We start from the raw sequence: 288,358 nt of genomic DNA, 5'->3' as shown, positions 1-288,358 counted from the left end.
GGCAGCATAAGATGGGTTGGATAGTCTCTGGGGAATTACTTTTCTACAAACTTATTTTCTGTCAGAGACTTCACCACACATTACTACTTAATTACTTTTCAGGATTTCTTCTCTTTGTGTTTTTTTCCTCTGGGACCATGATGGGATAAACAAAGAGAACTCCATAGAAATTAAACTTAAAAGGGACATCCTGCAGAGAAGTGTATTTATATTCTAACCTATCCCTTATTCAAATAGACAATTCACTCAGTTGTCTCACAACATTTTTATTAGGACCCCCTCAAAGACTGATATAAGATAGAAAAGGTAGTTACTGAGAGAGAGGGATTTGACAGGTGCCACTAAAGTCCTTCCTACAAAAAAAAGTCTGCAGTCTTTTCCACACATCACCTAAGATTTCACTAGTAATAACAGTGCTTTTTAAAATGCAAAGTATGTTGAAGGAATTGTAAAGCATTAAGCTCTTTTTAGCTATTTATGCCTTAATATAAGTTAGTTTGTTATATGCATGAGATATAGCTGGAGTAGGGACTTTGAGAGGTGAGATGAGCGGGAAATATAAATTAGGAACATGTTGGGAAGACCTGGGTGGGGCCACAAAAGTGCTTCACCTGTACCTCCTAAGCATCCTCCATTCCAGTATACACCATTGCTTTCTACTGAAATATCAGGACCCTGGTTGGGAATGTCGAAGGAATTTGCCAAAAGAATGGGAGATGGCAGAGTGAAAAAGACAAATATCACCACTTCAGGCTCCAGCTGAGAAAGACACTTATACAATTACTTAATTTTACTTAAATCATTTCATTATCTAACATTCATGCAAACTCAAATAAGAGTAAATCATGTTTTGAGATCAAAAGTTTATGACAAAAAAAAATCATACTGCATTACTGGAAATCTCACTTTACCTGAGGTCAAGGTATCTGAATCCAATATCACTTCTACAGACATTTCCTTTCCTGCTAATGGATTTTTTTTTTTTTTTTTTTACTTTTGAAGATGAATGGGAATTTTCTTGTAAATCCAGAATGACAGTGATAAAGTTCATTGGGATAAGCAAGTTGTCAAAATGGCGGGAAGAGCATTGGAATTAAATGTCATCTACCATGTCAGCAAACAGTGATGCATATCACATATATTTCATTGACATGCATGTTCTTTGCCTTCTCTGCTTATGTTCACTATGTTACAGGGATCCTTATGCAATTGTTCCCAGAGAATAGAAGAAGCAGAGCCAACCATGCTGGGTGATTGGAGTGCAAGTTAGTTGTGTTATGCCAGTTTGATATTATATAGGAAAAGCTCCATCAGGGGCTAGTGCAGGAGAACAGTCTAGGCTGAACAGGTCTAGGGTATTCATCATAGCAGATGAAAGTAGTGTACCACCCACACTCTGAAGCACTCAACTTTCCAGTACCCATTAGTGCCAGTGGCTTCTTACTGGCACTTGCAACTCTACCTGAGGGCTTTCTCTGGCTACAGGGGAGGGCCTTGTGCAGGGTGGGTCAGAAGTGGCAGGATCTGAAGGCCCCCAGGGGATACCCTCAACCAATGATGGAGGGGTTGGTGGATGAATATCTCAGCTTTCTTGCCCCTGGAAAGGCCTGTTTGACACGATCTCCCAGAGATCACCTTCAGGATAAGCTCCCATTTGTCCATAGTGATAAACTGCTCACAAATGCATTCTATATTGGTTTCTTTCTGTTTCTTGTTTCATGTTCCCAACTCCCCTGCCAGAGCTTCCTGGGATCACCTCCTAAATTAGCTACTTGCATTTAAATACCTATCTCAGTGCCTGCTTCTTGGGGGAACCCTACTTGAGGCTTAGGCAATAAAAGCGGTAGAAAACTGAAGAAGACATAAAACCTATCAGTGGTAGAAACTGGACGTCAGCATGTAGAAACCAGGTAGTGCTTTTCATAACTTACTCCTTACAAGGACTTTAGTGAGGGATTGTGAGAACAGTACCAGGGGATATTGACTCTAAATTCAGAAATGATCCTACTTGGATAGATGGACTGAGATAGAGATAATTTAATGCATCAAAGTTCTTCTTTATAAGAGTGCTATAGTTGTTTGGAAGTCTTGTCTGCTTGCAATAGTGACTGGGAAGTCCTTGATGACTGCGCATGAATGAGAGAGAGGCAGAGAGAGAGACACCTTTATGAATAAATTAAAATCTGGAGTTTGGGAGTGGGGAGATCATCCATGCAGGATGAAGAGGAGACACTGAGACAGGATTCCAAAAAGAGAGAATAAGAGATGGGAGAGGTTCTTGGATGTTCATGTATGATCTCTTGCTGCAAGCTCTTAAACCTTGAAAATATTATATTAAAACTCACAAAATGCCTGAAGTGAGTGGGTCCTTATGGGAACTGGTGAATGAACTAATTTTTGCATAGGGGGGTGACTTGGGACAGATCAGAGATGGAATAGGTGAACATCACAGCCTGACCTCAAGAGAGCAACTCTGGGAGTAAGCAGAGATCACAGGGAGAATTCAGGACTTGCTCAGGCTTTGACACTGGTTGGGATGCATGACCCTTTCTCTCTGGCCTCCTAGGTGCCAAGGAGCCACAGCTGGCATCTCTGAGATGGGCTGTGCTTCAGAAAGGAGAACAAAGGAGGTGGTAGAAGTGCGTCCAAAATGCCTTTGAATTTTTCTTTTGAGTCAGTTAAGAGTTGCTCGTTCCTGGAACAGATAATTGGTTTAAATAGTTTTTGGAATTTCTTCTGGCTTGATTTATGACACTGTGAAAGGAATCTGAAATTGTACGATAGTTGGGTATTTGAAATTTTTTCTTGGAACATTCTGAAGAAATAGAAATAGGCGGAAATGGGCTTTAGCTGACTTGGGATTCTGTTTTCAGCATCATATCCAGCAATTGCCTAATTCTATCTTTTGTATAATTGTTAAATATCCATTTTCATCCCGTATCTGAAATTCATGAGTCATATTCTTTTCTTCTACATTTCCATGACTGATATTTATCTTCTGCCTGAAGAATTTTTCCTTTTCTTTCTTGTTTTTAATTTTCCAAGAGCCTTCTTAGAACTCAAGGACTTAATGGCATTTTCTGTCGATAATGTTTTTATTTGATTTGGTTCTATAATCCCAAGAAAGACATTTCTGTTCATAAGTTTGGAGATTTCCTGCTGTTGCTTCATTGCTGGTCCTTGCCTGGCATAGGACAGGGAAAGTTCCAAGGGCAACAGCCTGCAGAAGCCCACCACCTGGCCCAATGGCTGAAGACAGCAGGCTTTCCCTAGAGCTACCTTTGTCTGTGCCCTCTCTCAATTCTGGGTTGCAGGTTACCCCAGAGCTTGAACTATATATAGATATATAGAAGGAAATATATCCATCTATCTATAGATATAAAGATTCCCATCTCTCTCTCTGTCTATCTATCTATGGAAGGAAAAAGAAAAAACCTAGGGAACTCACTTTCAGTTCATCCTGCAAGACCTGGGTTTCTTCTTCTTCTTCTTCTTCTTTTTTTTTTTTTTTTGACAGTGTTTTGCTCTTTTACCCAGGCTGGAGTGGAGTACAGTGGCCCAATCATAGCTCACTGCAACCTCAAAGTCCTGGGCTCAAGTGATTCTCCCACCTCACCCTCCTGAGTAGTTGGGAGTACAGGTGTGTGCTGCCACACTTGGCTAATTCTTTTTTTTTTTTTTTTTTCATTTTTAGTGGAGACGGGGTCTCGCCATGTTGCCCAGGCTGGTCTCAAACTCCTAGGGCTCAAGTGATCCTCCCACCTTGGCCTCCCAAAGTACTGGGATTACAGGTGTGAGCCACCACGCCTGACCTAAGACCTGAGTTTCTTTTTTTTTTTTGAGATGGAGTCTCACTCTGTTGCCAGGCTGGAGTGCAGTGGCATGATCTCAGCTCACTGCAACCTCTGCCTCTCAGGTTCAAGTGATTCTCCTGCCTCAGCCTCCCGAGTAGCTGGGACTATAGGCGCACACCACCATGCCCAGCTAATTTTTGTATTTTTAGTAGAGACGGGTTTCACCATGTTGGCCAGGATGGTCTTGGTCTCTTGACCTCATGATCCACCCGCCTCGGCCTCCCAAAGTGCTGGGATTACAGGCGTGAGCCACCACGCCTGGCCAAGACCTGAATTTCTTAGCCAGCCTACCTGTTCTTTATTCAGTGTGGTAGGCAGAATCATGCCCCTCCGCACAGATGTCCGTGTCCAGATCCCTGGAACCTGTGACTATGTGACTTTACATGGCAAAAGGGACTTTGCAAGCCTGATTAAGTTAAATGGAGATGTTATCATGGATTACCTGGTTGAGCCCAATGTAATCACAAGGCTCTTATGAGAGAGAGGCAGAAGAAAAGGGTCAGAGCCAGAGGACCCGTGATGATGGAAGCAGAAATCAGAGTGGTGTGAGGAAAGTGCCATGAGACAAAGAATGCGGGCAGCCTTTAGAAGTTGGAAAGGAACAAAAATGGATTCTGCTCTACAGCCTCCAGGAGGAACACAGCCTACCCATCCATTTCAGGTTTCTGACCTCTAGAACTGTAAAATAATCAATTTGTGTTGTTTTAAAGCCCTAAAATTGTGATAATTTGTTACAATGGCAAAAGAAAATGGATACATCCACCTTTTAGAGTCTTGGTAGTTGCTTTGTGTATCTTGTCTAGGGTTTTGTGTTATAATCAGAAGAAGAGATGAAGTGGAGTGTCCTTACCCCATCTTGAGTGGACCAGCAGTCCATTATTCTTAATTTTCAAATTTTATGACTTTGCAAGGTAGGTGCTCACTTCTGTGTCCTGTGGACCCCTCCTATTAATCTTTGAAACGTTTGCTTTCTCATATGATGTCTTGTCCCTTTCCTGCTCCAGACCTGGAAACAGCCATTTCTCCAAGGAATATATTTAAGTTAATGAAAAAGTGTTTCCATTAAAATGTGCTATGGGAATTTTAAAAAGTCATCATCAAAGGCTATCACTACCTAGTGCTCTTCTCCTTATCGCCACAGGGCAATGTGGGCCTGCCCGGAGACACCCCTCTCCCTCTGCTAAGGTACCAGTTGGGGGGGTTTCTGGGGCAGGGTGGAGGTAACTGACTCCCTCCACAGGCACTGCCACCCCAGGCACATCATTTGGGCAGAAATACCCAGGGTGGGAGGCAGAGCCAAAGCCTGTCCCCAGGTCTGTGGCATCCCTCTGCCCCAGCACAATGCTTGGCCCACAGAAGGGGCTAAATGCATGAGTATTGAATCATAACTAATGGTTCAAGAGTCAGGCCCAGTGGCTCACACCTGTAATCCCAACACTCTGGGAGGCCAAGGCTGGCAGATTGCTTGAGCCCATGAGTTCGAGACCAGCATGGGCAACATGGCAAAACCCTGTCTCACCAGCCTGTGGTCCTAGCTACTTGGGAGGCTGATGCAGGATTGCTTGAACCCAGGAGATCGAGGCTGTAGTGGAGCTGTGATTGAGCCACTACACCATGCTGGCCAAGCTGGGCAGAGCCTTTGGTTATGTAAATGAGAGACCCCGAGCTGAGTCATGTGAGAGAGGTTGAAAAAATGGGGAAAAAATTCCTCCTTTGAAATCTGTGTCACTAAGAAAAGGCATGCGTCCATGAAAAATAATTTTGTGTCTATGCGTGAAAGAATTTTTTATTTCTTTTGTGAGCCTGGAAACATGAGTTCTTAGGGAGTTGAAACTTGGGACTGGGGTGGGTGGGGGAGATGGGAGAAGGTGCTGTGTTCTGAGGTGGCCAAAGCATGAAGGGGGTTCAGAGGGACAGCCAGGACACACACAATCGCTGGGAATATTCCAGAAATATTCTGGTGATACCTGGACCTCCCCCGATGGAGAAGTGATAAATTACCCAGCCCCAGCATGGCTTCTATATAAAGGGGGAGAAATAAATGATGAAGGCAGAGTAGTGGCAGTATCTAACTCAGTACTGTTGAAGAGAAATATAATGTGAGACACATATGTATTTTTAAATTTTCTATTAGTTATATTAAGAAAGTAAAAGGAAGCCAGGCATGGTGGTGTGTGCCTATAGTTCCAGCTACTTGAGAGGCTGAGGCAGGATCATTTGAGCCCAGGAGTTCGAGTCCAGCCTGGGTAACATGGTAAGACCCTATCTCTTAAAAAAAAAAAAGCAAAAAGAAATAGGTGAACTCTATTTCAGTAATATATTTTATTTAACCCAATATATCCAAACTATTATTACTCAATATACAATATTATTAATGAGATATTTTACAATTTAAAAAATATTAAATCCTTGAAATCCAGTGTATGTTTGTCATCTAAAGCACATTTCAACTCAGACTAGCTCTATTTATTTACTTATTAATATTTTAAATTTCAACTTTTATTTTAGATACAGGGAGTATATGTGTAGGTTTCTTACATGGGCGTATTGCACCCAGGTAGTGAGCGTTGTACCCAATGGGTAGTTTATCAAACCCCTCCTCTCCCTCCTTCATCTGGTAGTCTGCAGTGTCCATTGTTCCCATATTTATGTCCATGTGTGCTGAATGTTTAGATCTCACTTGTAAGTGAGAACATGTGGTATTTGGTTTTCTGTTCCTGTGTTAATTCACTTAAAATTATGGCCTCCAGCTCCATCCATGTTGCTGAAAAGGACATGATTTCATTCTTTTTTAATATCCTCCTGTGGTTAGTGGCTACCATATTGGGCAGTGCAGGCCCAACTCTTTATACTCTGTGGTTACTAAAATAATTCCAAAGCCTTTCTTCCTCCCTTTCTTCCTCCCTTCCTCCTTTCCCTCTTTCTTTCTTTCCTTTCTTTCTCTCTCTTTCTCTCTTCCTCTTTCTTTCTTTCTCTTTCCTTTTTTCTTTTTTTTTTTTTGAGACGGAGTCTTGCTCCATCGCCCAGGCTGGAGTGCAGTGGCACAATCTCGGCTCACTGCAAGCTCCGCCTCCCGGGTTCACGCCATTCTCCTGCCTCAGCCTCCCGAGTAGCTGGGACTACAGGTGCCCACCACCACGCCTGGCTAATTTTTTTTTTGTATTTTTAGCAGAGACGGGGTTTCACCATGTTAGCCAGGATGGTCTCCTGACCTCGTGATCCACCCGCCTCTGCCTCCCAAAGTGCTGGGATTACAGATGTGAGCCACTGCACCCGGCCTCTTTCTCCTTTCCTTACCTTTCCTTTCTTTTCCTTTCCTTTTTCCTTTCCTTTCCTTCTTTCTTTTTCTTTCTTTCCTTCACAAACAGAACTTTCTGTAAGAGCCTGCTCATCTCAATGACTTTACCTTTGCCATAAAAAAAAACAAAAACAAAGATCCATTATGGCATACCCAGTCTCTATTTCAGAAGATTCTTTACAAAAGGCTCATGAACTGCTTATGGCCAGGGGAGGCTTCTGAGTGGGCAGACAGAAGTAAGCCCATAGGGAGATGAAAAATAGACTGGTGTAATCACCAATGGATTGAAAAATAAAAATATTACAGCCACATCAGTATAATGGTTACTTAGGTGATAAATCTCTACTGGAGCTAGCTTAAAAATTCAACTCCTACTTAATTTATTTCCAGGAGTCTTCTGAGAAAATGCTATGTTGTAACAAATGAGGCATTAATTTATTGGAATGAAAGGAAAAGGCACTTTTCTCATTGATTAGAATGGCTATATGTAATGCATTGATCTCTTTTGTCTCTGCTGCTTATATAACCCAGGCATCCCAGCCACATCATTCTAGAGGTTGAATAGGTTAAAACAATAGCAACTAAGCTCATAAACTTTGTGTAATTCAAAACCCACACAATTCATGTGGATATTCTAATAGGAGCATTATTTCTGTGTAATAGCTAACAAGGTTTTGCCATGTGACAATTTGATAAATCAGTATGAAATTCACTTGGCCGTGCAACTATGGAATTATGAGATTCTGAAATTTAAAAAATTATGGCAGTTCACATTTTGCACATAAAGTGAGACTTCCTTAATCTTCTCATACTGCAAAATGGCAAATTTACTTAATGTAAAGCTGGAAGAAAATGACACTCCAATACCTAGGCTCAGCCTCTACATCCTGCACTCTGTTGGAACTCTGGTCTAATTCCTTCTAGGTGGTCTTGGGATTCTCAAGGAGGTATCTCATGAAAGCTCCACAAACTGGCCACCCCATGGCACCTAAATTTGTCTCTTCTCTTCTCCAGACTTCTATGGGAAAGTCTCTTCATACTGCTAGTGCCCAAGATGGCAGCTGGGTCACTGTTGGTGGCATTCAAAATGAGGCCAGGCTTGGCACGGTGGTGTGCACCTATAGTCCCAGCTACTTGGTGTGGCTTGAGTTCTGGAGTTCTGGGCTGTAGTGTGCTATGCCAATGGAGTGTCTGCACAAAGTTCAGCATCAATATGGTGATCTCTCGGGAGAGAGGGACCACCAGTTGCCTAAGGAGAAGTGAACTGGCCCAGGTTGGAAAAGGAACAGATCAAAACTCCTGTGCTGATGAGTAGTGGTATCTCACCCGTGAATAGCTGCTGCACTCCAGCCTGGGCAATATAGTGAGATCCTGGCTCTATTATACAATTATTAAAAATTAAAAACAAAACAAAATGAGGCTAGAACTGATGTTTGTCTTGAAGCTGCTCAAGTCCCATGCCCCATGCTGAGGGCACTGATGCCTGTCCTAGGAAGGCACAATCTCCCTTTGCTGCAAGAGCCATGGGCAGTGGGTCCTGTTGCCCATGAAAGTAGCTGCCACAATTGACACCTGGCATTTCAGCTCTCATGGGTTTTGCTAGCTCCTTTGCTTTAACCCCTTGGTTCTGGAACTGCATCGTAAATCCAGACGATCTGAAGACCTGCCTCCTTCTCTTATCTTGTCCATTGTCCTAGTGCCCAAATTGTTCTTTATGAATCTCTTTCCTTAGGATGAGGCTCCTTAAAGGCACATTTCTGTATGTCCTCAAGGACCCCCAATCTACCTCTCAAGCCCCTAAATATTCCTGATTTCTGTGGTGAACGAAATTTAGGTTTCAGCTGAGTTTCTTGCTATACTAAGGAGAATATTCTAGATTACATTTTTTCCTCCTTTTCACCCTCCTTAGTGTAGTGTTAAGTGATCCAGTGAGTAATATCTATTTTAGTTTTAACTTAATAATCAGAAGTCTGGCATACAAGAATAGGCAGTCAATGAATATTTGTTGAGTGAATGAGAACTTTTATTTGCAAGGAAATAAAACTTCCCTCATTTTGAGAAAAAAGACTGAGTATTTTTTCCAGTACACAGATCAAGGTCAATTTCAATTTTTGTTCAGAGCATCTGTTCCTTTTGGTATTGGCATCAGGTGTCTGAATAGGGGCAAGGCACAAGCCTGCACAGCAGGATAGTTAAGAATAGAACAAACCTGAGGCAGCATAGTGATTGGATATGTTAGTTAAATTTTCTGATCTCTTTCCTCATTGTGTAATGGGAACAACATCTAAGCATAGGGTTGTGTGAGGATTAAATGAGGTAGCAAGTCTTTAGCATTTACCTATCACATAACATTTGCCCAACAAATGGTAGCAATTTAAAAGTACTATTGATATTTCTAGAGAAGGAAAAAGAATATCAAGTGTTTGAAAATCATTTGCATTTGTCACTGTTATCTGAGTGTAGAGCTTGGAAACCATAAAATATCAAAACTTATGCAAGAGTATCAAAATGATCCCCAAATATATATGTATGCTATATATACATATGTATATATAAATACAAAATATGTACATATATAGCATATATATACTATGTGTGTATATATCTATATTTGGATGGGAATAAGGACATTGCAGCCAAATGGTTTGTAGCTCAATGTATAAGAGGGCTTTTGTTTGTTTTGGTCATGAATGTTTCTGCTTATGTCATTATTACCTATTTGGAGGTAATAATGGGACCAGAGGCTATTTAGCTTTCTTGATCCCTACACTACATACCTGAAAAAATTGCCAGGAATTTCATAAATGTCTAGGCAATGGTTGCAACAAGAAACTCCATTTCTGAAATTCTGTTTTGTCTGTTAATTGTAGATGAAGAACAAATCAAAGTCACTGCAAAATTATTGTCTAGGAGAAACAAAAGTTTGGTAGTTGTACTATATAAAAACTGCTCAGCAATAAAGTTTGTATTATTTTTAAAAAGTAGTTATGCTAATATCTGGGTGTCAGAAAACTATGTATATTTTTGACATATTACATATTGAGTTAAAATAACCAGAGGAACAAAGCTCTAGTTATACCAGATTAATGTGGTGAGTCAATAATTTTTCCAGGTTGCTACTCTCTCATATAATTGACTAAATGCACAAGCCAGTACCTATCTCTTGATATTCTTCTAGATGCAAAACTCTTTTGAAGGCAGAGAAATGTTGTTTGGACCGAAACCAACCTGGGTAAATTTTACTTTCTTCTTCAGACACATAATCATAGTTAAAACTGAGTTATGACCTATGATTGTAAAGACCTACTCATGACACTGTAGCAAGCAAGAGGATCAGACAATCCTCCCAATACAAAACAAATGGAAGTGCTGAATAATCTATAGCTAGCTTCATTTTGGATATAGAACTGAGTTCACAGGAAAGTAAAGAAAATCTTTGGGGGAGAGAGGGGGCAAAAATAAAGAGAAACCAACCCATTGCTCAATCCCAAGACTGACAAATGGAAACTGAAGCTTTGGATCCTCTCAGGAAGGTTGCGGAGAGGGGTTGCCAGTCCCAAGAACCATGAGAATTGGGTTTTAGAGGACTTGTACAGACAGGAGAGGAGGCTTTGGAATGATTCAAGGTAGGGAGATGGAACTGAGACACTATTATAAATCTGGAACTCTAGAAAAGCTCAAGGAAAGTTTTATCAGAAAATAATCTGTTATCAACTGTCATGGGAGACAATAAGGAAATTTGTCTATTGTGTTTTTGTCTTCTGTGGGGAAACAAATTCTCTTGAGAACTTGCAACTATGGGCATGCCTTCTTGTAATTTGGATCTTGAATTTACATTACCTGTATTAAAAGTGAATCCCCAACTCAAGAAATAGGCAAGAAATGTGGTCCAGGCTGATAATATCTTGGGGTTCCTGATGAAAACTCTCTGGAGGACCACATCTTCAACCTAAGCAACATGTAATCTCACAGATAAAAATCCCACTGAACAGGAGCTGATAATTTGAAATTTAAAAAACTAGTGGAAATCCATGAAGAGCAAGAGTTAGCAGATACAACAAGCAGCAAAATTAGAACCCCAAGAATTTCAGATTATAGAATTACTGGATAAACATTATAAAAGAAGTTACCTAAGACATAAAGAAATAATTGAAAGCACAAGAAGAGACTAAGTCTCTATATATCTAGGCAGATTTTAAAAAGACATATAGAACTTCTAGAATTAAAATATATGTTTGTTGAAATTAAAATCTTAATGGACTTTAACAGCATGTTAAACACTGCTCAAGAGAGATTCAATAAACTAAAATATGGATCTGAATAAATTTCTCAGAAAGTAACACAGAGTGTTAAAGAGATGAAAAATATAAAAGGAAGAAAAACAAAGAAATGGAAAAGCAAATGAGGACTTCTAAAATATAAACCCAGGAGAAGTTCCAGAAGAAGAAATGAATGAGAGAGAGAGAAAGAATGGGGAAGATGTGATATTCAAAGAGATAATGGCCCCAAATTTTCCAGAATTGGTTCTGGGTAAAATAATTTAAAAAAAAATCCACGCGAGGACACATAGTGGTCAAATGGCAAATGAAGTAAAAGTTTAAAAGGAACCAGAGAGGGAAAAACAAATAAATAGGTTACCTATGAAAGAAAGACAATTAGATTGAAAGCAGATGTCTCAATTGCAACAAAAGAAGTCATAATATAGTACAATATTTGTCCTGCTGAGATAAAGTTATGATCAATCCAGAATTTTATATGCAACTAAACTATCATAGAAGAATGAAAGTCAAAGAGAAATGTTTTCAGAGAAACAACAATTAAATCTACAACTCACATACTCTCACTGAAAAAGCTACAAAGGTATGTACTTCAGTAAGATGTAAGTTGAATCCAGAATTAAGTAAGATGCAAGAAGGAGTGATGAATAAAAATTGGTAAACAGATGGGCAAATCGAAAATACTGATAATGTGAAATAACTATAAAAATATTAACTCTTGGAAACAGAAGAGAGGCAAAATTAAAACGTTGATCCAAAGCAATGTAAAACAAGAGTGGAGATGATCAGAAAAGAACCCTTCTGTGGCCCGGGCACAGTGGCCCACATCTGTAACCTCAGCACTTTGGGAGGCTGAGACAGGAGGAGTGCTTGAGCCCAGGAGTTTGAGACCAGCCTGGGCAACATAGTAAGATCCACCTCCATCTCTACAAAAAATTAAAAAAATAGCAGGGCATGGTGGCTTGCACCTGTAGTCCCAGCTCCTTGGGAAGCTGAGGTGGGAAGATCGCTTGAGCTTAGGAGGTGGAAACTGTAGTGAGCCGTGATTGCACTAATGCACTCCAGCCTTGGTGACAGAGTGACACCCTATGTCCAAAAAAAAAAAAAAAAAAAAAAAAAAATTCTTTTATGGATTACATTGCTTTAGAATAAAGATTTTTTTTTTTTTTTTTTTTTTTGAGACAGAGTTTTGCTCTTGTTGCCCAGACTGGAGTGCAATGGCGTGATCTCGGCTCACCGCAACTTCCACCTCCCGGGTTCAGGTGATTCTCCTGCCTCAGCCTTCTGAGTGGCTGAGATTGCAGGCATGCACCGCCACACCCGGCTAATTTTGTATTTTTAGTAGAGACAAGGTTTCTCCATGTTGGTCAGGCTGGTCTCGAACTCCCGACCTCAGGTGATCTGCCCGCCTCGGCCTCCCAAAGTGCTGGGATTGCAGGCATGAACCACCGCACGCAGCCTAGAATAGAGATATTTTAATTTAACTTTGTTAAGCAAGATATGAATGTTAAAATATTAAAATTTCAAGGAAAAATCGAGAAAGGAATAGTATCTATAGCTTCCAAACCAATAGGAATAAAGAAAGAAAGCCTTAATTAACAGAAAAGAAGTAAAGAATTTAAAAAAGCCGGGCGCAGTGGCTCACGCCTGTAATCCCATCACTTTGGGAGGCCGAGGCGGGCAGATCACGAGGTCAGGAACTCGAGACCATGGTGAAACGCCGTCTCTACTGAAAATACAAAAAAAATTAGCCGGGCGCAGTGGCGGGTGCCTGTAGTCCCGGCTACTTGGGAGGTTGAGGCAGGAGAATGGCGTGAACCCGGGAGGCGGAGCTTGCAGTGAGCCGAGATCGTGCCACTGCACTCCAGCCTGGGCAACAGAGCGAGACTCCGTCTGAAAAAAAAAAAAAAAAAAGAATTTAAAAAGGAGAAAGTATAGAAATAGCAGGAAATAGAAAGCACTAAACAACAGGCGAGAAATAAATCAAAATAATGGTGTTTCTGCCATAATCTAACATCTATATTCCTGAAATATCTTGCAGTTTATGAAGTCAAACACTAAGAATTAGATAGCTTAAGGGAAAAACAAGGTGGGGAAAGATGATATTTTGCTATAGTCTATGACAGACAATAATATCTAGCCAGAGGGAGAATTATAGAGAGAAGAGAAACAATCACATAAACGTATAATTGCTTAAATCTGTGTGGCAAACTTTTTAATTAAACTAGCTTGGTCTTGTTTAAACATCCAGTGGCTTATTATTTATGTCATTCCACTTCCCTCTTAATATATTTAATGAAATGAACTTTTTCTTCACAGCATTGTAGACAATGAGGGTTAGAGGGAGAAAAATAAGAGAACTCAGAGAGGCAAACTTCTTATGCATGTTCTTCTTTCTCTTTGGAGATGGAGATGGGGGGGCACCTTCCTACATTCATCTTAATTGAAATGCAAGCATAGGGAAGAACTGCAGAGATTGGAAGCAATTTCAGATTCTTCTGTGAAATGAATCATTTCAGAAAGTTCATGTGGACTTTTCATGTTGGAGTGAGGGAATGAGGATGCATGTTTTCTTGAAGAAAATAGAACAGTGTTGCACTCAATAAAAATGAAATATGTTGGAGAAAATAAAATAGTGAGCATGCTTTCAATCAGAGGTGGTATTCAAAATATAGAATAATCTTTTTGGTACTGTGCGGAGGATGTAGTTTCCACAGGTGTCCATGCAAGGGCAACTGCTAGAAAGTGCGAGCCTGCAATGGTGGGCCACAGCCTTGGAGACCAGATGGACACCTGAGCATTTGTTCAGTGGGTGCCAACATTGCCCGCTGGAGTGTCATCTCCCTAGCAGGGGATTGAGCCTTCTCTGGCTAGGAGGATACATAAAGATGGATGCTGGTGCATGGGTGTTGTAGTGGGCTAGCTTGAAGGCCAATGGACACTAAGTGCCCAGGCAACACTCGTTTGGGGCTCTCCAGGCCTAGGATGGTCAGGCTAGTGTGGTAGGGAGCACTCAAAGGGGCTTGGAGAAGCAGCTACTTATCAATTGGTATGGAACTATTTCTACATTGAACACCCTGGATTTGAGACCTTTCTAGTAAAATTGGTTGTTTGGTGGGACTCCTGATTTCTGTAGGGAGATATATCAACTACAACAATGAGCGAAGGTATTGCTAAGTGGGAGGGCAAGGGGATTATATGTCAGGAGACAATACACAGGATTAATCTGGAGATAAAGCCCCAAAATATTTCCCACAGATGGCAACTTCCCCCTTGCCTTGAATTAGTTTAAACTGGTTTCTCTGGTTATTTTCTTTGTGGACAGTTCGACATACCTGCTCACTCCCAAGTCCCTTTGCTTTGACAGAAGATTAAAATTCCCCCTCACAGAGCAAAAAGGTCCATTAACTAAGATAAATTGTAGTTGCAAGCATAAATGTATCTCATTTAGTGTTAGCCTTTAAGGGGGGTGTCCACGAAAAATTGTCTGCAAAATTAATTTATGTAAAGGGATAAATTTCTTTCAGCTGGTTATATTTTCAGAACTAACACTTTGGAAAATGAGATCATGATTCTGGGAGTGCATAGTAAAAGATATTTTGCTACAAACAAAATATACTGCTGCAAAAGACTTCCTAGTTTCAGACAGGCGATGAAAAGTAGTGCTTCCTATTATCCATCGTGAAATTGGCTAATTTACGTAGTAGAATAGACTTGGATTTGAATTCTCCAGGTCTTACTCTTTAATACAAAATTGTGTGCCCTTTGAGGTTTCTACCCGCCAAGCAGTTATTTATGTTGATGAGACATTGCAGATCAACTCAGCTCCAAGTTCACGCCACAAAGTGGGTCATGCAAAGGAGCCCTAGACTAAGATCCACAGCACTTGACTTTTTTCTTTTTTTTTTCAAGCTCCCAAATTTAATCAAATACAGGAAATACAGGACAGAAGGACATGCTAAACAGCACCATGGCAATTTAATCAGCAAAATATAGAATGAGGGATTTCTGTACAGCAAACAGCTCTGTATCCTTAATAAATGAAAAAGAAAAAACAGAGAAAAAGGAAGCAATATATTAAAGGCAGTGTAGAGATATCACAATCAGCCAAATTGTGGATTTTGGTTCCTATCAAAATAAGTCAATTGTTGAAAATAATTTTGAGTATTCAGAGAAATATGAACACCAAATGGATATTTGATATTATTGTGGGATTTTTGTTCAAGTTTTTGAAATGGAGAAGGCTGTCCTTGGGAGAGAGCTCCAGGCAGTAAATGGATTTCAAAAAACTTCAGTTAGTAGTTTCAGATTGGGGTAAATGCAGAAAGCATTTGAATATTTTGTCACTGTGCAGTGTCTCCTTTCATCTCTTTTTTTTCTTTTAATTTTTAATTTTTTAATTTCAATAGGTTTTTGTGGGAACAGGTACTGTTTGGTTACATGATTAAGTTCTTTAGTGGTGATTTCTGAGATTTTGATGCACCCATCGCCTGAGCAGTGTACACTGTACCCAGTGTGCAGTCTTTTATCCCTTGCCACCCCTCACCCTTTCCCCCCAAGTCCCCAAAGTCCAATGTGTCATTCTTATGCCTTTGCATCCTCATAGCTTAGCTCCCACATATGAGTGAGAACATGTGATGTTTGGTTTTCCATTCCTGAGTTACTTCACTTAGAATAATAGCCTCCATTTCCAACCAGGTTGCACAGCACTTGACTTCTAAGCCCAGCTCAGTCACCAGGTAACTATGGATGTTTGTGATCTTTGTGTTTCAGGAAGAATCAAAGTGACCTTGTCACTTTGAGATACCTAATGCCCTTGTTTTCTTGACCTGCCTGGGCTTTTCCGATTTATTTAGCACAGCATTCCCAAGTTAAAAGTCTGCAAAATATGTGACATAGAAAATCACTGCATATATGCTCTTCAGTGTTTATGGGGGGAGATTAGCACATCTCAAACAAGTCAGCCTTTTCAAATGACAATTTCCTTTCAGTATCTGTAGAGACATCAGGATGGTGGTAAGAAATCATGCAAGTCAATGGATATGCATTTAAATATCCATTTATTGGAACATTACGGCCTCCCAATACTGTGGCTGCAAAATGTTTCACTGCCCACTACAGAGTTAGCCAGACAACCCTTCCCAACTTAAATTGAGGTTGATGAAGCCAAAAAGTAATTTATAACTCAAAGGCAAGAACAACAGCAAGAGAAAATCTCACCAACCTCAAGACACTTTGATAATGCGGCAAAACAAAGCATCCTTCCTCCAAACTGGGGGAATGTTATCAGCAGGTTCAAATGTGCAGAAGTGATTTGCTGTGTTCCTGGGGATGGGGACAAGGGCCATATAGGAGGCTTCAAGTCCCCATGAAACTCAGGTAAAGGGCAAATTCTAGGGTGTGAACCCCAGATTTTAGTAACTTTATTAAAATCACAAGTAAACAAATAGTCTTTTATTTAAATGAAATAATGAAGTATTTGGAATCATCCTTTCTTCTGTAAGAACCAAAGAAATGGTTGTATTTCTGCAGTAGCACTTTCCTCACCTCCAAGTGTAGCAGTTGACATTTTCTTAGCATTTCCTATGTGCCAGGTTCAGACACAACCACTTTACACGTATCATCTCATTTACTCCTCAAAATGACCCTATCTGGTAGACAGTGCTAGTATCCCCATTTTAGAAATGAGGGAACTGAGGTTCAGAGGTGTTAGAGAACCTGTCCAAGGGAAACACATCAGGGAGGGATGCAATTTCAGGCAGTCTGACTCCCAAGTTCATGTCCCTAGCTTCTAGGCAGCACTGATTTCAGGGGCTCCTGGATCAGCCTTTGGTACCCTCTGGCTAAGATCACATTTTCATACATGACTGTAAGGATTGGAAATAGCTGACCCAACAGTCTGGAAGATAAGACAGAAGATGGGGGAAATCTGAAGCATCACCAGTCAGGATCAAATTCCAGCAGGCTTTGCTCGCTTTACACTTTGGTAATCCATTTCCACGGTCTGGACACCCTTTGGAAATGACCTTCTTCTTAAGGCTTATGCTCCATTATCCATGCCCTCTGAGCACAATCTCCTGGCCTGCCTGTTCCCATATGATTTTATTTCTAGAACATCTGCTCTCCTAACTTATTTGCAGAATTCCTTTACCCCTCCCTCTTTCTCAGGTTTTTACTCCCTTCCTGGACTCAATTCCTTCCCCCTCCAATGGAGATTTCATAGTATATCACTTCACCATCCTCCTGCCACTATCCTCAATGCCATCCCGTTCCCGTCTTTGTATCTTGTCCGCCCTACAAAGCCCAGACTAAGATAAATGCAACCTTTGCTCTCTCCATCTTTCCACCTGGGTTATTGAGAGCTCTTGAAGAAAACCATGTAAATCTGTAGATTTGCACCATGAAGGAACCAGCAGCAAGGCAGACTGAGCCAATGTGATCCCAGTGCCCACTCCACTTCACTACAATGTTGGTTAAAATGGTATAATTTCAGAGCTGAACTGGAAATAAGAAAGGGAAGTCACCAGGTGCCAGTAAGAAGAAAAGAAGTCATAGCACCCAAGCTGATGTTCGGGTGGCCCAAAGGACTGGGTGCATCGGATATGGGGGCTACCATTGAACATCCACAACCTAGAAGAATATCTAGGTTACTGAGTCCATTTTGCCACTGCAAGGAATGAAGGCAACCCCAGGCTGGCACCCCAGGAGGACCACGGGAGGCTACGCCCATCCCCTCAAGAGAGGTGGCCTTGGCTGTGTGGGAGGTGGGGAGCTGGAATTAGGATCCAAGACCAAAGCTGCCACCTAGGAAACAAAGTTTTCTAGTGAGGGTAACTAGAAAACTCTGCCATAGGGCTAGGAAAGAAGTGATCTTGTCCCAGATGTGGTGTGGGATGAAGAAAAATAAGTTTCCTGTGAGCAACTGAGACCCCAAACCTGTTTCATACAAGGTATGGGGCCAAAATTTGTGGTCTCCGTGTGGTGTGGCACTCCCCTGCCAAAGAATTAATGTGAGACTAGCTGCAACCAATGCCACAAGGCAAGGAAAATAAATAAGAGGCACAACGTTTATAAAGGAAGAAATAAAACTGTCATTACTTGTAGGTTCCATGAATGTGTATCTACCAAATCTAAAATAATTCTCAAACTATTAGAATTAATGAGTGAATTTAAATGAGGTCACTGTATATTTATGTACAAGAACAAATAAACTAAATGAGACTAAAATCTTTGCCTCATGCCTCAAACCCACTGTCCACTCCATAACTTGGCAGATAATGTCTTATACTACAGAAAAATGAGGCCCTGAGGTTTGAACTCCCACAACTTCCTGACCTCATGATCTCAAACTTACCTAAGTTGGCCCCCACCCTCACTGCCTTTCCTGTATTCGTACGGGCACATCCTTTTCCCTTCTTCTCTTACAAACCAGCCCTTTTCTCTGTGCTTTTAAGTCTCTTCTCTCCCATCTCTGCTAGAATAAAGAGAGCTTCGTCTGATATTTCTCTTTCTTATGTGTTCAACCTGGCATCTTCCCTGTAGCCTTTAAAGGTACTCAAGCTGCTATTACCTCAAAAAACAGAACAAAACAAAATAAAAAACTATAACAAGTCTTGACAAACCCCGAAATCACCTCTAGCTATCGTATTTTCAAAAGAACAGACTAAACTGGCTGCATCGATTTCTTACTTCTTAAAAACACTTAAGCCCATTTCAATCAGATTTCCCTTCCTATCACTCCTCTGAAGTGCCTTTCATCAAAGTAACCGATGACCTCCTTAACTGCTCAATTCAGTGGGCTCTTTCCACTCCTCTGGCACCCACCACTGGATTACTCCCGTACCTCAAGAGCTCTACATACACCTTGACCATGAACTCCTGGGCTGTTGTATAGGCCTGGCTGGTTCCTTGACTCTGTCCTTTATACTCAGTCTTATTTCAGTTCCTGTAATCCTTGCCTAAGGTTGTCCACATTCCTCATGATGGCAACAAGGGCCTAGGAACTTGGATATTTTTCTAGGTGAAAATGTAGAATCAGGGTAGGCAAAAGTCTGAGATGTAACCTATGGGTTAGACTGTGGGACTGAGCACAGTGGCTCATGACTGTAATCCCAGCACTTTGTGAGACTGAGGAGGGAGGACTGCTTGAGCTCAACGTCACTGCAGTGGTGTTGCCCAGGTTAGTCTTGAACTGCTGAGCTCAAGTGATCCTCCCACCTCAGCCTGGCCCACATATAGCTATTTTTTATTGTATAAAATTAAGGTGTACAACATGATGTACACCTTAAAATCTTTGCCTCATGGACAAAATGATGTCATACATCTTAATTTTATATAGATATATGTGGGCCAGGCATGGTGGTTCATGCTGTAATCCCAGCACCTTGGGAGGCTGAGGCAGAAAGACTGCTTGAGTCCAGGAGTTTGACACCAGCCTGGGCAACATAGTGAGGCAATGTCTCTACAAAAAATAAAATAAAAATAAAATAGCTGGGCATAGTTGCATGTGCCTGTAGTCCCAGCTGCTTGGAAGGCTGAGGTGGGAGGATTGCTTGAGCCCGGGAATTCAAGGTTACAATGAGCTAGGATTGTGCCACTGCACTCCAGCTTGGGCGACAGAGTGAGACCCTGTGTCAAAAAAACAAAAAACAACAAACGAATAAACACACACACACACACACACACACACACATACACACAGACACACACACAAGACCATGGCACAGTCATTGAGAAGTTATTAAAGAGACTTTTATATGCCTTCTGTTTTGCTTCCTGATGAATGTATGTAACCCAGGAGGCAGGAAGTAATTGTGAAACTGCCCAGTGGGTTCATCTTGCTCACTGCCTAGATAGAGCTGATTTATCAAGACAGAGGAGTTGCAATAGAGAAAGAGTTTGATACACATAGACCTAGCTAAACAGGAGACTGGAGTTTTACTTTTACTCAAATCAACCTCCCTGAAAATTCGGAGGCTAGAGTTTTTCAAAGATAGTTTGGTGGGCAGGTGGGGCTAGGGAATGGGTGCTGTTGCTTGGTTGGGGATGCAATCATAGGGGTGTGGAGAACAGTTGTTTTGCACTGAGTCCCCTTCTGGGTAGGGCCACAGAGAAGTTGCTGGTACAAGTGGGGTCATCCGGTCTTCAGAAATGCAAAAGCCTGTAAAGACATCCCAAAAGGCCAATCTTAGTGACATGGTTTGGTCCTGTGTCTGCTTCCCCTTCTTCCATGATTGTAAGTTTCCTGAGGCCTCCCCAGCCATGCAGAAATGTGAGTCAATTAAACCTCTTTCCTTTATAAATTCCCCAGTCTCAGGGACGTTCTTTATAGCAGTGTGAAAATGGACTAACACAGTTAATTGGTACCAGGAGTTGGATACTGCTATAAAGATACCTGAAAATGTTTTGGAGGGCTCAGAAGACAGGAAGATGTGGGAAAGTTTGGAACTTCCTAGAGACTCGTTGAATGGTTGTGGCCAAATGCTGATAGAGATGTGGACTGTGAAGTCCAGGCTGAGGTGGTCTCAGATGGAGATCAGGAATTTCTTGGGAACTGGAGCAAAGGTTACTCTTGCTATGTTTTAGTGAAGAGACTGGTGGCATTTTTACCCTGCTCTAGAGATCTATGGAACTTAGAACCTTAAAGAGATGATTTAGAGTATCTGGCAGAAGAAATTTCTAAGTGGCAGAGCATTCAAGAGGAAGTAGAGCATAAAAGCTTGGAAAATATGCAATCTGACCACGAGGTAGAAAAGAAAAACCCATTTTCTGGGAAAGAATTCAAGCTGGCTGCAGAAATTTGCATAAGTAACAAGGAGCTGAATGTTAATAGCCAAGACAATGGGAAAAATGTCTCCGGGGCATGTCAGAGACCTTCACAACAGCCCCTCCCATCACAGGCACAGAGGCCTGGGAGGAAAAAATGGTTTTGTGGACTGGGCCCAGGACCCCCCTGCTCTGTGCAGCCTAGAGACTTGGTGTCCTTTGTCCCAGCTGCTCCAGCTCCAGCTATGGCTAAAAGGGGCCAAAGTACAGCTCAGGCTGTTTCATCAGAGGGTGCAAGCTTCAAGCCTTGGTGGCTTCCATGTGGTGTTGGGCCTGTGGGTGCACAGAAGACAAGAATTGAGCTTTGGGAACTTCCACCTAGATTTCCAAGGATGTATGAAAATGCCTGGATGTTCAGGCAGAAGTCAGCTGCAGGGGCAGAGCCCTCATGGAGAACATCTGCTAGGGGAGTGCAGAGGGGAAATGTGGGGTTGGAGCCCCCACAGAGAACCCCAACTGGGGCACTGCTTAGTGGAGCTGTGAGAAGAGGGCCATCATCCTCTAGACCCCAGGATGGTAGATCCACCAACAGCTTGCACCATGTGCTTGGAAAAGCCACAGGCACTCAAAGCCAGCCTGCAAAGGAGCTGCCCAAGGCTATGGGAGCCCACCACTTGCATCAGTGTGCTCTGGATGTTTGACATGGAGTCAAAGGAGATCATTTTGGAGCTTTAAGATTTAATGACTGCCCTGTTGGACTTCAGATTTGCTTGGGGTCTGTAGCCCCCTTTTTTGGCCAATTTCTCCCTTTTGGAATGGGAGCATTTGCCTGTACCCCTATTGTGTCTTGGAAGTAACTAACTTGTTCTTGATTTTACAGGCTCATAGACAGAAGGGACTTGCCTTGTTTCTGATGAGAATTTGGACTTGGACTTTTGGGTTAATGCTGGAATGAGTTAAGTACTTGGGGGACTGTGGGAAGGCATGATTGGTGTTGAAATGTGAAAACACATGAGCTTTGGGAGGGGCCGGGGTGGAATGATATGGTTTGGCTCTGTGTCCCCAATCAAACCTCATCTTGAATTGTAATCCCCACGTGTTGAGGGAGGGACCTGTAATCCCCATGTATAAAGGGAGGAAGGTGATTGGATCATGGGAGCATTTTCCCCCATGCTGTTCTTGTGATAGTGAGTGAGTTCTCATGAGATCTGATGGTTTTATAAGAGGCTTTCCCCCCTTCACTTCTTCTCTCTCCTGCTGCCTTGTGAAGAAGGTGACTGCTTCCCCTTCTGCCATGATTGTAAGTTTCCTGAGCTCCATCCCCCCCACCAGCCATGCGAAACTGTGAGTCAATTAAACCTCTTTCCTTTATAAATTATGCAGTCTCAGGGAAGTTCTTTATAGCGACGTGAAAATGGACTAATACACTTAGGCTCTAGTAATTGGGGGCGTTGCAAATCTTTTGACCTCTGGAATAATGGCTGGTAATCATTTAACTACATCTATATCTTAGCAGAATTAGGGCTTCTCTCATCCTCCTGACCTGGTGGCCTTTTATTAGTTTTACAAAGGCAGTTTAGTTTTGGGAAGGGCTACTACCATTTAAACTATAAAGTAAATTTCTCCCAAAGTTAGCTTGGCCCATGCTGAGGAATGACCAAGGGAAATTTGGAGATTAAAGGCAAGATGGAGTTTGTTAGGTTAGATTTCTTTCACTGCCATAATTTTCTCACTATTATAATTTTTGCAAAGGTGGTTTCAGTTGTTAACTCATGGGTTACTGGACTTCTCAGCTGTAAACAATGGCTAATAACCAATGGCTAATAACAGGTTTGGAGTTGGGACGTTTTACAACCCATGGGGAAGGGGGGGGAAGTGGGCACAAATGATTAAGATTTGGATTCTTGCCAGCTGGGAGGAACTAGGGCTCAGAGTCCAAATTAGGTTGACTTAAAAACAATTTAAAAGTGTGGCTTTTCATGCACAGTTAAATTTTCTAGCTGAGATCCACACCTGTTTCTTATTAAAAATGTCCAATAAATGGTATCTTTTAGTGTAGGGAATAATTATTTAGCTCCCGGAATCTGTCCCAGTGCGCTGAGAGACTCTCAGCTGTTGAAGCAGAAATGATCTGATGCACTAGATTGCCAAGGTGGATGTGACCACTTCTGACTGCAGAGGAAGCAGAGAAATAAAGATTCGTGTGCAAGAGAGGGTAGACTCATAGGGTTATTTGACCTAAAGAAGGGCACCTGAGGGACTTGGGATTTTGCAATGTGCAGAGACTGAAAAAGAAAGACATTTGGCTATTAGCAGCACTGAAATAAATTTACTCTGAGCAATGTTTCTGCCCAACTGCATTACTAATGCAAGAACAAAATTTGAAACTTCAGCTCATTATCGTTCTACTTTTGGCAGCATGATTTTTCCTGAGGCTTTTAATTCTTTCCTTAAAGTCCTCTATATTAACTTTGAATCATCGATGTGTTTTCAAATATTGGCTTAAAGCATTTCAGGTTGTGATTTTATTTAAGTGAATAAATTGGCTATCTAGATGTATCCTATTTCATATACAAATGCCTATTTTCATGTAAATAAACAAACTTCTATAGGAAAGTATTAATGATGTAAGGTGTCATAGGAAGGTCTTGAATATTTATTTCCTTTCAGAGTTCTGGCTTTTTTATTACATTATTGTTAAATCATTTGTTTATACCATTACCTTGTTAGTAGTGGGACTAAGTATCCTAAAGCATTCCTTTTCTTATTTTCATCATTCCCATTTTCACATACAAACAAATTTTAAAAATAAAACTTTGTTGATGTATATACAGGGAGAATTTTTCCAGCTTTAATGATCTCAATGACAAAGGATCCTCTTTTATACTTTCATTCTACCAATCTCAATCTTTTTTCTTTCAAATTCCCTTCCACTAGACCTCCAGAGCCTTTATTATGTTGTCAACGACCTTCCCTTATTTTTGGGCAATTACAGAATTGAAAGTCTGGAAGGTACTTTAGAGCCTTGCTACTCAAAGTGTGGATCATTTCACCCTATCTCTGTTAATGATTGAATCTCAGTCTCTCTTCTTAATCATCTGTGCCCTAAGTGCACCAGATATGATTTTCCAGTAGCTTTTTGGATATCTCTGTGTGGATGTCAGCTAGTGTAGCAGAGTCAACAGGCCTCTATTTTTATTTTTCGAAAATAGAGATGAAGTCTTGCTATGTTTATGTTGCCTGGACTGGTCTTGAACTCCTGGGCTCAAGTGGTCCTCCCACCTCGGGCTCCCAAAGTGTTGGGATTACAGGTGTGAGCCACTGTGCCCAGCCTCAACATGCTTAAAATCAAGACACACACAAATACAGCAAAACACATTTAACTTATCATTATCCCCTTCACATGATTCTTTTTCTATATTCCATTTTTCTTTGATGATGATATTGCCATCTTCATGGTCATCTCAATGGGACATAGAAAAAGCATCATAATATAGCTCTCTCAATGCTACCCCCAATTTAATCAGCCCATACATCCTGTGAATTAAACTTCCATCAAGCCCTGGGCATAGATTCCTTCTTCTCTACTCATTGCTGCTGTTCTGATTTACATTTTCATTATCTCTTGCCTTGCCTAATGCCAACTCTCCTAACTTATCTCTTTGCCTTCTCCAGTCTCTCTTCCTTCTTTTTGTAATTTTTTTTTTTTAATTTTAGATTCAGGGAGTACATATGCAGGATTTTTACATGGATATATTGCATGATGCTGAGGTATGAGCGTTTATTGAACCTGTCACCCAAATGGTAAACATAGCACCCAATAGGTAGTTTTTCAATCCTTGCTCCCCTTCCTCCCTCCTTTTGGAGTCCCCAATGTCTACTGTTTCCATCTTTATGTCCATGTGTACCCAATGTTTAACACCCACTTATAAGTGAGAACATGTGGTATTTGGTTTTCTGTTTCTGTGTTATTCCTTCTTAGTTTTTTCATTGACCCACTGGCCATTCTGGAGCACATTGTTTAATTTCTATGTGTTCATATAGTTTCCAAAATTTCTCCTGTTATTGATTTCTAGTTTTATTCCATTGTGGTTGGAGAAGATACCTGATATAATTTCAATTTTTTTTGAAAACTTTAAGACTTGTTTTGGTGGCCTAACATATGGTAAATCCTTGAGAATGATCCATGTGCTGAGTAGAAGAATGAGTATTCTGCAGATCTTGGAGGAAATGTTCTGTAAATATCTATTAGATCCATTTGGTTTATAGTACAAATTAAATCTAATGTTTCTTTGTTGATTCTTTGTCTGGATGATGTGTCCAATGCTGAAAGTGGGGTGTTGAAGTCTCCAGCTATTATTGTATTGGAGTCTACCTCTCTTTAGCTCTAATAAAATTTACTTTATATATCTAGGTGTTCCAGTGTTGGGTGCATATATATATTACAATTGTTATATCCTCTTGCTGCAATGGCCCCTTTGTCATTATATAGTGACCTTCTTTGTCTCTTTGTATAGTTTTTGCCTTGAAATCTATTTTGTCTAAGTATAGCCACTCCTGCTTGTTTTTTTTTTTTTTTTTTTTGGCTTTCATTTGCATGGAATATCTTTTTCCATCTCTTTATTTTCAGTCTATGTGTGTCTTTATAGGTAGGTGTGTTTCTTGTAGGCAACAGATTATTGAGTCTTGTTTTTTTTAAATCCATTCAACCATTCTATATCTTTTGATTGGAGAGTTTAGTCCCTTTACATTCAATGTTATTGTTGATAAGTAAGGACTTACTCTGCCATTTTGTTATTTGTTTTCTAGTTATTTTGTGGTCTTCTCTCCCTTCTTTCCTTTCATCGTGTCTTCCTTTTAGTGAAGGTGATTTTTTATGTTGTTATGATTTAACTTCTTGCTTTTTATTTTTTGTGTATCTGTTTTATGTTTTTTCATTTGAGATTACCATGAGGCTTGCAGTACTATCTTATAACCTATTATTTTAAACTGCTGACAACACTGATTGCATGAACAAACAAATTAACAAACCAGCAAAGAAAAAACTAAAACTCCACACTTTAACTTCATCTCCCAGCTTTTAAAGTTTTTATTGTTTGTATTTATATCTTATTGTACTGTCTGTATATTAAAAAGTTGTGGTAGTTATTATTTTTGATAGGTTCACCTTTTAGTCTTCCTACTCAAGATATGAGTAGTTGACACACCACAGTTACAGTATTATAATATTCTGTGTTTTTCTGTGTACTTACTATTTTTTTCTTTTCTGAGATGGAGTCTTGCTCTGTTGCCCAGGCTTGAGTGCAGTGGTGCGATCTTGGCTCAGTGCAACCTCCACCTCCCAGGTTCAAGCGATTCCCCTGCCTCAGCCTCCCGAGTAGCTGGGACTACAGGTGCGTGCCACCACGCCTGGCTAATTTTTTTTTGTATTTTAGTAGAGATGGGGTTTCACCATGTTGGCCAGGATGGTCTCAATCTCCTGACCTCATGATCCGCCCGCCTTGGCCTTCCAAAGTGCTGAGATTACAGGTGTGAGCCACCGTGCCTGGCTGTGGACTTACTATTACTCATGAGTTTTGTAGCTTCAGATAATTTCTTCTTGCTCAATAATGTCCTTTTCTTTCAGATTGAAGAACTCTCTTCAGGATTTCTTGTAGGACAGGTCTGGTGTTGATAAAATCCCTCAGCTTTTGTTTATCTAGGAAAGTCTGTATTTCTCCTTTATGTTTGAAGGATACTTTCACTGGATATACTATTCTAGGGTAAAAGTGTTTTTTCTTTAGCACTTTAAATGTGTCATGCCATTCTCTCCTGTCCTGTAACGTTTCCACTGAGAAGTCTGCTTCCAGATGTACTGAAGTTTCTTTGTCTGTTGTTTCTTTTCTCTTGCTGCTTTTAGGGTCCTTTCTTTATCCTCAACCTTTAGGAATTTGATTATTAAATATCTTGAGGTAGTCTTCTTTGGGTTAAATTTACTTTGTGTTTTATAATATTCTTGTATTTGAACATTGATATCTTGCTCTAGGTTTTGCAAGTTCTCTGTTATTATCCACTTAATTAACTTTCTACTCTTATCTCTCTCTCTACCTCCTCTTTAATGCCAATACCTCTTAGATTTGCCCTTTTGAGGCTATTTTCTAGATCTTATAGGTATGCTTCATTCTTTTTTGTTCTTTTTCCTTTCGTCTCCTCTAACTGTGTATTTTTTAAATAGCCTGTCTTCAAGCTCACTAATTCTTTCTTCTGCTTGATCAGTTCTGCTGTTAAGAGACTCTAATGCGGCCAGGCGCAGTGGCTCACGCCTGTAATCCCAGCACTTTGGGAGGCCAAGGTGGGTGGATCACGAGGTCAGGAGATCGAGACCATCCTGGCTAACATGGTGAAACCCCATCTCTACCAAAAATACAAAACAAAAATTAGCCGGGCATGGTGTTGGTCACCTGTGGTCCCAGCTACTTGGGAGGCTGAGGCAGGAGAATGGTGTGAACCCGGGAGGTGGAGCTTGCAGTGAGCTGAGATTGCGCCATTGCACTCAAGCCTGGGTGACAGAGCGATACTCTTTCTCAAAAAAAAAAAAAGACTCTAATTCATTCTTCATTATGTCAATTGAATTTTTCAGCTCCAGAATTTCTGCCTGATTCTTTCTAAATTATTTCAATCTCTTTGTTACATTTATCTCATAGGATTCTGAGTTTCCTCTCTGTTTTATCTTGGATTTCATTGAGCTTCCTCAAAACAGCTACTTTGAATTCTCTGGCTGAAAGGTCACATATCTCTGTCTCTCTGGGATGGGTCCCTGGTGCCTTATTTAGTTTGTTTGGTGAGGTCGTGTTTTCCTAGAAGTTCTTGATGTTTTTGGATGTTTTTTGGTGTCTGGACATTGAAGAGTTAGGTATTTATTGTAGTCTTCACCATCTGGGCTTGTTTGTATTTGCCATTCTTGGGAAGGCTTTCCAAGTACTCAAAGGGACCTGGGTGTTGTGATCTAAGTCTTTGGTCACTGTAGCCATATCTGCATTAGGGGCTATCCCAAACCCAGTAATGCTGTGGCTTTTGTGGACTCATACAGGTACTGCTTTGCTGGTCTTGGGTGAGATCCAGGAGAATTTTCTGGATTGCCAGGTAAAGGGTCTTGTTCTCTCCACTTACTTTCCCTCAAACAACTGGAGTCTGTCTCTTTGCTGAGCTGCCTGGAGCTAGGGGAGGGGTGACACAAGCAACCCTGTGGCCACCACCACTGGGACTGTGTGGGGTTATACTCAATGCCAGCACAGCACTGGGTCTCGTCCAAGGCCTGTAGTGACCACTGCCTGGTTAGTGCCTATGTTCACTCAATGCCCAAGGACACTATAATCACCAGGCGGTGAAGCCAGCCAGCTTGTGTCCTTCCCTTCAGGGCATCAAGTCTCCCCCCTGTCCCTGGGTGGGTCCAGAGATGCCATCTGGAAGCCAGGACCTGGAGTCGGGAACCTTAGGAATCTTCCTGGGGCTCTATTCTACTGCAGCTGAGCTGGTACTCAAGACACAAGACAAAGTCCTTCCCACTCTTCTCTCCTCTTTCCTCAAGCAAAAGAGTCTCTCTTTATGGCTACCACTGCCTCAGGCCCATAGCAAGTACTGCCTGGCTACAGCTGATATTCACTCAAGGCCCAAGGGCTCTTCAATCAGCTTGTCAGCTTGTGGTGAATGCTGCCAGGCCTGGGTCTCTCTCTTCAGGGCAGTGGGCTCCCATCTGGCCCAGGGCAGGTCCAGAAATGCCATCGAGGAGCCAAGGCCTGGAACCAGAGATCTCAGGAGTCCACTTGGTGCTCTACCCGACTGTGGCTAAGCTGGTACCCAAGCTGCAGGACAAAGGTCCCTTTACTCTTTTATCTTCTTTCCTGAAGCAGAAGGAGTCTCTCTCCATAGCCACCACACCTGGGAATGTGCTGGGTCACCCCTGAAGCCAACATGGAACTGGGTCCCATCTAAAGTCCACGACAAGTACTGCCTGGCTACCACTGCTGATTATTCAGGGGCCCAAGGTCTCTTTAATCAGCAGGTGGTGAATCCTGCCAGCACTGGGTCTTTCCCTTCGAGGTAGTGGATTCCCTTCTGGCCTAGGGTGTGTCTAGAAATGTCATCTGGGAGTTAGGGCCTGGAATGGGGGCCTCATGGCTCTGTCTGGTGCCCTATTCTACTGTGGCTGAACTGACATCCAAGATACAAGACAAAGTCTTCAGACATGGTTTGGATCTGTGCCCAAATCTCATGTTCATTTGTAATCCCCGGTGTTGGAGGTGGGACCTGGTGGGAGGTGATTGCATCATGGGGGCAGTTTCTCATGAATGGTTTGGCACCATCCTCTTGATGCTGTCTCCACAATAGTGAGTTCTCACGTGGTCTGGGTGTTTAAAAGTCTGTAGCACCTTTCCCTTTGCTCTCTCTTGCTTCTGCTCCCACCATGTAAGACAGCTGCTCCCCCTTTGCCTTCCACCATGATTGGAAGCTTCCTGAGGCCTCTCCAAAAGCAGAAGCTGCTGTGCTTCCTCTACAGCATGCAGAACCATGAGCCAGTTAACCTCTTTTCTTTATAAACTACCCAGTCTCAGGTATTTCTTTAGAGCAATGTGAGAAGGGAATAATACAGAAAATGGCTAAGTTGGTGTCCAAGATACAAGACAAAGTCCTCTTTACTCTCCCCATTCTTGTCCTCAAGCTGAAGGAAGGAGTATCTTCTAGAGTTGTGAGCTGTGCTGCCTGAGGTTGGGAAGAGGTGACACAATCATTCCCTTTGCTGCCTCAGCTGGTGTCTCACTAGGTCATATGTACCCCAAGTCCACTGGCTCTAAGCCCAGTCCAGCACTGGAACTTGCCTAGGAATAGCAGTCCTTGTGACCTAGACTGTCTTTTAAGTTTATTTAGGACCCCAGAGTGCTTTGCCTTTATCTCACAGTGATAGGGCTTGCCAGAATGCAGATTCCAATCATGAGGATGGATGATTTGCCTCTGGCTAGGGCTAGTCTAAATGTTCCCTCTGTGGGTGCTGGCTGAGTTCTGCCCTATGTTTCTTTCTGCTGTGACTGGGCAGCACTGAGTTCCAATGCAAAGTCCCACAATCATTGGGCTGTCTCTCCCCCAAGCACACACAGATTCTCTTTCTGTGCCATGTGGTCATAGTTAGGGAATGGGGGAGGAGTGGTGTCAGCAATTCAAGACTGTCTTTCCCACCCTCTTCAGTGCCTATTTCCTTAACATAATGTTGAAACCAGGTACTATGATCGCTCACCTGAGTTTTAGTTCTCATGAAGGTGCTTTTTTTGTGTGTGGATAGTTGTTCAATTTGGTGTTCCTGCATGGGGGATGTTCCCTGGAGGCGTCTATGCAGCCATTTTGTTCCACCTCCCACTCATGGCTTTTAGTAGGCCTCAGTGTTTTACCACATGAGCCTTGCCACAGGGCTGCCTTAGCACATGGAAGGTGGCTTCTCCTGCAGAGTAATTAGAGAGTGAGTCTCCCAGATGGAAGTTGTAGTCTTTTTATTGTGTAATCTTGAAAGTGAGATCCCATCTCTTCTGCCATATTTTATTCATTAACAGAGTGTCACTAAATATAGCCCACAGTCAAGAAAAGGGGAACCAAGTTCCATCTCTTGAGGAGAGGAGTATGGAAGAATTTGTGAATGTATCTTCAAAACCACCAAAATCTGTTTTCTGGCCACAAATTATTTGTCTTTCTCCCACATGCAAAATACATAATCAAAGAATTTGTGGGCATATATTTAAAACTAGTACACCATCTTACACTTCACAGAAACTGGGATCTTGAGACATATCTTTCAGTGACTCCATTTTACATACATGGGAGGGCTCAAACTCCCCAGATCCTCCACCATCTGGTCCTAATTACATATTTTCCACCACTTGCTTATGAATCCTGCATACAGTCAAATCAAATGATTCACCATTTCTTTTCTTTCTTTCTTTTTTTTAAGAAGATTTACTATATATTTAATTATAACTTTTTGTAAAAAATACAAACAACCCCGAGGCAGTGGGATATGCCTGGATTCTCTGCAGGCAGCACATTTTGAAGGCAGGCTGGGGTGGGGGAGGGACAGAGCCATCATATTAACCATTCTGTATTGAGTACCTATCACTTTCTTTTTTAAAACTTTTATTTTAGGTTCGAGGGTATGTGTATATATTTGTTATAAAGGCAAACTTGTGTCATGTGGGTTGCTTGTACAGGTTACTTTGTCACCCAGGTACTAAGTCCAGTACCCAATAGTTATTTTTTTCTACTCTTCTCCCTCCTCCAACTCTCCACCCTCAAGTAGGCCCCAGTGTCTGTTGTCCCCTTCATTGTGTCCATGAGTTCTCTTCATTTAGCTCCGACTTATAAGTGAGAACATGTGGTATTTGGTTTTCTGTTCCTGTGTTAGTTTGCTGAGGATAATGGCCTCTAGCTCCGTCCACATTCCCACAAAAGATATGATCTCGTTCTTTTTTATGCCTGCATAGTGTTTCATGGTGTATATGTACCACATTTTCTTTATCAAGTCTATCATTGATGGACATTTAGGTTGATTCCATGTCTTTGCAATTGTGAATAGTGCTGCAATGAACATATTTGTGCATGTGTCTTTTTGGTAGAATGATTTATATTTCTCTGGGTGTGACATGGTTTGGATCTGTGTCCCCATTCAAATCTTATGTTGAATTGTAATCCCTAATGTTGGAGGTGGGGCCTGGTGGGAGGTGATTGGATCATGGAGGTGGATTTCCCCTGGGTGCTGTTCTTGTGATGCTAGTGAGTGAGTTGTTGTGAGATCTGGTTGTTTAAAAGTGTGTGGCACCTCCCTCCACACTTCCTCCTGCTCTGGCCATGTAAGACATGCTTGCTTCCCTTTCACCTTCTGCCATAATTGTAAGTTTCCTGAGGCTTCCCCAGAAGATAAATGGAAGCTACTATGCTTCCTGTACAGCCTGCAGAACTGTGAGCCAATTAAACCTCTTTTCTTATAAATTACCCAGTCTTAGGTATTTCTTTATAGCAATGCAAGAATGGACTAATACAGGGTATATACCCAGTAATGGGATTGCTGGGTCAAATGGTATTTCTGTTTTTACATCTTTGAGGAATCGCCACACTGCTTTCCACAATGGTTTAACTAATTTACACTTCTACCAACAGTGTATAAGTGTTCCTTTTACCCTATAACCTTGCCAACATCTGTTATTTTTTGACTTTTAAATAATAGCCATTGTGACTTGTGTGAGATGGTATCTCGTGATTTTGATTTGCATTTCTCTAATGATCAGGATTCACCTTTTATTAATCACACCCTAAATCTACCATTCTCTGTACCTTCATGGATGCTCTTACCCCAGGCTGGAAAGTACTTCCTTATCTTTCTTTTCAAATCCTCCACAAAAGTCCTACGCTTATTTTCATACACTACCTTCTTCATAAAGTATGGCAGCGCCCCTAAAATAGAATGTATTTACTGCGTTTGATTGTAAATTGCTAGAGAGTAGGAAGCATACCTTGCTCATTTCTGTGTCCTTCAAAACAGGATGCCTATTTCACTGGGCCCAACATGTGTTCAACAAATGCTGAATGAAATGATGTGAAGACAGCATTTCTCCATTTTAGCTGAGACAAACACTTTGAGTTGTTTGTGCCCATGTGACACATCAACATCATTATAGCATTTTATTTGTTGCATAAAATCTGTCTTTCAAAGACATAATCCAAAATTGCCATGTGGAGGGCATCCTGACAGAATTGGTGGTAAAATTTCCAAATTATATCAACATCTTCAAAGTCCCAGCCTTCTGTGGCTGTATTGGAGGGCCAAGAAAAATTCAGTTACCAACATGGGAAGTACCACGAAGATCCCACAATGTGAGGAAGAGGGAGCTGTACCCTTAGGCTGTCTTTAGCTATGCTGTAGTAGGATATCTCTTGCTTAATTTTTTAAGCTTTTTTCTCCCCACACACTTTCTCCCCACACACTTTTCCTCCTTCCTTTCCTCTCTCATTCTCTCCTCCCTCCATTCCTCCCTTCCTGCCTTCCTTCCTCTCTTCTTCCTTCCCTCCCTTCCTTCCTTCCCTCCTTCTCCTTCCTTTCTTTCTTCCTTCTTCTTTCCTTCTCCACATCACTTTCTCATCTGACCTCTCCTTGTTATTCTTGTTATAAACTCTGTGATGTTCTATATGAGTATTCTGATGGGATTACTGTCCTTTAAATTAGTCAAATAGAAGTTCTGTCTTTGCTAACAGCTTTGAGGTATAATTTACATACCATAAAATTCATCCATTTTAAGTGCACAATTCAATGATTTTCAGTAAATTTAGAGTTGTGCAACCATCACCACAATCTAGTTTTAGAACATTTCCATGATCCCAAAAAGTCTCCAGGGCTGACTGAATTTTTTAACGTATTTTTTTTTACCTTCTCTTGTTATAAAAACAATAGAAAGTTACTTTAAAGCTGGGCGTGGTGGCACATGCCTGTAGTCTCAGCTACTAGGTAGGATGAGGTGGGGAGGATCACTTGAGGCCAGGAGTCTGAGGCTGTAGCGAGCTATAATCATGCCTGTGAATAGCCATTGCCCTCCAGCCTGGGCAACATAGAGTGACCCCTTTTCTTAAAGTTACTTCAGGTATTTTAGAAAATACATAAAAGCAGAAAGAACTAAATAAAAAAAAAATCCCTCATTCCACAGTCTACAGGCAACCACTGCTATTTTGGCATATATTTAATCCCTCTTTCTGTCTACCTATTTATTTCCATCTTAGAAGGGAAGCTTCTATTTAGGGAGCCTGAGAAGTTGATTTGCTCTGGGGACACAGCAGCTATGTATTAACAACTTAAAAGAGCAGGGAGGATCTCTTTTTATCTTATTAAGATAATTTGACTGGACTTTTGACTTTCAAATTACCACATTCGATATCTATTTATGTGTGAGGGTAAGAAGCCAATTAAGGCCATTGTTCCTGGACCAAACTGAGGGTTGGGCTGCTATTTTTCGAAGCCCAATAACAACATGCAGATGAACTGGGGAGGAAGAGAGTATTTCTGTAACCAGTTACAGGGAGAAGGCCTGGAAAACATCGCCAGGCCAACCTCAAAATTACAAAGTTTTCCAGAGCTTATATGCCTTCTAAGCTATATGCCTACGTGTAAGTGTGCACTCATCTAAAGACACAAGTGATTAACTTCTTTTAATCTATAACTAAGGTCTGAGTCCTGAAGACCTTCCTCTGGAGCCTCAGTAAATTTACTTAATCTAAATGGGTCCAGGTGCTGGGGTGATTACCCTTATCTTGTCTCCTGCAAAATCATGGAGGTTTGGGGAGTTCCTTCAGACCTCCAATAAACTTGTTTGTGGAGGCCTGTGGAGTTTCTTGAGGCCCCCAGTAAAACTTGTTTAATTCTAAATGGGTTAAGGCCCAGGAAAGGACTAGGCAAAACTCTTGGTGGGCTTTTGTTATATTCCAGCCTTTGTATAGGGCACTGGCTCTTTCAGCTTTTAATATTTAACTTAACTACTCAGTCAGTACTGAAACAGTTGTTATGGAGGCCTGCGTTAGTGAGACCTGGCCTGCCACACAATGACTAGGCCATTATGTGCTGGGGATTGCAATGTGGGTTTGAAATGTGTGTGGGGTGGGAGTGGCTAAGTGGGGGAGGGGATATAGTAATAGCTGCCTAGAGGCCTCACGGAGGACCCTAAATACAGAAGCTGTGTGCTGGGGTGGTGGGAGGGGATGTGAGCTTGAGAAAATCAGAACTCTTGCAAGCAAAAAGCAAGCTGGGCTTCAAGCGCCTGCCTTGGGACTCCCCAGCATTTCTTTGAAATGGTAACATGAGGGGAAAGCGGAATAAAAAGGGAAGGGCGGGTGATAATGCAGAAGGGGATGAGCATGTCAGGAGATTTCTGATGAGCCTGGTAGAGTGCATTGCCCAGACTGTCAAAACATGTACCAGTAAATGGGCAACAGAGCTAAGATATGGAACTGGATAATCAAGTTGTGGATGGGGCTACGGGGATTGCCCATTCCTGGCTGAGAAGTTGGCAGTTTCTGTTTTGTATTAGCAAAGAAGTTGGTTAAAGTGTCACCCATGGCATTTTTGGACCAAGACCTCTTGTCTACTGAAGCCGAAGCTTTGGGGGAACTGGTAGGTAAACAAATGAAGATGTTGGAATATGCTGGTGATTTTCTGTGGTTTCCAATAACTTTTACAAGAAAGAGAAAAGCATCTCAACTTGGGGCTATTTCAAAACTTTACTATTAGAAGTCCTTTGGCCTGCAGGCAGCAATTTAGGTTGTCTGAGAGTCAGGAAATCACAACACATGCAGGGTTGGAAAAGGTGAATTCTTTGTTAGAGACTAAAGTGAAAAGGGAGAGGCAGAAAACAAAGTTGGTAATGAAACTGGGGCCTGGGAAGCCTCAACATCCCTGCCTCTCCAGGGCATCTTCTGCTGTATGTTCCCTGCCTGACAAAGGTTTAGAACATGCAGCCTGGGAATAGAGAGTATCTGGGCCTCCCCAATTCTGCTATTGTTTTGCATTTCTCTAAATCAGATGTCAAGATGGAGGCCATTAAGCTGGAGGCTGCAGGCAGAGCACTGAGATTTGTTTCTGAAAGACAGAAATTTTTAGTTTAGGGTCTGGATTCATGGACCATGACTTGATAAGATCTCTGACTTTGGTTTTTAGCTTGAAGAATCCACTGAATGAATATAAGCAAAAACTCATCAAGCTTTTAAGTAAGTTGTATTGCAGGAGAAACCCTAGATCCGATGAGTAAAGGTCATGATCTCCTATTTAACCTAAAAGGTTATTTTCAGGCCTCCACACCTGCAACAATGAAGATTAAACGCTAAAAGGTGCAGTCCCCTAATAGGAGACTCCCTTACTAATGTCCACCTCAGCTGTAGGTGTGAAAGATGATGAGTAAGGCAGCTTCTCCCAGAGAGCAAAACCAGGGGCAGCTGGTTTTCTAGGGCAGGGAGTTGCTGAAATTCTTAAGGAGTATATATTATTGCTTATGATCATTGTGTTTTTTCTTCCCTTCTCTTTTTTCAAATGGGAGTTGTTTTTCTGAAGTGGTCCTGTTGTCCATGCAACTTCATACACTGGGTCTGTTGGTTGTGGTTAAATAACTTATTTATAGACTTCAGACAATAAGGAGCTGCATTTAGACTTGTCTGGGAGACATCACCAAGATATCTTGAGTATAATAAGTTAATGAGACTTAGCATTGGAGTATATTCTTTTGGGAAGGGGGTAAGTGCAATTTTGGCAGTCCATGGAACAGTTGCATAATGATGGGAGGATACATTTTAAAACCTGTATGTATAAAAAAGGTGTATAAATGCTAGGAAGTCAAGGGGCAGACTGTAGTGAGTCCCAATGACATTATTTGATACAACTGTGACTGAAATGAGAATTCCTTGCCTGTACTTTTCAATTAATCAAGCCAACAAATTCCCATTTTAGTATAAGTGGGTTTGCGTTGGTTTTACTATCACTTTCAACCACAAATGCTTGACTGATATAACACATATATATATTTCATAAATATTATGTCAAAGTCTTATATGTAGATAATATATAAGGGCAAATGGTGTTAGTAACTAAGAAAGTACGTATATATTTACAAGTAGGTCAACTTATTTTCTTTTTTAAATTTTATTTTATTATTATTATACTTTAAGTTTTAGGGTACATGTGCACAATGTGCAGGTTAGTTACGTATGTATACATGTGCCACGCTGGCATGCTGCACTCATTAACTCGTCATTTAGCATTAGGTATATCTCCTAAAGCTATCCCTCCCCCCTCCTCCCACCCCACAACAGTCCCCAGAGTGTGATGTTCCCCTTCCTGTGTCCATGTGTTCTCATTGTTCAATTCCCACCTATGAGTGAGAACATGCGGTATTTGGTTTTTTGTTCTTGCAATAGTTTACTGAGAATGATGATTTCCAATTTCATCCATGTCCCTACAAAGGAAGTGAACTCATCATTTTTTATGGCTGCATAGTATTCCATGGTGTATATGTGCCACATTTTCTTAATCCAGTCTATCATTGTTGGACATTTGGGTTGGTTCCAAGTCTTTGCTGTTGTGAATAGTGCCGCAATAAACATACGTGTGCATGTGTCTTTATAGCAGCATGATTTATAGTCCTTTGGGTATATACCCAGTAATGGGATGGCTGGGTCAAATGGTATTTCTGGTTCTCGATCCCTGAGGAATCGCCACACTGACTTCCACAATGGTTGAACTAGTTTACAGTCCCACCAACAGTGTAAAAGTGTTCCTATTTCTCCACATCCTCTCCAGCACCTGTTGTTTCCTGACTTTTTAATGATTGCCATTCTAACTGGTGTGAGATGGTATCTCATTGTGGTTTTGATTTGCATTTCTCTGATGGCCAGTGATGGTGAGCATTTTTTCATGTGTTTTTTGGCTGCATAAATGTCTTCTTTTGAGAAATGTCTGTTCATGTCCTTCGCCCACTTTTTGATGGGGTTGTTTGTTTTTTCTTGTAAATTTGTTTGAGTTCATTGTAGATTCTGGATATTAGCCCTTTGTCAGATGAGTAGGTTGTGAAAATTTTCTCCCATTCTGTAGGTTGCCTGTTCACTCTGATGGTAGTTTCTTTTGCTGTGCAGAAGCTCTTTAGTTTAATTAGATCCCATTTGTCAATTTTGGCTTTTGTTGCCATTGCTTTTGGTGTTTTAGACATGAAGTCCTTGCCCATGCCTATGTCCTGAATGGTAATGCCTAGGTTTTCTCCTAGGGTTTTTATGGTTTTAGGTCTAACGTTTAAGTCTTTAATCCATCTTGAATTAATTTTTGTATAAGGTGTAAGGAAGGGATCCAGTTTCAGCTTTCCACATAGGGCTAGCCAGTTTTCCCAGCACCATTTATTAAATAGGGAATCCTTTCCCCATTGCTTGTTTTTCTCAGGTTTGTCAAAGATCAGATAGTTGTAGATATGCGGCATTATTTCTGAGGGCTCTGTTCTGTTCCATTGATCTATACCTCTGTTTTGGTACCAGTACCATGCTGTTTTGGTTACTGTAGCCTTGGAGTATAGTTTGAAGTCAGGTAGCGTGATGCCTCCAGCTTTGTTCTTTTGGCTTAGGATTGACTTGGTGATGCGGGCTCTTTTTTGGTTCCATATGAACTTTAAAGTAGTTTTTTCCAATTCTGTGAAGAAAGTCATTGGTAGCTTGATGGGGATGGCATTGAATCTATAAATTACCTTGGGCAGTATGGCCATTTTCACGATATTGATTCTTCCTACCCATGAGCATGGAATGTTCTTCCATTTGTTTGTATCCTCTTTTATTTCCTTGAGCAGTGGTTTGTAGTTCTCCTTGAAGAGGTCCTTCACATCCCTTGTAAGTTGGATTCCTAGGTATTTTATTCTCTTTGAAGCAATTGTGAATGGGAGTTCACTCATGATTTGGCTCTCTGCTTGTCTGTTATTGGTGTGTAAGAATGCTTGTGACTTTTGCACATTGATTTTGTATGCTGAGACTTTGCTGAAGTTGCCTATCAGCTTAAGGAGATTTTGAGCTGAGACGATGGGGTTTTCTAGATATACAATCATGTCATCTGCAAACAGGGACAATTTGACTTCCTCTTTTCCTAATTGAATACCCTTGATTTCCTTCTCCTGCCTGATTGCCCTGGCCAGAACTTCCAACACTATGTTGAATAGGAGTGGTGAGAGAGGGCATCCCTGTCTTGTGCCAGTTTTCAAAGGGAATGCTTCCAGTTTTTGCCCATTCAGTATGATATTGGCTGTGGGTTTGTCATAGATAGCTCTTATTATTTTGAGATATGTCCCATCAATACCTAATTTATTGAGAGTTTTTAGCATGAAGGGTTGTTGAATTTTGTCAAAGGCCTTTTCTGCATCTATTGAGATAATCATGTGGTTTTTGTCTTTGGTTCTATTTATATGCTGGATTACATTTATTGATTTGCGTATATTGAACCAGCCTTGCATCTCAGGGATGAAGCCCACTTGATCATGGTGGATAAGCTTTTTGATGTGCTGCTGGATTCGGTTTGCCAGTATTTTATTGAGGACTTTTGCATCGATGTTCATCAAGGATATTGGTCTAAAATTCTCTTTTTTGGTTGTGTCTCTGCCCGGCTTTGGTATCAGGATGATGCTGGCCTCATAAAATGAGTTAGGGAGGATTCCCTCTTTTTCTACTGATTGGAATAGTTTCAGAAGGAAGGGTACCAGTTCCTCCTTGTACCTCTGGTAGAATTCGGCTGTGAATCCATCTGGTCCTGGACTCTTTTTGGTTGGTAAGCTATTGATTATTGCCACAATTTCAGCTCCTGTTACTGGTCTATTCAGAGATTCAACTTCTTCCTGGTTTAGTCTTGGGAGGGTGTATGTGTCGAGGAATTTATCCATTTCTTCTAGATTTTCTAGTTTATTTGCGTAGAGGTGTTTGTAATATTCTCTGATGGTAGTTTGTATTTCTGTGGGATCAGTGGTGATATCCCCTTTTTCATTTTTTATTGCGTCTATTTGATTCTTCTCTCTTTTCTTCTTTATTAGTCTTGCTAGCAGTCTATCAATTTTGTTGATCCTTTCAAAACACCAGCTCCTGGATTCATTAATTTTTTGAAGGGTTTTTTGTGTCTCTATTTCCTTCAGTTCTGCTCTGATTGTAGTTATTTCTTGCCTTCTGCTAGCTTTTGAATGTGTTTGCTCTTGCTTTTCTAGTTCTTTTAATTGTGATGTTAGGGTGTCAATTTTGGATCTTTCCTGCTTTCTCTTGTGGGCATTTAGTGCTATAAATTTCCCTCTACACACTGCTTTGAATGCATCCCAGAGATTCTGGTATGTTGTGTCTTTGTTCACATTGGTTTCAAAGAACATCTTTATTTCTGCCTTCATTTCATTATGTACCCAGTAGTCATTCAGGAGCAGGTTGTTCAGTTTCCACGTAGTTGAGCAGTTTTGAGTGAGTTTCTTAATCCTGAGTTCTAGTTTGATTGCACTGTGGTCTGAGAGACAGTTTGTTATAATTTCTGTTCTTTTACATTTGCTGAGGAGAGCTTTACTTCCAACTATGTGGTCAGTTTTGGAATAGGTGTGGTGTGGTGCTGAAAAAAAATGTATACTCTGTTGATTTGGGGTGGAGAGTTCTGTAGATGTCTATTAGGTCCACTTGGTGCAGAGCTGAGTTCAATTCCCAGGTATCCTTGTTAACTTACTGTCTTGTTGATCTGTCTGATGTTGACAGTGGGGTGTTAAAGTCTCCCATTATTATTGTGTGGGAGTCTAAGTCTCTTTGTAGGTCACTCAGGACTTGCTTTATGAATCTGGGTGCTCCTGTATTGGGTGCATATATATTTAGGATAGTTAGCTCTTCTTGTTGAATTGATCCCTTTACCATTATGTAATGGCCTTGTCTCTTTTAATCTTTGTTGGTTTAAAATCTGTTTTATCAGAGACTAGGATTGCAACCCCTGCCTTTTTTTTGTTTTCCATTTGCTTGGTGGATCTTCCTCCATCCTTTTATTTTGAGCCTATGTGTGTCTCTGCACGTGAGATGGGTTTCTTGAATACAGCACACTGATGGGTCTTGAGTCTTTATCCAATTTGCCAGTCTGTGTCTTTTAATTGGAGCATTTAGTCCATTTACATTTAAAGTTAATATTGTTATGTGTGAATTTGATCCTATCATTATGATGTTAGCTGGTTATTTTGCTTGTTAGTTGATGCAGTTTCTTCCTAGTCTTGATGGTCTTTACAATTTGGCATGATTTTGCAGTGGCTGGTACTGGTTGTTCCTTTCCATGTTTAGTGCTTCCTTCAGGAGCTCTTTTAGGGCAGGCCTGGTGGTGACAAAATCTCTCAGCATTTGCTTGTCTGTAAAGTATTTTATTTCTCCTTCACTTATGAAGCTTAGTTTGGCTGGATATGAAATTCTGGGTTGAAAATTCTTTTCTTTAAGAATGTTGAATATTGGCCCCCACTCTCTTCTGGCTTGTAGAGTTTCTGCCAAGAGATCAGCTGTTAGTCTGATAGGCTTCCCTTTGTGGGTAACCCGACCTTTCTCTCTGGCTGCCCTTAACATTTTTTCCTTCATTTCAACTTTGGTGAATCTGACAATTATGTGTCTTGGAGTTGCTCTTCTCGAGGAGTATCCTTGTGGCGTTCTCTGTATTTCCTGAATCTGAATGTTGGCCTGCCTTGCTAGATTGGGGAAGTTCTCCTGGATAATATCCTGCAGAGTGTTTTCCAACTTGGTTCCACTCTCCCCGTCACTTTCAGGTACACCAATCAGACGTAGATTTGGTCTTTTCACATAGTCCCATATTTCTTGGAGGCTTTGTTCATTTCTTTTTATTCTTTTTTCTCTAAACTTCCCTTCTTGCTTCATTTCATTCATTTCATCTTCCATCACTGATACCCTTTCTTCCATTTGATCGCATCAGCTCCTGAGACTTCTGCATTCTTCACGTAGTTCTTGAGCCTTGGCTTTCAGCTCCATCAGCTCCTTTAAGCACTTCTCTGTATTGTTTATTCTAGTTATATATTCGTCTAAATTTTTCTTCAAAGTTTTCATCTTCTTTGCCTTTGGTTTGAATTTCCTCCTGTAGCTCAGAGTAGTTTGATAGTCTGAAGCCTTCTTCTCTCAACTCGTCAAAGTCATTCTCCGTCCAGCTTTGCTCCGTTGCTGGTGAGGAGCTGCGTTCCTTTGGAGGAGGAGAGGCACTCTGCTTTTTAGAGTTTCCAGTTTTTCTGCTCTGTTTTTTCCCCATCTTTGTGGTTTTATCTACTTTTGGTCTTTGATGATGGTGATGTACAGATGGGTTTTTGGTGTGGATGTCCTTTCTGTTTGTTAGTTTTCCTTCTAACAGACAGGACCCTCAGCTGCAGGTCTGTTGGAGTTTGCTAGAGGTCCTCTCCAGACCCTGTTTGCCTGGTTACCAGCAGCGGTGGCTGCAGAACAGCGGATTTTCGTGAACCGCGAATGCTACTGTCTGATCATTCCTCTGGAAGTTTTGTCTCAGAGGAGTACCCGGCCGTGTGAGGTATCAGTCAGCCCCTACTGGGGGGTGCCTCCCAGTTAGGCTGCTCGGGGGTCAGGGGTCAGGGACCCACTTGAGGAGGCAGTCTGCCCATTCTCAGATCTCCAGCTGCATGCTGGGAGAACCACTGCTCTCTTCAGAGCTGTCAGACAGGGACATTTAAGTCTGCAGAGGTTACTGCTGTCTTTTTGTTTGTCTGTGACCTGCCCCCAGAGGGGGAGCCTACAGAGGCAAGCAGGCAGGCCTCCTTGAGCTGTGGTGGGCTCTACCCAGTTCGAGCTTCCGCGGCTGCTTTGTTTACCTAAGCAAGCCTGGGCAATGGTGGGCGCCCCTCCCCCAGCCTTGCTGCTGCCTTGCAGTTTGATCTCAGACTGTTGTGCTAGCAATCAGTGAGACTCCGTGGGCGTAGGACCCTCCAAGCCAGGTGCGGGATATAATCTCCTGGTGCACCATTTTTTAAGCCTGTCGGAAAAGCGCAGTATTGGGGTGGGAGTGACCCGATTTTCCAGATGCCGTCTGTCACCCCTTTCTTTTACTAGGAAAGGGAACTCCCTGACCCCTTGTGCTTCCCGAGTGAGGCAATGCCTCTCCCTGCTTTGGCTCGTGCATGGCGCGCTGCAGCCACTGTCCTGCACCCACTGTCTGGCACTCCCTAGTGAGATGAACCCGGTACCTCAGATGGAAATGCAGGAATCACCCGCCTTCTGCATCGCTCACGCTGGGAGCTGTAGACTGGAGCTGTTCCTATTCGGCCATCTTGGCTCCAGCCCAGTCACTTTATTTTGTAGAATGTAAACTACTTTTTACAAATTTATCCTTTGAAGAGAGGGAATATTTCCTGCCATGTTTACATCCAGGCATCCAATTATGTTAATTCATGATTAATGTATTTCTCAGATTTTAGTCAATGATCATTGGCATATGTGGGTTTTAAACATAAGGGGATCAGATAAAGTATTTTTAAATTTATATTTTCATTATTGGTAGATATATTTGGGTGTGACAATCTAGTCTTTATGGTCATGTAGACTTACTGGACATAGTAGATTAGTAGATTAGATCTTTGGCCAAGGAAATTTTACAAATAGTTTCCTAAGTTATAAACTTTGCCTATGCAATTCACAAATATCTAATGATATGTAAATTATGTGTTAATACTGACAGATAATTACTTGCACTCAGAATTAAAGTAACGATTTCTGATGTCATTAAATATTATTTTTCTGTTCAGGCATTGAAGACTTTGTTTCACGCACCTGTTCACTACAATGCACTGTTTTTTGTTGTTGTTGTTTTGAGACAGAGTCTCACTTTGTAGCCCAGGCTGAAGTGCAGTGGCGCAATCTTGGCCAACTGCAACCTCTGCCTCCCAGATTCAAGCAATTCTCCTGCCTCAGCCTCCTGAGTAGCTGGGATTACAGACTCATTCCACCACGCCTGGCTTATTTTGTATTTTTAGTAGAGATGGGGTTTTACCATGTTGGCCAGGCTGGTCTTGAACTCCTGACCTCAGGTGATCTGCCCACCTTGGCCTCCCAAAGTGTTAGGATTACAGGCGTGAGCTACCACGTCCAGCCTACACGTCACTGTTAGTAGTAGTATTTTCAAAGAACTCCTCCAGTAGTTTGCATAGTATTTCTCCCAGTTTCCAAAGTTTTGATATTTTTTCCCCTTTCTCTTTCCCCCTAGTTAAAAAAAATCTCTTCTTGATAATTTTAATGTGGTTTGGGGAAGAAACAGAAGTAGATGTGTTTTTAATCTATAATTTTAACTTGGAAGGTACCATTATATCTTTAAAGTGCCTGGCCCAGATTAGGTACACAATAAATGGTAGTTATTATTATTGTGGGGAGGAGGGTGGTGGAGCATGAGGAATCAGCTTATACAGGGGTCTCCAACCCCCTGGAACTGGGCCCCACAGCAGGAGGTGAGCAGCGGGCCAGCGAGCATTACTGCCTGAGCTCTGCCTCCTGTCAGATCAGTGGCGGCCTTAGATTCTCATAGGAATGTGAACCCTATCGTGAACAGCGCATGCGAGGGATCTAGGTTGCACACTCCTTATGATAATTTAATTCCTGATGATCTAGGGTAGAATAGTTTCATCCCCAAACCCCCACAACCCCCACAATGGTCCCCCAGTCCGTGGAAAAATTGTCTTCCATGAAACCAGTCCCTGGTGCCAAAATGGTTGGGGACTGCTGAACTAATGTTATTTCATTCATTTCATTTCTTTTTTCACTCTGTCACCCAGGATGGAGTGCAGTGGTGGGATCTCAGCTCACTGCAGCCTCTACCTCCCCAGGCTTGGGTGATCCTTCCACCTCAGCCTCTTGAGCCATTGGGACCAGGGGTGTGCACCACCACACCCAGCCAATTTTTGTATTTCTTGTCAAGACAAGGTTTCATGCCATGTTGCTCAGGCTGATCTCAAACTCCTGAGCTCAAGCAATCTGCCTGCCTCTGCCTCTCAAAGTGCTGGGATTACAGTCCTGAGCCACCCCCTTACGCCTGTTTCATTAATTTCTCTGTATGAGATTGGACTTCTGATAAGTGGATGAATCTGTTGTACTCAGTACATGTGAAATGCACATATATTTTATGCTTTAATGAATTTTTGGGTTCTTTGTTTCCTTTTAGTTTTGTAATGAGTATTCAATTTGAAAATCCCAAGCTTATCTTGGCAGAAATATAAGGAAACAGGAGCACCTCAAGCATTGTTGACATTATTAGGGTCATCTTTGTGGTATCAGACCTGGTCCCTACCATTAGTTATGCTACAGTAGAGCACTCATCTTAGTTGTACATTTGCATATTATTTCAAATTCCCTTTTCATCTATTTTTATTTTACTGAATTAATTTCATCATTATGGCTTCAAGCCATGATAAAAATATTTCCCGTGGAGCTGGAGGAAGTTTTGGTGAACACCAAAGCATATCCAATTCTGCAGTCATTTATTGTTAGGCATCTTGCAAATGCCAGACCCTGCAGGAGAAATATCAGTATGAAGATTGAATCCCTGTTCTCTGGCAACTAAAATTCAGTAGAAAGGATAAGGTAAAATGCATAGGTCACTAAAATGAGGCAGAAAATAGCAAAATATATACCACTATATAAAGTACTTACTCTGTGCCAGTCACTCTTTTAAAAGCAGTTTAAAAATAGTTAATTCATTAAAACCTTCAATAATTATTACTATCTCCATTTTCATATGTGGAAACTGAGACACAGAGAGGGTGAGTATTTTGTCCAAGTTACCAAAGTAGTAAGTGACAGATCTGGAATTTGATCCACTTGATCCAGAGAGTCCGGTTCTAGAATTGGCCTGCTACCTTGCCTAGGTTAAACCAAGTTCCATTCATTTGAATGTTCCTATTCAAATGAGTGAGTGATTCTGTGTGCTCACACATGAGTGTGCATGCATGTGTGTGCATGTGTGTATGTAGGGAACAGAAATGGGATTTTAAAGAGGTTGTGGCATTTGAGCTGTATCTTTCTGGTTTTATGTCATTTTATGTTCAATTTGTTACATCTTGATCTTTTCTTAACATTCCAATTATACTCTGCTTGAAACACTTCAAAATTCCTGGACCTCTGATTTCTCCCATTATCTGTCCAAGTCTAACCGGCTCAGAACTTTACAACTTTGGATCAAAAGCCTTTGCAAAATTTCCAGGGCAAAGTGGAGGTACCTTATGTTCTTCAGAAAAGGTTATAGGTTTTCAGACAGAACAGAATGAAAGTCACCAAGTCTATGACCACACATTATAGTGCTGGTTTTATGATGGTAATTATCAGACCAATTCATCACTGTATCCAATTGACTTCAGTGTCCCAAATCACTTGGGCTCTGTTTTTTGAGGTCAGCTGAGTAAAGATAGGGAGTGTGAAAGATGTGTGTGTGTCTTTGTTGGATAATAGGTGAACTGAGGATGCCTGTCTGGGCCTAAGCTGTGACCAGCCCTGCAATTCACAAATATCTGGGAAAGGATGATTAATGGGCACCAAAGGTCTATAAGCAGGAGAGTTTGAGGAGGAATAAGGAAAAGAGAGCTCGAGGATGATTACTGGAAAATATTGGAGAGGACAGCATGGTGTCTTTCTTGGACATGCTCTCCAAAATGGCCCTATAGACTCATGGTGGAGGTCTGTGGTTGGTGGGGCCATAGGCAGAAGACGTGAGAGAGGCTTTTCCACAAAGGGTTTGTGACACAGGGGCAGAAACAGTATCATCTAGGTGCCCATGTGAGGAAGTGTGACTAAAGTGGGGAAGAGGACATTTCTTTCCCTTTCTGTGGTACTCATTGTAATATCAGTGTGGTAAGAACCCCGGAGGAAGGAGGGTGGCCCTTACTGGAAGCAGTGGATGCTGGGGGCAGAACCAGCTCAATTGGCGGAGACCTGACTGACTTGTTTGTAGGTTATGTGAGACACATTACAGTATTCCTGAAAATGACTTAGAGGAGCCTCAAATGTAGGAACAGGAGGGAGTGAGATGTGGCTCACGTTCTGCAGAATACCCAACAGCTAGTGCAGCCCAGGAAACGGGTTATGTAGTAACTTCTGTTTTACAGACTAGTTCTTGAATGAATTCTACTGCATGAATTTATTAGTGTTAGATGACTCCAATACAAGTTAGCCACTGCTCTAAATTCATAGGATATGCTGTTTTCTTGGTGTGGGTTCCCCCCCGGAAGAAGATATTGAGACAAGATTCTATGCAAATTCTGTAGTTCACTGGTAAGTTAGTTTAAGAAACACTGGTAGGGGAGTGGGGAAGTGAGACAGAAGTAAGAAGGTAGCCAATAAAGGGAGAGTTATTAAGCCAGTTACCATTGGAGGCAACTGGGGTGCAATTTCACTGGGAGAAACCCTGGGAAACATTGTAGAACACACATCTCAGAGTCATCCCACTTGAGGGGCAAGGAAGCTGGGGTATGTATCCACCCACTCTTTTCAGTCATTGGTTGAGGGCTCTTCCCAGGGGGATCTTAATCCTTCAGCACTTCCAGCAGAAAGAGCTGCTCTAGCAGCCAGAGAAAGTCCAAGGGCAGACAATTGCAGGTGCTGGCAGTTGGAAACCAGGTTGGTGTGTGTGGAAATGCTAAGTGTGGGAAATATGGGTGGGGTGCAGACAGTGGCTGCTACTCCTATGACACGCAATGTCTTCTAGCTTGTTGGTTCCACAGTTTGACATTGTCTTGGTCATGTAATGGATTTACTTGCTGATCGACAGTCGAAAACTTCTCATGCCTCCCCTGCTCCTGGTTCCATTTGGTGTTCCCCTTCTTCCTTGTCTTTCCACTTCACTCAGTTCATCACCGTTTGCCTTGGCTTTGGCATCAAAGACCTGTGGGAAGCTATTTCCTTTTTTGAGCCTCAATTTTTCTAATCTCAAGGTAAGAATAATAATATATTTTTAGGGTTTTTGTGTGGATTGAAGAATGTGTTAACATATAGAAAAAACCATGTGTCATAACCTGTGTTTGAGAAGGGCTAGCTCTGTTTCTATTGCCATACTTATTTTTCTCTTGACAAAGCCAAGAACTCTTGGAGACCTTATCTTTCTGGGAACCCCCCCCCCAACCAAAACTGAGATGTGTAGATAAAGGCTAAGTTTGTCCTCTAAGAAGAAAACTATGCATTTTATTATTTTTCTAATAATTTTATCTAATTTAAAATGATTACATGTTTACTTCTGATATTTAGTGGAACAATACAAGACATACTTCACTGATGTCTAAGCATATTGCATTTACTTTGCTGTCTTTCATCACTTAACTTATCCCACAAATAATTAGGGTAGGAAGTAGGGACTCAGCTTTATGAAGTTATAGTCATGGCTCTGCCCTGAGCTTAGGCCAATCTCAGAGTCATTTATGTGTCTCAGGAGACTGTGATGTTTTGTATTCCTGGCCTTTTGTGCCCTGTGGTATCTATGTTGGCTGTTGATTCTACGGGTTACCGTTTTTTGCTCTGAATTATTTAGGATGGAGGGAAGGAGAGAGAGAAGGGAGAAAGGAGAGGGGAGAAGGGAGGAGGAAGGAGATCTGCTATTGTTGGCTTCTGAATAACCTGTAATTTTCATAATGACACTTTCCTAGATATACTCATGCTGTATATAATTACAAAGTACTCTTACATATATTTAAAAATTTAATCCTCATAGCTATCTCATAAAATGAGCAGGAAGAAAAAGATCTATCAAGGGCAGATTTGTACTAATCCTTTGGAGGAGGCAACTGTGAAGAAAAGGAAACTCAGAGAAAAATAGGATGCCATGCACCAAGGCAGCAATATTACGCCTTTTGTTTGCTTAGGGAAAAAAGAATGCACCCATGGGGTCCATTGCTTTTTATGCTGTCAAGGTGAAAAGGGTGGATTACTGAAGTTTGAACCAGTCTTGGCCCTAGCAGTTCTGACATGAGTCATTTTGAGAAAGGTATCTTATCATCATGAGCCCTGCTTTCCTTATCTGCAAAATTGAGGTAAAAATACTTGCAGGAGAGACCAGCAATCACATGGAGGTAGCTGTAAAAATTTAACAAAATGTGCATAAAAGCACTGTGCAAGCTGTAAAGTACTGTACATAGATACTACACACTGATACTTCACTGAAAATGAAGACATGATTTTGTAGAATTAGGAGAGTATAAAATATCAAACTTAAAAGTTGACCTCCTAATGGCATTATTGGGAATCCAAAGTTTATTGACTTGGAGGTTCAAGATTTGTCTGGCAGAGGCACAGAAAGACAAATATTGCATGTTCTCACTTATTTAGGGGATCTAAAAACCAAAACAATTGAACTCATGAACATAGAGAGTAGAAGGATAGTTACCAGAGGCTGGGAATGGCAACGGGGGGTTGGTGGGGATGTGAGGATGGTTAATGGGTATAAAAAATAGAAAGAATGAGTAAGACCTACTATTTGACAGCACAACAGGGTGACTATAGTCAATAATAACTTAATTGTACATTTTCAAATAACTTAAAGCAGTGGTCCCCAACCTTTTTGACACTGGGGACCGGTTTTGTGGAAGACAACTTTTCCATGTTGAGGGGTGGGGGATGGTTTCAGGACGAAACTGTTCCATCTCAGATCATCAGGCATTAGTTAGATTCTTTTTTTTTTTTTTGAGATGGAGTCTCATTCTGTTACCCAGGCTGGAGTGCAGTGGCGTGATCTTGGCTCACTGCAGCCTCTGCCTCCCAGGTTCTAGCAATTCTCTTGCCTCGGCCTCCCAGGTAGCTGGGATTACAGGCATGCCCCACTATACCCAGCTAATTTTTGTACTTTTAGTAGAGATGGGGTTTCACCATGTTGGCCAGGCTGGTCTTGAATTCCTGACCTCAGGTGATCCGCCTGCCTTGGCCTCCCAAAATGCTAGGATTACAGGTGTTAGCCACTGCGCCTGGCCCAGTTAGATTCTTATAAGGAGTGCACAATCTAGATCCCTCACGTGTGTAGTTCGCAATAGGGTTCATGCTCCTATGAGAATCTAAAGCCACCACTGATGTGACAGGAAGCGGAGCTCAGGTGGTAGTGCTTGCTCACCCACCACTTACCTCCTGTTGTATGTCCCGGTTCCTAACAGGTCACAGACCAGTACCAGTCCAAGGCACGGGCAATGGGGACCCCTGACTTAAAGAGTGTGATTGGATTGTTTATAACTCAAGGGATAAATGCTTGAGGGAATGGAAACCTCATTCTTTATGATGTGATTATTATGCATTGCATGCCTGTATCAAAACATTTCATGTACCCTCCATAAATATATATACCTACTATCTACTCACAAAAATTAAAAATAAATTTTTAAAATTTCTGAGTGAAACATTAACAGATTAAATGTATATACCATAAACAAGAATTCATTCCATCATAGGAAATTTCATATGGACTATTATATCAAAATAAAAGAGAAAAGCCAAAATGATTTAAAAAAAGATTTGTCTAGCAGAAGATTGTTTATTTGTTTGTTTTTAAAAGTAAGATGCCAATACAAATTTATTTGTCCAGTGCCTTAGTTGACAGTGGAGGGGTAATATTGGAATATTTTGGAGACACCTTTATCCAAGTATTTTAAAGTAATGCTTATGCAATGTAGAATTGTCATGAATTTGCCAGATAATGGCAGGAACTTCCACTGCATTGGACTGTTGGGTTTTGAAAGATCCATGTTTAAGTCCACATTCGGCCACATAGTAGCTGTGCAACATGAGGCTTGCTATTTTATCATTTGTAAAAAAAAAAAAAAAAAGGATAAAAGTTCTTCTAGGGATCATTGTGAAGGATGGAATGAAACATTGGGTGAGAAAATTCTCTGAAAACCATAAACAACTCCATATATATAAGGTGTATAGTTTTTATCATTACTCGTGTTTAAAGAAGTGAAACCAAAAAACAAATGTTCAATGACACAATTTAGAGAGAATCAAGTCGGAAGTTAATGAGGTGTAGTCAAAAAGGAGACACAGATTGCTTTTTGATAATGATTTCTTCCCATATGGCTTTGATATGGGATGTTTATGGGTGACAAATGGGGAACTATGCAAATGTGATGCATGTGCACAAATTTATTTTAAGATTCATAGCTTGCCTTGCTGGCAAGCTATGGACTTCTAAGAGCTTCAGTCAAACCTGCTCGGTCCATTGCCTGTTTCAGACTTAGAAGCCTGTAAATAAATTTGATTCAACCCCCAACAACTCTGTAAGAAAGCCGTACGGCTGACTGACCTCAGGTGTCAAAAGGCAGTGTAGGAGTTCTAACTATGCAGAAGGGCTCACCTGGGCGGGGACAGGTGGCTAGCCAGGAAGGTTCTCCATAGGATACCCTTATTGTGGTAAATTTGCCACAACCCACTTTCTGGGTGGCAGCATTGTAGCATATAAAAATCCAATTGTGTCAACATATAGAGAGTAGGTCTTTCTCTCTGGAGTGCAGTTACATTATTCCTACTCATCATGTGAAGTTTAAGACCTAATGCCAATTAGTTAATTTTAATGACAAACATAGTTACCAGGAAATCCAGAATTTCTAGCTAACACACGAGAAGCCAAATTACCATCATAAAATTGCTTGGTGAGCTTGGAATCTGAACAGGCATCATCAGTCACCTGATTTGAATGTTAAAGGGTTTGTCGGTCAAGTTTCTTGAGTGCAGGCAACAAAATTCTCTATTGACTCACCTAAGCAGAAAAGAAATTCATTGGTACTTCTTGGTCAGTACACGGAAGTGATGAGTAGGCTAGAAAGCCAGGCTCAGAAGACAATGGGAACCAAGAGAGGCTATGAATGGCAGACACATCGTCATCAGTTCAGTGTTCCACTGCTGTCGGAAATCTGAGCAGTTGATGCTGCTACTACCTTTGGACTCTCAATGCTGATGCTACTGCTGATTTTTTTGGAAATGCTTACACCACCATGTATAGCTTCTCAGCTGTCCTTGCATCTTCGTTTCTCTCCTTCAAGATCCAAAGACCTGGCTAGGAACATCTGGTTGCTGAGTTCAGGTCATATGCATCTACACAGCTATCGGGATGCTAGAAGAGGAAATATATGGCCCCCAGACCTGTGCTTCTCAAAGTGTCATCTGCAGACTGGTGCCAGGCCATGGAATGATCGTTTTTATTTTGTGATGAGGCAAGGAACTCATGCGCGAATGTAAATCAATTTAGTGCTTTTCCTACTTAGGCAGCTTTGCTGTGGAAAAAGTGTCAGTTTAATTAAACAGTGTGCTACTAAATAGAGCAGCACTTTCCTTGACTTCATGATGGGAGGCTAGGACCTGACATCTGGGGACTCCCCACAAAAGAAGAGTGTTTGGAACCCATGTTGTAAAAAAACAACAAATATCCACCACAAATGAGATCAGGCTGAGTAAGTCTGATGTCTACTACTCCACCATAGAGACATTTTTGCCATCAGTAATGTGTGCATTATGAGCATCTAGACATACCCTCACCTGGCTGGTGTTTAGTTGGATATGGTGATTTTGACTGTCACTACTCTCTTTCCCACAGGGCAGGTTCCTAGCTACCCTCTTGGGAAAGGAAAGGTTGGGGGAGACAGTTTCATGCCCACCCAGGTTGGCTGGTTGAGACTCTTCACTGTGATGGTGAGCCAGTGACCCTCAGATGACCTTGGAGTGGGGGTTATCATCTGTCCATTGTGAATCCTGCCCTTTCTGTCTTCTGTAAGCCAAATACTCATAGCACCTTGATGGAGCAGTTCTTTATCCAGTGGTTCAGGAAATGATCACAATTTAAATAGTTAGGGGAATGGTGTGAGAAGGAAAGCAAGTATTGCAACTCTGGTTTAGCTTCTTTGGTCCTTTGTATTATACATAGAGGAAAAAGCATCACTCTGTGAGCCATTAGAGTATGTCTCATGTGAATTCCCCTTGTTCTCTTGCTCTTCCACTTCTCTTTCAGTCCTCTCTTAAGATCTTCCCTGTTGAATGCCCCTCCCAGCACCTCCCTAGAGATTGCTAACCCTCCCTACAGAATAGTAAAATTCCCATCTCTTCTTGAGACTTTTGAATTCAGACACCCCAGTAGTCTCCTGGATGTAGAGGGCTTTTCCCTTCACTTTAGCTGGTTATCACAGTATGGGAAGCTCCGGTCTTACGAATGGGATGGAGAAAAGATAGTAGAGTGCAGAAGAATTCCTTTTAGGTTCCTAAAAATTGAGCACCAGTCACCATCTGTTATGATTTGGATATGTGTTCCTGCCCAAATCTCTTGTCAAATTGTAATCCCCAGTGTTGGAGGAGGGGCCTGATGGGAGGTGATTGGATCATGGGGGTGGAGTTCTCATGAATGGTTTAGCACTATCCCTGCCTTGGTACTGTGTAGTGAATGAGTTCTCATGAGATCTGGTTGTTTAAAAGTGTGTGATGGGGCACGGTGGCTGACGCCTGTAATCCCAGCACTTTGGGAGGCTCAGGCGGGCGGATCACGAGGTCAGGAGATCGAGACTATCCTGGCTAACACGGTGAAACCCCGTCTCTACTAAAAATACAAAAAATTAGCCAGGTTTGGTGGCGGGCGCCTGTAGTCCCAGCTGCTCAGGAGGCTGAGGCAGGAGAATGGCGTGAACCTGGGAGGTGGAGCTTGCAGTGAGCCGAGATAGCACCACTGCAGTCCAGCCTGGATGAAAGAGCAAGACTCCGTCTCAAAAAAAAAAAAAAAAAAAAAAAAAAAGTGTGTGACGTCTACCCACTCTCTCTCGGTCCTGCTCCTGCCATGTGATGTGCTGGCTCCCACTTCGCCTTCTGCCATGATTATAAGTTTCCTGAGGCCTCCCCAGAAACAGATGCCACCATGCTTCCCGTACAGCCTGTGGAACTGTGAGCCAATTAAACTTTTCTTTATAAATTACCCAGTCTCAGGTATTTCTTTATAGCAATGTGAGAACGGACTAATACACCATCTAAGGGATGAATGGCCTTCGAATGACTACTTAAAAATTGCACAATAATATCAATATGACCTCGCTCCTCCTTATTAAACTAAGCTGCATTCATTGCTTATACATCTTGAGTTTCAGTACACAACTTCCCATGATAATGGACTATGAATGGTGCCACAGTGAAGTTGCTCTTCTCCAAAGCTCAGTGTTCTTCCTGCCTCTAACTCTGATCATGAAGGAAGGGAATGTTGGGGAGAAGTTTTGGTTCAACCTACTTTATCCTTCTACTCTGTCTATAGCTGACAAACTCCAATTCTCATAGATTAACCCTCAATCAGGTTATAGACACATCTTGTAGTTTGAGAGCAATTCTGTATCTCTAATATAATTTAGAAAGTTCTGATATTATAGACTACTCTGAGCTGCTTACCATGTACCCCACCAAGAAAAGCTATGAAAAAAATGCATGTTAAGTGCTATGGACTTGAAAACAAGAAATAAAAGAGGAAGAAAGGAAGGGAAAAGGAAGGAAAGAAAAAGGTAGGAAGGGAAGAAAAAGAAAAAATAACTCATATTTAGAGACTAAAAGATTATCTTTTCAAATATTATATAGTGGGTAGGTTAAAATAATTGGAATTTTCTGGTGTAATTAACTTGCAGTAGAATGGCAAATATCCTTCATCTGTCATTGGACTCATGCCATAATTATTTATTTTTTCTATGGAAAAAAAGGACTGGAAATCTGTTTTATTTATTTTTATTTAATTTAATTTATTTATTTATTTTGAGATGGAGTCTTGCTCTGTCGCCGGAGTGCTGGAGTGCAACGGCACAATCTTGGCTCACTGCAACCTCCGCCACCCAGGTTCAAGCAATTCTCCTGCCTCAGGCTCCCAAGTATCTGGGGTTACAGGCGCATGCCACCACACCCAGCTAATTTTTGTATTTTTTAGTAAAGATGGAGTTTTGCCATGTTGACCAGGCAGGTCTTGAACTCCTGACCTCGGGTGATCTGGCTGCCTCGGCCTTCCAAAGTTCTGGGATTACGGGTCTGAGCCACCACACCCTGCCAAAAATCTGTTAACTTTAGCATGTTAAGTGCAGCCTCTTTCTAATGGGATTTGCATTTGTAAAGAAAAGGAAGGATTTTTTACCTGAGGCAACCTAAAGGCAAGTGTGCTTAGGGCATTCATCGATTTCACTAAAAAGTGATCTTTAGCTTCTGCATCCCATAACTCCAGGTTCAAGGGTTTTTTTTTCACTGAGTTGATCTGGTTTAGTGTTTTAAGGTGAAAGCATGGTAAGTTACTGTAGAAGAAAGGAAAATTAAGAAGAGTGGGGATGAAGGAGGAAGGTTGATGGTGCATGAGAGAAGAGAGGGGCACACACCATCAGCACATCTGAATGTAGGAAGTGGGAAAGGTAGGACTCGGTGGTCACATGGTGTGAAATTTCTCCAGTGTTTCACATGTGTGGGACAAAATCAAAGAGTCACTCAGCAAGCATTTTAATGAATATTATGCATAGAGCAATGGGAGAATTGGAGATATTAAAAGGTAGACACACAAAATTATTTAAAAATTATTTAAAAATTCTATATTGTAAATGCTAAAGGCTGAGTAGAAACAAGAAGTGTTAATAGCTCTGAGTAAAGGTGCCTTTAATTCCTCCTTGGAGTTAGACCTCGGTTAGGCATTGAAGGATGGAATGATAATGTCAAGAATTGTGAAAGGTCTGAGATTTGACCCTACTTGAAAGCTAACAAGTTAGCTTGCCACAGTTTCATGGATACTGGCAGAAGATATAAGACCCTCGGATCAGAAACAAAGACTTTATTGCTCACAGCACAACAAGCAGAATGAGCCAGAATCTTTTTTTCTTGTTTTGAAAGAGAAATTTACAGAGGGAATAATAGAGGAAAATAAAGGGATCAGGAAGTACAACTTGTTCCTGACAGAGTAGAAAGTGAGAATCCAAATTGGGTTTTGACACAGCAGATGTGTAGCCCAGACAGTAGAGCTGGATACACACACAATTATCTCTAAGAGGAGGGCTGGCTTCCGGTTCATTCCTTATTCCTCCCCCGTGGCTCACTCCTGCTGGTTTTGGTCTCTGGTTTCTATAGAGAGCACTGGTTCAGCTGCTAAATGAAACATAGTGAATGAGGGGTTGTTATCCAAGGGTCTGTTTTTTTCCCAGGGTCACCTTTCCATAGTCCTATGCTGTTCAATACTGCAGCCATGAGCTACATGTGGCAATGCAGCATTTAAAATGTGGCTAAACTGAAATGTGCTGTAAGTGCAAAATACACATTGAATTTCAAAGACTTAGTAAAAAGGAAAATATCTCATTAATACTTTTTATATTGATTACATGTTGAAATGATAATATTTTGAATACATTATTTTTATAAAATATGAACATTAATTTCACCTATTTCTTTTTACATTTTAATATATGCTTCAAGAAATTTTAAGTTACATATGTGGCTCACATGTGTGGCTCATGTGATATTTCTCTTGGATAGGTACCTTTGAGCAAGACAGGAGGCTCCCTGAGGTTCTCCTTATTATACTACAAATGCTGTGTTATTGATTTCCTGTTTTCTCATGGACCTCAGTTGGGCATGGCCTGGGCCATTGACCTGCATTAAACTGCAGTCCTCCTTGATGTACTCTGCTGCCCCTAACCAGAGTGTTTTCAGATGGGAGGAGCAGGGATATAGTCAAGACTTACCTTTCCTCTCATGACCTTGTCCTCCACTTGCCTTTACAAAGTTTTGCCACTCACTTTGCCACTCACAAAGTTTTGTAAGTAATTCAGGCTTTATGGAAGGGTCAAAGAATGCTAAAGGGAATTACACCCTATAGGGGAAGGACTTTCAAACTGTGTATTGATTGTGTCTTATTTCCATGGTCTTTGAAAAATGTACTCAGGGATTGAAACCCTTCACAGGGGATCCCTTTGTGCATCCTTAACCTTGCTCTTCTGACCTTGAGTCTTTTCCCCTCCAGGAGACTACCATGTTCTAATATCTGTCATGAAAATCTGCTACCCTTTTTTTTTTTTTTTTTTTGAGATAGTCTTGTTATGTTGCTGAGGCTGGACTTGAAACCCTGGGGTCAAGTGATCCTTCTGCCTCAGCATCCCAAGTAGCTGGGACTACAGGTGGGTGCCACTGCACCTGGCATGCTACGCATCTTGTATGAAACTCTACCAAGAACTCACAGAGATGGTCTTATCTAAGGATATCCACCCCCAACCCTGTTTTCCACTCCCTTTGAATGCTGGATTCCTGAGAATACTACCCAAACAACCTGTCAATAAGACAAAGTTTACTCTTACCCCAGTAAGGGTGAGCATTACCTCAATGCAGTCTTAGTAGCTTCCTTAGGGGAAAGGGCTAAGTTGTGATGTTTATGAGGCTTCAGATACTAGTTTAAAGTGGGCCTTTCATGCAGAGGATTGATCATCATTGGATAAGAATCATGATATAGTAGTTTAAAATTGGTGGACACAGCAAGGGGAGATTTTGAGGTGAATGTTTTTATTAAAGAGTCTTAGGGAGTAAATAGCTGTTGATGCTGTCTATTGAATTGGACAGTTTGATTTTCACTTAAACAGTTTTCCTGGGGAAGGTTTCTGGAAAAACCTTATTTGCAACTTTTATCCTCTTAGACAAAATTTTTTTTGGAATAGTAAAGTCAATGTTGATAAAGACAGCAGAATTGTAAAGTGATGTTAGTAAAGTGAGTAAAGTGGGCTGAATAGGAAAGCTATGTTAATGCAGACAGTAAACCGTGTAGGTCTAGGTGGTACAGTTCTCACCCACAGCAAGACATGCCCCCATTCTGTGTTACTCAGTTTTCAGGGCTCCAGAAGGGTAGTCTTAGGCACTCTATGTCTAAAGATATTATAGTGCACGTCAGCTTACCACACGTACACAGACGTTTCTTGTCCTAGTTTGGGTTTCCCTCAAAACAGACTCTGAGACAAGGATTTGGTTTATTTGGGATATGATTGTAGGAAAAGCAGGAGGGAAGGTGGAAAATCAGTCAAAAGTGCATGAATGAGCAGGTTACCACTGTAGGCAGCAGGGACTTAATCCCTCCTGGAACCTTCTAAAAGACTGTGGACTACCTTGAGGGGTAGGAAGTTGGAGTCCTCATCCACTTCCATCCTGGTACTTCTGGCCTGTCCCAGACAGGGTGAGCACACTCTTTAGAGGTTAACGAACACCTTCAGAGGGAGTCCATTAGTCTGTAAAAGAATTCTCTGTAGGTGGCCTATGGGAAGATCCAGGGATATGGGCATGGCAGATTTCAGCACCTGCTATACAGCCCAACATGGTGGTAGACCCATAGTAGGTGCTTGATAAATACTTATTGAATGAATGAATAAACACACATTGTTTAAAGATGAGCTTTAGTTCTCAAACTATAGTCTAAACTTGATGATGAGACAGACCTTTCCTTAACTGCCCCATAATTATAAGGCTGGTCCTCTCATAATAAAGTTAGCACCTCACAATATTATACATCCACCTCCTCTGCCCTCTTTTCTCCCTTTAGCCCTGCCAAGAATGAGAGAAGGGTGAATCACTGATCCTTTTAATAGCAACTCATTTAGCTTCATGAAGACTGACTGTGAAGACTGGAAATTAACTTGCAAAGGCACAGTGAAGTTCTTAGATTGGAAATACTACCTTCTGCCATCCCTGCTAGTAGAGGTTGGGGAGTTAGGAGGTGGGATGACAAGTATGTTCTTCAATTATAGGGTTGTTTGTTTTGACATCTGTTGTCCCTGGTTTTGGTTCCTTTCTACTCTGGAAACTATGTATTAACCTAAAGGAATGGTTATCTTGGTGGGAATGTCAGGGATGGCAGCAGGCCGGTGGGTGGCTAGGAGGCTAATTTGGAACAAGTTGGGGGTGGGGGAGTAGGCTGCGATTCCTCAAATCACACAAATAGAGGCCAGATCTGCAGTGTGTGAAGACCTTGCTTGGCAAAAGGTGGTGCCAGTATCATTGAGAAAGAGTTGATTTAGGCTGATGTGAGCTAAATGTACATGAGAGGGCTCCATTGACCAGAGATAAGACTCCCAGATATAAAACAGAAAAAGGACTACTTAACAAGCAAAAATTTATCAAGCACCAACAATATATTAGGTATTGTGCTAATGTTACACTCCCAGCCACAACACAATAAAACGACATTGGTATTGAACTAGGGATTGCTAGTTAATTTATTTATTATCTGTCACTTTCTTTGGGACTAATTTGGGGGAAACCAAATTTTCTACTTTAGTGTGTAAAGTAAGAGAAGAAATGTTAAAAGATACTGTTATGGACTGACTGTGTCCCTCACCCCCAGATTCATTTGTTGAAATCCTAACTCCCAATGTAATGGTATTAGAAGGTGGAACCTTTGGGAAGTGATTTAATTTAGATGAGATAATGAGGGTAGAGACTTCATGAATGGAATTAGTGCCCTTATAAGGGAAGACACAAGAGCTTGCTATGTCTCTCCCCTCTTACCATGTGAGGATACAATGAGAAGACAGGCTTTCTGCAAATAAGGAAGAGAGTCCTCACCAGACACTCAATCTGCTTGTGCCTTGATCTTGAACTTCCCAGTCTCCAGAACTGTGAGAAATTGTTTGTCATTTAAGTCACCTCGTCTATTGTATTTTTGTTATAATAGCCTGAACTAAGACATACTCTTCAAAGAAATGTTAAAACCAGGACAAAAATAAAGTAGACACTTATAAAATATCTTATTTATCAAATTAATTACTAAGGGAACCAGTAAGACTTTACAGTCAGTTCAAAGGAGAATTCAAAGAACACATCAAGAATGCTTACATAAATTCAGAAATAGATGCAAAACTGCTTGATGTCCATTCTATTCCACTGACGCAATTCATTTGCATTTCTATGTACATGAATCATTTACATTATTATCTGTTTTTTTCTACAATGTACAGAGTTGTAAAATAGGTTGAAGGCATCAAAGGCACAAACCAGGCTGGGTGTGGTGGCTCACGCCTGTAATCCCAGCACTTTGGTAGGCTAAGGCAGGCAGATCACCTGAGGTCAGGAGTTCAAGACCAGCCTGGCCAACATGGTGAAACCCTGTCTCTACTAAAAATACAAAAATTAGCTGGGCATGGTTGCACCTGCCTATAATCCCAGCTTCTCGGGAGGCTGAGGTAGGAGAATCGCTTGAACCCCAGGAGGCAGAGGTTGTAGTGGGCAGAGATCACACCACTGTACTCCAGTCTGGAAGAGAGTGAGACTTGGTCTCAAAAAAAAAAAAAAAAAAAAGGCACAAACCCCTATACAATCAGATAACCTGATAGAATGTACCAGACAGGACACTCAGAAATATTTTTTTGGCCCATTTCAAAGTCTTTCACAAGTGCTCCTGACAGAAGTAATGTTTTCTGAGTAGTCTTTCTTGAAGCAGAAAATAGATTGCAGACTGGCCAAGTCTTTTGAATCAAAAGAAAAGTAGCTTCTTGTGGCAACATTACATACTACCCAGGGTATAAGTGAGGAATCATTTGGAACTGCATCTTCTAAATACAAGAGTACTGATCTATATCGGGGAAAGAACAATTGAAGGAAAATTTGATGAAATTTGCCCCATGAAGAGGAACAGAATTAATTTAGCAGGCACTTCAGTTACAGAATGTTCAGCTACAAATAAAACCTATTGAGGGAAAAAAGGAAGTTCGTGAAACTTCCTTTTTAATGAACTCCCTGGTTCAGATTTCATAATGAATTGTGACAAGAAGTGGGAAGAAAATTACTTTTATTTTTTAACAGCTATATTGAGATATAATTTGCATACCATACAGTTCACCTATTTAAAGTGTATAATTTTTTTTTTGTTATTTTCACCTATTTAAAATAGGTGTAGAATCACAGTCACAGTCTAACTTGGGAATGTTTTCATTCTGCTAAAAGAAACTTGGTACCCATTAAAAATCACTCCTTAAAAAAATAAAAGAAGAAATGAAAAAAAAAAAAAAAAAAAAATCACTCCTCATTCCTCACCCCATTACATCCTTTAGCCCTAAGAAATCACTAATCTACGCTCTGTCCCTGTAGATTTGCCTATTGTAGACATTTTCTAGAAATAGAATCATATTAGTATGTGGTATTTGTGACTGGATTCTTTCAACTAGCACTTAGCATAATGTTTTCAAGTTTCACTCATCAATACTTCATTTCTTTTTATTGCTGAATAATATTTCATTGTATGGGTATAACACTTCTTATTTAACCAACTGTCAGTTGATGGACATTTAGGTTGTTTCTACTTTTTGGCTATTAAGAATAGTGCTGGTGTGAACATACATATTTTTGTATGGACATGTATTTTCATTTCTTTTGAGTGTACACTTAGGTGTAGAATTTCTAGGTCATTTGTAACACTATATTCAACATTTTGAAGAATTGTCAAACTGTTTCCCAAAGCAGCTGTGCCCTTTTATATTCCCACCAGCAGTGTATGAGGAAGGTTTCAGCTTCTCCACATCCTCACCAACACTTGTTACTGTCTGTCTTTTTGATTACAGCCATCCTACTGGGTGTGAAATACTATCTTATTATCCTGTTGATTTGAATTTCCCTGATGACTAATGATGTTGAATAACTTTTCATGTGCTTATTGGTCATTTGTGTATCTTTTTCAGAGAAATATCTATTCAATTTTTTTGCCCATTTTTAAACTGAGTTATTAGTCTTTCTATTATTGAATTGTAGGAATTCTTTATACATTAAGGATACCAGTTAGATACATGATTATCTATTTTTTCTTTTGTCACTTGTGCTTTTGGTGTCATATCTGAGAAATCATTGGCTAACCCAAGGTCAGGAAGATATACTCCTATTTATTTTAAGTGCTTGATAATTTTAGCCCTTACATTGAGGTCTATGATCCACATTAAGTTAATTTTTCCATATAGTGTGAGGAAGAAGTCCAACTTCAATCTTTTGCATGTTGTCTCAGCACCATTGGTTAAAAAGACTATTTTTCCCCATTGATTTGTCTTGGCACCCTTGTCAAAAATCAATTGACCATAAATGTAAGGGTTTATTTCTGGACTCTCAATTCTATTCCATTGGCCTGTGTGTCTATCCGTATGCCAGTGCAACACCATCTTGATTACTATAACTTTAAAGTAGGTTTTGACACTGGGAAGTGTGAGTCCTCCAACTTTGTTCTTCTTTTTCAGATTGTTTTGACTATCATGAGTCTCTTGCATTTCCATACGAATTTTAGAATCAACTTGTCAACTTCTGGAAAAAACAAAAGCCAGCTGGGATTTTGATAGGGAGATCCAAAGGTTAATTTTAGACTTTAATAAAAAGATTGCTAAACCAAATTTTTGTCTTCAGGTTTTTGAGTTTCAACCATTCTCATGTAAATTGTTAATATGTTTGTTTTACTCTATAAGTAGAGCTGTTAAGATCTTTGCTGTTAGCACACTGGCATTGATTTATATACAATTCACATTTCACTAATGTGTTAAATCTTATACATCCTTCTTAGTTTATTCAATTTGTAATGATGTAGTTGTATAGACTGTATGGAAAGGCAAAGGACAGGAAGAAGGTGATAAGAATTTGTTAGAGAAGTAGTATAACATGGTCTGGTAGTGAAATAACCTGTCTTTTGACCGTACATTCATGTTTTAATGTGCTTCATCAAACATGAGATGTTAAATAGATTGGTAGTTTCACTGAGCTTTCTTTATCATTATGTAAATGGATATAAGGAATTTTAATGCCAAAAAATGTTTTCAGGGAGATTAAATAGCTTTTTTATTCAGATGTTACAAAATTGGGAAGTACTGTTTTACTAAAAAGTATTTTGAATGAACCATTATAATCACCCCCAACTCCAGAAAAGCAAATGTATTTGATATTTGAATGAAAAAAAGTAGTTATGTTTAAGCGTCTAGGATTATAAACCCAGAGGGTATGTCATGGATATGTGGGGCTGTGCTTGATTTCATAAAGAAGTTGCCAGATCAAATAATTTATTATTGAAGATGCTACAAATTAATCTGGGAGTACAAAAGCAGTTATTGTAGAAATAAATATTAAAAAATGTTGTTCACAAGCTGTCAGTCATGATCCTACCAAGAGAATGAGACATTTAGGCTACAAAGACAAACTTAAAATGCCTGTGACTCAGACTGGTTTGGCTTTGAAGCAGGTTGGACTTGTAGAGCTACTCAGAGAGGAAGTGGTGCACAGTGAATCAGGCAGGACTTGGGTCTGCACATATGACTCAGTAATAAAGAGGAATTAACATCTGCAACACAGTGCCTTAAAGAAATCACAGATTTCAACTGAGTTGGCATTGAACTACTTGGACCTGGCTGGAAATTTGTGATTTGGGGAAAAAATGTTAAAAGCTTGTATCCCAGAAGGTAGAGCTATTTGGTATGGTGCAGCTGTAGAGTACAAGACTATCTTGGGGTTATGGTAGCATGAATGACCAGGAAGAGGTCTCATTTCTGAAATCAGGAAGGCGACATGCTTTGCTCAGAATAGGGCTTGGGTGCAGCAGGGGCTCAGGAACTGAGGGAATAGGTTCATCATGCAACCTGTTCAAACGAACATCAGTACTGATAAGGAAGGCTGTACTTCATAAGCATGTTGAGTTCAAGACTTTTTCAAGCATATGGCCTATGGTGACCCATTTAGTTCTGCCTGTTTCTGTTAGTGAAAGTCTTGCCTTGAATAAGACTAGATAATGCTAAAAGTATTGGCACATTTATCTGGGTTAGACAACAGCTGACATTTCTTATTGAGGTAACCAGAACCTCATTGTTCATTCCGTTATTAATTTTAAAAAAAGTGATCATTACTGTGTATTAGGTCCTGTGCTAAGATTTGGGGATATGGAAATGAATGGGACCTAGGGCTCATAACTGAGTGAGGAGACCCACATGCCATATTTTTGGATGGATGCTGCTACTATTGATTGAGCAAAAGATTAAGGGAGGAAGAGCAAGTTTTGGAGGACAAGGAATTTCATTTTGGAGATAAGTTTGTGAAGTCTGTAGAGCATTTAAGTGGAGATGCCTGGTGGGCAGTTGGAGTTGTATCTGACTGTCAGTGGGGAAGTCCAAATGGGAAGTCTGGATTTGACAGTCATCATTTAAAGATGATAATTGAAGTCATTGACATTGATAAAGTCACACAGAGATTCTATAGAGTAAGGAAGGGAGAAGGATTAGAACTAAACCCTGGAGAATCCTTCCAGTTCAGCAGTGACATCTGATGAATGCTATTGTCTGAATACATATTGCTCTCACATCAGTGAGTTTACATTTGAAAAGCATGAATAAACTTGCAAAAAACGCATTCAAAAGGAAATTATCACCGCAAATACAGACCCAGAAATTTTCAAAGTAAAAATTTAAAAATCAGGCCAATAATAAAATCCAAAGTATCTTCAGACTCAAAGAGGAAGTTTAGGTATTAACTCTATTAAGGGAGTAATATAGATAAAGTGATCAGAGTTTCTGAACCTAAAGTAAGCTCTAATAAGTTTGATTGTTCTTATGGGAACTATGGGGGATAATATTTGAAATCAAAACTGTCTGGAATGCATGACTGAGATCAATATAGAACAATCAAGTAACAAAAGAACAGTTTAAACATAAAAACTAGGAAAATTAAAAGGCTATCTAGGATGCAGATTTGTTGATATCCTTGAGGGAGATTGGTTGAATTGATAACCAGAGTTGTCTCAGTTATCTCTTGCTGTGTATAAAAACTCCCTCAAACCTTAGTGGATTAAAACAATAACAGTCTATTAATTCTCATGGATTCTGTGGATTCACTGGGCTCAGCTAGGTAGTTCTTCTGCTAGACATGGTGTTGGCTGTATTCAACCGGGAGCTCAGCTTGGGATGGAATGACTAAGATGGCATACATACATGTCTGGCCTCAGCTGGAATGACTAGGGGCTGGTTATGCCCTATCTTCTCATTTAGTGGCCTCGCCTGAGCTTTTTAACCTATTGGCTGATTCCAGAAACACAAAAGCAGAAACTACAAGTGTTCTTAAAGCCTTATAGTTCTTGTAGCTCTTAGGAGTACTAGAACATCACTTCTGCCTCATTTGATTGGCCAAAACAAGTCATGAGACCAGTTCAGGAGAAAATAGACTCCACCTCTTGATGGGAGGGGGTGTACAGGGATAGAAGGATTGTTGGTGGCCACCTTTGGAAATGATCTACCACAAGAGTTGATTTCCATTTTCAACTTGGCTGCAAGTACTACAGTTTTCTTTCTGCGGGACACTGAGTAGGATACTATGCTTGGTTCTCACTTCCAGGTGAATACTAAGAGTGTCTGATGGCATTGTAGTTCCCATAACTTTCTAATATATTTTGTCAAAAAAGTCTACTGGAAGGGAAGTCCATAAACATTTTTAAGGCCTTCTCAAAACAGAGCTTTGACACTAGTTATCTAAGTTTCTCTTTTCTTTTCCTTTCTCTTATGTTTACCAGTCCCCCTCCCCCCGCCCCCCCACCCCGAATCTATCTTAGTCTTGTAATAAAGTTAAGGAATTGTTATATTGTGAAATTCTACGAGTACACCTTTTCCAGTTATATGTATGCAAGTGTTGGGGGGCTGAGGGTAGAGGAAGAGAAGTCTTTTTTGAGTTATTTTAGGAGTAGCAGAGCAGGTAGTTTTGGCAACTTGATCTGGGCCTGGCTGTACCATTTACTGGTGCTCAAGGGGTACTAGTGACCACTGTCCTGCTTCAGATGTGAAGTAGGTATTTGCCTTCATCAGGAATCTGGAGCTGAGCAATAGCTCCCAAGCAAATACAGGAGCTTTGAAAAATAATAAGGTTGGGTTTGTGAACATTGCCATTTTTTTCTGTGTGCTGAAGAACAGGCAGGGTTTAGTGATCACATAGCTTACAGGCAGGTGAAGAATTAGGAAGAATGGCTGTCAGATGAAAATATGGCATTTAGACATTCACAGCCTTTGGTTTTTTCCTGCCTGTGACAGGGTGTTCAGGAAAGGCCCAGGTTAATGAAGGAGAGGAAGAGGGAGAGAGGGAGGGGAAGTGGGAAGGAGAGGGAGAGAGGGAGAGAGAAGTGTAGTGGTTTGTAGCACAGACATTGTGATATTTTGGGAAGTGACATATGGGATGATTTGTGGAAGAGAGAGTTAAGAGTAGCATGGTGAGAGAGTAACTTCTCAGATAGGATAGTGAAAAATTTCTGGGAATTTTGGGATGCCTGAAAATGGGAGAGGAAAGAGGATTTTAGTAAGAGTTGTGTGCTCTATATCATTGGATCCCTTTATGTAGGGATTGGGGTTCCTGTTTGGATGGTGCTTCTTTAATAGCAGCACTTCTCAGGCCCACTGCTTTAATGACATTACCTACTTAGGGAATTTTGGACTCCAAATCTTCACTTGGGAACATTGACTTTTTTGTGCTATTCTTATCTTCTTGCTTTTTTTTCCCCCCCTCTTGGCAGTTTATAATGCAATTTGGGAAAATGTCAGTTTGCTTCCACTCTGCCATGGAAACACAAAGAAAAAGGTTTTCCCTGAATTGTTCAGCTAGAGAATGAAGGAAAGAGTATCCTGGAGGAAGGCGCAGAAGTAATCAAAATGAGAGAACAGAAAGCTGAATACAAAGCTCAGGGGTGAGAGGGTTGGCTTCTTACCAAGGTTATCATCACTTTGCTGCTGTTTAATTCCAGTCAAGGGCTTTTCTCTGCCTCTTTCTTGACCTGGTTTTATCAGACTACTGTTTTCTTACAGCAGTGGTTCTTAGCTGCAGCAGGGGAGGCCGCATGTAGTTTGGAGAAGTTGCATGTGTGATGCTGATTGAGAAGGATTGTGCCAGGGGCTTCCCATCAACTACTGAATGACATGTCAACTCTTGTATTAAACATTCAAGGATCTTAATGTGGCTCCCCAGACCATACCTCCCACTCACCTTCCAGCTGAACCTATTACTGTGGCTGGATCAGACTTTCTCTGACTTCAGGGCACCTCACACTCCTTTTCAGCCCCGCCGTTTAACACCAGTGTGATAGACTGTTCTCCATATACCCTGCCTACAAAAGCTTTTGCCATTCCTCAAGGCCCCACTCAGATCTTTCTTATTTTATGGAACCTTCCATAAATGCTTCAGCCACATTGATTGGATCTTGTTTCTGGAATGGGAGTTAAATGGGGCCAGCGATGGGGAGAGGAGGCTGTGAATGCAGGGAAATAAACAGATTATTTATATGGAAATCTGTCAACAGATTCTTATATAGCTGAGTTAATCTAATGACATCAGTGCTTTGGACACAGGTTCCCAGTGGTACAAACAATTTTTTTCCTCAAAGAGTCTTCCGAAATCCCCTCTGCCCTCCTAGCACAACAGTTTGAATTTCTTAATGAAGGAAATGTGCAAATTGACCATGTGGCTACCACAACCAACAGGTGATTTATGCCCACAAACTTGAAAATGCAAATCACGGAGATTGGCTGGGGGAAGCAGGAAGAGAGCAAAGATATCTCATCCAGAAGACAGAGGATCATCAAAGACTCACAGGCAAGTGAGTGAGATCATATATGTAAGGGCAAGTAATGTTAAGAGTCTGTTCTTAGTAACACTTTGCTCAAATAATATCACAATGAGTATGCAGATAGCTGCCTGATATTTCAATGTTTAGAGATACAATAATTTTCCTCCCACTATTCCCCTTTGGATATTCAGGTTGTTTCTAGAGTTTTTGTTAGCATAAAGAACACTGTGGTGGACATCCTTACTCATATCCATTTGCATACTCTTTTCTATAGTTCATGGTCTCCCCGCCACCCCCCCATCTAACTCCATGAATACAAGCAAGCTATTCAGGACTTCTTTAGGTCCACATCTGCTTAAAAAAATTCCCTATAGCTTCATAAATCCATCAATACCATGGTTGATCAACAAAAAATTGCAAACTTGATGAATTGATAAGGCGTTATCACACTTACAGAGCCATCTTATTATAAATCCACTAAATGTTCTAGCATTTTGAGAATGTGCCAGGCTTATTTCAAGAAGTTAACTTGAAACTACTGGGCTAAATCAGGAGCGGGTGTGGGAAAGATGAGAAATAGCTGAGTAGGTGGAAAAAGTCAGAATGAAGTAGACAAAGGGCAATGGTTAATAGTAATTAGTAAATATCAAAAGCAAATAAGGATAAGGCATGCCTAATGATTGTGCTAGAGGTAGGGTGGGCAAAGTGAAAGTAAAGTATCCAGTTGTTCTTCTAGGTCTGCTTAGTCAAGTTAACTGGAAGATACGACAATAGTTTGCTCTATGAGCTGAAATCATGAAGGCAAAGGCCAAAGATGAAAGTTGTGTTTAAAATTCCCATCAGCTGCGTGACTAACAGGGAATGAGTGATCAAATGAATCACCTTAGGCAGTTGAACAGCTTTACTTGTCAAAACCATTAGCCATGAACCTTTCTTAACACGAGGCAGTCACCTTCAGCAATCTGCTTTTCCAAACATAAAATAAGCCCCAGATGGCCACTTATTAACTTCAGCAAGACTTGACTCTTCTCATGTTGCAAGACAAAATTGATGAAAAATGGATAAAATCTTACTCCAGTTTATCAGTACAATAGCCTGTGGTTCTGGAATATGTGATATAAAAGATCTTGGACTATTGTTCTGGTATTTAGACATCAGGAGATCCTACTGGGGTGGTCAGATATATCTATTTGTCCAACATCATTTCAGAATTTCTGGAACCATCAAATGAATAAAACTTCTTTACATAATATAAATAGTATATATTTTTTCTAATTATAAAATATTATGTGATTATTGAAAAAAGATAATAAAAGGTATAGCAAACTTCAAAGAAGCAGGATCATCCTCTACCCCACCATAATCAATCCAGTTGTCTGCACCATTTTGGGTGTTTTCTTCCTGTTTTTTAAAATGCATTTTTTAGAACATAGTTGAGATCATACAACATATAATGGATAAGATCTATATTCAATCTAAAGTTATTTTAATTTATCCACCTAAGAGCAACCATATATTATGAAAACTATGATCCGAAACAAAGAAATGGAATGTTTGACAAAATCAGGCTAAATAAATAAATAAATAAATAAATAAATAAATAAAAGCAGGCCAGTAACTCCTTGTTTTCTCTAACCATTAACTCATCCCTTTCCTTCCTCATTCTGTTTATTAAGTCTGGAACATCCCTGGCTCCTCTCTTCCCTCCAAAGTCTCCTCCTTGAATATGCCTATCATATTGATTTTTCACTTCTCTATTGTCCACTAAATTCAAGAATTCATTTACATGTAGTCTTGCTTCTAATTTTTTTTTTTTAATGATTTATATGTCTTACCTCATCTTACTTTTTGAGGTCAGGGGACATTTATTATAGTTTTTATACCCATCCTAATAAGTAGCAAACAGCCAGGAACATAGTAGGAGCTGAAGAAATATCTAGGGTTGACACCGAAAGTGTTTTAACAAATAGTTGCATGGGGAGATGTAATAGTTGAATTATCCAGACCTGTGCAGACAAAGAAAAACTATAGCTGCACTGTTCAAAATGGTAGCCACTAACCATATGACTGTTGAGCATGTGAATTGTGGCTAGCATGAATTGAGATGTGCTGTAAATATAAAGTACATTAGGCATTTCAAAGGCATAGTATACAAAAAAAGAATGTAAACTATCTCAGTATTTTTTATGTTGACTACTTGTTGAAATGATAATATTTTGAACATAATTGAATTAAATAAAATATATTATTAAAATGAATTTCACCTCTTTCTATCTTTTTCAGTGTGCTACTAGAAAATGTAAAATTACATCTGTGGCTTGCATTGTACATATATTTTGTTGGATGTTGCTGTCTTGTATGGCAATGAAATGTAATGTTCGAGATTATTCTTTCTACAGGGCAGAAATTCATTATATTTCTAGATACAGTGTATTTGCATTTCAATGGATAATAATTATTTGCTTTACTAACAGTTTTCTATAGCTTAACTTCTACCCTTACAGAGTTACAAAATAGCCTAAATAGTAGGAAGACAATCAGTCAAAGGTGCATACCTGGATAGAGCCAGACAATCCTGGGATGGTCATTTAGATAATATGCAGCACTTCACTGAAAGGACACTCAGTAATCTTTTACCCATTTCCAAGTCTTTGGCAATTTTTCCTAAAAGCATCTTTCCATATTCTTTTGTTACTGTCCCATGTGACTATGTAGGATCATGTTTTCTTTTCTAGTTAATATCGACAAACTATACTTGCAAAATTCACACTTCAGCCAGAAGACAATGTTTTAGGAACTGTGACGTTCCTAATAATAAGGATAAAAATGTTGGGAGTAAAATTAAAAAGAAAAAAAATCATATAGAATAGAACCAAACTTGAATAAAGAATCATATAGAATAGAACCAAACAATTGAAATGATTGAAAAGATAGTGAAATTAATCGCATTTTGTCGTGACTCCTTAGCTTATCATACTGTTGTCGAATGGGTGGAAACCATATTCTTTTCTACTATTTAATTAGCTGGAAACAAAGCCTGACTATTGGTTGACTGGATCTAGTATAAATCCCCCCTCCCCCATTTTTGATTAATCAAATTGCCACTCCTTATTTATTTATTTAAATTGACAAATAATTGTGTATATGTTTATAGTGTATGGCATGAGGTTTGGAATTATGTCTACATTGTGTGGAATGGCTAAATTGAGCTAATTAACATATGCATTACCTTAAATACTTATTTATTTGTGGTAAGAACACAAAATCTTCTCTTAGCAATTTTCAAGTATATAATATATTGTTATTAACTACAGTCTCCATGTTGCACAATAGACCTCTTAACTTATTCCTTCTGCTTAACAAATTTTGTACTCTTTGACCAACATCTGCCCCACCCACAGCCCCTGGTAACCACCATTCTATTCTCTGCTTCCATGAGTTCAACTTTATTAGATTCCACACATAAGTAAGATCCCACGGTATTTGTCTTTGCTCTTTCTTTTAAAGGAAATAAATTCTTCTCCTTTTTAAGTCAAAGGACTTTTTTTGTGACTTTTGGGTCTGTTCACTCTGCTATGGAGATTAACAAATATTAATTAGTGGATGACTGCTAGGAAGTGAAACTCACAACCAATGAAGTGGTTAATTAAAGTTGAACTTTTTGATTGTCATTTCTAATATTTTTTATATATATACACAAGTTTCTTTAAATTATTGATTTAAACACCTGTCTTAGTCCAAAAGAAGATTAAAAAATGGCTGAAAAGGGATTACAGAGATGACTTTTGTTTTAAATATTTTTAAAACATCCAAAATTTAAAGTAGATAACTATCCTTCAAAGTTAGCTGCTTCAAGCTTGATTTGACATTTGACGTTCCTGATGCTCTGGCTCAGATCAGAGCAGTTCCAAGAGGCTTGGTGGTGGCGATGGGGGTTCGGTGAGAAGTGGGGCAGGCAGATCTAGATCTGGCCCCACCCTTACCCCAGGACACCCCCTTTTCTGTGTGCCTTGGACTTCAGTGTCAGTTCTTCTGGCCTAGGGAGGCCATGGAATTGAGGGCAAGTGTTTGCATTATTGGTGAGGGTACAAAGGACTCCAGAAGTTTTGAGGCTTTGCTTTTCCCCTTAGCCCTACAGGGTCAGGCTTTCATGCAGAAATTGGCCTGGAAATTCTCCACCATTTTCATAGCTGCAGTGTTTTTGAGGTGTTTTTTAGATAACAAAAAACTAAATACAGTTCTCAAAGCTTATTTTGTTTACTTTTAGAGTACACAAAACAATTTTGCAACAATTACAATTATATATATTCTACTTGCTACTAAGACTGTATAACATTGGTGGGGATAAGAGATTATATGTTTTTTTCCTAAAAATATCTACTTAATGCACTCTTTTAATTTTAATTTTTATTTCAATTGTTTTGGGGGTACAGGTGGTTTTGGTTACATGGATACATTCTTTAGTGGTGATTTCTGAGACTTTTGCTCTCCCCATTACCCAAGCAGTGTACACGGTACCCAATATGTAGTCTTTTACCTCTCACCCCCTCCTAACTTCCCCCTCCACAGTCCCCAAAGTCCATTATATCATTCTTATGCCTCTGCATCCTCATAGCTTAGCACCCACTTATAAGTGAGAACATACAATATTTGGTTTTCCATTCCTGAGTCATTTCACTTAGAATAATGGCCTCCACCTCCATCCAAGTTGCTGCAAAAGACATTATTTTATTCCTTTTTATGGCTGAGTAGTATTCCATGGTGTGTATATACCACATTTTCTTTATCCACTTGTTGGTTGTTGGGCACTTAGTTTGGTTCCATATCTGCAATTGCAAATTGAATGCACTCCTTTTAATAGTTAGTTTTGCTGTCAATCTCTTTCCCTTTTTAATTATTTGAACTATTGGACCCTGACGATCTGCCCCTGAACATCTCCTGAGAAGTGCTCCAGCAGAGCGAAATGTTGAAAGTCATTCATGAAAACGTTGTTAAGAAGTGGCTTGAGCCCTTCTCTGAGCGGGCAGAAGTGAAGGAGAATTACAAGAAATTCTGTGAGGCATTCTCTAAAAATCTAAACCTTGGGATCCATGAGGACTCCACTAACCAGGGACGTCTGTCTGAGCTGCTGTGCTATCACAGCTCCTAGTAAGAAGATGAGATGACGTCTCTGTCAGAGTATCTCTCTCATATGAAGGAGGCACAGAAGTCCATCTATTACATCACTGGTGAGAGCAAAGAGCAGGTAGACACCTCTCAAAGTGGGGCTTCGAGGTGTTATACTAGACCAAGCCCACTGATGAGTACTGCGTGCAGCTAGCTGGTCAAGGAGTTTGGTAAGAAAAGCCTGGTCTCTATTACCTCAGGTCGAGCTACCTGAGGATGAGAGGAGAAGAAGAAAATGGAGGAGAGCAAGGCAAAGTTTGAGAACCTCTGCAAGCTCATGAAAGAAATCTTAGATAAGAAGGTTGAGAAGGTGACAACCTCCAATAGGCTTGTGTCTTCACCCTGCTGCATTGTGATCAGCACCTATGGCTGGACAGCCAATATGGAGTGAATCATGAAAGCTCAGGCACTTGGAGACAACTCTCTAATGGGCTACATGGTGGCCAAAAAGCGCGTGGAGATCAACCCGACCACCCCATTGTGGAGACGCTGCAGCAGAAGGCTGAGACAGACAAGAACAGCAAAGCTGTCAAGGACCTGGTGGTGCTGCTGTTTGAAACTGCTCTGTTTTCTTCTGGCTTCTCTCCCTTGAGGATCCCCAGACCCTCCAACTGCATCTACCACATGATCAAGCTAGGTATAGGTATTGATGAAGATGAAGTGACAACAGAGGAACCCAGTGCTGTTGTTTCTGATGAGATACCCCTGTTTGAGGGTGAGGAGAATGGGTCTTACATGGAAGAAGTAGACTAGGAGTTTATATTTGGAAACCTTGTGCCCTTGTATAGTGTCCCCATGGTTCCTTGAGTGGCTCTGTCCCGTGGCCTTGAGTGGCCTTATCCCACCTGGCTCCCTCTGCTGATGTCTAGTGTTTTTTCTCTCCTGTCCGTGTGTCTAAGGCAGGAAACAAGAGCCTTAAGCCCCATTCTCTTTCTACTTTTATAACAGGATATTGGATGTTGTGTATTGTGCTTTTTTGTTTATTTTGTTCTGAAATGAAAGTATACCAAATAAAGCAGATGCCGTTTTTATGTGGAAAAAAAAACACTTGCCTGTTCTGTGGGTTGTCTTTTGATTTTCTTGATAGTAACATTTGCAGCACAAGCATTTTTAATTTTGGTGAAGCCCAATTTATCTATTTTTTCTTTTGTCACTTGTGCTTTTGGTTGTGCTTCGACCTTGTCAGATCTAAGGAGCCATTGTCTAATCAAGTAATTAGCTTTCAGTGTCTCCTGAGAATAAGGGCCATAGAAGAGGCTGAGTAAAGACTTGCAACAATGATATGTAATTGCATGTGCATTTTTAAAAATAGACTTTTTAGAGCAATTTTCATTTTACAGCAAAATTAAGCAGAAAGCATAGAATTTCATATGTCCCCTTCCCCTGTACCACATCTGGCCTCCTCCATTACCAATATCCCACACCACAGTGGTTCATTTGTTGCAACTGATGAACCTACATTGACATGTCGTTATCATCCAAAGTGTAGTTTGCATCAGGGTTCACTGTTAGTGGTGCACATTCTATGGGTTTGGACAAATGTATAATGATATGGATCCACCATTACAGTATCATACAGAATACTTTCACATTCCTATACATCCTCTGTGCTCTGCCTATTTATCCCTCCCTCTTCCCAACCCCTGGAGACAACTGACCTTTTTACCATCTCCATAGTTTCACCTTTTCCAAAATGTCATATAGTTAGAATCATACAGTATGTAGACTTTTCAGATTGGCTTCTTTCACTTAGTAATATGCATTTAAGGTTCTTTCCTGTCTTTTCATAGCTTGATAGCTCATTTCTTTTTAGCATTGAAAAATATTTCATTGTCTGGACGTACCACCATTTATCCAGGTACTGAAGAACATCTTGGTTGCTTCCAAATTTTGGCAATTATGAATAAGGCTGCCATAAACATCTGTATGTAGGTTTTTGTGTCGACATAAATTTTCTGCTTGTGATTGCTGGATGGTATGGTAAGAGTATGTTTAGTTTTGCAAGAAACTGCTGAACTGTCTTCCAAGGTGGCTGTACCATATTGTAGTCCCACTAGTAATGAATGAGAGCTCTTGTTGCTCCACATTCTTGCCAGCATTTGGTGTTATCAGTGTTTTGGATTTTCACCATTCTAATAGGTATGTAGTGCTATTTCATTGTTGGTTTAATTTGCATTTTCTTGATGACAGATGATATGGAGCATCTTTTCATATGTTTGTTTGCCATCTTCATATCTTCTTTGGTGAGATGTCTGTTCAGATCTTTTGCCCATTTTTTAAACTGGATTGTTCATTTTCCATATTGCTGGGTTTTAAGAGTTCTTTGTGTATTTTGGATTATAGTTCTTTATCAGATCTGTCTTTTGCAAACATTTTCTCCTAGTTTGTGGCTTGTCCTCTCATTCTCTTGAAGTGATTGTATTTCCTTGAATTAATTCACTTCACATTCACTTACTGAGCATCTTCTATGGTCTAGGTTCTCCACGAGGCTCTGGGTATATAAAAGTGATTGAGACATAACCTTGCTTTTAGACACTTTTAGTGTGATGAAGGAGAAGGATGAGTAAATAGGTGATTAGAACACTCTTCTAAGGTAAGCAGTCTCAGGCTTCTTGGAAGAGGAGTGTAAGACATAAAGAAAAAGGATATTGACAACAAGCACAGGTGGGCAGAGCCTTCTGGGTGAAGGGAACACTACATCACAATGACATAAGTAAGTTCTTGTCAATATGATCATTAGCTATTATTGCTATGGTAATAGTGTGTCTAGGATAGAAGTAGGCAAACTATGGCTGTGGGCCAAATCTGGCCGGCCATCTGCTCTTGTAAATAAGGTTTCATTGGAATACATTCATGTCCATTTATACACATATTTTCTATAGCCACTTTTGTGCTACAAGTAGTTGCAAAAGAGACAGTCTTGCTTGCAAAGCCTCAACTATTTACTCTCAGGCCCTTTACAGGTGGGGCTCAGACTGAAGGGGCAAAGATAGACTGCTGCTTTAGTGAGATGCTTTAGTGATTTTTCCATGGCAAAACCACATGGCAAAAGTCATGGACAGGTGGAGAATTGATTTCAATCACATGTCTGAGGGCATGGCAAGCTACACATATTTTTCAGGAGCAGCAGAAGTTTCATTCATGGCTGGTCAAAATTAATATCTGTTAAATGACAGCGACTTTCTCCCCATTTCCTGTGTCTAAGAGGAACTACACTGTAAAAAACTCCTGGCAGGCAGCTCTGACATTTTTCTTTTTTTCAGCAAGGTAAACAGATGTAGATCACTTTCTTTTTGATTGTCCCAGAATAATTTGAGATGAGAAAAGAGGACATGACCTGGGGCACTTAAAGACAGGTTGCTTTTCACTAACAAAGCTAGAAGACTTTTTGAGCTCTTCTAAATTATAGATTTATTATAGCTGGAAAGACTTTCTTTTCAGATAAAGATAAAGAGGGCATCTCAATTTCTTTGTGAGATATGATTAGCTTCCTGGAAATCCTGTCTGTATAGCTCACTCGTGATGCTTACTTTTTAGGCGTTATCTACTTACATCGTATTTTTCATTTCTCCCTTAACATCAGTGTGCTGGGAAAAAAGTACACCCACACGCATAATTTACGTATATAATTGTATAAGTGCATATATATATATCCATTTGTCCTGAGACTGGGCCAGGTTGTGAGGCTGTGAAGTATGAGGTTGGTAGAAACTACCTTTGAGGGGTCTTTCAGTTTTCCTTTGGTCTGTCTTTTAACCAGCCCCCCATCCTGCTTTCTGCTCCCTAACTCATTTCTTCTCCCATAACTCCCCACCCCTTCCTGGGCACGGGGGTCTTTTGGGCTTGTCACCTCTCTGGAAAGTGCACTGTGTGATAAGCACATTTGTACTGACATGTTAGTAAGTTTATGGCTTTTCAAGTGGGACATGAGAAGTGGGCATGACTCAACCAAAGGAAAAAAATACTCTGATAATTGAACTGTAGGCAACAGCACAGAAGAGGTATTATGTTTATATTGGGGATTTTCCTAGCACCTCTCCCTTTATATTATATCACATAAACGATTACCCCCTTCATCAAACAGAACCTGCCCTTGGGCTGGGCATGGTGGCTCACACCTGTAATCCCAGCACTTTGGGAGGCCAGGGTAGGGGTAGGATCACCTGAGGCCAGGAGTTCAAGGCCAGCCTGGGCAACATAGTTTTAAGACCTCATCTCTAAAAAAAAAAAAAAAAAAAAAAAATTACCCAGGCATGGTGGTGCATGCTTGTAGTCTCAGCTACACTGGAGGCTAAGGCAGGAGGATCACTTGATCCCGGGAGGTCGAGGGTGCAGTGAGCTGTGTTTGTGCCACTGTACTCCAGCCTGGGTGACAGAGTGAGACTCTGTCTCAAAAAAAAAAAAAAAAAGAACCTGCCCTTGTTTTATCAGTATTATTTTGGTATTTACATAAAATATTAATTGATTATATTATATTGTTATCATCATCATCATCTAAGCTTGAATTTATTAGGCCTGGAGGGTAAACCATTCTAGGACTCTAACTTCTTAGTGGAAATTATAGCTCCTTAATGACAGCTACAAGATGTCATGACCCAACAAACCCAGTGTATGGTGCAAGAGCAGAAGCAACCCTCTGTGACATATGCTGGAGAGATATTATGATTTATTATTTCCATTTTACAGGGGAAAGTCGAGGCTTAGAGAATATAAATGCCACACCCAAGTTCATATGGCTACTTGAGGAAAGGAGGAAGAGTAGGATCTGATCTCTTTTCACTCCAAGCCTGGGACTCTTTCTTATATCAGGACCTCAGAACCTCACACAGCTTCTTCGGGGTTCCACTAAAGCATTTCAACCTAGGTTGCCCTGCCCAGGAACCAAGCGGAACAGGTGGCTTGCTTGCAGGGATTCCGAAGAACCCGGCACCATCTGCCCCCAGCAGTTCAGTTGGTGGCATCAGACTTGCCTCAGTAACCAATTCTGGCCCCTAGTGGTGAGATGATTTGGGGCTGACTTTTGCTCAAGGTTGGGGCACTGAGGGAATTGTATGTCCCTCTAGGGCTTGCAAAGGAACCGGAATTCTTTTGAATAGCTGCATCACAACTAGGTAGCAGTGCTGCCCTCCCAGACCAGGACACCAGGGGCCCCTGCCCTGGGCCCCACACCTTATAAGACCCCATACACCACAAGCAATGAAAGACAATGACTTTTGGTATGTTTTTGAACTCATAAAATTTGAAATGTTTTAAAGTTTGATGAATTTTTAATATTTTTACAGACTTTTTGTAAGTGTGATAACTGATTAAGTTACTGGGAATTATGGGAGAGAGATGTACTCTCCTAGGCCTCCCAGGTCAGAGGATTCTGGGCTGAGAACCTGTAAGTGTGTGTGTGTGTGTGTGTGTGTGTGGTGGAGGGTGGGGAGACAGCTTCCACCCCAAGAAACCAGAGGAAGATTGGCTGCTTTCATTTGAAGATGGCCATTCTAGTCTGGCACAGTGTGGTACACCTGTAGATCCAGCTACTCTCTTGAGCCCAGGAGTTTGAGGCTGCAGTGAGTTATGATCAGCCATTGGACTCCAGCCTGGGCGACAGAGTAAGACTCCATCTCTAAAAAAAAAAATTAAAATTAAGAAAAAAACACATTAAGTTGGCTGTTCTAAATCACCCAACGTGGGTGATTAGGCAGATGGGGTGCCCCAAATAACTGTTCCCTCCTCCCCCTCTGCTTGGGTGGTGGTGTTTTGGAAAATGCTTAGAACTGTCTGGAAATCTTGAGCTGTGAAAGTGTCCTTCCCGGCTCCTTGGGGAGCTTGACTTGGTCGATCTGGGGGCAGATTCAGTCACCCTGACACTGCCTAGGCATCCTTGACTTGGGTCCAGCTTCTACCATGCCCTGTCCCACAAGACCCATTCTGGTATTTAGACTCACAGACACAGCTGACCTTGGGGTAAACTTAGGTTTCTTTAGCCTATCCAAGGGAATGATGGTCCCCAGGGTGTGGGGTGCTGGGTGGGAAGGTATGCCAAGCTGTTGGTGTAGCTTGATTCGTAAATTCTATATCTTTAGACTACGGTATGTGAGACTGCATTCATATGCTTGCTCTAGGCTCTGCAAATGTTACTTTGCAAAGCTGTTGTAGTAGCTTTGCAGGTTTTATGATATTTACAATAATGTTTTGAACCCCTTATCTGGGCTACCTTCTATTATGGGTTGAACTGGGTCCCCCCAAAAGATAGGTTGAAGTCCTAATCCCTAGTACCTGTGACTATGACCTTTTTTTGGAAATAGAGTCTTTGCAGATGTAATCAAGGTAAAATGGGTCATTAGGGTGAGCCCTAATTCAATGTGACTGATGTCTTTATAAGAAGAGAAAAACACCATGTGAAGACAGAAGACACACGGTGAGGAAATGACCACGTGGAGATAGGGCAGAGATTGCAGTGATACTGACACAAGCCAAGGAATGCCTAGGGTGACCAGAAACTGGAATAGGCAAGGAAGGATCCACCCTACAGACTTGGGAGGGAGTATGGCTCTGACAACACCTTGATTTTGGACTTCTGACGTGCAGACCTGGGAGAGAATAAATTTCTGTTGCTTAAATCCACCAAATTTGTGGTACTTTGTTATAGCAGACCTAGAAAATGAATACACTCATTCAAAGATGTTTCTGTCTGTGGCTTTAAAGAGCAGGATTGGGATGAGAGGACAGTTCTTGCAGTGCTCAGTTCTAACGTCATAGAGACAGCAAATTTTTAACTCTCCTGAGTTAAAGTGACCGCGACATTGTGTACTGACACTAAACATTCAGTTTTAAATTCAGAATCGGAACAGATGTGATAACTAATTAAAAACCCAGGGTGGCATTTTTTCCTTGTGGTATCAAATTAATTCACTTTTATAGAAATATGCTGATGATTTGCCTTTCCAAGGGGAAGTTGTTAAACTTCCTTGGGCAAACAGATTTCTTTAGCATATAAGGTTACAGGTTGATGTTATAGACTTTGAAACTGTCAACCAAGGCAATGTGTCTCTGTATTCACATCTATTGCCTCCAGAACATATGAATGTTTAAAGAAGATTTTAAAAATTCAAATTGAGCCCCTCCGAAGTCATTTTCAATTCTAGGAAATGGAAATGCAGCTTACACCTGTATTTCTCAAGGAATTGATGTAATGTAATTTGTATAAAATAATCATAGAGAGTAAGAGCAAAGAGTGGATCTTTGCATTAAAGTGAAATCAGCCAAGAAATCGCTCTTCTCAGGGTCTGCCTTTCAGAACCCCATTTAGGTTTTAAATAAGACTCCTCTTTCCTGACTTGCTTTGATGAGCCACCCTCATCTCAGTGATTGCTCCTGACATTTAGCTGCTTGTACAATTAACTGGGGGCCGTTCTTTTCTCTTGGAGAAGGACCATGTGCAGTGAATATGCATTTGCAAAGTGTTTCTTTGACTTGGGAGAGTGGCTGTGATAAGTAGTTAAGATGATGCCTGGAGTAAAGTTTGTGATGGAGACCCCAAACACTCACCCTTAGCAAAGCTGTGAGTGGCTATCAGCACATACCCACTCCACCTCCCTTGTAGTCCCCAATTAAAGCTCGTTGAGTTACCAGGTAAGCTGGTGATTTCTTAAGGAATGAAAAATTAAATCTGATGAACTTCTCTGAGGATTGAGAACTCCATATGTCGCCCCTACAGGTGATTAAAAAAAAACCCAAGGAAATGACTCACAAAAAGGATTGAAATTTTTACAATGAGATTACAGATATCCAGATGGGAGATATTTGTTCCCCTTGGCATGAGTGTGCCTGGGCTAAAGCCTGGGTCAGCAGGTAGAACAGGCAGGGATGGAATAGATCAATGAGACTGTAGCAGAGAAAATCGGCTGCCTACCAAAGATTCTGCTGTTCTTTCTAGCATAGCACTATAGTTGGGGCTACGTTCCCCAGATTGCTTTACATAGCAACGGGGCTACATAACATTTTATTGCCATGGCCTGTGAGTGGAAGGGTTGTGTATCACTCTTGGTTGGAGGCGACTGAGAAGCAAGTGTACCTTCTTCCTCACTTTCCTCATCTACTGACAATCTTCAGAGGACTCCGAGCCCCTGGGAAGGTGGAGCCATGAGATAGAAGGAGCCTGTCTCTGAATCACTACAAGGAGGGAAACTGCCCTGAGCTATTTTGAGAGCCGCAAATGAAGTTTGATTGACCTGAGTCATTGCATTCTTTGAGCTCCTTAGCTCTTATCACTACCTAGTATACTGTGTATTGTTGTTTATTTCTTTTTCACTAGTATGTAAGCCTCAGGAGGGCAGAGATTTTGTTTTGTCTCACTTGCTACTGTATCCCAGGGTCTAGAACACCGTCTGGCACTGAGTAAGTGCTTGATAATGTTTGTTGAATGAATAAATGAGAGGATAAATGCAAGGAATATAGTTGTGATATAATGGAATTTGGAGGTTTTTTTTTTTTTTTTTTTTTTTTTTCTTTTCTTTTCTGAGACAGAGTCTTACTCTGTCACCCAGGCTGGAGTGCAGCGGAGCAATCACTGCTCACTGCAGCCTCGACGTTTCGGGCTCAAGCTATCCTCCTGCCTGTCTCCTGAGTAGATAGGACTACAGGCACATACCACCATGCCCAGCTAGTTTTTAAATTTTTTGTAGAGATGGGGTGGGGTGGGGGGGGTCTCCCTATGTTGTCCAGGCTGGTCTTGAACTCCTGGACTCAAGCAATCCTTCTGCCTTGGCCTCCCAAAGTACTGAGATTACAGGTGTGAGCCACTTCACCTGGCTGGAAATCTTAATTCTGGTTTCAGCAGATACCACAATCTTGAATTTTTTTCAAGGCTGTTTTAGACATTTTTTTTTTTTTTTTTTTTTTTTGGTGGAGAGATGAGATGGAATTGCAGTTTGCAATCATTTACTCAGAATTACATTTTGAGAATCTGCATTAGTTATCTTTTGCTGTGAAATAAATTACCTCCAAATTTGTGGCTTACAACAACAAAAATTTATTAATTTTATAGTTTCTGAGGGTCGGGAATCTGAGAGTGGTTTGGCTGATGGTTCTGGCTCCAGGTCTCTCATAAGGTTACAGCCAACCTGTTGGCTGGGGTTGCAGTCATCTGGAAACTTGGCTGGGGCTGGAGAATTTGCTTCCAAGATGGTGCATTCACATGGCTCTTGTCAGGAGGTGTTAGATCCTCATGACTATTGGCTGGAGGCCTCCCTCAGCTCCTTACAATGTGTTCCCCTCCATAGGACAGCTCACAATATGGCAGAGGGCTTCCCCCAGAGCAAGTGATCCAAGAGAGGGCTAGAGGTGACGTGACCAAGATGGAAGCCACAATACCTTTTTATGACCTAATCCCCAAACTCACCACCCACAGTCACTTCAGCCACATTCTATTTGTTAGAGGTGAGTCACCAAGTCCAGCCCACACTAAAGACGAGAGTTAGGCTTTACCTCTTGAAGGGAGGCATATCAAAGGTTTTGTGGACATTAAAAAAAAAAAACTACCATGAAAACTTATTCCAAGGTTGCCATTTTAAACAGACAACAGTCATTGAAGCATGTGCTCAATACCAATTATATTTAGTGTTCAAATAAGACTGTAGACATATTTATTTTAATGTACTTTTCAGATTGATATAGGGCATAGAAATTCATAGGGCAGTTTTCTTAAGTCAGTGAGCAACTTTCTTATGTCATGAGTCAGATGTGACACTGCCAAATTCACAACTAAGTCCACTGGGAGTTAACAGGAAAGAAGATGGAGAACCTATCATATTTGTTATTTTTTAGTTCGTGATATGTAGCTAAGTGTTCATCCTATCCTGCCCTTTCTTTCTCTGCCTTCTCTTCTTGAGTAGAGAATGGACTGAAATGGTCAAATACACTTCATCTCTGATTCATGTCTTCCAATTCTTTTGTTCCTCTACCTGACAAATGTTTGTTCTTTTCTAACAGTTGAACAGTTCTATGAGGACACAAGCATGGTGTGTACCTTCCTGTAATAATAGTTTTCTATTTGGAATATAAGAAAATATAAGTATTTTTTTTAAATAAACATTTTGTATATTTGAATCCTCATTAGTAATAATTATTATTATATCAAAATGCCAGTAATTTATTAGGGTTTAGAACATCAAATTTCTAATAGATCACATTGAAAAGATTAAGTATAATGTTAATGGAGAGGATCATGGGAATGTGGGGTACATGTTTTGGAAATGTACTTTTTTTAAAATACAGAAAGGCACTGCTTTAATTGATCATTTGCTAATGAAGGAGCTCGATTTAGAGAGGCATATGTGCATCCTCTAAAATACATGCACTGAAAGAAAACAATTATGTTGTGAGCCTCTATGTAATTCATTGTCCTTGATAATTACTTTTTAACAAAACTATGGGTGCAGGCTTTGGGAGTTCAATAAAGAACCCACCATTGCAGAGCATTTTCACTGACAATGTGACATTCGACACTCACAACTCTGCAAGATATATATCACTGCCGACAATTTACATATTCAGGAACCTAAGATTGGAAGTTAATGACTTGGCTAGGACCATGTACCTAGCAAGTGGCAGACTGGTGTTTTTTTGTAGGGGGATGGGGAAGATTTTAAAAATTCAAATTGGTAATAACACATCGACATAGTTCAAAAACCAAAAAAATGTTTTAAAAATACAGACTGATAAGCTTTCTCCTCATTTGCTTCTTCTTGGTTCCTTCTTGCCTCCTATGTAACTCCTTTCATCAGGTTTTAGAAAGAATCTTGCCAAATACATGCAAGTATGAATACAGTTTGTAATTTCCCTCCTTCTTACACACAAGAGTATATGATATACAATGTTGTTCACCTTGTTTTTTTCCACCTAACATTATTTCCTGGAATTCTCTGTGTAGCATTAGGTGGACATCTCCCTCATTCTGTTTTTATAGCTGCATAGTTTTCATTGTTTTTTCTTTTCCTTCCTTCCTTCCTTCCTTTTCTTTCTTTTTTTTTTTTTTTCAGGGTCTTGCCTTGTCACTCAGGCTGGAGTGCAGTGGTGCAAACATGGCTCACTGCATCCTTGATCTTGTGGGCTCAAGTGATCCTTCCGCCTCAGCGCCCCCAAGTAGCTGAGACTATAGGCGCAAGTCACCATGCCTGGCTAATTTCTGTATTTTTTGGAGAGACAGGGTCTCCCTATGTTACCCAGGCTGGTCTTGAATTCTTGGGCTCAAGCAATCTGCCTGCCTTGGCCTCCCCAAATGTTGGGATTATAGATGTGAGCCACCACGCCCAGCCCATCGTTTTTCTTTGCATGATGTACCATGGCTTATTCAACCAGTCCCCTTTTGATGAATACTTTAGGTTATTCTCATTCTTTTGCTGTTAAAAGCCCTGCTGCGATAAGTAATGTTATAGACATGTTGTTTTGGGCATAAGCACTTGGATCTGGAGGCTAGCTGCCCAGAAATGGAGTGAACTGGGTTTTGAACCCCTGACTGAATGATGTAGTGGCTCTCTCCCCACACAGCCCATGTGTGCTCACTCTTTTCTTAGCTGCATTTTGCCCTTTCCAGTGGGCAGATAATAAAACACTGTTTTGATTCTCATTTGTGATTTTGTGTATGTCTAATTCCCTTAGGAATCTCAAAAAGGGAAAATCGACTGAGTAGCTAGGCAGGATTATGGCGTCCCAAGCCCCCTGACCTCAATACCATCAATTCTGGTTGTTAAATACCATCTTCTTTTCCTTGGATCAGCAAGGGGTAATTTTTAGAGCAGGGCCTGGGCAAGCCAGAGGAGTTGGGAAATGCAGCAATGGCCAAATGCCATTTGGGGGATATTTTTAGTTACCTAAATAAACTGTATTTCCACAGTGTCTGCAGAGCTTATGGTTTGTGTGCAGTAAATAAAATGATGGAATGCCGTGAGTGAGCCCAGCCAGATGACTCCATTTGTGTGCATTCTGTTCCAGAGGAATCCCTTCAGCAGCAGACGGCTCCATGTGATTCAGTGAAGGCGCACAAGCTGCTCTCCAACCGCCGTGGCTTCTTTCCTGTTCTGGTTATTTTGCCAGTTTCACCACACCACACTCGGAGCAGTTTCCCAGAGAGCGTGGGTGTTAATGATCAGGAGGAACAGAGTTCTGTGATCAAGTGAATTTTGGAAATGCTACGTCGAGCAGAGTTAAATAAGGTGCGTTCCCATAGAACCTGTTAGCACTGCTAATAATGTATATCAAGAGGGTGGTGTGTTAAGTAGGGTTTTCCAAACTTATTTGAACACAAACTCCTTTCCTAGTTAAAGAACAGCCATTAATATCCATCTTTTGCCCCTCAGCTCCAAATCCACACTTTGTTGCCCAGATTGTGATTCTGGGACGCTTCCCCCTTGCTGACTGGCGTGATGCTGAGCTTTGTTGGTAGAGGCTGCTGGGATGACTCGGGAGAAGGGTAGGGCTTCTCTTTCTAGTGTTGGTATGCTTTGCTTCTCCTTGGTCCTGTGGCAGTGGGCTGGGCATGTGGGATACCCAGTGGAGCTCATGCCAGTGAGTTTCAATGGCACTCCATGGGCAGCTTCATGGCAAGTTTTGCAGGTGCCCCAGCTGTGGTGGGGCTCAGTGACAACCTCTTCCATAGGTGCCCCGGCTAGCTTCCCCATGAGCTCAGCAGGACCCCCTGCAGGTGACACCTTTGTGTTTTTCGGGAGAGTCCAGCCATGCCAGCTTCCCAGAAAATTTAACACCATTCCCCAAGGGAAGCTTTGTCATGAATTATCAGGACTCCAGTGGGCAGTTTCCTTCCCACCAGCCTTGGCCTGATGGCCCATGTTGGGGGATTTCCAGCTTGCCAGCTGTGGCCCACAGTTTCTGGCCAGGGCTGTCAGTACACAGACCAGCTCTGGCCCAGTGCAACCCCAAGACAACCTGACACACTTCTCCTCCACCAAGTGGGCTGTAGCCCATCGTCTCCAGTGAAGGCTGAATCCTAGCCTTGGGGAGGCCTCTCCCGCATACCATTTCAAGTTTGTTTATTCCTTAGTCTCCCTTAGCCTGAAAGCTTGCTTGCTTGCTTCCTTCTTCCTTCCTACTTTCCTTCCTCCATCCCTCCCTCCCCCTTTCCCTCCCCCTTTCCTTCCCTCCCTTCCTCCCTTCCTTTACATTTGAGATATAATTCACATACGATACAATTTACCCTTTCAAAGTTTACAAGTCAGTGTTTTCACCAAGTTGTGCAACTGTCACCACAATGTAATCTAGAAGATTTCCATCTCCCCAAAAAAGAAATCCTGTACCCATTAGTAGTCACTCCCCATTCTCCATTCCCTGCACCACCCCTAGCTCCTGACAACCACGAATCCACTTTTAGTCTCTAGAGATTTACCTTTTCTGGGCAGTTCATATAAATGTACTCACATGTACATGGTTTTTTTTGTGTGTGTGTCAGGCAGCTTTCACTTAGCATAATATTTTCAAGTTATATTCATGTTGTAGGATATATCAGAATTTCATTTCTGTTTATGGTTGAATAACATTCTAGTGTATGGATATGCCACATTTTGTTTATCCATTCATCAGTTGATGGACATTTGGTTTGTTTCCACCTATTGGTTATTGAAATAGTGCTGCTGTAAACATTCATGTACAAGTTTTGGTGTGGACATATGTGTTCATTTTTCTTGGATATCTACCTTAGGTGGACTTGCTGAGTCATGTGGTGACTCTGTTTAACTTTGGATTTGACCAAAGAGAGTGTCAGGTGGTTAATTGTCTTATTAAAAGATTTATCCCAGTCTCATTTTAATTAACAAGCAGCCTTGGTACATTTAAAAAACATAATTTGAGGCCAGGCACAGTGGCTTATACCTGAAATCCCAGCACTTTGGGAAGCTGAAGAGGGTGGATCACCTGAGGTCAGGAGTTCGAGACCAGCCTGGCCAACATGGTGAAACCCCCGCCTGTGCTAAAAATACAAAAAATTAGTCAGGCGTGATGGTGCACGCCTGTAATCCCAGCTACTCAGGAGGCTGAGGCGGGAGAATTGCTTGAACCAGGGAGGCGGAGGTTGCAGTGAGCTGAGATCATGCCACCGCACTCCAGCCTGGGTGACAGAGTAAGACTCCATCTCAAACAAACAAAACAACAATAACAACAACAACAAAAACATAATTTGAAACATTATTGTGAGGTACAGATAACGTGGGCTTTGGAGCCAGGCAAGCCAGGGTCAAATTCCACCTCTGCTGTTTTTACCTGAGACGTGGTGATGGACTGAGGTAAAAGCCCCCCTCTACTGGGCTATGGCACATTCTGATGGGGGAAAGAACAGAGTACGGTCTTCCCTGCTCAGGGTGGAATCCGAACAATGATTTTTTTCTGTGACTTGATGTACTAAACTTAGTTAAGCTACACATGGAAATGGGTTCTTCTGGTTAATTAAATATTCTGGCTGAGAGAACAATACCACAGACCCACCATGGATGAATTCTTTTAGAAAAGAATTTGATCACAAAACACACCAACTCAGTACTAAAAGCACATCAATAGCTCTTCGCGATGGTTTAAAGTGGATTTCCAGAAATCAACAATGATTCAGACTGTCACAACTTGAGGGACCTGGAAGCAGGGCCAGATGCCACTTGGTGATGAGATGGGAGTTCAGCTGAGGTGGGACTGGGAGGAGCTTTCTCAGTCATCCCAAGACCAGACACATGAGCCATTGGGTATTCTGAATATTTGGGACTTTAAGGTAATCAAAATGGGTTCTTTTATCTTCTTGTCAAAATATATATTAATAAATTGTGTATATGTTATGTTGGGGTACACTGTATAGTCATTCATTACTTGTGATTTAAATCAAGCTAGTAAAAGGCTTAGGAGTAGCTCTGAAGATCATTTAGCTTTTGAAAATTCTCAGCAGTTTTCTTCCCCTCAATCAAAGGACTTTCTAATGGTGAAAACATTTCATGCAGTAAGTGCATTAAAATGCTTTCTCAGATTTTACTACTCCAATTAATGATTCCATTTTCTTCAAGGGTTATTGACTGAAATGAGAGTGATTCCCATGTGGGAGGCATGTTCACGTACTTAATATCTGAGGGCTGCCAGCAGCCTAGCTCAATGCTGTGTTCTTTGAACCTGCAACTATTAGGACCAGAGCAAGTCCATAATTGAAGAAGGTCCACACTGTGATGCAGTTTTTCCAGCTGTGGAAATTTCTAGGGCTTATCAATATCCCATGGAAAATGAGTCTCTACGAAGGTCCATATTTACTGTGCAAGTGACAGACAAAACTATCCCTAATTCTAATGTACCTGGAGTAAAGCGATATGCGTATGCATTACACATAATTATAAATGCTCTGGCCGCATGTCATCCATCTGCACCTTCTGTGCTACCAGCAGATCATGCTGAATGATCTCAGAAATGCAGCTTATTATTATGTAATATGAGAAGGATCTAGGTAAAGGCAGGTGGGGTGGATATGCTTACAGATGTCTTCCCATATATTCTATTCATGCCTAAAGTGAAACACAGGTTTATTTTAGGGCTCATTTTTCACGGATCATTGATCATAAATTTTAAAAACGCCTGCAATGTGAAATCCAAAAATGCCCAAGAGCCAGTGCCACAGCAACAATATCTGCCTCACAGACATACATTGCCTATTGTGTGCCATCCAGTGTATGTTAAATAGTAGACATTATATATCAAATATTACTTGTTATATATCATAATCTTGAGTTTTAATAGCTTGAAGCTTCAGAGAGTAGAGTAGGAAGCTTGGCTGCGTACAGTATGTGGGATGCTCAGATAGGAAATATGTAAACACTGATGAAACACATGCTTATTCTGGTCAATAACCTCGTGTATATAACAATTATGAAATGCTACTGTAGGTGATCTTAAAAGGCTTCCTATTACATACGTTCATACATCAGAATAAAATCTATTACATCTCCTCTTCAGTGTTGTGATAAGTGATATTGTGAAAATCACCTTATTGCCAGGCTTTCTAAGTAATCATGAGGAGTAGGAGAAGGGTTCAGGAGAGTAACAGGTAAGAAGGTCCTATGCAGCCATAAAAAAGAATGAGATCATGTCCTTTGCAGGAACATGGATGGAGCTGGAGGCCATTATCCTTAGCAAACTAACACAGGAACAGAAAACCAAACACTGCATATTCTCACTTATAAGTGGGAGATAAATGATGAGAACACATGGACACATGCGGGGAACAACAGACAATGGGACCCACTGGACGTTGAGGGTGAGAGGAAGGAGAAGATCAGAAAAAAATGACTAATGGGTATTAGGCTTAGTACCTGGGTGACTAAATAATCTGTACAACAAACCACTGTGACAAACCTGCATGTATACCCCTGAACTTAAAAGTTTAAAAAAAGACAAATATATAAACAAACAATGGTACCTTGATTCTTTAAGAGAAAAGCCATGAATTCCCCAAACTATAGACTGGTGAATTTGATATTGATTCTAAGCCAGAGGTCAGCCAACTTTTCTCAAAAGTGTCAGAGAGTAAGTAGCTATTTGAGGCTTGTGGGTCACATGGTCTCAGTCACAACGCCTCCACGCTGCTGCAGGAGCGTGAAAGCAGACACTGACAATGTGTGTGTGAATGAGCATGGCTGTGTGTCAACACAACTTGATATTCAAAAATGGATGGAGGGCCAGATGCAATATTTTAGAATAGGCTTAAAAGAAAAAAAGATTGTGAGTCCTTAAAAAGAGATGTATTGATCCCCGGGAGTTTGCATGAACGCAGTGGTCCTCAGCCCCAGCAAGAACCACATTAGCCTAGCAAGGCTACACATTAGAATCACTGGGGAACCTTGAAAAATCCTGGTGCTCAGCCTATATCCCAGACTAATGAAATCAGAATCCCTGGGATGGGGCCTCAGAAGTTCATCATTTCTAGGGGATTCATAAGTGATTCCAATGTGAAGCCACATTTGAGAACGACTGTATGAAGTCGTGAAGTAGTGCCAGGTTAACCTCACTTCTTTTTCCTGAGAAGCCTCTGATAGTTGCTATTTGGCACTTTGGAGAATAATTTGCTGATCTCTGGCTTAGAATCAATATCAAATTCATCAGTCTGTAGTTTGGGAAGTTCATAGCCTTTCTCTTGAAAAACCAGGGCACCATTGTTTATTTGTTTTTTGTTTTTGTTTTTAATATTTGGACCTTCCCACTTGTTATTCCTTCTCTTCATTCTTCCCTCCCTCCCTCCCCCTCCCTTCTTTCCTTCCTTCCCTCCCTGCCTACTTCCCTCCCTCCCTCCCTCCTTCCTTCCTTCCTTCTTTCATTCCTTTTCTCTCCCTCCGTCCCTCCCTCCCTTCCTCCTTCCTTCCTTCCTCCTTCCTTCCTCCTTCCTTCCTCCTTCCTCCCTTCCTCCTTCCTTCCTGCCTCCCTTCTTTCCTTCCCTCCTTCCTTCCTTCCCTCCTTCCTTCCTTCCCTCCTTTCCCTTTCTCCCTCCCTCCCTCTCTCCCTTCCTTCTTCTTATCTTTCCTTTCCTCCTTCTTCTTTTGGATAAAGTAGCCAGACAGCTCTATTGGGGAAAAATAGTAGACACTGTCCATGTGGATTTCCACCGGCCATTCACCACAACCTTTCATTACTGTTCTGGTGGACAAATTAGGACAATGTGGTGGATGACAGAGCCGGGCTCTGATGAATGGAGTAGATACTATCCAGAATTCTTTCATGGCCTCACCCCTCCCCAGTGGTGACTGTATAAGAGGCATCCAGTAAATCTTTGTTGTGGGGAGTGGAAATCCAACCTATAAGAAATGGTTGAGTGAACTAGGAATGTTTAACTTGCAAAAGAAAAAAAAATTATAGTGGAGTTTGAAGAGGGGTAAACATGACAATTTTCTTAAGATGTTTGTTGGGTTGTCATAATGAAGAAACAGATTTCTTTTGAATTTTCTAGAGTAGAAATAGAATCATTGTGGGAAGCCACCAGGAGGCATTCATTTGACAAACATTTTTTGAGCAACTACTCTGTACCAGGCACTTTTAGGCCCTTGAGACCTACCTATGAACATGACCTAAGACCCATGCCCTTGTGGAGTTTATGGTCTAGAGACTTATTTTCATGTATCCGATGATTAAAGCTGTCAGAAAATAGAATGGGCTGCTTCAGAAGGTATTGACTGTAGGTTGGATAATCACTTATTTGAGGTCATTATTGTCAGGCCTCTGAGCCCAAGCTAAGCCATCATATTCCCTGTGACCTGCACGTATATATCCAGATGGCCTGAAGCAACTGAAGATACACAAAAGAAGTGAAACTAGCCACTTCTTGCCTTAACTGATGACATTCCACCATTGTGATTTGTCCCTGCCCCACCCTAACTGATCAATTGACTTTGTGACAATACACCCTCCCTGCCCTTGCGATAATGTACTTTGTGATATTTCCCCTGCCCTTGTGAATGGACTTTGTACAATACACCCTCCCCACCCTTGAGAAGGTACTTTGTAATATCCTCTCCCGCCCTTAAGAAGGTACTTTGTATTATTCTCCCCACCCTTCAGAATGTACTTTGTAAGATCCACCCCCTGCCTGTAAAAAATTGCCCCTAACTCAACTGCCTATCCCAAACCTATAAGAACTAATGACAATCCCACCACCCTTTGCTGACTCTCTTTTCAAATTCAGCCCGCCTGCACCCAGGTGATTAAAAAGCTTTATTGATCATACAAAGCCTGTTTAGTGGTCTCTTCACATGAACGCGTGTGACATTTATAAGCCACAAAAATCCAATAAGAATCTTTATCCCCGAGTATCTCTGAGTCAAGGAAAGTACCTTTTCCTTCCCTCTCTTTGCACTCACCTTCCCTTCCCCCATCACTCCCCTAATCCCACACTCATTTTCAAGGTAGCAATGTCAGAAGTTTACAGTTTGATCTGGCAATCCCGAAGCTCCAGGCAGGACAATCACAGGCAGTGAATAAAGCTGTGGACAAATTGTCCCTCTCTTGCATGACAAGGCCAATGGAGGCAGGGAGGTTGCTCCCTGCTTTGAGTTTCTGGGACTAGTTTTATGTTAGTGTCATCCTGCACATGCCATACAATGGGAATGGACAATGTAGTGTTTGGGGCCATAAACATTTAAATTATGTGTCTTTGGAGTCTTGAGGTTTCAAAGACCACTGGCTGGCTGGTTGATACATAGTACTGCAGTGAAGTTTCCTATTTGTATGTGGTTTTTCCTTTCAACTCTTTGCCACAACCAGATACTAGTAATGGGTTGAGATGATGGGAAAGTTGTGGGGAGGAAGGATGCTGTATTTTCTTTCACTGACCACAGTGATGCACATACATATATATATATATATACATACACATATATTTACATACAAACACATACACACATGTACGTGTGTGTGTGTGTGTGTATAAATATATATTTATATGAATATTGTTTGCTCTGTGGCTGGTGGGCAAAAGAATGAACACAGTGAGAGAGTGGAGGCAACAAAGTGGTCCCATGAAGTGTGGCACACTCCTATTTCAAATGCCTAATGCTGACCTCCCAAGAAGAGCAGAATGGAAGAATTTCACCATTTGGGGAGAATGAAGTTAAGTTTGAGGGCAAGAGAACCAGGGATAATGTGGAAGGCAGGCTCCTGAGAGGGCTGGCAAGAGCAAGAAAGGATGCCAGCTTCAGAGAACCTAGGCACTACTCCTAGGCACTACAAAGGCAGGCTTTGCTCCAGGCTGGACTTCAGGCTGAGGGGAGAGGACAGGCTAGCACGGTGAGTATGTTGGGGGAGCATGACACAAATAAGAGATTGAGGGTCGTGGGACCCTGAGTTTTAGAGATAAGGAGGACCACAAGATTTTGTTTTACTTTCTTAGGCACAGAGCCCAGTAGGCTTACTTACGTTACCCAGTTATTTTTTATTGCATGTTATGGAGGAAATTATAATTTCTGTGGTATTTCTCAACTTGAGGATTCACAAGAATGTAAATGGTCTGTTGTCAATAACTGGATTCAAGTTTTAGAAATATCTGGATGGCATAAAAATGATTTAAATGTTGCAAAACAAGAAAGTTACCATAACAGAATTAAAATGTCCCATTATCTGAATATTGCAATTGTTTTTAATTACCAGATCTGAATCATCATTGTTCTTTTGCCTAATGTCACCTAGAATATTGAGCTAAAGCAAGCCGGACAGATAGTTTCAATGTCACTGTGTAGGGTTATGTTTGTTCGTTGATGTTTACCCAGAACCTCCCTGAAAATGCAGGCTGGGAGCCTGGCCCAGAGTCAGGAGTTGTTGGTGTAAAAATCAATGTTAAGACATGGCCATTCAGCGAGGCCTTTTCTGTTTTCAACATCAGTTGAGAAGAAGTAATTTAATAATGGTTTAAATTAGGTCAGAGGACAACAGGGCTTCCCTGCAGAATTACAGATCATATAGATTTTTCTCTAGAAGCAAGATAGTGTTGTAGGAAAGTTTAACGAATTCCCGAATTCCCGTTGCTGCTACATGGTTATCTTTTTTTTTTTTTTTTTGAGATGGAGTTTCACTCTTGTTGCCCAGGCTGGAGTGCAATGGCGGGATCTCGGCTCACCGCAACCTCCGCCTCCCAGGTTCAAGTGATTCTCCTGCCTCAGCCTCCCTAGTAGCTGGGATTACAGGCATGTGCCACCACGCCTGGCTAATTTTGTATTTTTAGTAGAGATGGGGTTTCTCCATGTTGGTCAGGCTGGTCTCGAACTCCCGACCTCAGGTGATCTGCTCACCTCGCCTTCCAAAGTGTTGGGATTACAGGCGTGAGCCACCACACCCAGCCATGATTATCTTGATATCAGTAAGATTCTGTGTATTTATTTCACTGCAGAAACGTGGCTGCTTCCTCCAGGAGGCAGCGTGGGTGGCTGGGATGCAGATGTCTTGCTCCTCTTTGGTGTCTTCCTGCCTCAGTCCTCAGTGTAGTGCCTAGGTTCTCTGAAGCTGGCATCCTTTCTTGCTCTTGTCAGCCCTCTCAGGAGCTGGTGTGCTTCCATGTCTTACAAAGTTCCTGAGGCTGGCCTGGGCATGCCCCCTTTCTATTGAGATAGCAAGAGGCAGCCCCTCCAAGGCAATAGTTTCCAACCCTGGCTACACTTTAGAATTTGAATGCTGATGTGCAAGCCCACCTCCAGAGATCTTGAATTAATTGGCCCACAGCGGGTACTGGGGATTCTGATGTGCAGCTCGGGTTGAAAATACTACTTTAATCAGTTGTAATTTTGGTTCCAGCTCCTTTGAGTTTCACCCCATGTTAGAATAAACTTTCAGGAAAATCCTCTAATGAGGACTGTATAACTAGATTGGGTCAACAGGTTTGGGAATATTTAAATGGTGGTCACGACAGTCCAGCAATGGAAGTTACAGAATGATTGCTTCCAAAGGGGGTCTAGAATCATTTTACTGACACTTACATACTTCCGTGGTTGATACAGTGAGTAGTTCTTTGTTGGCCTAGATTAGGCTTTGAAAAACACTAATGTGAGCATTAAATTTTGTCCTCCATGGCTCTAGGTTTTTGGAGGCTGCATAGAATTGACAGGTAGACAAGTAAGCCAGGATCATAAGCTGTGAAAGAGTATTAAAATAGGCTTGAAGTTTGACAGCTTGCCACATTCATTCAAGCTCTGGGAAAATGCTTATATAGGGGAGGTACTGGGTCATTATCTGCAGAATACATTTGTCATGATCATAAATGACTTATTTCCTTCAGTTTTAAAAATCCTGTTGGCAGAGAGGAGCCAGTCAATTTTTTCTTTTTTCTTTTTCTTTTTTTTTTTGAGTGGAGGTATGACGTGATAAAAACTGTGGTTAAGGATTGCTTCTATAATAATACAGTCACGCCCCACATAACGTTTTGGTCAAGGATAAACCACATATGCAACAGTGGTCCTGTAAGATCATAATACCATATTTTTACTGTACTTTTTCTACGTTTATTTATTTACTCTAAATATAGAGACAGAGTCTCACTCTGTCACCCAGGCTGGAGTGCAATGGCGCGATCTCAGCTCATTGCACCCTCTGCCTCCAGGGCTCAAGCAATTTTCCTGCCTCAGCTTCCCAAGTAGCTGGGACCACAGATGTGCACCACCATGTCCGGCTAATTTTTGTATGTTTTGTAGACACAGGGTTTTGTCATGTTGCCCAGGCTGGTCTTGAACTCCTGAGTTCAAGCGATCCACCCACCTCAGCCTCCTGAAGTGCTGGAATTACAGGCATGAGCCACCGCACCTGGCACTTTTTCTATGTTTAAATGCAAAAAAAAAGATACTTAACATTGTGTTACAACTGCCTATAGCATTCAGTAGTCACATCCTGTGCAGGTTTGTAGTCTAAAGCAATAGGCCATACCACATAGCATAGGTGTGTAGGTTTGTATAAGTACACTCTATGATGTTTGCACAATTACAAAAATCACCTAAAGAAGCATTTCTCGGATTGTATTCCCATCGTTAAAGTGACCCACAGCTGTGTATTGGATGGATGGCAGGAGAGGAAGAACCCCCAAACAGCGGTTCAACATTACAAATTATACCTCTAAATTGAGACAGGGGGAAGTGTCACTGTGGTCAGAGGGTTTGAGGAGACTTCAGGGAGGGGATGGTTGGAAATGGATCTGAATCTTGAAGGATGCACAGGATATTTGGAGGGAGGTGAGAGTCATTCCAGGGTGGGAGACATTTATGAACTGTCATCCAGTCACATTAAGAAATAAAAAAATTGGCCAGGCACGGTGGCTCACGCCTGTAATCCCAGCACTTTGGGAGGCCGAGGTAGGCAGATCATCTGAGGTCGGGAGTTCAAGACCAGCCTGACCAACACGGAGAAACCCCATCTCTACTAAAAATACAAAATTAGCCGGGGTGGTGGCACATGCCTGTAATTCCAGCTACTTGGGAGGCCGAGGCAGGAGAATCACTTGAACCCGGGAGGCGGAGGTTGCAGTGAGCCGAGATCGCGCCATTGCACTCCAGTCTGGGCAACAAGAATTTAACACCTTATTTTGAACTCCTTCCCATTGCCCATTCACATTCTGGGCAATTGTCTCACTTCTACTGCTTCTTGCATGTAAAATCTGTACTCTATGCCAGGGCCTTGAGTGCCTTGTACAACACACTCAAAAAAATCTCTATAAATGTCTCTTCACAAGTCTCTCCTCTCAGCCATTCAATTTCCCAGCTCCAGCCCCGACACCACTTATCCCTTCAGGCGGCTTCTCCCCTTCTTTCATTCCTCCCCTCGGAAGATTTCAGCCCTGTCCTGGTTTCTTTCTTTAGTCTTGTTACTGCCACCCAACAGGCAGGATTCCTTAGGTATGGAGGGGCCATTTTGCTGAGGATAAAGCATTTGGGGTGCCTGCAGCTCTCGGCACCCGCCCGCCTGCCGACTGCTATCATAGAGTGAATTGAAGATTTTTTATAAAGGTACTTTTCGTTGTGCAACTTAAGTACAAACATGATCCCTCACTGTAAGAAGCTTATGATCTCACCATTGGGTGGGGCTATACGAGACTGAAGAAAGAAGCCAGGACATGGGGAAAATTTTCCACATAAGTAGGGTAGATGGTGATATCTGAGCTAGAGGAAAAAGATGAGCCCAGGGGTTGCATGGCTCAGAGAAAAGACTTTGGGGAGAGGTATTTATAGGAAATTTTATGAGATGTGCTATGTGCTGTGCAATGCAAATTTCTTATTCATCTCCTCAGGAGACGATCAATGGATTTTCACTGATTCTTTAGTGCAAATGAATCCTTTATGGTGTCTGAGGAGAGTGCTCAGTCCTGCTTATGGTGAGAGGACAGAGGCTGCCACCTGTGAGATTGGACACAGGGACTTTCTTGCTCTCCTGCTTCCTCTTGGCCCAGCATGGTGGAATACAGGCTGGATGCCCAGTAAATACTTCTGATTCAAATGTATTTTTATTTTTACAACTTCCCTTTGAGACCTACAATTTTATCCTTGTTTTCCAGATAGGAAAACCATGAGCCTGAATTACCATACTTCTGCTTCCCAGATTCTTGCACACTATAGGAGAGATATTAGAGGATTTATGCTAGATACTGTCTTCTACTTTATACATTATATCTGAATGCACAAGTCTTATTTCAATCACACAGCCTTCACTTTTGTGTTTCATTTTCACTTTTCAGCACAAAGATTATTTATTATATCTGGGTAATAAAATCAGAGGAAATGTTTGGCTCCAAGAAAGCAAACTTTCATCTACCTATGTTGAAATTTTACCCCTTTTCCACAATAGTTCAATAGCCATTAAGACTCATACCTAAGAAAGCAGTGATAAATAAGAGGAACATATGTACAAAATGTTGGTTAAAGGCACAAAGCCATGGGTGCTCAAGGAATTCTGAAATATTTGAACTCATCAAGAATTCTGTTGGAGTTCTATCAGTGTTTGCTGGACTTCATGATTAGTGATGGTTCTCACTGCTCTTTGAATTAGAGTAGACATTTGGAAAGGGGGCTTATTGTACAACAGAATGTCATATTTAGATGAATGTTGTAACCACTTCAGAATTCAGGATCTTGTTTCTTAAAACAATACAGAATGTTAAGGGTGGAAGGAGCCTTAGAGATGGGGAAGCTGAAACCTCAAATAGTGAGTGAATTTGGTCCAGAGTCCAAATCTTCTGAGGCCCAACTTGATGTTCTTTTCACTGGATGTTCTGTTGGCACAGTGCAGGGCAAAGGGTTTAATTGACAGAGAGAAATAAAACTTAATATTTCATCTGGGAGTATAGATTAGATGGCCTCTCAGAACCTAAAAGAGTCCATATTCCAAGAAAAAAAAACATATTCCACATACCAATAAAACAAATGAGGATGTTTATTCCTCTTTAACTAAATTTCTTAAAATTTTACGGCATCGTATGTCTTTGTAAGCAAATATCCTTTTGAAAATCATGTAGAAGACGATTGACAAGTTAACTTTTGACATATTCACTTGAAGTTGAGGCTGATCAAAACAGAAATAAACATACTTTTCACCTTTCTCAGGGTGGAAGAAGACAAATTTACTGGGGATGTGGGAAGGCTGCCCTGAAGGTAACCCATAACTGGATTGGACTATCAAAGAAAGGGAGTGGGTGGAGACTTCTGCTTGGAAGTCTAAAGAGGGAAGAATCTTGATTCTTGGGTGCTATGGATCCTGGGGATAAGGAAGAGGGACTAGGATGGAAATTCCACAATTAGAAGACAGTGGCACTCACAGGAGTGTAGCACTTTTGATGTGGAAGGATCACAGAGAATGCTCTGTTGATGGTGGAAAGCATCATGGTTAGCAGGCGCTGTAGCAGCTGACCAGATCAATGGTGCCCAATCAGTGATGGAGGAAATGTTCATCAGAGGTCTCAAGACACAGAAGGGAGAAATAGCTCAGCACTGCTACAGCACTGAGAGTCTTCGAGGAGGCACCAAGAAATTGATGCTTTAGTTTCTGCCAATACGCATTCAGCTGAGTGGGTGCTCAAGCCATATTTTCTTTGATTTAGACAAAGCCATGCGTTGTAGCTATTTTCCTAGTGCCAAGGAGTAGTTTATACCTGTTTTATTATTAATAATTGTAATAGTAATACTAGCTATCATTTGCTTACTGTCTTTTGTTATGGAATGAATTTTGTGGCCCCTGAAATTCTTATGTTGAAGCCTTAACTCCCAAAGTGACGATATTTGGAGATGGCACCTTTGGGTGGTAATTAGGGTTAGATGAGATCATGAGGGTGGGGTCCTCTTGATGGAATTTTTTTTTTTTTTTTTTTTTTTGAGACGGAGTCTTGCTCTGTCGCCCAGGCTGGAGTGCAGTGACGTGATCTCGGCTCGCTGCAAGCTCCGCCTCCCGGGTTCACACCGTTCTCCTGCCTCAGCCTCTGGAGTAGCTGGGACTACAGGTGCCCGCCACCACGCCCAGCTAATTTTTTGTATTTTTAGTAGAGACGGGGTTTCACTGTGTTAGCCAGGATGGTCTCGATCTCCTGACCTTGTGATCCGCCCGCCTCAGCCTCCCAAAGTGCTGGGATTATAGGTGTGAGCCACTGTGCCCGGCCTCTTGATGGAATTAATGCCCTTATAAGAAGGGGAAGAGAGAGAGATCTGTCTGCTGTCTGTCTGCAACCCGAGGAGAGAGCCCTTACCAGGAACTGAATCAAACAGCAACTTGATCTGAGACTTCCAGCCTCCAGAACTGTGAGAAAAATAAATTTTTGTTGTTGAAGTCACCCATTCTGTGGTATTTTGTTATGGCAGCCTGGGCTAAGATACCTACCATGTGCCAGGAACTTCCTGTATGTTGTTTTGACTAATCTTCAAAACAACTCTTCAAGGTAGATATTTCTACCTGGCAAAGGAAACAGAAACAGAGAAGTTAACCACCTTGCCCAAGGTCACACAGCTAGCATGTGAGAAAATGTTTATAAAATGTCTAGTGCAGTATCTAGTACAGAATAAGCCCTCAATAGAGAGCTTTTTATAACTCAAAAGCTCATGTTGTTTTCAATATACATTCAGGTCACCATTTTGTCTGAGCTTCTAAGCTGTCTTTGTTCTTTCCACTCCATAGCTACCACTTGACACAGGGATTCTGACCTTATTGTGACATTCTGGAAATTAAGTTCAGCCAAAGGTGGCTCCTGACCTAAACAGAGAGCCTAGGCTCATTGTTCCTTAAAGTCTCTCTGAAGTAAGAAGCCTCTGGAATAATAACCAGTAGTGATGGAATCCCAGATCAGGAACCCAATGGGGAACTTTTCTTGAGAAACTCTTCCCCTAAGGCCTGAGCCTGGGTGCTACTTGACTGCTGCTCCATGGCTTACTATGGGCAAGGTCTGGAAAGCCTTGGAGAAGTCTAGGCAGTCACAGGTAGCAGCCAGTGTAGAGGATATTAGAGGATAGGGCCAACATAGGAGGTGGGTTCATAAGGCAAGAGGCTGGGGACAGACTCCTGGCTCTTCCTTGGATGGGTCCAAATCCCAGAGCTGGCCTTGCATTGGGAGAATGATCAGAGCAGGAGGGCCTTTTCCCAAGTCCTATCTGAGCCACACAGCAAACCCTGGGGGGTGTGGAGGGAGCGATGTACCTTTAACCCCAAGGCTGACCATATCTCCATGCCATGCCTGGGGTTTCTGCCATTCAGGGGTTCTGGGGTCCAGCAGGGGTGAAGTGAAGAAAACAGGAGGAAGAAGAGAGGAGAGGGAGAGCAGGGTGTTTGGAAGCCTCAGGATCTGGTAAGAAGAGGAGAAAGCAAAGAGCAGCAGGAGCCACGAACGCTTCATTTCCTTCTTGTCCTCCCTGCCTCATTCTTGAATGAGGACCTTGAAGTAATGAGTGAGGAGGATTTTCCTAGCTACTAGCATAAGGGAGCATAAGAAAATAGTAGATAAGGAATAAAGTCCAGAGCTAATAAGAAGTACCTTTACTATTGAATTCTTCTGAGAAAATTTCAGAAGTAAAATTCCTAGGCAAATTTTAGTTTATGTTCCATGCTAGGGAAATGTCAGCCACTCTCCTCTAATTAACATTGCTAAAAGCTTAGAGCGAAAGCTTTCATTTCCTGTTGCTTTTTACATGGACTTGCCACAGCAATCAATGTCTGTGTAGCTTTCGTTCCCTCTGCTCTTGGTGTTCTTTCTCTGACATTAAGAAATTCTCTTCCTCCATGGAACAAGTGTTTTTTGTTAAAACCGGATGCCTGTCATTTATTCCTTGCAACTGTAAACCAAAAAGGAACTGAGACAAGTCTCAATCAATGTAGAAGTTTATTTTGAGGGCCGGGTGCGGTGGCTCACGCCTGTAATCCTAGTACTTTGGGAGGCTGAGGCGGGTGGATTGCTTGACCTCAGGAGTTTGAGACCAACCTGGGCAACATGGTGAAACCCCGTCTCTACTAAAATACAAAAAATTAGCCGGGTGTGATGGCACATGCCTTAATCCCAGCTACTAGGGAGGGTGAGACAGGGGAATCGCTTGACCCTGGGAGGCAGAGGTTGCAGTGAGCCGATATTGCGCCACTGCACTCCAGCCTGGGAAACAGAGCAAGACTCTGTCTCAAAAACAAAACAAAACAAAAGTTTATTTTGAGAAGGTTAAGGACGTACTCATGACACAGCCTCAGGAGGTCCTGAGAACATGTGCCCAAGGTGGTTAGGCCACAGCTTGGTTTTATACATTTTAGGGAGACATAAGACATCAATCAATACATGTAAGGAGTGCATTGGTTTGGTCTGGAAAGGTGGGACAACTGGAAGTGGGGGCTTCTAGGTCAGAGGTGAATTCAAAGATTTTCCAATTGGCAATTGGTTGAAAGAGTTCTTCTGAAGGCCTGGAATCTATAGGAGGGAGTATCTGGGCTAATATAAGGGGTTGTGGAGACCAAGGTTCTTATTATGCAGATGAAGCCTTTAGGTAGCAGGCTTCAGAGAAAATAGATAGTAAATATTTCTTATTAGACTTAAAAAGGTGCCAGACTATTAGTTAATTCTCTCCTGGATCAGGACGAAGACCTGGAAAAGTAAAGGGATTCTCTCCAGAATGTAGATTTTCCTCACAAGATACAGCATTGCAGGGCCATTTCAAAATATGTCAAAAAACATATTTTAGGGTAAAATACTTCAATTTCTTTCAGAGCCTGCTATCTGTCAAGTGATGCTATACTAGAGTCAGGCTGGAATTCGGTGTCTTATTGCTACAGAGTCTTAAGATGTCTGTTGTAATGTGAATGCTGGTCAGTTGTGCCTGAATTCCAAAGCAAGGCGGGTATAAGGAGGCATGTCCAACTATGCCCCCCACTGCCCCCCAACCCCGCCAGCCTCAGCATCCCATCATTGGCTGAAGTAGTTTTTCAGGTTCTTTGGAACATCCTTGGCCGAGAGAAGGGGTCCTTTCAGATGGTTGGGGGGCTTAGAATTTTTTTTTTAGTTTACACAACTAATATAAATTTTATCAAAGGTTTCTGATGGTTCACACAGAAATCCCACAATGCAATTCTCCACTGGAAGACATTTTTATTTCCTAGGGCTATTAATTGGCTTACAATAAAAACTTTAACGCACTTTTCTTTCCTGAGAAAATTGCTCTCAGAATCAATGGGATTGAGCATAGATAATGGAAAGAGACAGTAAGATGTTCTTGCCTGTAACCAAGCTCCCATTTAGCGCTTAGTTTGTCTGTCTAACCTGGAGAATTGTGGGATGCCCCAGGAATTTTTCCTGAGATTTAAGTTTCACATTGAGACTTTAGGGTTGTTTCCTACAGATTGACTCTTCCCAGAGTGGGTGATCCATCCATGGAACAACCTTGGGTGGGCCTGTGGGTGCATCCTTAAAACAAATGAGGGCTCACTCTGAATATAAGGCAAGATCTTTCAACTGTGGCACTATTGACATTTTGGACTGGACAATTTTGTGTTATGGGAGTGTCCTGTGCAATGTAGGATGTTTAGCAACATCCCTGGCCTCTACCCACTAGATGCCAGCATCCACCCCCAAGCTGTGACATCCAAAAATGTCTCCAGACACTGCCAAATGTCCACTGCAGGAAAATATCATGCCCTGTTGAAAACCACTGATCCAAAGCACCCGCAATTATTTCTTCTGGTACAGTTGTAGAAGACCTCGAACACTTTTCTTCAAAGGGCTGTACAGCCTTAAGAAACCACTAGAGGGCGAGCAGGGCTGCTAATTTGAGCTGCTTCGTAGAGGTGTCACTGCAGGACCTGGCAGAAACAGGGGGCCAAGGGACTCCCCTTGGGAGCTTGATGGAACCATTGAGAAGAGCAAGTCCTGCCATCCTAAGAGCATTAGGGAAGCAGCCACCAGTAAGAACACACCCCTCACCCCAGGAGCTGAGAAGACCATGGTTATGAGGTGACTGTCAAGTGATGGGCTCCATCACCCAGGGTGAGGTAACCCTCTGTGAGGAAGGGTCAGCCAGCCTCTTCTGTCTCCTTGATGTGGTGTACTCAGTGTAGAGAGGAAAGAGATTATTGGTCTTATCTCGATTTTTCATGAAGGGGAGATAGCATTCAGTTCAACAAGCATTTATTTCATGTCTACTATTTACAAGGTTCTGTGTTTGATTATGGGGATATTGGCAGATTGCATAAATGGCCACAAATTATTTACCTGTCTATATCCATGCCTTTGGGCAGTCCCCTCCCACACTGACTCTGGGCATAGCCATTTGATTTGCTTTGGCCAATGGGTCAATAGCAAGTGTGATGCAAGCGGAGACCTGAAAGCTCTTGCTCACTGGGGCTTATCCACTCTAGAGGCTCTTGGGACCCTGCCACTGCTGTCGTGTAAGGAAGCCCAAGCTAGCCTGCTGAATGATGAGAGATCCGTGACCCCAGGGGCTCCTATTACCTCAGCTGACAGCCAGTCAACTTCCAGAAGCTGAGACACCTGGTTGACCAGCAGCCAACTGGCACGGCTTAACTAAGTATAGCAGAAGACCAGCAAAAGAAAGGCCCAGCCCAAATTGCCAACCCACAGAATTGCGAGTCACGTAGTTGGCTGTAGTTTTTAGGTCACTAAGCTTAGGGTGGATTGTTATGCAGCAAAAGCTAATGAAAACACAGATGGATGAGACATAGTTCTTGCCTTCAGGACTCCACAGCCTAAGAGACCAATAATTTGCTCCCAAGGCAGGCTGCTTGTGTAATTGGACCCTTAGAGCCATACGAGACAGTAATAGCAGTCACGTTCGTTTTTCACTCCTGGAATACTAGTTAAAAGCATGAACTTGAAAACCAAAGCGCTTGAACTTAAATCCCAGCTCCATCACTTACTAGCTGTGTGACTCTGGGTAGGTTCCTTAATCTTTGTGTCTCTATTTTCTCGAAAAGGGATAATAATAGAACCTACCTCATGGAGTTGTTGAGGGGATTAATAGATATACATTTCTTATGATAGGGCATATGATTTAGTAAGTGTTTTGAAAGTACTAGCAATATATGTTTGGTCTAAAATGGAATCAGCATTAAAGTGTTTTCTTTTTGAATAACACCTTCCACTACATATAATAGTAATACATGTTCTTTGTGAAAAGCTGAAAAAAATACAGGAAAACTATAAAGAAGAGAACAAATGTCATCCCTTAGATTTTGTGCCAACTTTAGAAATAACACATTTTATTTTAAATCAAGCTACTATGATCAGCTTTGGAGAAAGGTCATTCAAGATACTCAGGGAATAAAGGTATCAAGTGCTTAGCCGAGTGAAGCCCTTTATATAGACTTTGCTCAGTGTACATTTCTCCAGTTGGAGTGAAAGAGATCAAGTAGTTCCTTGTCCCATAGCATCTGGGATATAATTTGCAGATCCCAATGGACTAAATTAAACATTGGAGCAAAGTGCAAAGGAAAACCAGAAAGTAAGGCAATGATTAGCAACTCTGGACCCACGGAGCATTTTTAACTAAGGAGTATGTTCTTATTTTATTTTTATTCATATTATTTTTAATCAATAAATCATAATTATACATATTTATAGGGTATAATGTGATGTTTTGATATAGGTATACAATATGGGATAATTAAATCAAGATAATCAAGATGAATTAACATATCCATCACCTCACTTATCATTTTTTGTTGTGTGACATTTGAAATTTACTCTTATTTTGAAATATACATTATTATTAACTATAGTCACCCTGCTGTGCAATAGATCTCAAAACTTAGGCCTTCTGTCTATCTGAAATTTTGTACCCTTTGACCAACAGCTCCCCATTCTCTCTTTTCCTCTACCACTGGTCCCTGGTAGCCATCATTCTACTTTCTACTTCCGTGAGTTTAACTTTTTAGGATTCCACATATAAATGAGATCACATGGTATTTATTTTTCTGTACTGGCTTATTTCACTTAGCATAATGTCCTCCAAGTTCATCCATGTTGTTGCAAATGACAGAATTTCCTTCTTTTTATGGCTGAATAATATTCCATTGTGTATATATACCACATTGTAATTATCCGTTCATCTGTTGATGGACACTTAGGTTGATTTCATTTCTTGGCTATTGTAGACAGTGCTGCAATAAACATGGGAGTGCAGATATCCCTTCGACATACTGATTTCAATTCTTTTGGCAATATACCCAGAAGTGGGATTACTGGATCATATGGTAGTTCTAGTTTTAGTTTTTTGAGGAACTTCCATGCCATTTTCCATGATGGCTATACTAATTTACATTTCCACCAACAATGTAAAAGCATCCTCTTTCTCTATATCCTCACCAATACTTGTTATTCTCTATATTTTTGAGAAAAGCCATTTAAGGCTTGTTCTTTTTATATGCTGCCTCTCTTGATGGTGCAAGGCTGTTTAAGTTTGAAACGGCACTTGTTATTAAACTGACTTTTGCAGAAGCAGAAGTTGTATCTCGGAATGGCATAGTAGCTGGCCAATGTAACACAGGTAGTGATTAGTGGAGCTGGGTCCAGGCCACTGACCTAACATCCAGCGGTTTTTTGTGTTTGGCTTCTTTTACTAGCATAATGTTTCTGAGATTCATCCAAGTTGTAGCATGTATCAGTGTTTTGTCCCTTTTTATTGCTGAATGGTACTGTGTTGTATGAATATACCACAGTTTGTTTATTCATTGATGAACATTTTGATTGCTTCTACAAGTCTTGTAGAGACATATGTCTTATATAAACATACATCATTCATTTCCTTTAGGTAGATACTTAGGAGTGGAATTGTTGGGTCATACGGTGACTCTCTGACATTTTGAGAAACTACAAGACTGTTTTCCAAAGTACGTGTACTATTTTACAATCTTGCTAACGATGTATGAGGATTTCCAATTTCTTCACATCCTCATCTATACTTGTTACTGTTTGTCTTTTAAATTGTAACCATTCTGGTGGTTGTGAAATGCTATTTTATTTTGGTTTTGACTTGCATTTTCCTAATGCCTAATGTTGTTGAGTATCTTTTCATCTGCTTATTAGCTATTTGTATATATTTTTGGTAAAATGTTTTTTCAAACCTTTTGCCATTTAAAAATTTGCTTATTTTTCTTCTTTCAAATTATTTGTTGTATAAAAACTCAACATGAATAAAGGACTGGGAAAGAGAGAATGGCAACTTGGAGAACCTGGTGGTTAAATATACCTATAGCATGAATCTTATTAGAAGCCTAAAGAGGTAGGCATGGTCCTGACCTTGTATTGTAGAATTGCACTATCCAGTATGGTGGCCCCTAACCACATGACTTGATGGATTATGGAGCATGTCAAAGGTGGCTAGTCCAATTTGAGTTGTGCTGTAAGGGTAAAACGCACATCAGATTTTAAAGACTTGCTATGAAAAACTGAATGTAAAGCATGTCATCAATAATTTTGAATTATTACATATTAAGATGATACTATTTTGAAAATATTGACTAAAATAAAATACAGTATTAAAATTCTATTTTTTAAAATAAAAAATGGCTACTATGAAATTTAAAATTATATACATGGCTCCCAATATATTTCCATTACATAGCAATGTTCTAGAACCTTGACCATCAGTAAATTAGATGTTGATATGTAGAGAAATGGGAAGGCTTTGATAGGTTTTAAGCATGAGGAAATTATGACCACTTTTAAGAAAGAGATTACTTTCAATGCACTGTGGCAAATAGATTGGAGAGGACAGGTAATGGCTGGCCGGGAAACAGAGTAGGCAGCTTTGCAGTAGTCTAGATGATAGATGATAGTCACTTGATAGTGATACGGAACTCGATAGTCAGTTGATAGGGAAAAACAGCGTTCTGTTCAATATCTCAAATCGAATCAGAATTTTATAGACAATACTAAAAATTTATGTGTCTGTCAGGGCTAATATCATCTGGAATATACTTTAAGAGGGAGCTACTGAAAGTTCTAGACTCTTCTGTGTCTAAGGTGAAGACCACAGGTTACCTGGATCGCATACCCTTGTAGGGAAGAGCCACTTAAATAGCAACTCTATACTATGCAAAATGTGGTGCTAGACCATGGTAAAGATTTGGCTTTGACCCTGAGTGAGGGGAACCATTGGAGGCTTTGGAGCACACGAGTGATGTGACCATCAAGTCATTGCTTGTTAATTGGATAACACTGGCCACTGCACTGAGAATAGACTGAAGGGAGTGAGGGTGGGAGAGGGAGGGCCCTGTGATTTAAGCAATTCTTTATTGTTAGGCATTTTCATTGTTTCTAATTTTCTCTAATTTTAAACAACAGAGTAATCAATGTTGTGCAAAATTTTATTACATCCTTCATTCATTTTCTTAAGATAAATTCCAAGAAAAGTGGCAGTCGTGGTCAATGGGGACATCTGTTATTACAGCTTTTGATATATCTTGCCAAATTGCCTTCTAGAAATTTGGACACAGCTTAAATTGCCACTGCTGTGTAGGAGAGTGTCTGCTTCCTTCTTCTTGTGCCAGCCCTTGGCAATGTTACTCTTTCTTAAACTTAATCAAGCAAGAGTTCCAAGTATGCCTTTAAAATAATTCTCATATGAATTAGTCCACATTTTTCTTCATGAAACACTTCTCCCCATTGTGTCCTAGTTCAGCTATTTTATTAAACTTTAGGTAAATTATATATTCAATCATTTCAGGCTAGTGATGACAATTTATTAAATTTTTTCCGTTCCTAAAGGTGGGAGGATCTTGTCAAACTGGCACATAATTTGATTTCTACTTCTTTAATATTTTTAAAAGGAATGAAATGATAAACCCAAAATAAGTAGAGAAAAGCAAGCTCTGAGCACTTTTTTTGAACTTGTGAGATATTAAACTTTTGGTGAATTTCTAATCGAGGCACATATACACCATGGAATACTATGCAGCCATAAAAAAAAGAATGAGTTCATGTCCTTTGCAGGGACATTGATGAAGCTGGAAGCCATTCTCAGCAAACTAACACAGGAACAGAAAACCAAACACTGCGTGTTCTCACTTATAAGGGGGAGTTGAATAATGCGAACACATGGACACAGGGAGGGGAACATCACACACTGGGGCCTGTTGGCGGGGGCGGGGGAGGGGGGGCAAGAGGAGCGAGAGCATTAGGACAAATACCTAATGCATGCAGGGCTTTAAACCTAGATAATAGGTTGATAGGTGCAGCAAACCACCATAGCACATGTATACCTGTGTAACGAACTTGCACATTCTGCACATGTATCCCAGAACTTAAAGTAAAATAAATAAATTAAAAAAGCAATCTAGACTTATTTGTTGGGACAAAAAGCATAAAGGTAAATAAACTATGTTTATAAATATGCATGCATATATTTAAGTATAAGTTCTATTTCTCTCTGTTCCCTGGAAAGTCACAGGTTGAAATTAATTTTAAGAGAACATTTAACAGGCCCCTTAAAGGTTAAATTAAACTGAGGGGTGCTACTGCAATTTAATTATGTTTTCATCTTTTTGGATTAGTCATTGAATACAGATTGAAATCCTATTTTCACGCATCTCTATAGGTCACCTAAATGGCTTGTTCAAAATTCTAATTTTTTTTCCCTCATGAATAATTTCCCTCAAAAGGTAACCTTTATCCTCTATGGGCATAATAAAAGTGTTTGTAAAAATGGCGAAGGAAAATGGATTATATTTTGTAACATACTGAGTTGTAAAGCAGAATTATGCCTTTGTACTATGAAGCTGTTCTTTTCTTTTTCCAAATGTGAAGATTTAGAAGCGAGGTGACCCGCTATTGTAGCTATGTGAAGAGGGGGAGAATCAGGGCTCCCATTACAGAGCGTAGGAGGGATGATGAATACCATAATGAGGTTTAGTGCCACTTAAGAGCCAAAAAACTTCTGTCACAAACCTACCCCTGCTGTCTCACATTTCTGATATTAGCTCCCATTGATTGTTTCATTCCTCCTCATTGATTCTTCCAGAAATTTCTTCCTCCTTCCTAATGTCCTTCGGCTTTGCATCTCATGCCATCAGACTTCACCACTTTCTCTTCTTTCTTGTTGCAGTCATCTCCAGAGTCCTGGGTCACTCTTCTTTCTTAAAGAGTACAAGGAAGAATGCTTCCTGTCATTCTTTCCAGCACTGCTCCAGCATAATTCCTGGTGATTTAAATACAGTTGATTCTCATTATTTGGGGTAGTTAGGGTCTATAAACTTGCGATGAACACCGAATCAGTGAATACTAAACATCGTTCCTAGGGGAAAAGCACAAGTTCTTGCAAGCTTCTGGTAACTACATTGTCATGAATAGATCAAACATGACCCTGTTTTATATATGTTTCTGTCTAAAGACACCTTGTTTAATATATATTGTTGATTCATTAACATTGAACTTACAGCTAGAAGCACTATAATGCATGCTTGAAGGAAGCTTTTCTAACACAAATTATTTATTTATTTATTTATTTATTTTCCCATAAGGTACATCACAGCCTTCTTGTACTTAGGAGTGCTAGGCAGCACTAAGCCTGAGGACCATTTTTAGGTTTTTTGTTTTTTTGAGACAGGATCTTACCGTATCACCTAGGCTGGAGTGCAGTGGTGCCATCATGGCTCACTGAAGCCTCGACCTCCCTGGGCTCAGGTGATCTCCTATCTCAGCCTCCAGAGTAGCTGGGACTACAGGCACATGCCACCACCATGCCTGGCTAATTTTTTTTTGGTATTTTTTGTAGAGATGGGGTTTTGCCATGTTGCCCAGGCTGCTCTCAAACTCCTGGGCTCAAGTGACCCACCCGTCTCAGCCTTTTAAATTGCTGGGATTACAGGTGTGAGCCACCCTACCCAGTCATTGGGGACCATTTTCAACAGCAAAATCACCAACAAAAAGCACAAAAGTGCAAAAAACATGGCACTAAATAGTGAAAAGGACACTTGTTTATAGCCTGAGAGCTGAAACAAGAAGGCAGAGTGTCGCCTCATTTGACTCAGCTGGTGGCGTGCACGTTGGGCAACTCAAATTTTTTGCTGCTCTGTACATGTCTGCAAATGACTGCTAAAGTTCCAAGCATATTGATTTTTGGGGCTGCAAATAAATTTTAGAAAGTAGACAAATTTGCAAACAGAGAATCTGTGAATAATGAGGATTGGCTGTGTCTATGTTGATGATCTTTCTGATGATATGAGCACCTCATTTCTTGACTTTCTCTCTAAGTATGGTAGATCTTGTCTACCATACTATTTTAGCCATGCACCCCCAAGATCATGCCGAATGTCATGAAAAGACAGTATTTCCCATCCCAACACCTGTTTTTTATACAGGGATCTGAAAGTGTCAGAACCAGGGTAATTTTTTCTTTGATGTCTCATCCCCTTTGTGTTTACACCCCCACCTCCCTATCCATATGCTGAAACCCTAACCCCCAGTGTTGCTGTGGCCTCTAAGGAAGTGATTAAGGTTAAACGAAGTTGTAAGGGTGGGGCCGTGATCTGATAGGATTAATGTTCTTATAAGAAAAGACACTGGGGTTGGCCTGCACATGCGCTCGCTCATGCTCATGGCTCATGCGTGGTCTCTCTCTCTTTCCCCCCTCCTTGTGCACTCAGAGGAAAGGCCATGTAAGGATGCAGGAAAAAGTCAGTAATCTGCAAGCCAGGAAGAAAGCTGTGGCACCAACAGAATCTGCAATCTGCTAGAACCTTGATCTTAAACTTCCCAGCCTCCAAAACTGGGAGAAAATAAATTTCTGTTGTTTAAGCCACCCAGTCTATGGTACTTTGTTATTGCAACCTGAGCTGGCTAAGACACCCTTTTAAGGTATTTTTCTCTCTAGAAGAGCTCTCATTGTCTCACCTAAGTGTGCTGTCCTAAACAGGTATTCTGTACTTCAAACTTTTCCTACCCACCACCAAAACATACCTTTTAAATATTCCCCAGTACTTTACTTTTCTAAAATTGGTTCACTGATAAACCAATTGCCATCAATTAGTATTATTTTTATTATCGCTACTAACATTTTAACTTTAAAAGTAAGATATATGTTCACTTTAGGACATTTGAAAATGACAGAAAAATGTGAAGTAGGAAATAAAAATTACTTTAATTCTAAAATGTTGGCATTTTGATATACTTCTCTTCAGTCTTTTTTTTTTTTTTTCTGTGAAAACTTGCCGGAGTTCTTGGTTGCAAATCACATTAAGCTACCCTCATTACCTTGATGGGAAAAGAAGCTTATTGGTAAGATATCAGGCAGCTCAAAGAAATATGGGACTCTTGGAGAACCTGACTGGGAACGTGGTAGGAGGCATCCCTACTAAACTGGGCTACCAGAACTTCTTTCGAGCGCCCTCTAGTGGAACAGTCTGATTTGGACGCCTCTGTTGCCACTGCTGGACATATTCTGTGGGTGACACCGCTGCACTGGATACTAGAAGCCCTGTCAGCACCACCACTAAGACTTTCTTTGAGTCATTAACTCAAGATTCAAGGAGCTGAGTGGGAGCACCTGATTGGCCAAGCTTAGACTATGTGCCCCCTCCTAGCGCAGCAGCCAGGGCTCAGAGAAAGCCAGAATCTGATCTTTTCTTTCGCAAGAGGGAGGAACTGCCTTCCCTAAGGCTCACGCCATGGGACATTCTCCAAATTTAAGGATAGCATCCAGATCCTGGAAAACCCTTCCTAAAAAAGCAATTACAATGTATTCTTTGGCTACTTGATATCCACATGTACTTTTCTTTCCATATTTTCATGTCACAGTAATCAAGGAAATGTGTAGAGTCTAATGTCACCATTTATACTTCTACCACAAGGCAACAGCTGATATTTATAACTCCCACCTCTCCCTATTCCAGATCTCCTTTGCCTACAGCCTGTACCTCAGATTCTCAGTGTGTTTTACTTAGTAGAGTCACTCAAATCTTCATTTCTAAGGAAATTGAACTCTTGGTGGGCCTGCCTGGATTGTCCTGTATTAGTATTTCATTAATTTTTATTACTGGACAAGATAATAATAGGAGGAACCATAAGACTCACCCAATTTCATTCATACTCATCCCTGCTTGTATTGAGTAGCAGCAACTCAGCTGACCCTTAATGGTAAGATGATACTTACTCCTCACCTTTTTTTTTTTTTAATGAGTTTTTTTTCTCACCTTTTTTTCTCAAGGGAATGTGTGTGGAGGCCAGCATGGTAATGTGAAAGTCTTGGCTTCTCACTAAATGAAAATCATTCTTGTGGAAAACTTATTTCTTTAGGTACTAAATCACTTTACATATATTAACAACTTTAGCCCTCCCCAAAATACTGTGGGATTTTACCTTTTACAGATAGGAAAATAGAGGCACAGAGAGGTCAGTAACCTGTTCAAAATCACACAGCTAGAAAGCAGTAGAGTTAGGATTTGAACCCAGCCAATCTGGTTCCTGCTCTTCATGTCTTCTTAATATGATACAGTATTCAGGAATGTCCTGTGTGGTGGCAAGAAAGTCAAGTTTCCTGCATAGCAAATTGTGGAACAGAACTAGAAAAGCCCTGTGACAAGTTGGTAAGGTGTTCTGCTACCCCTGCTAGGTAAAAGCAAAATGCTTCTGGTGTTTATCAGATAAGAGACAAAGATATTTGACTCTGCAAGGATGGGTGTTTTTGTTTGTTTTGCTCACTTCACTATACCCAGTACCTAGAACATTACCTGGAACATAGTAGGTGCTCAATTCACTGAAGAATGAATAAATGCCAGACACCAGGGACTGGGTTATGTTTCCTCATTAGTAGGCCACATCCATAAATGCAGCTGCAATTGGAATCACCCCCTCATGAAGCACATGTCAATCCACCATCATTCTCCAAGAAGCCCCCATCCTCTGCACTGGACAAACTGGAAAGTTAGGTGGGGAGGTACTAGGAATCACCTTCCCTGCATTTCTTAAGATCTTCATGGTGATACTAATTGCTAGAATTTTCTCAGATATGGTATTGCTTTTTATTTTTCATTTTGAGTGAAATGGGTAATCCTAGGGGCTTCCATTGGACTTATTTTACCTGTGGTTCAGAGACAATGTCGGGATTCTAGCAGTGGCTAGATTTACCTATTCAAAGTAAATCCTTAGAAAACAGATAGATAAACTATCATGGGCTGAGTTCAGAGTGTTAGTATGTCCGCTTTAAATTAGACTGGGACTGGGACCTAAACGCTGTTGATCACCTGAATCTTGTAAGTCTCCACCCTAATTAGTGAGTGGCAGTGTTGTTTACTCAGATTCAATGTTCGATAATCTCTGAAATGGGTAGACATTTCCCTTTGCCCGCTGTTTCCTTGATAAATATTTACAAGTCACAGGATAGGAGGAAGATTCCCCAATATTTTTGTGAAGTAATTTCAGGACACTTCTTTAAGGCCCTGCCTGACTTCCCCTTCATTAGGGGATTCAGGGCCTGTGAAGGTTAGTCTTCCTTGTGCAAGGTAATTCTTACGAGGAAAGAGAGTTACGGAGTCTTCAGGTAAGTCATGAGCTGCCTCAGATGTGGGAGGAAGAATGGCTTGAGCTGAAAACCTAGGTTCAGTGGAGTTTGGAGATTTGGTGTTTGAGGCCTTGACAACCTCCCACTTAACACCACTGCAGTTCTCAGGGTCTGCCCTTTCCTTATTTATGCCCTAACTTTCATATAAGGCCCTTGATGAGTCTGTGATTCAGTTGATGTTCTAAATTAGTCCCCACTGGAGTAGAGGATTGATTTTGGGTAGTTTTGTACTGCTGCTACAAAAAATAAGACATTCTTTTTTAGCACAGGGATACAAAATCTGCCTGGTTCTGGGTTTTGCTTTCAGCCAAGAACTAGGGATTTGAGTATCATTCTCTCTCTTTAAGCTTTCCAGTATCAGCCACCTCATTCTCCAGTCCTGGTTTCTCATGCTGCTATATATGGCACCACCAATGTGGGCTCCCAAGGCTTGCTTACAAACCACCAATGTGGGCCCCCAAGGCTTGTTTACAAAAAAAATTGCTGTATAAATTACAGTTTGATTAGTTGCTCTTCCACTCTGGGCCACTGTTTACCAGATTTTCATTCCTGAATGTTCGCTGCCCTTACCCCAACCAAGTTATATAACCAATCCTGGATTCTCCTCAATTCCAGAAGATCTGCTGTCTGAAGCCCCTCCTGGTAACAATTTCTGATCCAGTTAGGGTTCATGACATAAACAGCATAAACTGAGCTTGCTTATCCTAAGCAGAAAAGGAATTGGTTAGAAGGCTATCAAGTATCTCATAGGACTGATGGGAAAGCTGTTGAACCAGGCTCAGGAAATGGACTAGAATCCTGTGGTCCCAAAATGTCCCAAGGCAAACTTTTTGGGTCCGACTGCTCTTCTCACTGGGCATTGAATGCTGTCGTGACTGACAGTATTAGAAGACATTCCAAACTTCCTTCTTGGCATCCTGATTGGCTGAGCTTAGGTCATGTGCATTATCTTCCTAGTGCCTGGGTCCAGGGAAAGCAAGTACTTGGCCTTTGGCTTCTGTGGGGAGAGGACCCTACTTGCACCCAAGATTCAAACAGTGACAGATTCCTCCGATCTATAATGTACATATATATTATGACATTGGGATCACAATTGTGAGTAAAGGGTTAACCTCAGCACTGGGCTGATCCAGGCCTGCCTGTGAGAACCACCGACCACAGAGTCCTGTTTCTTTGGAAACTGCAGTGATCAACAGATGTGGAATATTGCACCTGCCCTGCTTGCTGTGAAGCCCTGCTCTGTGGGACCGCTCCTGGACTGGGGCTGCTGGGGGCTGACATGAAGGTTCGGGGCTTGTGTTACTGGAACCATATAAAAGATTGTTGGGAAGCTGTGACTGTGGCTTCTCTATGTCAAGGTGATTTTCTGACACTTTGGATGTCATTCTGTGGCAAACTTGCATTTCCTGTGTGGGTGTGGGGGCAAAAGAAGCTGTGCACTTGGGTAGCTGTCAGGCATTGCATTAGTTTCCTATCACTGCTGTAACAAATCATCACAAACTTAGCGGCTTGAAACAACATAAATTTATCACTTTATAGTTCTGCAGGACAGAAGTCTGACACAGTCTCACAGTAGCTAGGATCAAGGTGTTGGCAGGGCTGCATTCCTTTCCGTAGGCTCTAGGGAAGAATCTGTTGTCTTGACTTTTCTGGCTTCTAGAGGCATCTGGCATGCCTTGGCTCATGGTCCCTTCCTCCATCTTCAAAGCCAGCAATGGAGGATTGAGCCCTTCTTACATTGCATCGCTCTGACCTCCTCATCTGCCAACCTCTTCCACTTTTAAGGATGTTTCTGATTACTTTAGGCTCATCTAGATAATACAGAGTAGTTTTCCTATTTTAAGGTCAGCTGACTTATCAACTTTAATTCTGTCTGCACCTTAATTCCGTCTGCACCTTAATTCCTCCTTGCTATGTAACGTAACATTCACAGGTTCTGCGGATTAGGGCATGAATATCTTTGGGATACTGTGATTCTGCCTACCACGGGTATCCTGAAGAAATGAAGGTGCTGTACATGCTATTTCCTGTCTTCTGCCCTTCCACAAGGCCGAGTGAAAATTAAAGCCAATAGTGCGCCTTGCATCTGATCTCCAATTTGAACCTGCAACCACTGCTGTGTCAATACCCAGTAGGACACAGTTTGGAGAGGGTGGATATTTTATTGGGGACATTTTTACATGTTCAAACACAATTTATTAAATCTCTGCAGGGGTATACTGTTATCCTGAAATAGACCAATTTCTTAATTATGTAGCCCCTAGGATTTCTTTTCTTTTCCAAAACCTCTGAAAATAATTCTAAGATAGGATGCTGGGAAATAGGTTTCTTGGACTCTTGTAACTATCCAAATCTCCAAAGCTTTAGGACTTTTCTTGGCTGACGGAAAGAGTTGAAAACTACTGTTTTCTTTTAGAGGAAAAGTGTTAAAAAACCTGTCTAATATAAATTTTAAATGAAGGCAATATCCTAGGCTGGGCTGATGTAAAATTATTTTCATCATCACATTCATTGTGTCAGCCAGATCTTTGGCTCCAAACATGCTGTCCTTGTAAAAATTCCATTTCAGCTGTCAGGGTAATCAAAATGGTTTCAAAAACTTTTCTTGAATACTGAGTTGAAATAAAATAATAAAACACACTATCAAATGCCAAAGTCTGCAGAAGGATGATACCAGATATGGGCAGGTTTTACATTTTAAAAAAGTCAATTTTATTAAATTCTTTACTTGGATATAACTTTGGAGTACCTATTCCTAAAATATACAATTTCAGAATAAATCAAGTTGATTTTCCATCTGAAATCAGATTTGGGACTACTACATAGTTAAACACACAAAATCTAAAACAATATTTCATTGATTTAAATTAACTTTTAATGGCACAGTTTATGTTGTGTAACGGTTATTTTTATAATGTCGTTACATTGCATGGGCAGAAAAAGAAAATAATGGCTACAAGTTTTATCTTTAAAATTTTGACACCACAGATCTGTATTTCTAAAAAACCGTAAGCTACAGATGTCTGCAAGTTACAAGATCTTATTACTCTATTACAGAATGAAGATGTTGTTGAGGTTGTGGATGACACAAAAATGGATATGAGAAACACATTTTGGAGTGAACACATTGAGTAGTCAAAGGGCTATACAAAATATTGTTCAAAAGATGCTTCTTTTTAAAAACATTACCCAGCTTAAGTCACAGTTAAAAAACCCCAGTAACATATGGGAAGACCTTTTTAGAGGCACTGTGGGGTTAAAAATGTGTGTTTTGCTATTGTTTCAGTGTCTTAGTCCATTTACTATTGCTATAAAGGAATATCTGATGCTGGATAATTTATAAAGAAAAGAGGTTTATTTAGCTCATGATTCAGCTTGCTGGAAGGTTCCACATTGGGCATCTGGTGAGGGCCTCAGGATGCTTCCACTCATGGTGGAAGGCAAAGGGGAGCTGAGTGTGTAGAGACCAAATGGCAACAGAGGAAGGGAGATGCCAGGCCCTTTTTAACAACCAGATCTCACAGGAACTAATAGAGTGAGAACTCACTCACACCCTCGCCCCTAGTCAGCCCTTCTCCCTGCATTAGTGTATTCATGATGGATCTGCACCTGTGACCTAAAACATTTCCCATTAGGCCTCACCTCCAACATTGTGATCAAATTTCAACATGAGGTTTTGGGGGAAAAACATCCAAACCAGAGCAGTGAGTATCAGAGCAGCAGGAATATAAATTTTCATCTTCCCTGTGCCTTTTCTTCAAGGAAAGCCTCTTGACAACCTTCCCCATCTGTCCCCAATTTCCTACCTCTGACCACTTCTGTATTTGCACCTCACAATTCTTTCCTGCGCTTGGTGTTCATCTATCTATTTGTCCTTCATTCCAGTAATCTTTCATTGAGTACTGCTTGTAGGAAGTTAATTATAGAAGAATTGATATAGTTGGGAATGATATTGATCTGTATTACCTAATAATTCAGACATAGGGAACACTTCACGGGAAAAGGGAATGGATTAATTCACCAGTTTCCAGAATCTGGGCCTTGCCATCAGTCATTCTTGTTGACTACCCGGATTGGTCACTGCGTTAGGCACTGGCAGCGTAGTAGGATAAAAAGGACATAAGTTAGCAAATTGCAAGTAGGGATCAGTTAACTGAGACAAGGATGGGGAGGAAAAGGGTAGGCTAGGAAAGAAGGGTTGGACCAAATTGCAATGTGATTGGAATTCTCCATCACCATTTCATATGCCTAGAATCTGTTGGTAGCTGCTCCTTTAAATTTCCAGGACATTCTATTTTTCTGTAACTAGTGAAGGACCCCTTCACTCTGCACTCCCAGTCTCCACTGGGGGACCATGACTGTCTCTGTCTCTCATCTCTGGATTCTACCATTCTGGCATCTCTCATGAATGTGCCTTTTGTCCCACTTCATTATGGAAGAGTCCTGCTCTAAGGGCTGGTCTTTTCATTTGATTAGCCAGCAAGTGACGATACATAAAAGGAGACATCCTCCTTGGAGGCAATGTGGAAATCCTAGTGACTCTAATAAAACTCACCAGATGGGCAGAACTTTCATTACCAAACACATCACACCATGTGAATAATTACCTATGAGTGGTCTTGATATGCACTTTGCCAAAATACTGCTTCTAATTCCGGAGCAGCCAGTCAATGGTCCTTGCCGAAGTTTCCCTACAGTAAATGGCAAGAAGGGTATGTGAAGCTTCTGCTACACATGTCTTTTCCTGGGGTAGGATACAGTGAATTCAGTTATATCAACAGCAGAACAGATCACAAAAATGGCCTCAATACTTTGCAGCTCCTCCCATCAAGAGTTGGAGTCTATTTCTCCGCTCTTGAATTGGGCCTGGCCTTGGGAATGTGGTAGAAGTGGCATTAGAAGAGTTTCAGACCTAGACATCAAGGCATCAAGAGGCCATGAGGCTTCTGTTTTCATTTGTCTTGAGACTCTGTGACCACCGTGTGAAGGAATCCAGGCAATCTTCCTAAATGATGGAAGACACGTGGCCCTGTTGCTCCAGTCTGCCAACTGCCATATATATGAATGTGACTACCTTAGATGATCCAGCCACTGGCTGCTGGCCAGCTGACTGCAGATGCATGCTCAAGTCTAGAAGGCATCAACTGAGCCAGCCCAGATCAGAGGAACATCCCAGGTGACCTCTACAATCAGCTAAATAAATAGTAGTTGTTTAAACTACTAGGCTTTGGGGTGGTTGTTCACACAGCAAAAGCTAACTGATACAAGTATTCATATAAGAATATGAATATGAATATGTAATCCCAGCACTTTGGGAGGCCAAGACGGGTGGATCACGGGGTCAGGAGTTCGAGACCAGCCTGACCAACATGGTGAAACCCCATCTCTACTAACAATACAAAAATTAGCCAGGTGTGGTAGCGCACACCTGTAATCCTAGCTACTCAGGAGGCTGAGGCAGGAGAATCATTTGAACCTGGGAGGCAGAGGTTGCAGTGAGCTGAGATTGCCCCACTGTACTCCAGCCTGGGCAACAGAGTGAGACTCTGTCTCAAAAAAAAAAAAAAAAAGGGCAATGGGGGGAGATAGGATGGATCATCAATAGTGTAGATTTAGATCTATAAAACTTGGCTTTGTAGCCTGAAGGGGAGAATAAGTAAAAAAGAAAAGGATGTAAAGATGTATATATCTATAACATGAAATACTACTCAGCCATAAAAAGGAACGAAATAATGGCATTTGCAGCAACCTAGATGGAACTGGAGACCATTATTCTAAGTAAAGTAACTCAGGAATGGAAAACCAAACATTGTGTGTTCTCACTCATGTGTGGGAGCTAAGCTATGAGGATGCAAAGGCATAAGAATGATACATTGGACTTTGAGGACTCGGGGAAAGGGTAGGGGGTGGTGAGGGATGAAAGACTACATACACATTGGGTACAGTGTATACTGCTCGGGTGACAGAGGCACCAAAATCTCAGAAATCACCACTAAAAAACTTATTCATGTAACAAAACACCACCTGTTCCCCAAAAACCTATTGAAATAAAAAATAAAAAAAGTATTTATCTAAAACTATCCAGAAAACTGAAATCTGTTTCCAATACTTGCTATGAAAAATCCATACAGTATCTGAATAGGTTTGGGTAACATGCCCCCCAGCATGAAGGAAGACGTCCTAATTCTAGACAGCACTCAGCTTTTGTGGCATATATCCAAGTTCAGCTCAAATTAAAATTCAGACATTGGTGACTTCACCAGGTATCTGTTTATATATGTGATATGCCTGACTACCTTTTTTTTTTTTTTTTGTTGTTGTTGTTAAAGAGAAGGAGTTCTTTGTTACTTGGCATAACCTGAATGCAACTGGGGTCACATATAGCTCAGTCTCTGAGCAGTGTTCCTTTCAAAAATCAGCACTGTGGCAGAAAACAGAATGACAGCTATTCACATCTGTACTCAGTCTCTTGAAAAAAAAAAAAGCCAATGGGAGAGTACATTCATAATGCCAGCAAAGCTCACTTAAAATAACATCCTTTTTAGACATCTTTATCATTCTTGTGTGCCCTGCAGTGGAACTTCTAAAAACTCTTTCTGGAAGTGGCTCATGAAAATATAAAATGTTCTCTCCCCACACTATTTAGTCCTTGAAAACTGTTTCCTGAAAGCAAAATGCATGTCTCTTCTGCCTCCTGACTGTGAGTTCCCACTCACGCACATAGCTAAAAATCTTTCTTTTCCTCTCATCCAAACTCTTCCATAATCACTGCAATACTCCCTCATTCACTTCCTCTTTTCTATTCCCATGTTGTTCATGCATAGTGGTCCCTTCCTAAAAGCTAATGCTCCCTGCACCTGACCCTCCACGATGTATTCAGGCCTCTGGGTGGGGTGGGTAATCTGGTTTTATTTCCCTGAGGATCATCTCCTTATCCAGGTTCCACACAATACAGGAAAAACTAGGTGCTTAACTCTCAAGTAAGATTCCTTCTCCTTTAGAAATGGGCGGGAGCACATGGGAAGGGCTGAAGTATTCATATATTAATATAGCCTTATGTGAATTTGGATTATATGAATATGAAATAATGTTATGTAAATATAAGAACAAAGTCTCATTTCTGGAGCAAAATTTGAGATAATGTGAATTTCCCCAAATGAGGAAAAACAATCAATAATCATGTATGTTCAAAGGTGGACTGAGTGAATTCGGAGGTCTATTTGTGTTATTGCTATGGTAGCTGGTAGACAGAATGACCTGCTACTATTCTTTGCCAGTACTATGGAAAATTGTTCTTGAATTATATGAGTTTTGAATTACGAAAGTTGTTCTGGAAAACACTGTGGCATAAACTGACTTCAATGTTCTGTCTTGTTATGTTTGCTTTTGTTTGTGAGGTCAGGGGAGAACGTTCGGGGAAGACTAGGAAAGGAGGGTCAAGTTTCGAGTCCTCATGAAGAAAGGCAGAACCAGGCACTGAATGGGCTGCTTGAGGGTCCAGGTGACAATGGGCATCACTATGAAAGGACAAGAGCCCACTAGTGTCTCCACTTCTCCCTGGCACCCAGGACCATTCTGGAAGTTTCAAAACTGGCAACTCCAGGACCACAAGGAGACACAGTCAAGGGTGTTCTCTGAGGCTCCTGCTAGTAGCTGCATGAGCAGACACATTGACCAGGAGGGGATGGAGAGGAGAGAAAATACTGTGAAGACACAGTGACTGGCTGATACCTGGTCCATGCGCATAGGAGAGGTAGCCTTTGAAGACTTTTAATAATATTTGGGGCCAGATGTGGTGGCTCATGCCTGTAATCCCAGCACTTTGGGAGGCTGAGGGTGGCGGATTGCTTGAGCCCAGGAGTTCGAGACTAGCCTGGGCAACATAGTGAAACTCCATCTCTACAAAAAAATACAAAAATTAGCTGGGCATGGTGGTATGTGCCTGTGGTCCCAGCTACTTAGGTGGCCGAGGTGGGAGGATTGCTTGAGCCCCGGCAGGTTTAGGCTGCAGTGAGCTGTAATAATGCCACTGTACTCCAGCCTGGGTAAAAGAGTGAGACCCTGTCTAAATATATATATATATTTGGGAGCAGGAGAATTTTTTGGAAGGCCTGTGTGAGCAGGAAGAGTTAAATGCAAGAAGTTTGAGATGCTGATGATAATGACCTTGAATTTATGTCCACAGGCTGCTGAGGCTTGGAATTCTTATTACTCCTATACATACCAGTATGCTGATTTTGGTCCTTCTTCTCTTTGTGGGATTGGGCTATTTAACTCCTTAAACCTCTGATTCCTCTTTTGTAGAATGGGGGAATAATAACTTTTTGAGTTTTTTTGTGTGGTGATTCAATGAACTGGTGCAGGAAAGGAGCTTAGCATGGTGTCTAGCCTGTATTGTAAATGCTCAATAAATGTGAGCTATTATTGTGTCATTGTCACATCCATGGTCTTTGAAGTATACACTCTCAGTTTCACAGAATCCTTGGAGTTGTTAACATGGTTCGCTGACCAGACTTCCTTGATAGTATTAGTAACTTCTGGGTCTTGGATCCCTGTTGATCTTTAATGATTGATGTGGCAGGAGGCCACAGCTAATGATTCTTTATTAATCTCAGGCCCTCTGTAAAGGGAACTGCCATTGCAGTCGGCGTTTTCCAATTTTCTGCCACATCTTATGGGAAAACAATAACTTCTTACTCAGGAGAGATGATATTTTATCAAGCAAAACCAAGCTATTCTGGGAGCAGAGAAATTACCCATATGTTGTCATTTTCTGACCTTTTGGGAAATTTACTGCTGTTTGCATTCTTCTTCATTAAATGGTGGAAGCATTTTTCTATTAAAGCAATTAATGGAAAGCTAACTATATTAAAGCCACATTTGCTGTTTCTATTACAGTCAAAATGGCAGGTCGCATAAACCCTTGACAGTATGACTAGGCTTTCTGTGGCAACCAGATGGTGATGAAGAAAGAGGCCAAGTTCGGGCTTTAGGTGCTTTTTTCTCTGACTCATTGGGGACCCTAGAGATTCCCATGTTTGTGGTTCAGGAATGGGGTTGGCTAGAGGTTTCCTTGCTATGACTCTCAGCCCAGCCTAAATTTAGGGTTCCATATGGCCCTTTGTACTCAAGGTGGGGCTGACAAATGTTGACAAAGTGACTTCCCCCATGAGTAATATTACCAGAGATTGGATTATGGTTTCTAGTCCACAAAATGTTTTTATTTACAATATTTCATTTAATCATGTTGCATTTACTCTAAGGTAAGTTGTGTGCATTCTACAGGTAAGGAAGCAGATTCAGAAAGGTGAAATGGTTTGCTAGAGTCAAGTGGCAGGGTCAGGGCCTGTATCATCCCACTCCAAGGCCAGTGTCCATTCCTTTGGGCCATGGTATGTGTTAGAAGATCTGCTGTATACACTGTGGCGGGTTGGGTGGTTGGAGGGAAGGAGGTTTTACCTGTCCCTGTTGGAGGCTGTGCTGGAGAACAGGACACAGCTGTATGTGCTCTCATGAAAGGCTTAGTTGCCAAGATGAGAAATGAACACTTTGTGGAGAAAAGGAACATTGTACTTCTTCCATGATGCCTGATTCTTTGCTTATTGGAGTGTGTAGCTCCTCACTGATTGTAGTAATGAAAGACACTCTTTTATTGCATCTACTAACACAACTCTTCTACAGTTTTCTTCAATGACACTGATTATTTCCCATTATAAATTTCTTTTCTGAGCCCTTGCCTCAAGAAGCCTCTGCAATTTCATCTCCAATTATTATATTATTGTAAGAAGTGGCTCCCCAGAGGCACAATGGAATGGATGGGATTTATGTCATTTCAACCTCTCACATGAAGCATTCTCTAATTTTTGTTTGGGATGAAAGAGCTGGTTGCTGACTGGAGTTGGATGGGCTACATAAGTATCCTAGATCCTTAATTATTATGAAATAACATTGTAATTATTTTCCAACTTTAGAATCATCTCTCTCTTTCACTTTCTACTTGCAGCCTGCCACTAAGCATTTCCTTCCTCTGCAATATTTCTTGGCTCTCCTGCTTCCTTTTCATTTTCACCCCAATCCCATAATAACCAATGGCCATCTTAGATCCACAGTGCATCATCTGCCTTCTTTCTGGTTTCTCTGTTTCTTGTCTTTATTCCAATGCATTCTACACGTAGCAGCATGAATCCTTTCTTCAACTATTATTGGATTAGGCCACTCCCATTCTAAGAAGCCCAGAATAACTCTCAATTTCCTCTTGAATAAAATTAAACCTCCTAATCACATACTCTAAGCTCCTTAGCCTGTAACCTCCTCTACTTGATGCCCCCCTTGCCTGCCTCAATTGGACATCCTACTGCAGCTACATAAGCCCATCTACACTTCCTGCCTGTTGTGTGTATTTACACCCACCAATTAACTCGACAAAGAGCCTTTGGGCATCTCATCTCTCCTGTTCAGAATGTCTCCCCTCTTCATTTTACCTGGGAAACAATTGGTTTGGTTTAATTATGTTTAACTCAGTGTTTCCCAAATTTATTTCACCATGGAACACTTTTGCTCACAAGATAGCTGTTAAAACTGTACTAGATAGCTCTTGTCTTCTCCTTCTCCACCCACAACCCTCCTCTATTCTGCTATGTGCCTTGTGAGGGAGGCAGACATGTATGGTCTGCATCAATAGGTCCCCTTTGATCTCCATCATGGTTACTTTTATGTGTCAACTTGGCTAGGCTCTATTACCCAGTTACTCAATCAAACACTAATCCAGATACTACTGTGAAGGTGTTTTGTAGATGTGTCTGATCAGTACACTTTAAGTAAAGCAAATTACCCTCCATAATTTGGGTGGGCCGTATCCTAATTGTTTGAAGGCCTTAAGAGCAAAAACCGAGGTTTCCTGTAGAAATTCTAGCTCAAGAAGGCAACATTAGCTTCTGTCTGAGTTTCCAACCTGTCCTATGCATTTTGGACTTGCCAGCTCCCCTTATCCCCCCATTCATCCCCCAAACAAATGAGCCAATTCCTTAAAACCTTTCTTTCTCCCCACCTTCTCCTGTCTTTATCTTTCTAAATATTGGTTCTGTTTCTCTGGAGAACTGTGACTGACACACTCATTAACTTCTGGTTAGTTTGGCCAGTGGGTGCTGATCTTATGATTAGAAGGAGGAAGGACTTAGGATATTTATCCTCTGGGTCACCTACAATTCACTGCATCTGTGGACAGAAGTCACAGTTCCTCTCTGGAGCCTTCTTTCTGTGACTCTTTCCTTCTTGCTTCTGGGTTCAGTAAACCACCCCATCCTCTTTTCCCTTTAGGTCTGGGGATGGTAAGAACTTCCAGCTGTTACTAGACCTGGGATACTGACCTATTTCTTGTGGTTTCCCTACATTGTTGCGGGAAGTCAGGAACCCCGAACGGAGGGACTGGCTGAAGCCATGGCAGAAGAACATAAGTTGTGATATCGGGGGAATTTCAGCCAGATATCGGGCAAAATTCACCCTCGATATTTCACGTAGGTTCTTTTCTATATTCCCTAAGTGTCAGCCAGTCTGAGAAATAAAGGGACAGAGTACAAAAGAGAGAAATTTTAAAGCTGGGTGTCCGGGAGAGACGTCACATGTTGTCAGGTTCCATGATGCCCCCCGAGCCGTAAAACCAGCAAGTTTTGATTAGTGATTTTCAGAAGGGGAGGGAGTGTACGAATAGGGTGTGGGTCACAGAGATCACGTGCTTCACAAGGTAATAGAATATCACAAGGCAAATGGAGGCAGGGCGAGATCACAGGACCACAGGACCCGGGTGAAATTAAAATTGCTAATGAAGTTTCGGGCATGCATTGTCATTGATAACATCTTATCAGGAGACAGGGTTTGAGAGCAGACAACCGGTCTGACCAAAATTTATTAGGCGGGAATTTCCTCGTCCGAGTAAGCCTGGGAGCGCTACGGCAGACTGGGGCTTATTTCATCCTTACAGCTTCGACCATAAAAGATGGCCGCCCCCTGAAGCGGCCATTTTAGAGGCCTACCCTCGGGGACACATTCTCTTTCTCAGGGATGTTCCTTGCTGAGAAAAAGAATTCAGCGATATTTCTCCCATTTGCTTTTGAAAGAAGAGAAATGTGGCTCTGTTCTGCCCGGCTCACCAGCGGTCAGAGTTTAAGGTTATCTCTCTTGTTCCCTGAACATTGCTGTTATCCTGTTCTTTTTTCAAGGTGCCCAGATTTCATATTATTCAAACACACATGCTCTACAAACAATTTGTGCAGTTAACGCAATCATCACAGGGTCTTGAGGTGACATACATCCTCCTCAGCTTACGAAGATGACGGGATTAAGAGATTAAAGTAAAGACAGGCATAGGAAATCACAAGGGTATTGATTGGGGAAGTGATAAGTGTCGGTGAAATCTTCACAATTTATGTTCAGAGATTGCAGTAAAGACAGGCATAAGAAATTATAAAAGTATTAATTTGGGGAACTAATAAATGTCCATGAAATCTTCACAATTTATGTTCTTCTGCCATGGCTTCAGCCGGTCCCTCCGTTTGGGGTTCCTGACTTCCCACAACACTACACTCTGCCACATCTTTGTGAATAGCCCATTATTCATCTTTCCTCAAATTGCCCAATTCAAATGTACTGTCTCCTGACATGACTTTCACTGATATAATAGCTCATGGAATTAGTGTTCCAAGGAAACTGTGCTTCAACTTCAACCTTTCTTTTATTAGGATGGCAAAGTTGTAGGGTTCATTGTTTCCCAAAACAGCCTGGGGAAGTCAGGACAAGTTTCACAGAAAAAGTGATTCCGGGTTAGGAGTTGAATCATGGGTAGGTTAGTTCCACTGGAGAGAAGGTGGGCATGGCAACAGAGAGTGACAACTAACATTTGTATATTTGGCAGTTATAAACTTCGTCTGCATATCTTATCTCATTTGATCCTCTCAACAGTCCTGTGATGTGAGCAATTATTCTTGTGTCACAGATAATAAAAAAATGAGCAAACAAGCAGGGTGTGTTCAGGGATGCAGAAGATATTGTTCTAATTAGAGAGTTCTTGATGAAAAGTAGGGAAGAATAAAGGTTTTAGTTTAGGCAGGGCCAAATGATGTGTGATCCAGAGGGTGGAGATGAGGCGTTTGATTTGATGCAAGAGGCTGCAGAGAGCTTTTGAAGGATTATTTCAAACATTTTTAAATTGACTATATAAATAACACACATTCATGGTAGGATATTTGGGAAAGTAAAGTATAAAGAAGAAAATAAACATCATCTGTAATTTTATCACTGATATGGTTTGGATCTGTGTCCCTGCCCAAATCTCATGTTGAATTGTAATCCCCAGTGTTGGAGGTGGGGCCTAGTAGGAGGTGATTGGATCAAGGGGGCGGGTTTCTCATGAATGGTTTAGCACCATCCCCCTTGGTGCTGTTCTCATGATAGTGAGTTCTCCCAAGATCTGGTTGTTTAAAAGTGTGTAGCACCTCCCCCCTTGCTCTCTCTCTTGCTCCAGCTCCTGTCATGTAAGACGTCTGCTCCTACTTTGTCTTCTGCCATGATTGGAAGCTTCCTGAGGCCTCCCCAGAAGCAAAAGCTGCTATGCTTCCTGTAAAGTCTGCAGAACCATGAGCCAATTAAACCCCTTTTCTTTATAAATTACCCAGTCTCAGGTATTTCTTTACAGCAATGCAAGAATGGACTAACACAATCACCAAGTGATATCCTTGTTTTTCCCCCTCTTAAAATTTGAGATCAATCAGCATTCATAACATTGTGCCCTGTTTTATTCATCTGACTCAGAAGTTTCTCAACCATGGTGATACTGACATTTGGGGCTGGAGAATTCTTTGCCGTGGGGGCTGTTCCTGTGCACTTTAGAATTTTTAGCAGTATCCCTGACCTTTACCCACTAGCTGCTGGTAGCACTCCTCTCCCTCTAGCTCTGACAACCAAAAATATCTCCAGACATTTTTATTTATTTATTTATTTGAGACGGAGTTTCGCTCCTGTTGCCCAGGCTGGAGTGCAATGGCATGATCTCAGCTCACTGCAACCTCCGCCTTCTGGGTTCAAGGGATTCTCCTGCCTCAGCCTTCTGAGTAGCTGAGATTACAGGTGCCCGCCACCACGCCTGGCTAATTTTTTGTATTTTTACTAGAGATGGGGTTTCACCCTGTTGGCCAGGCTGGTCTCGAGCTCCTGACCTCAGGTGATCCACCCGTCTTGGCCTCCCAAAATGCTGGGATTACAGGCGTGAGCTACCACGCCTGGCCCAGACATTTTTGCCAAATGCTCCTTGGTGGGGAAAATAATCTCTGGTTGAGAATCTCTGATTTAACTTTATATTGTGAGCACTTTCTCCATATCATTGAGTAGTCATTTAAAAAATCCATGTGATAGACATACCATACTTTATTTACTTATGGCTTTTCCCCCCCAAATATTTAGTTTGTTTCTTTTCTTTTTTTTTTTTTTTACATCATGAACAACACAGTGATGAGTATCCTTGCCTATACATCTTTGGTAGAATTTCTAATTATCTCTTAAGCACCAATTCCTAGAAGTACATTTTCTTTCTTTCTTTCTTTTTGTTTTTTTTTGAGACGGAGTCTCGTTCTGTTGCCCAGGCTGGAATGCAGTGGCACGATCTAGGCTCACTGCAACCTCCGCCTCCTGGGTTCAAGCAATTCTGTCTCAACCTCCTGAGTATCTGGGATTACAGGCACCCGCCACCATGCCTGGCTAATTTTTTTTTGTATTTTTAGTAGAGATGGGGTTTCACCATATTGGCCAGGCCGGTCTTGAACTCCTGACCTCGTGATCCACCCACCTCAGTCTCTCAAAGTGCTGGGATTACAGGCATGAACCACCGCGCCGGCCTAGAAGTACATTTCTGAGTCAAAAGACATGAATGTTTCAAGGCTCCTGGAATATTGTTCTGAAAAAGTGCCTCTATGTTATCAACCCTCATAAGCCCTGAGGATTATCCTTAGGAAAACTCCTGGTATGTATATAAGTTTTAAAAAACGGACATCCTAAAATTTTAATTTGCACTTTTTGATCTTTAGTAAAGTTTTTCCATATGTTGCTGGAAAGTCTGGATTTCTTTTTATTTCCTTTTGCCTAACTTGTAGATTGTTGGATGTTTTAATCATTATGAAAGCAGTGTTTAGAAAGATACCATCTGACCTGTGTTTTGGGGGATTAAACTGATTTGCATTTCTGTTTTTCAGGTCTCTTGTTTTTCCAGTTTTCAGCTCTGATATCAGAAATTTATTCAACTTTGTAAGGAATATCTAACTCCAGGCCAGGTGCAGTGACTCACGCCTGTAATCCCAGTACTTTGGGAGGCTGAGGCGGGCAGATCATTTGAGGCCAGGAGTTGGAGACCAGCCTGGTCAACATGGTGAAACCCCATCTCTACTAAAAATACAAAAATTAGCGAGGTGTGGTGGTGTGCACCTGTAATCCCATCTACTCGGGAGGCTGAGGCACGAGAATCACTTGAACCCAGGAGGTGGAGGTTGCAGTGAGTCAAGATTGCACCACTGCACTCCAGCCTGGGCAACAGAGCAAGACACTTTCTTGAAAAAGAAAAGAAAATCTAACTCTGTCCTCAAAAGAAGCATGGAAGGAAAGAAAGCAAAGAAAGACTTGCAAATAGACTTTTCAAACTTCTAGTTAACAACTTCGAAGTCCCACTTTCTGTAGCCAAGTCTGCTAGTATTTTCTGCTTAGTATTATAAATGGATTGTTATTCACTGCTGTGCTCTCCTGGGGATGTAAAATTAGAACTGGAATCCAGTCCCAGCTCTTCCTCCAACTACTTCTGTAATCTCAGGCGATTGCTTCATCTCTCTGAACCTAACTCTCCTCATTTATAAAATAATGTGGTCAGTGAAGATTATCTCTCAAGGCCTTTAGAATTCTAGAAATTTGTGTTCACGTAATGGGAAGAAAATAAATAACTGGATAGCAACAACCTGGGACCCTGGAGTCTTGTTTTGAGCAGGGGGAAGAAAAGTCATGCAGTGTTAAAATACTATAATGAAACAAAATAATGGCAAAATGCAACACTTGTGAATTCTAATCGTTGATGAGCTTTATGTCTCTTACCTTTTACTATTCTGCAGCACTTTTGTCTACTAACAACAGGAATTTTCCTGAAGTGCCAAATATTACAAAGGCAGTGGTAGAGTTGGGGGGTTTACTTAGGGGTTGCTGTTGAGACAGGAAAAGTTGCAAAATTGGTTTTTGCAGGTGATATAGTCTATCTCATTGTATGTATTTGTCTGTTTACTGTCTTCTCCACTGGAATGGAAATTCCATGAGGAAAGAGACTTTTTGTGTATCTTGTCCATCATGGGATCCTCAGTACCTAGACAGTGCCCAGCACATGGTATGTGCTCAGTAAGTACATGAAGAACAAATACATAAATAAATGAATGAACTGGAATATCTCTGTAACACATACAAGTATAACTTATGAAAACAACTTACTCAAAGAGTCGCAAGAGCTCTCCGATTTTAATTTTGTGACTATGGAGCTTGAACCCTAATCAAGTTCCTCAAAATGTGCCCTCTGCAAATAAGTCCAGCAAATATAGCTTTTTTTTTTTTTTTTTTTTTTTTTTTTTTTGAGACAGAGTCTCACTCTGTCACTCAGGCTGGGAGTGCAGTGGTGTGATCTTGGCTCACTGCAACCTCTGCCTCCCTCAAGCGATTCTTATGTCTCAGCCTCCCAAGTAGCTGGAATTATAGGCATGTGCCACCATGCCCAGCTAATTTTTGTATGTTTCACCATGTTGGTCAGGCTGGTTTCAACCTCAAATGTTCCACCCGCCTCAGCCTCCCAAAGTGCTGGGATTACAGGCATGAGCCACCACGCTGGCCAAATATAGCTATTTTCAAGTTAACTAAATGGATGAAATCAATTATATTTGAGAATGATTGACTGAACAAATGAATGGAGAAATTAAAGCAATGAAGGAGCAAGTGGTCTAACACACAGATTAAAATAAACTTGGCTAAAAATTAATTTTAAAGGAGAATTTGGATATGAGTTTCCTTTGCCATCATTTAAAGCTTTATGAAGATAATTTTGGAAATATGCTCATCAATATTATTATCATTTATTAGAACAGAGATTTATGAAAACAGATGCTATTAATTTTTTTCTACCACCTAGAAGGCAGATTAATACATGTTCACAAATACAATAACAAGAAGGGTGATGAAACTACAGATATAGGGGAAGGCAGCCACTTCAGGACTGCGAAACAATGAGGACCTTTGAGCTCCATTTGCTGCCTCACCTGTAAAATGAGAATGGAAACTCTGTAAAAATGGTGAGGGAATAGCTATGATTGCTGTTTGCAAGGTATAAATAGATTTTGGGAAATTATCATTGCAGCAGCAAGCAGTTTCAAAATTATGTTAGAGAACTCCATTTTGCTGTGAAGTTGTAGACATGCAATGCCAAAGAACACCAGCTTTTGACTCCATGTGATTTATGTGTAAAATCCACTCTAGAAGTTCAGCAAGGCTGACATGTAGGTCCATAAGTGTGCCAATTGTCTTCAAATGTGCAGTCAAGATATATGGGCCAGCCAAATAAATCCTCAAAAGTAGCAAGAGAAAAGATAATCTATTTGAATCACACTTTCTTTTCAGAGACAAACTTCTTCAGTCTCTCAACATAATCTTAGCAAGCTATGTTACTACTTCTTAAGATGAAATTATTGTTTTCTCTGATAATTAAGTATTTAATTCCAATGACTACAGTGACTATGTCTAACTGGTTTGTGGTACAGACTATTGGGCTATCAATCATACTTGTTTCCTTTCCTCCTGGACACACAACTGAACTGCATTTCCCAGCCTCCCTTGCAGTTATGTACAGTTAGGTGTGACAGAACACTGGCTAGTAGAATGTGAGTGGAGGTGATGTGGGCCACTTTCAGGCCTGGACCATTACAATTTCCCACACGATACTCTAAGGTGGCAAAGTCTTAGTCAGCCTGGGTCCCTGGGATACTCTGTGGAGCAGAGATGTGACCTACTTCCCAACCCTCAGCTTACTGGACAATATTTTAGAGAGCAATCAACTTTAATTGTTTAAACTGCTCAGATTTCAAGGCAACTAGCATTGCACTAACTCACTCACAGGATAGACAGTGGGAACACTCTAGAACAGACGCAACAGAAACACATAAATAAACAATTGTAAAAATAGAAACAGTGAAAGTATGGAGGCATGCCTGGCCTTTCCCATTGCAGTGATCTGGGCCAGTCCATTTACAAAATATTATGCAGCAGCTGCCCACGTGCTGAAAAATAATTGAAGTGGAGCTTTAATGGGAACAAACAAATAATAACCAATCTGATTGTAAACAATTTCAGTTCAAAAAACCACTAAGTATTTAAAAACACTTCTCTATTCAATGACCAAAAGCTTTTATTGCTTTTTTACTTACTGTGGTATATCATTAAGCGGGCGAAGGCAGGAAGAGGGAAGAGAAGGAAAGAAGGAATGTAAGGGAACAGCTATTGGCTTTCTCTAACTGGCTTTGCTGGTGCAGGGCTTGATTCAAATGATCAAGATGAGTGGGTCATGCCCAGTGTGACCACTTGGGAAAGGAACACTGCAGCTGCAGGGTCTTCAGCCAGCCAAGGGCAAGTCTTCTTAGTAATCATCACAAGAAGAGCCCTCAGGTACTCAGGAGTGAGAAACCCTCCTTGAGCATCATTAAAATGGAGCACAGTGGGAAGGAATGAGAAATATAATGAACACAGAGACACAGCATCAAAACCCGTTCCCTGAAGTTACCAGTCAAAAAAGAAGAGAGAAAAAAGAAAAGATCTTTTGTGCTGAGTGAAAACTGAACATCTCTTCTGCCTCTCTTAGGAGCTTATGATGTCTTCTCCATCTTATGATGGCATCAAAACTTCTGTTATTTTAATACAATTATATTAGTTTTGCAGAATAAACAATGGCATTATGTAATAATAGTCATATTTGATTATTACTTAATGATCAAATAGTTTAATTATGAAATAATAATCATATTTAGGTTATAAATTAGAATTAGGTTATAATTATATCTTCATATGTAAATTATAATTAGATTATCATATCAACCAGACGACTAAATCTACTAAAGAAGTATCTGCATCTGCTTCAGAAGTGAGTTGTTATTTTTAAAAGTCCGTAGTTGAAGATAACAATGTAACCTGAACAGCTACCAAAGGTATCAAGACCTAGTACTCAGTGTAGCCAGGCTATTCAGTTTGACCAAATAACTACTCTTCATTTGCTCATTTTCAATTCTAAATGTTCTGGTGCACATAACATTGCAGTTAATATGTTAGGTCAATTAGCAGAAGATAATTTCACAGACAGTTAAATGATGCCAGACCTATATCAAAAGATTTCAAATGTTTCAAATGGGAAAGCAGTAAATACAAACCATGATTTTATTTTTCATCCATTTCATGAAATCAAAGCAAAGCTTTGGACATTCATTCTGCTAAAAGTGAAATACCTGACATGAATGCAATTACAAATTTAGTTATAAAGTTCAACACGGAAGATAAAATTGTTTGGTTTTATGTGAATGTGTATGTATTTCACACATATTTTACATACATATTATATATATTTCATGGAGGACAGTGATGTGGTACAAACAATGGCATTATTTCATCAAGAAATGTGTGGAGAAGATATGTTTTTGAAATTAGTTTGCTGCATACATTATTCATGATTGTTTTCAAACAAGCAGGAATATTTTGTCAATCAAAATAGAAGCTGTAGCTGCCAAATTTCAACATGTTTTTATATATACTCAAAGTAACTAAATTACAATATTTTTTTTGTGACAAAAACAATGTTGAATGCAAAAAGAATTTGTCAGCATGGCAGTGCATGCGTTCTTTCTTTGCTACTCTCATCTATCAGATTGTAGAAATGTTTGACCTTTTGAGCCTTCCAACAGTATAAGATTTTTGTGTGTATACAAAGAATCATCTAAATTTTGGTTGCGTTTTTTCTCCCCAAACCTATTGAACATCTTTAATCAAGGTATTCAACAAATGGAAAACCAAAATATTTAAGATTTTAGTCAAATGTAATAATTAAAATAAGGTCTGCGGATGGAAGTCATTAAAACATATTGGTACAAACACAAGAGAAAAGCCAAACAAAATAAATGATAAGAACTTAGATCATATACATGGTTTAATTTGACATTCTATTATTGTGTTATGGGATGTCTAGACTTGTGAGAAGAACCTTGGGATGGCACTCACATTATTAATTGGATAAATTCATATATTTTTCACTAGATGGATTTAAATTGATAAAGCCTACAATTTTGCAGCATCTAAATTTGGTGACACATTCAAAAGAATCATAAAAGAGAGACAATTTTTGGTTGAGTTTTGTCTTATAAAAGTGCTTGTTGAAGAAAGATACCTGGAAACAAAATGACAGTACCTATAAAAATTATTTGGGCTTAAATTCTTACACATTTGAATATCCACAAAAATAGAAATGAGAACATTCCCCATTTAGCAGAATTTACTCAGAATCTATAATGAGAGTAAATTCTCAATTAAAAATATTATGGTCTAGAGATAGCTGTTTGATGTATCAATAGTTTCAAACCAACAACCACAAAAATGCAACTTTAAAGAAAATTGCAACCAATTTTATGAAAAAAATTAAAACAAGACTGTATTAAAAATACATTCTTCAGGTAAACACTAATGACACGGTTTTAGAGAGTAATACAGTTAAAAACTAATAAAAACATGTAAATACAGTTGACTCTTGGACATCTCAGGGGTCAGAGGTGCTGAATCCCCGAGCAGTCAAAAATTTGCATGTAACTTTTGATTCCCCGCAAACATAACTACTAATAGCCTACTGTTGACTGGAAGCCTTACTGATAAACAGTCAGTTAACACATAATTTGTATGTTATGTGTATTATGTACTGTATTATAATAAAGTAAGCTGGAGAAAAGAAAATGTCATTAAGAAAATCCTAAGGAAGAGAAAATATACAGCATTTACTATTCATTAAGTGGAAGTGGATCATCATAAAGGTCTTCATCCTTGTCTTCATGTTGAGTAGGTTAATGAGGAGGAGGAAAAAGAGAGGTTGGTCTTGCTGTCTCCGAAGTGGCAGAGGCGGAAGAGGTAGAGGAGATGGAAGGGGAAGCAGGACAGGCAGGCACACTCAGTGTAACTTTATGGAAATACTGTACACTTATTTATTTCTCTTTTGCTTTATCATTTCTCTAACAATGTTTCTATACGATGCCAGTCCTTCCACGATTTGCTGTAGTTTCAGTGCCCATATCATAGAAGGGTCTATGTCATAAAAGAAGTCATAAATAGTCTTGAACAATTAGAACCCTTCTGCAGGATTGTCTAATGTCAATTTGTTTTCTGGAATGGCTTCTCCTACATCTTCCTCATTGTCTGGCATTGGTTCAGAAGCACTCATCTCCATAGTTACCTTTTGTTAATTCCTCTGGTGTGGTGTCTATTAGCTCTTGAATTTCTCCAAGTTCTGTATCTTTAAACCCTTCACCCCCACTTTTTTTTTTTTTTTTTGCCGTATCCACAATCTCTTTCATGATTTCCTTGATTGGCTCTGTCATAAATTCTGTGAAGTCATGTACAGCATCTGGACACAGTTTTTCCCAGCAGGAATTTATTGTTTCAGGCTTGATGGCTTTCACAGTTTTTTCTATAACAGCAATGGTATATTCAATGGTGTAATCCTTCCAGATTTTTATGATGCTTTCTCTATCAGGGTTCTCTTCTATAGCGTTGACAATCTTTTCCATAAAGTACTGTATATAATGTACCTTAAAGGTCCTTTTGACCCCTGATCTAGAGGCTGAATTAGAGACGTTGTATTTGGGGGCAAGTAGATCACTTTGACACCTTTGGTGTTGAACTAATGGGGTTCTGGTGGCCAGGAGCATTGTCCAATATGAAAAGAACTTAAAAAGGCAGTCCCTTACTGGCAAGGTACTTCCTGACTTCAGGGACAAAGCATAAATGGAACTAACTCAGAAAGAGGCTCTTGTTGTCCAGGCCTTCTTGTTGTACAACCAAAAGACTGGCAGCTGATATTTCTTTTCCCTTCAAGGCTCAGGAGTTAGATGAGGGCAGTCCTGATCATAAACCTGACTACATTTGCAGAAAACAGTAGAATTAGCCCATCCCTTCCTGCCTTAAATCCTAGTGCTTGTTTCTCTTCCCTACTAATAAATGTCCTTTGTGGCATTTTTTTTTTTTCCAGAATAGGACACTTTTGTCTCCATTAAAAACCTGTCCAGGCAGGTATCCTTTTTCCTCAATGATTTTCTCAAAGGTGGCTGAGAACTCATGCACTGCCTCTTGGTCAGCAAAAGCTGCTTTTCTTGTTATCTTGACATTTTTAAAGCCAAATCTCTTTCTAAAACTATCAAACCATTCTTTGCTGGTATTAAATTCTTTGGCTTTAGATCCTTCACCTTCCTTTTGCTTTAAATTGTCATGTAATGACTTCACTTTTTCTAGAATCACGTTAGAGTCTATAGGTATACCTTTCTTATCGCAATCCTCCACCCTCATAAAACTTGCATTTTCAATACAAGATAAAAGCATACTTTGCAAAAAGTGCAAGGTTTTCATACCTGCTGGCATAACTGCAGTGATGGCTTCACAAATTCCCTTTTCTGTTTTTACAGTGGTCCTTACGCTGGATTCATTTATCTTGAAATGATGAGCAACCGCAGCTGCAGACCTCAATCTACAGTGCTCAAGCAATTCAGCTTTTTCCTGTCATGTTATGACTTTTCTCTGCTTTTTGGGAGCACTTCCAGCATCACTAGTGGCACGTCATATGGGTCCCATGGTGTTATTCAAGGTTTACAGTATTGCACTAAATACAATGATAAATACTTGAGGACTGCAAGAGATTACTTTTTACTGTGATCTGCAGCTTACTGTAGAGACAAACTGTTCACATAAAGATAGCCTCACATGGCGGCGTTTTAAGCGCATACTTACAACACTTGAGCTCACCATGATAGCAACAGGAGGTGGCTATGAAATGATTACAGTAGTGCAGTATTACTACAGTAAATTTTATGCAGTCTTGATTTAGAACTGCATCTTTACATTTGTTTACATTTCCCTCGACTGTTTACCATGTATTGTCTGTGTTTGTGTGCATAAGTTTTGATAAATTTTAACTTTTATAGATTTGTGTATATTTTATGGTAGTAAGTGATGAAGTAAACTAGTATCTACATATATTTTATGCATTCATGACATATCTAACTTTTTCTTAAATGTTTAGATATTTCTAGGCTATCTGGTTTGTCTGGGAGTTTTTCAAATCGTCATAAAATCTTTGAAATATTTTCCAATATATTTATTGAAAAATATCTGCATATAAGTGGACCCACACAGTTCAAACCTGTGTTGTTCAAGAGTCAACTGTGTATACAAAAATCATCGTTCTGCTTGTTATTTTATTTTTTTGAGACAGAGTCTCGCTCTGTTGCCCAGGCTGGAGTGCAATGGCATGTTCTTGGCTCTGCCTCCTGGGCTCAAGTGATTCCCCTGCCTCAGCCTCCCAAGTAGCTGGGATTACAGGCACTTGCCACCATGCCCAGCTAATTTTTTGTATTTTTAGTAGAGACAGGGTTTCACCATGTTGGCCGGGCTGATCTCGAACTCCTGACCTCAGGTGATCCACCCACCTTGGCCTCCCAAAGTGCTGGAATTATAGGTGTGAGCCACCGTGCCCAGCCCTGCTTGTTATTTTTTAATGTCAAGATTATCAATAAAGTTTCAATTTTGTTTTCATGTGCATATATATATATATAAAACTTATTTTTGAAAGATTTTAAAAATAATTTCAACTTTTAGATTCAGGGGATACATGTGCGGGTTTGTTACATGGATATATTGTGTGATACTGAGGTTTGGGGTACAATTGATCTGTCACTCAGGTAGTGAGCATAGCATCCAATAGTTAGTTCTTCAACCCTTACCTCTTCACCCTCCTACCAGTGGTCTCCAGTGTCTATTGTTTCCATCTTTATGTCCATGAGTCTGCAATGTTTAGCTCCCATTTGTAAGTGAGAATACATGGTATTTGGTTTTCTGTCCCTGCATTAATTCGCTTAGGATAATGGTCTCCAACTGCATCCAGGTTGCTGCAAAGGACATGATTTCATCTTTTTTATGACTGCATAGTATTCCATGGTGTATATGTACCCCATTTTCTTTATCCAGTCTATCACTGATGGGCATCTAGGTTGATTTCATGTCTTTTTTTGAAATATTTTATTTCAAAATAAGATATTAAATATTTTAAATATTTAAATGTTAAAAAAATTAAATGAAATAAATATTTCATTTATTTTAGACCCTCCCATTTTACTTTGGATGTATCTTGGTTTGGACTACAAATTACATGGTCAACCTAATTATAATTGTTACCGATAATCATTGTTTTAAATTATCCAGCCCTTAAAGTGAGAGCCTGTCTCAAAATAAGTAAATAAATAAAAATTGTCTAGAAGTGCCAAAAAAAAAAAATGTATCCAGCCCTGTTTGATCCACCTGATGACTATACTCACATGAGTGACCCAAGCCCAGATCAGCAGAGGAACCACTCAGCTGCACCTAGCATAAATTGCTGATAGACTGATAAGCAAACAAAATAGCAGTTAAGTCCCTAAGTTTTGGGGTGGTTTGTTAGGTCGTAATGGATACTTGATACATTATCCTTGCCTGCTCTAGTCTGAGAGCACTTCATTTGATCAGCTAGCGCTCTCCATGCTTTCCTTGAAAGAACAGTGTTAATACATCTGTGTGTGGAAAACATAGGAAAAGAAGGAATTGGTTATTAGTAACCAAGTTTAATACTTAATCACTTGTTAAAGGCAGAATTCTATTCGCTGCTTATGGGTTTCCCATGCTACTGCATGAACCCATCACAGAAGTTGTAATTACAAGATGGAAGTCAAGAAAATCTGCTCGACTTATATAAATACATCTATTTATAGTATTACTTCCTTAAAAATGAAAATCCCAAAACAAATGCTAAACTCAACAGGATGTTAGAACAATAAGTAGAAACTAGATTATCCCAAGCCAAAGAGTATTGTTGGTAGACAGCAGGCTCTAGTGTCAGCTGGCATAGATTTAAATTAGAAGCTGGGATTATGGGCATATTGTTTGACTGAAAACAGCAACCATTTTGTTTGCTTATGAGTCTATGTGTCAGCAATTTGGGCTGGGCTCAGCTGAGTGGTTCCTCTGCTGATCTGGGCTTGGGTCACTCGTGTGAATGCAGTTATCAGGTGGTTCAAACAGGGCTGGATAGCTTAAAACAATGGTTATTGAGCAATATGGAGTTAAATGATGTGTCCTTTTAGCTCTGACCCATCATCAGCTGGAATCACATCCAGAATGATCCTGTCTGTGGTGATGGTGGTGATGATTTTGAATCATGCCATGAGAGATAGCATTGAATAAATTGTAAGTAGGTTCAAGAAGATATTAAAACATTGACTAGGTTTAAACAAAAAATACTGGGCACTACACATTTAAAGCATCATTGAGGGAAGAATCTAGGGCTCTTTGTGAGCAGGGAGCAATCAAGTATAGCTAGTAGAGAACAGGCTCTAGTGTTAGCTGACATGAATTTGAATTCAGATGAACCTAGCACTTAGTAGTTGAGATGCTGAGCACATCATTTAACTTCATATGCCCTATTTCTACCTCATCTGTATCATGGAAAAAATAACTACCTATCTTGCAGAGTCCATCTAAGGATTAAATGCATAATATGCATAATTCACTTGAAATAGTGCCTGGTCAATAGCAAGTACTCAATACACCATCCTCAGGCTCTTAAGATAAGTGTCATTGAGTACAGTCAGTGACAACAAGGGACTAGAAAACCACAGGTCACACCCAGTATAACATTTGTTGTAGTTGAGATGCTTTATTCTTTTTAAGTTTTATGGTCCATTAGACAGCAATGATGGGCACTGACATTGCCATTGTTGGATTGGTAGGTCACCAAAACGTCAACACATTTGGTGAAAATGAACAAGCTGAGATCATCAGTTGGGTACACAAAGCAACCAGCCAACTCAAAATACATCAGTTACAAAAATGTCTAAATTAGTGGATTAAACAAATAGTTATTTCATGTTTTTCCCGTAACAAAGAATCCAGTCTAGGGCTAGTGGTTCCATAATAACACTCTTTCCTCAGCTGTCCTCATGTGTGATCCATCTCTTTCCTCAGCTGTCCTCATGCGTGATTGTTGCTCAGGTCACAGTTGGCTGCTTCTCCTTCCTCACTGTGCCCACATTGTGGGCAGGAAGATTGGCAGGGCAGAGGTCACAGGGTGGAGGGTCCCCTATCTGAGTCCACCCTGCTGCCTTCTTTTTTTTAAGACAAGGTCTCACTCTGTTTCCCAGGCTGGAGTGCAGTGATATGATCATAGCTCACTGCAGCTTTGACCTTCTGGACTCAAGAGGTCCTCTTACCTCAGCATCCTGAGTAGCTGAGACTACAGCTGTGGGCCACCCTGATACCCTCTTTAAGGTGAGCTGCGAGCCCGGCCCCCTATGCAACAACTTCCATGTATGTTTTATTGGCCTGAACTGGCTTACGTGGTCATCCCATCTGCAACAGAGGCTGGGGAATATAGTTTTTAGCTGGGCCTGTTGCCTCCTCCAACAAAAACAGAATTCTGCTAGCAAGGAAAAAAGGGGGAATAGATACTGGATTGTAAAAGATAGAATTCAGTTCACTGCCTTTAGGTCTCACTTGCTATCACACAAGATCGTGGTGAAGCTAGAGTTACAAAGTGGATGTCAAGTAAACCCATCTCAGCCGACTCTCACTCATCAAGTTTTTCATTTTCCATTCAGTTGTCATGAAGTTGCACTGATACACTCATTAAGGGACTGGGGGAATTTATAAGCACCTGGGGGACCCATCTCTCAAAATGTTTATTTGGAAGGCCATTTAGCCAATTCAAGAGATTGCACTGTGAACAATAATTTGTCTTTTTAGAGGGATATGGGGAGAGTCAAGCCACAATACTTTATTTTGGGGAATTTATATCATCCTCTCCCTGGATAGATTTGAACACCACAGGCAGGAAATATAAACAAGATTTTCTCTTATTCTCAGAGCATTTCTGGGATAATAATATCTTTGAGACCACGTTTGGTTTGGTTTTCTCTAGTTTCTCTGTAGCTGTTAGCAAAAGCCTATTGTGATAACGCATGAATCTCTGTGAGAAAAATGACAAAACACAACAGGGTGTTTTCCTATGTAGGAGCAGACTCAATGTGGTTCCCCCGCAAATAAAACCCAGTTATAGAATTCATTTCTCCTCTTAACTCATGCAGTACATTGTCCCTCTATTCTTCTGTTTCACAGTCACGCTGCCTTCCATTAGTTACTTCTGGGTCTATTTCTTCTCTCCATGTGTCTCTCCACTATACTAAAACAATCTTTTTAAAGGTCAGAGACTAAGACATGCATCTTTTTTTATCATCAGAAACTGTCCAGTAGAAACAGGACGTGAGTCACTAAATTTTCTTCGTACTAATTGCTCTCATGGCCACATTTAAAAAGTAAAAAGAAATAAGTAAAATTAATTTTAGTAATGTATTTCATTTAGCCCAATATATCCAACATGTGAGCACTTTAACATGTAATCCATACAACACAGCTGAAATATTTCACATTTTGTTGGTATTACATTTTTCAGAATTCAGTGTGTCTTTTACACTTACCTCACATCTCATTTGGGACTAGGCACATTTCAAGGGCCTAATAGCCACATGGGACTAGTGTCCACCATAATGGACAACACAGGCATAGACAATGCCTTGGACAATAAGGGTACATCATAGTCATCAGTAGAATTTTACTTAGGTACAAAAAGAAGCTGTTAAGTGCTAGGATTTTAGAAAATACCGGAGTTACAGCTTAGTGTGATCCACAAAGATTTGACTGTCTCCCTTATAGTATGGCCAGCTTTATACTGCATTAACCAGGCTCAAGAGATCAGAGATGGGGGGTAGGTGGGGCAGGTTAATGGGTACAAAAAAAAGTTAGATAAAATGAATAAGACCTACTATTTGGTGGCACAATAGGGTGACTATAGTTAATAATAACTTAATTGTACATTTTAAAATAACTAAAGGAGCATATTGGATTATTTGTAATACAAAGGGTGAATGTTTGAGTGGATGGATACCCCATTCTCCATGACGTGATTATTACACATTGCATGCCTGTATCAAAACATCTCATGTATCCTATAAATATATACACCTACTATGTACCCACAAAAATAAAAAAAAAAAGAAATCAGAGAGTGGGGAGAAATTTCGCTTATCTAGATTCATATAATAACTTGACCTCAGAGAACACAGAGTCAAGTTATCTCATATTATAAATGGAGGTAACTGAGGCTCAGTTAAGTCTTTAAGTGATTTTTCCAAGGTCACACAGCTAGTCAGTGGCAGAGCCAGTCCTGGGACCCAGTTATTGACCCAACATTTATTTAGCAAGTTATCAAGAGCCTTCTATGTGTAAGATACTGTGCTATATGCTTGGGATATAAAGCCATTGAATTGCAGTTTCTGTATATGAGGTGTTGACAGGTAAGAGGGGGAGACAAAGGATAGGAATCATACTCTAAGACATTCTGGATATTATGAACCATGTATAGTGGAGCCCAGAGGAGGGGAAAGTGGTGAAAGGGGTGAGGTCTGGGAAGACTTATCTGTTGCCCACTTTAGTGCTTCCTCTAAGCTCCGGAATTCAAAACATGGGAGCCACTTGACCCATTAAATAACGCATCATTAAACGTGGAATTTCTTTCCTTTTGAATATAGTTAAGGATTTTCCTCTCACATATTTGGGGCATGTCTTAGCTTGTGTTTCCTGAAAAGCAGATCCTGAGACAAAGACTTGGGAGCCAATAATTTAATCGGGAGGTGATCCCAGGATACCCAAGTTAGGGAGTGGGAATTGGGGCAAGGAAGAGAGAAAAGCCAATAAAGGGTGAGTGAATGTGTGGATTACAACTGCAGATGACTGGGGCTCAATCTTATTGGGGATATTGGGAGACGATGTAGAGCACACCTCAAAATTGTCCCAGCCTGTGAAGGTGAACCTGAGGCGTGTATCCACTGAATCTGGCTCCGCCTTGGTTGATTTAATCTGAGGGTGTTAAATCTGAGCTTCTTGGTGCACAAGCTCTCTTGAAGGCAGAGGGATATGGGTGCTTGAAGCAGGGAGCTGTCAGGGAGCCCAGGGAACAATCCACTGTAGCAGCAGGTGGAGTCTGAAGTGTCAGGAGGGGAAACGAAGCAGGGCACCAACAGCATCTGCCATGGGAAATTACCCTCACTTTTTCAGTGTTAAGTCTGAATATCTTCCGTGCAGAAATGTTTTCCTATACTGTATCTTCAAGTTTACTGTTTGCCCCAGTTGTCCTGCTTCCGCCTCTACAATGCCTGTTTTTAGAAGCTTGTATCTTTGTTCCTGTTGCTGTAATCTTTTTTTTTTTTTTTTTTTTTTTTACCATTTTCATCCTTTTGTTCTTTCCCCTCATTATTTTTGGAGTGCTGTGTATGTTTGCCTTGTACATTTTTTATTTGTTTGTTTCCTGATGCAGATTCCACTCTTTTGTTGGCTCTAGTGGATACTTCTGTCTTTCTTTGTAGTTTCCTTGGATTCTTTGCAATTTGTCCCAGCTCTTTCTTCACCCTTCTATTTTCATGCCAGCCTTGCGTGCTTTTATTTCTTCTTTCATTGCCTACTTCACAGAGTTCACATTTTCTTATATATAAGGATGGTGCAAAAGTAATTGAGGTTTTTGCCATTTTTTTGAGAACCCAATTTCTTCCTGTTTCCCCACAGTTGCATGCTTTCTTGATCTTTGCTGCTCAAACTGTGGCCTAAGCACCACCAGCAGCAGCATCACCCAGGAGCTTGTTAGAAATGTACATTTTCAGACTCCACCCCAGACTCACTGAATCAGAATCTGCATTTTAACATAACATGCTCGCCTGCCCCCACTTCCACCCTCCCCACTTCAACCAGGGATTTGTATGTGTCCTGAGAGTTGAGAAGCACAGGTCCCTGGTTCCCTGGGAAGGAGCCTGGGGCGTGATTAGGAGCACAGACCTTCAATTTTTATTTGAGTCCCAGCCTTGCCACCAATCAGCCATGTGACTTTGAAGATTTAATTATCCTTCTGGAACTTCAGTACCTGTCTCATGGGGTGGCTCTGAAAATTAAGGTAGGTAAGTATGTGAAGTGCTAAGCAGAGTACCTGGAACATCGGCATTTGAAAAATAACTGCTATGTGATCAGATTTTCATGTTGCAAAATATTTTTATTGATCTTTTCATGTTAAATTCTTTTATTCCCCACCTGTGAGTTCATCCTTGCAAGAAAGAGATCTAGCCTGACCTGAGTTTTGCAAAAGATGAGGTAATACTACTCTCTCTCTGGTTATGTTCATGGACCAATTGGGGTTTGTCATAATTTCTGCCTCAGATTTTAACTTGAGGGAGTGAGTTGATGGGTACAGGTCTTAGCCAAATTCTTGGTATCTATAATCCTAAGCGACTCAGAGGGTTGTTTTCCTGCAGAAAAGGTGTGACTCAGACCTATTCTCTCCAAGGTAGGAGTGGATATTGGGGGGTCAGTTACATTCCACTCCTTCCTATTTCCTTTCTGGCTCTGTCCTGTTTCGAAGGACTAGGAAGTGAATACGACAATTTAATGTCAAGCTCGTCTGCCCTATGGCCAACAGAATTTCTACTAGTGGGAGGCAAGTCATTGATTGCTTTGCTCAGCTTCCAGGTCTTCTGTGAAATAAAATGTCCTGTGCATCCATGGGTGTTCTGCAGAGATAATGGAAACTGAGGAGCACACAGTGCTAGCTAGCTGCCATCACACCTGGAAATTCAGAAGTCTTGCATTTGATCTGTGCTGACCTTTGTAATTTGAGTTTTATGCATCCCACATATTAATACATTATTCATCAGGAAATCCTTAAACTGCCTTTCATTAGCCAAATTGAAATTTAAGTATATCATCTGATGAGTGAGTATTTCAAGCCATCATATATTGGTGCTACCTGTCATTCAACCATCAGGTTTAAAAGCATCTCCATCTTTGCACAGCAGTGCTTGTGCCATTATTTGAATGTTTTATTATATTTTATCTTTATTATTTTGTAAAAATGTCAGTGAGAAAAGCCTAGATCTCAAACTCAGTATAGATTCTTAAGCATGGTAAAAGCTGATAATCTTTATTTGGATGCTCATCAGACTTCATAGGTACACTATAATAATTATGATGAACATGAATAAAAATAATGAACATCTCCAAAATTCTGAAAATTGAAGTGTGTCAATATGTTGATGTGTTTTGGATTTTTCTAATTTTTAAAATTTTTTGGGAATTGAATCCTCTTATGTAATGCTATCGTTTGACTTTGTCACATTGGAATTTGCACACATTGATAGAATGACATCTTGATCAAACTATGAGGCTGTTATGCTATAGTATTTATGATGCAAACATAGTTATGATTTTTTCCTATATTTTTTCTCTAAGTTTAAGAACTGAAAAGATGGAAATTCCTATTAATTGATAAATATTCATGTTCTTTTTTTTCATGAATATGTGAGGTGGTTTAAATAGTTGCTTGTGGGTTTTTTCCCCCTGGGATATTGCCAGCACTAAATAAATGATTGAGGGCTTCGGGTAACTTTCCCTAGTTACTATTAACTTCATAACAATCACAGAATTACCAAACTAGTTTTATGATAATCCAGAGGCTAATACATCATTGACTAGCTTTTACAAATGCCACGGCTTATTTTTTCCCCCATTCCTTTCGGGAAAAGGCATTTTTGGGTCCCAAATTTTTGGTTGGAGAGTGGTTATTTTAGAAACAAAAATGGTGTTATCATTTTATATGGGTTCAGAATCCAAATTCAAGTTTCTCTATGAGCCCATGAAGGTCCCTGGTTTCTAAAAGTATTCTGATGTGCCTAAAGGTGATCAAAAGAGTCCTGTTAATACATTTTGGGACTACATGTGGAGTGAGATAGATGTGTTTTTCACCATAATCTACTGTGTAATCTTGGGAAATATACTTATTATATGGGTTTCCTCATCTGTAAAGAGGAACTAATAAGGGTTAATTAGATATTAACCTAATAGGTTGAAGGTTGAACTAAAACAGTTTCACCTGGCCTATGGCACCCTTTTAGCAGCTCTTCATAGTTGTTCATAAAGTATCAATGGATTTAATTTATTCATTCACAAACTTAATCACCAACACCGTTAGTAACTTTATTCTTCTCAGAAAACCCACTTGATGAGTTCAATGACTGAATGCTTGAGAGCTCAATGATAGGATGAACTCTCCTATCATTAGGATGTCCATGACTATACATTGCGGTGGGTATAAGTGGGTTCTGTCAAGAGCCTATCTGTGTGTCAGGAAGGGCCCTCAATATTTATAAAAACATTTTTTGCACTGTATTATCTTCGAAATAGGTGAATGATTTTTGACAATACAGCCTATAGACATCCTACAATGGCTTTCAAAATAATTAAGTAAGTTGAAACTTAGAAACATGTACAATCCTAATTTCTGTTCCTACAATTATACTTACCTAGGAGTGCTGGAATAATCCTATAAAACCTTGCTGGACCATTTGTTTGTTGGGAGGCAATTCTCCAACGGTAATTTACATTTCTGCACATCTGGGCAAATGCATTAACAGATTTGTGTTCCAGACTAACTTTTCAAGGATGTTTGCATAATGAGGAGCCTTAGAAGGTAGAGAGAGTATCTCCCTCCAGAGCAGAAGGTAGATTTGTTTGCTGTCCAGGATAATGTGTCTCTCCAGGGCAGGTTTACTAGTAGCCCTCTTATCAAAGGTTGGTGTTTCCTAAGCTTGGAACTCCTTTCCTGTAATGCACCTGTAATGTATGTTCAGGCATCGTCTGGCCCTCATTGCATCACCCTGTGGAAACTGGGATTCAGGGAACCAGTGCATGTGATGTTATTTTAGCTGTGGCTATTGCTGTCCTTTGTCTCTGACCAGGAGTCTGGTCATTTTATGTGCACAGAAGATAGAGGATGGGGCTGGGGCTCTGAGAGATTTCATCCAGTTACTCCCAACCTTTGCATCCTTTTCTTAGCCCTCCACACAGAAGGGACCAAAGGCTAATAATCGGACTTCTGAGAGTCTTGTGAAGTTAAAGGAGATAATTCTTGCAGCACATTAAGTGCAGTGTCTGGCACAGAGTAAATACTCAATAAATCATAGCTATTTAATTTTTCTTCTATTAAAGGGCTTTGGATACATTTCCCCAAGGTTCATCTGAGTATGATTTTGGTTTTCTCTTAATTGATGTATGCTTGTGTCTCTGATGATTGGAGTGGCCATTTGAAAATCAGGTCTAAATGACCTTTCAGGAATCATACCTAAACATTTTATATATAAAGAAGACACAGTAGTTATTAGTATGACTTATTCTATGCACTAGTTATTAGTAGTTTAGTGTGCTGGGGCTGAACAACTAAGACAGCATATCACTCCCAGAAGCTGATTGACAGTAGTTATTAGTATAGTGCATAGAATTAGTATTAGTATAGTGCATAGAATAAGACAGGCACTCAATCAATATTAGATATGATTTTAATGAAGATGGTGGTGGTGATGATGGCTGTTAGTGTTACTTTCTCCTTCATTCAAATCACTTATTTCACCTTTTATTCTATTGTTTGTCCCAGTTCTTCTCCACATGCTGGTTATATATACAATTTAAAGTTGCCTAAGCAGAGAAAAGGGAACCCTTATACGTTGTTGGTGGGATTGTAAATTAGTACAACCACTATGGAGAACAGTTTGGAGGTGCCTCAAAAAAGTAAAAATAGAGCTACCGTATGACCCAGCAATCCCACTGCTGAGTATATACCCAAAAGAAAGGATATCAGTATATTGAGGAGATATCTGCACTCCCATGTTTGTTGCAGCACTGTTTACAATAGTCAAGATTTGGAAACAACCTAAGTGTCCATCAACAGATGAATGGATAAAGAAGATGTGGTACATAAACACAATGGAGCACTATTCAGCCGTAAAAAGAATGAGATCCTGTCATTTGCAACAAGATGGATGGAACTGGAGGTCATTATATTAAGTGAAATAAGTCAGGCACAGAAAGACAAACATCACATGTTCTCCCTTATTTGTGGGACCTAAAAATCAAAACAATTGAACTCATAGAGATAGAGAGTAGAAGGATGGTTACCAGAAGCTTGGAAGGGCAGTGAAGGCATAGGGGACTTGTGGGGATGGTTATTGGGTACAAAAAATGGTTAGAAAGAATGAATCAGACCTACTATTTAATAGCACAACAGGGTTACTATAGTCAGTAATAATTGTACATTTAAAAATAACTAAAAGAGGCTGGGCATGGTGGCTCAAGCCTGTAATCCCAGCAATTTGGGAGGCCGAGATGGGTGGATCACCTGAGGTAAGGAGTTCGAGACAGCCTGACCAATATGGTGAAACCCTGTCTCTACTAAAAATACAAAAACTTAGCCGGGCGTGGTGGCAGGCACTTGTAATCCCAGCTCCAGCTACTCGGGAGGCTGAGGCAGGAGAATTGCTTGAACTGGGGAGGTGGAGGTTGCAGTGAGCCAAGATCGTGCCATTGCATTCTAGCCTGGGCAACAAGAGTGAAACTCCATCTCAAAAAATAAATAAATCAATAAATAAAAATAACTAAAAGAGTGTAATTGGATTGTTTGTAACTCAAAGGATAAATGCTTGAGGGGATGGATACCACATTTACTATGATGTGATTATTATGCATTGCATGCCTGTATCAAAACATCTCACATACCCCGTAAACATATACACCTACTATGAAACTGGATGCCTTCCTTACACCTTGTACAAAAATTAACTCAAGATGGAATAAAGGATTAAATGTAAAACCTAAAACTATAAAAACCCTAGAAGAAAACCTAGGCAATACCATTCAGGACATAGGCATGGGCAAAGACTTCATGACTAAAACATCAAAAGCAATGGCAACAAAAGCCAAAATTGACAAATGGGATCTAATTAAACAAAAGAGCTTCTGCTCAGCAAAAGAAACTATCTTCAGAGTGAACAGGCAACCTACAGAATGGGAGAAAATTTTTGCAATCTATCCATCTGACAAAGGTCTAATATCCAGAATCTACAAGGAACTTAAACAAATGTACAAGAAAAAAACAACCCCATCAAAAAGTGGGTGAAGGATATGAACAAACGCTTCTTGAAAGAATACATTTATGTGGCCAACAAACGTACGAAGAAAAGCTCAACATCACTGGTCATTAGAGAAATGCAACTCAAAACCGCAAAGAAATACCATCTCATACCAGTTAGAATGGCAATCATTAAAAAGTCTGGAAACAACAGATGCTGGCGAGGATGTGGAGAAATAGGAATGCTTTTACACTGTTGGTGGGAGTGTAAATTAGTTCGACCATTGTGGAAGAGAGTGTGGCGATTTCTCAAAGATCTAGAATCAGAAATACCATTTCACCCAGCAATCCCATTAGTGGGTATATACCCAAAGGATTATAAGTCATTCTCCTATAAAGACACATGCACACACATGTTTATTGCAGCACTATTTACAATAGCAAAGACTTGGAACCAACCCAAATGCCCATCAATGATAGACTGGATAAAGAAAATGTGGCACATATACACCATGGACTACTATGCAGCCATAAAAAAGAATGAGTTCATGTCCTTTGCAGGGACATGGATGAAGCTGGAAACCATCATCCTTAGCAAACTAACCCAGGAACAGAAAACCAAACATCACATGTTCTCACTCATAAGTGGAGTTGAACAATGAGAACACATGGACACAGGGAGGGGAACATCACACACCAGGGCCTGTAGGGGGTGTTGGGGGAAAGGGGAAGAAGAGCATTAGGACAAATACCTAATGCATGTGGGGCTGAAAACCTAGATGGCAGGTTGATAGGTGCAGCAAATCACCATGGCACATGTATACCTATGTAACAAACCTGGACGCTCAGTACATGTACCCCAGAACTTAAAGTAAGATAAATTTTTTTTAAAGTTGCCTAAGTAGAAAATATTCAAGGAACTTAAAATTTCAAAATGTGGAAGATCCTGTGCATTTGAGGAACGCAAATGGTTATTTTTTCTTATCTTCATTGCTTCATCTGCTAATGTCAGATAAGGAAGCAAAATGGCAGAGATAGAAATTGAATTGAATGATCTTGGTTTAAATTCCAGCTCTACCACTTAATTAGTTGTGAAGCCTTGCAAGTTTTTTTTTTTTAATCTCTCTGTGCCTCAGTTTCTTCATCTGCAAAATGGAGAAAATAATAGTACTGACTTTGAGGAATTATTGTAAAGATTAGATGAATTAATACTTGTAAAGCACTTAGAACAGTGCTTGGCACATGGTAGGCATTCAAGAAATGTTGAGTATTGTTTTTAATTTTTTTAGAGACAAGTTCTTACTCTGTTGCCCAGGTTGGATTGCAGTGGTGTGATGATCACTCACTGCAGCCTCAAACTCCTGGGCTCAAGTGATCCTCCTGCCTCAGCCTCCCAAAGTGCTGGGATTACAGATGTGAGCCACCATGCCCAGCCAGTATTACTAACACACTATTGCCTATTGTTTAGGAAGGCGTGAAGGGGCATTTTTGGCTGATGTTGGTGTTGATATTAGCAAAAATATGTGCCAATAATTCATTGAATTCAGAGATGTATTGGGAGATAAACCCTTCCTTATTATTTTTTTTTTGAAAGCAATCACTTTCTATGGTATTGTGTCAATTAAGATTGAATTTGGCAACAAGTAATAGAAAATGCAACTTTTATGCCTTGTAGAGTTCTATATCTCTGGAGGCAGGAAGTCCCTGGCATTAATTTTGCAGTTCAACTATATCAAGGCAAGAGTCTCTTAATTCCTGAGGCCTTTCTTCATGGCTAAAAGATGGCAGCTGCAGCTCCAGACACTGGGCAGAAAAAAAAGGGGAAAGAGTGGTACAAGCCATATTTGCCTATTTTATTAGGAAAGCAAAATATTTCCTTGAAATCCTTAAAAAAATGTGTTTCTCTCTCATAGGCCAGAATTAGGTTATATGGCCACCACTAGTGGCAAGAGAGACTGGGAAAGCCAACAAGTTGTGTTTCCAGTGCCTAAGTTTGAAAGCAACAAGGGACAAGGAAATTATTATTGGGTCAGCCAATCAATGGTATTGGTTTCAGGTAGTATTTGAACTTTTTCTAAAAGTGAACATTTGATCTAGCAAACTGCGGGTTCTATTGTGGTTTCTGGCAGGAACATTCACTCTAACACTCACATTCTAATAATGCCTGATCCACTAGGCAGTAAATAGTTGTTGACTCAATAAAAACAACCTGAGAAATGGAAACATAAAGTGGTTTTTTCTACTGGGTTGCTGTATTAGTAATCTATTTCTACCTATAAGTTGCTCTACAATTTAGTGGCTTAAAAATAGATATTTATTATGTTAGAGTTACTGTCAGGAATTTGGGAACTGCTTAGATGGTGGTTCTGGCTCAGAGTTTCCCATGACGCTGTAATCACAATGTCAGTCAAAACTGCGGTCATCAGAAGCCTTGCCTAGTTCTGGAAGGTCTCCATCCAAGCTCACTGAAGTGACTGTTGGTCATAAACCTCTGTTCCTCACCAGGTGGGCCTCTCCATATGGCCGCTTGAGTGATATGACAACTAGCTTCCCTGGGAATGAGTGATTCAAGAGGGATCAAGAGATAGATGCCACAATGTCCTTTATGATCTAGCCTCAGAAGTCATGCAGTATCATTTTTGCCATGTTCTATTGGTCATGCAGGCCTACCCTGATATAATGTGAGGGGGACTACGTAAGGGCATGAGTGCTGGAAAGAAGAGATCACTGGATGCCATCTTGGAGGCTGGCTACCACAGTCAGAGAGCCAGTTGGCAGTGAAACGAGAACTGAAAGTCCAGCTTTTCCGATGATCAACCTGTGACCCATATCACATTCTTATCTTCATTTTTATATTGTTTTTTTCTTGCATTGCTAAAAAATATTTTTTTAAAGTTAGAACTAATAATTAGTAAAGGGCATTTTTTATTAAAAACAATCATCACTTAAATTAGACTATAGCTTCTCCTGTGCTTTGTACACACACACACACACATACACAGATGTTTTGCTATTGCTCAATTTTTGCCAGTATACTTTAGAGAGGACAAAAATTACAGAACTATTGTATCATGTACCTAAACCCATAACTGAAACTAAAAAAAAATGTTTATTTTCAGTTTTTAATTTTTATGTGTACATAGTAGGTTAGTAGATATATATATTGATGGGGTACGTGAGATGTTTTGATACAGGCATGCAATTTGAAATAAGCACCTCATGGAGATTGGGGTATCCATCCCTTCAAGCATTTATCCTTTCATTTGCAAACAATACAGTTACACTCTTTAAGGTCCATTACTGAAAAATTAAGATAGCTATGTCATCAATAGGGTATACATCTGATACAAGAATTTTGCGGTTGGTTTTCTCTTTTATCAGTGAAATGGAAAACAATCAAGAAAAGAAAATAAACGATCTGCAAGATAGAAGGGAATGAAATAAAAAGTAATTGAAAGATTTTTAAATGAAAAGAGCAGCTTTTATTTTTTGTTGTGGAAAAAACCAAGTTCCCAAGCTATTCTTTCTTGCCTGTGTTTCTATAACAACACAGATTGGTAGAAAATTACTTGCTCCAGTTGGGTCCTATAGGGAAAGGAGCCCACACTGAATTTCAGTTTATTACAGTGATATTATTTTCCAAGCATATCTTAAAGTGAGTATAAATTTGTTTTCAGAGTGACCAATCCTCAATAATTTGAAGAAATAGGCAGTTTTCAATTTCATCCACTCTAGTTTTAGAGCTAAAATAATAACAGGCATATGCTTTATTTTAAGCGTCCTTTTGTTCCTATTTCTTCAAAGTCCATCAAAATCACTTTCTGAGTGTACATCAGTAATTTGACACCTTTTGAAATAATGAAGGGTGAAAAAAGAAATGATTTATATTTTGTCTGGCCTCTTATGGAAATGTGTATTTCAATTATCTTCAATTAAAATTGAAGTGGATTCCTCTGTGGCCCTTATATTTATGTTTTTAAAACAAGTGTTCAAACCTAATTGAATACAACTACTCATTGATTGAGTATATGAAATGGACCGCACTCCAAGGCCATTTTTTTATTCATTGAAAATATCAGTATTTTTTTTTTTTTTTTTTGAGATAGTCTTGCTGCATTGCCTAGGCTGGAGTGCAGTGGCATGATTACAGCTCACCATAACCTTGAATTCCTGGGGTCAAGCGATCCTCCTGCCTTGGCCTCCCAAACTGCTGAGATTACAGGCATGAGCCAGAAATTTCTGGCGCCCAGCCAGAAATACCAGTTTTTGAGAAAGGAAAGAAACTAACATTAATAGAGCAGCAAATATGAAGTTAAGGACTGTGTCAGGCAATGTTTATATTTTTTCAGTTTGAAATATCTTGATATAGTGAGCCAGTTATTGTCTAATTTATACTGGAGAACTGAGGCTCAGAAAAGTTCACTTTTTCACTCATTCAATGACTGTTCCTTCAGCTCTTGCTCTAAGTGATATGTACTATACTGGGTGGTGGAAGTATAGTGGTAAACAGAACAAGATCACACAACTAGTAAGTGGAAAAGCTATAAGTAGGACCCAGATGGTTCCAAAGTCTAGTATCCCCTCATTTCAGTGTATTTGTACACAAATAGCCATGACACAAGGAAGAATGTATAACTGATTATAAAGTGGTAAATACTAACATTTTTTGAGTGTCATTTATCAGGCATTATTCAAGATACTTGTCTTTAGTGTATGTAACACTTAAAAACACCCTACAAGTTAAATTCATATTCCATTAACCAATAAACAATTGAGGCATAGAAGGGTTCAGATTGTTGCTTGTGCCTGCTCAGCTATTCAGGGTTGAAAAATTATTTGAGGCAAAGAAAGAGGGTTTATTTGTAGCAAGAGTCATCCAATAAGTTGCCTCATTTTCAAGTCAACCAGAGTTGGTTTCTGTTGCTTACAGCTAAGGAAACCTAAGTGACTGATACACTCTCCTGGCTGATTCATTATCACTGCTGATCCTGGGTAACTCTGTACGCTCATCATCTGAAAGTTAAAAAAAGAGGCACTCCTCTTTTCTAGAAGCAGGCTATTCATGTGAGTCCAATTCATATCGTCAATTTAAGTTTTATGCTGTTCAGATAATTACAGAGGCAATCCAGAATTCTTGGTGCCAGAAAATAATGCATCCCTATCTGGATGAACTACTATAGATGGGTTCCCAGAAGAAATCTATAATTGATACACTGGCTTCTCCAGGTCATTTGACTATGAACCAAAGCCCTTCTGAAACATGTTTAAATTCTGATTTCTTAACTCAGAAGGTACACAGGGCTGGTTTTCAACCTTGAGGTCCCAAGTCATTTCCAAGGTCACAGTGGAGTTTAATGGTAGGGAGCAGGGCTGGCTTCACGGGTGTGCAGCCTGTGCAGTTGCACAAGGCCCTGTGCTTAGAAAGGGCTCAAGTTGGGTTTAGTGCTCTGTTCTCATTGTCTTAAAATTCTTACTGTTTGAACAAGGGCCCCCACATTTGCATTTGTACTAGGCCCTGCAAATTATGTAGTTGGTCCTGGTGACCAGTCAGTGACAAACTTATTCCAACTGGGTTCCAATTTATCTTATGAACTGAGCTTGGAAGAAAATTAATTGGGTAGCAGAATTTAGATTTCTTCTTCTGTGGTTCAACATTACTTAGTTATAGTTGGGTTGTAGGAACTCTGACAGATGCTATTCTGAGCCTTTTCTATTTCACAATGTTTGAAAAGAGAACTTATTCTAAAACCGTAGGCACATCATAAAAAGACATCTGTTCACTAGTAATTTGAGATTCAAGGAAAAATTTTATTCTGATGTTGTTGCTACTGAGGCCAAATAGGATTAACATTAAGTATAAAATACAGAAATATGTAAATTTAAAATAGAAATATTTAAATATATTAAATAATATCAAATATATAAACAAAATATTTCAGTAGATTAAATATATAAATATTAAAAATAAATATAATCATAACAGCTCCAAGGACCTGAAGTGAAAGTTTCTCACAACAAAGGAAATGGAAATCTCTGAAGTGCTGATTTTAACACCAAGGAATACTATGCAGCTGGCAAGAGTGGAGTGTGTTACACAGAGTACCTGTGTCATCACAACCAGAGATCATCTTGACACCTGATGGGAGGAGGAAGGCCTCATGCCAGAGGAAACATCAGCAAAGCATAACTTCCCATAGGCATTTGTAGCTCTGCTGACAAATTGATTTTACAATATTTCTGACAGCAGGAGCCACTGGATCTTAATAGGTCAATTTCTAATTTCCATGCCTCTGGAATCCTTCATCTTGCACTAATGACAATTTCTAGATGGATACTCAAGCAATTTTCTGGACTAATCAGGACCCTGGGTCTTGATGGACATATTTATTTACTTTCACTAGTAATATAGCTAACACGATGTTGTCATGTTTGGTTATCAGTGCCTAGGCAATGCCAGGTTTTGCCAAAGTAACTCCTTCCTCAAAAAGATAAAAAGAGAAGTTGAATTTAAAAGGGGGTTACTCTACAGTGGAGGGTGAGTGGTGGTGGTGGTGGGGAGAAACCAGTGGATTCATGGGATTAAAAATTAGAGTTTTACACGCTTTAATATTTAAAAGGAAGGATATGATTATTGTCAATTACCTGTGCACCCTTGTTCTGAGCCAGGCTCTGTATGCTGAATAATGGAAGGAAACACATCCCCCAAAACCCATTGGGTACCCTGGTTTAGGGCTGCTGAGTAGGAGTGCAAGATGTGTAAAGGAAGTGTGAGTAGAGGATGATTTTATTTGAAGTGCTAAAGTGGATACCTAAGAAAAGGACAAAGAGATTCCTGCATAAGGGAAAGGCTCTCCAGACTGGCTAGGGAGTTGATGTGTAGGGGGAGGAGGTTATAGGACACAAAATAGGAGCAGTTTTCTCTCCTTACCAGAAAAGGTAAAACAGCGACTGAAGGGATTGATGGAGAATGCATGGGTTGTGGGAAAGTTCATTGAACTCGGTCAGCAGAGAGGTCTTGAGGCTGGTGGCCAGACTTGAGGGGATTCCCCTGAGTTGTGTGGCAGGTGGGTTTTCTTGCAACTGTGATCCAAGTAGGAAGAATAAGGGCTCAGACAGAAAAGGATTTTGCTCTAGAAACCAAGTGGCAGAGGCTGGGGGAGAGCTGAGCAGAAATCACTTAGCTTTGGATATTCAGGGGAAAGGTAAATCACATGGGGAACCTGTCATCTTGAGTTCTAGGCAACAAGAAACAAATCTCGAAGGTTTAAATCCCTGAGCAAAGGGAGATTGTGGTTGGGACTTATCTGCTTGTGTCTGGGTCGCACCATGAATGGTTTTTAAAAAACAATTTATTTGTATATATGTTTTAACTTTTAAATAGTTAGATTCACAAGAAGTTGCAAAAATAGTACTGAGAGTTCCCATGTGCCGTTCATCCAGTTTCCCCTTGTAACATCTCTTACAAAAAATTCTCCCCTTGATAACATCTTACATAACCATGGTGCATTATTTAAACTAAGAAACTAACATTGGTACAACTCTGTTAATTCAACTACAGACTTTACTTGGTTTCATTAGTTTTTACATTCCCTCTCTCTCTCATATAATTCTATGAATTTCTATAACATTTATAGATATGTGTAACAGAACTGTTCCATCCCCCCAAGAACTCCCTCATGTTACCTCATTATAGTCACACCCTCCCTCAGCCGTATGCCCTGTCAATCATTAGTCTAGTCTCCATCACTATATATTTTTTTTACTTCAAGAATGTTATAGAAATGGAATCACTGGTAAAAGGAATTTGAGGAGATAAACAAATTAAAAAAAAGAAATGGAGTAACATAATTACAATCTTAAAATTGAGATACAATCCAAATACCATAAATTGTACCTGTTTACAGTGTACAATGCAGTGTTTTTTAGTGTGTCCACAAAGTTGTGTGACCATCACTACTATCTAATTCCAAAAAATCCTCATCACTCCAAAAATAAACCTTATACCCCTTAGTGATCACTTCCCATTGCTCCCTTCCTCTAGTCCCTGATAACCATTAATATACTTTCTCTGTGGATTTGACTATTCTGGAAATTTCATAAATGCATTCAGATGTGGTCTTTTGTGACTGACTTCCTTCACTTAGCATACTGTTTTTTAACAGTGGTAGGATGAATCAGTACTTCATGCCTTCCTATAGCCAAATAATATTCCACTGTGAGGATGTACTACATTTTGTTTATCCTTCATTGATTGATGGATACTTGGGTTGTTTCCACTTTGTACTGCTATGAAATTTGTGTACAAGTTTTTGTGTAGGCATGTTTTCAATTCTCCTGGGCATCTAAAAAGGAGCAGAATTGCTGGGTCATATGGTAACTCCCTATTTAACAGGTTGAGAAAGTGCCAGACTGTTTTCCAAAGTGGCTGCACCTTTTTATAATCCTAGCAGCAATATATGAGGGTTCCAATTTCTCTGCATCCTCACAACCCTTGTTATTGTCTTTCTGTTTTATTATAGCCATCCTCGTCGATGTAAAGTAATATCTAATTGTGGTTTTGATTTGCATTTTTCTGATGACTAATGATAGTGAACATTTTTTCATGTGCCTATTGGTGATTTATATATCTTCTTTTGAGAAATGTCTGTTCAGATCCTTTGCCCATTTTAAAATTGGGTTATTTGTCTTTTTATTGTTGAGTCACAAGAGTTTTAAGAAATATATTCTGGTTATTAGACCCTTATCAGATATATGATTTGCAAATATTTTCTTCCATTCTGTGGGTTTTAGTTTTCACTTTCTTGATAGTGTCCTTTGAAGCACAAATGTTTTTTATTTTGATGAAGCACAATTTATGTGTTATTTTCTTTTGTAGCTTATGCTTTTGGTGTCATACCTCAGAAATTATTGCCCAACCTAAGGTCATGAGGATATACTTCTATATTTTCTTCCAAGTGTTTTATAGTTTTAGCCCTTACATTTATGTCTATGGTCCTTTTGAGTTAATTTTTTGTGTATGGTGTAAAGTAGGGGTCCAATTTCATTCTTTTGCATGTGGATATCCAGTTGCCCTAGCAGCATTTGTAGAAAAGACTATTCTTTCCCCATTTAATTGTCTTGGCACACTTGTCGAAAATCAATTGATCATAAATATACGAAACGTTTAACTATAGCTTTTCTGTCAAATCCAGCTCACTGTGTTTTTTCCTCCTTTCACTGAGTTCTTTTGCTTTCAGTGGGTTTCAAGATTAATACATTTATTATAATTTCTTCTTGTATCTAATAGTCCGCATTGCTCAATTTACAATAGCATTTGATCGATGTATAATGCTGCCATTTTTTTTACTGTTGTGATGCTTGATTATTCTTTCTTACTTTTGATTGTAGACTGAGATTATGATATGTATATATTCTGCAGTAAAAGTATATCAAATGTCTTTAGCTCTTTATAACTTTCAAAACATTTTTATAGACAGCATCTCATTAAATAGTTGGAAAAACTCTGTAAAAGCAGGCAGGGTTGGAGTTATTGTTCTCATCTGTCTTGATTAACAGATGTGGAAGCTGAAGCCAAGCGACTTGACCAACAGTCATTAGCAGAAGTTCAGCTGGAGCTGAACTTTGATTTTTTGTGCTATACTCTGCTGCTTGTCTTTGGATTCAGTAGCAACTGGCAAATAGTCACAGCTCGACAAGAACGATTGAGCTATTTGTTTCTTCACTATCATTCATATTTGCCTTTTACTTTTTATTTCCGAGGCTGCTATCCTAGAACAGACCTTCATTTCCTATCTGAAAATTCCTGCATTAGCAATGACTACTCAGCTTCCCCAATGTCCTCCTTTTATCATCCATCTATCCGTATACTGCTGCCAGAATAGCTTTCCTAAAACACTGCTTCTGTTATGCTATTCTTTTGCTTAAACAGCCTTAAAAGCCATCTATTATTTCAAGAAATAAGTCAAAACTTCCAATTTTGGGGCAGGTGATCTAGGAAAGTATGCATTTGATCTTAAAGAGCAAGTCAAATCAAGCAATCTCTAAAAAAATACACTCATCTTGACTGATACCCCGTTGAAACTTTGTGCTACATTCAGCTCAGTATTTTATTTTCTTAATTTGGGTTCCCTCACAAGGTAACCTGGAGACAAGGATTTAAGTGCAAGTAGTTTACGTGGGAGATGGTTCTAGGAAACACCAGTAGCAGAGTGGGGAAATTAGATAGAAAAGGAAAGGAAGTCATTGCAGGGTGTGTTTTCAAGACATTGATACTACTAGGGGTCAGGAATGGTAGGTGGGAGGAGGGATAAAGCGAGGTTGGTTAATGGGTACAAATATACAGTTTGATAGAAGAAATAAGACCTAGTGTTTAATAGGTCAGTAGGGTGACAATAGTTTACAATAATCTTGTATATTTCAAGATAGCTAGAAGAGAATAATTTAAATGTTTCTAACATAAAGAAAAGTTAAATATTTAAAGTGATGATTATCCCAATTACACTGATTTGATCTTTACAAATTATACAAATGTATTAAATTATCACATATACTCCCAAAAATGTGCATCTGTTATATATCAATAAAAAAAGACATAAAAACTAAGGGCAACTCAAGCTTAATCTGACTCTGGGGAATTCTGATTGACAGTGTAGATCATGCAACTCAGAGTCCTCCCTTCTAAGGGGTGAGTGGAATGGAGTCTTTATCCACTAGCTCATGTCAGTCATTGGTTGAAGACTACTCCTGTACCTCTAGCCTGTTCTATGCTTTCAGCTTGGGTGTGGGAAGGGTAGGCTTTAGTAGCCAAAGAAAGCCCTCTGGCAAAACATCACAGGTACTCACAGAACTTGAACTGATGTGCTTTGAAAAAGTAAGAGGCAAGAAGCTACAGGCAGGGAACCAACAGCAGTCATTACACTTAAGTTCCTTTATCCCACATGCATTGGGCAGTAGCTCTGGGGAAGATCCTGGGAATTCAAAGATGTTTGAGACTATGTCTATGTCCTTGGGGAGCTCATGCCCTGGATAGGAGGATTGGCATGTAAGCAGGGGATTGCAGTAGAGTACAGCCATGCCTGAAGTTGGTGTATGGACTGTCGGGGAACAAAGGAAAGGAGAACTAACTTTGCTTAGGGACAGTTTCACAGGAAGATACATGGAAACTGTTTCTTTTTAAAAAAATTTAATTTAGGCAGGGCGCAGTGGCTCACGCCTGCAATCCCAGCATTTTGGGAGGCTGAGGCGGGTGAATCACCTGAGGTCAGGAGTTTGAGACCAGCCTGGCCAGCATGGCAAAACCCCATCTTTAGTAAAAATACAAAAAAAAATAATAATATTAGCTGGGCGTGGTGGCAGATGCCTGTGATCCCAGCTACTCGGGAGACTGAGGCAGGAGAATCACTTGAACCCGGGGGGCAGAGGTTGCAGTGAGTCAAGATTACACCACTTCACTCCAGCCTGGGCAACAGAGCAAAACTCTGTCTTTAAAAAAAAAATAATTTAATTTAATTTTAAGTTTCAGGATACATTGGGCAGGATGTGCAGGTTTGTTACATAGGTAAATGTGTGCCATGGTGGTTTGCTGCACCTATCAATCCATCACCTAGGTATTAAGCCCCATATGCAGTAGCTATTGATCCTGATGCTCTCTCTCCTCCTGACCCCCTGACAGGCCCCAGTGTGTGTTGTTCCCTTCCCTGTGTCCATGTGTTCTCATTGTTCAGCTCTCACTTATAAGTGAGAGCATGAGGTGCTTGGTTTTCTGTTCCTGTGTTAGTTTGCTGAGGATAATGGCTTCCAGCTCCGTCCATGTCCTTGCAAAGGACATGATCTTGGGGAACTGTTTCTTAATGAGATCAGGATAAGTAAGATTTTGCTAGGCTGTTAGGTGGGAGGTGGGGGAGGTAAGGGAAGCAGGAAGAGCATTCTAGATGGAGGGAATAATGTATGACAAAGTTAGATGGAGGCAAATGGCCTGTTCTAGAAGTAATGGATATTCTTAAATAATTAGAGCTTAAAGAACATGGCAGGAACATGGGTATGAGGGAAATTAATGTTGAGACATATGTTGGAAGCAGGTCATAAAAGCCTTCTTTGCCATGCCTTTGGTATTAAACAATGTGCCTGGGAAGCACATTGTTTTTTGCAAATGGGTTTACAAGAAAAAAATTAAGGAATTACAATTTGAGTTAACAGGCAAGAGTGATTTCCCTTTATGTAAAAGCAATGATTAAACATTAAAGTTAACAAGATTTACTTAGATCATATGCTTAGTCTTATATAGGAAACCTACATGTTTTCTGTCAAAGAACTTTATTGTTTAGAAAAGAATTTTATTTGATAGCTTGCCTTGCCTAAGCAAATACCAGGAGTTCTTTTCTGTCTTAGTTACCATGACAATGTGGTATCCCTGTGTTTAAAATAATATACCTCAAACTCCAGCCAGGATAATTTTCATGTATGAATGTTAGCACTGATTTTTAAATTTCTTTATTTTATTTATTAGTTTACTGTGCCAAGGTTAGCAAATACCTTTCTGAGATCCAGGCAAATTGCCTCAGGTGGCTCCGCCAGCATCTATTATCCTTTTCTCCCAATTCAAAGAGCAATCTGATTTTTTTTTAAATAGATTTATCCATTAGAAATGTCTGTTGACAGCCACTTCATTTGCTACTCTTCAGCTTGCGTTCATCTCATTCTTTAGTAAAAGTAAACTGAAGTGCTCTGTGGTTTATAGAAAAACAGCCACAAAGAAGCCTCTTTATTGGTGAGGTTTTACCCATTTTAAGGTGTTATCCAACACAGATACACAATCAGCAGCTCAGAGACTTCACTACCTAAGGAAGAACTACTTTATTTTTCCAAACACTCAACTCATTTTAGAGTTAATTCCGGGTTCCATTTAGACCAATCTTCATATAAAATGCAGTTGTCTGGATTATTCTGAACTATGCCAGTAATGAGATGGTTATATTTTTTAGTCAAAAGGTTGTGTTTTTGAACAATATCTCCTTTCCTGCAGTTGCAGTACATCTTAGTCAATTGTGCTTATTTTGAGGGATATATTATGGCCTTTGGAAAGGGTGGGCAAAGACTGAGGAGGTAAATTGCATTTCTTGGTTCTGTACTTAAGTAAACCAGCTACTTTGGTCTCTCCTTTTCCCTTAAGGGTGTCTTAGTTATAAATAAATGTGATTCATTTTCAGTAAAAGAGGGACTGTAAGATGGTCTTGGGTTTACCAATGACAAAGCATGTGATAAATGAAGAACACAAAGCCAGAGAAAAATACATTTAGGAGGCCATTTTGGACTTGACTGGTATAAATTGACAAGCCCTTCCTGTAGATATTGGTTTTGAAACATCAGTGAAATATGAAAAGCAAGAGGGAAAAAGTTACTTAGCCAAACCCAGAAAGGACTTTGCTAAATTTGAAATGATTACATGTAATCAAATGTTAACTACAATTTCTGAAACATATTTTTAGGGACAGTTACCCTAAAGGTGTTTATTTTTAAGACTTGTGTATTAAGATCTTTCTGCAAACACATGAGGTCTTCTTTAGCACATTCCTCTTTATCTAGTCCAGTCAGCAATGCATTTGGGAAAACATGCCATTATGACAGGTCAACACTATCAATGGAGAAATGATTTTAAAATGAGGGCACACGGTGTGCAGGTGATGAAGCAGGAACTCCAGGCATTGTTCTCAAATGTTTCAGTCTGTGCCCATTCACTGCTGTACTCCATGTGAAGAACTGTGAATGGCAACTGGTTGTCCTCTGAATGCATTCTCCCCTTGTCCCAGGGCACTAGAATCTATACTCCCACCTCCCCATTGGGATTAGGTGTGTCTTTTTGACCAAGTTCTCTTCACTGCCATTTGATAATGTGCAGTTTCCAACTCCTTTACTCTTCCCTTTTCCTCCTAGCCAGGATACTTTGCTTTGACCATGGAGATAAGAACTATGCCCTGGACTGGATAAAGAATACTATAAAAGAATGAAATCATGTCCTTTGCAGCAACATGGAATGCAGCTGGAGGGCATTAGCCTAAGTGAATTAACACATGAACAGAAAACCAAATACTGCAGGTTCTCATTTATAAGTGGGAGCTAAACAATGGGTACACATGGACGCAAAGATGGCAGCAATAGATACTAGGGACTCCAAAAAGGAGGAGAGAGGGAGGGGGCAGGGGCTAAAAAAAGTTACCTATTGGGTACTATGCTCACTACCTGGGTGACGAGATTAATTGTACCACAAACCTCAGCATCATGTAATATACACATATAACAAACCTGCACACTTACCCCCGAATCTAACATAAAAGTTGAAATTTAAAAAAAAAGAACTATGCCCTGGAGGTCTTGGAGCCACAATGGAGGGACATGGACCCCTTGAATCACCTCTTAAAGTGCCAAATAATTCCCAGGACCAGGAGGTCCTCCTTCCCAGAAGTGTGGCCCATTGGTGTCCTGGGATAATTAAAAAAAAGGACAAGGACCAATTATTGACCAATACATGAAAGGGTCAGATCTAGTGGGTTTCATAAGACCCACATAATAATTTAATCTTATCTCCAGTGTGTGAGTCCTTTATAGAGAGTTACAGAGTGCTCAAGAATCTGCCAAAGCAGCCTAGCATTAGCAAACCTCTTCCACAGTGCATAATAGTGGGGCTGGAGGAACATTGTAGAGATATGTGATAATCAGCCTGATGCTGCAAATGACGATTCAACTTATCTCCCATTTTTTCTTTGTGAATTTTTGACATCTCATGATCTTCAGCATATCAAAAATCTGGACTATTCTAGATAGGTTGGGCCTTGGGGTCATCCACCAAGTCCATAATCAATAGATAAGTAGGCAAATACTCAGATGTACATAAATACCAAATTTCAACTAGTTGAGAAGGGAAAAATGTTGATGGAAGTAATCACTGGGTGACTATTTAATAGAAGAGAAAATATGTGCTTGGGACGCGATGGCATGGCATGAACATGCGTCCTGATTCTGGAACATATGTGTTTTCCAGAAGTCCAGGATACTCCCCTAATCCCACTGACATCATAGCCCAAACCTTTAGTTTTTTTCATTTTCTTGAAATTACAAAGGTGGGCAGAATGAAAGACGAAATCACAACTCACATTTCTGAGACAAATATTTTTAAATTTAAAAAATGGACTATTTACTGACATTTAATCTATAAGTCATTTTAGGAATAATTGGCATATTTATAGTGTTTTGTCATGACAGCTAGAAATATGGCAGGATTCTATATACATAAGTCTTTCTTTATATGTCTTGGTAAAATATAGTTTTTATCATAGGGGTTCTACATATTTAACAAATGGGTATTTTATGTCTTTGTTGCTCTTGTGAATGTGATCTGTTTTTCAAATATTTATTCTTTTTGGCTACTATTGGGAAGGAAAACTATTAATTTCTGTGTATTTACCTTGTGTGCAATCACTTTACTGAACTTTCTTATCACTTTAAATAATTTTTAGGTGGATTTTATTTTGTTTTATATCTGTATAGTATTACCTGCAAATCTTAATTTTATGTTTCTGATTCATATCTTATTGCAATTGACAGAATGAAAATAATGTTAAATATTAATGATTATTGTGAGAATGCTTCTTTATATCTTATTTTAATGGAGTGCTTCTATGGCTCTACTGTTAAATATATCTTGGCTGTTGCTTGATAGAGGCTTTTTTAAATTGTGGTGAAAAATAACATAAATTCACCCTCAACAATTTTTTAGTGTACTGTATAGTATTGCTAACTATATGCTTGTTTTTTATACGGCAGATATATAGAACACTTTCATCTTGCATGGCTGAAACTCTATACACAGTGAACAACTTCCCTTTTCCCTTTTTCCCAGCCCCTGGCAACCACTATTCTATTTTCTGTTTCTATGAGTTTGGTTACTTTAGTTACTGAATAAGTGAAATCATGCAGTATTTATCATTTTGTGATTGGCTTATTTCACTTAGCATAATATCCTCCAGGTTCATCCATGTAGTAGTATATGACAGGATTTCCTTCTTTTTTAAGGCTGAATATGTATATATATATATATATATGTATGTATATACCACATTCTCTTTATCCATTCATATAGCAATGGACATTTAGGTTGCTTCCACTTCTTGGCTATTGTGAATAATGCTGCAGTGAACATGGGTGTACAAATAGCTCTTCAAGATCCTGTTTTCAATTCTTTTGGATATATAGTCAGAAGTGGGATTGCTGAATCATATGGTAGTTTCATTTTTAATTTTTTGTTTTCCATAGCAGCTGCATCATTTTACAATTTCACCAACAGTACACAAGGGTTCCAATTTCTCCACATCCTTACCAACACTTATTATTTTTTGTTTGTTTTTGTTTTTGTTTTTGTTTTTGAGATGGAGTCTCGCTCTTGTTGCCCAGGCTGGAGTGCAATGGCATGATGTCGGCTCACCACAACCTCCACCTCCCAGGTTCAAGCGATTCTCCTGCCTCAGCCTCCTGAGTAGCTGGGATTACAGGCATGCGCCACCGTGCCTGGCTAATTTTGTATTTTTAGTAGAGACGGGGTTTCTCCATGTTGGTCAGGCTGATCTCGAACTCCCGACCTTAGATGATCCGCCTGCCTCGGCCTCCCAAAGTGCTGGGATTACAAGCGTGAGCCACTGCACCTGGCCTATTTTCTGTTTTTTTAATAGTGACTATCTTAATGGGTGTGAGGTGATATCTTATTGTGGTTTTGATTTGTATTTTCCTTGATAATTAGTGATGTTGAGCATCTTTTCATATGCTTTTGCCCATTTGTACATCTTCTATAGAGAAATGTCTATTCAAGTCCTTTGCCCACTTTTAAATTGGGTTATTTGTTTTTCTGTTATTGAGTTGTAGAAGTAAGTTATATATTCTGAATATTAACCTGTATCCAATGTATGGTTTGCAAACATTTTCTCCCATTTCATAGGTTCCCTTTTCACTCTATTGATTGTTTCATTTGCTGGACAGAAGTTTTTGTGTTTGACATAGACCCATTTGTCTATTTTTGCTTTTGTTGGCTGTGCTTTGGTGTCGTATCCAAGAAATCATTACCTATTACAATATCATGAAGCTTTTCCCCTATATTTTCTTCTAGGAGTTTAATAATATTTCAGGTCTTATGTTTAGTTCTTTAAGTTACTTTGAGTTAATTTTTGTATATGGCATAAGATTAAAGATTCAACTTCTTTCTTTTGCATGTGGATATCCAGTTTTCCCAACACTATTTGTTGAAGAGACTTTCCTTTCCCATTGTGTAGTCTTGCCATCCTTGTTGAAAACTATTTGAAGGTATATTTCTGGGCTCTCTATTCTGTCCCATTGGTCTATTTGTCTGTCTTTATGCCAGTATCATACTGTTTTTGTTTTTGTTATTATTTTTTAACTTTCTCATTGAAAGTTTACTTGAAAAATATCAGCCACCAGCTGGGTCTACTCTGGACTGACAGGAAGAGAGGCATGTTTGTCCACGGGCAGATGGAAATGTGGGGACAGGAGGCCCTGATAATGGGATGTGGTGATGGTAGCTGGGCTGTTCAGCAGGATTGATGAGCCACAGAATTAGCAGGGCTGTGGCTTCCATGTTGGTCTTTCCTGCTGGCATGGAGCTTCTTCCAGGCTATGGGGTAGACATGATAGGTGGGGCTTCCTTCCTTCCCCAAACTAGCCCAGCAATTCCCCTGGAAGCCAGGCCCCTGCTGCTGCTTGTGTCCGCACTGCACCTCCACAGAGAGGGGCACAAAGCCTGCACAAGGGATGGGGATGGTAGAGAAATCCCAAGGGCCAAGTGGGCAGATGAGCTTCCCAGCTTTGGGTTCCAATAAGCATAGTTGGAACAGACAGATTGATTACCATAGCCTTGCAATATATTTTGAAATTAGAAGTGATGAGGTCTCCAATTTTGTTCTTCCTTCTTAAGATTGTTTTAGCTATTAGAGGTTCTTTGAGATTTCATTTGGATTTTAGCATTTTAAAAATTTCTACAAAAAATGCCATTGGAATTTTGATAGGGATTGTAAGTTGCATTGAGTAGTATGGACATTTTAAATATAGGTGTTCCAATCTATGAACATGGGATATCTTTTCATTTATTTGGGTCTTCTTTAATTTCTTTCAGCAATGTTTTATAGTTTTCAGTGTACAAGTCTTTTTCCTCCTTGGTTAAGTTTATTAAGTGTTTTATTCTTTTTGATGCTATTATAAATGGGATTGTTTTCCTAATTTCCTTTTGAAATTGTTATTAGTGTATAGAAACACAACCGATTTTTGAGTGTTCCTTTTGTATCCTACAGTTTTGCTGAATTTGTCTAATTCTAACAGTTTTTTTTTTTTCTGGAATCTTTAGGGTTTTCTACATGCAAAATCACGGCATCTGCAAACAGACATACTTTTGCCTCCTCATTTTCCATTTGAATTCCTTGTATTTCTTTTTCTTGTCTAATTTCTCTGGCTAGGATTTTCAATATTACATTGAATCAAAGTGGCAAGACTGGGCATCCTTGCCTTGTTTTTGATCTTAGAGGTTGATACAGACTTTAAAAAATCCTACAAGTTTATGCTTTTCTAATTTTAGTTTTCTAATAGTTAAAGAATGAGGGATTTGTTTTATAAAATGCCTTTTCAATAACTTTGAGAATATCATATGCTTTTTTTTTTTTTTTTTTTTTGAGAAGGAGTCTTGCTCTGTTGCCCAGCTGGAGTGCAGTGGCAGGATCTCAGCTTACTGCAGCCTCTGCCTCCCGGGTTCAAATGATCCTTCTGCTTCAGCCACCTCAGCAGCTGGGATTACAGGTGTGCACCACCACACCTGGCTAATTTTTGTATTTTTAATAGAGATGGGGTTTCGCCATGTTGCCCAAGCTGCTTTCGAACTCCTGAGCTCCAGCGATCCACCCAACTTGGCCTCCCAAAGTGATGGGATTACAGGCATGAGCCACCATGCCCAGCTCCATATGCTTTTTTTAGTTGGTCTTTTAATTGTTTTGATTTACTATATGTTACCAAATATTTTCATATTAAGTCATTCTCCCATTTTTGTAAGAATAATAAAATGGATTTAGTTATGATAGATTATTACTTAAAGGAAATGTTAGTTTCATTAAATTAGTATAAATTAATTAGATTTTCATATCCATATTTTAAAGTGAGATCAGTTTATATTGCATATTTCAAAATAAAAGAGTGGAACTGGAATGTTTTTACATGAAGAAATGATAAATGCTTGAGGTGATGGATATCCTAGTTACCCTAATTTGATCATCACACATTGTATGCTTGTATCAAAATATCACATAAATATATAGAACTATTGTGTATCCATAACAATTAAAAACAAAAAATTTTAAAAAGAAAAACATCAATTTTGTTAAAGTTTAGAATTTTGCTAATGTGAAACTGCACAGTGTTCTTATATATTTTTTCCCCTTGATTTGATTTTCTACAAGTTTTTCTATGGTATTTGTTTTTCAAGAATTTAGATTTTGGATTGATCAATTCCTCTGTCTTCCTTAGCTCTTTTATAATATATTCATTTTATGTTTATGAAAGTGCCACCTTTAAGGAAATCAGAATTAACTTGCAGAACTCATTTGGGCAACTTACCAAGGAGAATGTTGATGGTGGTGCCCTTTTCTGGCTACTCTGTTGCTTTTTACTCTAAGTTACCCCAGATCCTTTAAAATTTAGTAAAAGTAACACCAAAACTATGTATAAAGCATCTAATCTGATCTTGAATCCTGACTTCTCCAGAAAAGTGAATAGTACCGTTCATATTTTACAAATGAGGAAACTTGCTGAGAGCATTTAATCACTTTTTTCAAATCACACAGCTAGTGAATACAAGGTTTAGGGGGGTAGATTTCCAAACCCAAGTTTGCTTATTCTTGTAATAAGCTTTTTATTTTGGAGTAATTTTAGATTTATAGAGAAGTTGCAAAGATAGCGCAGGGTTTTCCCATATACCCTTTACCCCGTTTCCCCAATGTTAACATCTTGCATGACTATGGGACATTTGTCAACACTAACACATTGTTATATGACTCTTAATTGGACTCCAGACTTTATTGGGATTTTATTAGCTGAGTTTTTTTTTTTTTAAACATCTTACTGTTTTTCCATCCTACAAGTGGAAGGAGAGTTACTGAAATGAATGTATGGAATGTATGGAAGGGAAGCAGTGAACTCAGAGTAGAGGAGTGTGAGCAATTGGTGGAAAGCATTTAAATTAATCTGGTTCTATATCATTGCCAGTAACATATATAATATGTTATATATGTTAGATATGTTATAACATATATGTGTTAGATATAACATATATGTGTTAGATATGTTATAACATATATGTGTTAGATATGTTATAACATATATGTGTTAGATATGTTATAACATATATGTGTTAGATATGTTATAACATATGTGTTAGATACGTTATAACATATATGTGTTAGATATGTTATAACATGTGTTAGATATGTTATATATGTGTTAGATATAACATATGTGTTAGATATGTTATATATGTGTTAGATGTTATAACATATGTGTTAGATATGTTATAACATATATGTGTTAGATATGTTATATATTTGTTAGATATGTTATAACATATATGTGTTATAACTTATATATGTTATATGTGTTATATGTTACTGGCAATGATATATATATGTTATATGTTATATATATGATATATATGTTACTGGCTGATATATATATGTTACTGGCAATGATATATATATTATATATATACCTATATATTATATATAGATACCAATATATATTATATTTATACCAATAATATATATTCTATATACCAAAAATGATATATATGATGATATATATATATACACCAAAAATATTTATCAATAACCTAAAATTTTGGCATAGAAAAGGGCTTTGAATTCAATCAATCTGAGGCCATTCAGTTAACAATCTGGGGAAAGCTGGTTGTGGAATTAAGACTTATAACTCCAAATCCCTCTTTCCTTGATAACCTGGTGCCTTCTAAGACATGTGCTGCTCAAGATGACTTGGTGCCAGGAATTTCTTGTAGCTGATAGGTCACATCAGTTATATCCACGGAAAAGTGAAAATTCTCTAAAGGCTACAGTAGTAATAGTGTGTGACAATGAATGATGGAGACTCAAAATGGATAGTACACACATGTCTCTGAAAGTCAGTTATTACTTCTGTGTGTTTGAACAAAGAAGATATTCCAGGTAACATCCTACCTTTCTAGAAATTGCTTTGTTAGAAAGAACAATAGCAATATAACTGGAAAGAAGTGCACCTTAATTTTTATTTATGCTCTTTTGATATAATGAAAAGTGGCAGGCAAATCTTATTTTGTTTACATGGCAATAGTTCCAAGTTTCACATATAGTGTGTGTCAACAGCTAATGCATTGTAAACTGCTGGCCAACGACTTATACCTAAGGACACTTAGAGAATCAGTAATCAAACTAAAATTACATTGGCTTTAAATTGTGACATTCACTTCAGCACAATTTCAGCACTTAAATATCCTGCCTCCTTTGAAGTATGTCCTCTGGAATACTTCTTACATCTCATGCTTCTATTCTTGTAACCACAATCCTCCTCCAAGCTCTTATTATCTGTTTCTTGGAATTTGCAGAGGGGTTGTTTCCAGAGTAACCTCCAGGTTGGAACAGAATTATATGTGGAGAGGGAACCCCAGGCTTAGGGGTTCAGGGGAGATATTGTTTTGATAGGCTGCAAAAAGACACTCAGGGGCTTTGATGCAGCTCTGTACACTCTAGATGACCAAAGAGTCAGCATAGCATTAAGTCAGGCATTTGAGCGTCTGGATGGAAATAAAGTCATCTTGACCCTCACAATTATTTATTCATGCTACCAGTGTTTTCCCAGTGTCTCAGATTCCAAGCTGGATGAATCTCCTTTCTCATTAGCATGCTTTTTCTTCTTCTCCTGTCCTCCATCCTATTCTTCCTCCTTGTCTTTCTATACCTAGTCAGTCACTGTAGCACATGTTGTTGGTGTCTTGTCCCTATTCTCTTTGCACTCACCTTCATACAATGAAGGTTGTTCATTGTAAACAACTATGACTCCACCTGGAACTTTTTTTTTTTTTTTTTTTTTTTTTTTTTTTTTTTTGGCCTCAGGACCATTCTCCACCCACATACAGGGCAATCAGGAAGTGGCCTAAAAGCAGCTTTCCACTAATGAAGAACAGGGAGTTGGTGAATAAATATCCCAACCTCCTTGTCCCTCATTTGGGATAGCTTTGAGGCACATTCTACATCATTGCTATTCAAAGCATGGTACCAGATCAACAGCACTGGTGTCACCTGGAAACTTGTTGGAAATGCAGAATCTCAGGCTCTACCTCAAACCTACTGAATCAGAATCTGCATTTTAATAAGATCCCCAGGGGGGATGCACACTGAAGCTTGAGAAGCTCTGCTCTCCACAGTCTCCCAGAGTTCCCCAGTGTGATTGAGCTCCAGTGGTCCACCATGAAAACTGGCTCAATTAATACACACTTTACTGACTTCCTCCCCTTCACACTCTCACTTCCTGTGGTAGGTAGGCTGAATAAGGGCCTCTCAAATATTCTGATCTCTGGAACCTGTGATTATTACATTACAGGTAATATAATAGGCAAAAGGGGCTTCACAGACGTGATTAATTTGAGAATATTTAACTGGGGAGATTATCCTGGATTATCTGAGTGGGCTTGATGTAACCACATCACTCCTTTCTAAGAGGGACTCAGCAGGAGTCAGAGTGAGAAGAGAAGGTAATGTGATGATAGAAGCAGAGACTGAAATGATGTGCTTTGAAGGTGGAGGAAGGGGCTACAAGCCAAGGAATGCTGGTGCCCTCTAGAAGCTGGAAGAGGAAAGGAAATGGATTCTCCCCTGGAGCCTTTACAAGTAACCAGTCCTGCTGACCCCTTGATTTTAGCCAAATGAAATAGATTTGGACTTTTAACCCTCAGAACTGTAAGAGAATACTTTTGTACTGTTTTAAGCCACCAAATTTGTGGTGATTTGTTACAGCAGCGATAGAAAACTATACACTTTCCCAACTCCCCTATTGGTTTTTGTCTCTTAAAAAAAACACTTGCGTTCAAATTGTCCTCTCAAGGTTTGCTTCTGGGGCAATTCAAATTATGATACTCACCATCTTTGCTCTAGTCTCCATCTCTTTCTTACCACCCCAATCCAAGCCCACACTGTCTTTTCCTGGGCTGCTGCTGGAGTCTCTGCCATTTTACTATTGAGATATTAAACCCACTGCCAACACACAGCCTTATTTACTCATTTAACTGTATGTTATGCTTTCAATATTCTCTTCACTTGATTTCCTTATTCTTCTATACCTCTAATATTTTACTTACCATGAGAGTGTGAAAGGAGATTTTTATTCACATAAAATTAATTTATTCCTGGAAGTTCAAGTTCAAGGTGATTTGGCACTCATTAATTTCATTTGAACAAAACTCTTTTTCTTTATTATCCTAACAATAACTTTGAGGAATTTTAGGTACTTAATCATCAAGTACGTTTATTACACTGTATTTATTAAGGCAGGGAAGTGAACATCTACTGTATTCATTGGGGATCACTTACAGAGACAGAATAAAATATAAATGGCTTAAACATAAAGGGACAAATATGGAGTATTAAGTGACAATATCATTAGAAGGCCTGAAGAGACAGGCTGTGAGCTGAACTGCCAGGAGCGATTTTCAAAGCAAACCACAAAATGGGGCCTCCAGTGTCACTGCTGTTTCTGCCGCAGTCTAAAACCTGCCTTTTGAATGGGTCACGACCCCTAAAGTGCTGGCTCAGGAGCTGCATTGCCTCTGCTGTGATAGGGAGCCACCTCTGCTAAGTCAGGAAGGCACAGCCTCAAACGATGGCATTGGAACCTGGCCGCTTTAGATATAATTTGCACCCACAAAATGGATTTCTCACACCTGGCCTCTTTTCCTACGTAACTTGGTTTCAAATCCAAGTATTATAAGAGTGCATCTGTTATGCAGAATCTAAATCTCTTCCACAGTTCTAGCTGTAAGAGAACTTGGAAAACAGAGCTTGTTGCTTTCAAGTCTGTGTAATCCTAGAAGGCACAGAATAAGGTTGGAACAGAGTTGAGGAAACCAGTCCACAAAACCCACTACTACCATGTGCTAGCAACAATATTGGAAAATTAAGAAGAAAAACATCTGCTTAGCCTTTCTTGGAATAGAAAACTGCATTAGCTATAATAGCCCATTCCAGTTACTTGAGACTAAGATTGTATTATTACTATCCTTTTGATGTAGCTGACAGAGAGGGAGCATCGCCATCTTGGACAAGCCCCTCATTCTAAAGTTCACCTTGATTAAAAAAAACTGCCTAAATCCAAAGGGCATGAGCCTAATGGCTGAGGTCAGCATGACCATAAACCACAAATAACATCTCCAATCAGAAACATTCCAAACTCCTCCCAGACCAGAGACATGCTAGCTCCTAGATAAGCCCCCTCCAGCCTGGAAGATGCTAGCCCCAAGATAACCCCCCTCTGAGCCAGAAAGATGTCTGCCCCAAGATAACCTCCCCTCCTCTCAGAGAGATTCCAACCCTGCCATAAACTTCTCCTCACACATAAACATTCCAAGCTTCTGATAAGCCCCCTCATCCTAAAACCAATATATACTCTTAGTCTGTAAGAGAAAGGACTCCTGGCTGAAGTCGGCCAGAAGTCCTTCTCAGGTTTTATCTAAAGAAAACCTGTCTTTGACTGCCAAGCTGTGTTTTGTATTTCTTTTCGTCTTTCTTTAACTCTTATAGTAGCAACATTGGTTGACATTTGGCTATGCCAATGTTTTGTAAGCTTTCATGAGCTCATTTTTTTTTTATGTTGACCTAGGTCACAGACTGCAACTTCCTTTTCTTATCTTTTCTTGCACCAACCACAGTGTTTTGGAGCCCAGGGGTGTGGGATAATGCTTTTTAGCTGATGATCTTAAGACTTCATTCTATAACCAGAGGGGGAAATTCTTGAATTAATGTAGAAATCATTTTGTTGAATTAGATCCCAGGGCTATACAATCTTGAATGATGCCCACCTACTATAATTTTTAGTGGGCTGCTGCTATGCTGTGATGATTTGAACATCCAGAATCTATGTTCAGGGGAAAGGAGAAGTAAGTGGTATGCTGTGAAAAGACTTCTTGCTGAAGTCCTATTTTATTGAAACTGAGAAACTTTGATGGAGGTTGTCACTACTTCTCCTTCATTCTCATTTCATAGTGCTTAATTTGATAAGACTTCTAGTTGCGTTGGCTGCTATGCTGGGGGAAAAGCAGCAACTGCTATTCAATTGACATAGTTGTTTTGCCTTTGCTGTCCATGGAAAACACTGGAAGACACCTGATAAATTAGCTTTGTGAAGATGGCGTTTTAAAGGCAAATAATTGTTGACTTTTATATTTTGAGCCCTGGGTATTCATGCATGGAGTCTTCAAAGATTTTTGGGTTGCAATGAGAAACAAAAACATAACTTTATGAAGATGATTTATCCATCAAATGGTTTTAAAAATAAATGTGCACTGAAATACAAATTATGAAACTGGGCTTTTTGAAACAGTACCAAGAGCAAGATGCTTCTTTTCAGAAAGCATCATCAAAGTTTGTATATTGCAGTAATTTAAATAATGATAGGGCATCTTGAAAAACCAGCAGCAACATATGAAGTAAGAACATCCAGAAATGTTGACAGGCATGAGTCGGGAGGATACCTTGTGGGGTGGCAGGTTACAGGGTACATGAGCAGTGGATCAGGTGGAATTAGATGGGAGCAGTAATTAGGTGTAGGTAGTAGGACGAGGGGCAGCAAGGTAAGAACTCGGGGTTTTCTGTCTTTATTTGTTACCAAAACAGATGAACAGGACACTAGTCATTGATTTATGGTTTGTATTGCATGTTACATACATCTTTCTAGAAACATTTTGCATTTGTATTAAACAAATGCAACACTTGGTATTCTTAACCCTGCCTAGGACTCTTTACTTTCCTTGGACCTATTTGGCCCCAAATAAATGAATGAATATTTCAATAAAACCAATATTATTTTCTCATCTAAAATGATTATATAAAAGGCCTCTACCATTGATTTAACACTTTATCAGTTATAAATTGTACACATTAAAATCAGCCTTGATTTCAGTAAAGCTTTTGTTTCTTTCTTTTTTCTTTAGATCAGTGGTTCTTAAAGTGTGTCCCCCAGACCAGCAGTGTCAGCATCACCTGGGAACTTGTTAGAAATGCAGATTCCTGGTCCAGAGCTACTGAATCAGAAACTCTGGTGGTGAGGCCCAGCAACCTGTGTTTAAACAAGCCCCATTGGTGATCCTGATGCACACCCAAGTGTGAGAACCACTGCTAAGAGATGTTAGAGAGAGAGTAGGATAGGATCATCTTGTAAAACAATCGTGTTTCTTTCCATTTCCGAGGGTAATCTTTTGTACAGTTAATTCGTAATGGAAGACAATGCTACTGAAACTAAATATTACCAGCCATCCTAGTCAAAGCTGAGAAAATTCCCTTCAGGTGATTAACCATAATGTAGAAATAGAAAGAAATGACCTTTTGCTGGTTGCAGTAAGTCGAGATCACACCACTGCACTCCAACTTAGGTGACAGAGCCAGACTCCATCTCAAAAAGCAAATAACAAACAGAAAAAGAAAGAAATGACCTCTTGCTCGTTTACACCCGGCTCCATATTATTCAACAACAATTATCTTACTTTTTTGTTTTTAAAAGTTAAAAACATTCAGAAACAATTGCAGATTATATGACAAATATCTGTGTATTCATGTCATCTAGAATTGATAAATGTTAATTTATCAAGACGCAAGGAAGGATTCGCCCCTAGAGCCCTCAGAGGGAGTGTGGCCTTGCTGACAACTTGATTTTGAACTTCCAGCCTCCAGACCTGTGAGATAATAAATTTCTTACTTTACTGTTGTCTTAAGCTACCCAGTTTATGGTTGAAATTAATATAGAAGGCCAATGAAGAGTCAGCTTTGCTCAACTCAGCATGTTTAAGAGAGTTCCCAGAGACCCATACCATGTAAGTAAACTGATTATTCCAGAAATCTGGGGGAGTTAGGTAGTCTAGTTAACTAATTTTCTGGTTTGAGTATTAATCAGCTTACTCTGAATATTTAATTTATATTGCTAGTATTACTGTTACATATTTTAAACTTCTAAGTAATCAGCAGTAATTATAGTGTAATCAAAAAAATCCACACAATCACCAAATTCCCTGTAGACTCCATAATATTACCATGTTTTAATAAAGACATGAAAATAATTCAAAAAACTTATAGATGAAAGATTTTCATTTAACTAAACCAAATTCCAAGAGTTTATACAACAATGTGATATAATTAAAACTAAAGCTATATTGTCCTCATTTAAATCTTTCTTTGATAATTCACAAAACACTTTTAGATGTTGCAAAGGTTTTAAGCACAACATCAAACTAGTTATGGTTGTTGGGTCTTGTGGGCTAATTCAGCGTATTTGTGTGTGTGTGTGTGTGTGATCAAAGCCAGTTCTGGTTATTTGAACTTTCTGGCTGTTCAGACTCTAATCTGCTGAGTGGAGGGCACATTGCTATGTGACATGAGAATCCAGTGGTAAAGCTTTCTGACAAGATAATCCATGAATATCGGTCTGAGAAGGGACAACAAGGTGGACCACAGGCATTGGAGAAAATCCATGTGATGATGCATTCAGCAGCCTTGTGGTTTCTCCCAGGGTCTCTTAACTTTTGGCCACTCCCACATTTGTTTTTGTATCCTCAGAGGAATTCTGAGGCCAGCAAGTACAAGCAAAGGAAAGGTATTGTCTCCTTACAACAGCATGCCTAATGTTACATGAATCACGCAAGGTCTAATCTATTCATCATCTGTGGAATTTAATTGACATAGCTAGAAAGATGATCTGAATGGTCTTCTGTGTATGATAAAAATGCTGAACATGGAGTCCCTCCTTAAAAAAGGATTCACTAGCAAATATAAGATTTTGTTAAATGGAATCATTTAGAGTTGGGGTCAGCAAACTTCCTTTTAAAAAAGGACCAGAGAGTAACTATTTAGGGTACTTTGTGCTTTCTGCAGACTTTTGTTGATGGACTGACCAAGCAAAAAAGGTAAATGACCAAGAGCCCACGTATGTTCATTAGGTAAGGGACATAAACAAAAATAGATATTCTTAATATAAGGTAAAACATGAAAAAGAGATTCTAAAGATGCAAAGATAAAGTGTTATAGTAGTCCAGACGACCTCTTTTAGCCATGGGTATCTTAAGCCATAATGGTAATACATTTTGAGCAGATATTTTCTTATTAGTTAAATGATTAATTACTCAATTTACTTAAAATGACCTCAAGTCAAAAAATCATTGTAGTCGATTTATATTGACCAGACTTTATAGTTTCTGAGTGAAGAGACATTTGTTTTTCCCATGTATTGTTTTTCCCAATACATTAGTGTATTGAGTAAGCAGAGATGATAGATATTCAATAAACGTTGACTAATTCCTGTTCTGATTCTAACTTTAGAAACCATGAATAGTTTGATTTTGAGATCATGTTTCTTTCTTTTCTCAGTTTTTTTAATCAACAAGTGCACAAATTTGGCCGTATCTACCAAATTTACAGATGTAGTTATTCTTTCCCCAGCAATCCAACATTTTGTCATTGATCCTACAGATACGTACGCACAAGAAAGAAAGGCTATGTGTACAAGGTTACTCATTGCAGCATTGCTCACAGCCTAGTGTCTGGTAATGGAGGCCTGTTTTATTGGAACACAGTCATGCTCTATAATGGCGCTACAAGGTCAGACCTAAAATAGTTATACTCTCTGGCCCTTAAAAAAAAGTCTGCTGATCTCAACTCTAAGTGATTCAGTTTAACAAAACCTTTCATTTGCTTGTATAGTACATGCAAATACAAATACAGAATAGTTAAGAAGAAAACCCAAACCACAAGCTTCACTCTGGAGAATGTGTAGGAAGGATGGTGCTCCCTCTTAGTTCAAGAATCCTGCTCCTCAAGAGAGAAAAGACAGAAGGTAAAGATGCTTCATCATTAATTTATTTGACAAGTATTCATTGGGTGTGTACCCTGGGGAAGGAGCTCCTGGGACTGCAGGATGCAAAGATGAGTAAGGCATGGTCTTTCCTCCTGGGGGGCTCACCGTCTAGCAAGGGAGTCAGACATGTTCAATAATTATGATACAAAATGATCTGTGCTGTAAGAAAGGGAAGAAAAAAGTGCCGTGGGAGCAACAGCAGCAGCAGAAAATGTGTGAGTCTGCCCAAGGCTTTAAAAAAAACCATGTGCTATAACTGAGAGAGGGCATTTACAGAAGGGAGTCATGTTGAAATAAAAATTGCCAATGAGACAGGTTTTACTCTTTGCACAAATGAGGATGATGAATGAACATATGTCTAATTCAAAGCCCAAACAAAATGTTTAGGCCCAAGAGTATTACTGTATCTTATCTTTTTTTCCCCAGGACTTTAACTTTATGCAGCTAGATTTGTTTTTAGAATTCTGACCTATTCAAATTTTTACAGTGGATCATTTGATGCTTTATGAAAACAAAATCTTCATCTTACTGTTGGAGGCATTCTTTACAGAGGCAAGATTTATTTTCCTCTTTTGATTTACCATAGGTTTAGCATGTAATAGAGGCAGATCAGTCTGCAAATGGTGTTTAAAAATGGAGAGCTCACTCATCCATGTGAGTGGAGGGAGATGAGAAAACACCAGCTTCACTTCCAGTATACTGGATTTTCATTTTCATTTTATATCAGCTCACACTGCTTGTTTTGGAGACTGTTATCACTGAGGTTTCATTAGTATTGCTCATATATGGAATAAAATGAAAAGATGTATGATAGGAGCATTGATACATAAAGCAGCACATTCAGATTCACATTACGTTTCCTTGATGGCTTCTATTTGCTCCTGCAGATCCTTTCTACTCTTCACCTTTTCTATTCTGCTTTATGGACTGAAGGGCTGATCTACTTTAGGGACTGAAGGGCTGATCTGCATGGATTCCATAAATGTGCTTCTTGACCTCTGGCTTCTGGTTGGGTTCAGCAAATGAGAAGCCATGGCAGATTGCAAGAGGGGAAGACAGTGAAGTTCAAAGTATTATTCCCCCAGCTGCATCCTGTAGGGTCATCATAAGGTGCATCCCTTGGCATGCAGCCGATTTCACTCAACTTTCAATGCTCACTGTTTGCAAGTTCCAGTAACTGCCTTTCCCTTGGCCCTTCAGTGCCCTGTTCTTACTAGCCCTGGGATTCTTTGCCACTCCTTGTGATTTCTCTATTGCCTCCCACACATTTGTCAATAGTTTCTTTATTAAACTTGCTTCATATTAGCCTTGCTGATTGTGCTGTGCCACGGAGCTGAGGGATTCAGTATTCCTGTAAGGTTATTTTTCAAATAAAAAATCTTAAATGCAGCTGGGCACAGTGGCTCACACCTGTAATCCCAGCGCTTTGGGCGGCCGAGGCAGGTGGATCACCTGAGGTCGGGAGTTTGAGACCAGCCTGGCCATCATGGTGAAACCCTGTCTCTACTGAAAATACAAAAATTAGCCAAGCATGGTGGCAGGTGCCTGTAATCCCAGCTACTCGGGAGGCTGAGGCAAGAGAATCACTTGAACCAGGGAGGCGGAGGTTGCAGTGAGCCAAGATTGCGCCACTGCACTCCATCCTGGGCAACAGAGTGAGACTTGGTCAAAAAAAAAAAAAAAAAAAAAAAAAAAAAAAAAAAAATCTTAAATGCATAGAAGAAATCACTATTAAAATCCTTTTATGAAGGGAAGGATTCTTCTGTAAATATAAATGGGCATCTCTTAACTTTAGAAAAATGTAGATGTTTATACATTAGGGTTATATGGAGTATTGCTTTTTTTTGCATGCAGTTTCAAGTTCAAATTTTTCAGATACCATTCAGAACATGTCTCATTCCTCTTCCTTGTGAAGAATCCTACAAATACTTGAAGACATCTGCTATTTTGTCCCTCTAGGGTTCCTCCGCATTGTGATGAGTCACTTTCTTCCCACTCAAGACCAACAAATACTCTTTATAGGACTTAATTTTTAATGTGTTCACCATCCTGATTTATCTCCTCTGAATAGGCTTTGCTAGAGGCATCCAGATTGTCTGACTCAGATGCAGTCCACCTGATAATTGTAAGCAAAAATAAAAAGTTCAACTGAATTTGTTAGCACTCATGGACCACTAAGATGTAATCATATTCCCATAATGTACTTGATAAGTCTTGTTGAAGAAATGAGTCTGCACTGTGATCTGAAGGTTGCCAGCCATGGTCTGACAAGGGCAGAAAGACTTAAGTCCAACCATCACTGCCTTCATTCTACATGGCACACTGCTAGGACTATATTCACTACTGCCATCCCCAGTTATGGCACATGATTGAATCATATTCATCCTTTAGTTAACCAAAAAATCTCCAAGTGTTTTCACACATGAGGCAGTTAAGCTAGAGTCCCTCTATTCCGTATTTGTGAAATCATTAGTTTTTCTTTAGACATAAGGGCACTCCATGTCACATTCATCCTTTAGTTAACAAAAATATCTCCAAGTCTTTTCACATATGAGGCAGTTAAGCTAGAGTCCCCCTATTCCGTATTTGTGAAATCATTAGGGTTTTCTTTAGACATAAAGGCACTCCATGACATTTACCCCTAATACACTGCTTATTGGCTGGACAACCTCACATTGAATCTCTTCTTAGGATCAAGACTAAGCAAATATAAAAAGAAACCCTCTAGAATCACATTACCTGACTTCAAATTGTACTACAGAGCTCTAGTAACCAAAACAGCATGGTACTGACATAAAAACAGACACATAGACCAATGGAATAGAATAGAGAACCCAAAAACAAATCTACACACCTGCAGTGAACTTATTTTCAACTGTGGTGACAAGAATATACATGGGGAAAAGACAGTCTCTTCAATAAATGGTGCTGGGGAAACTGGATATCCATGTGCAGAAGAATGAAACTAGACCCCTATCTCTCACCACATACATAAATTAAAAAAAAAAAAAGGATTAAAGAATCAAATATAAGACCTAAAACTATGAAACTACTACAGGAAAACATTGGGGAAACTCTCCAGGACCTTGGTCTGGGCAAAGATTTCTTGAGTAATGTCCACTAGCACAGGCAACCAAAGCAAAAATGGACAAAGGGAATAATATCAAGTTAAAAAGCTTCTGTGCAGCAAAGGAAACAATCAACAAAGTGAAGAGACAACCCATACAATGGGAGAAGATATTTGCAAACTATCTGTCTGACAAGGGATTAATAACCAGAACATATGAGAAGCTCAAACAACTCTATGGGAAAAAAATCTAGTAATCTGATTAGATAATAGCCAAAAGATCTGAATAGACATTTCTCAAAAGAAGACAAATGGCAAACAGGCATACAAAAAGGTGCTCAATATCCTTGATCATCAGAGAAATGCAAGTGAAAACTACACTGTGATATCATCTCACCCTAGTTAAAATGGCTTATATCCAAAAGACAGGCAATAATAAATGCTAATGAGGATGTGGAGAAAACGGAACCCTTGTACACTGTTTGTGGGAGTGTAAATTAGTACAATCACTATGGAGAACAGTTTGGACTTTCCTCAAAAAACTAAAATAGAGCTATCATATGACCCAGCAATTCCACTGCTGGGTATATACCCACAAGAAAGGAAATCAGTACATCGAAGAGATATCTGCACTCCCATGTTTGTTGCAGCTCTGTTCACAATAGCCAACATTTGGAAGCCAACTAAGTGTCCACCAACAGATAAATAGATAAAGAAAATGTGGTACTTATACACAATGGAGTATAAGCCATAAAAAAGAATGAGATTCAGTCATTTGCAACAACATGAATGGAACTGGAGGTTATTATGCTAAGTGAAATAAGCCAGACACCAAAAGAGAAACATTGTGTGCTCTCACTTATTTGTGGGATCTAAACATCAAAACAATTGAACTCATAGAGATAGAGAATATAATGATGGTTACCAGAGGCTGGGAAGGGTAGTTGAGGGGCGGGTGAGGGGGAGGTGGGGATGGTTAATGGGTACAAAAAATAGTTAGAAAGAATGATAGTATTTGATAGCACAACAGGGTGACTATAGTCAACAATAATTTCATTGTACATTTAAAAATAACTAAAAGAGTACAATTGAAGTGTTTGTAACACAAAGGATAAATGCTTGAGAAGATGGATACCCCACTTTCCATGATGTGATAATTATGCATTGCATGCTTGTATTAAAACAGCTAATCTACCCCATATGTGTATGCACCTACCATGTACCCACAAAAATTAAAAATTAAAAAAGAAGCCCTCTGTAAAGTGGCTTATATTTCATATAACAGTTCTGATGTGAGCAGTCCAGGTCATCAGAGAAACTTTGCCCCATATGGCCGTCTAGGGACCCAGACTAGCTCCCACCTTGCAGCTCAGTCATTCTCCTGGGGCACTGTCTTTATCTACATTCTTGAGGCTGGGCTACTGTCAAGTCTGTCCCAGTTTCAGCCAGTGGGAAAGGAAAGGGAGCATATAAGAGGTCCTTAACATCTTAAAAGAGAGTTGGAAGTAGAACTCATCATATGTGCCAACATTTAATGAGTGAGAACTCAGTCACATGACCATGCCTAACTGCAAAGGAGGCTGGGGAATATGGTCTAGTTAGCAATCATGTACTAGACACAACTCTGTTTCTATGTAAGAAGGGGAGGACAGATTTTGGTTGTCAACTATCATTTTTACTACTAACCTCATCCCCTTAGACTCTTCCTATTGTTAATTAATTAATTCATTTGTCCATTCACAAAACATTCATTGAGAATCTAGTGTAAGGCACTGAGATAAGTACCAGAGGAATGCAAAGATAGGGAGCCTGTAATGAAATGATTTAAAATCTAGTCTGTTGACCAGTCTGACCAACACGGTGAAACTCCATCTCTACTAAAAATACAAAAATTATCTGGGTGTGGTGGTGCGTGCCTGTAATTCCAGCTACTCAGGAGGCTAAGGCAGGAGAATCGTTTGAACTCGGGACGCAGAGGTTGCAGTGAGCTGAGATCGCGCCACTGCACTCCAGCCTGGGTGACAGAACAAGACTTAATCTCAAAAATAAAATAAAATAAAATAAAATCTAGTCTGTTGAAGCTTCTTTGGATCTGAATTATGCCACCTAGTGTATTAATATGCCCAGCTTCCTGTCACACGTTTGGTTAGCATATGACCAACATTATCTTCCAAATCTGTGATCAATATGTTGAATAGTGAGAGGTGCGAATAGAGCCTTTTGGAGATCACTAGGAATTTTCCCCTGTGTTGACTTGACCCAGCAATGAGATCCTATGAGGTAAGGATGTTCAACCATTAAACATCCATCCAACTTTCATTTAGCCTGTTCCCAAGGACATCTTGACAGGCTTTGTCAATGATTTGCTAGTCTTCAGATTCTCTTTGGCTACCACATTCTCTGATCTACCACTCAGATGTCGCTATGAGAAATGAGAATCAAATGGCCAGATGTTACTTTTCCTGAGTAAATCTTTCCCCATGATGACCACCACTTGTCTTCATAAATAGTCCTTCCAATAGCCTGCTCTAGAATCTTGTTCTACAAATTGTTCATTAGGCTATAGAAAAAGAATTCTCCTTTACTCTTTTAAGAATTAGGACCACCTTATCTGTTCATGCATTTAACATCCCTCTCATACTTTATCACTCTTCAAACTTATTGAATATAATCTCATGTTTAAGTTTTTCAGAGTCCCGGGATATAACTGATTCAAGCTGAAGAATTTAAAATAAAGAAAAAGACTTGTTACTTTCCTGCATTCTTCTCACCCATCTTTGTCTTCACTTCACTCTTAACACTGTTTGATTTATATTCTCTAGTCCAAAGATCATTCTTTTTAACAGAGAAGAATAAGAAAATAGCTTTGGGTTGAATAAGGTTGCTTTCTCTATCATCTATTAACATTATATTATCAGCCCCAAATAACGTAATCTTTCTACCTTCTTAATTTGTCTTTTTCTACTAGACATTTAAAATATGGGAGCACCTATCTGCTCTGTCCTGCCTTAGCTAAGCCTTCTACATTTGATGCTGCCTCTCTTAACCTTTGGAATCTGCTGGTCTTTTTCAGCTTAGCTATCTCCCCATATCCAAGATATGCAATATCTTACCCTTTGTCCCTCATATCCCCACTCAATAATTTATCTTTTTTTCTCCCACCTTGGAGTGGCTCAGTCTCTTGGGTTCACACTTTTGCCAGGGTCTCCTGGCTCTTGCCCTCTTCTCTGGTTATATTTCTGAAAATTAAATATTTGTAATTCAGAAAATTATATATTTCTGAAAATTAGAGTTAAACTAAGCATTCTGTGTGTGTGTGTGTGTGTGTGTGTGTGTGTGTGTGTGTGTGTGTACATGCATACATGCACATCTGTTGTGGAATGCCTGTTCCTCTCTTCCCACCCATCCAATCAGTGTTCAGTATCTTAGCTGATAATTATAAAGTAGGTTTAATGTCTGGAAAATGTTTACCTTCAGATATGTATGTAACAAAGACTTTATCAGATTAATTTCTTCCTTTTTGATAGATGCTAAGGAATAAATAAAAAAGATTTAATCCGTAGTCCCAGCCTTTATGGAGCATAAAATTTAATTATGTCCCACGTAGGATAAGCAAACCTATGTGGGACATAATTAGAAAATGTTACAATATAGTGTATAATCATGGATTGAGAACACGGACCTAGTTGGTGGAGGAGAGAGTTATATGATGAAAATCTTTTGATACCTATTTCTATTTCTCTGTGCTAAATCATCCTCTATGCAATAACATTTTAATGAATAGTAAATTTCTACTTTAGCACAGCTTTTGATTTTTATCATGGAAGAAAGGAGGTTAAATGGAAGTGAAAGGGTGGGTTAGAACTTCCATAATGTGTTTCATATACTTGCTAAGATAGTCCTGGTTCAACCAGCCCTTCTGTAAGCATCAGAGAATTGTGGTCTTGGTTTTTCCTATTCTGGATACTAACTTTGCTTGCAATACTTAGGGAGAGTTCACCCATTCGACTTGCATAAATGTCTGTAACAGATGGTGGTTCTTAAAATCTACACCTATGAAAACTTCAAAAGGATTAGATGGAAGTTATTTCTGTTCCAAAATTACAGAATAAGCACTTTATACAGTTTACCTATGATCAATTGTTAAAACAAAAAAACTACATGTGACATAGTGACATATGGTGAGGTTCTGTTGTTTATTTCCTGTTCCCTTTTCATTAAGAAATTGGTAACAATCCTTACTGTATGTGGCTGAGAGATTTTCTCTATTTAGGAGTTCTTTCCTTTTTCTGGAAACATTCTGCTGATTTTCTTCTAAATATCCTGTATCAGAGGCCTGGAAGCTTTTCCTGTAAGAGCCCAGATAGTAAATATTTTAGACCTTGTGAGCCATAAGATGTCTGTTGCAACTACTCCACTCTGCCATTGTAGAGAGAAAGCATCCTTAGACAATATATAAATGAATGGGTGTGGCTGTCTTCCAATAAAACTTTGTTTACAAAAATAGTCTGGCCCATTACCTATTTTTGAAGTAATGGAAAAATGAAAACATTTTATTTTTCCCACATGCAAGTCCTTGCTGAAATTGTTTTCCAATTTTACATCTCTTATTAACATTTTTGCAAAATTATCAGTCCCCTCATCCATAATTTCTGAGGTTTATATTACCAGTTGATTTCTAATGAGGCTGCTTCATCTAACACCTGTTGAACCCATGTCAGAAAGCCTGCTGTTGGCTTTTCTCTCCAGCACAGTTTTCAGTAGCTTTCTTAGTTTGAACTGCTTGGACTATGACTAGATGCCTGTAACTTATTTTCCATGTCATCTGCTGAACTGCAGAGGAGTGAGTTTTACTGTGCTCATTCTCTGTTGGAAAGAGTATTTTTCTTTTTTTTTTGTGATTTTATTTTTTATTTTATTTATTTATTTTATTATTATTATATTTTAAGTTTTAGGGTACATGTGCACAATGTGCAGGTTAGTTACATATGTGTACATGTGCCATGCTGGTGTGCTGCACCCATTAACTCGTCATTTAGCATTAGGTATATCTCCTAATGCTATCCTTCCCTGCTCCCCCCACCCCACAACAGCCCCCAGAGTGTGATGTTCCCCTTCCTGTGTCCATGTGTTCTCATTGTTCAATTCCCACCTATGAGTGAGAACATGTGGTGTTTGGTTTTTTGTCCTTGCGATAGTTTACTGAGAATGGTGATTTCCAATTTCATCCATGTCCCTACAAAGGACATGAACTCATTTTTTATGGCTGCATAGTACTCCATGGTGTATATGTGCCACATTTTCTTAATCCAGTCTATCATTGTTGGACATTTGGGTTGGTTCCAAGTCTTTGCTATTGTGAATAGTGCTGCAATAAACATACGTGTGCATGTGTCTTTATAGCAGCATGATTTATAGTCCTTTGGGTATGTACCCAGTAATGGGATGGCTGGGTCAAATGGTATTTCTAGTTCCAGATCCCTGAGGAATCACCACACTGACTTCCACAATGGTTGAACTAGTTTACAGTCCCCCCAACAGTGTAAAAGTGTTCCTATTTCTCCACATCCTCTCCAGCACCTGTTGTTTCCTGACTTGTTAATGATTGCCATTCTAACTGGTGTGAGATGGTATCTCATTGTGGTTTTGATTTGCATTTCTCTGATGGCCAGTGATGGTGAGCATTTTTTCATGTGTTTTTTGGCTGCATAAATGTCTTCTTTTGAGAAATGTCTGTTCATGTCCTTTGCCCACTTTTTGATGGGGTTGTTTGTTTTTTTCTTGTAAATTTGTTGGAGTTCATTGTAGATTCTGGATATTAGCCCTTTGTCAGATGAGTAGGTTGCGAAAATTTTCTCCCATTCTGTAGGTTGCCTGTTCATTCTGATGGTAGTTTCTTTTGCTGTGCAGAAGCTCTTGAGTTTAATTAGATCCCATTTGTCAATTTTGGCTTTTGTTATTTGCTTTTGGTGTTTTAGACATGAAGTCCTTGCCCATGCCTATGTCCTGAATGGTAATGCCTAGGTTTTCTTCTAGGGTTTTTATGGTTTTAGGTCTAACATTTAAGTCTTTAATCCATCTTCAATTAATTTTTGTATAAGGTGTAAGGAAGGGATCCAGTTTCAGCTTTCTACATATGGCTAGCCAGTTTTCCCAGCACCATTTATTAAATAGGGAATCCTTTCCCCACTGCTTGTTTTTCTCAGGTTTGTCAAAGATCAGATGGTTGTAGATATGTGGCGTTATTTCTGAGGGCTCTGTTCTGTTCCATTGATCTATCTCTCTGTTTTGGTACCAGTACCATGCTGTTTTGGTTACTGTAGCCTTGTAGTATAGTTTGAAGTCAGGTAGCATGATGCCTCCAGCTTTGTTCTTTTGGCTTAGGATTGACTTGGCGATGTGGGCTCTTTTTTGGTTCCATATGAACTTTAAAGTAGTTTTTTCCAATTCTGTGAAGAAAGTCATTGGTAGCTTAATGGGGATGGCATTGAATCTATAAATTACCTTGGGCAGTATGGCCATTTTCACGATATTGATTCTTCCTACCCATGAGCATGGAATGTTCTTTCATTTATTTGTATCCTCTTTTATTTCATTGAGCAGTGGTTTGTAGTTCTCCTTGAAGAGGTCCTTCATGTCCCTTGTAAGTTGCATTCCTAGGTATTTTATTCTCTTTGAAGCAATTGTGAATGGGAGTTCACTCGTGATTTGGCTCTCTGTTTGTCCGTTATTGGTGTATAAGAATGCTTGTGATTTTTGTACATTGATTTTGTATCCTGAGACTTTACTGAAGTTGCTTATCAGCTTAAGGAGATTTTGGGCTGAGACAATGGGATTTTCTAGATATACAATCATGTCATCTGCAAACAGGGACAATCTGACTTCCTCTTTTCCTAATTGAATACCCTTTATTTCCTTTTCCTGCCTAATTGCCCTGGCCAGAACTTCCAACACTATGTTGAATAGGAGTGGTGAGAGAGGGCATCCCTGTCTCGTGCCAGTTTTCTTTTTTTTTTTTTTTTCAAATTTTTATTTTAATTTTATTATTATTATACTTTAAGTTTTAGGGTACATGTGCACAATGTGCAGGTTAGTTACATATGTATACATGTTTTTAAAGGGAATGCTTCCAGTTTTTGCCCATTCAGTATGATATTGGCTGTGGGTTTCTCATAGATAGCTCTTATTATTTTGAGATATGTCCCATCAATACCTAATTTATTGAGCGTTTTTAGCATGACCAGTTGTTGAATTTTGTCAAAGGCCTTTTCTGCATCTATTGAGATAATCATGTGGTTTTTGTCTTTGGTTCTGTTTATATGCTGGATTACATTTATTGATTTGCATATATTGAACCAGCCTTGCATCCCAGGGATGAAACCCACTTGATCATGGTGGATAAGCTTTTTGATGTGCTGCTGGATTCGGTTTGCCAGTATTTTATTGAGGATTTTTGCATCAATGTTCATCAAGGATATTGGTCTAAAATTCTCTTTTTTGGTTGTGTCTCTGCCCGGCTTTGGTATCAGGATGATGCTGGCCTCATAAAATGAGTTAGGGAGGATTCCCTCTTTTTCTATTGATTGGAATAGTTTCAGAAGGAAGAGTACCAGTTCCTCCTTGTACCTCTGGTAGAATTCGGCTGTGAATCCATCTGGTCCTGGACTCTTTTTGGTTGGTAAGCTATTGATTATTGCCACAATTTCAGAGCCTGTTATTGGTCTATTCAGAGATTCAACTTCTTCCTGGTTTAGTCTTGGGAGGGTGTATGTGTTGAGGAATTTATCCATTTCTTCTAGATTTTCTAGTTTATTTGCGTAGAGGTGTTTGTAGTATTCTCTGATGGTAGTTTGTATTTCTGTGGGATCAGTGGTGATATCCCCTTTATCATTTTTTATTGCGTCTATTTGATTCTTCTCTCTTTTCTTCTTTATTAGTCTTGCTAGCAGTCTATCAATTTTGTTGATCCTTTCAAAACACCAGCTCCTGGATTCATTAATTTTTTGAAGAGTTTTTTGTGTCTCTGTTTCCTTCAGTTCTACTCTGATTGTAGTTATTTCTTGCCTTCTGCTAGCTTTTGAATGTGTTTGCTCTTGCTTTTCTAGTTCTTTTAATTGTGATGTTAGGGTGTCCATTTTGGATCTTTCCTGCTTTCTTTTGTGGGCATTTAGTGCTATAAATTTCCCTCTACACACTGCTTTGAATGTGTCCCAGAGATTCCGGTATGTTGTGTCTTTGTTCTCGTTGGTTTCAAAGAACATCTTTATTTCTGCCTTCATTTCATTATGTACCCAGTAGTCATTCAGGAGCAGGTTGTTCAGTTTCCACGTAGTTGAGCGGTTTCGAGTGAGTTTCTTAATCCTGAGTTCTAGATTGATTGCACTGTGGTCTGAGAGACAGTTTGTTATAATTTCTGTTCTTTTACATTTGCTGAGGAGAGCTTTACTTCCAACTATGTGGTCAATTTTGGAATAGGTGTGGTGTGGTGCTGAAAAAAATGTATATTCTGTTGATTTGGGGTGGAGAGTTCTGTAGATGTCTATTAGGTCCGCTTGGTGCAGAGCTGAGTTCAATTCCTGGGTATCCTTGTTAACTTTCTGTCTCGTTGATCTGTCTAATGTTGACAGTGGGGTGTTAAAGTCTCCCATTATTATTGTGTGGGAGTCTAAGTCTCTGTGTAGGTCACTCAGGACTTGCTTTATGAATCTGGGTGCTCCTGTATTGGGTGCATATATATTTAGGATAGTTAGCTCTTCTTGTTGAATTGATCCCTTTACCATTATGTAATGGCCTTCTTTGTCTCTTTTAATCTTTGTTGGTTTAAAATCTGTTTTATCAGAGACTAGGATTGCAACCCCTGCCTTTTTTTGTTTTCCATTTGCTTGGTAGATCTTCCTCCATCCTTTTATTTTGAGCCTATGTGTGTCTCTGCACGTGAGATGGGTTTCCTGAATACAGCACACTGATGGGTCTTGAGTCTTTATCCAATTTGCCAGTCTGTGTCTTTTAATTGGAGCATTTAGTCCATTTACATTTAAAGTTAATATTGTTATGTGTGAATTTGATCCTGTCATTATGATGTTAGCTGGTTATTTTGCTCGTTAGTTGATGCAGTTTCTTCCTAGCCTCCATGGTCTTTACAATTTGGCATGATTTTGCAGTAGCTGGTACTGGTTGTTCCTTTCCATGTTTAGTGCTTCCTTCAGGAGCTCTTTTAGGACAGGCCTGGTGGTGACAAAATCTCTCAGCATTTTCTTGTCTGTAAAGTATTTTATTTCTCCTTCACTTATGAAGCTTAGTTTGGCTGGATATGAAATTCTGGGTTGAAAATTCTTTTCTTTAAGAATGTTGAATATTGGCCCCCACTCTCTTCTGGCTTGTAGAGTTTCTGCCAAGAGATCAGCTGTTAGTCTGATGGGCTTCCCTTTGTGGGTAACCCGACCTTTCTCTCTGGCTGCCCTTAACATTTTTTCCTTCATTTCAATTTTGGTGAATCTGACAATTATGTGTCTTGGAGTTGCTCTTCTCGAGGAGTTCTTTGTGGCATTCTCTGTATTTCCTGAATCTGAATGTTGGCCTGCCTTGCTAGATTGGGGAAGTTCTCCTGGATAATATCCTGCAGAGTGTTTTCCAACTTGGTTCCATTCTCCCCGTCACTTTTAGGTACACCAGTCAGACATAGATTTGATCTTTTCACATAGTCCCATATTTCTTGGAGGCTTTGTTCATTTCTTTTTATTCTTTTTTCTCTAAACTTCCCTTCTCGCTTCATTTCATCTTCCATCACTGATATCCTTTCTTCCAGTTGATCGCATCGGCTCCTGAGGCTTCTGCATTCTTCACGTAGTTCTCGAGCCTTGGCTTTCAGCTCCATCAGCTCCTTTAAGCACTTCTCTGTATTGGTTATTCTAGTTATACATTCGTCTAAATGTTTTTCAAAGTTTTTAACTTCTTTGTCTTTGGTTTGAATTTCCTCCTGTAGCTCAGAGTAGTTTGATTGTCTGAAGCCTTCTCCTCTCAACCCGTCAAAGTCATTCTCCATCCAGCTTTGTTCCGTTGCTGGTGAGGAACTGCGTTCCTTTGGAGGAGGAGAGGTGCTCTGCTTTTTAGAGTTTCCAGTTTTTCTGCTCTGTTTTTTCCCCATCTTTGTGGTTTTATCTACTTTTGGTCTTTGATGATGGTGATGTACAGATGGGTTTTTGGTGTGGATGTCCTTTCTGTTTGTTAGTTTTCCTTCTAACAGACAGGACCCTCAGCTGCAGGTCTGTTGGAGTTCGCTAGAGGTCCACTCCAGACCCTGTTTGCCTGGGTATCAGCAGCAGTGGCTGCAGATCAGCGGATTTTCATGAACCGCAAATGCTGCTGTCTGATCATTCCTCTGGAAGTTTTGTCTCAGAGGAGTACCTGGCCGTGTGAGGTGTCAGTCTGCCCCTACTGGGGGGTGTCTCCCAGTTAGGCTGCTCGGGGGTCAGAGGTCAGGGACCCACTTGAGGCAGTCTGCCCCTTCCCAGATCTCCAGCTGCGTGCTGGGAGAACCACTGCTCTCTTCAAAGCTGTCAGACAGGGACATTTAAGTCTGCAGAGGTTACTGCTGTCTGTTTGTTTGTGCCCTGCCCCCAGAGGTGGAGCCTACAGAGGCAGGCAGGCCTCCTTGAGCTGTGGTGGGCTCCACCCAGTTCGAGCTTCCCAGCTGCTTTGTTTACCTAAGCAAGCCTGGGCAATGGCGGGTGCCCCTCCCCCAGCCTCGCTGCCACCTTGCAGTTTGATCTCAGACTGCTGTGCTAGCAATCAGCGAGACTCCATGGGCATAGGACCCTCCGAGCCAGGTGCGGGATATAATCTCCTGGTGCGCCATTTTTTAAGCCCGTTGGAAAAGTGCAGTATTAGGGTGGGAGTGACCTGATTTCCCAGGTGCCGTATGTCACCCCTTTCTTTGACTAGGAAAGGGAACTCCGTGACCCCTTGCGCTTCCTGAGTGAGGCAATGACTCGCCCTGCTTCGGCTCGTGCATGGTGTGCTGCACCCACTGTCCTGCACCCACTGTCTGGCACTCCTTGGTGAGATGAACCCGGTACCTCAGATGGAAATGCAGAAATCACCTGTCTTCTGCATCGCTCACGCTGGGAGCTGTAGACCGGAGCTGTTCCTATTCGGCCATCTTGGCTGCCGTCCTCAGTACTTGATGTTTCTATCCTGTCATAAATGGCATTGCTTTGAAAACATTTTATTTTCTAAGAATTTGTTACTAGTATGTAGAAATTGAATGTATTTTATATGCTGATTTTGTATATAGAAATATTGCTAAGTTCACTTATAAATTCTAATATAGATTCTTTTGGATTATCTATGCAAACAACTATAACATTTAAAAATGACTGCATCATTACAAAATAGTTTTGTTTCTCCCTTTAGAATCCTCATACCTTTTATTTCTTTATTTTGCCTCATTGCACTGCACAATGTTGAGTAGAAATCGTGACAGTTGGCACACTGGGTTTTCTGCCCAATTACAATGAAGAAGCTTTAATGTTTCACCATTAAGTATTGCTTGCTGTTTTCCTTCTTTTTTCCCTAGATAATCTTTAACCAACCTTCAAAAACATTTTTAAATGTCACCTCATTTGGGAATATTTCCATGAGTCATTCAGTCTGAGTTATATTCCCTTTCTCTGCCTGTGCATCCCACTAGCACACTACTTATTTACCCTGTATTCTAAGTGATAGTTTGATTCTTCCTGTAGCTAAAGAATTTCTTGTGACTAACAAAGTTCCTAGCCCATAGAAGAAAATTGAAACTACCTTTTCAAAAATTATAACAGTGAGAAAGATCTGACCTAACTGGTTCCATCTTGCTTCTAACTTCCAAGTTGCCCTTATTCATTCCCGGGCATAGGCCAAGCTAACTATGGGAGGAATTTAGTGTATAGTTTAACTTTAAAACAAAGATGATAACAATTCCTTCCCAAAACGAATCCCATCCATGCTCAGTGACTGAAACTGCCTTTGTAAAACTAACAAATTAACCATAAGGTTAGAATTGTGGTTTAGGAGTCATATAGCTGGAGATTACAATATTTAAAAACTCCCCAATTGCTCCTATAGCTAATATCACTATTGCAAAACCTAAGATTGGTGTTTGAGGTACTTTCTAGACCCTATGATTTCATCCTCGACCCAACCAATTAGCATTCTCCATTCCCTAGCCCCCTGACCACTAAACTATTATTGAAAAACCCTAGCCTCCATGCTTTTAGGGAGGCAGATTCGAGAAATGTCTCCCATCCTTCCACTTGGCTGGCCCTGCAATTATTAAACTCTTTCTCTATTGCCATACTTCGGTCTCAATGAATTGGCTTTATCTGTGTGGTGGGCAAGAAGAACCCATCAGGTTCTGCACAAATGTGAATTACAAAATGAATAAATATCCATTGAATGAATGATGAAAATGGTGCATTGTGTTTTTTCTACATGTGGCTTTTAAATAATTGCTACACTCTATTTTTATTATGGGGAGGAGAATCTATGAAACAGAATTGGGCCATGTTAGCCCTATTACAAAGTGTTATACACCAAGGAGAACATCTAACTATGGCCAAATGTATCTGTCTGGTTTTCTTCCCTCCCACTGGGAGAGCCCAGTGGGAGAATTTATACATCCCCACTCTAGTGAACTTCAGAGAGGTCATAAGGTTTCCATTCGTCAACAAAATACAGATGGAGATTACATGAGTCACATCCAAACAGAAGCTTTAAAGGTAATCATGTGAGGCACCATGCCTTTTCTTTTTGCCATGTCTAATGGCAATGTTTTAATGGCCATGTCTAATGGCCAATGGTCATTTTGCTACTGTAAGGGGCAAGGGAAAACTTTCCCTTTGCCTTCCGAAGGTTCATGGAGAAATCAATTGAAAAAAGGCAGATTAACAGGAGAAAAGGCATACAAATTTATTAACATGTATGGGGAGAACCACAGTGATTACTCAACCCTCCCCTCAATGGGATATAGAAGATTCTATATCTTCTTGAGGTTAAAGGAAGAATGGGGGCTCAGAGCATGGCCCAAAACAGTTATGGTGGCAAATCAGGTTATGGTAGTAAGACTAGTTATGAGGGAGAGAAGAGGAGGCCTGGCTAGCAAAGGTGGTCTTGTTATGTAGATGAAACCTCACAGGTAGCAACCCTCAGAGAAAATAGATAGTAAATGGTTCTTTCAGACCTATAAAGATGTCAGACTCTCCGTTCATATTTTCTAAATCCAGACAAAGGAAAGCCTCAGAGAAAGCCTGCCTGCATCAATGCAGATTTTCTCTATAGATGCAAATCTTCACAAAAGACAGCTTCTCCGGGCTGCTTCTGTTTGCAGGCCCTTTAAACAGCCATCTCAGAGAAATATATTTTGGTATGAAATATTTTTATTTCCTTCACTACTGGTGGCTTTTCTATCTGTCTGGGTTCCAGAATGAAGACAGAGCCAGCAATAATATATAACAGTCAGGTGACATGAGAGCTAATCTTTGTGGAGGTAGGCCACTGCAATTTGAGGGTTCACTTACTACCACAACATAACATAATGTAACCTGACTACCATACTAACATACTTGAAATTCAGCTTCTCAGCACATCTGTAGTATAGTATTTTAGTTAATCCAGTTCATATAATCGTTTCTTAAAATAGCACATGCTCTTAAATTTTATGTAAAGATACTTTTATATATTCCTCTAATCAAAGAACCGAGCACTGTAACCACCTGTTGAGTTCTTCCTGCCCACTGTAAAGGCAAAACCTATTCACTGAGACTGTGCTATTGTGGTAGAGAAAGAGTTTTATTAACACAAGGCCAGCCACTCGACAGATGGAGTTATTACTCAAATTAGTCTCCCTGAAGGTTCAGAGGTTAGGGTTTTTCAAGAATAGTTTGGTGGGCAGGGGGCTAGGAAGTGCGGAATGTTGATTGGTTGGGCACAAAATCATGGGAGTGTTGAATGCAGTCCTCATGCACTGAGTCAGCCTCTAGGTGGGGGCCACAGAACTGGTTGAGTCACAAGTCATGGGTGCAGGTGGAATCAGCCAGTCATTAGAAATGCAAGTCTTAAAAGACATTTCTTTTTTTTTGAGATGGAGTCTCGCTCTGTCACTAGGCTGGAGTGCAGTGGCGCGATCTTGGCTCACTGCAACCTCCGCCTCCCGGGCTTAAGCGACTCTCCTGCCTCAGCCTCCCAAGTAGCTGGGACTACAGGTGTGTGCCACCAAGCCCAGCTAATTTTTGTACTTTTAGTAGAGATGGGATTTCACCATGTTGGCCAGGATGCTCTTGATCTCTTGACCTTGTGATCTGCCCACCTCGGCCTCCCAAGGTGCTGGGATTACAGGCGTGAGCCACCATGCCCAACCTTGAAAAGACATTTCTAAATGCTAATCTTAGGTTCTACAATACTGATGTTATCTACAGGGGTAATTGGGGAAGTTACAAATCTTGTGACCTCCAGAACAATGGCTGGGTATCATTTAACTATGCCTATATCTTAACACATTTCAGGCCCCTCTCATAGTCCTAATCTTGTGGCCTTTCATTAATCTTACAAAGGCAGTTTTAGCTCCCAACAAGGAGGGGATCTGTTTTAGGGAGGAATTATTATCATATTTGCTTTAAAGTTAAACTATAAAGTAAGTTCCTCCCATGGTTAGCTTGGCCTATGCCCGGGATGAGTGAAGACTGCCAGCCTGTGAGGCTAGAAGCAAGATAGAGTCAGCCATGTTAGATTTCTCTCACTGTCATTATCTTTGCAAAGGTGGTTTCAACACTCTTTAGCCTTCCAAAATTCATTTCAAAGTGTATAGGTGAGGCAGATATTGCTAGTTGTCTACCCAATATATGCATGCTCACATTTATCCATATAAATAGTACCTTGATATTGTTTAAAGGGACAATATACCTAGTTAACCATCCAACTTTCACAGACTCCCTTTCTGTTAAGGGTGGTTGTGAAACTCCATTCTGTCTAATAAGAAAGGGAGAGAAAAGAGGAATGCTATCAAATAGGGATTCTGGAAAAGCTATTGTTTTTCTGACAAAAAGGGGCAGACATTGCTGGTTTGCGTCATTTGCCCTTTGCTTGCCCTGATTATTCTTGTATATGATGGTTGAAGGTTCAGCAGCCTCCTTGTGTCCATGAGGATGTTAGGACTCAGAAACCAATACTCCAAAGTATGGCATTTTGACATGCTTAAGTGAAGAGGCCTCAAGGTCTCTCTGACCTCTCTGCCTCCATCACCATCTCTCCCAAGAAGTTGAAGTTTTTTTCTTCCCTTCTCTGTTATGTCATAGTCTACTGCAGGAAAGAAGACCAAGATGTGGCCACACCTGAGCAGACCAGTTTACAAGTATAATGACTATCTCCAAAGATAATTTAAATTCCAAGGAGAAATATTTACAAATTAATCTCTCTTCCTGGATCCATTCATTTTCAGTAGTAATCCCCTCAATGGAATTCCTCTTCTCCCCCTCTCATAACCTGTTTTACCAGGATCCATGCCTCCATTCTTTCCGTAACCTCAAGATGGTATATTAGCTTTTGTATCTCATTGGGAGTTTGGGTCTTCATTCTGAAGGTGCCCATGTATACATTAAATATATTTGTATGCCTTTTTTCTTATTAATCAATCTGTCTTATGTCAGTGATTTTTCAGCCAACCTTTAGGGGGCCAAGGGCCTTGGCCCACACAGACACAATAGACAAATATTACAGATGGAGAGCAGGAAGCTCGAAGATGTCTTGATATTTCATGACTGCCTTTAAAGCAATACCAGTCCTGAACTGGTTACCTCTGGACTTCTTTTTGTTACTAGAAAAAAAAAATCCCGTAATTGCCTTCTATGTCTAAGCCACCCTTTCAGAAGTTTCTGTTATATGCCAGCAGAAAAATAATTATTAACTGATACAATAGATATACTTAAGTCAGGGTTTCTCAAAATCAGTACTATTGACCTTTTGGGCCAGATAATTTCTTTGTTGAGAGGAGGTTGTCTGTGCATTGTAGGATGTTGAGCAGCATCCCTGGTCTCTACCTACTAGATTCCAATAGCAAATCTCCCAATTATGACAATGAAAAATGTCTCTGGACTTTGCTCCACGTCTCCTGGGGGACATTGCATTAAGCCCATTCAGTACCATGGCTTTGAATAACGCTAAATGGCAATGAGGGCCAAATTTATTACCCAAGGCGTTCTTTCTCCCCTGAGTCCCTAGGGAGGTAAGTGTGGCTAGAAAAAAGGAGACCCAGGACCAAATTTAAAACTTGGGTGATTCATAACACTTTACTTTGTTGTACCAGGCACTTAGGGGAAACTGCATAGTTAAAACATAATACCCTGTCACTTACAAGAGCATTTTGTGTCACTTACAATTGCTGCATTTATGCTTAAGAAGTTTATGGAGATTTTGTGTCTAGGGAAGGAGTTGTTTTTGAATGGGGGAGAGGGAGTCTTTCTCAGACCCCCTCAAATAACATCACTGATTGCATTATTGTCAGGTTGGTGCTGCTTCAAGGTAGGAGTCATTCCATGGAGATTTAGGCAAGGAAGCTCATGTTTTCCAGGTGTGTGTGTGTGTGTGTGTGTGTGTGCATGTGTTTGTTTGTTAGAGAAACAGAGAGAGAGAGAGGGAAAGAGGGAGAAGAGAGAGATCATGTCCTCTTCACCTCCAGTAGTTGATAAACTTCCTTATCATCTATTTATAATGGCTGTAAGAGGCCTTCATATTCTATATCTGTTGCATAAATGGGATTGACATACTGATGAGATTTTAAAATTGATTCAGGCAATTGCGTTTGATGTCAAACATCATCCAATCCATTGGGGGCCTTAACAAATACTAGGTAAAAATGACAACCAACAGAGGGAATGAGACTTAAAATATCTCACTGCCTGCCTGGATTATGAGTTACCTAAGATTTCAGGTTTTTTTTCTGTTCCTTCTACCAGACAACTATTTCATTGTTCAGAAACACTTTCTTAAAACAGTTACAGTCTTAAAGTAAGAAAAAATTTCCACCTGGTACTTTGACACTGTGGCACTGTGGCAAAAGGGTTGGAGGCACTATATAAGATACCTCCACGCTAACTGTGAATTTCAACCATTTCTGTTACGGAACCAAACTAGGGTCTGCTCACCTGGCACAGTAAGGGCAAATATCCACACCAAGGTTTACAGAAGGAAAAAGAAGGATGTTTATTTGCAGGGCATCAAACAAGGCAGCTCATGCTTAAGACCCGACCTCCCTGATGGCTTACAAGCAAGGGCTTTTAAAGGCAGAGGAAAATTTCGTGAGTGCAGAATTATAGGCAAAATCGTAAATCAATACATGAAGATTATACATTGGTTTGATCTCAAGAGGTGGGCTAATTCCAAGCAGGGACTTACAGATCATAGTTAGATTCAAAGATTTTCTGATTTGCAATTGGTTAAGAAAGATAATCTTTGTTTAAAAATTTGGGGTCAGCAGAAAAGAATGTTAACCCTGGCTTGTGGGTCTGACTTCCTCCAGGAGCCCCCAAAAGAACTTTAGAACAAAGAATGGTAGTCAGAGTTCAGTCCTCCATTCCCCCTTATCTGAGGTTTATGTGCCAGCAGATCTATTTGGTGGGGGTCCAGGTTTCTGAAAAACAACTCAGGGACGTATGTTAAGATGTTATCTTTAGTTTCTATAGGGAACCAAACATCCCATGACTGTAACATCCTTGCCTATTGTTTTAAGCTACTATTCCCTTTTTGCTTATCTAGTTGCTCATTTACTTCTCAGAGATAGCTACCTGGAATTTCCCTTGACGGAACTCAAGATGAAACAGCCTTTGCAAAAATTATAACTGAGGAAATGATCACAGTGAAAGAGATCAGACCTAATTGACTCCATGTTGCTTCTAACCTTTAAGCTGTCCTTGTTAATTCCTGAGTGTAGGCCGAACTAACTGGGAAGGAATTCAGTTCATGGTTTCACTCTGAAACAAAATTGATAATAGGCCTTTCCCAAAAAGACCCTCTTCTTGCTTGGGAACCAGTCCGCCTTTGCAGGACTAACAAATTAGCTACAAGATTAGAAATTACGGTTTAGGAGTCATGCAGCCTCTGGCTCCAAGAGTCTGAATCTCCCCAAATTGCTCCTGGGGATAACATAACTATTGTAAAGCCTAAAATCGGTGCTTGAGGTATTTTCAGACCCTGCACTAGATGGATCAGCTGACACCATCCAGACTGGTAATCTGGCTCAACCTGTTCTGCAATCCCACTCAGGAACAGAAGGCAGCAAGAAAACCTCACTTCGACCCCCCATGATTCCGTTTCCAACCTGACCAATCAGCACTCTCCACTTCCCAATCCCCTACCTGCCAAATTATCTTTAAAAATTCCTATCCCCAAATGCTTGGGGAGACTGATTAAAGTAATAAAAAAACGCCAGTCTCCCACACAGCCGGCTCTGAGTGCATTACCCTTTCTCCATTGCATTTCCCCTGTCTTGATAAATTGGCTGTGTCTAGGCAGCAGGCAAGGTGAACCCAGTGGCAAGGTGAACCCATTGGGTGGTTACAAAGATTTTCCTTTATTTACGTGCTTGGGGGGACCTACAAGCCCCTAAGAGGGGCCCCTGCTCTGTCTCATCTCTGCTCTCCAAATTTACCTCGATCTTGGAGAAGAAGTTATTGCTCACTTTTACTGAAGTGCCTATTTCCAATGTCAACCAATAGTCATATTTTTATTAATATTGTTGTTACTATTATTTTAATTATAAAAGTAATGCATGTCCATTGTGAAAAATTCAAATAGCACAGAGATTTAAACTGAGAAATAAAAGAAGCCCGCTTCCCTGGCAAGCCCACTTCTCAGAGGTATCGTTAATAGTTTGAGTATGCTTCCAGAAATTTTCACTTAAAATTAATTATCAATGTAATACATGCATATAGTTTTTTTAAAAGCCACATAGTATTAACAATGGCCCCCTGTCCTGCTCTACCAATCTCCATTCTCCTTTATTCACCTCCCCAGAAGCAACCACTTTAGTTAGACTCTTTTAGTTGTTTCTTCTGGCACTATTTTTTTTTTTTTCCCGAGACAGGATCTCACTCTGTCGCCCAGGCTGGAGTGCAGTGATGCGATCACAGCTCACTGCAGCCCTGACCTCCTTCATGGACTCAATCCATCCTCCTGCCTCAGGCTCCCCGAGTAGCTGGGACTACAGACGCGTGCCACTGAAATCACCTTTGCAAAAATTATTATTAGGGAGAAAAATTATAACAGTATTATTATTTTTAGTGAGAAAAATTATATAGCAGTTACCAGAGCTAACTGCGCCCCACCCCTCTGCCGTTTTGCTTTTCCCTTAATTATTCCTGGGCAGTAGAGTCAAGCTATAGTTTAAATGATAATAGGCCTTGCCCCAAAACTCAATCGCTTTTGTAATGCTAATGGAAGGCCAGCAGGCTGCCGGGAGGAAAGGAGCCTGATTCCTGCTAAGGTGCAGACATGAATAATTATTCCAGAGGTTATAAGATATGCAACTTCCCTAATTACTCTTGCAAATAACATCACTGTTGTAGAACCTAATATTGGCCTTTTGAGATATCTTTTCAGGCTTTTTGCATGTGTGACACTCATGGCTCCACCTGGACCCCCACCTGCTGGGGCTCCTGTGGCCCCACCCAGAAGCGATTCAGCCCGCAGAAGGACAGCTTTGACCCCCTATCATTTCATTTCCACTCCAACAAATCAGCAGCAAGCAACTGTTACCGGGCCACCCCCACCTCTTCCCTCAAACTGCCTTTGAAAAACCCCTAACATATGAGCTTTGGATGAGATGATTTGAGCACCAACTCCTTCTCCCATGGAGGTCATGGCCGGCCTCATGTCTACTAAAGTCTTTCTCTACTACAGTGTAGTAGTCTTTCTTTATGCAGTGGGCAGGAAGAACCTCTTGGGCGGTTATACCGTAACACCTAGCTAATTTTTGTATTTTTTGTAGAGATGGGGTTTCCCCATGTTACCAGGCTGGTCTTGAACTCCTAGGTTCAAGTAATCCACCCACCCTGGCCTCCCAAAGTGTTGGGATTAGAGGTGTGAGCCCCCGCACCTGGCCTCTTCTGGCACTTATATATAACTCACTTCTCCAAATAACATGTGTATGATATTATATTTTATCAGTTTTAGGCATTATTTACTTCCTATAATGATGGATCAGGAGTTAGTTCTTTTATACCATTCTTTCTGCTCCCCTCTCCCATCTCCCAGCATTGTTATATTACAATTTTTGGCTAAATCAATATTCAGCATTTACATAAATTTGCCTATGCAAACAATTCACAGCTGGTAAATGTAGCATACTAATATTATTATTCCTTTCCTACTTTTGTTTTACCTAATGCTAATAATTGCCTTTGTTTTTTAATTTGCTTGGATTTCTCTATAAGTATCACTTATTGCTAGCTTTTCCCTGTGGTGGCCAAGGGAAAGGTTTGCTAAAAAATCACTGACATGAGGCACATTGGTTAATAGGAGAAAAGGCATGCACATTTTATTTAACATGTATACCCGAGAGCCTTCAGAATGAAGATCCAACCCCGCAATAAGGTACAAACCTTAGATACCATCTTGAGATTGTAGAAAGAATGTAGTCTCAGAGCATGGCCAAACACAAGTTATAGTGGTAAGTCAGGTTATAGTGTCAGGACAGATTATGGAAGGGAGATAAGAGGAGGCTTGGCTTATGAATGTGATCTTGTAATGCAGATGAAATCTTACAGATAGCAGCCCTCAGACAGAATAAGTGGTAAGTGAGTTTTTTTTTTTTTTTTTTTTTTAGATCTTTAGGTGTCAGACTCTCAATCTTTCCTAGATCCCAACAAGGGATACCTGACTGTATCAATGTAGATTGTCTACAGATGTGAATTTCTGCCACAAAAGACAGCTTTACAGGGCCACTTTTGTTTACTGACTCTCTGACAGCCATCTCAAAATATGTCAAAGTAATATATCTTGGGGTAAAATATTTTAATTTCCTTCATGAGCTACTTGCCTTTCTGGAATGTTCTTCCCTCTCACCCTAGGAATTCCCTTTGCCTGTGTCCTGAGTTGGAGTCTTTGCGGACTGGAATACATATCTGCCTCATCTTAGTTTGCTCCTCTGTTTTGCTGGTACACATACGTTTGTAGCTAGGTAGGGTTAAATATTAAAATCCTGAACTGCAACTTTTAAAACTATTTAATTACTAGAAGTAGAACAACTGCAAACTTATCCAAAATATGAATTCATCTAGCTTTTAGGATTATGAATCTTCCCCTTGTTCCCAGACAGAACAAGGTCAGGCTGCTTGTTCTTTTGGTCCAATAACAAGATGCAGACAGACTGGGAAACAAGGGAGTTTATTTCTACAACCAGTTACAGGGAGAAGGTCAGAGTAACTCATCAAACCAACTCATCATACCAACTCAAAGTTACAAGTTTTTTCTAGTGCTTATATATATTCATAAAAGAGTTTATTTCTGCAACCAGTTACAGGGAGAAGGTTGGAGTAACTCATCAGACCAACTCATCATACCAACTCAAAGTTACAAGTTTTTTCTAGTGCTTATATACATTCAGTGCACCTACAAGCTGAAAGCCAAAGTGTTTCACTCTACCTAATCTTAACTAGGGTCCAAGGTCTAGACAACTACTTCAGAGCCTTGCAAAAATTACTTAATCTAAAGTGGGTCCTGGTACAAGGTATGCAAGAATGTCTCCATTATTTTAATTAAACTGTAAGGTCTGAGAAAGGCCAGGCAGGGTCTTAATGGACCTGTTTGTACATTCTAGGCTTTGTAGTAAGGCACCAGTTTCTCCAGTTCTTTAATGTTTAACTTGTACATTCATTAGAGTTACACTAAGATATTGGTGAAGGCTGACTGCTCTGGTTGCTAATGGAGACCTGGTCTGTCACACCCTCTGAATATTTCACTGAAGTCATTTCCTCAAGGTTACCATTGGCATCCTTGTTGCTAATTCCAGTGAATATTTATTCAATTATATGTTATTGTATTCCTATTATGTGGCAGGTGCTATGCTAATTATACCTATTCTCTGCAGTAGAGATACACCTATGCTAAGCTAGGGCTCAACAATAAACAACATACACATGATCCTCATGGAGTTTCTAGATATGATGTCTTTCATAGTTACCACAGGCTCTAGAGAGCCACAGCTAATTCTAGCATGGCTCTACATTTCCAACCTAATGACCCACTATGGTTCCCTTTGTACTCTACTACATTGGCCTTCTTAAAATCTGTTATACTATTCACCATTACTTGAACACATATTTCTGTTTCCAGCCTCTGAAATTTGTTCGATCAATTCCCTTCACCTGAAATTCCCTTAACCCATTAATCTGTCAAGAATTTACCCATTCTTTAGTGTTTACTTCCTTCATAAAGTCTTTTATGGTTTATCCATGCTCTTCCACCTTTTGCAGTAGAATTATCACCTTTCTCTATTCCTTAGCACTTTGTGCCTCTATTATAGAACTTTCCACATCCTGCTTTTAAGGTAGAAATCACATCTTGTCCTTCGTAGCACACTGTTGTCTGCACTCATACTACTTGTGATCTTGTATACCATGATCCTTCCTGACAAAAATACACTTTAGTCATCCAACAATTCATTATTTAATTCAACCAACACCTATAAAATATACACAATGTGTGAGGCCCTTCATTAGGCTCTGAGATGAGCCCATGTAATAGAATTATACAAGATTACATCATTCAAGGTCAAGTCAGGAAAACAGAAACCACACTAGTTGTTTCAACAGAGATCATTTCATTTAGGACATAGGTTACAGGTATCAGAGTGCTGAAAAGCAAAAAGGAAAGACTGAGATGACATAGAAATAATAGGGAAACAAAAAGAATATCTTGGGCTACTGGGACTCACAGCTCAAACCACAGTCTCTGAGGAGCTAGAGCTTTGGGCTCTGAGGTGTAGACATGACCCTCTGAAGGGGTGTGATGAGGTCCCTTCCAAAAGTTCCAATAGAAGCTGAAGATTGGAACCAACTGCTGCTACCAGAATGAAGGGTCATTGCCAGGAGGAATAATATGCAAAATAATAAGAAAAGAAGTCTCCTCTTTTCTTTTCCTGCTGTCAGAGGCATTTAAACCAGAGAGACTTCATCTTGAATAGGGGCTGAGTAAAATGAGGCTGAGACCTAATGGGTTGCATTTTCAGGAAGTTAAAGCATTCTTTGTCACAAGATGACATAGGAGGTCAGCACAAGATACAGGTCACAAAGACCATGTTGATAAAATAGGATGCAGTAAAGAAGCCAGCCAAAACCCACTAAAACCAAGACTGCAATGAAAGTGACTTCTGGTTATCCTCACTGCATATTGTACACTAATTATAATGCATGCTAAAAGACACTCCCACCAGCACCATGGCAGTTTACAAATGCCATGGCGACGTGGGGAAGTTACCATATATGGTCTAAAGTAGGGAGGAATCCTCAGTTCTGGGAATTACTCACCTCTTTCCCAGAAAACTCATGAATAATCCACCCCTTGTTTAGCATATAATCAAGAAGTAACTATAAGTATTCTCAGTTGAGCAGCCCATGCTGCTGCTTTGCCTATGGAGTAGCCATTCTTTCATTCCTTTGCTTTCTTAATAAACTTGCTTTCACTTTACTCTACGGACTCGCCTCGAATTCTTTCTTGTACAAAGTCCAAGAACTCTCTCTTGGGGTCTGGATCAGGACCCCTTTCTGGTAACACTGCCATCTAATCTTTCTCTAGTGCTTCCTATCAGCAGAACCTAAGAGGAAGCCAAATGACAAAGGAGAATTTTGCAGAGTCTCAGCATCATTGCAAAGAGTATAGAAGTATAGGCTTGGAGGTGAGAGACAATAGTCCACTCCACCCTTATGGCTACATAGCATCCACGCACACTCTTCTTTATATATTTCACCTTTTATAAACACTAATAACACCTTTCTGCTCTTATCCTCTTCCCACAAAATGAAGATATCTTATCAGTCACTATATCCATCTCTGGAAAACAGTCATGGTTTCTATCTCTAGATGATGTTAATTACATCTCCCTTTCAGTCACGATTACACCTGAAGTTTAAATTGTAAAGTTAGCCATTAAGAACAGTCCTTATATAAAACAATGAGAGGGAAGGAGAAAGGATTTAAAAAGGAATAAGTGAACACTTGTGTTAGTTCTTGTTATTGCACAATAAGTTAGCACAAACTTGGTGGCTTAAAAGATCATTTATTAGCTCTCAATTCTGTAGGTCGAAAGTCCAATACAGCATGGCTGGATTATCTGCTGAAGATATCACAAGGCTGAAATCAAGAGTTCAGCTAGACTGAGTTCTCATCTAGAGGCTCTGAGGAAAATTATGCCTCCAAGCTCATTCTTGTTGGTAGAATTCAGTTCCTGGTCGTAATAGGACTGAGGTTCCATTTTCTTTGCTGGATGTCAACCAGAAGCTGTTCTCAACTCCTAGAGGCTACCTGAATTTCTTGCCACATAACCCCACCCCTCCATCTTCAAGCCAGAAAGGACATGCTGCATCCTTCTCATGCTTTGAATTGCTGACTTCCCCACTGTGACTAGCTGGAAAAAAATCTCTGCTTTTAAAGCTCTCACGTAATTAGGTCAGGCCCACCCAGATAATCTTAGCAACTGACTTGGGGCCTTGGTTAAATCTGAAAAAAAATCTCTTCATAGCAGTATTTAGATTCCTGTTTGATTGAATAACTGGGAGAAGGTGTAAATACACTGGGAGTCAGAAATCTTAAGAGGCCGTCTTAGAACTCTGCCTTCTGCAATACTACATGTATACGTGCATAAGAAACAAGAAAGAATATGCTTGACTTCTAAGTCTCTATTTCTATAATTGGTCACAAATTTATAGTTGATCTTTATAAATTCCTTTTTTTACTACCTATTCCATGTTCCTTGTGTCCTCAGCCAGCACTTCAGCTGATGGAGGTTCCTTATCTGGTGAGGTTACTTGAAACTTCCTTCTTGAAGGAATCTAAATGCCCAGTGATGTCAACAGAAAGAATTATGATATAAAGCAAAGAAAAGGATATAAGAATGGTAATTCTATCAGTACAAAACCAGAAAGTAACATTGAAATGAGGAAATCAAGAACAGATGTAGCTGTCATATAAAAACATGTTAATAGGCTTAACTTACTCTTTAAAGAAAAAAAAAAACTCCTCAGATTGGGTGACAACTCTAGGTTCTGTTCAAGATAATCCAAGATAGAGCAAGATGACCAAAATCAAAATTAAAGCTACAGAAGACCCAAACTATACAATATGGAAATATATTGAACAGTGTGCAATGAAAATAGAAAATACACCTTCCTTTGAGTATCCACAAAATTGTCGGGGAAATTGGCTAAATATTAGTCCACCAGAAAAAATGTAATAACTCTCTTTTCTTTTTTTTTCAATTTAGAAAGTTTATTTTGCCAAAAAATGTAATAACTTTCAAAAGACAGAATTGGGACAGAAAACATTTTCTGATCACAGTGCTGTAACTTGAAGTTAATAACAATTTTTTTAAAAAAGGTCTTTTCACCTGGAAATTTAAAAAAAAATACCTTTCCCTTAAATATTCTTGAGTAAATTTTAAAGAATTTCTAGCCAAAAAAGAGATAAAGAAAATACTAGATACCAGCACATACAGGCTAGAGCTAAATCAGTGATCAGAGTAAAATTTATTGCTGAAAATATATAAAAAATAATGAAATGTAATAAAGCATCCAACTAAACAAAAGGAGAAAAGAAGACTTAATAAAGAAAAATCTAAAAATAAAATCAGAACCAAAAAGAAGTATTATTAATAAATAAATAACCAAAAACGCTTTTGTTAAAAAAGAACAAAATGAGTAAGCAATAAGCTAATGTAATTTTTTAAGTAGGAAATTATGAATGCATAAAATAACAGATGACAATTAGAAATAGTCACAGAAACCACAGATTAGGGAAAATAAATAAGTTAAGAGATTACCTTGCAAAACACCCTGAAAATAAATTTAGAAACCAAAAAAGATTAATATACAAAAATTTAATTTTGTATATTTATGCATAATTTTATTTTTGTATGTTAATATAATTTTTGTATAATATTAACAATCAAGAACAAACTCCAGAAGAGATAGAAAACTTAAATAGTCTGACTTTCATCGTGGAACTAAAATTGGTGATGAGTTTCAAAGTCCAGTGAGCTTCACAGGGGAATTCTACAAAACCTTAGAAGAGCAGACAATTCCACTGATGTTTATATTTTTCCAAAGCTTAGGAAAAGAACATTCCCAAAAGTATTTTATGAAGAAAGTGTAACATCGGTACGGAAAGCCTAAAAAAGATCGCAATATAAACAGACTACTTGAGTTTGAATTTCAGCTCTGCTGCTTACTAGATTTGTTATTATGGATAAGTGACTAATGTCTCTGTGCCTCAGTGTCTTTATTTATAAGGAACTTTCTAAGTCACAGGTGACTGCATGGTACCATGGAGGTTCTAACAGAGCACTGGCCTGGACTGTCACCCAACAATGCAGAAAGTACCCAATGGGAGTGGACATGTTCATGAGTAAATGTGACACACCCTCAGAGTCCAAACAATGCTTGGGACAGAAAGTTTTGTCTGGAGGTGAAGTGCTGTATTACAAAGGTAGAAGCAATAAGCAAACAAAATTTGGGTTGCTGTGACTTCATTTGTGTGGGTACGGATTGGTGAAGCTTAAGGTTACTTGAGTTAAATTTGCAAAATATGCAAAAATATTCCCTTATATACTGTTGGGTGCAGAGAAAGGAATGGAGCTAGGTCTGTGGGGCCCTGAAAGGATAGACACAGTACAGTAGAAAAGGTGTAGCTCATCTTGGTTACTTCTCTAGGTACCTCACCATACAAGTCACCTAATATCTCAAAGCCACAATTTCCTCATCTTCAAAGTTTGGCTGATTAAACTATCTGTCTGGAGGGTTGTTGTGAGCATCAGCTGAGGGTGCTCTTTGTCCTATTTTCTTTCAGTCTGTCATCTCTCGCCTGGCCTCCCTTACTTCCCTATACAATCTGGACCTCTACTGTGAATGCCCTCATAGCCCCATCCTATAATTATTTCCATCCCCCACCTTCCCCCTCAAAAAAACAATCTCTGGATTATTGCCATCACTTACATTCTCTGCTTTTACATCTAGAGACTGAACACTGCTGGCAGAAATCACACAACCACACAGCTAGGCACAACTACCTACTCACGAAGTCAATCTCAGTTGGACGCACAGTACCACCCCTTGATTATTTCACTTGTCCTTTCTCAGATTTCTCTCACATTCTTCTCCATGAATGTTGTCAATCTTCACTATTCTCCTCAAGCCATCATTTACTCCATGACCTCCACACTCTCAGCAGATGACAAAGCCTCTTTCTATGTGGAGGATGATTCTTCAACTTTCAGCCCCGCCTCCCTGTGAATACATCTTTATTCATGTCCATCCTTAACTTCCGTACTCCAGGCTTCAAAAGTACTAGTTCCCTCATCTTGTTGACAACTGATGAGGCCTTCCGTTTTAGCCCTCTGGTTGCCCTCCATCCCCTCCTTTTCCTCAGGATCCTGCTCCCCCAGTCATAACCTCTCTTGAAAGCCTTTGCCTTTCTGCTGACTCCTTCTCTTAGCCAATAAATATCCTAAAGTCTCTCCCTTCCTAAAACATCTCTTTGCACATCTGTTCCTTTTCCTTACCATTCAGTCTCTCTCACCTCTGCTTCTCATCTTTCCCACTGGCTATTTCCACTGTCTCACTTTCCATTCATATCTCAACCCACAGCAATTTGGCTTCTGTCTCTATCAAATCACATTATATAAAGTGACCAGGGATCTCCTAATTGCCAAATACAAAGGACACATTCTACCTTTTATCGTGCTAGAACACTCAGCTCCTTTGATATTCCATGGTTACAAGGCAAGACAACCAGCTAAGAGTGAGAAAGGAGGTAGTGATGTCTGAAAGAAACAGGCTTCTGAATCCATTTTTCAAGAATGCATCACATCAAATAGTTCTTCCGCTAAGTTAGAAATGCAAATAGCAATAGAAGCCATGCACTATGTATTAAATGGAATAAAATAATGCCATCAATATAATGGTGGATTCTTTGAGTGATTTAAGTATCAAAACTACCAGTTATCTACTTGTTTGTGACCATAAACAATAATTAAATGATGCAAATAACGCTATTTAAAAGTCCAAGTGTTTTTAATATCATTGAAGCCCCAAAAATTGCTCCAAAAGTTTTTAAGTGACGGAAGCCTTTTTTAGAATGCTAGAATAGAAAATTGTTAACAATTGTTGAAGAAGCACAGGCAGCCTCATTTTCTGCTACTAACTTTACAGAATTCATTAAATATCATACAGACCTGGATAACACAAAATTCTAGAGTTGCAAGAAAAATTATAGAAAATTGGAAATGACACTAGAACTATGTGAAATTACAAACTAACAACACATCTGAGATTCTGTCCAAGTTGTGTAAAAAATGAAAGTCAACAGTTGCATCCACTTGGGGCAAAGTTAATAACAGAAATGTAACTAAGGTAGAATATAATTAATAAAAGAAAGGGTTATTTGTGAAAAGTAAAAAATAAAAGTGTCATTCTTGGATGAGCAGTTTACATGTCCAGAGGAAGGGAACTGTTTGGTTTCCATGTGCTTCCCTACCATGATGTTTGATGCAGAACTCCAGGGAATTATTACAGATGAAATCAAGATATTAGCAACTCATGGAGTTAAGGGAGACAGAGGTGATAGGAAATCATATTCTAAAAGGATAGCCAAGGCTGTAATCTGAATTGACTGATATTACATAGACAATTTACAATGTCAAGTAAATACAGACCAGATATGTTGGATGCCAAGACAACAATTGGACTATGCCACATCTCAGAATTGTTGTTGAGGATAAACTTTCAGGGAAAGCTGTCTGTAACTTCTGGAAATTTCTAGCAGACAAGAGGGCAGCAAAAGAGAGTCTAGGGCAGTAAGGTATCCCATCAGGTACAGAGCATGAGGACACATCACAAAGGAAGTCAGAAGGGAGGTGCCTGAGAAAAATCATCCTTAGGTTAGAGCCCTGGCAGGATCCAAACTCTCACTTCAAGGATTTTCAAGACCAAGTCTGGGTCTCACGATGAGCATTATATTAATTTTCTATGGCTGCTATAATAAATTACCATTAATTTAGTGGATTAAAATGACACAATTTATCATCTTGCAGTTTTGAAAGTCAGAAGTCTGATGTGCATCTCACAGGGCTAAAAGCAAGGTGTCCACAGAGCTACATTCCTTTCTGGAAACTAGGGAAAATCCTGTTCCCTTGTCTTGTCACCTTCAAAAGACTGCCCACATTCCTTGCCTCATGGCCCCTTCTTCCATCTTCAAAGCCTGCAACAGTGGGTAGGGTCCTTCTCATATCACATCACTCTGACCTGCTCTTCTACTCCTCCCTCCCCTTATACTTTTAAGAACCCTTATGGTAACACTGGGCTCATCTAGATAACTCAGGATACTCTCCCTATTTTGAGGAAACCTTAATTCCATTAACATAATATATTCATGGTTTCTGAGGATTAGAATATATACATCTTGGGCAGGGGGGATTATTTTACCTATCACAGAGGCAAAGACAAATTTGTGGAATAAAATTTGGAATTAAGACAAAGGCCAGAAGTCCAGTTTGATTAAAATGGAACACATAGTGAGAAGCCTGGAGTTTGGACATTTGGGTAAGTCCCATTGTCAAAACAGAAACAACATGGAGAAAATAATTGAGCGGTGGTTTAGGAAACAACTTGGGGACAGATAAGTCATCCTTGAATAACCTTGATGTTAAAGTTTCATTGCTCCAGTTGAGCAGTGTATCAGGGGGTTAGTGGAACTAAATCCTTGAAAGTACTTGCCAATACAAGACCAGAAATTTCAGGCTAGTCTGGGACCCCATTGGAAAGGGGACAGAATAATTGCGTTAAGTTTGCAGATGAGAAGAGTGGGAAAGTGATTGTGATGCTGCTATTGAGATACTATTCCTATGTTACTTTCCCCCGGTGATTTCATTCTTTTCTGCCTGCCTTTCCACCCCCAACTTCATTCATAGTTGTTCTCTGTTCATTCTCAGGGAAGAAGTGTGGCAAGGGAGAAATCCAAAAGCCGGCAAATTTATTCTTAGATTTTGTATTTCAAAAGCATATACCCTGAAGACCTAGGAATAAAAGTGTTTGAGAATAGCATGAGTGAGAACTGGGGATTTGAGAGGAGCGTCCACAGAGACTTTAAAAGATTCTCTGCATTATGGGAAAGGAGGCAGAAGAGAAGTTGATGAGAGTATAGGCTGCAGCAGATCAGCCTTGCCAACCAGTCTGCTCCTGGTGCTGACAGGAGGTGGATGCATGGTGAGTCCAGGTAGGTGGTGCCCCAGCAGCCTTGCAGGGAGGTGCCATCTCCATGCCCTAGTGGGGTGAGAATAGAGCAAAATAATTCCCATGTCCTCAACACTGAGCTGCAAATAACAGATCTGCCAGGTGAGAAAAAGCCAGGACATAGAATCTTCAGGATCAGATTTTTCCCATTTCCAATTCCTTGGTAATATGTAAGAAACTCTGGTTTTAGAAAAAAATGTGCTTTGGAGGAAACACTTAAATTGGCTGAGATTAGATTTCTGTTACTTTCACAGAATAGGAGCTGGAAAACAAAAACAGATTCCTAGAGACAGCTATAATATTTTAGGTGAAATTAAGATAACAGCTTAATGAGGAGACTCTTGGATGGGGACTAGAGATAATACGCATGCATCTGAATGTAGTCTCTTAATATCAGCTTTCTTTACTAGAGGGATCAATGCAGACAAAATTTAGATATTAATGTACTATTGCATACTGCATACGGTTGATTAAATTGGGGTTAGAAATCTCTAGAAAATGCAGTTAAAAACAGAGGTAGATGATGTTTAAGGATCTTTAGAGAGGGATAAGTTTTTTCTACTGCTTGGAGATGAATGGTGTTATTTCCTATTGCTTGCATTCAAGGAGATTTTGTTCATTTTACCTTGATGATCATCAGAAGTGAGTAACTTTACACCAAATCAGCATCTAATAAGCATCTTCTGAAGCACCAATTGTGCGGATACTTATGATTTAAAGAAAATAGTTTACATTCACACACGGTGATCCTAGATGACCCAATTAGGTTAGACATGTTTTCTCACATAGCTTTAAAAAGTGCATGAGATGCCCATTAGCTGTGAGCCTTCTGTGTGCTGTGGGCCAGTCAGTCTGACGTGTTGGGTGAAGCAAGCAAACACACCAGAGAGCAGTCAGGTAAGGAGCGTTTCTACTGTGTTCCCCACTTCCGCATGCACCGTTCAGATTGAATACCTCCCAAGAGTTACTTGTGTTAGCTTCCAAACTTACTGATGCCGCTTGTACTTGTGTTTCTAATTTTGTGATTTAACTAAATATTGCATAAGCCAATGGAGTTTGTGCAAAAAGAAGAACATTGTTGTTATGAAAATGCCGAATCTCTTTGGAAAGACTAGATAAATGCAAATTGTTTTAAAAATTGCTGCCAAACTAGACACGGGTGGAAGAAACATAAAAGGTGGAGTGGGTAGAGCAAAACAATCTTAAAGAGTGCTCTACTGAGATTGCTTCCCTGGAGTATAAGTTCTCATTTAAGAAACACACACACACACACACACACACACACACAGGCTACCATAGACTACTTGATGGGAGTGGATTATTAAAGTATGGTTTTTATGTGAAAATTTCAACTCTTGCAGTATACATATCAAATAGTTTTCATTTTGGAGTAACTGCTACTAACTGTGCTCTAGCAACCCCCTCAGGAATCTTATTTTTATCGCAAAACCGTGTGATCCTTTTAGTCATTAGAACCATCTCATTCCAGTTTTTCAGGCAGTCTTCTTACGGCTTTAATCTTTTTCTTGTTTTAAAGCTCTCCTTATTCTCCCATGACTCTCACATTCTCCTGCCTTTCCCCCTAGTTATCCCTCTGGTGTGAGGATGGGGAGAAGGGAGAGGAAAAACGGGCATTGTCTCTTTGCAAGTAATTGATTGTTATAATTAATGATGTAACTGAATATTTAAAGCCTGAGCATGGATAGATGTGGACAGGCGAGGGTCTCAACAGACATTACTGAATAGGATCTCAATCCAAAACAGCTCCTATGGGAACAGGCAAAAATTGTCTTCCATCATGCATAGGGAACTCAAGAGGCTGGCTCCCTGATGCTCTTTCCCCCACCCAGGTATCAGAAGGGCAGATCAGTAAGCTGAACATTCAGCTCAGGAATGCAATGTCAACCTTATTTCCTGCAGATGCTCCCCAGTTATTCAGGATGTAGCCTCCCCTCACTGGGAGAAAGGGGATCATTTCTCTTATTGAACACCACTTTTCCCAAAATGTTTGGCTCTCTCTTCTTTCCAGCTTTCCACTTGCATAGGGTAGGGCAGAGGGATAAGTGAACAAAAGCTGGTTTTGCCTGCCTCTTCTCTACAGTCCTGGAGGCAGAGGGCTGGCCCCAGTCATAGCTACTTTTGTAAATTTAAGGGGCAGTTTACTAAGTCTTTTTTGTTTTCAGCTATGAGACTTAATTTTCAAGGCCTGAAAAACAAAACAAACAAGCAAAAACAGAGAAAATCCCATTCAATACCTAACATCATCCGTTTTCATAAGTAAGACAACTTGGAACTCCAATAATTCTACGCTAAAAGAAGAAGGCTTGTCCACTACAGCAAAGCACTGGTGAGTGTCACATTTATGATACATGGTTTTATGATCCCTAACTGACTTTTTCAGTTTACTGGTCTTTTCAGATCACTTCAAATAAGAGGATTTATATATAACGCAAGCACCAAAATGTGAGGTATCTTCAAAAATCCTCTCCTCCTATTTGCTATAAATAGTTAATCATCTACAGTGTCCTGGAGGTAAGATGAACAAAAGGTATTTCCCCTTTTGCTTCTTGAGGTTCTAAGCTTGCAACTTAGCTTGCTACTGTCATCTTTTTAAAACAACTATTCCTGAACAACCTCCTTAAATCCTTCTTTCACATAATTTGCCTCAAAGTAGTCATTTTATTTCTTACCACTTACCTTCTAAAACACTCAATACAAAAACTGTTTTAAACTATAAAAGATTCTAGAACAGAGATTACAAATAGCTTCTCATGCCAACATTGCCCATTCTTTCAAGGTGTTCTAATCTGTTGCTTTCACTGAATCTATGCTCTGTCAAATAAAACAGATCCTTTTCAATGCAAAAATCTAAGACAGTGGGCACAGAGGCAAATCACCAGTTGATGTTGTTTTCTGAGTTTTTAAAATATGTAAGTGCTACTTCATTTTATGTATTTTATTTTTGTTTTTTTTAAAAGCTTTTATTTTAGGTTCAGGGGTGTTTTCTGAGTTTTTAACAGATTTATGATTTACCGCATATTATTCCTACTTGTAAAATGCATTTACAAGTATAGATATGCAATATATGGGCATACTTCATTTTATTGCACTTTGCTTTGGTGAGATTCACAGATATTGTATTTTTTACAAATTGAAGGTTTGTGGCAATCATGTATGGAGCAAGACTATTGGCACCATTTTCCCAACAGTACGTGCTCAGTTCATGTCTCTGTTTCACATTTTGGTAATTCTCACAATATTTTAAACTTTTTCATTATTATTGTCTGTTGTAGTGATATTTGATGTTACTATTGTAGTTGTTTTGGAGTATTCAGAACTGCACCTATATAAGATCGGTAAAGTTAATCAATCAATGTTGTGTGTGTTCTGGCTGCTCCACAAGATGAGAGCCACAGGAGAATAAGAAGGAGAGCTTTAAAACAAGTAAAAGTTCTTGAAGGAAATTAAAAGTGATACTCCAGTGAACACACAAATGGTAATAAAGTGAAACAGCATTATTGCTGATATGGAGAAAGTTTGAGTGGTCTGGATACAAGATCAAACCAGCCACAACATTCCCTTAAGCCAAAGCCTAATCCAGAGAAAGACTCTAACTCTCTTCCATTCTATGAAGGCTGAGAGAAGTAAGGAAGCTACAGAAGAAAAGTTGGAAGTTTGCAGAGATCGGTTCAGAGGTTTAAGGAAAGAAGCCGTCTCCATAACATAAAAGTGCGAGGTAAAGCAGCAAGTGCTGATGTAGAAGCTGCAGCAAGTTATCCAGAAGATCTAGCTAAGATCATTGATGAAGGTGGCTACACTAAACAGATTTTCAATGGAGATTGAACAGCCTTCTACAGGAAGAAGATGCCATCAAGGACTTTCATATATAAAGAGAAGGTGATACCTGGCTTCAATACTTCAAAGGACAGGCTGACTTTCTTGTTATGGGCTAATGCAGCTGGTGACTTTAAGTTGAAGCCAATGCTCATTTACCATTCCAAAACTGTTAAGGCCCTTAAGAATTATGCTAAATTAACTCTGACCATCCTCTAGAAATGGAACAACAAAGTCTGGATGACAGCACATCTGTTTACAGCATGGTTTACTGAATATCTTAAGCCCACTCTTGAGACCTACTGCTCAGAAAAGAAGATTCCTTTCAAAATATTACTGCTCATTGATAATGCACCTGGTCCCCCAAGAGACCTGAGGGAGATGTACCGGGAAATTAATGCTGTTTTCATGCCTGCTAACGCAACATCCATTCTGTATCCCATGGATCAAGGAATAACTTTGACTTTCAAGTCTTATTATTTAAAAGGTACATTTTATAAGGCTATAGCTGCCATAAATAGGGATTCCTCTGATGGATCTGGGCAAAATAAATTGAAAACCTACTGGAGAGGATTCACCATTCTTGATGCCATTAAGAACATTCATGATTGATGGGAGGAGGTCAAAATATCAACATTAACAGAAATTTGGAAGAAATTGATTTCAATTCTCATGGATGACTTTGAGGGGTTTAAGACTTCAATGGGAGAAGTCACTGCAGATGTGGTGGAAATAGCAAAAGAACTAGAATTAGAAGTGAAGCCTGAAGATGTTATTGGATTGTAATTGATTGTTTTCTCAATTTCATGTTAAAACTTGAACAGATGAGGAGTTGCTTCTTATGGATGAGCAAAGAAAGTGACTTTTTTGAGATGGAATCTACTCCTGGTGAAGATGCTGTGAAGACTGTGGAAATGACAACAAAGGGCTTAGAATATTACATAAACTTAGTTGATAAAGCAGCAGCAGGGTTTGAAAGGATTGATTCCAATTTTGAAAGATGTTCTACTATGGGTAAAATGCAGTGAAACAGCATTGAATGAAACATATAAATCTTTTGTGAAAGGAAAACTCAATTCATGTGGCAAAAGTCATTGTTGCCTTATTTTTTAAGAAATTGCCACAGTCACCCCAACTTTCAGCAACCACCACCCTGATCAGTCAGTAGCCATCAACATCAAGGGAAGACTCTCCTTTTTGCTGGTCAAAAAGATTATGACTCGCTGAAGGCTAAGATGATTGCTAGCATTTTTTAGCAATAAAATATTTTAATTAAGGTATTGCATTGTTTTTTAAGACACAATGCTACTGCACACTTAATAGACTACAGTATTATGTAAAAATGACTTTTATATGCACTGAGAAACCAAAAGAATTCATGTGATTAGCTTTTATTGTGATATTCACTTTATTGTGGTAGTCTGCAACTGAATCTCCAATATTTCTCAGGTATGCCTGCATGAACAACTTGAAAAGCTTCAAGTTCACTTTTGAGTTATAATTTGTTGCTGTCGAGATCAGTGGTGTCACATTGACCCAATAAAATCACTCTAGGAAAAAAACTGTCCTTGAATAAACACTTCTCTTGATTTTTTTTAAAGCTGGTCCTGTTTTAGCTTCTTTTCACATACACACTTGCCTAAAAATTTAAAGACTCACTTCATCTTTATTGATCTAGGAACCATAAATCATATGGTAGCTCAGTAACAACACTGGAATAGCCATTACAACTGACCTATTGATTCCAGCCTTGCCTAAATCTTTATTAATCGATGGTAACCTTGGGTGATCTCACATATTAGAGTAGCCCTGCTAATCACACTTTCTGATAACTGCAAAGCCACTTTGCATATATGACTTGTGCTTTTGAAATCTTAATTTCTATTTTTAAAATTATTCTCAAGCCAATAGTGTGTATTTTTAGACAGTTTTATAAAGTTATAAAGTCTGGTGAAATCCTAAAGATCAATGTGCCTATCTGTACTCAATAATAGTATTTCTAAAAATGTGGTCTACAGGAACCTGCATCAGAATCACCTGGAATGCTTCTGTACAATTCAAACCCCTGAAAGTGAATCTGGGGGGATGGAGATCTGAGAATCTGCATGAATGATTCTTATGGATACCAACTTTAAACTATCAGAAAAGCATCATTGTCTGTCTTAGTCCATTTTGTGCTGCTATAACAGAATACCTGAAACTGAGTAATTTGTAAAAAATAGAAATTCATTTCCTCACAGTTCTGGAGGCTGGGAAGATCAAGGTGCTGGAATCTTGTGACAGCTTTCTTGATGTCCTCACATAGCAGAAGGCAGAAGGACAAGAGAGAACAAACCCACTCCTGCAAGCCTTTTCTATAGCAGCATTAATCTATTCCTGAGGGCAGAGCCCTCATGACCTAAATAGTTCCTGAAAAGCCCACCTCCCAACAGTGTTACATTGGGGATTAAATTTCCAACACATGAATTTTGAAGGGGACACATTCAAACCATAGCACTTTCCAAAGAAAATCCTAAAATAATGAAAACTACCTAGTCAATTAGGTATAACAAGATGTCTCTAGGACTCATATGGAAAGCATTTTCTACCATTGAAGACAGGTATATAAAGAGCCTATTTCTCCCAGTATATATTACTGCCTGGGATTAGTTAGAAGCCACTTTAAACCATTCAGTTTCTGCAGCATTCATTCATTTATTCACTTATTTAACAAATATTCATTGAATGCGTACTATATGCTAGGCACTAGGGAATAAAATATGCTTCTGGGGCCCTAAGGACATGCTCACGTTTCCCTGGTGGACGGTGCACTGTGAGGAACTTGACTAGTATTCTCTAAACATTTCAGGATGGGATAAAGGTTTAACAGTCAGGTGCAAGGTGACTTCTCTGCATGACAGTTTGCAGAACTGGACTGGAGTCTCATTTCTATTGATTAGGTTAAACTCTTTGTAAGGGAAATAGACGTTTATCATGCATCTTTGTCATCCCCCATGGTGCCTCACACAGTTTTTCTTGCATATGACAAATGTCTTAGCCAGTTTTCTGTTGCTATAACAGAATACCTGAGACTGGGTAATTTATAAAGAAGAGGGGTTTATTTTGTCTCACAATTCTGGAGACTTGGAAGGTCAGGCAGCTGCATCTAGCCTGCTTCTGATGAGAGCCTCGTGGTGCATCATAACATGGTGGAGAAGTGGTGGAAAAGGAAGTGCACGTGTGCAAAAAAAGACAAACCATGAGAGGCAACCTCTCTTTATGACAATCTGCTCTTGTGGTAACTAATCCAGTCCCATGAGAGGAAGAATTCATGATAGCAGTGCCCCTATGACCCAAATACCTCCCATTAGGCCTCATCTCCCAACAGTGCTACAGTAGCAATCAAATTTCAACATGAATTGACATGGAGAGGACAAATCATATTCAAACCATAGTAACAAATAATCAATAAAACAGTTTTAAGTGAGTATAACTGAATGTTATATAAACCATTCTACTTTAATAAATTTTGAAATATGCCATGCATTTTACTGGGGCAAGATAAAGATAATAGTATTTGATAGCACAACAGGGTGATTATAGTCAATAATAATTTAATTGTATATTTAAAAATAACTAAAAGAGTATAATTGGATTGTTTGCAACACAAAAAATAAATGCTTGAGGAGATGGATACCCCATTTTCCATGATGGGATTGTTGCTCACTGCATGCCTGTATCAAAGTATCTCATGTACCCCATAAATATATACACCTACTATTTACCCACAAAATTTTAAAAAACATTTTAAACAAAAAAAGATAATAGTAAAAAATATATCTTGCAAATACCTGTATTTGCAAGATAATTCGGCTCTTGGTTGCCAAAAAAGTGTTTTTATAATTATGTTCTAAAAATGCAAGGCAGCTTCCAAAACTAACAAATACACTTAGACTATTAAAAAGATCAGAGCTTTTTGAATGAAGTGCCTAAAGAGAAAGTAATGTTAGGTGAAAAAAAATGCCATTAAATACTGAATTAAATTAACCAGGAAAAAACTACTTAATCTGCAAGCAGTAATCCTCAAGCCACCCCTCTGGAATTCTAGCTTTCAGATCAGGTAGAACTATCAAGAAGGGAGAGATCTTTAACATATCTGTATAACCACTGGTACCCTGGCCTCATACTTCCATCACAATGAAAAAAAGTTCTAATATTAGAGTTTAAATATTATTATTTTTAAAACACAAAGCTTACTCATTTGATTATCACAATTGTAAGGGGAAAATACATCTCTACTTTTTCTTACAAAAATACAAACGATAATTAAATAATCCTCAGTTAGTGAGAATATTTAATTAATATTTAATTAAACAGAACCTATTTTTGGAACATATAAATAAAATGAAGATTCATATTTACTTCTTGCAAAATAAATATTTGAAGAAGAATACAATTAATAAAATTTTTATTTTGGTAAAATAAATACACATGCAAAAATATTCAGTATTTTTGTCTTGAAGCCGCTGCAGTGGTAGCTTACATTGCCTCCCTCAGCAATGGTCTTTGCTTATTCAGGCCCCATTCAGCAGGATGGCAAACACAGTTTAGGAAGTTTGGACCTACTGGCCACTCACACTATGATGTTTTCACCGGACCCACATCCAGCTAAAATAGTCTCCAAAGAACTGGAGCTTGGGTTGGGGTAGAAGCAAATAGAAGAAATTTTACAACCTGCTTCACGACCCAGAGAAGCTACTTTGAATTTGAGGCCAGAATGTCAGAGAAAGATGAGAGGAAATGGAGACTAAGAAACAGATCAATCATTTTGCCCAGAGCCCTAGCAGTAGTCAACAGGTGATGGAAAACTCTCTCTGCAGTATCTTTAGACATTTTTAGTATGCCATTTTTAAGTTATTGATGCATAATTTTATCTTGCTTTCCATCATGCTCACTGTCCTGGTTTTCCTCCTATGTTAGTAGCTTCCCCTTCTCAGTCTCCTTTGCTAGCTCCTTCTCTAGCCCAAATATTGGGATATCTCATGGTTCACTCCTGGGGCTTCTTTCCTTCTCCTTCTACTCTTTCCTTAGTTATGCTCATCCGAGACCCTGGTTTTAAATGCCATCTGTATGCCAATGCCCCTCAAAAGTTTGTGTTTAGTTCCAGATTCTCATCATAAATCCTAACTCCTGTTCTAAATGCCCACCTGATATCCTTACATGCATATCTGAAAAGTACTTCAAACTTAACATGTCCAAAATGGAACCATTGATTTTCTTCCTCAATTCAACCTCTCTCCTAGTCTTCCTCATCTCAGTTAATGGCCCCACCATCCACTCAGGTACTCAAGACACAAACATCCAATTCACTGGTATTTCCTATTGGTTCTGTCTCCAAATATGTCTCAAGGCCATCTCCTTGACTATGCCTTAGTCTATACCCTTGTCTGCCCCCTGGATTACTGCAATAGTCTCCTGAGTGGCTTGACGTCTTCCTTCCTTTTCCCTTTCCAACCCTTTATTCACACAATAGTGAGAGGGTTCTAAAAAATGTATATCAGGTCAAATCACCTCCTTTGCTCACTTTCTTCAGTGATTCGCTAATGCACTTAGAAGTGTGAACTTCTTTCCTAACATGGCCTCCTTCGTCTTACTCCTGCCTCAATCTCCAATCCCATTTCGTTCCACAATTGCTCTGTAAACAGATTCCAACTACACTGACCTCATACACACCAATCTATTCCCCCTTTTAAAGCCCTTCGTTGCCTGCTCTCTCTTCCTAGAATGCTTTTTTCCTAGCTCTTTGCATGGTTAACTCATTCTCATTCTTCAGTCTTAGTTCAAACATCACCACAAAGACATTTCCCTGATCTTGTTCACCCTGTAATTGCAGCTCTTGCCACACCTCATGGTTATTCTTGATGCATTACTCTGTTTTCTACATATAATAAGCAAAATGTGGAACCACCTTTATTTGTTTTACTTTTTGTTTTCTGGGTTTTTCACAAAATGTGAGGTACATACTGCATAAAGTAAGTAACACTTTGCAAACTGAATTTCCCCCATTGAAGTATTTCAAGAAATAATTTGTTCATGGTGGAACATGTTTTATATTGCTCACTGTAGCCAATATACCTATCATAGTTTCTAGCATAAGCTGGGCATTCAGTGAATTTTTTTTCAATGAATAAATTACTGAAACGATGGAAAAATGAAAGGATGGAAAGACTGGAAGGAAGAAAACAGCCTTCAGTCCTCAGATGTCTGGCCCAAGAAAGTCTAGGCTCCTACATTTCAGCCCAGCGTCCCTTCCTTCGACCCTTCTCCCATCCCTCCAACCTTGGGAGAAGGAGGAAGGGAACAATGAGGGAAAAGAACAAGGTAGAGGAATTAGTATTATCATCCTCCTTGGAGGAACAGTCGGCCTTTTACTCTGTCACAGAATCACCTGCCCTTGTCTCCTTCCTCTGCATCTTAAAAGGGCCTCTTGGGATCTATCAGTAGAACCTCTAGAACTTGCCCTGCTGGGAAGCTGAGGGTCTTCTCTAGTAAGTATATATTTTTTGAGAACATAGAAATAGTACAACATAAGGCTGAGGCAGGAGAATGGCGTGAACCCGGGAGCCGGAGCTTTCAGTGAGCGGAGATCGCGCCACTGCACTCCAGCCTGCGCGACAGAGCGAGACTCCGTCTCAAAAAGAAAAAAAAAAAAAAAAAAAGAAAGAGTACAACATAGTTTCAGTTGCTAATTATTTGCAACAATGTTTCTAAGTAATTCAACAAAGCCATTTATTTTACAAAGAAAAATATCACTCATGACATTTTTTGTCTACTTTGATGAAAAATTTTAAATAGAAATAGATAAATTATCTAGCTCATCTCTAATTAAGTAGGATAATAAGGCCCCTAAAGGATCATTTGTTACAAAGTCCTATATTCAAGATCTGAAACTATTGCATCATTATAACATCCACCAGAGAAATAGGTTATCAGTTTGTTGACAGCATTCTCAGATGAATTTCATTGTTATCATTCCTCAAAAGCATATCTGTATCTCAAAACTAAAACCAGACATGGTGATATAGCCTCAATAAGTTAATTTGAAAAATAAAGAGAAAAGGGTAAACATATTTAATAAAGAAATTTATAATTAATGTGGTAATTTCAAGGTACTATAATAGCAAAAAATACATATTTTATTTTTCACATGAATTTATCACATTTCTTTAGAATGAGATTGCTTATTTCCCTGTAGAACTTGCTATATAAAGGATGTAAGTTCAGTACTAATACTCCCGTCTTAAAATTTTAAAAAGTTCCTTCACTTAAGCAATTAGCTAACTCAACACCTAATATGTAGATAGTGGGAATCTAACGGATATATATTAATGACTTTGACTCAGCAAATATCTATTAAGCACACCCTATGTGTAAGGCAACATGCTAAGTGCTTGGGAATACAATGGTAACTAAGAGGGAACGAATAAAGCTCAGTAGCTGAGAGGATGGACTTTGCAAATATGGCACTAGGTTCAAATCCTGACTTTACCACTTGATAGCTGAAGGATATTAACAAGTTATCTAACCTCTCTGAGCTTCACTTATTTAATCTATAAAACTATTGTTTGCCTCATGGTTTGGTTTTAAAGAATAAATAAGGTCAGACATGTAAAGAGATTAACACAGTGCCTAACACATCATAAATGCTCAAAAAGGTTTCTTGTTGCCATTGTAATAAGTGGTATCACATAGTCCTTGTCTTCAAGAGCCTAGAATTTAATGAGGGAAATAAACATCCATGCAATTATTAAATAATGGGGCAAAAAGCATGCTACCTATATTTGTCCATAGATGAATCAACACAAGCTCCAAGTTTAAAACCTACTTTTTAAGTTACTAGGTGCCTTTTGCCACACACTAAAATGTTGGCTTTCTCTGCACACAGAAATCAGTTTGTTGTCTTAGATTAGTCTGAACAATCTGAATTTCTAAGTATGGAATTAATTTTCTCCACTTATAAATTAAAATATTATTCTTCCACCTTCCAAAAAAACTAAGGTATAGAATACTCCTTTGCTAGCAATCTTCTACATGTTCTTATAGGATTTTAATCAAAATTATGAAAGGATATCACGTAATTCTTAAATTAGAAATATTATTCATAAAGTCCAAATTCAATTGATGTCCTCAACATCCACGAGGGTATTTCTAAACCTCAGTGATATGGTTTGGTTGTGTCCTCACTCAAATCTCATCTTGAATTGTAGTTCTAACAATTCCCATGTGTTGTGGGAGGAAACTGGTGGAAGGTAATTGAATCATGGGGGCGGGTCTTTCCCGTGCTATTCTCATGACAGTGAATAAGTCTCACAATATCTGATGGTTTTATAAAGGGGAGTTTCCCTGCACAGTCTCTCTTCTCTTGTCTGCCGCCATGTGAGAGGTGCCATTCACCTTCTGCCATGATTGTGAGGCCTCCCCAGCCACGTGGAACTGTGAGTCCATTAAACCTCTTTCTTTTGTAAATTGCCCAGTCTTGGGCATGTCTTTATCAGCAGCATGAAAATGGACTAATACACTCAGTACCAGAAGAACAAATGAAATGAGTGGCATTGTTATATTAAAAAGAGCATAGACTGGAACTTTTAAAAGGAACATTTAAGGTATGAGTCATACCCAGCTAAACCGTGACAACGAGCAAATTCTTATTCTCAAGATTTGCCTCTAGCGAGGTCTTTTTGTCCAGTGGTAAATAGGAAACATCTATAAAGCATTTCTTATGCGTTGAGCACCATGGACACTCAGAGCTGAATAAAACACAGTTCTTTCATTTAAGGAGTTATCATGCTAATGGGGACAACAGACAAGTAAACTACTCAACTTCTCCATTTATTCTAAAATATAGATTATCCACATTTATCATCACTAAAATTGAGATGCATCTTGCAATCAATGACAATTTATAACTGCTATCAGCCAGATGACATTCATGATGTAGTTGCTATTGCCTGCATTCGTTATCTATAGCTGCATAACAAATTACCCCATGACTTGGTGGCTTAAGACATTTATCACATAAAAGTTTTTGTAGCTCAGGAGTTCAAGCATGGATTAGCTGGGTCCTCTGGCTCAAGAACTCTCACAGGCTGCAATCAAGGTGTTTTCTGAGGTTGTGATTATCTTAAAGTTCAACTGAGGATGGATCTGCTTCCAAGCTCAGTCAAGTGAGTCAAGTGGGTCAAGTGGCTGTTGGCTGAATTCAATTTCTCATGGCCTATTGGAGTGAGGCCTTGGTTGCCAGAGATCTCCCTTAGTTCCTTGCCTAGTAATCTTTCTGTAGGGTAGCTTATGACATGACAGCTGGGTTTATTAGAGTGAGGAAACAAGAGGGGGAGAGAGGGAAAGAGGGAGGAAGAGGGATGGGAGAGAGAGAGAAAGAGAGACAGAGAAACTCAGATAGACAAAAAGAAGTCACAGTATTTTGTAACTTAATCTCATTAGTGTCACGCATCACTTTTGCAAAATTCTGTTCATTAGAAGCAAGTCACTAGGTTCAACCCATACTCAAGGGAAGAGGATTATACGAGGGTGTGAATACCAGGAGGTAAGGATCCTTGGGAGCCATTTTAAAAGCTGTCTAAAAATGGTTGCCTATAAATAACGGAACACAGTTTATTCCTAGGGGCATGACTGGGCCACAGCAACTTTTTGTCATGTCAGTCAACAAACCATTTAAGAACAATCCGAGGAAGGAAGATGAATCACAGTTGTCTGAAAATGTTTTTTCAGTACCTTCAGGTGGCAGAATGGATGCCAGGGGCTTGGGGTAAAATCCAGACACTAGTATAGCACACTTCAAAGCGATGCTTCAGCACCAATGCCAGTGATGGGACAATACCATGTCAGGGAAGATGGACATAGATGCTTTTGAAAAGCAACTAATGTAGAAAAGCTGGACCTTGAATGGAAAAAGGTTTTAGCAATACCTAAACCAATTGAGTTAATGTATATTTTTCGTTTTATGAATGCACAATGGTGATATATAATGAAAATCTATGTCTAAATAAATCTAAAACATCTGTTTTAATAAGCATAAAATTTAAAAATCAAATGATATCAAAAAGCATTGTGTCAGAGTTTAATTGGAAACGTTTTTCTTTGTAAGTGTTCCACAAAATAATCTCCTACAATCAAAAGCCTCTTAAATTCAATGAATTAGGAAATGATTACAATGAATATGATGAATGCAAAAACAGAGGTAAGTTATCCCTGTTTATGGCATATCCAACTATGCCTGAGAGTCTGCAGTCTAGCCAAGACATGTCTTCAGTGAATTGTCCCATTAAGAAAAAAAGCTCATTAAATGTCTAATAAAGGTGAACAACTAAACTTCTGAAACATTAGGGGAAAAGAGTTAAAGATGATTATAAACAATCTCATATATTTGTGCAATAGAAAGGAAGACTTAAGGAATGACTAATGTGTCCTATCATGTATATTAGAAGTAACTTTCATAAAAATGAGATAACTTTTTATAAGTCCCAACTGTGGTTTCCAGCCTACAATCACAGACTCCAAAAGTTAGGAATTATTGCAAAGGGTCCATAAATCCACCTGCACATGAAACATTTTATGTTGAATGTCTAAATAAGATCGCAAACATTTTTGAACCATTATTTTTCAAATGTGTTAAAGACACTTTGTTAATAATTAAACATATTATTTTCAAGTAGTGTTTGACATCATATTCACCTTTTTATTGTGATTAATTAACAGACATTAGAAATATTATTAACCATCGTTAGGGAAGAGTCCATGGAATTTTTACTATAAAAATATGCCCTCTATGACAAAAAGTCTGAGAACTACTGTTCTTAGTCTTCCTGAGTTGCAAACCTAAGCATTTTCAACAATGATTCATTTTCTACATCTCCATACCCTTAGCAAAATCATTTATCTCTGTGTTACTGGATAAAGGCTCATCCCTTGCTATTACTCTTCCTATTTAAAATTTCATACCCATAGATAAAACTTGTCATGATTTTAGAAAGAACTCCATTTTTATTCCAACATGTTGAAAGGAAATCTATCTTGTTTCTGAAAATATTGAATAGGATCCTAAAAGGATTTCGTTTTCTCTATTCATTCCTTAAAGTCAGATCTTTTCTAACTAATAGCAAGCCATTTTTCATTCTTTAATAGAATTACTCTAAGAATGTTAGTTTAATTTTTTTCAGTTTAAATGGTTGAGTCACAGTGTAATGATTTTATTATACAATTAAGAACTCAGAATACCAAAAATTAGCCAAGATGGTAAGACTATTAGTGCTCTGTCATGGCCAAAATGATTCATTTGCTTACCACCAGAGATTAAATTAGTCATACTTCAGCCATATATTCAATAAAATGGAAAGAGAAAATTTTAGTAAGTATACACTTATTAACATGTTTTCTATTTATAAAAGGCTTCAAGTGTCTCTATTATCAGATCTACGGTTTTCACAAAATTCAAGTAGATGCTTATATTGGTCTGCACATAACTTGAGTACAGTTTCCACATGTAGGTTCAGCATCAAGAGAGTCATCCAATATGAGTATGTGTTGTTTTGAATAAAGCATGCTTTTGGAGGACCATTGCCATACTAACATAAGGCAAACTGAAAGACATCTTCCTGCGTCTCTGATAAATGTCTCATATAGTCACTTGATGAGAAAAATGGAAGAGGTGTGTTTTCAATTGGCAATTCAGCATTAGGTGTAAGAAATAGGTATGGATAGCTGGCCAATGCATTATTTAAATCTTCATTCAATAAATATTTATTGAGGGACTTGTATGCACCCAACATGAGGCTAGGGTTGGGCAGACAACAGTGAATGAGGGAGATTTAATGCCCCCACCCTCAAGAAACTTGAAATCTATTGGGGAGACAGAAAGGAAATAAACTCTTACAAATTAACATCAAAGGCACTACAAAAGGGATTAATCCAGGATGTTTTGGAATCATAAGACGGGTTTCTAATCCAGTGATGAAGAATCAAAAAAGACGTCTCAGGGAAAGTTAGGCCAGCAACTAATGGGGTGATGGGGTGGGGATGAGGTAAGGAATGTTTCAAGCTGAGAGAAGAAAATATATGAAGATCCTCATGAGACAGATCATAGGTGGGATTAAGGACCTGAAAGTAAAGGTTTAGCCTATTACTATTAAGTGAAATGAAAAATAAAATCTCTAGAAGGCTTTTGTTAGTTTGTGTGGTCACCCTTATTAGAAAAAGTGGCATAGTCACTTTTTCAGTGTGATATTTTACATGTTCCACAGACTTTAAAGTGAGTGATAAAGAAAAGGTGATATATATGTTCTATGCCATGGAATACTATGCATCCATAAAAAAGAATGAAATCGTGTCCTTTGCAGCAACATGGATGGAGCTGAAGGCCATAATCCTAAGTGAAATAACTTAGAAAGAGAAAGTCAAATATCACATGTTCTCACTTATAAGTGACAGCTAATCAATGGGTACACAAGTTTATAAAAATGGAAGTAATAAACAATGGAGACTACAAAATGGGAGAGGGTTGGGAGAGTGAGGATTGAAAAACTGCCTATGGGGTACAATGTTCAATATTTGGGCAATGGATATGTACATGTACCTGCTGAATCTAAATTTTTTTTTTTTTAAGTGAGTAATGACAGCCAGTAATAAAGAAGTGAAAACTGTGGCAAACTTACAATACATGAATACTTTTAAAGGCCAACACATGTACTATGTGAGCTGCTATACACTGGATTATCAGTTTGAGAGATGGACGTACCCCTCTACCAGCTAAAGGAAAAATATTCTTCATTGGAATACCGAGCTGTCTCTGGATTTTTCTTCTTACATTTTGGGGATAAATTGTTTTGTGTATATATGCTTAAGTCAGTAATAAAATATAATCCAGACTACAAATATTTTTTGACACAACAAATTTCAGGAAGACATTTAGGGCCTAAAATGAGATTAGACTGTGGTTAGGGAACTCGATCCAATGTTAGAATATCCATCAACTATGCTTTCATTCAAGATAACAGGTCAATCTGTCAAGACATCTAGCTGATTGACATTCTTGTGGTGAGTCTAAATTTCTTCTTTTCCCACTCTTAAATTTGCACTTCTATCATGGTATAGGCCTTAAATTGAAGACTGAGCCAGAAATATGCTTATCAACAGTCTCCTGGCATGTTATTTCAATTTCAATTTGTCAACTTCAGCTGAAATGTAGGCAAAGCAAATGTTACACTGCCAAGCCCCAGACTCAATTTAATCTTGGGGCTTAAAAAGGGGGAACCAAGCTAATGCTTGTCAACAGATTATGCAGTTGTCCAGAAAGATGATATCAGAACCACATATTCTGTGCTTCAAAGTATTAACTCTGAGAAGAATAATTCTTCAGAAGATAAAGCATAAAAACTAGAGATATACTGGAGCTATTCAACAAATCTGTTAGGATTATAGTTAAGTTATAGTCAAGGTGTCACAAAATCCAATCAGGATATATATTCCTAGAAGTCAATCTTAGGATAATATTCAACAGATATTAAAGTAAGAACTTGCATGGCCAGGCGCAGTGGCTCACGCCTGTAATCCCAGCACTTTGGGAGGCCGAGTCAGGTGGATCACCTGAGGTCAGGAGTTTGAGAACAGCCTCAGCATGGAGAAACCCCATCTCATCTCTACTAAAAATACAAAATTAGCCGGGTGTGGTGGTGCATGCCTGTAATCCCAGCTACTCAGGAGGCTGAGGCAGGAGAATTGCTTGAATCTGGGAGGTGGAGGTTGCAGTGAGCCGAGGTCACGCCATTGCTCTCTAGCCTGGGCAACAAGAGCGAAACTCTGTCTCAAAAAAAAAAAAAAAAAACTTGCAAAAAGCTCTGGCCAATATTTGTGTATGATTTTGTCTTGAATTTTGGTATAACAAATTCTTCACCATTTGAGGTCTGTATCTAGGAATGATATTTTACTGGTTTATCAACTGGATCCATACTGGAATTTAGATGATTTAGTAAACAAGTCCACAGCTTACGATCACTGGGGCTGTGCACTCCAAAATTCCAGGGATGCCATTTGCATAAACTACAATGTAAATTGTAGCCCCCAGGAGTTTTCTAGTGTGGCCATCCTATTAGTAAGAATGTTTAGATGACTGATGTCCATCTGCAAAGTATCTCTTTTCATGGGTTCATATGCTTTGGGAGCAGTGCTTGATTTTTCTTCTTCTTCTTCATTTTTTTTTCCTAAGGTGGTAAACTATGTATGATAGAGTGACCCCTGGAAGAGGTGAAAAATGTCAGTGGAAAGATAAAGAGATGTTTTTCTCCTGTTCCTTTCTTTCTGTACTCTCCTATCCAAACACATACCTGGCCAAATGGGCTGCTTTCAAGCCTCACTAGAGAGGGGCATTGGGCACAAAAGACAAAAGAGTTGTGTTGATGAAAGACTGGGCTGTCTCTGAGCCAAGTTCGATGGAGAGAGGTGGAAAAGGCATTCATTTTACTTCAACACTGGAACCCAGCAGCAGCAGCCCAGCTGAGAAGCCAACAGAACACATAAAGTCCAGAGTGGCCATGACGGGAACAGATAGCCATGATGAAGCCAGAGCCAATAGGGTCAGCTTTGTCCCTTGACACGTGTAAAACACTGCCCCAGGAACTAGGGCATATAACTAGGAGAGCTTTTGAAGAAGGTGTAAGATCTAGGAAGAGCAGAAAAGATTTGGATATTACTGTAAATGTCACCACATTTGGATATTACTGTAAATGTGACCACATGCTTCTCCACAGGCTGGGGCAGCCTGGGATATTTAGACTTCTAAAAGGTAACTTTGATTTGGAAAGTAAGCTTGCAAATTTGTAAAACCTTGTTGTTTTCCAATAAACCATGAAAATAAACACAGTGTTTGAAAAATGAATGAAAAGGCAAAAACAAAGAATGTTTGTCATTTAATAACTATTTTAACTGATCTTTAAAACTTATTGTATCCTTATAATCACAACTTTTTAAACACCATGATGGGGCTGGTGGGGATAAGAGGAGTGGAAACAGAAAAAGAGAGAGATGGAGAAAGCCTGGAAGGATGGGAACAATGAGGCAGAGAGAGGTCCAGCCTCTGCCTTTTGGGGCTGCACTGCATGCCCAGGTTACTCTTCCCCACTTTCCTTCCTTAAAATGCCTTCAACACCTATCTTCATTTGTCTCAGAAAGAAACTGTGCGGAGCAAAACCTTCCTCAGGCCTAAACAGCTGGCTTGATTGAATTTTCTTTCTGTAGGTATTTGCTCAGGTCACCAGCAGCTTTTCCTAACCTCCAGCATTGCTCAGGCACTCTAGAGCAATCCACGTGTGAGGTGATATTGTAATGTGATGGATAACTCAGCTAGCCAAACTGAACTCTCAGATGACAAAGTATTTATTCAGCTATAGCACCCAACTGGGTTGTGACTACAAACTTTCTCCTACCCTTAAACAAAAAAGCAAACAACTAAAGCAAGGAAGAGATCACTGGCTCAGAAAATGGTCTAAGATTAGGACCTCTCTGGTTGGCATTTTTTGAGTGGCCAGCCTTTTCCTTGGTTGCATTCACCTACTTTCCATGTGGATTACAAGGTTTCCCCACCTCAGCACCACTGACATTTTGGGCCCAAGAATTCTTTGTTGTGGGATATTCTGTGCACTGCAGGCTGTTTAGCAGCATCCCTGGCCTCTACCCACTAGATGCCAGTAGCAATCTTGTTCCCTAGTTGTGACAACCAAAAATTTCTCTGGACATTGCCAAATGTCCCTTGGGGGCAAAATAACCTGCAGTTGTGAATCAACGATCTAAAATTAAACCTGTCTCCATAACTGACAGCTAATGCTACATCAACAATAACAGTATACACCCATTTTTAAAACCCTTTCAATCAAAATTATTTGTGAGTTTTTTTAATATAAAAAGGCCAAATGCTAGGTTACTGGTTTTTTTGTTTGTTTGTTTGTTTGGTTGGTTGTTTTTTTCTGTGACTCTAGGAACAGAACCAGTAGAGAGAGGAAAAGATTATAAGCTATGTTGAGCACCTAACATAGTCACATCTTATATGGTATTTGGAGAACATAATATGAATAAAACACTTGTTAAAATCAGATAATTCTAAGAACTAATATCGAAATTCAAACTAATTTTTTAAAGAATGAGCAAGCAGCCATTTAATACTATTTTAGCACATAAATAATTAAAATTAATTCATAATATACAGTGGGAATAAAATTGATCTTCCAAAAAAAAGCATTCAAATGACTTTTACAAGGGAATTCCCAATTCCCTGAAAACCTGAAAAATGACTCGCTTAGTGCATGGACCCTGTAGCATCAACAGAACCAGTGATTTGTGTTTTTTGGCCAAATAACTCACAGTGTTAGAGCAGACGAGGGAAGAAAAAGGGATAGAAGGAAGGAGTGAGGGATGGGAGAAAGAAAGAGATGTTAAGAGAGCCCAGTCTACTATCTGGTATCATGAAGATAAGAAGAATTTGTTTGGAATTATGTTTATACTATCATCATTTTCTTTAAAAAAAAATTGATTTTTTTCTTGATTGTGGAGTTACAATGCTCATTATAGAAAATTCTGAAAATACACAAAATACAAAAGAATGTACCATTTCAAGATAATAATTATTAACTTTATTCCTTCTAACCTCTTCCCAGATTTACGTCTTTTACCAGTAAGCAGAATTAGGCTTGTACTAGAAATAATATTTTATCATCAAACCTTTAATGTAGGTTATCCAAAGATAGTCAAACTAATAAAATGTTTAACGCAGTGATGCCTCTTCTTAGTGCATGAAGTAATCTTTCTTAACTAAAGGTTCCTTAATTGATTTGCAAAAAACTATATACACTTTAATAAAAATCAAAAGTACTTCAATAACCAAAAAAAATAAAAAAATTTTAAATCCAAATTTTTGACTTATCATTGTATTATGAGAATGTCTTCATATCACTGAATTCATTTCTTTCATTTATTTTTTACTCCTTTATTGAACAAATATTTTGAGTGCCTATAACATTACTAGGCACTATTTAATCTCAGGAGATACAGTGGTGAACAGAAGAGAAAATAAAAAAAAAAACAAACCTTGCCCTTGTGAGGCATATGTTCCAAAGTGGGGCACCCAGCGATAAGAAAATGATTGAGTACAATGTTAAGCATGAAAGACAGCAATAAGCTAAATGAGGAAAAATAAGCCAGGAAAGGGGCTGAGAGCAGTTCCATATCTGTTTGGGGGCTGAGTTTGCAATTTTAAAAAGAATGCTCAAAAAAGTCTTCAGTGAGAAGGTAGGCACTAAGTAAAGACCTGAAGGAGGTGAAGGAGAGATCCTTAGGAATATCAGAGAAATCATTACAGACTGGGAGAATCAGGCAGGAGCTCACCTCCTGTGGGGGTTGACGCCACTATAGGGAGTTGGGGGCAGAACAGTGGGTGATTGTGGCCTTGGTGGCATTTTAGGGGCTTGAGCTTTGATGGAGAATGAGAAGAGAGACTACTGAAGATTTAGAGTCCAGGGATGACTTGCCATCCAACTAATTCATGGATGTTTTATGAAGAAGATCCTGACTATCAAAACCAAAAGCAGAGAGCCCTATTGGGATGCTACCACAAGGGTCTGGCCTGATGTAGGATGGACTCAGGTGGAGGTAACATAAGCGGTTAGATTCTGGATATATTTTGAAAGCGAGAACAGCAGAATTCTGAGTATCCAGTATGCAAAGTGTAAGAGGAAAAAAAAGAGTCAAGAATGACTTTTGGGTTTTTTGGTCTGAAATTATTACTCTAAATTATAATTTTAATAAATGCATAATTTATAATAATGCTTTTAAAATGATTCTCATTATGTAGGAAGTATCAAAATTAAAAACAATGAGATTGATCACAGGAATGTCATCTTTATTAGAATATAAGTTTAGCAACTAGAAAGCAGTAGTGTAAGTTCAAACAAATCAAAATCATCTTGCCTCTTGAAAATTGAAAAATAATTTATTTAAAAGATGAATGAAAAGAAAAACAAACAATTCAGTAGACAACTCAAAACCAAGATCATCAAAATCTACAGGTGAGATTAGTCTTGAAAGATGAAAGAGTTCATGAAGAAAAGCAGCAGCACAAAAGATTCCAGACAACAGGAACAAGTATTGATTGGAATGTAAGGAGTTTAAGGAGGAAATGGGGAAGGACAGGCAGGGACTTGATAATCCAGGACATTATATGCCATACCAAATATTCACATTTTATCCTGAATGCGATGCAGGACCACTATAGGATTTCGAATCAGGAAAAACTTTTCAACAACCATGAGTACTGGGGACTAGTGACTCATGAAAGGATCTTCAGTTAGTATTTAGTCATGATTTTTTCTCTTGCTATTAAAAAAACAAAAAGAGTTACCCTTATTTACCAATCCATGTAAGAAGATATAACATTCAAAAGTAGATCACTGCAAACTACCCATCTGACAAGGGATTGATAACCAGAATATATAAGGACCTCAAACAACTCTATAGGAAAAAGTATAATAATCCAATTAAAAAATGGGCAAAAGATTTGAAAAGACATTCCTCAAAAGAAGACATGCAAATGGCAAACAGGCATATGAACACTTGTTCAACATCATTGATCGTCCGAGAAATGCAAATCAAAACTACAATGAGATTAAAAGATACGGGCTGGGTAGGTGGAAAATGGTGGCTAGGAGGCAAGACTAATTTGCAGCTTCCTCTCAGATGGGCAGAGCAGTGTGTGGAGACCCACATCATGAACTTTTGCTCCAAGAACTACTGCAGGAACATACCAGGAAAGCCGAGAGAATACCATAGACCCTTTTAAGGAGGTGGATTGCCATTGCAGGCTCTGTGGGACAGCCAAGGAACTCTGAAGACAAAGGACATAATCCTTTGGGAGCTCTATGGCTCTGCCCACCACCTGAGATACCTGAATACTTATCCAAAGGCCACCCTAGGACGAGCTTGTATCCTCCCTATACAACTGCAGCTGATGCACTCTTGAAAGCGCCACCTCCTGGCTAGAGGCCAACCAACACAAAACCAACACACTTAACGCAAATACAACCAAGGGCTTTCAGAGAGTCCACTTTACTCCCCTGCTACCTCCACCAGAGCAGGTACTTATATTCATGGCTGAGAGACCTGAAGACAGATCACATCACAGGACTCTCTGCAGACACTTCCCAGTACCAGCCCAGAGACCAGAGCTCCGCTGGGTGGCTAGATTCAGAAGAGAAATAAAAATCATTGCAGTTTAGATCTCAGGAAGTCCCATCCTTAGGGGAAAGGGGAGAGCACCACATCAAGGGAGCACCCCTGTGAGACAAAAAAATCTGAACAGCAGCCCTTGAGTTCCAGATCTTCCCTCTGACATAGTCTACCCAAATGAGAAGGAACCAGAAAAGCAATTCTGGTAATATGACAAAACAAGGTTCTCTAATACCCCCAAAAGATCACTGTAGCTCACCAACAGTGGATCCAAAACAAGATGAAATCTCTGAATTGCCAGAAAAGGAATTAAGAAGGTCAAATATTAAGCCAATCAAGGAGGCACTGGAGAAAGGAGAAGTACAACTTAAAGAAAAAAAAAAATGACACAGGATATGAATGGAAAAATCCCCAGTGAAATAGATAGCAGAAATAAAAAACAATCACAACTTCTGGAAATGAAGGACACACCTAGAAAATTGCAAAATGCACTGGAAAGTCAGCAATAGAATCCAACAAGTAGAAGAAAGAACCTCAGAGCTTGAAGACAAGGCTTTCGAATTAACCCAATCTGACAAAGACAAAGACAAAAGAATAATAATAATAAAAATGAACAAAGCCTCCAAGAAGTGTGGGATTATATTAAACAACCAAACCTAAGAATAATTGGTGTTCCTAAGGAAGAAGAGAAATCTAAAAGTTTGGAAATACATTTGAAGGAATAATTGAGGAAAACTTTCCCGGCCTTGCTAGAAATCTAAACATCCAAATACAAGAAGCTCAAAGGACACCTGGGAAATTCTTCACAGAAAGATCATCACTTAAGCACATAGTCATCAGGTTATCTAAAGTCAAGATGAAGAAAAAAATCTTAAGAGCTGTGAGGCAAAAGCATCAGGTAAACCTATAAAGGAAAACATATTAGATTAACAGCAGATTTCTCAGCAGAAACCCTGCAAGCTAGAAGGGGTTGGGGTCCCATCTTTAGCCTCCTTAAACAAAACAATTATCAGCCAAGAATTTTGGGTCCAGTGAAACTAAGCTTCATAAATGAAGGAAAGATACAGTCTTTTTCAGACAAACAAATGCTGAGAATTCACCACTACCAAGCCAGCACTGCAAGAACTGCTAAAAAGAGCTCTAAATCTTGAAGCAAATCCCCAAAATACACCAAAATAGAATCTCCTTAAAGCATTAATCTCACAGGACTTATAAAATAACAACACAATGAAAAAAAACCAAAAAAACAAAACAAAACAAAACCAAGGTATTCAGGCAACAAATAGCATGATGACTAGAATAGGACTTCATATCGCAATACTTACATTGAATGTAAATGGCCTAAATGCTCCACTGAAAAGATACAAAATGGCAGAATGGATAAGAATTCACCAACCAAGTATCTGCTGTCTTCAAGAGGCTCACCTGACACATAAGGACTCACATAAACTTAGGGTAAAGGGATGGAAAAAGATATTCCATGCAAATGAACACCAAAAGCGAGCAGGAGTAGCTATTCTTATATAAGACAAAACAAACTTTAAAGCAACAGCAGTCAAAAAAAGACAAAGAGGGCTAGGTGCAGTGGCTCATGCCTATAATCCCAGCATTCTGGGAGGCCACGGTGTGTGGATTGCTTGAGTCCAGGAGTTCGAGACCAGCTTGGACAACAGAGCAAAACCCCATATCTCCTAAAAATACAAAAAAAAAAAAAAAAAAAAAAATTAGCTGGGTGTGGTGGTGTGCACCTGCAGTCCCAGCTACTCAGGAGGCTGAAGTGGAAAAATAACTTGAGCCTGGGAGGTCAAGGCTACCGTGAGCCAAGATTGTGTCACTGCACTCTAAACCTGGGCAACCAGAGTGAGACCCTGTCTCACAAAAAAAAGAAAAAAAATAAAAGACAAAGACACTATATAATGATAAAAAGACTAGTCCAACAGGAAAAATCACAATCCTAAATATATATGCACCTAACACTGGAGCTCCCAAATCTGTAAAACAATGACTGCTAGACCTAAGAAATGAGATAGACAGCAACACAATAATAGTGGAGGACTTCAATAGTCCACTGACAGCACTAGACAGGTCATCAAAACAAAAAGTCAACAAAGAAACAATGGACTTAAACTATACCCTAGAACAAATGGACTTAACAAATATTTATAGAATATTCTACCCAACAACTGCAGAATATACATTCTATTCATCAGCACCTGGAACATTCTCCAAGATAGATATATGACAGGCCAAAAAACAAGTCTCAACAAATTTAAGAAAATCAAAATTATAGCAAGTACTCTCCCAAACCACAGTGGAATAAAATTAAAAATCAACTTCAAAAGGAACTTTCAAAACCATGCAAATACATGGAAATTAAATAACCTGCTTTTGAATGATCATTGGGTCAACAATGAAATAAAAATGAAAATTTAAAAATTATTTGAACTGAACAATAATAGTGACACAACCTATCAAAACCTCCGGGATACAGCAAAGGCAGTGCTAAGAAGAAAGTTTATAGCATTAAATGCCTATATCAAAAAGTCTGAAAGAGCACAAATAGACAATCTAAGGTCACACCTCAAGGAGCTAGAGAAACAAGAACAAACCAAACCCAAACCCAGCAGAAAGAAAGAAATAACGAAGATCAGAGCAGAACTAAATAAAATTGAAGCAAACAAACAAACAAAAAAATACAAAAGATAAATGAAACAAAGAGATGGTTCTTTGAAAAGATAAATAAAATTGATAGACCATTAGTGAGATTAACCAAGAAAAAAAGAGAGAAGATCCTAATAAGCTCAATTAGAAACGGAACAGGAGATATTAAAACCAATACCACAGAAATACAAAAGATCATTCAAGGCTACTATGAACAGCTTTACATGCCTAAACTAGAAAACCTAGAGGAGATGGACAAATTCCTGGATATATACAGCCCTCCTAGATTAAACCAGGAAGAAATAGAAACTCTGAACAGACCTATAACACGCAGTGAGATTGAAATGGTAATTCAAAAGTTACCAACAAAAAGAAGTCCAGGACCAGACAGATTCACAGCTGAATTCTATCAGACGTTCAAAGAAGAATTGGTACCAATCCTATTGACATTATTCCGGAAGACAGAGAAAGAGGGAATCCTCCTTAAATCATTCTATAAAGCCAATATCACCCTCATACCAAGTCCAGGAAAAGACATAACAAAAAAAGGAAACTACAGACCAATATCCCTGATGAACATAGATGCAAAAATCCTTAACAAAATACTAGCTAACCAAATCCAACAGCATACCAAAAAGATAATCCACTGTGACCAAGTGGGTTTCATGCCAGGGATGCAGGGATGGTTTAATATCTGCAAGTCAATAAATGTGATACACCATATAAACAGAATTAAAAACAAAAATTACATGATCATTTCAATAGATGCAGAAAAAGCATTTGACAAAATTCAGCATACTCAGTAAAATCAGCATAGAAGGGACATATTTTAAGGTAATAAAAGCCATCTACAACAAACCCACAGCCAACATTATACTGAATGGGGGAAAGTTGAAAGCATTTCCCCTGAGCACTGGAACAAGACAAGGATGCTTTCACCACCTCTATTCAACATAGTACTGGAAGCCCTAGTCAGAGCCATCAGAAAAGAGAAAGAAATAAAGGGCATCCAAACTGGTAAAGAGGAATTCAAACTGTTGCTGTTTGCTGATGACATGATTGTATACCTAGAAAACCCTAAAGACTCATCCAAAAAGCTCCTATAACTGGTAAATGAGGTTCAGCAAAGTGTCAGGATACAAAATTAATGTACACAGTGGCCCTGCTATACACCAACAGCAACTAAGCCAAGAATCAAATCAAGAACTCAACCTCTTTCACAATAGCTGCAAAAAAAAAAAAAAAAAAAAACCAAAAACAGAATATACTTAACCAAGGAGGTGAAAAGCCTCTACAAGGAAAACTACAAAACATTGCTGAAGGAAATAATAGATGGCACAAACAAATGGAAACCCATCCCATGCTCATGGATGGGTAGAATCAATATTGTGAAAAGGGTGGAATCAATATTGTGAAAACGACTATAATGCCAAAAGCAATCTACAAATTCAATGTAATTCCCATAAAAATACCACCATACCATCATCATTCTTCACAGAACTACAAAAAAAAAGAAAAAAAAATCCTGAAATTCATATGGAACCAAAAAGAGGCCACATAGCCAAAGAAAGACATCACATTACCTGACTTCAAACTATACTGTAAGGCCATAGTCACCAAAACAGCATGGTACTAGTATTAAAATTGGCATATAGACCAATGAAACAGAATAGAGACCCCAGAAATAAAGTCAAATACTTACAGTCAACTGATCTTCAACAAAGCAAACAAAAATATAAAGTGGGGAAAGGACACCCTTTTCAACAAACGGTGCTGGGATAATTGGCAAGCCACATGTAGAAGAATGAAACTGGGTCTTCATCTCTCACCTTATACAAAAATCAACTCAACATGGATCAAAGACTTAAATCTAAGACCTGAAACTGTAAAAATTCTAGAAGATAACATTGGAAAAACCCTTATATTATAGACATGGGTTTAGGCAAAGAATTCATGTCCAAGAACCCAAAATCAAATGCAACAAAAGCAAAGAAAAATAGATGGGACTTAATTAAACTAAAAAGCTTCTGCACAGCAAAAGAAATAATCAGCAGACTAAACAAACAACCCACAGAGTGGGAGAAAATCTTCACAATCCATAAATCTGACAAAGGACTAATATTCAGAATCTATAAGGAATTCAAACAGTCCCATCAAAAAGTGGGCTAAGGACATGAATAGACAATTCTCAAAAGAAGATATACAAATGGCCAACAAACATGTGAAAAAATGCTCAACATCACTAATGATCAGGGAAATGCAAATCAAAGCCACAAAATGATATACCACGTTACTCCTGCAAGAATGGCCACAATTAAAAAATTAAAAAAATAAGAGATGTTGGTGTGGATGTGGTGAAAAGGGAACACTTTTACACTGTTGGTGGGAATGTAAACTAGTACGACCCCTATGAAAAACAGTGTGGAGATCCCTTAAAGAACTAAAAGTAAATCTACCATTTGATCCAGCAATCCCATTCCTGGGTATCTACCAGAGGAAAAGAAGTCATTATACGAAAAAGATACTTGCACATACATGTTTATAGCAGCATAATTCGCAATTGCAAAAATGTGGAACCAGCTCAAATGCCCATCAATCAACGAGTGGGTAAAGAAAATGTGGTATATAGATGCCATGGAATACTACTCAGCCATAAAAAGGAACAAAATAATGGCATTTTCAGCAACCTGGACGGAATTGAAGACCATTATTCTAAGTGAAGTAACTCAGTGATGGAAAACCAAACATCGTATGCTCTCACTCATAAGTGGGAGCTAAGCTATTAGGACGCAAAGGTATAAGAATGATACAATGAACTTTGGGGACCTGAGGGAAAGGGTGGGATGGAGGTAAGGGAAAAAAGACTACACACTGGGTACAGTGTACACTGCTCAGGTGATGGATGCACCAAAATCTCAGAAATCACCACTAAAGGACTTATTCATGTAACCAAACACGACCTGTTCCCCAAAAACCTATTGAAATTTTTTAAAAGATTATAAAAAATATAAATTTGTGTGCAATAAAATCAAATAATTTTGACAACTTTTTATGTAAAGAATAATTAAGTTTTTGAAGTCTGCCAGTTTAAATAATTTTTTAGATTTTTGGATAACTTAAAATCTTCATTTAATATCAAGTTAAGCTAATTTGTGAGTAATTACTGAATACCTAAATAATTTTTTTTTTTTTGAGACGAAGTCTTGCTCTTATCCCCCAGGCTGGAGTGCAATGGCGCAATCTTGGCTCACTGCAACCTCCGCCTCCCAGGTTCAAGTGATTCTCCCACCTCAGCCTCCCGAGTAGCTGGGATTACAGGCGCCTGCCACCATGCCTGGCTAATTTTTGTATTTTTAGTAGAGATGGGGTTTCACCATGTTGTCCAGGCTGGTCTCAAACTCCTTACCTCAGGTGATCCACCCACCTCGGCCTCCCAAAGTGCTGGGATTACAGGTGTGAGCCATTGCACCTGGCCATAATTTCTAAGATGCAATTCTGAGATTTTGATTACTAAATATTGTGTTGTTTCTATGCTTTTGCTTATCCTTTTATATGCTGTAAAAAAATCTAAATCTTTGGGTCATTTAATGAATGTGTTCATGTTAGCCACTCTGTAATGTAAAAGGGATGTGTATGGTTGTAGAAAGTTGTGTTATGTGTGTTCATGAACTTTGCTAGTCTACTAAAATACTCCTTTATATTAAAAGCCTGCGTGACAGAGTGAGACTCCGTCTCAAAAAAAAAAAAAAAAAAAAAAAAACAGTTTTCAATTATCTACCTTCATCCATTTTTCTGTATGAAATAGAGGTTAACTACTTTGATTAAAAGTTATAACTACAGCTTGGGCAACACAATAAGACCCCATCTTTACAAAAAATAAAAAAATTAGCTGAGTGTGGTGCTGCGTGCCTGTAGTCCTAGCTGCTCAGGAGGCTGAGAAGGGAGGATTGCTTGAGCCCAGGAGTTCAAGGCTGCAATGACCTATGATTGTGCTAGTGCACTCTAGCTCAGGTGACAGAATGAGGCCTTGTCTTAAAATAAAATTATAATTAATATGGCTGGTTGAGACTATACTATGAACATTCGTGACAGAGAAATATAATTATTTATGTGCTTTGTTTCTCAAAGCAAAAGAGAGTACTTTTATCCTAATGGATGTATTTTCAAACCCTTTGGTCTCAGGATCCCTTTACATTTTTAAAACTTTTAAGGACTACTAAAGAGCTTTTGTTTAAGCAGGTTATATTTATCAGCATTTGTGATATTAGAAATGAAAATTAAGAAATCTTTATTTGATACTTTTGAAAAATAGATATAATGAACTGATTGCATGCTAACCTAAATAACACATTTAATGAAAACAAATTATATTTTTAAAAAATTAGTGAGGAGAGTTGCATTGTTGTAAATTTTTGTAAATCTCTTTGATAATAGAGATTTGCTAATAGAACTAATAGAGGCCTTCATGTTAAAAACTGTCAATAAATTAAGTATTGAAGGAACATACCTAAAAATAATAAGAGCTATTTATGACAAACCCAGAGCCAATATCATACTGAATGGGCAAAAGCTGGAAGCATTCCCCTTGAAAACTGGCATAAGACAAGGATGCTCACTCTCACCACTCCTATTCAACATAGTATTGGAAGTTTTGGCCAGGGCAATCAGGCAACAGAAAGAAATAGATGGTATTTGAATAGGAAGAAAGGAAGTCAAATTATCTTTGTTTGCAGATGACATGATCCTATGTCTAGAAAACCCCATCGTCTCAGCCCAAAATCTTCTCAAGCTGATAAGCAACTTCAGCAAAGTCTCAGGATACAAAATCAATATGCAAAAGTCACAAGCATTCCTATACACCAACAATAGGCAAGCAGAGAGCCAAATCATGAATGAACTCCCATTCACAATTGCTACAGAGAGTATAAAATACCTAGGAATACAGCTGACAAGGGAAGTGAAGGACCTCTTCAAGGAGAACTACAAACCACTGCTCAAGGAAATCAGAGAGAACATAAATGAAAAAAAATTCCATGCTCATGAATAGAAAGAATCAATATTGTGAAAAAGTAGTTTATAGATTCAATGATATTGCCATTAAACTATCATTGACGTTCTTCACAGATTTAGAAGAAACTATTTTAAAATTCATATGGAATGAAAAAAGAGGTCATATAGCCAGGACAATCCTACGCAAAAAGAACAAAGCTGGAGGCATCACACTACCAGACTTCAAACTATGCTACAAGGCTACAATAACCAAAACAGCATGGTACTGGTACAAAAACAGATACATAGATCAATGGAACAGAACAGAGAATTCCGAAAAAAGACTACACATCTACAACCATCTGATCTTCAACAAACCTGACAAAAACAAGCAATGGGGAAAGGATTCCCTATTTAATAAATGGTGCTGGGAAAACTAGCTAGCCATATGCAGAAAATTGAAACTGGACCCCTTCTTTACACATTATACAAAAATTAACTCAAGATGGATCAAAGACTTAAATGTAAAACCCAAAAGCAAAAATTGACAAATGGGATCAAATTAAACTAAAGAGCTTCTGCACCGCAAAACAAACTATCATCAGAGAGAACGGGCAACCTACAGAATGGGAGAAAATTCTTGCAATCTATCCATCTGACAAAGGTCTAATATCCAGAATCTACAAGGAACTTAAACAAATTTACAAGAAAAAAAAAAAAACAACCCCATTAAACAGTGGGCAAAGGACATGAACAGACACTTCTCAAAAGAAGACATTCGTGCGGCCAACAAACATATGAAAAAAAGCTCCACATCACTGATCACTAGAGAAATGCAAATCAAAACCACAATGAGATACCATCTCATGCCAGTTAGAATGGCAGTTATTAAAAGGTCAAGAAACAACAAATGCTGGTGAGGTTACAGAGAAATAGGAATGCTTTTATACTGTTGGTGGGAATGTAAATTAGTTCAACCATTGTAGAAGATGGTGTGGCGATTCCTCAAAAACCTAGAACCAGAAATACCATTTGACCCAGCAATCCCATTACCAGGTATATACCCAAAGGAATATAAATTATTCTGTTACAAAGATACATGCACATGTATGTTCATTGCAGCACTATTCACAATAGCAAAGACATGGAATCAACCCAAATGCCCATCAACGATGGACTAGATAAAGAAAATGTGGTACATATACACCATGGAATACTATGCAGCCATAAAAAGGAACAAGATCATGTTCTTTGCAGGGACATGGATGCAGCTGGAAGCCATTATCCTCAGCAAACTAATACAGGGACAGAAAACCAAACACCACATGTTCTCACTTATAAGGGGGAGATGTACAATGAGAACACATGGACACAGGGAGGGGAACAAGACACACTGGGGCCTGTCAGTGGGTGGGGTGGGGGGAGGGAGAGCATTGGGAAAAATAGCTAATGCATGCTGGGCTTAATACCTGGGTGATAGGTTGATAGGTGCAGCAAACCACCATGACACATGTTTACCTATGTAACAAACCTGCACATCCTACACATGTATCCTGGAACTTAAAATTAAAATTAATAATAAAAAAGAATATGATAAGAATGTAATATTTTAAAAAGAACTGCCCAAAGGAGGAATTCTGATGTTTCACTCATCAGGGGTCCCTGCCAAGTGTTTTGACCTGGATTCCACATAAACATAAAGCAAGCCTATAGAAAAAGCTTATGTACTATTATTTATTAGGGAGTTTAATTCAGGAAAAGCAGGAGTAAGGTAATGGGAGAGAAACACCAGGAATGAGGCAGAACCAATATATGAGTGCTTTGTCATGCAGGCTATTCCTCTGTATCAAGGGCTAAGGAATGCTCCATCCCTCAGGGTGATCTTCAGAGAGGTCATTTGGGAAGAGAAAAAGAGAAGAATTTATTCACCTGCTTCTGATTCCCACTGGTCAAATTTGACCTATGAAGCATTAATTTTCCCAGAATTTCATGTAATATGCTGCACATATGTGAATATTATATCATGTTGGCTCCTTGTCTTGTGGTATCTCCCACCTCTGTATCAATCAGAAAGCCCCAGATAGGAGTCACTAGAGAGGCACTATGGGCATGAAGTAAATGGTTGACAGGAACAACTGGCCAGAGGCCCTGGAGCCAGTTGAGACAGAAAATATCTGAAAAGGCACATAAGAGATGTCTGATCATCAACCTATATATCAAACACCTACTTTTGCAGTGTTACAAGCCCGATAACTACAGTTAAACATTGCAAAGTTCTCAGTAGACCTGGAACTAAATGGGGTCTTTTATGCTTTGTGGGCACACTACAAATGTCCTACCAGTTATTGTCTTAGGACAGTCTCATCAAGATAAAAAATCACAGTTACTCTGTATTATTTTGATTGATAAATAAAATACTTTAAAAATTATTCATATAATGGATACCATTAATTGGTTTACTGATTCAATTTATGGAGTGCTTACTATTTTCCAATTAAGCATAAGAAGCTGCCATGGACTTTGGTATCATCATTGTCATCATCGTGATTACTATAGAGGTGTTATTAGAGTCAATTCTCCAAAGGGGACACATAATTCAACCCAATTCTGATTACTATGGCAATGCCTGACTCTAATACTTTCCTCCTACTAAGTGGGTTTCCTTGTAACTGTCTTCACATAAATCCATGAGCCACGATCCTTGATACCTTCCTATCTACTTCTGTATCTTTTATGCCTTTAACCTCAGTTCCTCATCTTTACACTAAATCTTAATCTCATTGTTTCCAATCCAGTCTTGAAACATGACTCCAGATCCAGGTAGCTGTTCCTTTGACTTGACAATTTGGTCATGGACTTCCCGACATTGACTAAAGACTAAGCAGGACTGGACCTGCCTCATGATTATGCAGAAAGAGTCTGAGTCAATTCTTCAGGCAGAATCCAACAAATTTACTCACTATCCACAGAAGGAGGATTAGAAATAGTGTCCCCTAAACTGTCACACCAAAACAAAATATGTAATGTTTGGCAGAAAGCTTGAATCAGGGGAAAGAGGTTCAAAAGTTTCCCTGCAAAAGATCCTCTGCCACCTGACTCAGAAGATCTCTACTTTTGCACCACTTAACCAGCATTATCTTAGAATGGAATGGACCAAGACAAAAGAACAAGACTTACTTGCTCTCTCCTGCTGCAATTTGTGTTGATCCACATAGATTCCCTGCACTACTGGGGATCTCAAGCCTATCTCAGACCTTATGTAAGATGGAAGCTCCTCCAGAGTTTCATTTTGGGTACTGGAACTTGCGAGAACTGTCTTTAGGCTCTGTCTTCTCCACTTGGACAATTTATGTTTCATTTGTCCCAACAGAAATTGCTGGAAATAGAAGAATGAGACTTCTCCTATATAAGAATCTAAGACTGCCCTTAGTGAGTCGAATTCCAATGGATCATTCAGTCTAGCTGAGTTAAGGAATGATTCATAGGAAAGCATAGTAAATTCCCACCATTTATTTTCTATTTAATAATGCAATATAGACTTTCTGGAAGATACAATTACTAGAAATGAATTTGGTTATAGTGTCAAGCTCTTTTTTTAGTTCTTTGGAACAATGATAGTCTTTGTTTCTTCTCTGGATGCATCTAGAGCTCACTGTCAATTCAGGCCAAAAATAATATGCATGTGTATACAGAATGGCCCTCTCAGTAAGGTAGAAGAAAGCATTTCTTTATGCTTTATTTAGATTTTTTAAAAATTTGCTTAGGCCTATTGTGTAAGACGCTCAAGGTTATATTTGCCAACCTTCAAAGGAATACAAAAGGATACAGCCTTGCACTTCATTATAAAACAGTATTCATAGTTCCAGGAGCATCATGTTCTTTATATTCACAAGGTAAACAAACACTTTGCTTAGAGTGCAACAGAAGAAATGTTGATGAATCTCTCATTGTAATAACAGGCCAGCAAACATCCTTTTTTTTTTTTTTTTTTTTTTAGATGGAGTCTTGCTCAGTCGCCCAGGCTGGAGTGCAGTGGCGCGATCTCCGCTCACTGTAACCTCCGCCTCCTGGGTTCAAGCAATTCTCCTGCCTCAGCCTCTCAAGTAGCTGGGACTACAGGCGCGTGCCTCCATGCCCAGCTAATTTTTGTATTTTTAGTAGAGACGGGGTTTCACCATGTTGGTCAGGAACTCCTGACCTCACATGATCTGCCCAAAGTGCTGGCATTACAGGCGTGAGCCACCACTCTTGGCTGCAAACATCCTTTGATGCCAGGTTCAAGTCATTTTATTTGGGTACAGAAATATGGCTAGGTATGCTGAGCTGCAAAAGGTTTCAAGAAAGCAGACAGGTATATTTTTAGTAGCAAAGTCATCTTATTTTCAGGATCTATTATAATATTTGTATTCTAGAGGATTTGCCCCAGATGGAAACTAGATTTCCAGATTCACTGTGGCTTAGTGAATGGAGTCTGACTTGGGCAACCAAGGGTTGGTGCAACACTCTCATCATTGCCATCTCCTGCCACCACTGCAAATATGAAGCTATTCTTGGGAGGAGGGAGGACAAGGCTTCAAGGCCTCACCAGACTTCTCTGCCTATACATCAGGCATTGAAGTGCGTCTCTGTCAGCCCTTTCCATCTCCAGTGATTTCAAGGCATCATAGAAATTTTTAAAAATTAGCTTCTCTCTGTGGGGAGAAAGGGTACTCTGCCCCAGAGAAGAAGGGAAGCCTTGTTTTTGTACCTAGTAACTATAAGAAGTCAAACTAGAAAAAAGACAGAGACAGAGAAGGACAATGGTGTTCTGGGCACAGAGAAAAAAAGGACAACAATTTTTTTAAGGGAACTTTTTAAAATTTTTGGAAAAATCATGAAACTGGTTTCAATTCAGCATATGTTTATTCTTATGTGTACTCTTTCATTTTTTTTAACCTTGGACGAGAGATGGAGGAAGAACTCATTCAAATCTTGTACCCTGTCTTCCAAAACGAGAGTAGTTTCCAATTACACTTAGAGCTTCTTACTCAGTTTGAAACTTTGAGTCTAATATTACGAGGACTATGACATAACTATTTTAGATGCAAATGAATTTGTAGAGTCTAGTCCTATCTCCAAAATGCCAGCCAGGCCAACCTCCTCCATGACTCCCATGCATATCTTGCTTCTATGTTCTGTTCTCTCATCCTCTTATTTCCATTTCTTTTCTTTTTTTGTCATTTACTACTTATGCTGAACCTCTTTCCATTAATTTATTTCCATCACATCGTTCGATGCCAAGTTCAAGTCATCTTATTTGGAAGCCTTCCCTGATGCATTTTCATCTTCCTTTTGAGCCATGATGCAGCTCATAGATCAACTTCCATGGTCTAAACGTTTGTGTCTCCCCAAAATTCATTTGTTGAAACTAAATCTCCAATGCAAGTGGTATTAAGATGTGGGGCCTTGAGGAGGTGATTAGGTCATGAGGGCAGAGCCCATGAATGAGATTAATGCCCTTACAAAAGAAGGAGGTGCAAAGGAGTTTGCTTGCCCCTTCCATCATGTGAGGACACAGCAACAAGATACTATCTATGAAGAAGAGAGCAAGACCTTACTAGACACTTGATCTTGGACTTACTGGCTTCCAAAGCTGTGAACAATAAATTTTTGCTGTTTATAAATTACCCAGTCTAAGGTATTTTGTTATAGCAGTCTGAACAGACTAAGACATCAACCTGTCCATACTACTACTGCTAATAGCTAACATATACTGAGCATCATGAACTAGGCACTGTGAAAAGTACTTTGTATAGAGATTAGCTAATGGAATACATATCCTACGCAGTAGAATTTTACAGATGAAGAAACCAAGGCATAGAAAAGCGAAGCAACTTCCCAAAATGGCTCTGTAGAAATGTCTCTCAAGTGTACCAGTATCTCTAGTGCTTTGGTGCACATCTCAAAAAATTTTTTCTTATATTTGGAAAAACCTAAAGACTCCACCAGAAAATTATTAGAACTGATAAACAAATTCAGTAAAGTTGCAGGATATAAAATCAACATACAAAATTTTTTCTCAATATTTTATTGTGAAAACATTCAAATATGAAAAAATTAAAAAGACTATTACAGCAAACACCTGTATACTGTATACCCACTACCTATATTCTCCCATTAATATTGTGCTTTATTTCATTTATTACATGTCTATCCATCCACTGATTCATCTTATTTTCATTTTTTATACATTTTGCAGGAAACTGTGAACACTACATTCCCACCCTCCAATACTTACGCATGCATGTCATTAACTTGCTCCTCAAAATTTAATGTTAAAAGGAGACATTGATGTGGAATGAACAACCATGCTCTTCTCTCTCTGTGGACTAGGATTGACTGAGTGGTACAGATGCCTTTTGTTTAAAACAGTACATAAAACATTTTTAAGGCTACTTTTCGTTAATACATGGTACCTTCCAAAATCAGACAACACCTGCCAAGATCCTTGGGATCTCATTTTATTAGAAATAAGATTCCATCAGTAGACTCACAAACCAAGAGCAAACCTGTAAGCTCCACACTCATTCCAGAAGGCATTGTTGGGCCACAGAAGAGTTACTGCTTCCAAATCAGATGGAGCCACTGGGGTGTTATTGGATTTAGATGAGAAAGAACACTAGGCTAGTAAGGAGGATGTCTTGGGAAGACACCCATGAGTAGGAATAAAGTGAGAAACCAGAGCTGGTGACATTAGAGAAGACTGTGCTCTATTTGAGTCTGGGGAAAACAAGCTAAAGATAGTCCATTATGCATCACATTGCACTGATTTTAAATTCCCCAAGAGCTTCATAAGAAAACAAAATATGAATTTTACACAGTTGATATTTAACTTTTGAATTAGACGTTTAGCTTGGCTTAATTACAAGCTGACTTAATTTATTTAACAGCAATGCTTCATTTTGAAAAAGTTACATAAGCAATAGCAGTAAAGTTGCCCTGAAATTTAATTCATCTCAAAGTTCAAATGTATGATTATAATATTTTAGATACATCTAAAATACATTACAATTTTTATTGCTGAGGACAATATGCTAAACAGTCTTAGTCCAAAGCATTATCTAAAATACTTACAGAAGGCATTATTTTCTTGTGGATTATGAGAAGCAATTAAGAGAAATATTGAAGCGTAAAGTTTGAGGTTGTTTTCATCCTCATGTTATTTAAGGAGCAATATTTTCCTGCTTTAACAGACACCAACTCTTCATTGTGGAGTTTGAGGTTAAGATCAGCTCTATTCACAAATGAATAGATGAGTGATTTCCAGATAGGGTTGCCAAATTGAGCAAATTAAAATACAGGATACCCAGTCAAATTTGAATTTCAGATAAACAAATCATTGTTTAGTATAAGTATGTCTCATCGAATTTCAGATGAACAAGTAATTTTTTGTATAAGTATTTCCCAAATATTGCATGACACATACTTATAATAAAAAATATTCATTGTTTATCGGAAATTGCAATTTAATGGAGTGTCTATATTTTATCTGGCAATCCTATTTCTGGAAGGAGTTTGGAAGGCTTCCAAGAAGGTCACACACTTAAACATCTCTCCCTGTGAGATCTTAATTCTTCCTATTGATGGTTCCATCTTCATTGACCTCTTCCAGAGGTGAGGAAAGAAAAACTTTCTAAAATTCATAATCTTCTATGCAATCCTTAAAATAGAGACACAATAATATGTTCTGACATGGAATTATCTCGAAAGTAAATTATTCAGTGAAAAAGACAAAGTTCAGAAATATATTCACCCTGGTCATAAGGGTTAGCTTTGGTGAGGGGGGCTGTGTGTGTGTGGTTGGAGGGATTGTGCTAAGGAGTTTGCCTTTTTGCTCTATTATTTTGTACATTTTGAATTTTCCATCATATTTGGAGCTCTAAATAGAGGAGACAGAAAATGCCAAAACATGAGGCTAGAGCATGCTGGGTATGTTTCAGTGCATTTACTACCAATCCAAAGACAAGTAAGTTTAAATAAATGAGCAAAGAAGCAAAACAAAAATATTTCTGCCCAAGCAAAACAGAACAACGCTTCCAAAGAGGCGTCTGATATTTGGTGGAAATTATTTTAATAACTTCCTTCATTCCCTGTCTGACCTTATCAGGTCACCTTAAGAACTCTGAGAACCTGGAGATAAGCTATTTTACAATTGTGTATTGATTCTGTCCTGTTGAAATGTATCTGACATTTTAAAGTGCAAGATTGCCTTTCTGTAAAATTGTAGCTTTTACCTATAAGACAGTGTGCTAATTGTTATATGCTTTTACATATTTTATGTATGTTTTACTTTCTTCATTCTCAACACATTTCTCCTCAATAAACACACACACACACACACACACACACACACATACACACACACACACTCCCCTCCTAGCATAAGATGAGAAAGAGTCCCTTTGTGAATAACAGGTAACACAATGGTCTGTATTGACCTAAGTTTCTCCATCCTCCTTTTCAGCAGGGACTCCCATTACAAAATCAATTTTCAGGCTACATGCATAGGGGTTATTTTAAAGGAAAGATCAAATTCATAATCAAATCTAATGTTCAATCTAAGAAAAGCCAATGCAACGTACACACACATCATTAACAACATTTCTGACTAATTAGAAATATACTGAGATGTTCAGTAAACCCAAGGAAACCCCAATTAGGAGTTGATTCAACCTGTCAGCTTACATTCAACACAAAGCTCTGTTTACTGCTCTAAGCCCTCTCCTGGGGGGATTCAATACCTCATACCTTGAACCATCTCCTCTCCTTCCTGGCTTGCCACATTTCTTTTTCACCTAACTCTAGTCTCTCTTAATATTCTGCTTTTTTTCTTGAAGTCTTTTCCAGGAAACAAAAGAGTTGTTTGCTCCTCCTACCTCAGCTGAAGTTGCACTTCTCTATCTGTTTATCCCTTCAACAATCATTTATTACGCATCTATTATGTGCCAGGCACTATTCTAGGTGTGGACGAAATGTCCTTTTATACAGCTTATATTCTAGTCTGGGGAGACAGAAAAAAAAGGTAAGGGAAATAAAAGTGACAGGGGCAAGTTTGCATTTTAGAAGGTGCAGTCTGGAAAGGTCTTTCTGACTTTCTAGAAGGGCGGAATGGAGCCCTGTAGATAACTAAAAGAGAGAGCTCTAAATAGAGGAGACAGAAAATGCCAAAACACGAGGCTGGAGCATGCTGGGTGTGTTTCAGTATGATAACGGTCTCAAGGTGACTGGCGTAGAATGAGAAAGGGAGATGAAGTAGAAGGAGACGAAGTCAGAGAGGTGATGGCAGGCCAGGTCCTTAAAAAAGAGACACAAGAATATGTCCTGACATGGAATTATCTTGAAAGTAAATTTTTCAGTGAAAAAGGCAAAGTTCAGAAATACAATCACCCTGGTCATAAGAGTTATCTTTGGCGAGGGGGGCTGTGTGTGTGTGGACTTCAGATTTTGCAAATATCCCCCGACTTCAGATATTTGAAAGGATTCACCAGAGTTAACAGAGCATAGTCATGTAAGGCTTTTACTTCAGGGTAAAGCATATGATGCAGCAAGAGAAAGAGTGAAGGCAAGAATTAGGACTCCAGAAATCTCCCATGTGCAAGCTTCCCAGTAGCTAGGTGAGGCCATCTGACAAAGTTCTGGCCAATGAGTTGTAGCCAGAAGCCATGGGGAGGGATTCTCTTCCCTAATACAAAGGTAGAGTCTCTCCAAAGGGTCATGCCCTGTCTCCTTTCCCTTTTTAGACCTTCCAGAATGTGAATATGAACCACAGAAGTGCAGCCACAGCCATCCTGGGGCAATGAGGATGATACTAAGGATTTCAAAGCAGGGAAATGAAAGAGCCCACATAATTAATAATATGGTTTTGCTGTCTTAGCAAATCCAGGTTTCCTACTCCCAGGCTTTTTGTTGCAGAAAACCAATTAACTTTTCTGTTTCAACTATTGCAGTAAGATTTCCTGTTGAACATACCATTCACTGATACAGGTATAATTCCTTAACATCTCCTAATAATAAAGTCCAAGCTCCTTAGTGTAGCAGATGCAGTTCCCATGACTTGGCTTTGTCTTCTGCCACTCCTCATTACCCACTTTGTGCTTTTGTAGTACTTTAATTTCTGAGAATTTCCATCATATACATATTGATTCAAACCTCAAGGCTTTTGTTTATGACATCTCTTGGCCTGCTAGGCACTTTGCACTTTTCTTTGCCTAGCTAACTCCTACTCATCCTTTAAGACAACCTCAAGCCCTGGATTGCCCCTTCTCCACATTCCTATAGCACACCCTGTGTTCTTTTATTTTGCCATTGTCCATATTGCATGGCTATTTCTGTTTATGTGTCTATCTCTCCCTCTAGACAGGACGTTCTTCAAGGACCTAGTTTGTCATCATCTCCCATAGCATCCAGCATAGTGCCTGGCACACAGACAAGCTCAATAAATTGTTAGCTGAGCTAACCTGAACTAAAGGTGATCTTTCTTATATGTGACAGAGGGCCAACTAGAAGGGCATCACCAGTTCTAAGCTACAGGAATACCCTATTGTGCAATTCCAACCATGCTTTCAGACATGAGAGTACAATCCTACAAAAGAAAAAACCTAGGTGATCTAGAAGCTCAAGGATGTTTTCTGAGGTTTTCCAGGGGAAATAAAAGAGATCCTGAGGGCATGGTTGCTTCTGGCACTTTCCATCAATAAAGCCAGAGATTTCATATCAAGGAATGCATCTGTGGTATTGTAATATGTCAACTTGACTAGACTGAACTGCGTTTCTAGACTGCCCTTCCCTGCATGTTTCTGTTTAAGGTGGGCCATGAGAGTCTCAGGAGAGGTGGGAAGCAGAAGAGAAGCAGTAGCCATTTCATAGTTTACACACATTGTCTCTGAGCAGCTAATCCATTGCATTAACTGTGACTTCTCCACTTTCCCCTGGGTCCTTGTCCAGCTTCTCTGACTTGGGCCAAATGTGTGTGTTTAGCTCTGTGATGAAGGACTCCAGCATTTTCAGGACACCCACACCACCAAGGTCAGCGACAAGAACTGACATGCATCTCCCTCTGTCCTTTTGAGGTTCCACCTCATGCCTGTTGGTTCCAGCCTGCTAGTGATCTCCCCACACTCGTATCCATCTTTCCTTCCCAACCACCTGCAGGCGTCAGGCTCCAACATCAGAGGTAAAAACAGCAGCCTTAAAAAAAAAACTGAACCAACTCTCATGATTGTGTCAAGTCAGATCTCTGCAATAAATCCCTTACATATATATATGGCTGTGTGTGTGTGTGTGTGTGTGTGTGAGAGAGAGAGAGAGAGAGAGAGAAATTTATAAATGTATATGGACATTTTGTATGTATCTATACATATATACATATTTTACATGAAAATTTTATATATAATATGTATATAATCCGCTAGTGGTTCTATTTCTCTAAATAAAAACTGACTGATAAATCATCCATTTTTTTAACTTCCCAATATTTGCTATTTTTCTTATCTCTGGTCTCTTTTCCTGAAGGAATTTGCTGTATATCCCTTAGGTGGGAGTTTTATTCTTGTGTTTTCCTTGAAAAGATCTGGAGGACAGCATCCCACTCTGCAGAACTCCTCTCAATGCAGAATATGCTGTGGCTGCAAGAAAACAAACAAACAAAAAAACAGGAATCCCAGAGTCTGTAGAAAGGGGGAGAGAAAAAATGACTGGCCTGTATTGGGTGACTCTAGGGGTTAAGTTGCAGAAGACTCACTGAGGAATCTATCTTACTATTTACGTTCCGAGTTGGCTCACATGTGAGCATAGCTTATGCTCTGCCCAGGAGCCAGTTGCCAAAGAGGCAGGGAGAGAACTGATGAATAAGATTTTCACATCAGTACACCCAGAGAGAAGCCAAATAAGTATCTCACATAGGATACTTTGATGGCGAGAGACTCCTGCCAGAATATACTTTATAACTCATGTCCAACTCTAAGCATGCTTAAAGAAAGTAGTATGGCAATTACTAAAATGTCAGAGGATCTCTGAAAAAAAGAAAATGAGCAAGATAAAGGAGTCCTGATTTCACAATGAATTCCTGGTACCGCTTCAACTTAGCCCCCTAAAAGTTTCAGGGATTGCACAGACACGCTGGTGACATTAAAGGTAGGTCTAACATTTGTTCCTGGGGCAAGATAAGGGAAATGTGAGCCAAAGCAAACACTAGCACCCAGATAACTTGCAATGTTCTGAATTTAACAGGTGTTTACCCGAGTTTTACTCATCGGTGATGCAAATGTGCTTACATTAGTAATAATAATCCTCTAACTGGTTAGCTGTATGCAAAAAGTTGAAAGTGGACTCCTTCCTTACACCACATACAAAAATCAACTCAAGATGGATTGAAGACTTAAATGTGAAACCCAAACTAAAAAAAAAACCCTAGGCAATACCATTCAGGACATAGGCCCAGGCAAAGATTTCATGATGAAGATGTTAAAAGCAACTGCAACCAAAGCAAAAACTGACAAATGGGAACTAATTACACTAAAGAGCTTCTGCACGGCAAAAGAAACTATCAACAGAGTAAACAGACAACCTACAGAATGGGAGAAAATTTTTGCAAACTATGCATCTGCAAAGATCTAATATCCAGTATCTATAAGGAACTTAAACAAATTTACGAGAAAAAAAAAAACTCCATTAAAAAGTGTGCAAAGGATATGAACAGACACTTCTCAAAAGAAGACATTCATGTGCCCAACAAACATGAAAAAAGCTCATTATCACTGATCATTAGAGAAATGCAAATCAAAACAACAATGAGATACCATCTCACATCGGTCAGAATGGCTATTACTAAAAAGCCTATTAAAAGGCAATTGTTAAAAATACCAGATGCTGGCGAAGTTGTGGAGAAAAAGGAACATTTTTACACTGCTGGTGGGAGTTCAACCATTGTGGAAGACAGTGTGGCAATTCCTCGAAGACCTAGAGACAGAAATGCCATTCAACTCAGCAATCCCATTACCAAGTATATACCTAAAGGAATATAAACCATTCTATTACAAAGACACATGTATGCATATGTTCATTGCAGCATTATTCACAATACCAAAGATATGGAATCAATCTAAATGCCCATCAACAGTAGGCTGGATAAAGAAAATGTGGTACAAATATATGATGGAATACTATGCAGTCATAAAAAGGAATGAGATCATGTCCTTTGCAGGGACATGGATGGAGCTGGAGGCCATTATCCTCTGCAAACTAATGAAGGAACAGAAAACCAAATACTGCATGTTCTCACTTATAAGTGGGAGCTAAATGATGAGAACACATGGACACATAGAGGGGAACAACACACTGGGGCCTACCAGAGGGTGGAGGGTGGGAGGAGGGAGAGGATCAGGAAAAATAACTAATGGATACTAGGCTTAATACCTGGGTGATGATATAATCTAAACCCCTATGACATATGTTTATCTATATAACAAATCTGCACACCCTGCACATGTACCCCTGAACTTAAAAGTTTTTTTAAAGTAATAATCCTCAATTGTCTCTGATTCTTGTTTGCAGAGGTGAATGCAAAACCTTCATCCTCTTTAGTTCAATTCCTAGCCCAAGTATTCCTGGAAATTCCTGTAGGTATGTTTTGTAGATATCTGAAGTTTAAAACTCTCTAGGGTGCACAGCTAAGCTAGGTTCTCTAGGGCCCCTCAATGCATAGGAGCTATCCTATGCAGAAGTACAGAATATGTTCCCCACCCCAGTCTGTTATACTTTGTCATCTAGACATGAAAGCATTGTCATTGTGTCTCTGTTGAAAGCAGCTCTGTGGTAAAAACTTCTAGTGCTTACATAAATTTAGCTCTTCTTTCCTTCTGGGCATACTAGAGAATTATACTTGCAGTTACATCATGGTTATAAGACTAGTTGTAATCATGGACTGTGAGCAAAAATAACATGGATCACTTTCAAACTGAAGCATTTAATTTCATGTTTGAAACCTTCCAGGGCTTTCTCTCCCTGTTGTGATAATCAGGGAATCAGAGTGTTTTAGACAGTGCAGCTATGAGATAGTAGAGTCTCCACTAACCTGAGTCCCTATGAGTCTAGATTCACAATGGGCAACTGTGAACGTAAGGAATAATCCTTTGTTGCAGTAGATCACTGGGATTTGAGGTTAATTTGTTATTGCAGCATAACCTTTCCCATCCTGACCAATATAAGCTCCTTTAGTTCACAAGCCCTCTAACAGTTTAAATTTTTGAAACTGTCTTTAAAAACGTTTTCCTCCACAACTCACCCCCACCACACAGTCCCTTTTAAGTACCCCAGTTGCACAGAATTAAAATCATCATTATCCTTGGCTTATAATTCACCAAAATCTTTGGTCCAAACATAGCTTACTATCTATCTAGCTATCTAGCTATCATCTATTTTTTGAAGTGGTGTAATGAGCACAAATGAGCCCACTAACGGACCTAAAAGCTAGAATGTCACAAATAATTTACATCTAACTGTGCATTCCTCCCAAATTTTATAACTCTGCCTCCTCTCTGAATAAACATAATTTAGAATATTGTATTTATCCATCCCTTGTTGTAAATATGTGTGTAATTATATCACACATTTGTAAAATATATAAAGTTCAAAAATAATGAAAGCTAGCCTTGATTTGTATCAATCTGATTGTTCATGAGGTTGAACATCTTTTTGTATGTTTATTCACCATATGTGTTTCCTTTTCTGTAAAATGCCCATTTGTGTTCTTAACCAATTTTTTCACTAAGTTATTTGTCTTTTTCATATTGATTTATAGAAGTTCTTCACATATACTGGATATCAATCCTTTATCCACGATATGTGTGGCAATTATCTTAACCAGTTTTAATTTCGTCTTTTATATTTTATTTAAAGTATATTCTGATAAGTAGAAATTTTTAAATTTTATTTCCAAAGAATTTAGGGATGGGGAAAGGGGGGCAGATGAGACTTCCTGGGAGGTATGAGCCCAGTTTACATCTAACTATGCATTGCTATACTTTGGGACAAGATTCTAGAGTATAATTGTTTGCATTTTAGACTAGTGAAGTCAAAAAGGAGTGAACAAGTTATAAAACAACAACATGCACATGTATGGGTGTACACATCCACATCTCCCCCCAATATATAGATCTATCTATCTATATCTATATCTATATATATCTATATATATCTATATATATATCTATATATATATCTATATAGGTAGATGGAGATAGATATATATAGATAGATAGATAGAGATATATATATATATCTATATAGATAGATAGATAGATAGAGATATATATATATCTATATAGATAGATAGATAGATGGAGATATATACTCACATACACACATACCAATGTGTTTTTGCCACATGGCTGACCATTCAATTCAACCACAAAAAAAAAAATCCTTAAAAATGAGTAGACAGTAATCAAGTAGACAACATTTTTTATGATGGTTAAAACCTACTGCTATAAGAAAAAGAATGGGTTGTATGATTAAAATAAAAATACTTTTGATTGAAGACATTCAAAATAAACTTCAGCATAATGTACTAGCCTGGAGTTTGAACGACATTTCTTTGAGGTTTTTATTTTATTTTTTTTGTCTCAGAGGATGAAAGGAAGAATCAGAGGATGAAAAAGTCCCTGAAAAATATAAAAAGGATAGTTTGTACATTTTAAAGCAAGTATGACTCATAATATCAGCATGTAAAATGAAATTATTAATATTATTTCAATGAAAGCCTAAGAAACAGGGGTTTTTCCTGGTCTTTAGATGAGAGTTTGCCTAAGATATTTCTTCATGTTATCCATAGACAAATTTCTAATGAAACAAAGAGGGCAGCTGAAACAAATGTCTCTCAATAAGTACTCAAAAAGTGGTTTTAGAAAAACCCACAAAACCCTGCCCCCAAAATGCCTGTTATTTTTAATGCCACATACTTGTTAAATATTTTCCTTTGTTTTCTTATTGGCAGAAATCAAAATGAGGTGGGATTGTAAAAACTGTGCTGTTCATCAGCATAAGATAGTAATATATCTAACAGGATTTAATTTGACTGGCTACTTTTAATCCACTGATTTGTACTTTGGAAAGCTCGCATCCCTTCATGTCTGGTTGATATACATATTTTATCAATAAGAGGTAAAAGTTTTAATTGGCTATGTAAAACATTTCTGGACAATGCCTCTAAAAGCCGGGCATCGGGCCCCTTTTCTGGAATTTACCCTCTCATTTTCCAAAATTTCTGTGTGTGCCTGGGGGATGGGGTTGCCAGAGGGGGATTTGCTATTTAAAATTTCTAATATTTGCAGTGGCTTCTGCTGGAGGATTGCTTTCCCGTAAATATGGCTCTCTGTTTAAGAAAATAACTTGATGAAGTATTTTGAATTAAAGACAATAACATGACCATCACACATCTCCACATCACACACACAAATGCGCACATGTGCTCATGCACACACACATGCACACAAGCACTACCCCAACCTCCTGGGCTCCTAAGAGACAAAGTGAGAACGGAATTGCTTTGCATAATAAAATAAGAGAAAAATCTGAGTTTCTGGGGATACCCCTCAGAGGAAGTGGCAGGGGTTGGGGGAGCTGGGAGAGGGGAGAACAGATCGGAGAAGAGGTGAAAAGAGCATCTAAAAAGAGAGGGGTCAAGCATCTTAGCAGGAGCCCAAGGAAACCAAGGAGAAAAGAGGGCTTTTCCAGGCAATTTTAGCTGGTGTAACAACAAGCATATAATCCTGAGGCAGTATTATTTTTGTCTCCCATTCATTCAACAATTCTCAACAGAGTTCATTTTGCCCCACAAAGGACACTTGGCAGTGTATGGAGACGGGTTTGGTTGTTATAACTGGAGGCAAGAGCTACCAGCATCTAGTACATAGAAACCAGGGATGCTGCTACATATCCTATAATGCACAGACAGCTCCCGCAACAAAAGAATACTCTGGTCAAAATGTCAGTAGTGCTGAAGTTGAGAAACACTTTATTTGACCTTTAAATTTGCTTAACAGGACTAGTTTTTCCCCCACATTTGTATGAAAACAACTCCATGAATTTTCAAGTTGCTCTCAGAAAATATAAGTAGTCTCTGTGTAGTACTAGCGATGTCCAATTACTTGTAGAAGTCAATACTCCAAATTTGCTTTCAAGTTGGGCATCTCCCTCAACTTTATGTTGCAAGCCATATGTCTGCAGTCATAGAAGACATATTGTTGGCTTTTTTTTTTACTCTTTCCCCTTTTAAGGTTTGTTGTTGTTGTTGTTGTTGTTGTTTGACCATCCTCTCCAGCTTGCTAACTATGGTCTCTGTCCTTTCCAGATACTGATTAAGGCATAGAGAGAAGTGGTTGAGAGGATCCATGCAGCTCTTAATTGACTGCTACTGTTGTAAAACCTCTCGCATACGTACATGCACAATGTTGTGGAATTCTTACAGAATCCCTTATCAAAATCACTGTAAATCTCTTATCTACAGTTTCCTTGATGGGGCGAATACATTTCTGGTTCAAGTTACAACTTAGAGTCCCTTTCATATCCCTTAGCAATCCAATGGCTCACTTCCTAGCTTCTGTCCTTCTTGGCAGTCCTTGAGGCAGGGCCTGAGACAACTCTACTCCAGCTCTCTTGCAAGCATGGTCCATTTGGTACATGATAAACACCCATGTGTCCTTAACACCAGCAAACCCTAGAAGTGCAGGCTGATTCCCAGTTCAGCATCTCTCCTTCACTTTTCCACAAGACTCCAGCCAGTCACTGCTTCCAGCCCTTAGATGGTTCAGGTGAGAGCCAAGCACCAGTCTACTGTACACGCAACACCAAATTACAGGAGCTACCTATTAAGATCTGAGCGGTCTCCTTAAGGTCCTCTTTTGACTTGGGCTGAAGGTAAAAACATCCCCCTTCTCTTCCTTTTCTAGGGAGTAGGTTGTAGGTAACAGAGATGTACAATGCACTAACAGCTCTCTTCAGAATCTGAAGCTTTTACAATTCCTCTCCCAATTTCCATTCTCCCAGTCCTTTTAGATGCTTTAATCTTCCATTCTTGTTGCCACCTGCCACATAGTCTATTCTCAATGCAGCAGTCAGAAGTCAGATTAGGTCACTTCTTTGCTCTAAATTTCCAGTGGTTATCATATCACTCAAAGTGAAATCTAAATTTTTATGTAATCCACCCTTGCATTCTCATTTCCACCACATAGGTAGCACTACTACTATGGGTAGTAATGCTCACACCATTCTTTCCATTCTACTCACACTGGCCTCCCTGCTCCTCCTCAGATATGCCAGGCATACTGCCACCTCAGGGGCTTTGCACTGGCTGTTCCCTCGGAATGCTCTTCCCCCCGATAGTTAGCTGATCAACTCCATCATCTCATTTAAATCTCTCCTCAGATGTTATCATCTCAATGAAGCCTCCACTGACTACCCTATTTACTGGTGTAACTCATCCCAGTGTCTCATCATATCCAATGCACCTCACCTTCCATCAGTCCATCTAATTTACTTTTTCAGTATGATCATTATTATCTATCCCTCTAGGAATGTAAGCTCCATAGGTCACTCCCTGTCATTTTTACCTCCTTTCTTACTGTGACCATCTCCAACTACTTCTGTCTTAATTCTTAGAGCTAGCTAGTTAGAGAGAGAGAGAGAGACAGAGACAGACAGAGAGAGAGAGACAGAGAGACAGAGACAGACAGAGAGAGAGAGAATAGGTAGATAGACAGAGAGATAAACTTTCCAACACACTGCCCTCCAGGACTCTTGAACTTGTATTTTACAAGATAGTTCTCCAGCTTACTTTAGTCCCTCGTGCCCCTGGTTACACCTGGTTACACCATGGGCTTTATCATCAATTACTACCAACCTGTCATATTCTCAACCTCTTGAATCCTCCTCTCTGATCACCACCTCCTATCTCTCTATCTCAAATGTTCTAATACCAGTACAGTCGCAGTATTATTGGAACTTTATTGCCACCAAGAGCTCAAATTCATTGATCTTTCTATCATTTCAACCCATTTATAGCCCCTCATTTCTCTTTTTCCAGGTTAAAGTCCATGAACCATCCCTGTAGTCACTCCTTTGCATACTTCCTCAGTTTCCTGTTTCTCAGCACATTCAGTACACTCAGCATTGCAAAACACAGTCCCAGTTAAATTCACCTCTCTGCCTACTCCATGCCTGAAGAAAATTACAGACCATATTGACTGGTCTTTCTCAGACCCGTCAATTCAGAACCAAAACTTCAAATGTGCCTTAGTGCTGCCAGCAATCATACTCTGCTTGCCTGCCCCATTCACCCTCTCACTCTCCTTGATGAATATTACATATTCCCTCTTCTCTCTGCAAACCTTCAAAACATTTTCCCTGTCTTCAGTTCTGCTAACCTTGCTTTCAGCTTCATCGGGAATGTGGAAGGAATCAGAAAAGGACTTCCCCAGATTCTCTGACCGCTGTATTTGCATACTCTGCTGACCTGCCTGTTACCATTGATGAACCGTCCATTGTTCTGTGTAAAGCCAGCCCCTCAAGATATGCACTGGATTTCATGCCCTTTTGCATACTCCAGGACCTAGTTTCAGCAATTCATCTCCCTCTCTATGGGATCAGCCCCTGCAGCACACAAATACAGTGTTACCTCTCTAAGAGAACCCTCTTCCTTGGTCCACTTACTTCCCCACCTACTGCCTCATTTTGTGCTCCCTTTGTAGCAGACTCTTTAGATGAGTTGTCTGTACTGACTTCCACTCTCTCTTAAGTCCATTCTCATGAGGCTTTCATCCACACGACTGCACAGAAACGAAACTTGTCAAGATCACCAATGACTCCACAATGCTAATTTATCTGGTGATAATTAAGATTATTTGTGTATTTTATCAAGCTTTTATGCCGTTGATTGAAAGATGCCCATTATTTTGTGTATGACATAGAAAGTAAAAAATACCGCAAATGTGGGGAGTTTATTAGGAGACCACTGTGTAAAACTTAGGGTAGAAAATGGCTACACCTTCAGTGCAAGGATAAAGAAGAAATAAAGCTACCACGTAGAAAAGAACAGAAAAAAAAACTGCATGCCTCAATCTTTCCTCTAATTAGAGGAAGGGAAAAAAATCTCCCCTGAGATTTGAACCACAAACTGGTATTCAAACAAGTAAATTCGCAGACTGAATTCATCATGGTTTTAAAAAGTAAAAACATGAGAATTTAATTTAAAGAGTTGTCAGGTTAGTAGTGCTCCAGATCATGAGCAGAAACAAAGACAATTCCTCTGTTGAAAAGTTTGAATTCTATCTAGACTAACAACAAATATATAACACACCGCAATTTCAAAGATGTTAAATGTTTGGGTTAAAAGAAAAGTATCAGACATTAGGTTTTGTAGTCCAGGGATGCTGGACTTCAAAGCCTTGAGAAATTGCCACTGAAGGAGAGAGCTAAGCAAGGTAAAGTCACTCAGCACAAAACAAACTCCCCAGTGCACTTACGTTTTCTTTGAGGATGTCACAATATTACTTCGAGCAATGGGAAGACTGTTTTGGGTATGCTGTTCAGGAAGGAAGGCAAGTCATAAACATTCTGGCAAGTTTCCATCAAATGTGGCTAATCTTTGAATCTTTGGATGAATGTGATTTTTTAAGGGTATGTTCTTGGTGGGGGTGGAGGAATTGAAAGAAACTAAGTGAAGCCAGATGGGGAAGGAGAAAGATGAGCATCAATCTGTTTTCAGATAAAGCCTATGCTTGTCCTGATCCACAGAAGACTCTGGAGCATTAACGGCATTACAGATTTGTCCCACCTTGAGGAAAAGGGACTGATATTTTGTACCCCACGTTGCCTGTCATTGGCTGCCCTTGGGAAGGGCAAAGACATAATCTCCCAAGCTTTGAGCTTCCTGTTAGGGCTGGCAATTCTCTGGAGAAAGGGGCAGCTATGGACATTAGGCAACACTCACAGCAGTTGGGTGATGGGCCCTCTGGCTAGGTAAAGAGGATCCGGGTAGGGCACCAGCAGTTCTGCTACAATCATTGTTTGATCTTCATTAGAAAAGGAACATTTCTTAATGAAAGGAAGAGTGGTATAGGAGAATGAACATTGGGTTTGCTGTCAGATCATCCTGCACCACAACTGAGTAACTGTGGGGACTTCTTGAACCTAAACTTTCTCAATGGTAAAATGGGAATAATGATTCATAAGGATTACTATAGTTGGTTAATATGGCTAAAGGACCACCGCTCTGTATGTTCTCTTTTCCTACAGCACCCAATGCATAACTGTGTCATTGTTCTTGAGAAATTAACTTTTATGAAAAGGATAGCCTAGTCTCTGAAAGAATTTCATGGAGAGACTGTGTTCCAGCTTTGTTTGGGAGAATTTCTAGAACATTTCTCAGATCCCTTACAAAACTATAATTTAATTAAATTATGACCCTGGACACATCATTTATATTCTGGAACATGGTTGTCTCATATGTAAAGTCCATTCCTTGATAAACAGTTATTCAAGTGCCCAGCAATGGAACAACTGGACTAGATGGTATTTTTTATTTCTCCCTGTACTAACATTCTAAAGGCCATGAGATTCAATTGAAAGTGTGCTGATTCCCAGCTCATCTCAGGATAAAACACTGATTATATCTCAGTTTTTGTCTTCTTTTGTTTTTTTGTTCTCATCATTATTGTTGTATTAGAGTTTGCCTCTTTTGGCAAGGCTGTGTTGCAGAGTGATTAAAAGCTCAGACTAGAGAACTGGAGCATTAACCTTGGGTTTATGCCTTGGATTTAAACCTCAGCTGTGCCACTAACTAGCTCAACCTCCCTGAGCCTCAGCTTTCTATCTATAAAATGGGGATAAGAATAATCCTACTTTATAAATACTGGAAAACTAAATGAGTAAAGCATACTTTTAAGAAGAAAAGTTGGTGTTTTAGTATCCTGTTCTATGGATTTCTGATTTAACACTGATCATAAACAGCTTGGACCAGAGGACATATTGTCTATATGTCCATGAAACTCCCCCAACCTCCACAACTTTGTCCTGCACACGATTGGCAGGAATTTAGTATTTAGTGATTTGAGTTCAGTATAGCCAACCATCTTCAGATAACACAATTCCAAGAAAGAAAAGAAATAATAAACATATGTGGTTCCCTAGCCTCTTCATTTTCACCTTTTTTGTGGAAGGAAGTGAAAAAAATTCCATAAGTTTTATAATTATTATTGGAAGTAAATACTAAAAAAAAAAGTCATATCATTGAAGAAAAAAATAATTCACATTGGGATTATAACGCTCACAGTCAAAGATGTGATTATTCTTGAAACCTTAAAAACCACTGGCTCTGGATGCTTTTTATTGATATTGAAGTTTAGAAAATGAAAGTATGCATGAAATGGTCCATGTATAGGACCTCCACAGTAGTCACTTATTTTGCAAGATCAAATTGTCAAGGATGACTTTGAGTCATCATTGAATGGACAACCAAAGAGTAATAATAAGTTTGCATTTTTTTTTTCAGTTAGAGCTACTTGTAGTAAATTCAACTGGGAGGAAAGAGCTCATTATTGAAGCAAATACATTTTCCTCTAAATTCACATTTGTCCCTTTGCTCACTGCTATTTTCCATGTTTGCATAATGTGAGTGATAAAGTCTGGTAACGACAAGACCACCCATTTAGCACCATTTTCTTGGAAACACATTATGTAGTAAATAATATATTTGTTCTATTTTGAATTATACTTTTCTCTGTTCGGCAACTGAAAAGAACATGCTACATGTTTGATTTTATCTATCTTCATTTAAACGGGATACTGAAAACCAGACAAAAAGGGAAACTCTCCACTCCAGTACTGTGAGATTTGGGAAATCTATCCAAAATGCGGACTGAGCTGACAGTATCATAAGAAAACACTTCTTGAAGTATGGAGCCAAAAGGCAGCAAAGTGACCTCTGGACTCTGTGGGCCCCAAGAACAAACTGAGGAAGAGACCCATGTTTTTGTTCTCAGAAAGATAAGCAAGAGCCATGGCCATAACAGGGCCATGAATTTTACAAGCCCTTTTCTCCCAACTGCGCTGTTACCTCCTAATCCTTGCAAAAACATTTTTACTCTTCCTGATCAATGGAGGCTGCCATGGGTCTCCTTTCTCCTTCTTGCTCTTCTCATCTTCTTCTGATGCTCTTTGATGAAAGACCTGCTTCCTTCTTTCCATGAAGTTGCTCCAAGCTTCTTCTTCCCATCAAATATCCAGCTACCCAATGTTTCTAGATACCTTTTTATATTCACCTGTTATTATTTACTAACCCTACAGTAACCACCCACCCTACAGTTTTAGTGGCATGACCTATGACACAGCTAACCACCTATCAGAGAAATTATACCCCAAAATCTTTAACTAAAAATTTTAAACAAAATATAAAATTCTCAAAATGAGCAATAATTGTTTTTTTTCCATTCCCATAATGTCCCCAAAATATCTCCTCTGAATTACACCTGAAGTTACTGCACTTACAAATACAGTCAGGCTCATAAGCACCTTCTTTTAATATGCAACAACCACAGCAAGTAGTTTAGCAGACAAGGTGTCATTTTCCCCCTTGTTGTGCATTAGTTTAGTCCAGATTGCTTTTCAACAAACAAGTAGTTAATATTAGTCACACAGAGGAAATTGCATTTTTGATGGAAGTTGGATTGAGAATGAGGAGAAGGAGGAGAGATAAATAAATTACCCAAGTCTTTGAAGTCAGGGCTGGATGAGGAGGCGCAGGAAAAGAGATGAGAATAGCGTTTATTGATCACATCACATACTGTAGAAAAGTCAGGCACTGGTTTAGTGTTTTCAAAGCAACACTGTAATAACAGCAAGGTAACTGAGAGGAGCATCCTCATATCATGAATGAGGAAACCAAGGTTCAGAGAGGTTAATTCACTGGCACAAGGTCATAGAACTGGATATAAATTCAAACTAGGATTCAAACAAAGGACTTTCTAACTCATAGCACACATCCTTTCCTGAATGCTAGGGTGCATATCAGACCAAAGTGATCAAAGTAGCACCAAGGACACTAAACACTTGAAAGATAAGGAAAGGGATACCAGAATATAGGGACTGGATACAGAACGGAAATAAAAGGTTCCAGAAGCAAATGGTGCCCACTACTTTGGCATTTTCCAAGATGTGTCATAAAGCAAGCATAAGAAACATGTCAATGTCAGAGTTCTTCAACTGAAATCTATGAATATATTATCAGAAATCAATGAAATCTTTGAAACTTCTCATTGCTGATTTTCATTTCAATGGTAATACTTTAAAAGTATTTTCTTAGATAGACTTTATTCTCATTTAGTATAAATTATTATTCAAAGACTTGTGCATTTTCTATTTATACAAAAGAACTGAAATAAACAAATCTTGTAAGCTACTGAATAACAGTAGCTTTTAAAATGTCTCTGCCTTTTCTCTTTGAAGATTAATATAGTAGCAGCTATCATGATTTCCCTAAAAATATTAACTGTATTCTACAGACCCACTTGGTTTTGTTAAAAAAAAATGTATATATTAACTATAAGAAACAAATATTGCCTCCACACCCCATATAGAGGTTGATGTGGTTCTTCTCCAGCTAATTGCATGCTGCTTTTGCTTTATTTCATTGTGGTAAAATGTATATAACATAAAATTTACCATTGTAACAATTTTAAAAGTATACACTTTAGTGGCATTAAGTACATTCACACTGTTGTGCAACCATCACCACCATCTCCAGAACTTTTCTCATCTTCCCAAGCCAAAACTCTGTATCCATTAAAGATTAACTCTCCATTTCCCTCTCTCCCTAGCCCCTGGAAACCACCATTCTATTTTTTGTCTCTATTCAAGTAACATTTAACAAGTGCTTTAACAAGTTATAAAAACAAAACATCTTTTGAAGTGATAAATACATACGCAGTATGGCTTTCTCCAGAACTTGAAAATAAGGGAGATTTTAAAAATGCCCTCTGAGAAATAAACACTAACATTAACACATAATAAATCTTCAGTCGTCATGTGGAAGAGTGACAGTGACCTCCAGGTTATGGTCATTCATCTCCCCTCTTTCCACCCTGGTTCTCTGTTCCAGCCACACTGGCCTTCTCTCTGTCCTAAGTCAAACCTTGATCTTTTACATCTATTACTAAAGGCATAAAACAATATCTGAATAGGAAGACATACATATTCTTTTTATACATATATACTTTAAGTTCTGGGTTACATGTGCAGAACATGCAGGTTTGTTACATAGGTATATGCGTGCCATGGTGGTTTGCTGCACCCATCAACTCGTCACTTGCATTAGATATTTCTCCTAATATTATCCCTCCCCTAGGCCCCTGCCCCCCACAGGCTCCAGTGTGTGATGTTCCCCTCCCTGTGTCCATGTGTTCTCGTTGTTCAACTCCCACTTATGAGTGAGAACATGCGGTGTTTGGTTTCTTGATCTTGTGATAGTTTGCTGAGAATGATGGTTTCCAGCTTCATCCATGTCCCTGAGAAGGACATGAACTCATCCTTTTTTATGGCTGCATAGTATTCCATGGTGTATATGCGCCACATTTTCTTAATCCAGTCTACCATTGATGGACATTTGGGTTGGTTCCAAGTCTTTGCTATTGTGAATAGTGCTGCAATAAACATACGTGTATATGTGTCTTTATCATAGAATGATTTGTAATCCTTTGGGTATAATACCCAGTAATGGGATTGCTGGGTCAAGTGGTATTTCTAGTTCTAGATCCTTGAGGAATCGCCACACTGTCTTCCACAATGGTTGAACTAATTTACACTCCCACCAACAGTGTAAAAGCATTCCTATTTTTCCACAACCTCTCCAGCATCTGTTGTTTCCTGACTTTTTAATGATTGCCATTCTAACTGGCATGAGATGGTATCTCATTGTGGTTTTGATTTGCATTTCTCTAATGACCAGTGATGATGAGCATTTTTTCATAAGACATACATATTTTTTAATGGAAATACTTGGTGTCACAAAGACTCATTCACTTAAAATCAATACGTAATTTAGTGAAATATTAATTATAATCCCAATGGGAATTTTAAGTACATAATAGATATTAAAGTACATATAAGTCTAAACAACCAGGAAAATTATTATAGAGAAGGTTATAGAATATATGGGAGGGCTTATCTTAGCTATTAACATACTATAAAACCAGCATAGTTAAAATAATATAGTATTGGCAGAGATGTGCAAATAAAGTGGTAGAGTGTAATACAGATCACAGAAATATACTTCAGTAAATATATTAAAATATAAGATGGGATAAAGTCAGTATTTTAATTCAGTAGGAAAAGAGATATATGGTATTATCACATCTGTCTATACATTTTGAAGAAAATAAAATTGAAACCCTAGCTTGCACCACATCCAGAAGTAAATTCCAGATTAAAAAAAAAGGTTTAAATTTTAAAAACAAACAATAAAATCCACAGGAGAAAGTCTTCCTGATGGGAATTAATGCTATCAATCCTGCTGGAAAACTCAAAAACATTTTGCCAAACCTCACCATTGGTATAGCCATGGTCATGGGAAGACCCACGGTTCATGTTCATAAAATGCCAGTCGTCCGAATTAAATGGTTTGGTGAGCTATTTGCAGATGGTGCTCTCAGTTTAAAGCAGTCCTTCATTGCTTTTGTGTTTTAATAACTATTTCTATGGAAGGCCTCTGCTTAGGGAGATTTTAGTTACCCAGAGAGGAGATGTCTTGCAAATTTTCATGGAGGACAGGGCCCACCAATTCCTTATACTATTACAATATTATTACAAAACATCGGATGCCCTATTTCATACTTTCCCAAGATGTAAAGCAAAATTGTTATACTGGAGAACCTCATCTGTGCCCTTCCTCCAGAAGAGGGAAACTTGTCAACATTGACCCAGAGGGATAGAATAGTTCTCATTCTTCACCTGCCCTGTTTAAACCAATAGGGCGTTAGTACACATGGCATAAGCAGCAGCTTGAGAGTTGCTCGCATGGTTTACCATGAGCAGAAGTCTCCTGTATAACTGTTAACCCTTTAACTGGGGTCACAAAATGAACCATAGGGAAAAATTCACCACAACCAACTCTCAGAATAAAAGCATAAAGTACAGCTTCCTCAGCTAACATGAACACAAAAAATATCAGTACGCCACTAAGATTGTTTGTTACAAAGCTATACCTGTCCGTAAAATACAGCTATGATATTTAAATTAACATACATAGACTCAAGGGATGGGAACAGTGGATAACATTCAGAGGTTCTTGTCAGGGGGCTAGAAAAGCCCATATGAAATCTTTCCTTTTTTTCTGACTCAAAATTGAAAGAGACACGCTAGCTATTTACCTATTCAACCATAATGTATCCCATGCCTATCACACAACTACTGCTCACAGTGCTAAGCAAGATAAATCTTTCCCAAATCTTTGAGACTTTAGCCCAGTAGAGAACTCAGAGTAAGCAGAGCATTTTGATCCCATGTGAGGAGTGCTAGTCTATAAGAAACATACGATGCTACATGAGGATATTTTATGAGAAGTTTACAGTGCCACACCTAATGAAAACTTAGGGAGCCTCATAAGTTTAATGAGGGGAGATCTAGGTTGAGATCTAAAAATGAAGAGCAGTTAAGAGGTTAAGGAAGGTATAGAAAATCATATGTCATGACAAGGTGCCAGCTTTGCAAGACCCAGAGATAAGTGACCATACAGCACATTGGAAGATTTGAAATATCGTTATGTCAGAAGAAAATAAATGGTGGAAACTACTACAGGAAAACACTGGGGAAAATCTCTAGGACATTGGTCTGGGCAAAAATTTCTTGAGTAATACCCCACAAGCACAGGCAACCAAAACAAAAATGGACAAATGGGATCATATCAAGTTAAAAAGCTTCTGAATAGCAAAGGAAGCAATCAACAAAGTAAAAAGACAACCCACAGAATGAGAGAAAATATTTGCAAACTACCCATCTGACAAGGGATTAACAACCAGAATATATAAGGACCTCAAATGATTCTATAGGAAAAAAAAATCTAATAATCCAATTAAATGATGGGGAAAAGGTTTGAATAGACATGTCTCAAAAAAAGACATGAATGGCCATCAGGCATATGAAAAGGTGTTCAACATCATTGATCATCAGAGAAATGCAGATCAAAATTACAATGAGATATCATTTCACCCCAGTTAAAATGGCTTATATCCAAAAGACAGGCAATAACAAACGCTGGAGATGATGTGGAGAAAAGGGAACCCTCATACACTGTTGGTGAAAATGTAAATTAGTACAACCACTATGGAGAACAGTTAGGATGTTCCTCAGAAGAACTAAAAATTGAGCTACCATACAATCCAGCAATCCCACTGCTGGGTATATGACCAAAAGAAAGGAAACCAGTATATCGAAGAGATATCTGCATGTTTGTTGCAGCATTATTTAGCTAAGATTTGGACACAACCTAAGTGTCCATCAACAGATGAATGGATAAAGAAAATGCAGTACATACACATAATGGAGTACTACTCAGCCATAAAAAATGAAATCTAATCATTTGTAACAACATGGTTGGAACTAGAGGTCATTATGTTAAGTGAAATAAGACAGGCACAGAAAGACAAACATCACATGTTCTCATTCATTTGTGAGATCTAAAAATCAAAACAATTGAACTCATGGAGATAGAGGGTAGAGGGATGGTTACTAGAGGCTGGGAAGGGTAGTGGGGGATGAGGGGAAGGTGAGGATGGTTAATGGGTACAAAAAAATGGAAAGAATGAATAAGACCTAGTATTTGATAGCACAACAGGGTGACTATACTTAATAATAATTTAATTGTACATTTTACAATAACATAAAGAGTGTAATTGGATTGTTTGTAACACAAAGGATACATTCTTGAGGGGATGGATACCCCATTTTCCCTGATGTGCTTATTTCACATTGTATGCCTGTATCAAAACATCTTATGTAGCCCATATATATATACACCTACTATGTACACACAAAAATTAAAAATAAAAAATTTATTTAAAAAGTGAAAAAAGGAAAACTAATGGTAGAATGGGAGAGAAGGACTGGGAAAGGAAAAAAGGAAAAAAGGAAACCATGTCTCATATTTGATATGTCTTCTCTCTTTTCCTCAATATTCTTCTGTGAATAGCAAAACATTATACATTTAATATATGAAGCACATTTTTTCCCTATGGCTATTCTTTTTTGTGTAATCCCAAAGAGGTTCTATTCAGATATCAGAGAAGGCTGACCTAGAGCAAAAGAGTGACAAATATACAGATATTATGCAGATAATGTAAGCAAATATTGGCTCAAAAATAATTTTCTTAAAAACAACAACATGTAGGAAAGTTCCAAATATTCAAGACCTTTTAATGTCTGATTCTTAAGGAGCTTAGAATCTGCTGGTGAATAGAAGGGAATAACATATTCTTCAATAAGGTTAAGATATGAAATTTCTAAAAACAAAACAAAATGTTGTCTGTGGACCTCAAGTTGCTTTTGCTTCAACCCCTCCCCATTCATGTGGAATCTTTTCTGAACCTGCTTCAACTAGCCAAGTTCAAACTCTCTACTCTGCCATCCCTATAATAACCTGATCTCAGGAAAATACCAGGGATTCATTCATACTTAAGCGTAATTTGCAGATAAAGTTTACAGGGCAATCACCCCAGGGATATGTGCATTGCAATGGGCTGGAAAAGCACTAAACTAAGAATATCATTTTAGGCCTCAACAAAAGGCTGACAGATTGGGATCTGCCTTTCCTCATTGTATCTATGCCTTTTTGAGAAGCAGAAAGTAATTCATCCTTCCTGACTTAGAGATGTACTGTTGAATCTCATTATTTGCAATAGTTATGAAGTCATCATGAATACTTGAATACTGCATTACTGAATACCGAAACAGTATTCCTAGGGGAAATACAGGTTCCTGTGAGTCTCTGATAACAACATTTTTATCAACTGATCAATACGTGACCTTATCTTATGTTTGTTTCTATTTAAAGACACCTTATTTAATATATATTGTTGATTTATTAACATTGAACTCCTTTTCAAAAGCACTATCACTCATGCCTGGCACAGGTATCTTCTCCAAAAGGCACATCAAAGCCTTATAATGCTTAGGGACACTAGACAGTACCTCAACACTATACTTGGGGGCCACTTTAAGCAGCAAAATCACCTACAAAAAGCACAAAAATGTGAAAAATGTGGCACTAAACAGACCATGAAAAGTACACTTGTTTACAGTCTGAGAGTTGAAACAAGAAGCCAGAGTGACGCCTTGTTTGACTTCAACTGAGGGGGTGTGCATTGAGTTAGTAACATTTTTCACCACCCTAAGCATGTCTGTGAACGATTGCAAAAGCACCTCCAGTATTGATTTGAGAGTTACAAAGAAACTTTAGCAAGTAGGTACATTTATAAATATGGCATCTGCAAGTAATGGGGACAAACAGTCTAGGCACCACATATTGTTTCCCCTTTCTGCCTTATCCGCTATTTACACACTGGGTAAACACTCTTCAGGAGCCACATGCAGAGCTGTCCCCCACTTCTAACAGTGTGTACTGGTGCTCCCTGCATTCCAGGTTCTGCTAGGCCATCCTGTGGGGATGAGAGTCATGTGAGCTTCTATTGGTTACTTCTGGAGATTGTATTTTGTGATTGTGTGTGTGTACATCTACTACATTGTGTGTGTGTACATCTACACAAATAAGGCCTTATACTTTTTACACATGTGCGTGCATTCTCAAGATGCTTAAATGACTATAATGTATTATTCAGGGGAGTGATGCATCTTATTCTTCATAAACAGTGCTGTTTTCTATCTCTTTTAGAGATGAATGACTTGTCCCCCTAGGATAAGATGATACCCTCTTATTCAGTCAATATATGCATCAGAAATGCTGTCAGATAGTGTGCTGGATTGTTTTATGGTCAATTTTGTATGCCAGGAATGAAGTTTTCCAGAATCTCCTTTCCTACATGGTTCATAGTGAGAGTTGGCCAAAGGCGAGACTATACGAGATTTGGGAGACAGAAGGGAAGCAGCACCCATTGCATTCTGAAGGTCATTGTTGGCTAGAGGTGGCGAGACACAGATGCAGAGCTGTCTATGGGGCCAGCTGCTCCTTACTCTCCTCACCTCCACATTCAGCTCTTCAGCCCCTGCTGACCAACAGCAATCCCAGGCCCACTACAAGTTGCTGCCCTACAAACTTACAGAGGTAATGGCCACAAAGAGCCAACAACTTCCCATGACAGCTCTACCAGCTCCTCTCTACGGTCTGACTCCAGCCACTGGACCTGCTAAGCTCCAGAATTTGTCCAGAGGCTCTCATTCACCAATGCCAGGGCTGATTAGTGACCTTCCCCTGACCCCTCAGCGCACACCTCCTGTTGTCCAATGTTTGCTTCCCCAGTTCCTCCCCCATCGATAAGGTCTAATTTTTATAATAAATTTCTTCTTTCATACTACTCATAGTGGTTCTGCTTCTGTGACTCATACAGTTATTAGCTTTTGATTTTTGATTTCTCCTTTCAGTGCCAGGCCTATACAAAGTAGGTAACAGACATTCTTGTGGACAAACTAAGATATAGAGCTGGAACAAAGATCCATGCTGTTTGTAGAGTGGTGTTAGAAAACCACATGGCCACTAGTGAATCACCCTGAAACCAGCTCAGTGCCTCTGTGTTGTGATCTCTGCTTACCATGCCTGGCACACAGCCATTTCTTACGCTTGCACGGCTCCTTCCAACCTACAAGGTGCTTTTCAGTGCATATTCTAGGGACCAACACTATAGGAAGGACTTGGAATTGGTTTTCCCGTTTTACGGATGAAGAAACTAAGAAAGGTTAAGGTGATGGGGCTAGGAAGTGGCAGAGTCAAGAATTAAAATGAAGCCTTCCAGAGGATTCTTTCCATTTCACTTAGGAGACTCAAACGTTATGTAAAATATTTAAGTAGGCACCTGTTCCTAATGGTTAATACCTTTACAACAACAAAATTTCCCTAAGATAGCTTTTCCCTCAGTAATCTAATTTATGTCCTACCATTAGCCATCTCCATTAGAAAGAAAAATCACAGACACTTTCAGAAGGACAAGTGAAACAAAATTGGGCCTCAGAGAATTTTACAGGGCCAGAAGAGACCTATGCAATCATCTAACATGGTAGACTCCTTTTAAAAATAAGGAGAATACAGCCTAAGACTCCCTTACTCCTCAAAGTGTGGCCCCCAGATCAGCAGCATCAGTGTCACCTGGCAGTTTGTTAGAAATGCAGTTTCAGGCCTATCCCAGGAATCTGTGTTTTAAACAAGTTCTCCGTGTGATTTTTTTCAGAATCACTACAGTTTGAGATTCACTGGGCTAAGTGACTTATCCAAGGTTTCATGCTTAACTCATAACAAATCCAGCTCTTCTAGTTTCCAAGTTCAATGCTTTTTCCGTTATACCAAATGGCTAATAAATACCAACATTCCCTCTCTGTCCATTCACCATTTCCCTAGTCAGGTCGTAGCTAAAATCATTTATTTTGTATTACAACAAGAATACAGTAAATAAGGCCCCCATAATAATATTTTCTAGAAAACTTTTTGTCTAATAAATATCCTTTAAATATTAGTTTTCAAGTAAACTGTAAGGAATTCTTCTCTGCCACACCAATCAGTGATTTATTCTCTCTTTCCTATTAACTTCATAATGCATTTGTTTGGTGCTGAGAAGTAGTTGTGCTTTGGTCCCTATCTTGGGAAGGTGAAATAAGATCATGATATTGAAAAATCTTAAAGTTACTGAACTAAAACCCCAAGTTATTCTGCTGATCTGTTTCTTTAGGCAGTCTGCACTCTCAAATGCAAAACAGCTGGGCCTACTTGACTTAAATAACTAGGCCAGTCTTCTCCAAAGTTATCTCCCACAAGCCTAGGATAACCTCTGCCTTGGAACTTCAGATGTTTCCACAAGGCTCTTTGGGCACCATTTTATTATTACAAATCATTTCAGATGAGTTACTCTGGTTAGGTTTTTATGTTATTCCAGAGAAGGCCCACCTGCTGGCATGTGGCAATGGGAGGAGGGAGGTTGTGTCAGGTGCCCCTGGATTGGCCTTTATTTGAAACCTGGTGATTGTCCCTATTGACAGTTGCTGTGAAGATACCTCTTGGAATGAGACTTTGTCTGCCCAGAGCTGCTTTGGGTGTCAGAACAAAGGACGCAGGTAAAGAGTTATTTCCTATGGGGAGTCTTGCATGCCATGTGCCTCACTGTTCCTTGGGGACTCTTCTCTGGAGAAAACACTTTACAAATGGAGAGCATCATGAGAATGCATAGAACAAGTGGCAACGTAATGGCCTGAATGAAAATTTAGAAACTTTGAAGATGAGCTCAGTACATCTTCTTCCATCATCTGCCATGGTCTATATGTTTGTGTCCTCCCAAAATTCATATGTTGGGACCTAATCCTCAATGGGGTGGCATTAAGAGGTGGGCCTTTGGAAAGTGATTAGGTCACCGGCCCTCATGAATGAGATTACTGTCCTTATAAAAGAGGCTCTGGGGAGCCTGTTTGTCCCTTATGTTATGTAAGGGCACAGCAAGAAGATGCTATCTTTGAAACAGAGGGTGAGCCCTCACCAGTCAATGAATCTGTTTGATCATGAACTTCCTAGCCTCCAGGACTGTGAGAACTAAACTTCTATTATCTATAAATTACCCAATCTATGGTATTTTATTATAACAGCCTGAACAGACAAAAACATTCATTCTTTGGAATCTCAGGGAATCATTAAATTTTAATAATTTTCATCTATTATTCATGTCATTCTTCAGGATGCCAAAGGTAGGATTTCAGCATAAGCTAATTTGGCCTTTTTTTGGAGATTCCATAAAGCAAAACCATATCTGTTTTCTCTCCATAATTCCTTTTATGGAAGATTTTAAACTTTGATGGTTTTCCCCCCAAAATTAGCAGTAGAACAAATACTTCTGTCAAACAAAATCTTATGCCTGAACAAATAAAAGAAACAGACAAAAATTATAATTAAATTCAGGAGGAGTAAGGTATATAAAAATGTATCCTGAAATGACATCAAAGTAAATTCTCATGTATAGTAGTTAAAACATTCCACTAAATAGCTTTCTGATCTTGAGTGAGTTACTTATCTTCACTGGCGACAATAATACACCAACCTGGGGGTGGGCAGCCAAGATGGCCGAATAGGAACAGCTCCGGTCTACAGCTCCCAGCGTGAGTGAAGTAGAAGACGGGTGATTTCTGCATTTCCATCTGAGGTACCGGGTTCATCTCACTAGGGAGTGCCAGACAGTGGGCGCAGGACACTGGGTGCAGCGCACCATGCGTGAGCCGAAGCAGGGTGAGGCATTGCCTCACTTGGGAAGCACAAGGGGTCACAGAGTTCCCTTTCCTAGTCAAAGAAAGGGGTGACAGATGGCACCTGGAAAATTGGGTCACTCCCACCTTAATACTGTGCTTTTCTGACAGGCTTAAAAAACGGCGCACCAGGAGATTATATCCCGCACCTGGTTCGGAGGATCTTATGCCCACAGAGTCTGGCTGATTGCTAGCACAGCAGTCTGAGATCAAACTGCAAGGCAGCAGTGAGGCTGGGGGAGGGGCGCCCGCCATTGCCCAGGCTTGCTTAGGTAAACAAAGCAGCTGGGAAGCTCGAACTAGGTGGAGCCCACCACAGCTCAAGGAGGCCTGCCTGCCTCTGTAGGCTCCACCTCTGGGGGCAGGGCACAGACAAACAAAAAGGCAGCAGTAACCTCTGCAGACTTAAATGTCCCTGTCTGACAGCTTTGAAGAGAGCAGTGGTTCTCCCAGCATGCAGCTGGAGATCTGAGAATGGGCAGACTGCCTCCTTAAATGGGTCCCTGACCCCTGACCCCTGAGCAGGCTAACTGGGAGGCACCCCCCCAGTAGGGGCAGACTGACACCTCACACGGCCGGGTACTCCTCTGAGACAAAACTTCCAGTGGAATGATCAGACAGCAGCATTCGCGGTTCACGAAAATCTGCTGATCTGCAGGCACCACTGCTGATACCCAGGCAAACAGGGTCTGGAGTGGACCTCTAGCGAACTCCAACAGACCTGCAGCTGAGGGTCCTGTCTGTTAGAAGGAAAACTAACAAACAGAAAGGACATCCACACCAAAAACCCATCTGTACATCACCATCATCAAAGACCAAAAGTAGATAAAACCACAAAGATGGGGAAAAAACAGAGCAGAAAAACTGGAAACTCTAAAAAGCAGAGCACCTCTCCTCCTCCAAAGGAATGCAGTTCCTCACCAGCAACGGAAGAAAGCTGGATGGAGAATGACTTTGACGAGTTGAGAGAAGAAGGCTTCAGATGATCAAACTACTCCGAGCTACAGGAGGAAATTCAAACCAAAGGCAAAGAAGTTAAAAACTTTGAAAAACATTTAGACGAATGTATAACTAGAATAACCAATACAGAGAAGTGCTTAAAGGAGCTGATGGAGCCGAAAGCCAAGGCTCGAGAACTACGTGAAGAATGCAGAAGCCTTAGGGGCCGATGCGATCAAATGGAAGAAAGGGTATCAGTGATGGAAGATGAAATGAATGAAATGAAGCGAGAAGGGAGGTTTAGAGAAAAAAGAATAAAAAGAAATGAACAAAGCCTCCAAGAAATGTGGGACTATGTGAAAAGACCAAATCTACATCTGATTGGTGTACCTGAAAGTGACGGGGAGAATGGAACCAAGTTGGAAAACACTCTGCAGGATATTATCCAGGAGAACTTCCCCAATCTAGCAAGGCAGGCCAACATTCAGATTCAGGAAATACAGAGAATGCCACAAAGATCCTTCTCGAGAAGAGCAACTCCAAGACACATAATTGTCAGATTCACCAAAGTTGAAATGAAGGAAAAAATGTTAAGGGGAGCCAGAGAGAAAGGTCGGGTTACCCACAAAGGGAAGCCCATCAGACTAACAGCGGCTCTCTTGGCAGAAACTCTACAAGCCAGAAGAGAGTGGGGGCCAATATTCAACATTCTTAAAGAAAAGAATTTTCAACCCAGAATTTCATATCCAGCCAAACTAAGCTTCATAAGTGAAGGAGAAATAAAATACTTTACAGACAAGCAAATGCTGAGAGATTTTGTCACCACCAGGCCTGCCCTAAAAGAGCTCCTGAAAGAACCACTAAACATGGAAAGGAACAACCAGTACCAGCTACTGCAAAATCATGCCAAATTGTAAAGACCATCGAGGCTAGGAAGAAACTGCATCAAATAACAAGCAAAATAACCAGCTAACATCATAATGACAGGATCAAATTCACTCATAACAATATTACCTTTAAATGTAAATGGACTAAATGCTCCAATTAAAAGACACAGACTGGCAAATTGGATAGAGTCCAGACCCATCAGTGTGCTGTATTCAGGAAACCCATCTCACGTGCAGAGACACACATAGGCTCAAAATAAAAGGATGGAGGAAGATCTACCAAGCAAATGGAAAACAAAAAAAGGCAGGGGTTGCAATCCTAGTCTCTGATAAAACAGACTTTAAACCAACAAAGATCAAAAGAGACAAAGAAGGCCATTACATAATGGTAAAGGGATCAATTCAACAAGAAGAGCTAACTATCCTAAATATATATGCACCCAATACAAAAGCACTCAGATTCATAAAGCAAGTCCTGAGCGACCTACAAAGAGACTTAGACTCCCACACAATAATAATGGGAGACTTTAACACCCCACTGTCAACATTAGACAGATCAACAAGACAGAAAGTTAACAAGGATACCCAGGAATTGAACTCAGCTCTGCACCAAGCGGACCTAATAGACATCTACAGAACTCTCCACCTCAAATCAACAGAATATACATTCTTTTCAGCACCACACCACACCTATTCCAAAATTGACCACATAGTTGGAAGTAAAGCTCTCCTCAGCAAATGTAAAAGGTCAGAAATTATAACAAACTGTCTCTCAGACCACAGTGCAATCAAACTACATCTCAGGATTAAGAAACTCACTCAAAACCGCTCAACTACGTGGAAACTGAACAACCTGCTCCTGAATGACTACTGGGTACATAATGAAATGAAGGCAGAAATAAAGATGTTCTTTGAAACCAACGAGAACAAAGACACAACATACTGGAATCTCTGGGACACATTCAAAGCAGTGTGTAGAGGGAAATTTATAGCACTAAATGCCCACAAGAGAAAGCAGGAAAGATCCAAAATTGACACCCTAACATCACAATTAAAAGAACTAGAAAAGCAAGAGCAAACACATTCAAAAGCTAGCAGAAGGCAAGAAATAACTACAATCAGAGCAGAACTGAAGGAAATAGAGACACAAAAAACTCTTCAAAAAATTAATGAATCCAGGAGCTGGTTTTTTGAAAGGATCAACAAAACTGATAGACCGCTAGCAAGACTAATAAAGAAGAAAAGATAGAAGAATCAAATAGACGCAATAAAAAATGATAAAGGGGATATCACCACCGATCCCACAGAAATACAAACTACCATCAGAGAAAACTACAAACACCTCTACGCAAATAAACTAGAAAATCTAGAAGAAATGGATAAATTCCTCGACACATACAGTCTCCCAAGACTAAACCAGGAAGAAGTTGAATCTCTGAATAGACCAATAACAGGTTCTGAAATTGTGGCAATACTCAATAGCTTACCAACCAAAAAGAGTCCAGGACCAGATGGATTCACAGCTAAATTCTACCAGAGGTACAAGGAGGAACTGGTACCCTTCCTTCTGAAACTATTCCAATCAATAGAAAAAGAGGGAATCCTCCCTAACTCATTTTATGAGCCCAGCATCATCCTGATACCAAAGCCGGGCAGAGACACAACCAAAAAAGAAAATTTTAGACCAATATCCTTGATGAACATTGATGCAAAAATCCTCAATAAAATACTGGCAAACCGAATCCAGCAGCACATCAAAAAGCTTATCCACCATGATCAAGTGGGCTTCATCCCTGGGATGCAAGGCTGGTTCAATATATGCAAATCAATAAATGTAATCCAGCATATAAACAGAACCAAAGACAAAAACCACATGATTATCTCAATAGATGCAGAAATTCATCAACCCTTTATGCTAAAAACTCTCAATAAATTAGGTATTGATGGGACGTATCTCAAAATAATAAGAGCTATCTATGACAAGCCCACAGCCAATATCATACTGAATGGGCAAAAACTGGAAGCATTCCCTTTGAAAACTGGCACAAGACAGGGATGCCCTCTCTCACCACTCCTATTCAACATAGTGTTGGAAGTTCTGGCCAGGGCAATCAGGCAGGAGAAGGAAATAAAGGGTATTCAATTAGGAAAAGAGGAAGTCAAATTGTTCCTGTTTGCAGATGACATGATTGTATATCTAGAAAACCCCATGGTCTCAGCCCAAAATCTCCTTAAGCTGATAAGCAACTTCAGTAAAGTCTCAGGATACAAAATCAATGTACAAAAATCACAAGCATTCTTATATACCAATAACGGACAAACAGAGAGCCAAATCATGAGTGAACTTCCATTCACAATTGCTTCAAAGAGAATAAAATACCTAGGAATGCAACTTACAAGGGACGTGAAGGACCTCTTCAAGGAGAACTACAAACCACTGCTCAAGGAAATAAAAGAGGATACAAACAAATGGAAGAACATTCCATGCTCATGGGTAGGAAGAATCAATATCGTGAAAATGGCCATACTGCCCAAGGTAATTCATAGATTCAATGCCATCCCCATCAAGCTACCAATGACTTTCTTCACAGAATTGGAAAAAACTACTTTAAAGTTCATATGGAGCCAAAAAAGAGCCCGCATCGCCAAGTGAATCCTAAGCCAAAAGAACAAAGCTGGAGGCATCATGCTACCTGACTTCAAACTATACTACAAGGCTACAGTAACCAAAACAGCATGGTACTGGTACCAAAACAGAGAGATAGATCAATGGAACAGAACAGAGCCCTCAGAAATAACGCCACATATCTACAACTATCTGATCTTCAACAAACCTGAGAAAAACAAGCAGTGGGGAAAGGATTCCCTATTTAATAAATGGTGCTGGGAAAACTGGCTAGCCATATGTAGAAAGCTGAAACTGGATCCCTTCCTTACACCTTATACAAAAATTAATTCAAGATGGATTAAAGACTTAAAAGTTAGACCTAAAACCATAAAAACCCTAGAAGAAAACCTAGGCATTACCATTCAGGACATAGGCATGGGCAAGGACTTCATGTCTAAAACACCAAAAGCAATGGCAACAAAAGCCAAAATTGACAAATGGGATCTAATTAAACTAAAGAGCTTCAGCACAGCAAAAGAAACTACCATCAGAGTGAACAGGCAACCTACAAAATGGGAGAAAATTTTCACAACCTACTCATCTGACAAAGGGCTAATATCCAGAATCTACAACGAACTCAAACAAATTTACAAGAAAAAAACAAACAACCCCATCAAAAAGTGGGCAAAGGGCATGAACAGACACTTCTCAAAAGAAGACATTTATGCAGCCAAAAAACACATGAAAAAATGCTCACCATCACTGGCCATCAGAGAAATGCAAATCAAAACCACACTGAGATATCATCTCACACCAGTTAGAATGGCAATCATTAAAAAATCAGGAAACAACAGGTGCTGGAGAGGATATGGAGAAATAGGAACACTTTTACACTGTTGGTGGGACTGTAAACTAGTTCAACCATTGTGGAAGTCAGTGTGGCGATTCCTCAGGGATCTAGAACTAGAAATACCATTAGACCCAGCCATCCCATTACTGGGTATATACCCAAAGGACTATAAATCATGCTGCTATAAAGACACATGCACACATGTTTATTGTGGCACTATTCACAACAGCAAAGACTTGGAACCAACCCAAATGTCCAACAATGATAGACTGGATTAAGAAAATGTGGCACACATACACCATGGAATACTATGCAGCCATAAAAAATGATGAGTTCATGTCCTTTGTAGGGACATGGATGAAACTGGAAATCATCATTCTCAGTAAACTATCACAAGGAGAAAAAACCAAACACCGCATGTTCTCACTCATAGGTGAGAATTGAACAATGAGAACACATGGACACAGGAAGGGGACCATCACACTCTGGGGACTGTTGTGGGGTGGGGGGAGGGGGGAGGGATAGCATTAGTAGATATACCTAATGCTAAATGACGAGTTAATGGGTGCAGCACACCAGCATGGCACATGTATACATATGTAACTAACCTGCACATTGTGCACATGTACCCTAAAACTTAATGTGTAATATTAATAAAATAAAAAGAAAAAAAAAGAGAAAGAAACATCAAGTACCTGGGAATAAATCTCAGGTGAGAGATGCTCAAGAACTCCATAGAAATAAATATATAAAAACTTTATAGCAACACTGAAAAAGATTTAAAGAAATGGATAGATGTATCTTCTTTAAGTAGCAGAAAATTCAATATTATAACAATGTGATTTCTTCTTAAATTGATATAGAGATTCAATGCAATCTCAAAACAATCTCAACTTTTTTTTTTCTGGGAACTTGCCAAACTGATTGTAAATTTACATGGAACATAAAAGATCAAAAACAGCCAAACACCCTTGAAGGATATCATGATTGAATTAAACGTCCTATCTAGTCAATGGTCATTAGTGTCAAACACCACTATAAAGACAAGTGAGGTGGGGATGGACACATGCCTGTGGGATATGGCATTATTGAGGCCATCAGTGGTAACAATGGGATCACTCCATTGACCTGGTGCAGATGGACATAAAACAGAAATTGATTGAGAAGGTAAAGGAGTGATTTGAAAGTGGAGACAAGGAGCACACTACAGTATTCTTTGAAGAAGTATAGCTCTTAAAGAAAGGAAAGACATTGGGGAGGACGGGTTGAAGAAGTTTTTGCTTTGTATAGGCTAGAGTCATTTTAACACATATGCTTGATTTTTAAAAAAGATTGTGTGGAAGAAGCAGTTGACAGAAACAGAGAAAGAGGTAAATATTGGGTAACAGTCTTTGATGAGATGTAAATATTGTGGGATCCAATACATGGAATTGTCCTTCTATAGGAAAAGGTAACTCATTTCTTCTGACACAGTAAGAAAGAGAATGGGAGTAGTGTTGGGGTAGGCAGTTTGTGTAAACTAAAAGCTGATAGAATTTCTACTTGATGCTCTTCATTTTGTCAATAATGTAGAAGGAGGAACTGACAGCTAATAAGAGGGAGGATGGAAAAAGTAAGTTATTGGGCCTTGGAGAGAGACCTTGGAACACCCATTCAGGGAATTGAGATGGGAAGAAACTCGGAGACTAATAAGGCATTTTCTGAGTTACCACAGAGAGTCCTGCTGCATTTGAAGTCATTGATTTATAAGCTAGGACTTTATATTTGAAGTTTAGTGTCTATCAAGAAGAATTAACATAAGAACAGGGCTAACAACATGCCAGTTGCTCTTATTATCATATCAAAACTCACAACAACCCAATAGGAAGGTACTATTATTATCCTTATTTTATGGAACAAAGAAATGTGACTTCCTCAAGGTCACATGGCTAATAAGTGGTAAAGCTGGGATTGCATCCTAGGCAGCCTGAATTTGGAGCCCACATCCTTAAACACTATGCTATACTGCAACTGTTTGAAATTTTGTTTTGTGATCTCATCCTTTAGTGATCGCTGTAAATAGATTAATGGATGGTACAGATCTGTTCTATGTTGAAAAGTGATATCAGAGAATCTGGGCTGTTAGGCTTTTGTTTGTTTGTCCATTTGCTTTTTTGTGAAATCAAATCAATAAAGAATTTTATGCCCAGAAAGAGAAGAGCTCTTTGATATCTGGACCAATGAACTTTTGTGTTTCTCTGTGTACCCTTGACCCATGGCCACACTTTTAGAATTGAAGCTATAATTCAGAAAGATCTTTACCCTCTTTTGTTTGAGTGTGCAGTTTTCCTATCTCTGGAGGATGTTAACCAATTAGATTATGAAGCATCTCAAATTAAAGAAACTCTATTCTGAGCTCCTTGAACTGTCAATCTACATTGGTTTATAGATATACATGAATGCATATAGAAACTGAATATTCCCCATATTTCAGAAAATAAGGACACTTCTAATATTTTAAATGTACTAAAAAGTTTTCAGAAAAACTAACTCAAAAATATTTTAAGAATCCAAGTCCATGTAATTTTGGCAAATAAGACTAATTGAATAATTTTGGTTTAATAAAAACAACTATGTCTTCTCTGACTTACCAGTGTTGAATACATTTTTATTCTATTTGCATATGTTTTTCCTAAATGTATACAGATCAAATAAGGTAACATTACTCCTACTTAATGTTTAAGATTATGGAAAATGTAGATTTATGTTAATTAAATTGTGTCATTATTCTACATTTGATCTTAGCCAAATGGTCAAGAAATTATATTCTAAAAAACTTTGAATTTCAGCAGCAATTATGTTTTGTAGTATGCCAGCTTACAGATAATTTCCACAATTTTAAAGTAGCTTAAAATTTGGGGATGATAGGGGCAGGCACAGTGGTGTGTGAACTGAGGCAGGAGGATTGCTTGAACCCAGGAGTTTGAGGTCAACCTGGGTAATATAGCACGAGCCTGTCTCAAAAAAAAAAAAAAGAAAAAGAAAAAAAAAGTAAAAAAAATTGGGGATGGGTTTCACTCACGTCCGTGTGAAGAGACCACCAAACAGGCTTTGTGTGAGCAACAAGGCTGTTTATTTCACCTGGGTGCAGGCGGGCTGAGTCCAAAAAGAGAGTCAGCAAAGGGAGATAGGGTGGGGCCGTTTTATAAGATTTGGGTAGGTAAAGGAAAATTACAGTCAAAGTGGGGGGTTGTTCTCTGGCTGGCAGGGGTGGGGGTCACAAGGTGCTCAGTGGGGGAGCTTTTGAGCCAGGATGAGCCAGGAGAAGGAATTTCACAAGATAATGTCATCAGTTAAGGCAGGAACCGGCCATTTTCACTTCTTTTGTGGTGGAATTTCATCAGTTAAGGCAGGAACCGGCCTTAACTTGATGTATATGTGCAGGTCACAGGGGATATGATGGCTTGGCTTGGGCTCAGAGGCCTGACAGTGGGGATGATAGTAAACTGAGTTAATTAATAAATCACCATTCGATACTTAGGTCATATAATTACCAAGCATAATTTTATCTTTATAAAGTTTTGTTCTTAATTTGTGTATACCAAAGAGAGGTTATATCTTTCGGCCATGTCAATGAATGTGTTCATTTCTGCCACTTTGACAAAGTATAAAAAGGGGTTGCGTGACCGTAGAAACTTGCCTGAAGAGCTTTGCCTGTTTGCTGAAACACTTGTGGAGGGCCAAAAGTTCTCAATTATTATCCCCTCCCTGTTTGCTTCATGTAGTAGAAGTTAGTTACTTTTGTTAAAGATTATAATTAATGAGTGGCTGAGATACTCTAGCAGAAATAGTGGCAGAAAAACACAACTGTGCATGTGCCTTTTTTTCTCAAGGAAAAAGAGTATGTATGCCTGAATGCAGTAGTATTCAGCTTCTTTTTCCTTTTTGGTGTCTGAACCTCTTTATACTCTTGGAGCTTACTGAGGAGCCCAAAAAACTTTTGTATAAGTAGGTTAACTATCAATACATACTATATTAGAAATGAAAACTGAGACCATTTTAAAATACTTACTTATTGGTTCATTTAAAAATAGCAATGATGAATACATTGCGTGTTAGTAACATCTTACTATTACAGTGAAATTAGTGCTGACCTTTTGGGTGCCCTAAGATCTGTCTTAAAGTGTCAGATTGTTCCAGAATATGAAGGAGCTAATGAAGGACAAACCTTGGAAAGTAAATCTCATTTGCCCTGGCTTATAATACCTGAGTTTGAAAAGAAGTTATAAAATGTGTTAAAATCTTAGCAAAGTGTGCTCAATTTTGGTGGCTTTATTTCCTTGGTTTACTGCTTATTGGCTTTGCCTACATTAGAGACAGTTGTTTTATACTTTCCAGATAGAAATTCTGTGTCTAACCAGAATAATTCCCTGGGCTTTATGTTGATTTTATTATATCTTTGACTATGTGGAAAAAAAAAGAACAAAGGTTTGTCATTCCTCACTTGTAAAAGAACAAAAATTCTTTACAATCATGTTGCCTTCTTTTTTTTTTATTTTAAAATGTTTTATTGACACTGATGTAATATAGAGCCAAATGTTACTTCTCAGGCACCCACAATTGTATTTTAACCAAGTGTCCAAGACTCCTCTGACAACTTCTTTGATTTTTGCTTGGTATATTTTGATTTTTGCTTGGTATATTTCTTGGTATATTAGTTATGTTTCAGATTATTATATATATCAAGATTTTTCCCTTTAAAAAATTATGTTCATCCATTTTTGTCTTCTTCCATTTTTATACATCAAATGTAATGTTCACTAACTTTGTTGAAAATAGGCATAATCATTGTTCTCAAGACATTTTGTGGACATTTTTAGAATGACTTTATTATCTTTGCTTTTCACGTCCTGGAAGAATCTAATTTCCTTGTCAGTTGCATTATTCTTATAAACTTTTATCAAACATTTCACATATGAGAATTTTTAGTGAAAGCTGATCTTCAGTGAAAGTCTCCTTGCTCTACAGATAGCTTTTATTTTACTCTAATTATCATTATAAGCTATAAATCATGTTTTTGTCTTCAATAAATGAAGAACCATCTCAGAGTGCTGTGAAAGACTATGACAGGTAATTATTGACACTATGAAAAAAAATCTTGAGTACAGGCTTCTGATGGTGTCATTTAGACATATTTGAGATCATATCAGTGGACTGAGTCAGGAGTTTCAGAACTCTTTTTAGCCAACAAGTAAATAGTTTCATAACACTACTGACACTCCATCAGAATAATAACTTTACATAGGACTGAATAAACTGATAAGAGAAAATTTGTTGTGATTACTTGTTTGGAATAAAGTTGAATTTGTTTGGAATAAAGCTGTTTTAGTGGTTTTTTTCTGTATTATATGAGAAAAACTTTTCTTTTTCTACTTAAGCTATTTGTAACCCGCAACATTTTTAAAGTTTTACCGAGATAGAATTTATATACCATAGATTTCACCCATTTAAAATATAAAATTCAATGCTTTTTAGTATATTCACAGAGTGGATATTGCCATCACCACACCATCAACACAATTAGAACATTTTCATCATCCTAAAAAGAAATTCTGTAGTTATTGGCAGTCATTCCTCCCATCACCTCCAGCCCCCGACAACAACTAGTCTACTTTCTGTTCCTATAGATTTGCTTATCCTGGGCATTTCATATAAATGGAATCATGCAGCAATGTGGTCTTTTGTGACTGGCTTCTTTCACTCAGCATTGTGTTTTCAAGGTACATGCATATTGTAGGTATATCAGTACTTCATTCCTTTTGATTGCTGAATAAAACGGAATATTTCATTGTATGGATTTGGCACATTTTATTTTTTCATCAGATGATAAACATTTTTGTAACCCACAACATATAAAATTATATCTGATTCTCTCTGACACCTTTTCTCCCTCTACCACTGCCCCTTGAATTCCAAAACTTTGTTTCCTTATTTTTCCTAGAAATATAGTTATTTGCATAGCTTAATTAAGAACCTGCCATCCTTTTTACTAGAATATAATTAGAAGAAACAGTTATATGAGCAAGATCGTGCCTGAAGTGTCATATTTGAGAATTATGCTAATTGAATTAGATATGCCAGACATTTTTATGGACTAAAATTGGCTTTACTTTTGGAGCAAATGCCCACAAAATCCTTCCAGGAAAACTCACGATACCTAGAGAGTCCAGCCTTACATGAGCTCAGAAACATTGCTTCCTGGCAGGCCAGGCACCTTAGTACACTTGTGGGACCTTGAGGAGAAGGTATAGATAGTGCAAATGAAATTTTGTGCAGAGCATTTCTTGGGCTTGGTTTCCTAGCCTCAGGACTGCAAATAGTAGAGGTCGTTAAATCTGAGTTTTTAATGTAAACTTCCAGCAAAGCTAATTTAGGAAGTCCTATGTGGTAAACCAAAACTTCCTACACATATGTAAATAATCAGGCCAAATCTAATGAGACTAGTTTTATTTCGTGATCATAAATAATCATTCACGGAGATTACTTTGATCTCTAAGAGATAGGGAGAAAGAGAGTATAAGGAAAAATATAAAACCTTAAAATGGACTATTAGGGTACAGAAGATGATTCCTCAAAATATGGCATGCTATAGTTTGATTTGTAGGACCCTCTAAACCTCATGTTAAAATTTGATCCCCAGTGTTGGAGGTGGGGCCTAGTGGGAGGTGCTTGGTCATGGGAGTGGATCACTCATGAATG

At 39.4% G+C, this 288,358-nt stretch overlaps 1 pseudogene; it reads left to right on the top strand.

Annotated features, from left to right (window-relative positions):
- Positions 1 to 72,163: 72,163 nt before the first annotated feature.
- Positions 72,164 to 73,185, top strand: LOC103889014 (heat shock protein HSP 90-beta-like; annotated as a pseudogene).
- The last annotated feature ends 215,173 nt before the right edge of the window (positions 73,186 to 288,358 follow it).

This window comes from Pongo abelii, chromosome X, assembly GCF_028885655.2.
Source record: "Pongo abelii isolate AG06213 chromosome X, NHGRI_mPonAbe1-v2.0_pri, whole genome shotgun sequence".
In the NCBI taxonomy this organism is placed as follows: Eukaryota; Metazoa; Chordata; class Mammalia; order Primates; family Hominidae; genus Pongo; species Pongo abelii.
This window is presented reverse-complemented; position numbering and strand designations above follow the sequence as displayed.